The 234,866-nt window shown below is 49.3% G+C and overlaps 1 protein-coding gene across 5 annotated transcripts; it reads right to left on the bottom strand.

The window, feature by feature from the left end:
• Window positions 1-96,042: 96,042 nt before the first annotated feature.
• On the bottom strand, window positions 96,043-229,018 carry UBR4 (ubiquitin protein ligase E3 component n-recognin 4). 5 transcript variants are annotated; one of them, XM_047082757.1, is made up of 106 exons: window positions 228,829-229,018; window positions 220,995-221,092; window positions 219,669-219,772; window positions 218,773-218,902; window positions 218,521-218,660; window positions 217,418-217,520; window positions 217,155-217,296; window positions 216,873-216,997; window positions 213,835-213,959; window positions 213,177-213,236; window positions 212,901-213,091; window positions 208,798-208,897; window positions 208,524-208,661; window positions 207,354-207,471; window positions 206,111-206,298; window positions 205,003-205,162; window positions 204,798-204,883; window positions 197,147-197,316; window positions 195,543-195,825; window positions 194,744-194,879; window positions 193,741-193,820; window positions 193,150-193,278; window positions 192,135-192,317; window positions 191,860-191,982; window positions 191,541-191,770; window positions 189,212-189,333; window positions 187,824-187,921; window positions 186,452-186,609; window positions 185,485-185,694; window positions 184,446-184,547; window positions 184,044-184,144; window positions 183,603-183,801; window positions 183,025-183,213; window positions 182,280-182,343; window positions 180,579-180,770; window positions 179,699-179,769; window positions 179,459-179,606; window positions 178,775-179,002; window positions 177,947-178,117; window positions 176,050-176,232; window positions 174,674-174,832; window positions 173,968-174,120; window positions 173,289-173,516; window positions 172,836-172,993; window positions 171,702-171,873; window positions 171,219-171,420; window positions 169,899-170,062; window positions 169,241-169,457; window positions 168,037-168,253; window positions 166,030-166,093; window positions 165,458-165,592; window positions 164,299-164,473; window positions 163,283-163,423; window positions 162,294-162,415; window positions 161,500-161,611; window positions 159,609-159,739; window positions 159,310-159,487; window positions 158,742-158,846; window positions 157,049-157,186; window positions 156,028-156,202; window positions 148,869-148,965; window positions 148,102-148,209; window positions 147,532-147,648; window positions 146,414-146,623; window positions 144,546-144,695; window positions 143,103-143,330; window positions 142,263-142,341; window positions 141,506-141,751; window positions 140,585-140,753; window positions 139,995-140,139; window positions 139,322-139,407; window positions 138,532-138,619; window positions 138,076-138,269; window positions 136,226-136,465; window positions 135,712-135,850; window positions 135,088-135,213; window positions 134,879-135,007; window positions 133,740-134,083; window positions 132,135-132,225; window positions 131,743-131,827; window positions 131,454-131,581; window positions 127,941-128,070; window positions 127,659-127,816; window positions 126,597-126,706; window positions 125,755-125,896; window positions 125,299-125,380; window positions 124,808-124,981; window positions 122,600-122,721; window positions 121,514-121,711; window positions 120,719-120,799; window positions 118,484-118,571; window positions 117,852-117,979; window positions 116,735-116,842; window positions 116,123-116,242; window positions 115,199-115,389; window positions 114,603-114,776; window positions 114,136-114,235; window positions 110,298-110,516; window positions 109,310-109,423; window positions 107,964-108,106; window positions 107,418-107,543; window positions 105,740-105,934; window positions 102,714-102,938; window positions 99,225-99,315; window positions 98,373-98,535; window positions 96,043-96,425 (listed from the first exon to the last, which is right to left on the bottom strand). In XM_047082757.1, exons 1-106 carry the CDS (start codon window positions 229,002-229,004, stop codon window positions 96,361-96,363), a joined length of 15,546 nt encoding a protein of 5,181 aa, XP_046938713.1. In that variant the 5' UTR covers window positions 229,005-229,018; the 3' UTR covers window positions 96,043-96,360. The 5 variants fall into 5 exon arrangements, with proteins under 5 accessions (XP_046938713.1, XP_046938716.1, XP_046938715.1 ...); XM_047082760.1 differs by having other exon boundaries at window positions 122,600-122,715; XM_047082759.1 differs by having other exon boundaries at window positions 157,049-157,180.
• Window positions 229,019-234,866: the final 5,848 nt, after the last annotated feature.

Raw genomic sequence — 234,866 nt, 5'->3', positions numbered from 1 at the left:
CCTTAAAGGGGCCGGCAGCCGGCGCAGCGCACGTTTCCTTGTTAGAGCGCCCCTGCCCCCACATCCTCTCACAAGGAGGCTCCGCTCCGGCTCCCTACTCGGATTCCCCCGGCCCCAAATTCCCACGGGGTGTCCCGGAAGGGCTGGGGAACCATAGGGTACGAAGGTGCATCCGCCCCCCACCCCCACTCCAACTTGGGGCGGCCTAGATCGACCTTCCCAGGATAAGGCAGCGCTTCCGCTGGCACGTACCCCACGCGGTGGACCAGGGCGGGCTTCTGCACCGCTTGCCCCCGCCTATGGGCGCGAGTTCGTCGTCCCAAGATCGACCTGGGCACTGGCGAGCTGCTGGTCCCCGGGTCCACTGAGGAGCCCAGCCGAGTGGGGGACGGCGGAGGTGGGGGGGGGGGGGGGACTGAGCGAAGACCCTCCCGGAAAATGACATCCGAAAGCTCAGCCTTGGGCTGCTGCTGTTTCCGGCCCTGAACGAGACCACCTTTCCACCCCTGCACACTCGCGCGCAGAGATGCAGGGGGCCCCACGCCTGGGGTGCATTTCATCCAACTGTTTAGGGGGCAGCAAGGGGGTGGAACCAGTGTGAAGGGCGGAGCCAACCCGAGAATTCAATTCATTCAGTCTTTTCTACCACCCTAAAGAACAAGCTCTCCAGCCTCCTGCGGTCTCTTGAACCAGTTTGCAAATATCTGTCATTTTCTTAATGCTAATAATGGCTCCCCTTATTGAGTGCTTCCTAAATGTCAGGTGCCAAACTTAGTTATTATCTCCGTTTTACAGAGAAGATCGCTGAGACCAGAGGAGCAACAAGCCATCCCCAAAAGCGCCTGCTGTAAACCGGCAATCCTACCCTGCTGGGCTCCTGTGCATTTTCCCACTTGATCCTCTCCATAAACCTCAGAGGGGAGGTGGCCCACACCTTTGAACGCCTGTGGCTTACACTGTGTACCCTTAACCAGACATGTGGCATGTTCCAGATTCTTCCAGCTGCATTTTTTGAATTGCAATTTAATTTTGTCTCATTAACTTTTGTGTTTTGTCTCGTTGTGCGGAAGCTTGAGGGCAGGTACCCTGTCTTACAGGGACAATGGTTTGGTGTCCTCAGCGACAAAAGAGACACAAAGGGGGCGCGGGCTTGTTCCGGGATGAGGTTGTGGCTGTTGTGTTAATCTGCTGCTTTTGATTTGGTCATAAGAGCAAAAACCCTCCCCACGTTTCCTTCCCTCAACCGCAGCTCCTTGCTCCCTGCCAAAATGGTCTCACCTTGACAACACTCAGCACCGAAACCCACCTGTCTTGAAACCTCTCTCTGCTTCACCCAACCCAGTGTGGTCAGTTTTCTTCGCTCTGTTCTCTCAGCTCTTGGTGATTTTGTTTATCTAATCTAAAGAATCAGGACCCCTTGGCCTTAAAGCAGGAGTTTGAGACCCCCTCCCCCAAGGAGGCTGAGGATAGAATTCATGACACTGGGATGGACAAAAGTTATATCTTTATTTTCATTAATCTCTAAATGGTATTTAGCATCTTCTTTGACCGGGAGTGCAGGCAATCGGTAGAAGTCCCTGTGATTTGTCACTAAGGGAAGTCAAAGATCTTTTCATATCGATATTACAGTTACTGTACATATTTCAAAATATGATTTAAGCTACCACAACTCTGAAATGAAGATCATATTAGACCCACCACTAAATCTTATTGGTGTGTTAGTGAAGAAGCACTATATCACAAACTGGTTCAAATTTTTTGTGATTGTATTTTAGTAAAAATTGTTTTATTATCCTAACGCCATTTTTTTTTTTTTTAAGTATTCTTAGGGCTTCTGGGTGGCTCAGTTGGTTTGAGCATCCAACTCTTGATTTTGAGTCTTGATCTCGGGTCATGATCCCAGGGTCATGGGATCAAGCCCTGTGTCAGGCACACGGAGCCTCTCTCTTCCTCTGTCCCTCTCCCCTGCTCCTGCTCTCTCTTCCTCTGTCCCTCTCCACTGCTCCTGCTCTCTGTCTCTCTGTCTCTCTGTCTCTCTCTCTAAAATAAAATTAAAAAAAATTATTCTGAAAAGAAGTCCATAGGCTTTACCATATGCTCAAGGGGCCTGTGGGACGGAAAGGGTTAAAAAGCCACACCTGGGGAGTGGCTCCCTGCAGCCTGTTCCAGAAAGAATATGTCCTACCAGCAGCATTGTCCTGGAGTTGGGGTGTCGGGGGCACCCAGCCCTGTCCTGGGCGCTGGAGAGATTCAGACATCCTATGATCATTAACTGAGCCCTTGCGTCAGCACAGGCTCTCCGCTTATCAGAAGGCAAGAGTTTAAGGAATGCCGGGAAAGCTAATGAAGGCTACCAGAAAGACCCTCCTGAGGCATGGGAGGGGTGCGAGAAGGGACACTTGGCCTGGAGGAGTAGAGAACCAGAAGATCTGAAGGAAATGGAGGAAATCGTACCCAAAGGGATTTCCAACTCAGCCGTAGAAATATACATACAAACAAAATGGCTAGAAAATAGTGCTGTGGCCATCAAGGAGCCAGAGTGAGATGTTGTGTGTCTTGCTTTTTATGGGTAAGATGAGAGGGGAGGCTACCCTGATGTCCTTCCAGTAGAGTGACCAACTGTCTTCATTTGCCCAGGACCCAGGGTTCCCCTTGATGCAGGACTTTCAATGCTAAAACCAGAAAGTTTCAGAGAAACCAAAACAAGCCCTTATAGCTCTGGTGACTTCTCAGGCCAGAAGTCTTGGTCATCAATGTCAGCCAGATGGGGCTCAGAAAGTAGCCAGCCTAGGGGTGCCTGTATGGCTCAGTTGGTTGACTCAGGTCAAGATCGCACAGTTTGGGATGACAGCTCAGAGCCTGGAGCCTGCTTCAGATTCTGTCTCTCTCTCTCTCTCTCTCTCTCTCTCTCTGCCCCTCCCCTGCCCATGCTCTGTCTCTGTTGCTCTCTCAAAAATGAATCAATATTTTTTAAAAATTAAAAAAAAAAAACGGGGTGCCTGGGTGGCTCAGTCGCTTAAGTATCCGACTTCGGCTCAGGTCGTGATCTCACAGTCTGTGAGTTCGAGCCCTGCATCGGGCTGTGTGCCGACAGCTCAGAGCCTGGAGCCTGCTTCAGATTCTGTGTCTCCCTCTCTCTCTGCCCCTCCCCTGCTCATGCTCTGTCTCTCTCTGTCTCAAAAACAAATAAGAACATTAAAAAAATTTCTTTTTAATTAAAAAAAAGAAAAGAAGCCAGTCCAGTGTTCCCAATTTACAGACAATAGCATCAAGGTCCAGAGAGGGGTAGGGACTAGCCCCAGATCACCCGAAAAAAAATTGGTGGCAAAACCTGGCCTAGAATTCTGGTCCTACCCTCTGTCCACTGTTCAGCCCTCCCCCAAGCTTCTCAGTGAGGTCAGTGTTTCCATCCGTTCAATCCTGGGCACCCTCACCTCCCCATCCATCATCCAGAGAGAACGCAGGTGACTCTTCACTGGGTGGGGGGATCACTCAGACAGACAAAAGGAATATCCCCAAGAGGGATGCCAGCCTCCACTCTCTGAATAAGGATGGGTTTTCTCCTCAGTGAGGATGGGCATAACTTCACCCATGAGGCCCTTTTTACAGTCTCTGCCTCCTTGTCACGGCCACCTTGCCTGCCCTGTCAAAGTGCTGGGGACACCTGATAGGCTCTCAATAAACAGTTGCTGAATGAATGAATGAATGAATGAACGAACTGATAAATGAATGGACAAACAACTTCATTCTCCCCACCCCATTCCCTTGGCATTTCACCGGGTAACTATCCCTCATCCTGCAGATTCCAACCTCACGCACAAAACCTCTGTCCTCCCAGCACCCTCCGGGTCAGCAACCTTGAGCCAGGAACAAGTCAGATTCCCTATAGCCCCACATCCGGGCATGATGCCCAGCACATAATAGGTGCTCCACAGAGATGAGTTCAGGCAAGCAAATGTGCTGTTAATACGAGAGAAAACTCCCGTCAGGTGCAGAGTAGGCGCTCAATAAATGTCAGATTTTTCTCATTTTAACTACATTTCTTGGTCTTGCAACCATCGAGCCATAGTTTACTTATATCATTTGCTCATTTCAACGGATTTTACTAACCTTACCAAGCTGCGTAACCATCACTATGAATCTGTTTTAGAATATTTCATCTCTCCCAGTAAGATCCCTGGTGCCCTCTTACTGGTATTCCCTGTTTCCACCCCCTGCTGAGGCCACCGCTGATCTACTTTCTCTGTGGACTGGCCTTTTCCGGTCATTTCATGTAAATGGAAACATAAAATACATAGCCCTCGTGGATCGTTCCTTGTGGTTGACGATCTCTTTTTATTTTTGTTAATTTATTTATTTTAATGTTTATTTTTGAGAAACAGAGAGCGTGAGTGGGGGAAGGGGCAGAGAGAGAAGGAGGCACAGAAGCCGAAGCAGTCTCCAAGATCCCAGCTGTCAGCACAGAGCCCGACATGGGGCGCAAACTCAGGAACTGTGAGATCACGACTGAGCTGAAGTCGGCCGCTTAACCAGATGCCCCGACAATCTCTTTTTAAATGTTCATGGTTGGGATTTTTCTTTACCTTGCTTACCGTTCTGCACTTCTGTTCCTCATCTGGAAATAGGACCAAGTAAGACTCTCTCCCTCACAGGGAGGTTGTCAAGGTTAAATGACTGAATACGTGTATAATTGGCATGTAGCACCTGCTCAATAAATATCAGCTATTAGCACCGTGAATTTTCTCCCATCCTTTTGCTTATGCAAATATAGAAAGCCCAAAAATGTATAAAGAGGCAGGGGGAAAAAGCATCGCCCGCAATCCCACACCCAGGGACCCCGTCTGGCGTCTCAGTTCAGCCCTGCTGCTGGGGGGAATAAGCTGCTCCCTCTCCCCTGTATGTTCCCCGTCCCACCCTCAGCCTGTAGCTTCTAGAACATTCCCATGAGGTTGCTTCCCGGTAAAATGAAAGAGAGCAGTAAAACACGATGGCACAGAAGAAAGGGAGTGGCTGTAAGCCCCACATGATGCTGCAGGTGAAGATTAATTCTCTGAGCAGCACAAAGTCTTGAGATGTCCCGTCTCTCTTCCCAGAAAATAACAATGACAACAACGACAGCCAAAAAAAAAAAAAAGATTTGGCAGCAGGGTGACTCTGGCTGGGCCCGTAGCAGCAGCGCGTTGCTAGGCCTCAACCCTCCTGGGCACCTCCGGGCTTAGAAGCGGCTTAAGCTGCGCGTTGTCTCAACAATTATTCTGGGTGGGTTTGCCTTCCTCGAAAAGGGCGTGGGTTTCACCACCGTCGGGCGCCAAAGTGTCCCACTGGCTGCCCAGACAGCGCTGATCTTGGTCAGCAGCCTTGGGGGAGCCCCAGCAGCCTTTGGGGTGCTTCCAGCACCTTCTCCAGGCCCCCGCAGGCCTGTCTCATGAAGGCCAGCCCGGGCGGCTCTGTATAATCTCGCTGTACGGCAGGGCGGTGATGAGCAGGGGATGCAGAGCCAGCTTCCATCAATTAACCGTGTGACTGTGGGCAAGGCAGTCAACCGCTCTGTGCCTCCGTTTCCCGCTCTGTGAAATGGGAGCGTAGTGGTTCTTGAGGTTACTATGGGGATTAAACACGTCCACATGTGTGAAGAGCTTAGAACAGTGCCTGGCATGCATGAGCGCTGGCCATCACGAGCCAACATTCCTCGAACCCCTGCCAGGCACCATTCTAGGTGGTGATATGAGCTCCTTGTGACGAGAAATCAAAGCTGTGGGTTGCAGAGACCTAATGAGCGCCATGCTGGATCACCCAGGGGGAGCCATGACTTTGGGCGGCCCTTGCTTCCAGGCTTTATCGACTGACTCCCACATGACAGCAACTGTTGAACATCTTCCATCAAATCTCTTCACCAAAACTCCACGCGTTAAAGACCCCTCTACCCTTCTTACGGATGGGGAAACGGAGGCTTGAGGGGGCGAAGGGGCCCTTCCAAGAAAACGCGTTTCATGGCACAGTTGCGCTTTGGCTTTTTGTTTGTTTTGTTTTGTTTCTATTTTTTGAGAGAGAAAGTGCAAGCTGGGGAGGGGCAGAGAGAGAGGGGGAGAGAGAGAGAGAGAGAGAGAGAGAGAAAGAGAGAGAATCCTCAGCAGGGTCCACACCCAGCGAGCAGGGAGCTCAACGTGGGACTCAGTCCCATGACCACGAGATCATGACGTGAGCTGAAATCAAGAGCCAGACACCTAACTGGCTAAACCACCCGGGCAGGCGTGCCCCCCGCCAGTTGCGCTTAGAACCCAACTTTGAACCCCAAGTGCTGTCCATCCCTCTCTGGCTATAAAACTCAATGGTGGAACATGCAAATGCAGACTGGCAGACTGAAGCTGTTTCTGCCAACCTGTTCCGCGGCAGAAACCTTCAAATGAGTGGAAGGAGGCACGGAGAATGGAGGTGCAGGAGCATCATTCAGGGAGCCCAGAGCCAAGATGAGCAGTCCTGCCCCTGGGCCTTTGCACATGCTGGTTGCTCCTCTGGGAACACTGTTCCCCTTTCCCACCGGCCAGTTCGTACTTATCCTTCAGATCTCAGCTTTGGTAGCACTTCTCCTTCTTCATTTGTTGCCTTGTTTTGACTTGGCATGAGGTGTCCCTTACGCTCAGTAAAGTATGCAAATATTACATGTATGGCCCAGTGAATTTCCTCAGCTGCACACGCCAACGTACTCACCACCCAGATCATTCCCCACACACCTGAAGGCTCCCGAAGGTAATCAGATTCTGACTTTCCTCACCACGGATTCCCTTCCAGCCTCGTGTAGATGGAATCATACAGGACGTTTTGGGCTTCTTTTGCTCAGTCTTTTTTTTTTTTTTTTAAGTTTATTTACTTATTGAGGGGGGGGGCAGATTGAGAGAGAATCCCAAACAGGCTCTGCACTGTCATTGCAGAGCCCGATGCCGGGCTCTGTCCCACCAACCATGAGCGCATGACCTGAGCTGAAGTCAAGAGTCAGCTGCTTGGGGCTCCTGGGTGGCTCAGTCGGTTGAGCGTCCGGCTTCAGCCAGGTCACGATCTCGCGGTCCGTGAGTTCGAGCCCCGCGTCGGGCTCTGGGCTGATGGCTCAGAGCCTGGAGCCTGTTTCCGATTCTGTGTCTCCCTCTCTCTCTGCCCCTCCCCCGTTCATGCTCTGTCTCTCTCTGTCCCAAAAATAAATAAACGTTGAAAAAAAAAAATTAAAAAAAAAAAAAAAAAAAAAGAGTCCCAAGCTCCACTGACTGAGCCAGCCAGGAGCCGTGGTCCTTTTTATTTTCAACTTTCTGGGAGTGTGAAAGGTAGCACCGCCTGGGGAAGCCAGAATCTGCACCCCCAAACCAGATAAGGGGCCTCCTGTTCTCCCCCAGGGCGGGTTCGTTTCTCTGTGGCATTTCCAACTGTCACCCCCATCTCATGGAGGGACTGTTCGTCGAAATGCCATCTACTGAGTCCTGGGAAGGGTGCCTGGCCGGGGGTGGCTCTCCGAGGTCACTCTTGATCCCGCAGCCCTCGCAGAGGAGACGCCTCTCCTGCCTCTCTTCTCATCTCACCCGAAAGCTCCATAAAGTGCCCCACGCGTCCATAAGGCGACGCGTCCCTCTCTGCGCAAAGCGGCGGGTCCCAGACCTCGAGGGCTAACAGGTGCCGAGAGCCTTCTCCCTGGTCCCCGTAGGGCACCTCACTCATTCGTCCTGCTACCCGCTCGGGTCCGCCCCAGCAGCTGCAGTCTGCGTGCGAGCCTGGTATGCTTCGTCTCGTTCTATCCTAGCCTCATCGATTCGGGGGAAGGACCGCCGTTCCCCTTTTACAGATGGGGAAACTGAGGCTTGGAGAGGAGACGCTGGATTCTTGCCCCCTTTCCTGGGCCCAGAGATCGTAGGTCTGAAGCCTTAAGTCGGGTCCGGCGAGGACGCTGCATTGCCCACACCCACGTCAGGGAGCCCTGCAGCCGCGTGGGGGACCAGGATGAGCAGATGGTTGCCAGGGAGGCCCTGGCAGGTCCAGAAGCCGCAAGGCAGGACCCCCGGGGGTCCCTCCTGTGTTCCGCGCCAGCTGCTCTGCCCCCACTAGGAGGCAAGCGGGGTAAATCTGTACCCACCTCACTTCTGATTTCTGGTCTGCAAACGGCTACCTCCCGTGTCAGGGAAAGTCCTCACGGTCGGGCAGGGCGGGCCCTCCGCGGCCTCGTGGCCCTATTTCTGCCGAAACAGATGTCCCTGCAATGGGGACACCTCCTGGGAAGTGACTGCAAGAGAGGGGTGGCTCACAGGCCTTCTTCCCGGAGGACTGCCTACCCCTTCCAGCCATGAAGCAAGGAATGTGTCTGAGCTCATCCCAGGCCCCGGTGACAGGCCCGGCGCCCTAATTGTCCTTAGTGCAACTGTGAAATTACTCTCCACAGAAGTCGCCGTGTCAGCCTCGGTGACTTCCCCGACGGCTGTTACGTAACCACAGGGCCTCAGCCAGCCGGAGGCCTCCTTGGTCTACACCTGCCCTGCCCCTTCCAGCCCAACTGGAGGGCAACAAGGGACGGACTAAAGTAAGTCACGGCACATCCGTAAGAAGAAACACCCCAACCGTCCAGAGGACAATACACGCTGCTGTTTCTCGGCACAGGGAGGGGACCGCCATCTGCACCAAAGTGAAAAGACACACAATACACTATAAAACCCATCTTATTTATTTATTTTTTATTATTATTTTTTAATGTGATATATCTTTGAGAGAGAGAGAGAGAAACAGAGCGTGAGCAGGGAAGGGGCAGAGAGAGGGAAACACAGAATCCAAGGCAGGCTCCAGGCTCCGAGCTGTCATCACAGAGCCCGACGCGGGGCTCGAACTCACAGACCACGAGATCATGACCTGAGCCGAAGTTGGACTCTCAACCGACTGAGCCACCCAGGCACCCCAAAACCCATTTTAAAAGTGTTTGTCTTCTGTCCGTGGGGCTGCCTGTGTGTAAATATAGAGAAAAAGTCTGTAAGGACATCCAGAAGGTCAGCAGATGGCTCTTCTTAAAAAAATGCCATTTTGGGGGGAACCTGGGTGGCTCAGTCGGTTAAGTGTCCAGCTCGGGTCATGATCTCGCGGTCTGTGAGTTCGAGCCCCGCGTCGGGCTCTGTGCTGACGGCTCGGAGCCTGGAGCCTGCTTCGGATTCTGTGTCTCCCTCTCTCTCTGCCCCTCCCCTGCTCATGCTCTGTCTCTCTCTCAAAAATAAATAAACGTTAAACGGTCGGAGCGACCCAAGTGTCCAACAACAGATGAGCGGATAAATGAAATGCGGAATAAACCTGCAGTGGGATGTCAGTCAACCTTCAAAAAGAAGGAACTCCTGACGCTACGACAGTGTGGATGAACCTGGAAGACACATGCCAGGGAGATAAGAGAAAATAAGCCAGTCACAACAGGGTGAACACGTGAGGCGCCTAGAATAGGCGGATTCATGGAGACAGAAAGTGGAGCAAAGGTTACCAGGGGCTGGGGGGGTGGGGCAGGGCTCGGGGAATGGGAACTTACTGTTTCATGGGCGCAGGGTTTCAGTTTAGGCTAATGAAAAAGTTCTGGAAATGGATAGTAGTACAGTCATGCGATATTATGAATGTACTTAAATACCACTGAATTGTACACTTAAAAATGGCCAATTTTATGTTATGCGTATTTTACCACCATAATAAAAATGTTTTAATGTTTATTTATTTATCTTGAGAGAGAGAGAGAGAGAGTTCGCGAGCAGGGGAGGGACAGAGAGAGAGGGGGGGAGAGAGAGAGAATCCACTGAGCCCGACACAGAAACCTTGAGATCGTGACCTGAGCCAAGATCAAGAGTCGGGCGCTTAACTGACCCAGGCACCCCTAAAAAAATTTTTCTTTAATATCATCTGTAAAAAACCCATAGGAAGGTTACGTGAGACAAGATGCGAGTCCCCTTGCTCTAGTACATTCTCCGGCAAAAGAGAAGCCCCTGCACGATTCCTTGCCAAGAAGGGGCAAGAGACCCACTGAAGTTCACCAACAACAGGCACGCACTCTGCTGAGCCCTGCGGCAGGCCCGAGGTGGGAGAGAGTTTGTCCACTCTCCACTGGACCCCTGCCCTCAAGGAGCCTCCACTGCCCGGTGGAGGGACCCAGCAGGCTGCCAGTGATGCCCACAGCAGATCGAGAGTGATGAGTGACGAGGTCCAGGGTGCTCGGGAAAGTCAAGGGTGTTCAGAGGTAGGAGTGAGTACACTGGGCTAGGAGGGGGAACAGGCGCAGGATGGACTATTGTCCCATAAACCAAAGCCTTGAGGAATTTGAAAGTAAGGACAAGAACCGTGGGGCTGCTGGGAATCTCGGGAGGCTTCCTGGAGGAGGTGGTTTTGAACTGGGTCTTGAAGGAGGCAGATGTGGGATGCTCCGGGGAGATCTCAGCTCTCTAGCAACCCCTCTGTTTAGGCCGGATGCAGAGAAGAATTATGTATAGAACTTCTACCGGTGCCTAGCTCATTCATGCCCAACAGTGACCCCGCAAGGCAGCTGTCATTGCGCCCATGCCATCGATAGGGAGGCCGAGGCTCAAAAGGCTGAGTTACGTGTCCAGAGTCGCAGTGTGAAGGCCTACCTGACCCCCTAGCCCGTGCCACTCCCCAGTACAAAACTGCTCCCAAAGAGTTACGGCAGGTCCCACGCCCCAGCCCACCTCGAGGTCTGGGCTCCGTCAGCTTTGTGCTTTGCTTGCTACGTCGCCTCGGGAAAGGTACTCGAATTCTTTGATCCTTGGTTTCCTTATCTGAAAATACAGCGCATGGGAGTCCTCAGGGATCACTCCTTCACATGCCTGCCGAGGCCGAACAGGCAACATGAATCTTCGAACTGGGCGGTGCACGGGGGTGGCAGGGGTGGGGGGGGGGGGGTCTGTGGCAAAGTGTGGTGTGCAGCCACCTGCTTAAACACAGTCTGTGGTATAATAAAAAATAAATATTTGGTCTCTGTCCCTGGTTCCAGGTTCCGGGGACAGAGCTCCTAAAATCTTTGGAATTTTCTGTTTCGTGCACACTAATGAGATGAGTCACGGGGAATGGGGGGACAAGGTACCTTCGTGATGGGAGGCTGGCGGCCAGAAAGCCCAAGGTACGATTGGGAGGGTTGGGACCTTCAGCCTCCCCTCCCCAGGCTCCCGGGAAGGGAGGGAGGCCGGAGATCGGCTTCAGTCACCAATGGCCGGTACGTGACAAAACCCTCATAAAACCCCTACACAACGCGATTCAGAGAGCTTCCGAGTCGGCGTGCACACAGAGGTGCTGGGAGGGTGTGGTGAACGCGAAGGGTCCCCCACGGCTCTCTTCCATTCGTCTGTTCCTGAGTCGTGTCCTTTATAACAACCCAGTGAACACGAGGAAAGTGTCTTCCTAGTCCTGTGGGTTGTTCTAGTGAATTATCTAACCTAAGGCGGGGGGTCACGGGACCCCTCGATTTACAGCCAGTTGGTCAGAAGTACAGGCGGTCCCCAGGACTTGCCATTGATGTCTGAAGTAGGGGGCAGTCTCGAGAGACTGAGCCCTGAACTTGTGTGGTCTGTGCGAACTCCAAGGCCCTTCGTGTCAGAGCTGAGTTGGGTCCCTGGTGTCAGAGAATTGCAGAATTCAGGTGGGAAACCCCCACACCATTTGGTGTCACAGATGGTAGCAGAAAAAGGACACCACGTCATGAAAAAATGTTTTAAGCAAATACAGTGTCAAGTGATGGGAAGAGGCACGAGGGGTCTCTGGGGGCCCCCCATGCCGTGCACTCTCTCTTGGCCCGGTTGCTGGTTACCCAGCCTGCTCACCATGTGACAGACCGCTGAGCTGATTACGTATTGTGCGTATTTCTATCTGTATGTCATACTTCGTAATAGGTAATAAATCCCAGAAGTTGCTTTTTAAAAATTTTCTTTATTTTTATTTTGAGAGACAGCTAGAGAACAAGCCGGGGAGGGACAGGGAGAGGGAGACCGCTCTGAGCTGTCAGCACAGAGCCCGAAGTGGGGCTCGAACTCACGAACTGTGACATCGTGACCTGAGCCAAAGTAAGGGTCGGACGTTTAAACGGCTGAGCCACCCAGGCGCCCCCAAAAGTTGTTTTTTCAGATTTTAACCATCCCGGTTGAATAAACACAGCTAAGGGTCAGAGCTGGGCCCCGGGCAGCAAGTTTGGAGTGAGTGAGGTACGTTCACCCAGATGAAGAGTGCCCAGTCACCAGATGACGGGACACATCAGGGAAGAGCTGGTAGCACTTAGATGGGGCCTCACGAGCTCGTCTGGTCCAGCCCCTTCCTCCTAAACATAAAGTATTATATTATCCCCATTTCTCAGATGAGGCCACGGAAGCCCAGAAACCTCCAACAAGAGGCCACATGTCAGAAGCCACCATCTCACTTGGGGCCTTAAAAATTCCCCACATCCTGGGGCACCGGGTGGCTCGGTCGGTAGGCGTCCGACTTCGGCTCGGGTCATGATGATCTCGCGGTTCGTGGGATCGAGCCCCGCGTGGGGCTCTGTGCTGACAGCTCGGAGCCTGGAGCCTGCTTCGGATTCTGTGTCTCCCTCTCTCTCTGCTCCTCCCCCACTCACACTCTCTCTCTCTCAAAAATAAATAAACATAAAAAAAAAATTTTTTTTAAATGCCCCACAGCCTGACTGCTGTCTCCTCTCCATGAGCGTCCTGAAACCCGACACGGCCTCTGCCTGGAAGGGGCCACAGGGGTCCCGAGGCTGTCCCCCTGGCTTTTTCAGCAGGCCTAAGTTGCTTTTATATCCTTGACCTACCTTTGTTGCGATTTTAATGATCATATTGGTGATGCTTTTAAAAGATGCTCTGAGGCCTTCGGGCACTAACATCTCATCAATAGAATTCACCCACCATTTCTGTCATAGTATTTTATTAATAGTAATCCCTGCTCTGGACACCAGCGTGTCTTCAGATGATTCGAAACAGTTAGCAGAGGTTGACTCACACCCGATGGGCTGGTCAGAGGCAGCATCGTTTTCCTCCCCAGATAGTCAGTGACCTCGATAAGCACTCAGGACCCATGCTGCCCCCCAGTCCCCAGCACCACAGCCGGCCACGATGCTAGACCCTTAGGAGATCACATCGGGCCTGGGCCACACGAGGCGCTCAGAGTTGAGTAATTGCAACAGGGACCAAACTATTTTCACAGTGTCCAACATGTTTGTTATTTTGACCCTTTATGGAGAAATGTTGCCAGCCCCTGGTGGAGGTGTTTGGCTGGTAGGGCGAAGATCTTTGCGATGGCACCAGACTGAGAGAAGCCCTCGTCTGAATTCTGGGAGGTAATAACCACTTGCTTCTACCCATTTTACAGATGAGAAGGAAACAGGCTCCGAGCGGGTTAGTGACTTGCCCAAGGTCTCACAGCTGGTCAGCAGCAAGTCGGGATTTGAACCCAGGTCAGGCGGCAAAGGGCTTTAGGCAGGCAGCGCTGAACGTAACACGCACTTTGCTGATCTCTCTTCCCACACCTCCTGCCCCGTCATCCTCTCCGTGTCCCCAGAGCACAGCTGGCACTTCTGCGCCTCAGCACCTTTGTTCATACACCTCTACCTCCCATTATTCACCCCCGACAAGACGGCGCCTCCTCCAGGAAGTCTTCCCCATGGCCCATCCCTCCCAGACCCGGGGCAGGCCTCCCTCCTCTGCCCTCCCCACACTTGTACCTACAAGGCTGAGGATTATTCACCATCATTCCTGATGACATGGCTCACCTCCCCAAGCTCAGGTAAGGCCCCTGGAGGGTGGGGACTGTGACTTATACCAAGAGCAAATGATTTAGCAGGACAGGGCAGGCCCTCCGTGCCTTGAACATGGTCTATAGCCTCACCTCGCCTCTCCCCTGCTTATGCTTTATGCTCCGGCGATATGGAAACCCATCCTGCTAACCTGGGCCCGTCTACCTACACACAGGCTGTTCCTCCTAGCAGACCACACTCTGTAGCCATTCTGCATCCAACTCCTATTCATCCTTCAAAGCCCCAATCAGGCATCAGTATGAAAACCGCTGTGTATCCCACTCCTACTCCCAACAGAGCCGGCTCCCCGAGGCTGCCTCCATGCCCCCGCTTCCGGTGAGGCTATAGAGGGGGAGGCTTAGCCTCCGGGCTCCAGAGCCAGACGGACTGGGTTCAAACCTGGGTCTTCTCGGTTCTAGCTCTATCATTGGACAAGTGACTGAGCCTCACCGTGCCTCAGCCATTTTGCCTGTAAAATGACGGCGGCAACAGCAGGCTGTGCCTGGAGTCAGTGTCAGGACTGGATGACGGGACGCCGGTGAAGCCCCTACATTCAGTAAGTGCTGAGAAAATGCTCGCCATTATGACTCCACTGTCCCTATAATTGGCAGTTTCTTGGTCCCCCACCCTGCAAGGGCCAGGGGTTCCGTGGAGATGGGAAGTGGCTCTCAGTGCCTGATGCCGGAGCAGGTCTGGGCTAAGTACACCGTAAGAGTGGGGTCCCTCCCCCCTCTTCCTCCTGTCCTCCACCCCAACCCCTGCTCTCAGCCAAACAAAGTGAACTGGCCCGGGGGTAAGGATGGGATGGGGTTGGGGCCCCACCCGCCCACGTACAGGTCTGCGTTCTCACTGGGGTCCCTGACCTGAAACCCAGGGCCCCGGGCCCCAGGGCCATGCCAAAGGCTGCCCTCACAGCAGCCCTTCCAAACCCAAGGACAGGACTCCATAAACACGGTTTATGGGTCGGGAAGCAGATTTAGAGGCTTGCCTTGTTCATGAGTCAGTGGGACCTCAAAGAAGACCACGCTAGCGTCCTTGTTCCCCATCCAGTCCCCATCTCTCCCGAGAGTGGGTTCCCCCGCACCATAAATCTGTACAAAAACAACCCAACCAAAGACACGCCTGGATGGTGTCCTTACCACTGGGCTCGGGGCCAACGCGGCAGCATACAGAGCAGAGCGGAACCTCGCCAGGAAGACCAGACTCCCGGGAAGTCTAAACGGAGAAAAGGTGGGTCGCTGTTTGACACGGCTCCGTGAAAGGCAGGCTGGTGCGGCGACGAAGCAGTCGGGCCCTGGTTTCGAATTCAGACATCACGGCTTAGGAGCTGTGTGGCCCGGGGCAGGTCACTTTACCTCTCTGAGCCTCCGCTTCCAACTCAGTCGACTGAGGCGCAGAGCCGCTGTGAGAATAATACCTGGGAGGTACTTTGCACACAGTGCCAGGCACCAAGCACATCTTCAGTTCATCCAGTTCTGTCATCATCTGAAGAATCCTTGGGTCCTTCTCTTTCCCTCCCTGGGCCTCGGCTCCTTCCAGGACAAGTCTTCCCTCCCTCAGAGCAGAGTAGAGGCTGGGGACAGACAGCACCCTGTCCCGAGCAAGACGGAGACAGGCCAGCTGGGGTCACGAGACGCGGCTCCGTTAGGACTGCCGTCCCAGCTAGTGCTTTGACCCAAAATAAGGGTTCGCTGCCTGAACCCATAGTTTATCAGAAAGGTGAGCCCAGGAAATGCCAGTAGGGGAGGGGGGACGTGAGATGGAGAGGGAAGGCAGTCAGCTAAGCTCTGGGCAGGTGGAGCCCAATGCCCACGGGAAAAATCTGGGAGCCGGTGTAGAACCCAAGCTGCGCAGGCTGGGCTCTTTTTTTTTTTTTTTTAACATTCATTTTTTGAGAGACAGAGAGAGTGTATGTGAGCAGGGGAGGGGCAAAGAGAGAGGGAGACCCAGAATCTGAAGCGGGCTCCAGGCTCTGAGCTGTCAGCACAGAGCCCGACGCAGGGCTCGAACCCACGGGCTGTGAGATCATGACCTGAGCTGAAGTTGGATGCTTAACTGACTGAGCCACCGAGGTGCCCCAAGGCTGTGGGGGGGGGGGGTCTTGATGCACCAACTCCTGGTCACCATTAAGTGTGATGGCAGGAGGGGTTAATTCCCCAGCACTCCACCCCTGCTGTGGATGTGCATGATTTCTCAGTCTCCCAGCAGCCTTGCAAGGTGGACATCACTGTCTCCCTCCCCTTTTCTCTGTCTTTTAAAACATTTTTTGACTTTCAATAGATCCCAGTGAGGATCCCTCCCCTTTTAAATAGCTTTATTGAGGTATAATTTGCATGCCACAAAACTCACCCATTTTAAGTGTACAACTTAACATCTTATATTTACAGAGTGGGACACGCCAGTGTCAGAACATTGCCCATTTATAGTGGCTGCCCATTCCCCACCCCCTCCTCAACACCCCCACCAGCCTTAGGCATTCACAAATCCATTTTCTGTCTCCACAGATTTTTCTCTTTGGACATTTCCTATAAAGGAAATCATACAAGGTGTGGTCATTTGGGTCTGGATTCTCTCATCCAGCGTGATGTTTCTGAGGTTCATCCATGTTGTAGATGTTTCAATAGTCCTCTTTTTTATTGTCAAATAGTATTCTGCTGAATGGATATACCACATTTTGCTTTTCCATTCACCAGGCAATGGACATTTGAACTGTTTCGATTTTTCGGCTATCATGAATAACGTTGCTATGAACATTCACGTACAAGTTTTTGGGTGGAGGTAGGCTTTCATTTTTCTCGAGTAGATACCTACTGGGTCCTATGCTAACTCTGTGTTTACCATTTTGAGAAAATGTTTTTCCAAAGAGACTGCACCACGTTGGGCATTCCCACCAGCAATATGTAAAGGTTACAATTCCGGACTCTTGTCCAGTGGGTGCAAAGTCTTATCCCATTATGCTTTTGATTTGCATTTCCCTAATGACTAAAGATTGGCCGAGCGGTTCTCCTGTGCTTACTGGCCGTGTGCGTGATCTTCTTTGGATGTGGATCTATTCCAATCATTTGCCTGTTTATATTAATCAAAGGAGAGTTGACGTGAAATGTATTAGTTTCAGGTGCACAACACAGTGATTCAACATTTACGTACATTACAAAATGCCCACCACCGTAAGGACAGTTACCACAATATTACTGACTATATTCCCCACGCTGTACTTTTCATTCACCCGTTTCACCCATCCCCCTATCCTTACCCCTCTGGCAACCACCAGTTCGTTGTCTGTATTTATGAGACTGTTTCTGGGTTTTTTTCTGTTTTGTTTTTTAGATTCCACATGTAAGTGAAATCATATGGAATTTGTCTTCCTCTGACTTATTTCACCGAGCATAATGCCTCGGTCCATCCACGGTGTCACAAATTCCTTTGCCCATCTTTAATTAGGTTATATGTCTTCTTCATCATGGCCCATTTACAGATGAGAAATGTGGCTCAGGAAAACAGAGCTGTTGCCCACAAGGCCACAGCTTGTGGGTGACAGGCTGCCTGACCCCTAAGCTCTCCCCTTAGCACTATTCCAGGCTGCGTCCAGATGCCCATTGGACCTCGTTCCCCAAAGGCATGTTTGGAGGTGTTGGGAGTTGAACACTTGGTTCTTTGGAAATGAAGGGTTGGGGGGCCCCACATCTCTCCTACCTTTAGAGACCCAAGATTCCCAGAGAGAAAGGTGCCTCGCTGTAGCTCCCGCCCCTCCCCAGCACAAGGACCAGGTGACAGCACAGAACCACTCTGCCAGTTGCACAGAGTCTAAAGATGTATGTCATGGACCATGAGGCTCCCCCCCACCTGCTCCCCACTCGCTCCCTCAGCCTCCCCGCCCTCCTCCCTCTCCGTGCTGCTTGGGAGCATGGCCTGCTTTCTCCTGACCTCAGGCTTTGGCTCTGCTTCCTGGCTGCTGTTCTTGTCTCTTCTCCGCAGTCCACTGATCCCACTAATGGCCCTCTGGGTAACACCCCTGCTGACCTGACCCAGCTCTCCTCTAGAAGCCATAAGTCAGTCCTCTCAGCAGACGCTGTCTTCGCACCTGCTTGGTGCAGGATGCCGGGGACACAGAAAGGACAGGATGAGGTCTGTGCCCTCAATGAGGTGGAAAAGGCAGAACCAGAAACAACTGATAGCCAGCGAAGTTTTGTGGGAGCTGTAACAGATGGGAAGATTCTGTACAGGGAACCAGGGGTGAGGGGCAGGAGGCGGAAGTGAAGCAGATTCCCTGGGCAGACTCTGTTGGAGGGGTGCTCGCTGTTGGTGGGTAGAGGCAGGGAAGGGCATTCTAGGCAGTGAACCGCAAGAGCCATCACAGAGAAGTGTGAAATCTGCTTGACGAATCTCAAGTAGCTCTGAGTTGCTGGGGTGTAGAAGGGATCTAGTGGGGCTGAAGTCATGGCGACCCTTGAATGCCACGCAATGGAGTGTGCAGCAGGGGAGTGAATGAGGGTTTTAAGCAGGGGAGGGACATGGTCAGAGCTGTGCTTTAGCAAAATACAACCATGCTGATCAGTCTCCCATTAACTTCCGTCCACTGGCATCCCGTGTGTTTTGTGCTGCCCGATAATCCATTCCATCCAAATTCCCACTCTCCTAGATGACCGTGTCACATCTTCTCTCTCTCGTGGCTCAGACACCTCCTCCCCATCCTCCTTCTCAGCTGACGACCTTCCTTCCTATTTACCGAGGAAGCAAAGCAACCAGAAGGGATATCCCATGCCTACCCACCACCTCATTCCAACCTGTGTGCTCTGTCATTCCCCTATTGCTAAAGGGAACTCTCCAGCAATACCTGAGTCCCGTTCCTCCCCTTGTGCATTGAACCCCTTCTGCTCTCCCCCACACAAGGACATTGCCCCATGAAATGGCCCCCACCTTCTGGGTCATTGTCATTGTCATGTAAATTTCCACCTTTCCTGAAAATGACTTATCATCATCATCATCATCATCATTTTGACCTGACACCCCTCTCCAGCTACTGGCCCACGTCTCTGATCATTTCCACAGGAAAATTTCATAAAAGATCGGTGAACTGTTCTCCAGCCACATTCAACGTAAAGAACTGTATCGATTAAACAGAGAATCAAACTGAACAAGGAACAAGCGATTAGAAAACTGACCGTGGAGATTTGAAAAAGAACCAAATAGAACTTCTAGGAAAGGAAAACATATGAAGCAGAATTGTCAACATCAACAGCTGGATTAAACAGCAGATGACGACAGGGCTGAAAAGATCACTGGGGAAAATGGAAGCTATATCTGAGGGAACTATCAAGAACATAGCACAGAGGGATAATGTTATAAACTATGAAATAAAGACTAAAGGCACAGGGGCAGAGACAGGGTGTAAATACACATCTCACTGGAGTTCAGTGCGGGGGGCTGAAAAATGCCTCCCCAGCCCTCCCAAAGAGATTTCCACGTCCTGATGCCTGGAACCTGTGAATGTTACCATATATGACAAAAAAGGGTCTTTGCAGATGTAATTGAGTTAAGGGTCCTAGCTAGGATGGGGAGATTAGCCTGGATTAACCAGGGTCCCTAAATGCAACCATATGTGTCCTTCTAAGAGGGAGGCAGGGGAGATTTGACAACATACAGAAGAGAAGTCAATATGAAGACAAAGAAGAGAGAGGCTTGAAGATGCTCTATGCTGGAGCCTGGAGTATGCTGCTATAAGCCCAGGGGTGCCTCCACCACGAGCTGGAAGAGACACGAGTGGATTCCCCCCCAGAGCCTCCAGAGCAAAGCATGACCCTGCTAACACCTAAATATCAGCCTAAATATACTGATTTAGGAATTTGGGCCCCCAGAACTGTGAAAGAATGAATTTTTGCTGTTTTGATCCACCAAGTTTGTGGTACTTTGTTATAGTAGCCACAAGAAATGTGTACAGTGGGAGAAAAGTAATAATCAAAAGGATAATGGCTACGAATTTTTCAAAACAGATGAAAGATGTGAATTGTCCTTTTCAAAAATCACAGTAAATCTCAAGCAAGATAAAAGTTCAAATCCACATCCACATAGAACATAATGAACCTTCAGGAGAGCACGATCAAAGAGAAAATACGGTCAGAGAAAAAGAGATTTACCAATCAAAAAAACCCCAAAAAACAAAACAAGTGTTTGGAGACAGCTGACCTTTCAATTGTAACAACTGTAGCCAGAGACCAAGGGAAAATAACCATCAATTAGAATTGTATACCCAGCCAAACTATCTTCCAAGAACAAGGACAAAACTTTAAAACAAGCAATATTGGGTGTGTTGACCACCGATAAAGCTTCAACAAAGACACTTTTAAAGATGTGTCCCAGGGGGAGCCTGGATGGCTCAGTCGGTTAAGTGTCCAACTTCAGCTCAGGTCATAATCTCACAGTTTGTGAATTTGAGCCCTGCATCAGGCTCTGTGCTGACAGCTCGGAGCCTGAAGCTTGCTTCTGATTCTGTGTCTCCCTCTCTCTCTGCCCCTTCCCCACTCACTCTCCTTCTCTCAAAAAATAAATAAACGTTAAAAAAAATTTTTTAAAGATGTGTCTCAGGAAGAAGGAAAACGATCTCAAATGTAAGGTCCAAAATGCAAGAAAGAAAAATGAGAATAAAAGAGACAACCATGCAGGTAAATGTGAATAAATATTAACTATATGAAATACAATTTCCGCACAAATTCATTTTCACTCAGTATGGTTCCAGATGAAATCCCCCAAAGGTGTTAATGAAATATGATGATCTCTTTCTATACTTTATAAGGAAGAGCAAAAGGAGTTGAGACATTCCTGAGGAATTACAAGGAGTAGACTTTGGCCTACCAGATATCAATATGCACGATAGCAAATGATCATTAAGATCACTTTTGTTTCAAAGCATTAGTAATTGGAGTTGCATGGGTTTGGCTCACGATAGACCAGTGCATCCAACTAGAGAGCCTACAAGCAGACTCAAGCATAAACAGAAATGTGATCTAGAGAAGAGGTGGTTTTTGCAAAATAATGCAGAAAAGGAAGTATTCAATAGACAAAGCCAGGATGGCTGCTTGTCCACATGGAAAAAAACTGAAACTGGATCCTGTTTATACAAAATCAATTTCAGGTGGACCAAAAGACCTAAATGTGCAAGATGAAACTCTCAAAAGAAAATATAAGACATGATCTCTAAGACCTCAGGGGAGGGAGAGGTTTCTTTAAAAAGATACAAAAAGCACAGACCAGAAGGGATAACGTTGATACACTCTAATATGTTAAGAATAAGAGCTTCTGGAACACCTGGATGGCTCAGTTGTTTGAGCATCCAACTCTTGATTTTGGCTTGCGTCATGATCCCAGGGTCATGGGATCAAGCTCTGCGTTGGGCTCCACACTGGGTGTGGAGCTTGCTTAAGATTCTCTCTCTCTCTCTCTCTCTCTCTCTCTCTGTCTCAAAAAAAAAAAAAGTGAAAAGACAAGCCACAGATTGGGAAATGACACTTGGAATGCACATAATTTACAAAAGATTAGGATCCTAATATATAAAGAGCTCCTAAGGGATCAATAAGAAAAAGACAACAGGGGTGCCTGGGTGGCTGTCGGTTGAGCAGCTGACTTCAGCTCAGGTCATGATCTCACAACTTGTGAGTTCAAGCTCCACGTCAGGCTCTGTGCTGACAGCTCGGAGTCTGGATCCCCCAGATTGGCACCAGTGTTAAAATCTGACAACACCAAGTGTTGTTAGAGCCATGAAACAACGCAAGCTCTTATACACTGCTGTAAGAGCGTAGATTCGTATAACCATTTTGGAAAGCAACTTGGCATCATCGGGTCAAGTTCAGAGGCACACACCTTACTACCCAGCACGTCTCTTCCTGTGTGCCTCACCTGGAAACTCTTCATCTCATCAGGAGATGTAATAAATGTGGATGGCAGCAACCCTATGTCCATAAACAGGAGAACGGATTGATGACTTGTGGTTTATTCATATAATACGGTGCGTTATGGCAGCCAAAATGAATGCACTATGGCTACACTCAACAACACGGATGAATGTCACAAACAAAATATGCAACAGACACACACTCGCTGTAGGAAAATGCACCCCGATGCTATTTCTCCAAAGGTCAAAGGCACGCAAAGCTAGACAATATATTGTTCAAGACTGCATCCAACTGTGAGAAAAATATAAAGAAAAGGGTAAAGGGATGAAAAATGCAAAATCCAGGGTAGTTATTGCCCCCAGATGGAAGGGAGAGGGAGAGCTGAGGAGGCACATGGGGAAGCCTCGGGATTTATCAGCTCTCCCAACTTGGAGGTAGGAACGTGAGTTTATTCATATTATCTTCATCATTACTATTAATATCCTGCATGCAAGGTATATTTTGCATGGGTGAAATGGTCTTAATTTCTCTTTTTATTTTTAAGATTTTATTTTTCAGAAATCTCCTACACCCAGCGTGGGGCTCAAACCTGCAACCCTGAGATCAAGAGTCTCATGCTCCACCGACTGAGGCAGTCAGGCGCCCCTGAAATGTTCTTAATTTCAAAACGGAAATGCACACCTAGGCACACATACCCTGGCAGCCGTGAGGGTGGTGTGGACTCCGGACTCCAAAGGACAGGGAGACCCACTGTGAGGCTGTTACCTGCCTGGGGTCTTGTGAATACAAACTGGAATCACCAATGTTACGGTGTTTAAAATAATAAGCTCCATACGAATCTTTGTTCTTATGGCGATGATGAGGGTGTGGCGGGGGTGATGGTAGGGGGTATAGAGGGAAAAGAAATATATTTGAAAGATCTTTGCCACTTAGAGTGACTGCAAATGAGCGGGAGAGTCAGGAGTCGACAGTGATGTTGTGATTTCATCGCACTTAGGAATACACTTTACATTTGCAGAAAACCAAGCAGGGACCAGCAGAGGAGAAGCAGTTGGGGGCAGCAGGGGTGATGGGTGTTCCGGATGCATATGTTTGGGTCGTGTGGATGGTTTGGGGTTGTTTCTTTTGTTTTATTGAGGTGTAATTGACCTATACCATTGTGTTAATTTCAGGTATACAACATAATGATTCGATATTTGTATAGACTGCAAAATGATCATGGGAACGGTTACTTTTCTCAATATGTCACATGCACTAGACCGAAGAAAGGTAGATGGGGAGCTTGTATGAAGGGTGGAGAATCGAGGATTTGCTGGAGAAGCTGTCCCCAAGCTGGTCCTGGCAGCCACATGCGGAATCCACAGCCGCTTCAGCCCTCTGGCAAACTCTGGAGAATTACTGGTCACGTCTTGGGCCCACCACAGAAGCCTTCTATCACATGACCTTGTCCTTACCTCTTAACAATGTCCGGCATCTCGTCTGGGGAGGCATACACGCTTTGTGGGGTGGCTACACTTGGAGAGACTCTGGGTTTGTGGGCCTTGAGGGAACTTGACTCCTGACCCGGGCCCTCTGAGGGCAGAGTCTTTGGAGATCCACCCAGGGGCTTTGGCACTCACAGCCAGGTGTCCAGGTTAACCTTGACACAGTTTCCATGATTTTTCTTCTTGTCAATGGAACCTCACATCCGTTCTGGGAGGGGCTTCAGAGGTCACCAGGTGGCTCTGCCTCTGAAGATCAACCTGGACAGACTGACAACTCCTCCGTCTCCTGAGAACTTTTCTCCCTTTGGACAAGAAGCTCCTCTTGAGGGATGTCTGGGTGGCTCAGCCGGTTAAGCATCTGACGTCAGCTCAAGTCATGATCTCACAGTTCGTGGGTTTGAACCCCGTGTCGGGCTCTGGGCTGACAGCTTGGAGCCTGGAACCTGTTTTAGATTCTGGGTCTCCCTCTCCCTCTGTCCCTCCCCTGCTCGCACTCTGTCTCTGTCTTTCAAAAATGAATACATGTTTAAAAAAATTTAATTAAAAATAAATTTTAAAAAAAAGCTCCTCTAGAAAAACCTTGAGGCAAAGGGGACATGTTGCCCTATTCAGTCTGCAATGGCTTCCCTTTCATGGAAGGCAACTGGGCATTGCATTCCAAGAGCTTCTGGGGGTGCCTGGCTAGCTCAGTTGGTGGACCATGCGACTCTTGATCTCAGGTTGTAAGTTCGAGCCCCCTGTTGATCCAGAGAGCTTACTTAAAAAAAAAAAAAAAGACCTACAAATTACCATAACCCACATAGTTTCCTAACAAAGTTCTCCTAAATAATATAATAAAGGAAAATCAGAAATATGCTGTGTCAACCACAGAGGATTTAAATATGTAATGGTAAAACCCAGCAGCATAGGGCATTGCATAAAAATTTTTAAAATTAAAAAAACTTGGCTTGGGAGATTATTTAATGACATGGAAAGATGTTCACAATGCAATACGAAGTGAAAGAAAAGCAGGTCATAAAATAGACTGTTTAATAGAGTCATATTTTTATGTCTTAAGCATGGGAAAATGCAGGAAAGATCTAGACACAAAGACCTTAATAATGGTTCTTTGGGATGTAACATTACGGGTATTTTTCTCCCTTTCATGTTGCAAGGCTGCATTTTCAGAGGGTTTGCAATGAATAGATGTTTCAGTTTGAACTTTTTAATTACACCAGTAATGCAAGAGAACGGACTCACGGTGAAGTATTCAAGCAAGATGCCTAAGGCCAGCATCATCTTTAAGCCCTGCCCCAGTGCCCATGCCCCACCCCCCATGACCCCTCCCACCCCTCCACCACCCCCACCCCCTCAGTGACCACTGTTAGGAGTCTCATGTCATTCCTGTGAATCCTTTTCCCACGCATTCTGCACAGATATGTGTGGACATTTAGAAATATGCAGCATTCTCTAGGTTTTTTTCTCTTTTTTTTCCATAATTGGTCTCCTAACGTGTGTACTGTACGGATATATAACTTGCTTTTTCACTTACCCAGTGGCCTGGGAGATCTTTCCGTAAAGACATCTACTTCAATAATTTTAACTGTTACGTGGTTTCTACAGTACAGATGGACCGCAGTTTGTCTACCTATCCACAACCGATGAATATTCACCGTTGCTGATGAACGCAAACATCAGTGCAGTGAAAATCCCCGTCTACGCTTACACACGTGCAGGTACATACCCATTTCTTAGGAGGAGAGTCTAAGAAGTCAAATCTATGGTCATGCATAATTTAAATTTAAATAGGGCACCTGGGTGGCTCAGTCAGTTGAGTGTCTGACTCTTGATTTCAGCTCAGGTCATGATCCCAGGGTCGTGGATCGAACCCTACATTGGGCTTTGCACTGAGCGTGGAGCCTGCTTGAGATTCTCTCTCTCTCTCTCTCTCTCTCTCTCTCTCTCTCTCCCCTTTCTGCTTCTTTCCCCCACTCGTGCTCGCTCGCTCTCTAAAATAAAAAACAAAAAGATAACCTTGAAATACCCTCCAAAAATAAGATATGCCTGTTGGTTTTCCCACTAATGGTATTCGAGACACCTGTTTCTCCAAGTCCTCGCCAACGCGTGACATCATCAATCTTTTTACTTTTTTGTGTATCACTTCAAGGATAAGGAAGAAAACAGGGCTATCAAAGCTTGCCCCATTTAACCCCTCCCCCTTGACTGGGTCTATAACACCATCCAAGGGGTCCACCAGGCTTTCTTGCCCACCTCAAACCCCCAGGAACACAGTGTTGCGCCCAGTGCCCTGGGTGGCCGGTGTCATGCGTCATTGCCACATCTGAAGGTGGGGCGAGGAAGGCCAGTGGGGGTGTAGATAGGGGGAAAGTTCCAGAAGTGTAGGAATCCTCTTCCATCACCAGACGCTGTTCCAGCACGATCCACTTCGACCTCCAAAATAAATGTCAGATCTGTCCGCCTCGCCTGCCACCATCGCCACTGCCCCGGACCCAGCCATCCTCATCCAACACGTGAACCCCGAAGTGGTCGGCCGTTGTCTCCCATTTCGATCCTCCGGTTCTCCCCCCACCAGCTAGAGAAGTCTTTCTTGCCGCGTAATTCAGACCACATGACTCCCAAGCTCAGAAGAGTCTTGGAGCTTCCTGCTGGGTTGGGAACCACGTCGCAGCCCCTTCCCCGGTGCAGAGCCCTGTGCCATCTGACTCTGCCCACTCCGTGACAGCATCTCCTCTGGGGTCCCCCTTGCTCACTGCAGCCCAGGCAGCCTGGCTCCCATCTATTCTGCAAAGACACACACACGCCCCCAGCTCTTCCATGCCTTAGGGACCGTGCCTGTGTTGTGCCCTCGGCTCAGGACCTCCTTCCTTCTCCTTCTTCCCATGCTCATCTTTCAGGTCTTGGCTTCCACATCACCCAAACTAAGATGGGTCTTCCCATCTTGTTCTAACGTTCCAGCCTTTGCCTCCAGAGCTTCTGTCTAATGGAAACTCGGAAGCAGATCTGTGTGGCTGTGTTGGGCACTTCGGGTCTATCTTCCCACCAGCCTGAGAGCCCATGAAGGCAGAGACTTCTTCCCTGTATCTCCAGCACCAAACAGGGTGCCTGGCATATGCTAGATGCTCAGGGAGGAATGAATAAGTGAGTGAGTGAATGAATGAATGAATGAACGGGACACCCCTGGAAAGGTGGAGGAGAGACCCTGGGTAGCAGGGAGGAGGAATGGGGGAGAAGTTAGGAAGTACAGAACATGGAAGGAGGCTCCAGGGAAGCCTTGGTCGGGAAGGAGCCCTGGGAGGCAGTGGAGGCCCAGAGATAGCTGAGGAAGGGCGTCTGATGTCACTTTCCCATTGTTTGCTGTTCTGTGACGCCATTCTCTCCGCGACCCCAAATCTCAGTAAAAGGCCGTGCTGCTCAGGTGAGTGACACCTTGAGAAGGAGTTAAAGGAAAATGAGCTGCTCTTGAGTCCACATGGGGGTGGAGAGGACAAGGGCAAGGGGTGACTCAGACCCCGCCCCCCCCAAGAATCCTTGGTGATTTGGGCCAGGTGGGGACACCACAGGTCCTCATGGCGGGGACTCACTGACAGGGAGAGTGGCCACATGGCTAGAGAAATCCAGTGATTCCATTTTTCTAGTAGATTCACCGTCTACAACTTCCGAGAAAAAGAGGATTAGAAAAAAAAAAATCAGAAAGGACAAAATAAAGGAAGCTGACTCCTCTTGGCGGGAGAGGTAGGCAGGCAGAGGAACGAGTCCGAGCTTTGGACTCAGCAAAGTTTGGGGTTCAAGCACCGGGTATCCTCGGCATCTCCGTTTCCTCATATGCAAAGCGGGCACCATAGTCATCGTCTACATCCAGATGTGGACGGATTGCAAGACATAACAAATCTCTAAAGCACTTGGCACTAGCCGCTGTCCTCACCAGCAGGGCCCTTGTGTGTGGTGCGGGTGGAGGGTTGGCTTCCCGGACTCGGGACTCAGGACCCGAGCAGTCGTATAGGACTCTAACCTCTGGGCCCTGCACTTGATTAACACTCTGCTTTCATAACACCATCTTGATATTCTTTTTTCTTTATGTTTGTTTTTGAGAGAGAGACAGAGTGCAAACGGGGAAGGGGCAGAGAGAGAGGGAGACACGGAATCTGAAGCAGGCTCCAGGCTCCGAGCTGTCAGCACAGAGCCCGGCGCAGGGCTCAAACTCACGAGCCGCGAGATCATGACCCGAGCCAAAGTCGGACGCTCAACCGACTGAGCCACCCGGGCGCCCCCTTGAAATTCTTAATCTTGGAACAAGGGACCCTGCATTTTCACAGTGCAGTGGGCTCCACAAATTAAATTATGTGGCCATGGTGTGTGTGTGTATGTGACAGAGAGAGAGAGAGAGAGAGAGAGAAGGAGAACACAATGGAGAATGGAAGAGAAGGATGCTACTGCGGGTGCTCAGCGAAGAGGTGAAGAGACGTTCTCATCAACGAAGCAATGTTAACTGATGACAGAGACACCCAGCCAGTTCCCACGCCATGGTCCCGAGCCAACCCCACACACCAAAGAGCTAAGACTTCACCTAACAATAGCCCCTCTCAGTTCCAAACATCAACACTCAAAACAACCCCTCCTAGCCTTGGGGCTATCACCCAAACACCCCCACGCTCACAGGCCAAGGCCCAACACCCAGTAGCGCCAGGTGTGGGCTCCCTCTGGATTTTCCCAAGGACTCAACCAGCCCCGGCGGCTGCTGGTGGTTTCCACCCAAGAGGCACGCCATCTGCCCGCTCCCACAAGCCCTTGCCCCCACGCCATCCTGTGCACACCCTAAATGATGCGTTTACCACCCTGTCCCCCCTAGGCCAGATGGGGAGCCTCTTGAGGGCAGGAGCTGGGTCAGTCTCATCTCTGTGCCCCAAGCCTGGGTGCAGTGCTTAGAACACGGAGGTGTTCAATCGGTGCATGCTGTTTGCTGATGCATTTATGCCCTCATTCCAAACACATTGATCACCCAGTGGCAGGGATGGTCACAGACAAGATTAACATAAAATAAAGGAACACTCCTTACAGTCTAAGCAAGAGCAAGAATTTGAGCCTCAGCAATATTTGGACTCCCACGACCTTTGTGCTCTTTTCCTGGTTGGTGCACAATGACCTGCTCAGAACGGGGCAGGTGTAAGGTGCAATGGAGAGGCCCTGACAGAGTCAGGAGACCTTGATTCTGCTCCCACTCAGCTCAGTGCCCTTGGAGCGCCACTCCCCACCCTGGACGTCACTTCCCCCTCAGTCTGGCAAACATATTGGATCAGGGCTGTGCTATTCAATATGGTAACCCCTCGCTTAAAAGGTGGTTAGTGAGATTGAGGCAGTGAATTTGAAATTGTATTTGTTTTTAATTAATCTGAATTTAAAAACGGATATACAGGTCTTTAACTGTTGGAGAATTCTCAAGGACACCTTGAGAATTCGCAGCACCTTGGGTATGGGAACCTACTTTTTCCATTGTAAATTTGATAAAACCTAAACACAGATCAAGTATTTCTGGGGAAAATTTCGCTTTGGGGCTAAGATGTTCTGTAAGGGGAGGGGCCTGGCTGGCTCAGTTGGTAGAGCGTGCAACTTCCGTTCTTGGGGGTTGTGAGTTCAAGCCCCACATAGGCTGTAGAGGTTAGTTAAAATTTTTTTTCATTTTAATTTTAAAAAATGTTCTGTAAGTACAAAATACAGATTTTGAAGACTTAACATGAAAAAATAATGTAAAATATTAATGCTTTTTATATTGATCACCTTTCAGTATGACGCTTTAGACTTTATAGGTTAAATAAAATATATTATTAAAATTAACTTCGCCTGTTTCTTTTTTTGTTGTTTGTAATGTGGGTACTAGAAAATTTATTTTTTTTTTAATTTTTTTTAACGTTTATTTTTGAGACAGAGAGAGACAGAGCATGAATGGGGGAGGGTCAGAGAGAGAGGGAGACACAGAATCTGAAACAGGCTCCAGGCTCTGAGCGGTCAGCACAGAGCCCGATGCAGGGCTCGAACTCACGGACCGCGAGATCGTGACCTGAGCCGAAGTCGGACGCTTAACCGACTGAGCCACCCAGGTGCCCCAGGGTACTAGAAAATTTAAAGATACATTTGTGGCTCACATTCTACCTCTATTGGACAGCACTGGAATGGGGACTCTCTTTAGGTATTCCCTAAGGAATTTCACCCCTTCCCCCCTTTTTAAAAATTTTTTAATGTTTATTTATTTTTGAGAGAGACAGAGTGTGAGCTGGGGAAGGGATGGAGAGAGGGACCCACAGAATCCAAAGCAGGCTCCAGGCTCTGAGTTGTCAGCACAGAGCCTCCCCTCCCCCCCCCCCACCTTTTTAAATATTCTGATATTCTTGGGGCGCCTGGGTGGCTCTGCCGGTTGAGCCTCCGACTTCCCCTCAGGTCATGATCTCAGGGTTGGTGGGTTTGAGCCCCTGCATCTGGCTCTGTGCTGACAGCTCAGAGCCTGGAGCCTGCTTCAGATTCTGTGTCTCCCTCTCTCTCTGCCCCTCCCCCACTCGTGCTCTGTCTCCCTCTGTCTCAAAAATAAATAAACACTAAAAAAAATTTTTTTTAATATTCTGATATTCTACAAGTCTATGTCCTTCTAATGCTCGGTTATCATTAAATTCTGCAGGTTAGCTTGTCTGGCATTAGCACCTCCCCCAGCCCGCTCTGGAGTGGGCACTTTGATTATCCAATGGGAATTTACCTCCGGTGGACCCATCTTCACACCAGCTGGGGGATGGTCATATGACCCAGACCTGACCAATCAGAAGAGTGCCTTCCCTTTGCCCACAGTGATTGGGTCAGGGATGACACATGACCACCAGGCAGAACCAATGAGACTTCCCCGGTTGGAAGGATCAGAAATGAATCCGGCCTTCCCGCTGAGATCAGGGAGCAGGAGGAAAGCCTAGATCTTGAGCCTCTGAGAGAGCAGACTGCCTGGCAAGGAAGCCAACACAGACAGAAGGGGACCTAGGAGTGAAGAGAGAGTCCAAGTCTTGTATCTAAAGCGAGCATCTATCCGTGGACCTTTCAGTTACATGAGGGGAAAGGTCCTTTTTGTTTAAGCCAACTAGAATTGGAATTCTGTCCCCTGAACCCTGAGCGACACATGGACCCTTAGCCCCTTAACCCAGACCAGGTGATCACGTTCCGAACCCCAGGCTGCCCTCAGCCTCTCTCCCTGCCTTCCCATTCACTCCAGCCTCATCTCTCCGGGCCACTCTCTTACCGTCCCCTCGTCTGGAACAACTTGTAGTGACATGAACCAGCCCCACTTGACCTCTGGTGTTTCCACATGCTCTTCCCGATGCCTGGAAAACCCTTTCACTCTCCGCCCCCACCCTGCCCCCTACCTCACAGGACCTGGCAAACTCCTCTTTCAAGTCTCAACTACTCTTATCAAGGTCACCAGTGACCCAATGTGTTGCCAAACCCAATGGTCAGTTCCCTGTCCAGCTGTTATGTAACTTCTTGACAACATTTAACACAACTGACTGTTCTCACCTTCTTGAAACCTTTCTCCTTCTTTTGGCTTCCATGGTACCTGTCCTCCTCCTCCTATCTCATTAGCCACCCCTTCCAAATTTCTTGATTCATTTGTGTATTCTTCCACGTGTTCCTTCAACAAATATTTACCAAGAGCCTACTACTTGCTAAAGTCCTATTCTAGACACCAGGCAGTCAACAGAACAAAGCCCTGTTCTGTGGAGTTTACATTCTAGGGCATTCTTTATTGAATCTCCACCTCTGCTCAGCCTCTCAATGTTAGCATGTGCCAAGGCTCACCTGGGAGCCTCTTGTCTTTTCCATCTTATCCAGCAAATTCCATCCACACGTTGATGACTCCCGTATGTCTATCCCGAGCCCTGGCTGTTTCCCCTGAACTCAGCCTCATGGTTCCAAATGCCCTATTTGATTTAACCACTTGGATATCCACAGGCTGTCTCAAGCTTAACATGTTGAAAACAAAAAGTATTTATTCCCCCTCTCTTAGCCTAAACCTGTTTCTCCGCCTGCCATTCTCCATCTCAGCCAATGGAACCAGCATCCACCCAGTTGCTCAGGCCAAAAACCCGAGAGTCATCCTGATTCCTATCTTTTCGTCTTGCCCCACATCCAATCTATCAGCAGGTTCCATCAGCGCTACGTCCAAAATGTATTCTGGAACTGTCCACTTTTCTCCATTGCCCCTCCTGCCACCCTCGTCCAGGCCACTATCATTCATTCCTGGACCACTGTGATGACCTTTTAACTGGCTTACCCACTTTCATTCATGCCCCTCCTCACTCTCTATTCTCCATACCATAGCTAGAGTGATCTTGAAAAATGTAAATCAGAACATGTTACTCCTCCCCTTAAAACCCTCCAGTAAACAGCGTGGGAGAAGAGATTTGCAACATTTAGAAAAGACAATGGTTTAGTAACTCCAATATATAAGCAGTTTCCACCAATCAATTAGAAGGAGACAGCCTTGTGGGAAAATGGCAAGGGATGTGAACAGACAATTCACAAGAGAAGAAACTCCCAAGAGCCAGTAAATACAAAATTACATGTTTAACCTCACTAGTAATCATGGAAACACAAATTAAAGCGAGTTGCCGTTTTACACCCAAAACATTGTCAAAATCTTAACAGGCTGACACTATCAACTCCTGGCAATGACATAAAGAAATGGGGACTTCCAGACGCTGCTAGTGGGAATATAAATTAGCACCTGAACCTTAGAGAGCCATCTGGCAACTTCCCGTAAGGCTGAAAATGCGCACACCCTTCAACCCACTGATCTTCCATTTCAGAGTCAGATGTAATCATAAAACAGGATACAGCCCAAATGCCCATCAATGAGAGTGGATAAGTATACTCACCACGTAACTCTATACAGCAGTCGAAAATTAATTAATTCAACATCTCTCAAGCGTTGTCAACTAGAAAAAGGCGGCTGTGAACAGAAATGCACACACAGCTTCCATTTGCACACACTTAAAATTCAGAAACATGGCTTCCCATCACCCTGACGGCAATATCCTAATTCCTACCCTGGGCCACAAGACCTGTGTGACATGGCCCTTGCACGGCAACCTCACCCGTCTCATGCCACACTCACTAAGTTCCAGCCACACTAGCTTTCTTTCACACATTCCTCAAGCCCTGTATTTTCATGGCCACCTCAGGACTTTTCCATTAACTGTTCCCTCTGCCTGGCACTTCCCCTAAAGCAGGCTCATCGTCCCCTCCATACATCCCTGTGTTCACCTATTTGTTTGCTTGTTAATTTTTGTTGTTGTCGTTGTTGTGTCTCTCCCCACTAGACTGTAAGTGCCAGGAGAGGAGGAACCTTGCCTTTTCCTTCGGTTGCATATCACCAATGGATGACATTTCACAGGCTCGGGAAGTCTTTGTTGAATGAGTAGGTGAGACTTCCTCCGGGCAGTCTCTCCTGAATTCCTAGACCAAGAAGCATCCCTCAACTCTACACTTCTACAGCCCCCGGCTTGGCTGTCTCAGCAATTTCCCCGCTATGATTGAGGAACTCTCTTGACCTGAGGCTCTTGAATGGATGTCAGGGGAATCCGGAAACATGCTAAAATTGTAGGCAAAATTTCATGTGCGTGTGCTTATTACATTTCCTGGGAAGAAGTTTATTTTCGTCAGGTTCTTAAAGGGGTTATGCCACAAACACACAAAAGAGTTGTTAAGGGGCATCTGGCTGGCTCAATCAGAAGAGCACGTGACGCTTGATCTCGGGGTGGGGGGTTCGAGCCCCAGGTCGGATGTTGAGCTTACTTAAAATTAAAAAAAAAAAAAAAAAAGACTCATCATAACACTGCTGTTTTAGCTGGGATATAATTTGACCAGGTCCTCCAGGTTGTGGGCTGCTTGAGGGCAAGTCCGCCATTGTTCCCCCAAACGCTAGTGCAGGAATCTCAGTGAGATCTGGAATGAATACATAAGTGAACGAATGCATGCTTTTGGAGCCCAGGTACCAGGCCCATATTCACGCTCAGACCCTTTGGTAGCCTGAGGCATCGGGAACCGGAACAGACTGGAACAGACAGGGAACAGAACACTGGCCTCAGAGCCAGGAAGGCTAACCGCCCAGGTGGGCAGGACCCTAGATGGGACTCTCCTCTGGCTCATCTTGAGCCCAGCAATTCTCACCCGTCACAAGTTTTTGATCCAGGCCCAGTGCTGGCTGCGCCCTCCTCCCAGCTCCTCCCACACCGGAAGGGGAGCCAGCTTTGGTACTAGGGGTGTTGCAGCTGAGATCAATGCAATCTTCAAGCTCAGGCAGCCCCATGGAAACCCCACAACAAGGCACCAAAACAGAGACCAAACCCTTCCTGGAAACTCAAGGGGCAAGGAGGGGTGCCTCCTTCACCGGTACCTTAGGAATCTAGAAATTCCAGCAGGGCCAACTGGGAGACAGGTGTGGGACACTCATTCCATATAAAGAAATCCCAAGCTTCCAGATAAATCCCTATTTGCCATGTGGCCAGAGTCTTTCTCCAAGGCTATCCAGGGGCACATGCTTCCCTGAGAAGTTCCTGAATGAAGTCCTCAGGTACCACGGGGAATATTTAATAATACTACTGGCTACGATTGATTGAGGCCTACCACGTGCCAGGCCTTGGACTACATGATCTACATGTTTAAAAATTTAAACTTCACAATATCGCCATGAGTCCCATTAGACAGAAGAGAAAACTGAGGCAGGAAAGGCCAGGTGGCTCACCCAAGGCCCCTTGGCCAGCAAGTGGCAGAGCTGAAATTCGAACTGATCACCTGATTCCTACGACCTTAACCTCCACCCTAGAGCTGCCATTTTGGTCACCCAGGACAACACCTGATTACCTTCAGGCCTCATAGCAACCTTGGCAGGGAAATTGCCATTACTTTCCCCCATTTTACAGATGAGCCACCAGAGATTCTGAGAGGCTAAGCAACCTGCCCAAGATCACTCAGCGAGGAGGGTAATGGCAGAGACCCGTACCTGTCTGACTCCAACACGGTCACTCTTTTTTTTTTTTTTCAACGTTTATTTATTTTTGGGACAGAGAGAGACAGAGCATGAACGGGGGAGGGGCAGAGAGAGAGGGAGACACAGAATCGGAAACAGGCTCCAGGCTCTGAGCCATCAGCCCAGAGCCCGACGCGGGGCTCGAACTCACGGACCGTGAGATCGTGACCTGGCTGAAGTCGGACGCTTAACCGACTGCGCCACCCAGGCGCCCCTCAACACGGTCACTCTTAATCCCAGCCCGGAATGGTTTTCCCCACGAGGCCACCCCCACCTCCCCATCCAGAGTGTAATGAAATCATTCTCTAGGTAGAATTGCCAAGACAAAAACCAGAGGCAAAAAACAATGGCTGGCAATGTATGAATGAATGAACAAATAAACTAACGAATGTTGAATGAATGAATGAATGAATGGACTTCTCCTGACTGCATTTTCCCCTGTCAGTAAGAGAGAGCCTTTAATTCCTGCCGGGGAGGCAGACCCAGGTGCCCATCAGACATTCTCCCCTGGGGGCAGGGGAACCCCTCTGTGGAGTGGTATAGGAGGAGGGGTTCCTGGAGAACTAACCCTGTTGTCTGCACCGTAATCACCAACCCTTAGTTCCCAGAACATGTCTGTACACATGTTCTCATGGATTTCTCCCCACAGCCACCAGGAGGGAGGCACCACTCTCCCATGTTATAGGCTGACAAGCCTGCAGGACAGAGAGGGGATGTGAGTTGTCACATGGGAACAGGTGGCAGAGTGGGGGTCCCCTCTCCTCTGGCCTGTCCCTGTGGATCAGGATCTGGCTGTAAGCAGCCACGGGTCAGGGACGGGATTATGGGATTGCCAGAAGTCAGTCCCTGACCCACAGCCAACAGGTCCGGGAGAAGCATCTGGGTCCTCATTTAGAGGAAAATGAAAGGGAAACAATCCCACTTCCAGGGGGTGTGCCCAGAGGTCCCAGTTAGACAGCATAACAGGCTCAGAGAACTTCAGAGAGCTGCATGGCGGACTCTCAGGTGAAGTCAGGCCAGAAACCAGGCAAACCAGGGCCACCACCCAGGGTTGACAAAACAGGTCCAAGCCCGGCCAGAGGTGGCCCCGGGAACCTGGGCAGAATTGGCAATGGGCCCCTGCCTGCCCTCTGCTCATCCCTCCTGGTAGGGCACATTGTCATCCTGGATAATGGGCGAGGAGGGCAAAACGTCCCTGTGGCATGGGCACAGTGTAGTGCTGCCCAGTGCCCTCATGCCCGCCCAGCCCAGCCTGGCCCAGCCAGGCCCTCACTAGACAGCCAAGCACGACAGCTCTCTCCCTCCGGCAGGAGAACAATTCAGCCCTTTCAGGCTGAGAGCCACCAGGCTGGCATCCCCTGCACCTGTTTCTCTCTGGCTCCTGCAAGTGAATCATTCAGATTAATGACCCTGGGAACAATGAATGAGGAGCAGGTCTGAGTTCTTGGGCAGATAGAAAGCTGGGTCCCAGGCACACCAGCACCACTGCTGCTGCTGATCAATGAGGTAAATGCTTCAGGGTCACAGAGCCACACAACAGTGTCACAGAATTGCTATTGACTGTGGCCATCAGAACTACAGAAGGTTAGTCAGGTTCACAGCATCGTGGATTACTCAAGAGCTATGGATTGTTCTAATCACAGAGCCACAAAAAGCCAACATCCCCATACCATCAGTTCTAAGCCTAGAATCACCAGCTAAAGGAATCACAGACTTCCAGGCAAGCCATCAGTTGCCAGACCCCAGCTCTTTAGAGCAGGAAAAGGCCTTAGAGACCAACCTGAGGCTTCGTTTGCAGGTGGGGAAACTGAGTCAGCTGATCGAGGTCACACAGCTAGGGCGAGGACCCAGACCTCGTCAGTGCCCATTTTTGCTCTATTTCCAGGGAAAAGTGGGCCAGAGCAGCAGCAGCATGAGTTCCTGGACACTCCAGGACTTGTCCCTTGGGGAATGGGCTGGCCTCACTCTGGGGATCATGTGACACTGTCAGGGCACCTGTGGTCAAGCCCTTCCATTGTGTCAAGATCTGAAGGCTCTGTGAGCTCTAATGTCAGGATGATGTATTTGGCAAGTCTGGACAGGCTTGGATTCTTTTAACCAATTGCTTGGTCTCCTGCCTAATAAGGGAGAACTGTGCACCCTCATGATTTTACCTGGGAGTATGCCTACTGTTGATCACACAGAGGAGAGAGCCGGTCCTCCTGGGTTGCAGCTTGGGATACCCGTGACCTCATCAGGGTCACTTCAGTTCACTGCCACACAAGGAAACTCAGCCCCTTGCTTCCCAAGGGCCTATCATGTACTAGGCTCAGAGAAGCCACTAAGAGAGACCATGTGCTCACCTTCAAGGCCCCTATAGTCCATTGAGTCACATACGTAAGTGATTATAAGTCAAGGCAGAGTATGCTGGTAATAAACACAGATGAGATGGAAATTAAGAAAGGCTTTATGAGAGAGGGGTAGCATTTAAACGGAACCATTAGAGAGCTTTTCTTTACGTCAATTCCTGGCTTCTGCTTCTGGTTGTGATAGAGTAATAAGGATTAAATTCATCTATCCACCGCCAGCAACTAGATAACCAAACAAGATATACGAAACGACTATTTTCAAACAATCAAAAACAATTAAGAGGCCTGAAAGGGTATGATCCCTAAGAGAAGAGAAACAAATGAGGGGAGACAGTGATTGTCCTGGTGTCTGCATGGAGTCATATTCCAGACCATGGTCCCAGGAGAGGGATCCCAAGAAGACAATAGTAACTTTGCTGAATTGAGGATTTGGAGATGGGAGTTCAGGTACCCAGTTAGAAGCTGTGTGGCAAAGTGCTAGAAAAGAGGGAGCTGTGCCCAAAAAAGAGCTTCAGAAATCTGGATCTGACCTTCTGGAGTTGTTGCTGAGGACTAGGGTGAAGCTCCATGACACTGGGCAAAGAAAAACTGGAATGTTGCAAGCTGGACAATTCCCAGAGCTCACACAGGACAGGAGGGATTTGAGTTGCGACCAGCCAGTGTGGTAAGAAGTCATTGAAAACCTAGAACATTCAGTGGAGACTTTGTAGGTATCAGGCCTTAGCTGTAAGCTGAGCTATCCCTAGAGTGAGGGCTAGTCCAGACCAGTTATAGCAAAGCTTAAAAACAGGCTTCAAAGAGAGCAAGCTGATGTGTAAGTAACCTAGTTGCATGTTGCAACAAAACCTAGCATTCTTCAAAAGAAGACAATAAAATTGAAATCCTCAACCACATAACATCCATAATGTCCAGCATCTGATCAGAAATTACTAGACATGCCAAGAAGCTGAAAAATGTGACCCATACCCAGAAGAAAAGTCAGTCAATAGAAACGGACCCAAAAGTGACAGAGATGATGATGAAGCTAGCATATAGAGATGGTCAAATAGTTATTATAACTATGTTGGAGTTGTTAAATAAAAACATGTGCATGATGAAGAGAGAAATGGAAGACATAAAAAAGAATCAAATGGAACTTCTAAAGATGAAAAATATAGTATCTAAAATTTTTTAAAGTCATTAGATGAAGATAACAGCAGATTAGACACTGCAGAAGCACCGATCATTGACCTAGGAGATATACCAATATTATCTATCTAAACTGAAGCACAAGGGGGAAAAATCTAAAAAAAAAAAAAAAAAAAAAAAAAAAAAAAAAAAATGAACAGAGCTTAGTGACCTGTGATATGACATCATGTAGTCTAATATGTGTAATTGAAAGGAGAGAGAAAGAGGGAGTTGGAAAGAAACAGAAAATATGTTTGGAAAAATGATGTCTGCAAATTTTCTAAATTTGCTAAAAACTATGAACCCACAGATCCAAGAATTTCAATAAATCCCAAACAGAATAAACATAAAAACCTCACACATACATTGAATTAAATTGCTGAAAACCAGTGATAACAAGAAAATCTTAAAAGCAAAGAGAGAGGGGCGCCTGGGTGGCTCAACCAGTTAAGTGTCCGACTTTGGTTCAGGTCATGATCTCACAGTTTGTGGGTTTGAGCCCTGTGTCTGGCTCTGTGCTGACAGCTCAGAGCCTAGAGCCTGCTTCAGATTCCGTGTCTCCCTCTCTCTCTCTCTGCCCCTGCTCACACTCTATCTCTCAAAAATAAAAATAAACATTTAAAAAATGTTAATAAAAAATAATAGCAAAGAGAGAGCAAACCATGTTACTTACAGAAGAACGATGATAAGAGTTAAAAGACTTCTCATCAAAAACTATGCAAGCCGAGAGACAATGGAACCCCTCTGAATTACTGACAGAAAAAACTATCAATCTAAAATTCTGGGTTTCCAGCAACAATATCCTTTAAACAATGAAGGAGAAATAAAATCTTTTCCAGAAAAACAAAACCTGAGAGAATTGATCACCAGCAGACCTTCACTGTCAGAAATAGTAATGGAAATTCTTCAAGGGAAAGGAAAATTATACTAGATGGAAACTTGAGGCTACACAAAGCAATGAACACGTGAATAAATGTAAAGGTCTTTTTCCCCTCAGTTGTCAATTTCTTTAAACGATAGAAAGAATATTAACACTGTTTGCTGAGGTTGACAATGTATAACAACAACAGTAGTGAAAGGACAGAATGGGGAATAGAAACGTACTGCTGTTATAAAAGCTTCTTACACGATCTATTGTCATAGATTTGTATTGTGTCAACTCAGCTAAGCTATTCTAGGACCTTTTTTCCCCCAGAATTCCTTTCCTTGTATAATTCCAAGTTAGTGTGGGTCACAAAAGACATTTTGTGCAACATCTGGGAGGTGGAATAGAGCAGCGGCCACTTGCCTTTTTTGGATTGTCCTTTAAGTTTCTCTGATCCCTAGACTAGCTGTGTGTTCAGCTTTATGATGAAAAGCCCCAGTTTCTCCTACAGGTCATTCACATCATTGAAGTTGGCACCTTGGAGGAGACAGAGAACATCCGGGTGCTGGTTTGTCCCTGCTCTGACCCATTCTTTCCCCACACTAAATCGATCTCCCCTTCCCAAGTTCCTTCCCTTCACTGTCAGTAGTATCCCAGCACCTGACATGAAGAAAATAGCCTTTTATAAGTTGTTTAGCCAGCTCCATATAATTATATAAGGTCAAATTCCTGTAATAACTCCCATGTTCTAGATCCTTCCCAGTGGCTCTACTTCTCTGATGGGACCCTAATAAATATGTGAAGTGGCAAAATATTATGCAAAAATGAGGTGATAAGGTAAGGTGCGTTTAATTAACCCTAAAGTAGCCACTAAAAAACAGAACAAAGAGTGAAAATAAAATGGAATAATAAAAAACAATTAATCCAAAAGAAGCCAGGCAAAGGAAAATTGAGGAACAAAGAAGTGATGGGACACATAGAGCAAGTAGTAAGAAAGTAGATTCTTTTTACAGTTTATTTAATTTTATTCAGATGAGTATCCTCCATTATATTTTTTTATTAAAATTTTTTAATGTTTATTTATTTTTGAGAGAGACAGAGCACAAGTTGGGGAGGGGCAGAGAGAGAGAAGGAGACACAGAATTGAAGCAGGCTCCAGGCTCCGAGCTGTCAGCCCAGAGCCCAACGCGAGGCTCGAACTCACAAGCTGTGAGATCATGACCTGAGCCGAGGTCCAGCGCTTAACCGAGTGAGCCACCCAGGAGTCCCTCCATTATAATTTTTTAAATTAAGTTTTAAATTTTAGTGCAGTATTGTTAGCATGCAGTGTTATATTAGTGCGGGTGTACAATATAGTCATTCAACAATTCTATACATTACTCAGTACTCATCACGACAAGTGCACTCCTTAATCACTGTCACCTATTTCACCCCTCCCCCCCACACTTCCTCTCTGGTAACCATCAGTTTGTTCTCTGTAGTTAAGTATCTATTTTTTGATTTCTCTCTCTTTTTTTTTCTTTGCTTATTTGTTTTGTTTCTTTTTCTTTTATAAAAAAAAATTTTTTTTAACATTTATTTATTTTTGAGAGACAGAGAGAGGCAGAGCATGAGCAGGGGAGGGGGGCAGAGAGAGAGAGACAGAGAATCCGAAGGAGGCTCCAGGCTCTGAGCTGTTTGTTAGCACAGAGCCCGACGCGGGACTCGAACCCACAAACTGCAAGACCATGACCTGAGCCGAAGTCAGACGCTCAACCTACTGAGCCACTCAGGCGCCCCTTTGTTTCTTAAATTCCACATATGAGTGAATTCCTATGGTTTTTGTCTTTCTCTGACTGATGTGTTTTGCTTAGCATTATAAGACAGTAGATTTAAACTACACCTTATTGATAATTACATTAAATGTAAATTGTCTAAACACTCCAGTTTACTTATTTTTTTAATTTTTTTAATGTTTGTTTATTTTACGACAGAGAGAGAGAGAGAGACAGAGCGCGAGCTGGGGAGGGGCAGAGAGAGAGGGAGACACAGAACCCGAAGCAGGCTCTAGGCTCCGAGATGTCAGCACAGAGCCCAACTCGGGGGTTGAACTCACGACCCGCGAGATCATGACCTGAGCTGAAGTCGGACGCTCAACCGACTGAGCCACCGAGGCGCCCCTGAACACTCCAATTTTTCAAAGGATTGAAATCACCCCTCTGATTCTAGAGGGGGGGAAAAGTGGTAAGAGGAGGCAGCCGTTTTTCTCAGCTGAAAGGTAGAGAAGAGAAAGTTTCTCTAGAATGCAAATGAGTCAGCTGCTGCTGCTTACACGTGATGGCAATGGATTACTGCCGTGTGTCTTAAAACTTAACTCCTTTTGGGGCGCCTGGGTGGCTTGGTCGGTTAAGCGTCCGACTTGGGCTCAGGTCATGATCTCACGGTCCGTGAGTTCAAGCCCCGCATCGGGCTCTGTGCTGACAGCTCAGAGCCTGGAGCCTGTTTCAGATTCTGTGTCTCCCTCTCTCTCTGCCCCCTCCCCTGTTCATGCTCTGTCTCTCTCTGTCTCAAAAATAAATAAACGTTAAAAAAAAAAACTTAACTCCTTTCAAACTAGGCCGTGAGTCAGAAAAGGACGTCCATGGGGCGTCTGGGTGGCTCAGTCGGTTAGGCATCCAACTTTGGCTCAGGTCACGATCTCGCTGTCCGTGGGTTCGAGCCCCGCGTCGGGCTCTGTGCCGACGGCTCGGAGCCTAGAGCCTGCTTCGGATTCTGTGTCTCCCTCTCTCTGTGCCCCCCCTGCTTACACTCTGTCTCTTTCTCTCTCAAAAATAAATAAAAATATTTAAAAAAAAAAGAAAAGGGATGTCCAGGCCAGTAGAGCATATGTCATTGAATGTCTGGGCAACTTATCAAAGGCCGAGTGCCGGTAATAATGGCTCGAGTCGAGAAACAGGCCTGTGTAGAGCTAGTTGCCTAAGCTCCAGCGATAAATCCGTCTCCCACTTTCCTCTCCCGTGTCCCACAAGGCACACCAGTGCGCCCAAAACCCAGCCAACGGAATAGTCCCAGCCCCTCCTCTTTGTTCCCCCTTCTCAAAACTGCCGCTTCTCCCGAGTTACCCATCTTAGGTAACAGCACCACTCAGCCAGAAGTCCCCTCTTATCCACGGTTGTGCCTTCCGAGGCTTCAGTTATCCACGATCAACTGCGGTCCAGAAGCAGGTGATCCTCCTTCTGATGTATTATCAGAAGGTCGGCGGTAGCCTAAAGCGAGGTCACGAGGCCGACAGCCCTGACCTCACTCCACCCCCTCACGAGGGCATTTTATCGTTTCCCATCATCCCAAGAAGGGTGAGTACAGTTCAATCAGATGTTTTCCAGGAGAGAGGCCGCATTCCCATAACTTTTATTACAGTATCTTGTTAAAATTGCTCTTGTATTAGCGTTGTTGCTCATCTCTTCCTCTACCTAATTTACAAATTAAACGAACACCAGTATGCACGGAGAGGGAAGAAACATAGTATGAACAGGGCTCGGTTTCTGTCCCTGGGTTCAGGCATCCACTGGAGGCCTTGGAACATATCCCTCGTGGATAAGGAGGCGGGGGGAACCCCTGCCTCTTCGGTTCCCATGGTTAATCGGTCGCTGAGTCCTACAGAGTCTTTCTCTCTCACTGATCTCTCGAACACGTCTCTTCTCCTCTCCCCCCACCATGGCCAAATCCAAGTTCTCTCTCATTTCTTACCTTGTTCTCCAACATGCTCTAACTTGCCCCAGGACCTCTGCCTTATTCTGCCTCCCATCTGTGCTATGCCCTGCACGCTAATGGAGTCTCAACTTTCTTCTTTTCCAACTTTCTTCTTTTCACTTGCTTCTTTTCCACACAATAATTGGGGCACCTGGGTCCGACTCGATTTCGGCTCAGGTCATGATCTCACAGTTCATGAGTTCCAGCCCCAAGTTGGGCTCTCCACTCACAGTGCAGAGCCTGCTTGGGATTCTTTCTCTCCCTCTCTCTGCCCCTCCCCCCAAAAAATAAATAAACTTTTGGGGCGCCTGGGTGGCTCAGTCGGTTGAGCATCTGACTTCGGCTCAACTCATGATCTCACAGTTTATGGGTTCGAGCCCCACGTCTGGCTCTGTGCTGACAGCTCAGAGACTGGAGTCTGCTTCAGATTCTGTGTCTCCCTCTCTCTGCCCTTCCCCCCCCCAAATAAATAAACATTAAAAAAAATTAAATAACATATAACTATTCTTCATTTCAATGACTGCCGGGACACCAGCATGTATAAATGTCATGATGTCTTTTAAAGGTAAATATCCACTGTCTTCCACTCGCCCTCCTTTGATGCAACCCACAGTAGTGAACGGCAAGCTAGCAAGAGAAGGAAAGATGCCTTCCAGGAAATGCACGAGAAGAGCCATCAGTTTGAGGGAGCAAAGGTACCAGAATTTCTATTTTATAATGCATTCTTTATCTCGTGCTTTCTGTTTTCCTGTTGGGAAAACTGGACGGCCACATGCAGAAAAATGATGAAAAACTTGGGACCTAAGACCTGAAACCATGAATCTCCTAGAAGAAAAAACAGGCGGCGAGCTCCTTCGTATCCGTCTCGGCGATGCTATTTTTGGATCTGATGCCAAAAGCAGAGGCAACCAAAGCAAAACTAAGCAAGTGGGCCTCCGTCAAACTAAAAAGCTTCTGCCCAGCGATGGAGACAAACCATCAACGCGATGACAAGGCAACCTGCAGAACGAGAGAAAACTTTTGCAAATCATATATTTGTTAAGGGATTCGTATTCAAAATATCTAAGGAACTCATGCAATTCAAGAGAAGGAAAAAGCAAGCAATCCAATGAAGTTTTTCTATTAGTGTGTGTCTTAGAATGCACACGGTGTATTTGCATGGGAGTACATGTGTATAATTTATTTATAAATAAATGTCCATGTAATGGAGATTTTGTTCTCTTTATTTCAGGCGTGATCCTAGAAGGTGGGGATAGCAGCCTAACTGATGAAATATTAGCTCGTTAGCGGTCCTGGAATCTTCAGCATAGTGAAATCTTTCCTTCCCCCTCCAGCTTCATCTACCACCTCCCCCACCCCCCAGCAAGCCATACCAAACCCTGTGTGTTCCCCGGGTACCCATGTTCTCCCTCCAAGCCGATTCACTAGCTGTTCCCTCTGCCAGAGTGTCCAGGCACCCCGCCCCCTTCACTTCCCGGCTGATATGTGCATACCTGTGCCTCTACACCCAGATCAAGTGACACCTCTGCCAGAAAGCCTTCCTGGACGCACACCCCCACCCAGGCTGGGTGCCCCTCCTCTCTGTTCCCATAGCACCCTGAGCTTACCTGCACAACACTGACCACATGACTGCAATTGCCCGTTTATGCATCCGTGACCTCCGCAAGGTTGGAGATCGTCCTTCAGATCCGAATCCCTGGTGGCCACCCAGCCCCGGGCCTGCCATAGAGTTGTCTCTTAGCAATCGGTGAGGGAATAAATAAACAATAACAGCAAACATGAATACTGCACCTCGTAACGGCCGGGCACTGGTTTAAGAACTTTACACACATGAACACATTGAACACAAAAACCACCCCACAAGGCAGGTATTTCTGTTGTCTCCATTTCACAGAGGAAGAAAGAGAGGCACAGAGAAGTCATGTCACTTGCCGAGGACACATAACTGGTAAGTGGCAGAGCCAGGGTTTGAACCCAAGCAGATCAGCTTCAGAATCCACGTAATCGGGCTGCCTGCGTGGTTCAGTCAGTTAAGCTCTGACTCATGACTTTGGCTCAGGTCACGATCTTGTGGTTCGTGGGTTCGAGCCCTGCATCGGGCTCTGCACTGACAGGGCGGAGCCTGCTTGGGATTCTCTCTCTCTTCCTCTCTCTCAGCCCCTCCCCTGCTCGCTTGCTCTCAAAATAAATAAACTCAAAAAGATTCCATGCCATCAATCACTACGTGCGGTCAAATGCTCTGCCCCCGAGCTATGCCCCCTTATCAATCACTATGTGAACCACTTAGTAAAAGAATGAACAGAGGGAAGAAGGAAGGAACAAAGGACTGAACGGGTAAACAAAGGAATATGAGGAAACAAACCAAAGGCATCATGAGACAGTGCCCTGCTGGCTTTGCAGACGTCAACCACCCGCTCTATCTGTAAGATGCTCTTGTCATTTTCCAAACTTCAGTTCGTGTTCCAGATGCTGGCTCCTTCCTCCTCACCCTTTTCCTGGCACCAACCCACCTTTGCTGTCCTCAGTAGTTCCTTCCTAACAGCGTTCAGGGTAATGAGATCTGAACCGTGAGATCACCGAGGGTTAGAGCTGGAAGGTATATTAGAGACCAGGCCATCCAACTCTCCATTTTGTAGGTGGATAAACAGACCCAGAGTGCAAAGTGACCGCCCCAGGTCACCCAGCAAGCTAGTGGCAGAGTGGAGAGTGGGCCTAGCTTCCTGGTTTCCAGTCTGTGTCTCTTTCCCAACCTGCCTCCGTTCACTGCTTTAGACTTGTCCGTCAGAAGGCATTTTGGGGCACAGGCACAGCAGGCAAGTTTAATGATTTAATGCAGACACTACCCCAAACCTGCTTCTGCATTGATTTCAAAAGGTTGTAGGAATAAGGGAGATAAGAAATTCAAGGTCAGAGTCCTGTGATTTCCCCCAGGCAAAGAAATAAACACCTGAAGCCACACGGATGAGTCACCGTGCACTAGATGTTTCCTTGTATTACCCCATTCAATCCAACATTGACAATTATCCCTGTTTTACAGATGAGCACATTGAGGCTCAGAGAGGCAAACAGAGGAACCAACCTGTCCCAATTTTCCTGGAGCAGTCCCTGTTTTACAACTGACAGTCCTTGTCTCGGGGACCCCTCGGTCCCAGCCAAACCGGGACAGCCGGTCACCTGAAGGACTGGATCCCAGAGACCCAGGCCCAGATATGGTGCCAATTCCCATGCCCTTTTGGACCACCTGGTAAATGGATAAGCCTGAGAGGGAGAAATAAACAGCTAAGCAAGCAAGGAGGGAAGGGGGTGGGGAGGGGGCAGGAGGAGGGTGGGCACAGAGGGGCAGCTGTGAAGTCAGGTCGGCCCGGGGCCCAGCAGCCAAGCCCATGGGTGTCTTGCCAAGGGAAGACAGGCTGTTCTATTCTTCTCTTCCTCCCAGGAGCAGTCTGTTTACCATGATAACTGCCTTCTTATCTCAGCCAGGTCTCTGGTTTCTTGTCGGACAGTGCAGGGGTTAAGGTCTGAGGCTCTGACAAAACCAGTCTCCCTGGGACCCTGGCAGGCTGCCCAGCCTTGCCTGGAAAGCCTGGTTGGGGGCAAGGGGGAGGCGTGTGGAACACCGCAGGGTAAGAGGCTTCCCTGCTGGTGAAGGCCACAGGGAGACCAGGACCCCGACGCTTGGACACTGGATTTCCGTGTTTCCTGGGAAAGGACTTCACAGTGGTCAGCCAGCTGCCAGACGCCAGACCACACACAGCCCTTTGGACCTCCCTCTTGCCCGAAGCACTCAAGACAGGACGTGTCGCCTCCACCTTGCAGAAGGGGAAGCTGAGGCCCAGAGAGGGCCGTCCCTCGCTGAGGTCACACAGCGTGTAGGTAAACCGGCATGTTGATGGCAGGGCTGTGACTCCAACTCTCCCTGCCTCCCAAGCCTGGGCTCTCTCCTCCGCATGGGGCTGTAAAATCGCGACCCTGGAGACGGACTGTGTCTTTAGCGCGTGTCCATGTGACTCTCGTTTGCCAAGCACGCCTGCCTGGACACTGCCCTCGGCCTGCTCCACCCGGCTGATTCCCCCTCATCCCTGGACGCCGGCTCGAGGGCCCTCACGTGCAGTCAGCGTACCTGACCCCTAGGCTGGGTCAGGGTCCCGTCCCGGAAGTCATGGCAGCCTGAGCTCCGAGGGGACAGGAAATGATCCCCCAACCCCCAGCACGGCCATGTTTGTCGATGGAACAAATAATTAAATAGATTAATTAACTGCCAGATAACCTTTAGCTCTGTCTCAAGCAGGTGGCATCCCAAAGGCAACAGCCCACTTTTGAGCAGGTGCCCCTGCTCTACCCCTTCCATCCCCTACAATCCCACTGACCTTCATCCCTCCCCTCACTACTCAAAGTCTAGTGTGGTCTCCGGATCAGAAGCATCAGTACCACCAAGAGCTTGTTAGAAATGCAGATTCCCGGCACTTAGCTAAGAGCCTGCTAAACGTTAGGTTTCACTATCACTATGCGCTATCGTATTTGAACTTTGCTACAAACCCCACTCGGTACCTGTGTCCTCATTCCTGTTACTACAGACGAAGCTGGGGCTCTGGCCGGGGTGGGGGGTGGAGGAGGGAATCCCTTTCTCCAGGTTGAACAACCAGGAAACGAGACCGGTGAGCTTCAGATCTAGGGTTCATCTAACCCCAGAGCTGTTGAAAATTAACCCTGAGGTTCCGTCTGGTGGGAGGGGATGGAAAGCCCGCATTTACGGAGCACGCCCTACATGCAAAACCCTTTCCCTGGTTTATCGCATGTAATCTTTTTGACCTCCTCGTAAAGAAGGGGATTTTACAATTCTTTTCACAGGCGAGAATACGAGACTCAGAGGTAGGAGGGACTCTCCCAAGGTCCACAGCTAGACAACCACAGAAACGGGGTAGAATTCAGCTCTGTTTGCCTGATGTCAAAGCCACAGTCTGCTCCGGGCCCAGCTAAACTAAGGCATTGGACACTGACTGCAGGGGTTTGCTGAGTCACTGCTCTGGCTCCCACCCATCCAGACTCCCACCGAGAGAGTCTATGGTCCCGGATCATAATCCACACTTCCCTTCCCCTTCCGAACCCTCAGCCTTCGGCTTAATCGTTATCCAATTCAGACCAAGCAGAAACACACATCGATCAGTGGGTCACCAACGTGTGACATAACCTGGCAACGATTTCTAACAGCTATAGCAGGTGCTAAGAATCCCAGGGATCACCTCCCTGCATTCTTCTTACTGTAGGTCCCACCCCACCTGATCCCAGATGTGAACCGCTGCAGCAGGCTGGGGTCACAGGAAATGCCGTATGCCCTGTTGATGGCCGCAGGAAAGTGGGACCAAAGAGACCCATTCCCGTGCCACCCCTGTCCCTCCAGCTATGAGACCTTGGCAGATTTCCACCTCCCTGAGCCTCAGCTTCTCCATCTCTGAAATGGTGCGTGATAACCCAACCTTCCAGGCCGTGAGAAGTCTGAGGGGTGCGTGGAAGTGACTGAGGGTCCTCACTGTTCTCACCCCGCCAAGATGAAAACACAGCTGGGGGCTGTGTGACCGGCCGGCCGGCAAGAATGGCTGTGCACGGGCACGGGTTTGCTTGAGTGGCTCTCGGGTGGGGGCACGGGGGGGGAAGGGTCATTTGAAAGAAGAGGCGGGAAGATGGGGCCCGGGCGGTGGCACAGGTGTGCGTGCCCTGGGAGGTGCCCAGGCAGGGACAGGCAGTGCTGTCCACAGGGAGGATGGCGTGAACGGGGCAGTAAGAGTGGTCCTTCCCGTCCTTCTGCCGAGAACGCAGCTCTGTGGGCCCAGAAATGGGGGGGGTGCGGGGGGGGGCGCTTTGGGGAACGGCTCTTGGGATGAATTTCCGCATTCCTACAGACAGCGCTGGCCAGACCCCTTAAGTGACTTCAAGGGCAAAGGACATTGAGGAGGAGAAGGATGGCAAAAATAAATGGCTGAAAGGAGAGGGGTTGAGCCCTCAGGACTCGGGAGGTACACTTGGACTCCCAGCTTCTCCGGGGGGGGGGGGGCGGTCTGCAGGGGCCAGACGTCCTGAGGAGCAGCTCGCAGCCAGACCCACTGAAATCTGGGTGGGTGCTATTAACGTGAGCCTGCTCACACCCAGGGCAGGAGAGACAGGTTCCAGACAGAGGAGGAGGTGCGGGCCCCCGGACACAGAGCTGGCAGAGCCGGGCCTGCGGGCCGTGAGCCCTACAACCTGCACTCACCCTGCCTACCCTCTCCCAGACCTGGAGGCAGGGCGAAAGGCACGCCCAGGGGGACCCCAAGAAAGTCCTTATAAAGTGAAAACTTCTCGTGAGTCAGCCAGAGCCCAGCGGCCCAGCTCATTCATGCCAAAGGTATTCTCTTTCAGCTCTATGTGCAAAGCCTCTCGCTGCCTGAGGTGAAGTCATTGCTGGTAACCGCGCTGCCTTCTGGTAAGTCTCCTCTGAACTTTTTGTTTCTGTTTAACCCACCAGACCTCGAGGGAAGCTGGCAGCCTGCAGGGGTGCAAAGGGCACCGGACTGAGTCAGAGGCCTGGGTTCCAAGCCCAGCTCTGGCCCTTTCCAGCTGCAGGATGCTGGCCAAGGCAAGTCACATCTCTGGGCCTCAGTCTCTCCGTTTGTAAAATGGAGTCACTGCTGTCAGAAGGAGTCTAAAGAAATATACAGCACTACACAGGCATTCAACCAGCAGATATTTATCGAGTGCTTAATATGTTCAAGCACTGTGCCCAGCACAGTGGAAGTTATGGTAAGGAATCATACACACACACACACACACACACACACACACACACACACACACACGGTCCCCATTCCCTGTCTTTGGAAGAGTCACATTCTGCTGGGGAAGACAGACACGAATCAAATGATTCCATAAGCAAACATTAAAATGTAGCCATGATTAGCACTGGTATGCGGTGCTATGAAAGCCTGTGATGGGGGTTTGACCCGGCCTGGGGTGGGCAGGGGCAATGACTGAGTGGGAGATGGGAGACACAGCAGGCGGAGAGAGGCTGTGAGCAAAGCCCTTGCAGAGAAGCAGAGCCATGGGCCTTGAGTACAGGGGTGAGAGGCGAGGGGAGTGCGGGCATAATGGGGCTGCAGGTGCAGGGAGGTGGGCATCAGTACAGAGCCTACAGTCCCTGAGGGCAGTTTCCAGCTCTGATATTCCAGGCCAGCAGTCCCTGGGTGTCTTCAAGTGGCCTTGCAGAGAACAGTAGGAAATACCAACGGGTCAAACTTAATTCGGGGGCTAAATCAGACACCCATCATATACCTGATCATGGTGCAAATGAAACACAGCAGGTGGGAGAAAACGTGTAACTGAAAATGTTCTATCCCTTACTTTAATTGTTCGGTGATTTGAAAGAACACTATCATGATTTCATTTTGTGATAGAAAAACCAGCCCGGTGCACAGAGTAGCGGTTTTCCACGGGAGTCCAGTCGGATCCCAGCTAAACTCAGCACCTGCCTTCCACAGGGCACAGCCTGCAAGGGGCCACCAGGTGGTGGCTAAGGTGGGGCAGAGAGATCCTTGGGCGCCTGCCCCAAAGAGACCACACACTGGTGATGGTTCTCTCGTTTCATTCTGAGAGCACAAGAAAATTCACATCCAGGAACCTGGCAATATTTGCCTTGTAAAGAATACGCTGCTGGGGCGCCTGGGTGGCTCAGTTGGTTAAGCATCTGACTTCGCCTCAGGTCAAGATCTCATGGTTTGTGGTTCGAGCCCTGTGATGGGCTCTGTGCTGACAGCTCAGAGCCTGGAGCCTGCTTCAAATTCTGTGTCTCCTCTCTCTGCCCCTCTCCTGCTCACATTCTGTCTCTCCTCTCTCTCTTAAAAATAAATAAACATAAAAAAAAAGAAAAAGAATATGCTGCTTAGAAGAAAACATAAGGGGGTAAGCTCCTTAACACTGGTCTTGGCAATGATTTTTTGGGGGGATTTGACACCAAAAAAGCAAAGGCAACAAAAACAAGGATAAAGAGTGAGGTTACATCAAATTAAGAAGGTTCTGCACAGCAAAGAAAACCACCAACAAAATGAAAGACAAACATATGGAACAGGAGGAAATGTTTGCAAATCGCATACCTGACAAAGGGTTAAGATCTAAAATACACAGGGCGCCTGGGTGGCTCAGTTGGTTAAGCATCTGACTTGGGCTCAGGTCATGATCTCGCGGTTCATGAGTTTGGGTAATCCCCACTTCTCTCGCTCTCTCTCTTTTTCCCTCTCTTTGGATTCTCTCTGCCTCTCTCTCTCCCTCAGTCTCTGATCTCTGCCCCTCGCTCATTTACACTCTCTCTCTCAAAATAAATAAATAAATAAATAAATAAATAAATAAATAAATACACAAAACTGAAGAGCAAAAAAAAGAAAAAAAAAATCCCAAACAATCCAATTAAAAAATGGCCAGAGGAACTGACTTGACATTTTCCTGAAGAAGACACAGAGATGGCCAGCAGGTACCTGAAAGGGTTCTTGGCATCACTCATCATCGGGGAAATGCAAATCAAAACCACAGTGAGAGATCACCTCACACCGGTCAGAATGGCTACCATCAAAAAGACGAGAAGACACCAAGCACTGGCCAGGATACGGAGAAAAGGAACCCTCGCACGCTGTCGGTGGGAACGTAAACTGGTGCGGCCACTGTGGAAAAATAGTGGATGGAGGCTTCTCAAACCATTAAATATGGAGCTACCATACGATCCAGCAATGGCACTTCTGGGTATTTGCCCAAAGGAAATAGGTTCAGGATCTCAAAGAGGTATCTGCAATCCCGCGTTCACTGCAGCACCATGAACAGGAGCTGAGATACGAAAACCACCCACGAGTCCACCGACAGAAGAGTGGAAAAGAAGGTGATACAGTGTACAATGCGCACCATGCAAAAAAAAAAAAAAAAAAAAAAAAAGGAAATCCCACCATTTGGGACAACTCAGATGGCCCTTGAAGGCATGATGCTGAGTGAAACTGGCCAGAGAAAGACAAATACTGCATGGTACCCCTTACAGGTGGAATCTGAAAAAGACAGTGTCAAGCTCAGAGAAACAGTAAAAAAGTAGTTGCCAGGTGCTAGGGGGTGAGGCAAATGGAGAGAGGTTGGTAAAAGGGCACATGCTTTGAGCTCTAAGATGAATGAGGTCTGAGAATCTAGTGCGCAGCATGGGGAGTACAGTTGCTAACACGAGATTGTGTAGTTGAGGTTTGCTAAGAGACTAGTGTTCCCACAATAAACACACACACACACGCACACACCTAGTGATGGATGTGTTAATTAACTAGATGGGAGGAAACCTACCTACCTACATCAAATCATCATGTTTTACACTTTAAATATATTACCACTTTATTTATTAATAAAGCAGAAAAACAATATGCTGAATAGTGACTTCATATTGGGCACTGTTTGACGGTTAGTGCCTATCATCTCGACCCAGAGAGGATTGCCAAGAAAACCAAGGCCATCTCCTCTGCCATGGCATTCCCAGCCCGGCATTTAGCACAGGGAGGCTGGAGCTGAAATTGCTCGATCCACTTCGTGAATATTAGATATTGAACTATCTAGAATTTTTATTGCCGTCTTTAAGATCGTGGCGGGTTTATAGAAGGGCGATCGCTCTGTCTCTAAAAAGCGTTGAACTACAGGAGTAGATAGAGGTGAAGACCTCTCTCCCTCCTCAGTATATTTTCTTGAAACAAGTGTGGTCACCCAGTATCATTCCTTCTAGGGCCGGAGAGACGGAGGAAGGAAGAAAAAGGGAAAGCAAAGTGGATGTCCTGAAGCGTCTCTGAGCATCCTCGCTGCGTCCGGCCCTGTGCTTAGCCTGGGCTACCCAGAGAATAGCCAAGTCAGGCATCTGGGTTCTGAGATGATAGTAAAGCAGGACAGGTGCACAGGCGAGGGCTCCAAGCATGACTTAAGCAATCAGCGGTGCGGAAAGACTCTGAGCAAGGCACGTGGTCCACAGATGACCCTCTGGGGCTGACATAAGGCAGTCCGGCCTCTGGACACAGGTGACTTGACTTCCAACTCTAGTTCTCCTGTTTTGTCATTTGGGCAAGTTCCCACTCTGCTCTGAGCCTGTTTTCTTGGCTGGGAAATGGGTCACCAGTAGCTGTGAGTATTGAGTGAGATAAGGTATGCCAAGAACTCTGCCCCCAGCGCAGCCCTCAGGGGTGGAGGGGCCAATGTGGGCTGTGGGCATCTGGGGAGGTTTCTCCCGTGGGGCTGGCACAAGTCCTTAGAAGTAAGGGCAGGGACTGAACAGGGGACGCCTGGTACCCACAGCAGGTGCTCTGTGTACACAGGTAAGGCCGGTTCTTTCGTCCCTGCTGACGGCAGTGGAGGTGGCTACTCCCTTTGAATGATTTATTTTGAAGGACAGCTGATCACAGACTTCACCACTTCCCGCCTCAGTTTATTCAAACTTCAGCCAAGCCCTGGTTTAAACAAAGGTCACCAGGAAATGATTTCACTCCCATTAGCTACATGTTTCACTGAAACCCATAGAGCATTTCATGCACCATTAGGGACGGGGGAAAGTAGCTAAATAAAGCCCTTACAGCACTGCGGACACTGGCCCCAGACTGGTCTCCAACCAAGGAATAAAATGGCGGGCAGATGCTGGCAGAGGCTGGGTCAACTCGTGTACTCAGTCACAGCCAGAAGCCGTAAAAGGCAAAGGTTGGCGGTGAAAATATACTGAATCTGTTGCAGGGACCCCCATCGCCTTTGCCTGGTGCTTAGAATCGTGGACATCTGCTGAAAGGGGCACAGATGTTGCCATCTGGAAGCTTCTACCCGCCACCCTCCTGTTCCAAGACAGCCAGAAATTTGACAACAGCTACCAGAAGACTTGTGAAAGCTCATGCCTTTTGACCCCATCATTTCCCCATTTTAGGCCTTTTGCCTAAAGAAGTCATCTGCGGATATAACATGGTGTAGATACAAAGAGCTTGGCAAGAGAGTTCTTTATATCAGCAACAATTGGAGGAAATTAAACGTCCAACAATAGAATGGTTCAACACAACTCAGCATGGACACAGTGTCGTGTTCCTGGTTTGGAAAGTTTTCTAATCGTGACGTGGGGAATCTGTGACAAAAACAGCTGGTGAGGGGAAATAATATACAACAGACACGAATTTGTGTTTTCAACACTTTTGCAAGGAGATTATTTCCTTCTGCCTTGTGTTACAATTAACTGGTTGCCTATTTGTCCCCCGACGGTAAGCTCCCAGAGGACCACAAGGGTGAACTTGTCAGTGGACTAGAAGAGCAGATGGCTGTGTGGATCACTGGAGTCTGAGTGGTTCATTTCAAAAGAGCGGTAATAGCTTACATTTATTGTGTACTTACTCTGTGCCAAATCCTGAGCCGAGTTCTTCACGAACTTACCACTTATTCCTCACTGTATTATGTGAAGATGATGTGGGTTGGTTAGGTCAGTGTTTCCAAACTGTGGTCCCTCGGAATCAACAGTTATCAGCCTCACCTAGGAATTTGCTAGAAATCCAACCTACTGAATCAGACCCACTGAACCAGAAACTCTGGGGAGGTGCAGGCCACCAATCTGTGCTCTACCAAGCTCTCTGGGTGATTCCGACATGTCAGGTTGGAGAAGCCCTGGGCATGCATCCCGTGTTTCTCGAGGACAGCCTTGGAATTGAGGCTCAGAAGTTGCATCCCAGCCCCATCAAGGCCAAGAACAAGCCCTAGTCTAACAAAGCCCGATTTATCAACCCCATGCAATGAGGGAGAACCCACACTGAAGGAACCAAACAAAAGAAAAGACAGTTACTCTAGAACTTGGAAGAGGTGTGCAATTCAAAGGAAGCAGTGTTTTTTGCCTCAAAGCAAAGCAGGACCGTGTTGAGAGGGATCCACGTCAAGTCTGGACTGAGAGTGGACCCAGAGTCCTGTCTCCCTGGAAACGACAAGGTTAAGACCGATGTGGGATGTTCAGAAATCCCTTATCTGAAGCCCTGTGCTTGGGTTGCAAAGAGGGATGTTTTCCATGTCAAAGTGACTCACACTTCGGGGCAAAGGTGGGATGTTTCATTCTTACTTTCCAGTCTCCCCCAAACTCCCCCCCCCAAATTCCTGCTGGTAAAATTTCAAGCAGCCAAGTTTCAGGGAGTCTATGATCTTAGCATTTTCTCAACGAGTCACCGAAAGCCGTGAGCTGTTACGACATTTTACAGCCACAGAGCGTCCTGCGGCAGGAGAATATTGTTTCCCGCTTCTCAGCAGCTGGCCTTCTCCACATCTGCCATTTCAGACGGACAAATGGCCAGAGATCTGTCCTTTCTCGGTCCCAGCTAATTTCACTTTCTCAGCTCCGAGGCACTAAACGAATGCACACTCTTAAAGCATTTGAGCAGTGCCTGGCAGATAATATAAACTATCATTTTATGTTACACAGATTATACATCAATATAGAGTATAATACATAAGATACGTTATGTAATTAGTATAACTACTAATTACTTGATTAAAGTAGTAAGGGCTTTGGTTAGCTGGAAAAAGGAGAAAGGGTGTTTCCCTTCTCTTCAAGTGAGACCACGGAGTCAGAAAGCATCTGAGGCCTCTGATTGCAGAAATAAGAGACCAGGTCAAGAAAGACCCCGGGTTCTAGTTCTAGGCTTGCCGAGATGGAAAAGGAGATGTGTTTACTGAATGTCTGTTTTGTGCTGGGTTCAGAGCTTCCCCGTTTGCCCTACAAATTAAGCACCATTACTGTCATTTTCCCCATGAAGGGAGGTTAAGGTAGTTAACTAAACTCATCTAGCTCATCAGCGGTGGAGGGAGGATACAAACCCAGTTGTAGCTCGGCACGTGACCATTCACAAACACTCGCACTGTGGGAGCCTTTGGTTTTCCATTTGTCAAATGGAGGAGAGACAACACAGTTTTTAAAGCTCCTTCTCACACCAAGGTTCTCTCTATAACTGAAACTCAGTGATGACTCTCCACCCCCAGAAAAAGGCTACATGTAAACAGATAATGCTACAAGGATAGTCATCATACATTCTTCATCATCTCAAAAATGGGAAATAACCAAAATACTGAACAATAGGGTACGATTAAATACATTATAACATATCCATACCGTGGAGGACTATGCAACCATGACAAATGAAATCATTGAAGTAAATTATGAACATAAAAGATTGCATGGTATACTGTTCACATATTCATAATATTTTATGAAAAAACATAGTTTTTTTTAACATTTATTCATTTTTCAGAGACAGAGCGTGAGTGGAGGAGGGGCAGAGATAGAGAGGGAGACACAGAATCCGAAGCAGGCTCCAGGCTCCGAGCTGTCAACACAGAGCCCGACGTGGGGCTCGAACTCACGGACCGCAAAATCTTGACCTGAGCTGAAGTCGGGCGCTTAAACGACTGAGCCATCCAGGCACCCCATGATAAAAAGATAGTTTAAAAGCAGGGTATCTCATTGACACATTCAGTGGAATCCTTATCAAAAGCACAGTAACATTTTTGCAGAAATAAAAACTCCATCCTATGTATTGCATATTTGAAAGTTGCTAAAAGAGTAGATCTTACAAGTCCTCCTCACAAGAAAAAAAATTTTTTACGATGTGTGCTGTTGGCTGTTAACTAGCCTCACTGTGGTAGTCATTGTGCAATATGTACACACATTGAATCATGTTATATGCCTAAAAACTAATATGATGTCTTATGTCAACTCTACCGCAATTTTTAAAAAAAGAAAAATAAAAATCCATTTTAAGACTCATGCAAAGTTTTAAGGGACCTGAATCGCCAATCTTGAAAAAAAGAGTACAAAGTTGGAGGTCTCACACTTCTTGATTTCAAAACTTACTACCAAGCTAAGACAATCAATATGATACTGGCATAAAGACTGACGTATAGACCAGTGGAATGGAATGGAGAGCCCAGAAATAAACTGCCACCTATATGGTCAAATAATTTTCAGCAAAAGTGCCAAGACAGGGAAAGCACAATCTTTTCAGCAAATGGTATTGGGAAAACTGGACAACCACATGCAAAAAGTGATAATAATAAAGTTGGACCCTTATTAAACACTATATACAAAAATTAACTGGAAAATGGATCAAAGACTTCAATGGAAGAACCAAAATGATAAGACTCTTAGAAGAAAACATAGGGGAAAACCTTCATGACATTGGATTTGGGAATGATTTCTTGGATGTGACACCAGAGGCACAAGCAACCACAACAACAAAAGAACAGGTAAGTTACCCTTTGGCAAAATTAAAAACTTTGTGCATGAAAAGACACGATCGACAGAATGAAAGGTCAGTATGTGCAATGGGGAGAAAATATTTGAAAATTATATAGCTGATAAGGGATTAATATCCAGAATATATAAAGAACTCCTATAACTCAACAACACAAAAATAAACCACCTGATTTCAAAGTGGGCAAAACAAGGGGCATCTGGGTGGCTCAGTCGGTTGAGCATCCGACTTCAGCTCAGGTCATAATCTCACGGTGAGATCCAGGGTTAGGGTTAGGGTTAGGGTTAGGGTTCCAGCCCCACATCGGGCTCTGTGCTGACAGTGCAAAGCCCGCTTCGGATCTTCTGTCCCCTTCTCTCTGCCCCTCCCCCACTTGTGCTCTCTTAAAAATAAATAAGCTTTAAAAAAGTGAATAAATAAAATAAAATGGGCAAATGAGCAGACATTTCTCCAAAGAAGATATACAGATGGATAACAAGCTCATGAAAAGATGTTCAACATCACTAATCACTTGGGAAATACACTCAAAACCAGATTAGATACCTTTGCATGACCATTAGGATTACTATCATCAAAAACCAAAACAGAGCAAGTGTAAGTGGGATGTGGTGAAATGGGAACCCTAGTGCATTGCTGGTGCAGCTGCTGTGGAAAACAGTGTGGTGATTCCTAAAAAAAAAAAAAAAAAAAAAAAAAAAAAAATTACACAGAATTACCATGTGTTCCAGAAATTCCACTTTGGGATATATACCCAAAAGAACTGAAACAGGTATATGTAGGCCTATGTTCATAGCAGCATTATTCACAATAGCGAAAAGATGGAAATAACCTCAGTGTGAAACAGTCCAAGATGGATACACAAAATGTGGTTTATACGTATGATGGAATATTATTCAGACCTAAATATGAAGGAAGTTCCAGCACCTGCTACAATACGAATGAAGCTCGGGCTCATTGTGCTAAGTGAAACACACCAGTCACGAAAAGACAAGTCCTGTGTGATTCCACTTACTTGAGGTCCCCAGAGGAGTCAAATTCATAGAGACAGAAAGTAGAGTGGTGGGTGCCAGGGGATGGGAGAGAGAAAAGTGTTGTTTAATGGGTACATAGTTTCAGTTGGGGTAGAAGAAAAAGTTCTGATGAAAAAGTTCTGGTGATGGATGCACAGCAATGTGAGTGTATTTAATGCCACAGAACTGTTTACTTAAAATGGTTAAAATGATAAAATTTATGTGTATTTTACTACAATAATAAAGTATACATCAAATTATCCCATTTAAAAACCGTTAATGTACATGCTTAAATACACATGAAAGAATATATCTACGATGTTAAGAGCAATTCTCTCCTGGTAATAGATTAGGAGTGATTTGAGACAGTTATCTTGTGAATTGTCTAAATATTCGTGATGAGCTTGGTTTAGCTGTATAATAAAACAAAATCCTGAAAAAAAAATGCAAACAGCAAGATTTCTAGTAATGTCAGTACGAGGCCTTAAACAGTTCTTCTCCATAGAAAACAAACAAGTATAAAACTGGACCAAATTATTTTGCTAACAAAGCACTGGAAATGACCCAAGGCAGGTAACAACTTGAGTAGTCTTTACTCAAGAAAAACTGCTACTGTGACCTTTCTGCCTTGGGGGTGTTTGGGTTTCTCCCAGCAAAGGGCAGCAAGAACCCACAGCTTCCTTGGCCAATGGTGGTAGACATGGTTGGAGGGCTGCGAATGTAACAGAGAGATTTTGAAAGTGAAAGAGCCATTTGTGATAGCTAATTTATGCGTCAACTTGACCAGACTAAGGGATGTCCAGATAGCTAGTAAAACATTATTTCTGGGTGTGTCTGCAAGGGTGTTTCCAGAAGAGATTAGTGTTTCAATAGTTAGACTGAGTAAAGAAGATTGTTGTCCTCACATCATCCAATCTACTGAGAGTCTGAGTACAATAAGGCAGAGGAAGGAAGAATTTGCTCTTTTCGCCTGAACTGGGACATCCGTCTTCCCCTGCTCTCAGACATTGGCATTCCTGGTTCTTGGCCCTTCAGACTCAGACCAGAACTTATACCATCAGCCCCCTGATTCTCAGGCCTTTGGACTCAGACTTATACCATCAGCTCCCCTGGTTCTCAGGCCTTCAGATGTGGACTGAATTGCACCACTGGCTTTCCTGTTCTCCAACTTGCAGATGGCAGATTGTGGGCTTTTTAGCCTCCATAATTTGGTGAGCCAAGTCTCATAATAAGTCCTCCCTTATTTATCCATATCTATATATCCTGTTGTTCTATTTCTCTGGAGAAGCCTGACTAATACACCAAAGGAGGGCAAAGACAACAAATTCTTCACACGTCTTGGGCTGAATGCTAAACTAAGCATAAGTGTGAAGAACCCAAAGAACTCAGAGGAAATTGAAAGCCTGAGGACACTTGAACACTTTCTCCCTCTTCTTCTTAGCTTACCTGAAACTAGAACCTTTGAATGAGCTCCTCAACTCACCCAGAGCTCAGATGGCAAAGGGTTTAAATCCTCATTGGCTTGAGATGTCAGAGCATAACCTTTGTTCAATCCGTGGCTGACCTTGAACTATTCAAACACGGGAGAGAACCCAAGGGAGCCAATTGAAAATAGAAAAAATAAAAAAATATATATTATTTTAGCAGAAACATTAGCAGCTCCACACTATGGGAGAGATAGTTTGCAGCTGGAGTCCAGGTAACTTAATTGCCTAATAGTAGATGCGAGATAATAGAAGAAAGAATGAACTTGAAGATAAATCAGTAGAAATTATCCAGACGGAAAGCCACAGAGACAAAAGATGGAGGAAAAATCAACAGAATCTCAGAAATCTGCAAGTTGGTGTCACCCATCCCAACATATGTTTCATTACAGCCCAAGAAGGAGACAGATGACAGAAGTGGGCAGAGAGACATTTGACATATAATGGCCAAAACCTTCCCAAATTTAGTGAAAAACATTGACTAACAGATCCACGAAACTCAACAAGAAAGCTAAACACAGAGTCCAACCTAAACACATCGTAGTCCAATCACTGAAAGACAAAGACAAAATCTTGAAAGCAGCAAGACAAAAATGATGCATCACATATAAAGGATTCATAATACGAAAAGTAACTGGGTTCTCGCCAGAAATAATAGACACCAGAAGACATTGCAATAGCATATTCAAAGTGATGAAGGGAAAAAAAATTGTCAACAAAGAATTTTCCATATGGCAAAACTACCCTTCAAACTTAGAGTGAGGTGAAGACACTTCTGGCTAAATAAAGACTGGGCAAGTGTGTTTCTGGCAGATCTGCATTACAATAAAAAATAAAGGAAAACTGAGTAAAAACTTTAAACAAAAGTTTAAAACCTTGATCAAAACCTGATCAAGATCCACAGGTTTGAATGAAGACCACTGACATTGGTGATTATGTGGCATGTTTTTTTCTTTTGTTTTCTTAATTTCACTAAATGATACATGGCTGTTTAAGGCAAAAAATATCACATTGGGTTTATAACAAATATACAGGTAATATATGAAAACAGTAGCTCAACGGAAGATGGATGCAAATATGCTAGTGCAAGGTTGGTGGAAGTCAGTCATTATTAATTTGAATTAGATTGTGATAAGGATGCATATTGCAATGCCCAAAATCACTAAAACCCCACAAACTATCAAAAAAAGAAAGAGAGAACTAAAATCATATGTTAAAAAAGAATTCTTTAACACAAATGAAGGAAGTATAGGAGAAACAACTAAGAGATGAGACAAGTAGCAAACAAACAGCAAAATTGCAGACCAACTCTAGCCAGGTCAGTAATACATTAATTATGAATGGGTTAAACCTGCCAGATAAAAGGCAGAGATTCTTTAGACTGGATTAAAAAGCAAGATCCAACTATATGCTGTGCACAAGAAAGTAAAATGATGGGAAAGGACGTCCCATGCAAACAGAAGCATGAGAGGGCTGGACTGACCATATCAATAACAGACAAAATAGGCTTTAAGACAAGAAGTACAAGATAGGAGGGAACAAAGAGACAAGCAGAGAAAGTACAAGAGAAAGACATAAGAAAAACAATGAAACTAAAAGTTCGTTTACAGTAAAAAAAAAAATCAGTAAAACGGATAAACCTTTAGCTAGACTGATCAACGTGAAAGAGAAAGGAGTTTCCAATTGCCAATATCAATACCAACCAATGAAATTGAATTGGTAGTTTAAAGTCTTCCCCCAAAGGAAAGACCAGGTCCAGATGCCTTCACTGGTGAATCCCACCCAATATTCAGGAGTAAATACTATCAATTCTACGGAAACAGAAAATACAGGAAGAAACATTTCCCAATTCATGTAATGAAGATACTATTATCCTAATAGCAAAGGCAGACAAAGAAATCACAAGAAGAAAAAACCACATCAATATCTCCCCATGAATACGGATACAAAAACCTTTGACAAGTATCAACAAATCAAATGCAGCAATATATACAAGGGATAATAATACATCAGACCCAAGTGAAGTTCATCCCATCAATGCAAGGTTAACATAACATTCCATAATCAATTCATGTATTACACCATGTTATCCAATAAAGGATAAAAAGCAAACAATCATCTCAACAGATGTAGGAAAAGCATTTGACAAAGTGCGACATTTATTCTCAATAAAATCTCTCAGCCAACTAGGAACAGAAGGGGGCTTCCTCAACCTAATAGAGCATCTGGCAAAACCCCCCAGCCCATATCAGATTTAATGGTGAGAGGCTGAATGCTTGCCACCTAAAATCAGGAACAGGGCAAGGATGTCTGCTTCACCATTTCCATTCAACATTGTGCCACTGTGCACCCACCAGAATGGCTAAAACGAAAAACCAAACACTACACCTGACTATACCGAGTGTGGGCGAGGAAGTAAAGAAACTGATACCCTGTGCATTTCTGGTGAGAATGCCCGTTGGTACAGCTGCTTTGAAAAATAGCTTGATGGGCTTCCTTTTTATATATTTTTTCTTTCTTTTTTTTTTTTTTTAGGTTTTATTTGAGTATCTCCATACCCAACGTGGGGCTCGAACTCGTAACCCTGAGATCAAGAGTCACACACCCCTCCAACTGAGCCAGCCAGGCGCCCCTTGACAGGTTTCTTTAAAAGCACTTTACCTTATGATCTAGTAATTCTAGTCCTAAATATCTACCTAAGCGAATTAAGAACATCTATATCCGCGAAAAGATTTGTATGCTAATGATCACAGCCATATTAGTCATAATATCCAAAACAAATTGATCCAACCCGAATGTCCTTTAACAGGAGAATGTTGAACAAAATGCGATGCATCCCTGCAATGGAATACTACTCAGCAACGAAGAGGAACAAACTATGAATACAAGCTACAAAGCGGGGGAAACTCCAAAACATTATACTAAGCAAAGAAAGCCAGGCATCAAAGATCACATACTGTCTGGTTTCATTTATGTGAAATTCTAGGAAAAGCAAAACCATAGTGACAGAAATCACATCGGTGTTTATCAGTATTTGCAGTGTTGATCTGCAAAAAGGTACGGGGGAAGTTGGGGGTGCTGGATGCACACGGTAGTCGTGGACACACAACCATGCACGTTTACCCAAATTTGCCGAACCACGTGTTTAAAACGAGTGAAGCTTATGGAGTGTGAATTACACCTCAGTGGAGCTGTCAAAGAACATGGGGGCCGGGAGCAGTGCTCTGTGCCATATCCACATCTGGCTGGACACCGTGTGCCACACGCTGCCGGTAACCTTCTGGGTTAGGATGGCTGGGAAGATGAGGGTCATGGAGACGGTGCCCAGTCCAGTGGGGCAGAAAGGCATGTGACCCAGTCACTGCGAAGCAATGCAATGAAGCTTCACCAGAGTTCCCAGTGCTGTGGGCACAGCAGGGAGGGAGCTGTCAACCGCTTCTGGGCGGGGACATGCCTCCTTGGAGCCCAGACGGTGGGGACGGTGGGGACGGTGGGAACAGTGGGGACATAGGTCTGTTGGCTCCCCTTCCCACCCACCAAAGCACCAGAGGGCTGTCATTTCTCTTTTACTTAAAGTGAATTAAAATTGATCATGGGGCACCTGGGTGGTTCAGTCGGTTAAGCGTCCGACTTTGGCTCAGGGCATGATCTCACGGTCTGTGAGTTCGAGCCCCGTGTCAGGCTCTGTGCTGACAGCTCAGAGCCTGGAGCCTGTTTCAGATTCTGTGTCACCCCCCCTCTCTCTGCCCCTCCCCTTCTTGCACTCTGCCTCTCTCTCTCTCTCAAAAATACATAAACATTAAAAAAAATTTTTTTTAACTAAAGTGAATTAAAGTTAATCTTGCCTGGAGACTTTCCTGATAATCCTTTGGAATAATTAGGGTCTCCCCGGGGCGTTGCAAAGATTGCATTGGGCCTCTCCACCTAAACTCTGAGGGCAGTTCTGGTGACCCCAGTGGGGTGGAGGCAGGGAAGGCGGCAAGGAGGAGAGTGTAGCAGGTGGAGAGAATCACCTGTCCAAGGGCCCTGCAGTGAGACTTGGCGTGTCCAAGCAGCTGTCCCAAAGTCCTGTGTGACCGGAGCATAGTTAGCAATGACCTAAAGGAGTCACCGAAGTCTGGGGTGTAAATTACAGTTTCCAGAGTCTTGTGGTGTTATTCAGCTCCATTCGAGTAGCTAATTGTCCCAAGGGCGTTGCTCTGCCCCAGTTCCACTGGCAACCCCTTGAGGGCAGGGCCTGTGCTTCCCTGGTTTCCTTATACATCTGCAAAGGACGGAAGGAATGTTATTGCAAGCCTGCTGCATACTTTATGGGCATTATAGCAGTCAGTCCTTATGTGGGAGGTTCTTTCTTCTCTAAAAAAAAATGTGCTTAAGTTTATTTATCTTTGAGAGAGAGAGCATGAGCACGAGCAGGGGAGGGGCAGAGAGGGAGACAGAGAGAGAGAAAGAGAGAGAGAGAATCCCAAGCAGACTTTGCAACATCAGCACGGAGCCCAACACGGGGCTCGAACCCACAAACCAAGAGATCACAACCTGAGCCGAAATCAAGAGTTCGACAGATGCCCCTTTTTTTTTTATTAATTAATTATATTTATTTATTTTTTAGAGACAAGAGAGGGGGAGAGAGAGAATCCCAAGCAGGCTCTATGCTCAGCACAGAGCTGTATGCGGGGCTCGATCTCAGGACCCCGATATCATGGCCTGAGCGGAAATCAGGAGTCAGGCGCTTAACCAAATGAGCCACCCAGGCGCCCCCTGGGAGGTTATTTCATTGTCCCTGTTTTAGGCTAAGGAAACTGAGGTCCAGAGAGGTGAAGTGACTTGCCGAAAGTCACACAGAGGCAGAGCTGGGATTCGAACCACGGTCTGCCCTGCCTGAGCCCCAGCACCACCTCTAGTCCTGTACCAAGAGCTAAGAGGTGTTCAGAAATCCTGGTAGCGTAAAGGCATGGCTGGGCCTGGCCTATTTATTGGGCTCATTCCTTGAATCCCAGCACCCAGGAGAGAGGGCAGTAGGTTCGCAGCCTGAGGTCAGAGCCTCCCTGCCCACATGGCTCCCTGCCTCAGTTCTCCTGGGTGCTAAGGAAGGGCACGATCATCTCAGGCGTGACTAAGGCTTGAAAAATGTACTGAAAGTAAGATCCAGTGACTAAGAGGAAGGAAGGGGTGTCCTCGGCTTACCCACCCCTGCCCCACACAGCCATTTCCCAATTCCCTCTACTGGTTTGACCGAGTTAATGGGAGAGAGGGCGGGAGGGTGGAGTGGGCCTGCAGGACCCGGCTACCAGAAGCTGGCTGGGCCACAGCCTCCCACCCTCCCTGCCTCCTACCCTGCCCTGTACCACCCAGCCCAAGTGAGCCTGCCCCTCAGAGCTCCCTGTCGCACCCCAGGACGAAACCCAGCTCCTCAGCCTGGCATTTGGCTGCCCTGCTTTCCAGGCTTAGCCCCCACAAACTCCCACCTCACAACCTTCTGCTCCCCGCAAATGCCTTTCCCGGCCCCATTTCATTCGGTCTTTGGCCACGCAGGTCCCCTCACCATCCGCTCCTGTTTTCCATGTGTTGATGTTTGACTGTTAAAATCCTCAAACGGGCCCCTTTGGTCACCAAACTGATGTGGGGCACTCTGGCCCAGGCGGTCGGCATGTCGAATCACCTTGCAGAGGGCCCAACCTGGTTCCTGCGTGGTTGTGGCAAACCCGAAGCCAAGGCCTCCTTGGAACACCCCTCCCCATCCCAGGCAAAGCCGGTCCTCCCACCCCATGAAGTGTCACCATGAGGGACCCACAGATGCACCGAGGCACTCAGGCCCAAGAGTCACGGTGACTTGCCCCAGGGATCGTCTTCCCATCAGATTGTGAGCCGCTGGCACGAAGAAGGTGCTCAGGACACGTTTGGAAATGGAAGGGGGAGAGGAGAAGGGAGGAAGGGAAGGGGGAGGTGAGTCTATGTCCAACCTTTAGGTGTGTTAGTGAAAAGAAACGGATTCTGAATGCCTCTATTTGGGAAGGGGAAATGCACCATATTACTAGATTTTACTAATTTACTAGTTTCCTAAATTTCAGAAAAGAAACACTTTGGTGTCTTTACTATTCTAACAATGATACATGCTCTTGGCTTTTCGTTTTGCCATTTTTTTCTCCTAGACCACGGGCTGGCAAATTTCTTCTGTAAAAGAGCCTAAATAACTTCGGTTTTGTGGACCACATATGTTCTCTATACTACACTCTTCTGTTTTTTGTTTTTACCACCCCATAAAAATGTAAAAACCACTCTCAGCTCATGGGCGGAGACTGCAATTGCCCCACAGGCCACAGTTTGCCAAACCCCGTTCTATACAGCCCAGCGAGATGCAGATAAGAGAAAGAAAAAAAAAAAAAACACCCATAAACCTTCATCCAAAAATAAATGCTCCCCACATTTTGGCATGTTTCACTCTGGACTCTTCCTGGGCATGTATATTACGTGTATTTGACAAAATAGGATTGTATTCTACATACCGTTCAGTAACTGGATCTTTTCTTTTAACAAAATCACGCGCACCTAGCTCCATGCCGTTGAATACGGATCTAGGACACTCTTTTCATGGCTGTGTGGCTCTGCGTTGTATGAGCCAAACGATTTCTTTGGCATATTTACTGAGGGCAGACGAGTTACTGCCTACAAGTCCTCGTTCACCTTATTAAGAGACAGAAAAAAGACAAACAAAGGGATGAATCTTAGCGACCTGGGGACAGGGCACCCCTTCTGCAGCAAACACAAAGCAATGCTTTTGGCTGATGGTTTTATCACATATTTCTTTGCATCTGCGTCTTTCCTGCAAGAGCTGGGCATAGCGGGTGGCTGACGGAACAAAGATGCAGCACAGAGGGGCACCTGCTTTGATCCCGAGGCCCGGTCCAGGAACAGATGCCGTCAGAATGAACAGGGAGCCTGCTTGATGGGAGGCGACAGAGCATCCCTCGGGCATAAAGCAACTCGACGGTCTTTCGGGCCAGAGGGCACTGGCTCAGCCTGGCACCAGACATCTGTCCCGCACTGGGGCTTTTAGAAACTCCTGGAGACGCAGGTCCTCCTCACCCTCCAGGTGGGTGTTAGGTGCCCTGGCGGTCATGGTCTTGGTGGTCGGGAGATGCGAGTCTTGCACACACCCTAAGGTACTCAGATAATTGGAGGCAGGCAAGGGGAGACGGGAGGTTTTGTTCATAATTATAATATATAGTCACATGTAACTGTATCCAGGCTTCATGCCATTGCGTTCAACTCTCACACAGGCCCAGCGACCAGCCTGCTTTGCAGGTGAGGGACTTCAAAGCACAGAGCAGTCAAGTTACCTGCCCAAGGTCACACCGTCAGGGACGGAACCTGTGTGGTCTGACTCAGAAGCGGGTGCTCTCCCCAATGGCACAGTGAAACCGGGATCCCTCTGAGAAGCAGAAGAGCTTAGGACGCTCCTTGGCCTCTGTTGGCCTGCACCTCGTGTCTCTTATGGGTGCCTCCCACTCCCCTCCATCCTCAGGGGCGCCGGAGGGAGACCCAGATGAGAAGGTGGGCCTGAACACTGGGTCGTGCAATGTACGTATGGGCCGGCACGTTGCCACAGCCGACTTATGGGGGACATCATGGACGATGGCACTGAGGCCAGAAACAATGGAAGGCCATTGTCAGCCAGGAAAAGCACCGGCTGTTCCCAGGGACCAGGGGCCCATCGCCCCTTCTGCACCTGTGCCCCCCTGGCCCAGGACCTCTCTCTATCTCCCCTGGACGATCCCGACAGCTTCCGGCTAGGCTTCCTGCCACCTGCCTCCACCTGCTGTCCACCCACCCCATCTGCCATGAGCATCACTGTCCTAAAAACTGATCCTGGTCATGTCCCTCCGTGGCCTCAACTCCTCCTGAGCTCACCATGAAAACTGCCCATCTCCCCTAAACCCATCTCTAGGCCTTTGTACATGCTTTCCCCCTGCTGATGCTGTTCCTCTGGTTAATATTCTCCCTCCCCTTTCTGGCAGCTTCTGGTACAACCTTCAAGACTCGCGTCCAGCATCACCTTCCCTGACCTCCGGGGCAGTCGAGTGCTGCCCCCTCGGCGCATCCACTCGGCCACGCGCGCACGCAGCCCGGCGCGTGGCAATCTCGGGGTGCGCGTTTCCCCTGGCCCAGGAGGGACCGGGCCTTCCTCATCCTCACACCCTGGTGCCCACATGAGAGCCCAGCCCGGAGCCAGCATCGGCCAACACCTCGGCTGACCACCTGCCCCGGGTCCGGGCCCACGCGACAACCGGGGTGGAGCTGGGATGCCGGCGGGAACTGGGCAGGCCAGGCAAGAAGGTGCTTGTCTGAGAACCAAGCCAAGGGGTGACCTCACTGCTGACTCGGCCTCGCAAACACGAAGGTGGGGGCCGCCCTCCTAGGGAGGGGCGACGCCTGGGACAGCTTTAACAGGCAAGGTGCGGGCTCAGGGGCCAGAAAGCAAGGTGATGAGTCAGGGAAGGGGAGACGCCTTGCCCTAAAAAGGGAACAGTTGCCCTCCCGCAAGTCCCTACTGAGCATATTACACTCATTAAAAGAAAAAGAAAAGAAATAGGAGGGAAAAGGCCCAAACCCCATAGCTGGCGCGCTTCCTCGGAGGTAATTAACGATCGCTTGTTAAAGAGAGGATGACACCACCCCGGGTTCGAGCCAAAAAACAAGGGCCCCAGGTGCGTGCCAGGTGGACGGCCCCGAACCCAGCCCGGGCCTCCTGTGCCAAGGACAGCACCCTGCCCTCCGGGCTCAGCCCTCGCCCCCCAGCCCGTCATTCCCCAAGCATCTGCCCCCCTCCCGGCCCCCAGGGGAAGGTGTTTGGGAGACGTCCACACCTCCGAGGCAAATTTTGGCTTTCCCACCAAGACAGCTGAAAATGGAGTTCAAATTGCTGCCTCTTACTGAGCCCCTGCAGCGTCCTGGGCTCTGCTGGCTGTTCTGAAACAGCAGAAGCACGAGGCAGGCCCTGGTGACCGGACTTTGCAGGTGGAAGGGGTGGGGGAGGGGATAGCTCAAGGTTAGTCGCTGGTGAGCGGCAGCACAGGAGACACAGGCCCTCTTTCAGCTGCACCACACAGCCCCACGGCATGACCCTTTGGGATAAGGGACAGCATCGGTTACCGTTCCCAGGCCGTGGCTGTTCCCCAGAGCCCCTCCCAGGACCCACAGTGAGGATACGGAGGCGGGCAGGTGTCTCAGCAGCAGAGTGGCCAGCCATCGGGTGATGGCGGGTTATGACATAGCCAGAGGTAGTCAGGCTCTGTGTCCCCAACGAAGCCACAGTGGGAACTCTGGCCCTCTAAGGCAGGGCAGAGGCCTGCCAGCCACCCCGTCCTGGGAGCCACCCTGCCTCCTTTGGAGGGTTGCATGGGGACAGGAAGGCACAGACAAGCATCTCTTAAGGTCCACCAGCTGAAGTGAACCAAAGAGGGCCTTTCAGCAGGGCTTTACGGGTTGAATGGTGTCCCCCCTCCCCCCCAAAGCATGTTGAAGTCCTCACCTCCCGTATCTCAGAATATGACCTTCTCTGGATATAGGGTCTTTTTGGAGGTGATCAAGTAAAACGGGCTCGTTAGGACATGACTAGAGGAAATGTGGACGCAGAGGCAGACGTGCTCAGAGGAAAGATGACGTGAGGGCCTCAGGGAGCAGATGGCGATGTGCAGGCAGAGATTGGGGGGAGGCTTCTACGGGCAAAGGACGCAGGCTGTCACACACCACAGTGGCTGGGAGAGAGGTCTGGAGTAGACTGTCCCTCAGGGTGCTCAGAAGGAGCCCGCCCTGCTGACGCTTCTAGGCTCCAGGACGGTGAGGCAACACATTTCTGGCATTTCAAGCCCTCTGGTTTGTTAACAGCAGTCCCAGGGGCGGAGCTCCCGGCCTCACGGGTGGGGACCCTGCACAGGACCCTGCGCTCAAAAGGGCCCCTGCTTGGTATAGCATTATGTGTCCCCCATCCTAAATTCTTAATAACTTCTCAGCATGGGGCCCACATTTTCATTTTGCACTGGGCCCGGCTAATTATGCAGCCGGCCATGTCTTCAGATGTCCCTGGTAGGACCCCACCTGGTGCAGATACCCCCCGCAGTCAGGGTCCCCACTCGGCACTGGCCTGTGAACTTGATGGGCCCCAGCCAGGCATGGTGGAGGGCCTGGGGTCGGGGCCTCCTGGGCCTCCTGACAGCTCGCTTTTCCAAGGACCTGTGCAGGACGGGATGCCCCCACCTAGCCCTTAAATCAGGACTCCTGCATTCTCTTGCCAAATCGTCCCAGCGGTGAGCCGAAAGCAAGCTGAACCTTAGATTTTGCAAAGCAGGTGGTCACCAGGAGCCAAGACTTGGCCACACATCACAGCCCCCTCCCTACAGCACTGAGACGGCCATCTGCTTTTCGCTAACTCGGGGCACATCAGCTGGCCTTTCTGGACCCCTCCCCAGAGTTTAGCACCGGGATTCTGCATGGAATACTCAGTGCCCTCTGGGAGCTAGCCCTAGCGTTTAAGAGTCAGTTTCTATTTATTTCTTGTTTTAAAAGCAAACAAACCGTCCTGGGAGGCAGGTCACCTCATGATGGGGTTTTATCAGCAGCCTCTGCAGAGAGCTGAGGGCTTTGTCCCTCATGCCCAGTTGAGCTGGGTCTGCCCCCTTGGCCTGGTGGCCAGGGGACGTCCCTGGCAGGGAGGAAAGGGGGACCGAGAAGGGAAAAGGGAGCTTCTTTGTCTGGGATACCTGGGTCCCGCCCAAAGCAGTATCATAGATAATCACATTAACTCCCTGCAACAAAGCCTGGAAGAGATAGACAGATAAACTAAAGCCAGGATAATTGAGGCTCCCAGATAATCCCCACAGCCGACTTTGGCTCTGAATTTCACGGCACAGCAGCCTTTCACCGTGTTGGCTGGTGACAATTCCCCTTCTCACCTTGCCCTGACCTGGTGACCTGGTACAGTGGCTCTGGGAGGAGGTAAGGGGCAGGGTGGAGGGGGAGGGGAGAGAATGACCCCCCGTGGTGCTGGCAGCCAGGGACCCAACCCACAGCCCTGTCATCTCCTGACCCAGACTGTCTTTCTCCTCTCCCTCCCCGGCCAACTCCTCCAAGCATGGCCTCCTCCAGGCTGTCTGCCCTGATATGGCCGTCGCCCGCCCCATTCCTTCACTTAACATATTTCACCTGGTTATTCATTTACCCGTCTTTTTTCCTGACCAGAGGATGCATTCTTTCAAGCTAGAACCTTGTTGATTTAATGTTTGGCCTCTGTGCTTTGTGTAGGACCTGGTGCTGAGGAGGAGATGTGCCCTGAAGCTTCCTGGGGGACAACAGTCTAAGCGGGCAGGAGAGGCAACTGGGAACGTAGGGAGGAAGGCCAGACAGGAAAGTGCAGTCAGACATTGAATATATGCATGAATGAACGGATTGGTGAAATAGAGGAAGATCTCGGGGCCCAGGGAAGACACAAGCCCAGACCCATCTGGGAGGTGGTGACAGAGTTTGCAAGGGTGACAGCTTTTGTGGGCAGGTGACTTTGCCCTCTCCCCTTCTCCAGGACCGCACGGATGTAGAGAGCAGCCATCAGATACTGACCTGTATTGGGTAACCCTTTTGGCTCTTTTCATCCACTTCCTGGCAGCAACTGCGAAGAAACCCCCCCTCCCCCAAACCACCACCACCTCCAGAAGAGCTCAGACCCACCGGGGCAGCCGAGGGCAGCTGGCAGGCAGCGCCTGGAGTAAGTTCCAGTGACTCTCAAGAAATTAATCGAACCCCGAGGGGACAGGCAGAGCCACAATGGCAGGGGACAACCAGCAGATGTTGCACAAGAATGTGAAATTATGCAGGTTTGCTTTGTAATCAAGGCCACGCTCCGGAATTTTGGACACTACAGAGCGGTGGTCCTGTATCCCCCACTCCCGCCAAGACACCTGCTGTTTTATTTGGGTGCATTTCCTTCCAGCTCTTTCTACGTGTGGTTTTCTGCACAACAGAGAGGCAAGGGACCCCCCACCCCAGAAAGCCACGAAGCAGGAAGCTGTCCCACCCCCCCCACACACACACAACCCCCATTGTCAGGCCCCACACGATTCATGCTGAGAAGTGCTCAGTGTCCCTGTTTGCAGAGCTGTGGCCCTTCTCTTGTGGCCTCTGGGCATAGTTTTACAAAGCTGCTGGGACAGTCCACACCTGCACAGGTGTGCGCGATCCATTTTGGGGTCAGTGAGCAGGGAGCATTGCCTCCCTGAGGGTCTGCCTGCAACCCCCCCACCTGCGTTCATTCACTCAGGTGGTCCATCAGTCGGTCGGCAAACCCGGGAATCCAAAGAAAACCAGTAGTAGAGTCCCCGTCCCTTAGGAGCTCTTGTTTGCACGAGACAACCAACCAAAGAGACAACTATATGCAGGCTAGCTAAAGGCACAGGGAGCTGCCGACCCCCCAGTGTCCAGGAGGTTCCCCGAGAACAGGGACTCTGCTTCTGCCCCCTCCCCCTCCAAGGACACTCAGTCACTGTGTCTCTCCCATCCGCCCAAGAATACTAGAGAGGAGAATTCTATAGAAAGTTCCCCAAGGGTGCAGGGACGGCCTACTCAAGCTGGTTCCCTGGCAGCTGGGACCATGTGTCCCCCTCATTAGACCATTCACTTAATGAGGGTGGTGGATATAAAAAAAAACACTTTGTAAACTGGAAAACACTGGATGTAGCTGAGAGCTGAGATGGTCGTCCCAAACTGGCAGCTTCCTGAGGACAAGGGTTGGTCCTCCCCCATCAGACCAGGAGCCCCTGAGTCTGGGGTTAGGCCTCTCTCATCAAACTGGAGATTCCTGTTTTAATTCTGTGGTCCCAGAAAGTTCTGCATCCAGGGTGTGCCTAGTGGACTCTTGAACCACTTACGTGGATGCCGATGGACCATTCATTCACCTTCACCTTCATGCTTAGCTGACTCATCTGAACACTTTCCGCTTCTTAGAAAGAAAATCCAGGGGCGCCTGGGTGGCTCAGCTGGTTAAGCGTCCGACTTCGGCTCAGGTCGTGATCTCACGGTTCGTGAGTTCGAGCCCCGTGTCGGGCTTTGTGCTGACAGCTTGGAGCCTGGAGCCTGTTTCAGATTCTGTGTGTGTGTCTCTTTGTCTCTGCCCCTCCCCCGCTCATGCTCTCTCTCTCTCTCTCTCTCAAAAACGAATAAACGTTAAAAAAATTTTTTAAAGAAAATCCAGCTGTTCTTCGACATCTGAGAACATTTCTTACACCATTCATTAAACTGCTTACTCTATATATCACATAGTGTACGAGGTAACTTTGACTTAAAGTTACACCAAGTGTAAATGACTCTGTAACGCATCCTTAGGATCTTGGAATCAGAAGGAATCTGGTGTTCTGTTCGCAAATGTGGCTGCACATGGGACCACCCGGAGCCCTTTGGCAAATGCCAATGCCCAGTCTGCACCACAAGCCAAAGAAGTCCAAATCCCCCAGGGTGAGATCCAAGCATCCATCCTTTATCAATTCCCCAGGGTTTCTGACACATAGCCCAGTGTCAGCAGGGTTCTAGAACTGCCTCCTTCCCAATGCAGGAATCACAGCTATTTATTTATTCCAGAGACACATATAAAGCACCTGTCCTGTTCCAGAAACCAAGATTATCTTTTTTTTTTTTAATGATTTTATTTTTGAGAGAGAGAGAGAGTGCAAGCAGGGGAGGAACAGAGAGAGAGGGAGACACAGACTCTGAAGCAGGCTCCAGGCTCCGAGCCATAAGCACAGAGCCTGACGCAGGACTCGAACTCACGAACCGCAAGATCCTGACCTGAGCCAAGGTCGGACACTTAACCGACTGAGCCACCCAGGTGCCCTGAAACCAGGAGTATGTTAACCTCTTCTACAACTCTGTTGGTTCTCCGGGATTTTTGGCGGGGGGGGGGGGGGTGATATTTCCAGTAATGGGGAACTCACTGTCTCAACAGGGCAGATCTTTTCCCAAGAGCTGGTTTTTAGGGAGTACATGGGAAGGGGAGATGCATTGGGAAGGGCAAATAAGATCTCTTGGTCCCACCATGTGCCAGCAATGGTGTGGGGTACTTCACACGCACCCTTCCTTTGAAGCTCAACACCCCCACCCAGTGAGGCAGAGAGGTCAAGCACGGGATTACAGAGGAGAAAACTGGGGCTCAGAAGCATGAGGGACCCTCCGCCCCGCAAAATCACTGAGCTCGTGTGCGAGGAAGCCAGGTCTGCACCCCAGAGTGTTGCTTCCATAGGAAGTTGGGACTGGCTGGCCAGGCATTATGTGTGGATATCCAGAAAGAACCTTCCAGGTCTCTCACTAGCTTCTTAACCCCCACATTCCAGGCACAATGTTCCCCCCCAGTTTTCATTCCCTGTGCCCCTCAGGACTGCAAGAGTCTGACGAATTCATTGGTAGTGGGCACCCGAGCTGCTGCTCCTGCTGAAAGGACTCAGGCAGGGCAATTCTCAATCCAAAAGAGTGACTATCTAATGGTGAAACTTGAACACATCCATCCTAGGCATCCAGCCTTGGCTTCCCAAATCACAGCCCAGAGGCGATGGCCCACTCTCCCCACCCTCCCAAACAGACACATCCAGGCAGCAATAACAGCAGTCACCTGCTTCTTGTGTGCCTACTGTATACCAGATGCCTCCCTCCTTTCTTCCCAGTCTTTATACAACAGCCCCAAATGAAGGATTACTATGTTCCCTTTACAAACCAGAAACCAGGCACGGACAACTCTGTCTCCAGAGCCTGAGTTCTTGCCCGAGTAGACCAGCATTTTTCAATCTGCAGGTTCTTACTGGTGAGAGGGGTGTGAGATCAATTCAGCAGACTATGAGCAGCATTCAGAAAACAGAAGCAGGGGTGCCTGGGTGGCTCAGTCGGTTAAATGTCCGACTCTTGATTTCAGCTCAGGTCATGATCTCACGGTTCGTAGGTTCAAGCACCACATCGGGCTCTGTGCTGACAGCATGGAGCTTGCTGAGGATTCTCCATCTCCCTCTCTCTCTCTCTCTCTCTCTCCCTCAATCTCTGCCCCTCCCCTGCTCACTTGCTCTCTCTCACTCTCAAAAATAAATAAATAAACTTCTCTCTCACTCTCAAAAATAAATAAATAAACTTCAAACAAAAAATAGAACAATAAATAAATAAATAAATAAATAAATAAATAAATAAAATAGAAGCAGGTAGAAAGGAGTAAAATTCTAGCGCGCATGGTAAGGGGAGGTTTGTTTCATGAGCAAGGTGTATATGCGTTGTATGCAAGGTCGTGATGACAAATACATTTTTTACTGTGAGTTAGGATCAAATACTCAAAGGCCAATGCCCTACACTGTTGTCTGTGTGATGTTACTAGAAAGTGGATTCCGCGGATGGGATGACAATGGGCTTTCGGCACCCAGAAGTGAGATCACCCTGCTGAGGGAGGGAGGGGGACCCGGGAGTCACCAGCACTCACCCATCCAGACGTTCCGCGCTGTCCTTACATAACGCCACCCGTTCTTGAGAAAACCCTCAGGAGCCAGCCTGAGGGGAAGAGGCCCACACGGCAGCATGAGAGGCGTGGGTTAGGCACCAGGAAGACTGATGAGAGGGTGCGGGAGTCTGGAATGAGCCAAGTGAGAAGGGTGATCGAGCCTCCACCCCAGGACGTCTTTGAAAGCAGAGATGGGGTTTCTGTCGAGAACAGGGCGGCCAGTGCCTCCCTCCAGCAGACTAGGCTGGTCACCTGGCCAACTGGGTAGGGTGATTCTCTGACATAGTGGTCTGGGCTGTGAACATGGAGGTGTGAGGGTAGGGAAGGGGCAGCTGGCAAGGGACAGACAGAGCCACAGTGGCATGGAACAGAGCGTCCCGTGGCCAGTCTCCTTATCACGCGGGGCAGCCCCCCACCCCCTCCCGAAGCAATGGGGGTCCCTAGGAAGAGCCCTGGAAGGGGACTTGGAGGCCCAGCTCTGCCAATAGAAACCCTGGAACTAAAGCAAATCACACCTCTGAGCCTCATTTGCCTCATCTGTAAAATGGAATAGTGGCCTAGATCAGCACTGTCCAATGGAAATATAACCTGAGTCATATATGTTCTAGCAGCCGTATAAAGAACAGGTGGAGTTTATTTTCATAATATATGTTATTTGGGGGTGCCCGGGGGGCTCCGTCAGTTCAGTGTCCGAATCTTGATTTCGGCTCAGCTCATGATCTCACGGTCGTGGGACTCGGCCCCATGTGGGGCTTCACGCTGAGGGGGGACCCCACTTAGGACTCTCTCTCTCTCTCTCTCTCTCTCTCCCCCTCTGCCCTTCCCCGTTCGTGCTCCCTTTCTCTCTCTCTCAAAATAATAAACATTAAAAATAATATATGTTACTTAGCCCAACATGTCCAAAACGTTACCATTCCGAAATGTAGTCGGTATGAAAAAGTAGCAAGGAGATGTTACGTTCTTCGTTCTACAACTTTCAACTCTAGTATGCATTTCACCCTTGGAGCACATCTCAACTTGACCTAGCCACAGCCCCAGGGCCCCACAGCCACATGGCTAAGGGCTACCATACTGGACAGCACAGACATGCATAATCTCAAAGGCCTCCTCTAAAATTATGTGAATGGATGAGAGGCCAGGCTAGAGTCCTCATACACGTCCCTTGGGTTGAACCCCAGGGCCCCGGCTGGTGCCAGCTGCAGAAAACCGTTCAGGTGACATATTGAGGGAGTTACCTCACGGGGCAATAAAATGGGTCATAGATTCTGGAAGGACACAGAAGTGGCTTACTCAGCGGTATGCTGTGGGGCAGAGAGCCTCAGTTTTGCCCTCTGCAAAACAGGTATCATAATGATGGCTAACATTATGCGGCACTGACCACGGGCCAGGCAGCGTTCTTCTAAGTCCTTTATGGGTATTAAGTCCTCAATCAAGAGTCTATCAGGCAGCATCCCAATTTTACAGGAGGAGAGATGAGGCACAGAGAGGTTAGGTAACTTGCCCAAGGCCACACGGCTAGCATGTGGTACTGCTAGGATTTGAACCTGGGCAACCTGGCTCCAGAATCCCTGTGCTAAACTCCAGGCCCACACTGCCGGCCTCCTGGGGAGACAATAGCATCAAGCAAGGGACTGCCTCCCAAGTCCCCGGCATCGCGCCTGGCGCGCAGTAGGCAGGTAGCAAACCTTTGCTGCCACCCTCGACCGGAGCAGAGGGGTTTGTGGGAAGGGCCCCTGGGTGACCTCCAAGCACCTGGGGCACAGCTGGGTCACGACCCGCGGGGAGGCAGCCCCTTCTGAGCTTTCCTTGTGCCGCCCCCGGTCGGAGGCTGAGCGGGGAATTCGGCTGGGAGGGCATCTTCCTCATAGCTCGGGTGTGGAGGCCTCTGCAGGTGGATGGTTCAGGGGCCGAAGTGCCCGGGGTTGTGGCTCTGGGGGTGGTGGGTGGGCGGAGGCGGGTGGCCTCCGTGAGAAAGTCAGCCCCACCAGTTCCAAGGGCTGAGCCAGGGGCCGGGCGTGGGCGCCTGCCCGGGTCCCCGCCTGCGAGTGGGGAGATGGAAGCAACCTGGAGGAGGGGCTCAGAGGTCAAAGGGCCATGCGCCTGGAAGCGCCCAGCGGTCAAGGGAGCATCCCAGGCCTGGGACTGAACACCGCATTAGCAGGAAGATGCTTTCACTTACACGGCGGCGAAGCTCAACTAAAGATCTGGCCCGAACAATGGAGAAGCCAAAAGTCTCGTAGCAGGTGGGGCTGGACACAGCCGCCGTGAAAACCACCCCACGCCAAGTTTTTCCCCCCATCTAATCCCAGCCTGGGCGGAACTGAGCCCCTCACGAGGCCCCAGGGGCCCCTCCCCGTCAATCCGGCTCAAACCCTAAGGTTCACTCTGATTGGTCCTGCTTTGGTCACATGCCCTTGAGCCGACGCCGGTGGACGGAGAAATGGAACACACTGATTGGCTAGTTTGGATCACATGCTCCGCCGCCCGCCCCCCCCCCCCCACGCGGCGGGGGGCGCCCGCCTGTAACGCAAAAGGGGAAATCGATGCTTAGGGAAGCAGTGAGGTGATTTTAAACCTTGTTTTAGTTTAAAAGAAAACAAAAATTGTCGAAGTCTTATGAAAATCAGATCCAAGTGGAGAGGCTGGGGGTGGGGGAGGCAGGACCCTCCCCCTCCAACACGTTCCCCTCCCCCTCCCCACAAGGGCCCCAGGAGCCCCCATCGTTCCCTCCAGCTCTGGAAGCCCAAGCCACCTGAGTCAACACAGCACACCATCCGGGTGGGCGGACTGCCCGGTGACGTCCAGGGAAACCTGGACAAGGTGAGGTGGAAACGCGGGGTCTCCGTGTACAAAGGAGTCCTTACCCCGTGCCAAATGCCTTCCGAACATTCTCCCATGTCCCTCTCACAGTGATAGGAGTTGGGCACCATTGTGGTCCCTGTTCTCCAAGAGAACTCAGACAGGCGAGCCAGTCGGCTAGATGTAGCAGAGCCCGGACTTGAACCCAGGTCTGCAGCTCAAAACCACGTGAGGGGCAGGTGACACAACCAGAGCTGCTAATTGTACAAGCGTAGGCTGGAGGGTCCCTGCCGCCGGCACATCCTTGAAGAACAGAATGGAAGAGACGGATTGCACGGGAATCCGGAGGAAGAACAACATCAAACACAGGGAGCCTTCGGGGAAGCAGATGTCGACTGGACCTGAGAAAGAACGCTGTGACACTCAGAGGGACAAAGGAAAGGGCAGCCTGGGGAGGCGTGAGCGTTGGGTCACCCGGGGCGGGTCCAGTCTCAGCCCTGCCAACCCACCCCCGACCCTGCACACTGGGTGAGCTTTCCAACGTTTATTTATTTTTGGGACAGAGAGAGACAGAGCATGAACGGGGGAGGGGCAGAGAGAGAGGGAGACACAGAATCGGAAGCAGGCTCCAGGCTCTGAGCCATCAGCCCAGAGCCTGACGCGGGGCTCGAACTCACGGACCGCGAGATCGTGACCTGGCTGAAGTCGGACACTTAACCGACTGCGCCACCCAGGCGCCCCTGGGTGAGCTTTCCAAAGCATCCACTGGGGTGCTCCCCGCGAAAGTCCTGTGGCATTTCGCCACCTGCGCCAGCTACCAGTGCCGAGGAGCAGAGTACCCGCAACCTAGGGGCATAACACAACCGCTTTATTAGGCTCAGAGCCTCTGGGCCAGGAACAGACTGGGCACATTGGGAATGGCTTCATTCCTCTCCGTGATGTTTGGGGCCTCGGCTGGGAAAACTTGAAGGCTGGGGAGACTTGATGGGTGGAGCTGGGAACCATCTGGAGGAGTCTTTGCTCACACGTCTGGCTGTTGATGCTGGCTGTCAGCAGGACCTTGGCAATGCTGGGGGCTGGACACCTACGCATCGTCTCTCCACGCGGACTGGTTTGGGCTTCCTCACAGCATGACAGCCAGGTTCAAAGAGTGACTGTCCCAAGAGAGCAAGATGGAAAGATATTTTCCTGACCTCGCCTTGGAGATCACGGAGTGTCAGACACAAAGCTCCACCCGGGTTCAAAGAAAGGGGACCTAGACCCAGCGTTGGATGGGAGGAATGTCAACGTCACGCTGGAAAAAGAGCCAGAGAGGGGCGCCTGGTGGCTCAGTCGGTTAAGCTCTGACTCATGACTTCGGCTGGGGTCACGATCGTGGGTTCGAGCCGCACGTCGGGCTCTCTCTCCCTCTCTCTCTTCCCCTCCCTGTGCATGCTCTCTCTATCTCAAAAAATAAACTTGAAAAAAAAAAAAAAGAAAAAAGAGCAAGAGAGATGGAAAGTAGTGTCACAGCCACCTTTGGAAAACCCTAATGTACCACAGGTCACCCTTCAGTTGGGGTCCCGCCCCTCGGCACTGCTGATGAGGCTCACTGAGCCTTACACACGCTGTTCCTTCTGACCAGAAAACCCATCTGCCCAAGCTGCCCCCACCCCCTTCACCTGGCCCACCTTGACTTACCCTTCAGGGCTCAATGAAGATGTCATCTCTTCCCAGGAAGCCTGCTCTGGCCCCTCTGCCCCACCCCAGCTGAGCTGGGGCCCCCCTTGTCCGCTACCACATTTACCCTCCGAGCGCCCTGTGAGCCCCGCAAGGGCCTGGGTGGAGTCCACCTGTCTATCTACTATTGTATCGCCAGCACCGGGCCAGATGCCAGCCCCTTTCTGGATCCTGCCACTGGATAACCAGCAGCCACCACCCCCAGGAAGACTCCCCAGATTGTCCTAGGCGGTGCTAGGCATCTCTCCTGCTCTCCCACAGCCCCCTGAGCAGGTGTTTGGGAATGCCGGGATGAAAGGAGAACCCTCCACCCCCTGTTCCCAAGCCAGAGCTTGTTAGTGCAGTAAAAGCAGCAGCAAATTGCCAGGCGGCTCCGAGCTGTAATGATTAAAATGAGGGTATTGTTCTTGGGGCTGCTAATTGCATACCTGAGGAGTGAGGCCCGCTCAGCCCACGGCTGTTAACCCAGACCTCAGCCACAATGCCGGGCCCAGCCTGGCAGGGAGCCAGACACAGAGGTGACAGGGGTTGGGGGGGGGGGGTGTCCAGGAGCTAGGTGACCACAGCCACCTCACCTGGGGACCTGTTGAAAGTACAGACTCCCAGGCCCTGCCCACTAAATCTGTGTCTGGGGGTCCGAGGGCCCAAGAACATGAATTCTTGGTAAGCTCCCAAGGTGATTCTTAAGGCCAGTCCAAGCCTGGGGTTTCTAACTTGCCCCACCCTGAAGCCAGACAGAGCCCCACCCTTACCTGGCCCAGTTCACTCTGAGAATGTGGCAAGATCCAGAAAGCCACCTGGGGAGAGGACAGGAGAGGGAAAGTTCCCAGGAACTTGGGTCGAATCTCTTCTTTTGCATCATTTACAAACGCAGAATATTTTTGTACCCTTTTCCTTAGAGTCCCCCTTAAATTGTGTAAGCCTTGGGCCCATCCTAAAAAATGAGAAAGTAATTTGGACCATCCCATGGTCCTCCCGGGGACCACCCCTTGGAGATGAACCGAGCACATGTACCCAAAGCTGCTGGCCCGATGCTGGACCAGGCTCCACAGAGAGAGCACGGCCTCTCACAGTCTCCCGTTCCTCATCTGTAAAGTGGGCGTTGAACTGTAGCTACCTCATCACGATGTGCGAGCCTTAAGCGAGCTAATGGGAGTAAGGTTCCCAGGTCAGTGCCTGGCACCTTGCAAGGATGTGTGGCTCCCGTCAGCGACAACTGTGTGAACCGGTGGGTGAGAAGCCAGAAAGCTGGGGAATGTACATGCCACACTTCTGCGAGGCAGCCTAGCCTACGGGATCGCTCGAGGATGTATGCTTTGGAAACCCCGTTCCCTGGAAGGTAGAAAAAAGATAAGGCCCCCTTTTGCCAAGCCGGTGTAAGAAAGTCCCTGCCGAGAGGCAGGGGAATGGACTCAATGAACCAGATTCGCTGTGACTCTGGGACAGGACAGGAAGGGCCTTGACCTTGAGGGGGTGATTTCTGGGAAGACTTCTGCTCTGAGGAAAGGGGCGGACACCCAGTCAGAGGATGCTGGAAATTTAGGGCAGGAGAAGAGCTTGGGGATGGGGGTTCATCCAGCCCAACCCCTTCCTATGCTTCCTGTGCTATACCAGCAATTGTGAATTAAAACAAAGCAGGAGGCCGGGATCTGGGAGAGGCCAGGCAACCACAGTCATTGATACACATGACATTTTCATAAAGGACTTCCTGGAGGAGGTGACTTTTGAGCAGGAAGGGAAGTGGCAGGGATGGGCAGAAAGAGAAGACAAGGCCAGGAGGTGCAGTAAGCCTGGCAGTCATCAGCATAACTCTGGACATGAGGTGAGCACATACTATGTCAGGATTTGTCTGAGTGCCGCGCTCTTGGAATTCTTCTGTTGTCATTGACGTATTTGCTTTTATGCTAATAGGTTTTAATGTTTTTAAATGTTTATTCATTTTTGATAGAGACAGAGCGTGAGTGGGGGAGGGGCAGAGAGAGAGAGGGAGACACAGAATCCGAAGCCGGCTCCAGGCTCTGAACTGACAGCACAGAGCCCGACGGGGGGCTCGAACTCACGGACCGTGAGATCATGACCCGGGCCGAAGTTGGACGCCCAACCGACTGAGCCACCCAGGTGCCCCTATACTAATAGATTTTAAAGCTTTGAAGCGATTGCAGACCTGGAGAAAATTTGCACATGCAATACTAAGATTTTTCTGGAACCACTGGAGAGGAAGTCCCTGAGTAAGAGAGTAAGTTGTTCCCGAGGCCCCCGATATTCCAAAGTCTTTAGCGTTTACTTTCTACAAACAGCCACAGTAAGTTGGCATTGACACGTTTTACCACCTTCTGCTCCCTGGCCTCGTGTAAGTTTCACCAACCATCCCAGCAATGCCTTTTATAGCAAAAGCACCCAGGGCGGAATCTGGACCTATCAGGGCTTCTCTGTCCGGACCCCGTACTCACACTTCCTTTTGAAGACATTCCTTCATTCCCCATACTCACACTTCCTTTTTGAAAGACATTCGGCTGATGTTTCTTCATGGCTAGATTCATCCCGGGGGCCACCCACTTGGCTTTGAATTGGTTCCCTTACTGGTGATGTCAAATTGGGTCACTTGATTAAGGTGGAATCTGCCAGGTTTCCTTCCTGTCAAGTTACTCTTTCTTGCCTTGTAATTAATAAGCAATTTGTGAGGACATACTTTGAGGCTTTGTAAAGAATCCTTTCTTCATCAAATTCTCAATGTATTCACTTACTGAGGTAGAATAGTATGGACACATGGCTGCTTACTGTATCCAACAGCTTATAATCCATTATTACCGTTGTTTGTGACAACAGACATAACCAGGGCCAGTGGTCGTCCCTTCAAGCGGCTCCTGGGGCATGGGAGTATGTCTCCGTGATTCTTTGAGCATCTCCTTGCTTTCTGGCAGAAGACATCCCAGCTTTATCTGGTACTTTCCCTTACAATCAGCCATGTCTGCAAAGAACCGCGGCTCCTGTAGTGGAGAAGGGTACATAGAAGCCAACATCTGGGTGTCAAATGTGCTCACTGCCAGTGGGAAGTTGCTGCTCCCAGGCCCTCTCAGTAGGACAGAGGAGGGGTCGGGGTGGGGGGAGGGGGCAGAAAATCTATCTATACAGACACACACACACACACACATGCATGTATACAAACGTGTGTGTATGGCGAGTACCTAATGCACACATGTAATTCTGTATTTGTGTACCTCGTTCATTTTCCTCCTCTCCCTGTCTATATCTGCAGCTCTCTTCTCTGACACGAAAGTCTGGCTTCTTTTATCCTGAGCATATTTCCCAATCAGGTCAATCCCTTTACGTGTAACCAGTCTCCCTCTGCCGTCCCCCCATCCCACACACACACAGGGGTGCCCTCCTCACCTCCCTTGGGCTCTGGCACCCCCTGTAGGCTTCTCCCCTACGTGGACAACTTCCCAACCCTTTGGGCTCTGATACCCGCACCAGGCCAACCCTCCACGGGGCTGCCTTTTCCCCTTGCTTGGGCTCTGCCTTCTGGGTCCCTGTGACCCCCGTGGACACTCTCCTTACCAGAGCCGGTAAATAGTAAAGTGCAGATTCAAACCCAGGTCTCTCTGATGCAGACCCTAACCTCTTGATCACTGTGTTCTCTTGCGAGTCCTGGGAGGAGCACGCTGTGTCTCCAACCAGATTTCCCCAGCTGAAGTGCCAAGGGAATTGAGGACATTCCCAGCCTTAGCCAGGACAGGCTCTCCTGGATCCCCCGCCTCGAGCCTGCGGCAGGGCTCCGGGCCTTCCCGGGGATGAACTCGGGAATTGCGTCATCTGCCTGCCTGTGGCAGGTCATCAGAACGGCTCACCAGTTTTTCAGCACTTCACGGTTTACAGAGCCTTCTGTAAACTCGCTGAGTCCCCGCACCAGCCCTGGGAGGGCAGGCTCAGTAAACCCATTGGGCAGTCGGTGAAACCAAGGCTCAGACCGGGAAAGAAAGTTGACAGCTAGCAGGTGTCCGCCCGGGAACCTGCCCCTCCCCTGCCCCAGCACCCCGCACTCTACTGCCCTCTCAGGGGATGGCTTGCCTCCCCCCTGAGCCCCTCCTGAGGACTCCCAAGTATGTGCTTCCGGTCACACCTGGCAGGGCTGGGCTGTTCTGTCCCTGCCCTTCAGAGCTCCCCTCTGGGACAGACATCACCGGTGGCCGAAATGCCAGCACAGCACAGGCTGTACTCATGGCCTCTCTTCCTAGAAGCCTGGCTGTCGAATGTCTTTAGCTGGACCAGCAAACTAAGGGATGGTCTGTGTGCTGTGTGGGGCTAGGCCTCACTTGTCCTGTTCTCCCCAGTGAATCCCATGGGCACCTAGGACAGACGTCCTCCTCAACGGGCGGGCCCAGGCCCAGCGCAGGACAAAACCCCAAGTCAGCAGGCCCCGGGGCCAAGGCGTGAGGACAGTGAGGACCTGTGAGTGAGTGAGGACAGCTCCCCCAGCCCAGCACTTGCGGCTGCGCTCAGGCCTCATCACAGGCAGGAGGGGGAGGCAGGCAGGCCGGTGGCACTCTCGAGCCCGCACGTGTACAGGGCCCTGAGCCACTGGGCTGCCTCGTGGGAGCCCCAGGGAGGCCGGGCGACTCCAGCGGGCCCCCGGGAGAGGCACCTGCGTGAGTCAGCCCCAAGCTGAGCTCAGCAGAGGACCTCTTACCTGGCCTGCCAGGGACACCACTCCCCATGGTGGGAATTTTGTTCCCCAAATTCCACAGAAGGGGAACAGAGAGAACATGTGCTCCCAGCTATGTGGCCCCCGCTAAAGCCAGCGGATGAATGCCCACCACTCCTTCCAGCACCCTCAGGAAACTGAAAGGACCCCCTTGACCTCCCCCCAGACATCCTGCATTCTGGGGGGCCCACCCCTCTCCCCCAGGATGGAGGAGAAAGTCACAGCCAGCTCCAGGGCCGTTGGAGGCAGTCTTTGGCCCTGAAGAGTCCTCTGTGGCCCCTGTAAAGGGAGGACCACGCACAAAGGCCTTCCACAGGCGGGCAGGGGAAACATGTTGGCCAGGGCATGGCTGGACAGCCGGACGTGGGAGAAACCTATGGAGAGGTCCTTGGGTAGTGCTTCCAGGGCCCGTCACTCCCCTGTCATCGCTCCCCTGTCAGGCCTCAGTTTCCCATCTGTAAAACAGGGCTGTTATTTCTGACCAATGGTAATTATTCTGTTCTCCATGCAGCTGTGGTCCACCTGTGGGGGGGGGGGGGGCGCGGAGGGGCATTCCAATTAGATGGGACTCTAGCTCCCACTGGGACAATGTCACCAGAGCCGGACCTAGGGCTTCTCTTCATATATGGGGAAGGGCTTTATTTAGAGTTTGGCTGGAAAAAAATAAGGAATACAAACCACTGACCCAGAGAAGCCTAGGAGCCCCCCACATTCCAGGCTTCCTTCCCTCCTCCTTCCCATTAAGCTCGTTCAGCACTCAGACTGTAAGGACCCACCGTGAACAGGGCCCCAGCCGGGCCCCGGGGCCTATTGAGGCACAACAAACCCCTGGTGCCTGTCCCAGGATAGTGGGCAGGTCCAGAAGATGGGGCTGGGGACAGAAATGGGTTGAGTTGCCTCAGTTTCCCTAAGGTGCTCGTCCTGGAAAGGTCAAACCAAATGCGAGGCTACTGGTAGAAATATTCTCAGGTATCCCCAGTTCAATACCAGGGGTACAGAGAGAACAGGATCGCATTCTTGCCCTCGGCGATCTCGGGTACCAGGGAGCCGATGCTTAAAGCGATAATTACACCCAAGTCAGAGAGAGCTGTGACCAAGAGACAGCCAGAGAGGGGGCCAGCTGTTAACACACAACCAAGTGGATCCATATGGAAACTTCAGAACGGGACAGGTGCCACGAAGATAGTAAATCAGGGCGATGGGGTAGAGAGGATGGGGGCGGGCAGCACCGGACAGGTGTCTGGAAGAGGCATCTCTGAGGAGATGCCACATGAACAAGCCCCGAGGGCCACAAAGGAGTCTATGAGACTCAGGAAGGAGCGTTCATCACGAGCAAAGGCCCTGAGGTTGGAAAGGGTTTGGCTTGTTGGAGGAACAGAAAGGCCAGTGTGGATGCAGCTCTTTCCTCACAGGCCAGGTGGCCCTAATGCCTTTGGGGGACACATGCCTGACGCCCCCATCCCCATCCTCGCACTTAGGAACATGCACCCAGGGAATCCTCTGTTTCTTCCATCTCCTGAGACTCAGCTGCCCTTAACCTTTGGATGCAGACTTACAGACAAGAAGTCCCGCCTCGTGGAGACCCGGCCCCAGGCCCTCAGGGGAGGACCCTGGCCTGCCCCAGGGCAGGCTGGGAAAATCCCGAGACAGGGGCCTCCGGATCCTGGCTGTGTGGCTGCCTCCCTGTCCCCCCGGCCCGCCTGGCTCAGGTGCCCAGACACGTGCCAGCCTCTACCCGGTGGGGGCCCCACCCTGGCAGACGAAGCTTGCCCAAGAGAAGATGATGTCACTGCCTTCTGGCCAGGGACCTGCTCTCTGGAGAGTGATGGGCAGCCTGTCCCGGCAGCGGGGCAGGAAGAGCAGGCTGGCCCCCTGACTCGGGAGGAAGGCAGGGTGAGATGTGTCAGATGCTAGGTGACAGCTCCCAGCCCTCCGGCCCTCCCCGGGCCTGTCCGCAGACGGGGGTGGGGGGCCGTTTCGGGGCCTGAGTCCGCATCTGCCAGCAGGCCCGGAGCCAGGAAACTCTCGCGCTTTGCCAGCACGGCTTTCTTGAGGACGAGGTGGCGAGGGGGCTGAGCCAGGAGGGAGGGGGAGCACCTCCCTGAGCAGGTTTTACGCTGCCTGGGCTGGCAGGCGCTCCAGATAGAGATGTCACCGTGTAGACGGGGCGGAGGACCAGCGGTAGGCAGCTGAGTGGTTCCCGCCCTGGGAGGTGACTGTCTCCGCAGCTCAGCTCAGCAGCCCCGCAGCCACCTGGGGAAGGGATGGCCGGGTGCGTCCAGCAGGGACCAAGGTCTCGGGGCGCCTGGCCGCTGCCTTTGGGCTGCACGTCCCTCCCGTGGGGGTGAACCTGGCGCTGCCCCAACACCTGCAGTCCTCACAGCCCCGTGCTGCTTCTGACCCTCCCACCTTCGCCTCTGCCGCCTGGCCCGAAATGTCCTCCCCCTGCTGTCCCTACTGCCCCACCCGCCTGGGTCTCTGTCCTACTGGTTGTTTAGGACTCAGCCCAGGTGCCCCCTCCCTCGGCCCCGTGTTCGTCTGCTCGCTCCATCCTGACCTCCTTCCTCCAACGCAAACCATAGCTCCTGTCCACCCCTCGGGTCAGCCCACACCAAGAGGGACATGCCTAAGTCGTGCCTGTGCCCCCGACCCCTGCTCCTGGCACCGAGAAAGTGCTCTGAAGACACCAGGCAAATGAGGGCATGAAGTTCTCGAGGAGAGAGACATCGGTCAGCCGGGTGGTCCCGTGCTTGACCGAGCCATCAAATGGGAGCCCCAGTGGCCGGGCACCCGCCCATGAGGAGTTGGCAAACGAAGTCCCCAGGCTCACCCGCGCTTGCCAGAAAGTTGGAACAAGACCCCGATCGAGCCGTTAGACCTGACTTCCAGGTTACAGGACATGACACAGGTAAAGGACCAGCTAAATGACCGGACAAGTCCAGACTGTAGAACGTCCTCCAGCGCCACGCCGGCCTGAACTCTCCAGAAAGCCATTGCTGGGGGAGGGAAGGTGTGGGCGGGGGATGGAGCCCTCCTACAATAAAAAGACAACTGAAGGCTACGTGTGAAGAAAAGAAAAGGGCACCCGTCTGTCTCCGGAAACTACTCGCTGAGCCCTGCCCTGAAGGTCCCTCTACCACCCCTAACCGGGTCTCAGCTTCCCCATCTGTAAAATGGGGGAATAAGGCGGCAGGAGGCCACGGAAGAGCGGGCAGACAGCGGACGGATGGAGGGTTCCCGAAGAGGAGGGCTGGGGCTGGAACTCTGGAATGAGCCATTCAAATATGGGGCTTTGAGGGGCGCCTGGTGGCTCAGTCGGTTTAGTGTCTGACCTCAGCTCAGGCCACGATCTCGCAGTTCTTGAGTTCAAGCCCTGCGTCCGGCTCTGTGCTGACACTCGGAGCCTGGAGCCTGCTTCAGATTCTGTGTTTCCCTCTCTCTCTCTCTCTCCCTCTCTTTTCTCTCTCTCAAAAAATAAATAAACATGAAAAAAAAAAAAACAACAACCCAAATACGGGGCTTTGAAATCAGAGCAGGTATACTCCTGCCCTACCGCTTAACTGCTGTGTGACCCAGGGATGATACTTGCCTTCTCTGAGTCTGCGTTTTCTCATCCGTAAAGCGGGATGATACTAACACCCACTTTGAGGAGTTACTGTAAGGGTTAAGGAGTCCAGGCGTGCAGGTCACGTGGGCCCAGCACAGAGTGAGTGCTCGATGAACATCTGTCACCCCTGTCACCATCACCGTCAGAAAATCAGAGCGGCCCGGCTGAGCCGCGAGATCCCCCGGTCCTGGGTCTCCTGCTCTGGATGTTTCGGCGGCTGAGACCGTGGGTTCCTCCAGCTGCTCAGGCCGCCTGGCACCGGGACTCCGGGTGGCTTAGGCTGTAAGGGACGCTGGATGTGGGGGTCAGTCCCCAGGCTGCCTGGCTTCTGTGAGCCTCCAGATCCCCCATCTGAACCAGAGCTCGGCAAGCATGTTCTGCAAAGAGCCGGATGGTGATATCTGGGGCTCTGCCAGCCACATACGGTCTCTGTTACACATTCTGCTTTGTTTTCCTTCCAACCTTTTAAAAATGCACAAACTATTCTTACTCTCGGGCTAAACAAAACACGGGCCAGATGTGCCTCACCCCCCGAAAACCCTTCTTGAACTGATTTGCCACGTTCAGCCTCTGGAACACTAAGAAGTCCTTCGTGACTGCCCCCCATAGTCCCGGCCACTCGAGTCCAGATGTTTCCAAGACAGAGTCCAGCTGGGCCGAGGATGGAGACTGAGGTGGCAAAGGCATAAAGATTGTGGACTGAGGCCTTGGATGGACTCGGATTCAAATCTCTGCTCTGCTGCTTCTGACAGGGTGGCCTCAGTTTCCCCACCTGTGGAATGGGCACGAGAGTAGTGCCAGCTAGCTCACAGGGCGGCTGCGGGGATTAAACACCCTGTGAGCGCTTTCCCTGGAATGAGGCACATATTGGCTGGTTAGTATGAAGCCGGGGCGGCGGTGGGGGGGGGGCGTCCGGTGGCCCCTCCTGCTCTGGGGCCTCCCGGGAACAGCACCTCTGCCAGCTTCTCCAGGAGGCTGTGTGCCCCGTGGTGCCTGATACCCATGAGACTGTGCAAGTCCCACCCCTCTGGAGCCTCAGTTTCCCCAGAAGACCTCTGCCCACCTTCCACCCTCCAGGAGTCGATAAAATGAAAGCATCTGGGCACGCGTGTGCGTCCTGTTCTGACAGCTTCCCCAGGTCGGGGGAACACAACGCGGCACTGAGGGCGGTCCGGCCTAGCACCCAACCTGCTGGTCAGGTTCCCAGCTGCCTCAAAGCACAGAGCCCAGGCTCAGGCCCTGCAAGCCCTCCCGGGGGTGCCAGGGAGACCCCGGAGGCGGGGGGGGCTCTATCCTCCAACCCGAGGGTCCCCTTTGGGGCTGCTCTCGCCACAGCCCAGTCCCACCTGCTGGGGGACGGCCAGAGTAACCGGGGAGGGGATGGGTGGCTCCTGGCAGGGCCCCGTGAAAGGCTCTCAGAAGCCTCCGTTCCCACATCAGGGAGATGCTTCTTAGAACCCACAACTCTTTGGCACCCGCTCTGTGCTGAGCCCTTTGCAAACATGGTGACATTTACCCTGGAGGCAGCACCGCCTTCCCAGGGGACAGTACTGAGGGCTGCAGGGTGAGGCGGTTGGCCAAGGTCACAGAGCGTAGGGGGGTCAGAATTAGCACCCGGCACCGTCTGACTCCAAAGCCCTTGGACTTCTCACCTGCCCCCCAGCCCTTACGGTTGGAAGTGCCCTTTGACATCACTGTCCCCCAGGTGGCGTGTCGGTAGATGGGCCTCTGTCCGGATGCCTCCGATGACAGGAGACTCACTGCCCCCCCAAGACTGCTCCTGTCACTGCGGGAGCCCTGCTGGCAGCTGCGTTTCCCTTTGATGGAACCCAAACCATGCCTGTGAAAGCCCCCTCCTAGGGGTGAGTCATTCATAACCCCAGCAACTCACGTTTCCTGAGCCTCCCCTGTGACCGGTGCTGTGCAAGCACCTTCTCGGTTAACCCGATGGATGAGGCGTGTTCGTCTTACACAGGAAGAAACTGAGGCCCCGAGAGGAGGAGAGCTTGGTCCCAGGCCGCAGAGCCAGCTGAGCCCAAATCTGCCCGAGCAGCTCTGGTGGGGGCAGAGCAGGGTGGGTGTGCTGCAGAGGGACGCGTGCTGGGCCACAGGGGGCTCGACGCAGTCCAGTGAAGGGGCGGCCACTGCAGAAAGGCCAGAGCTGAGGCTTCCGGCACCTGCCTGCCCTGCTCATCACTCTTCGGGCTCCACATGGCTCTCAGGATGAACCTCTTCACCAGCCCCAGGGCCCCCTCCCCTACGCTCCAGGCCTGTCCACCTGGAAGCCCCCCCAGACACACCAGGCTCTCTCCAGCCTGGAGGCTGGGCCACCTGCTGTTCCCTCAGCCCCCCACAGTGGGGAGTTGCATCTGGAACTTTCTCCCATAGAAGTGGACCGGCTCCCTCAAAATCAGGGCTTGAGTTTGCGCAAATCTGCGTGCTCAACAGCCACTTGAGCTAAGCGTTACCAGGCTTAGCAAATGACAACGCGGGCCATGCGGTTCAACGTGAATTTCAGATAAACAAGGACTAATTACTTTAGTATAAGTAGGTCCCAGCCATCGCAGGGGATATGCTTACACTAAAAACAAAAATTGTCCTCTGCAGTCGTGAGGAGATGTTTATACCAAGAATTATTTGTCATTTATCTGAAATTCAGATTTGGCTCGGCACCCAGGATTTCATCTGGCCATCCTTAGCGGGGTGCCTATTCTGGATGAGGCACCCCACCCTGCAGCCTCTATTTCCTCATTTCAGCGGAACTAGGAATGCCCACCTCTGTGGGTGCGAGCATCAGAGACGTGAGCATCGGGTATGGAGTGCGGCCCCGCACACAGCGGGCAGAGAGGGGGCTGCTGAGGCAGGGAAAGTGGAGGAAAGGGAAAGTGGAGGCTGGTGGGCCCGTTACCCGCCTGTGAGTTCTCTCTTGAGGTGGCCAGAGCCCCTCTGGCCACCGGGAGCAGGGAAGGAGGGAGGGATTGGTGTCCTGTGCCGGGAAAACAATCTGCCCACCAGCAGCCACTTCCGGAGCCAGGAGAGGAAACAAAGTGGCGTTGTCCTGCTGTGTACAGTCACGTTCCATAGGGCTGTGACCTCGTCCCTGTGAACAAGCAGATTCCTGCCCTGTGCAGAGGCCGGGGCTGAGGGCAGCCACGTGACTGGGACGGGGCCACCGGCCACTCGCAGCTCCAAGCCCAGCACTCAGTCCCCACTGAACGAAAGCTGCCTCCTAATTGCCCTGTTTGCCCTGGCATTAGGGCCAGTGGGGCCCACATATCTGCCCTGTCCTCCCAGCCGGGAGCTTGTTCCCAGGGCCTCGCATTCTGTCTGTCCCGCCCTCTGCACGGTTCTCAGAGTGTGGCCGCCCTGTCTGCCTGCGGGCACTCGGCCGGGTCCTGGCTCCCAGAGCTGTGCCTTGTGTTGGGAGCTGGGCGGATCTGACCAAATCCGTGCCCAGACCAGATGGGGAGCAGGCCCAGGTGGGTGAGCGGAGCTCCGGCTGGCTGCGTGGCGGCAGCATCCCCCTTACGGGCTGTGCAGCCTTAGACAAGTGAATTCACCTCTCTGAGTGAAACAGAACAGCAGTAGCAAGGACAAGATCATGTCTGACACAATGCACCTCAGCCCAGAGCAGGTGCTCAGTAAATATGAGTGTGCTGGGGTCCCCGGATATCTAAACCCGAGAACAGCCTGACGAGGGTCCAGCAGGAGCCCCCCTGTAGAGACCGAGCAGGCTGGGGGACGGTTGGGGCAGATGGGGTGACAAGGATATTGGGCAAGATGGCAGAGGGATGTGAAGGGCAGGGTCCAAAGAGCAACAAGCAAGACCCTGGAGTCCCACCTCCTTCGATCCCACCCACGACCAGAGCGCTGGCCCCCAGCAGGGAGTTCTGGGCCCACTCGCTGATTCCCCTGTGAGCTGGTCACCCCGGGGCGGACTTGGGTCCTGCCCCTTGCCTGGGATGTCCCGAGTCCTCATCTCTCTTGCTCCCGAGGAGTCCGGCCACCTCCAACCCCCAGCCTCAGGTAGAAGCATGGGGCCCGCTCCAGATGCTGAAGTTCATGGTCTCTGCTCTTCCCCAAGAGAGATCCCCCTCCTCTGAGCCCTACACCAGTCCCTCTCTTCTCTGGCCAGTGTGAGCCACTACGTGGCAATTGTTCTTCAGGCACTCAGGTGACAGGCCAGGAATGCCCCTGAGCCTGAATGCCCCAGACCCTGGGATGTGGGCCTCAGGCAGGCCCCCTCCTCTCTGTGCCCCACCGTCCCAGCCTAGAGTGACAGGGTCAGGGTGCACCTCCAAAGCCGGCAAAGGAGCAGAGGTGAGATGAAGGAGGACATGAAGGGACAGGGTCCTCGGGTCGCATCGCAGAGGGCAGGCACCTCCCCTCAGAGGCCAGGCCGGTGCTCTGGAGGGTGGGGTCCAACGCAGCTCTGCGCCCGGCCACGCCTTGCCCAGTGGCTCCAGGCATCAGGGGGGCCAAAGTGGGCAAGCTGGCGGCCCTCGAGGCCCCCAGATCAGGCGACAGACAAGGACGGGCGGAAAGGGAGCAGTGCCCGAGGCAGGGGCTGTAGAGTAGCAGAGGCAGAAGTAACTCGGGAAGCAAACAGGAGTCACCGGAGCAACGGGCTCAGGTGCAACTATGGAACGTGCAGACACGTGCATACGTGCACACGTGTCCCGGATGAACATCTGTCCTCACAGCCATCACGTGAGGAGGGGGGATTCCCAAAGGCTCCTGACCTCGGACGGTCTGTGATTCCCTTATGCGATAATATACTAAGGGGGCCTGTGCCCGGGCCCGTGCTGGGTTCTAGCACCTTCTACCGCATCACTTCACTTCCTGCTCACTCTCAGAGAGGAGAGTGGCCAGCACGCAGCAGAGCTGGGCCCCCTCTGGGCCCTGGCACATCCCCACGACACCACACTGCCCACAGCTGATGGAGAATGGAGAGCTCAGAGCTCATGTAGTCTTGGGAGACGCTCTCTGCAGCTGCACCTGCAGGCAAAGATGCGTGGGGAGTCTCTCCAGCCTCGGGGACAGGAGAGAGCGAGGGTCACACCCCCAGACCCCTGAACACCCTCTTCCTCCTCTGCACCTCCCCCTCAGCATTAGTGCAACCAAGGGGCTTGGGAACCAACCAGAACTGGGTCCTCATCAGCAGGGCGGACCTAGGCTGTTAGCCTCTCTGCACCTCAGTTTCCCTTCTGGAGAAGGGTGCCACCCGCCACGTGAGATGGCAATAGGGATTGACTGAGGCACGGCAGGCGAAGCGCCCGCTTCCAGGAAGCACTTGGGGAAGGCCGGTCCTTGTCCTCGTTCACAGCCCGAGGCTGCCCGGCTCCCTTCCTCTGCATCTGAGCCTCCCTAAACCAGTCTCGAGGCAGAAAGAGGGTCGAGGTGGCCTAGAGAAGCCTCGCCCCCCTGCCTGCTGTCCCCTCGGTGCTCTGGGACAGCAGGGGCACGCGTGGAGTAGCAGCAGGAGGAGGGATGGGAGGGGAGGCTGACGGCTGGGGGAGGAGCCTCGGTTCCATGGCAGCGGTGAATGCGTGAATTGGGAGAGTCTGAGTCGGGGTGCTCAGGGAACAGACTGCGGGGGGGAGGGGGCAGAAAGACCCCTGAGGAGGCTCCGGAGACAAAGGTGCAGCAGTGGGGACAGGTGGCCAGCTGGGGACAGGTGAGCGTATCTGAAGCCAGAGAACAGAGTGAGTCTTCCTACCTAGCGGGTCCCCAAGTCCCCAAAAGCGCTGGCCTGGCCAGAGCAGGAACTGCCAGGGAGCCAAACACACACCAGGTGTCCCACTGCGGTCTGAAGGGCCACAGGATGCCCGTGACAAGTGGGCGGGTTAGAGGGGGTTGGGCACTGACCTGACCGCCCCATTAAGAAACTGCATGGCGGTCACAGTCCCTCTGCCCCATACCGCCCCTCCCCTGACATCTTCACCTGCTACCGTCTAGCACCCCTCAGGGGAGCCCAGGCCCTACAAGGACACTGTGGACACACCGCCAGGCCCTCAGCAAGGGCCTGGGGCCGGGTGGACACAAAAGACTCGCACAGACGAGTCAAGTAAGGCAGCGGACACATCTCAGGAGTCCCACACACCCAGCAGCTCCTGAGCCCAGTGGGCAGTTACCTCAACTGCAAGGTGGGAACACGACCTAACTTGTAAGGTCCACGTGAGAATTACACGCAGAGGACCCGGCCCAGGCCCTGGTTCTCGGCAAACATAACCGGGGTCAGGGGAGGGGGCCTCAGGAAGGGGCCACCCAGCCTCCCATTTAGCCCCTAACCCAGAACTGAACTGGGGAAGCTGGCTGCCAGGAGAGACAGGACACAGACTGAGGACACCAGGGGCTCTAGAAATCCCAGGAGGGAAGATGCCGACATCTCTTCTCCAGCTTTATTGCCGAACACAGGCTTCAGGGGCTTAAAAATTGCAGCCAATACCAGGCCTTGCCATTCTGGAATCATCTGAATTTCCCAAAGGGGGTTGCCAGTTGAGAAAGACAGAGGCCCAAGAAGCAACGAGCCCAGAAAATGGCTCGGGATAGGAAGGGACCGAGTGGCTCTCTGCCTGGTGTCCCTCATCACCATGTCGCTGATGTCATGGGGCAAGGGCCTGGGAGGCAGGGTTCTCTCCGAGACCAGCTTCGTCTCCGGCCCAAGCTCTGCCTCAGGCACCCCCTGGGACGGTCACAGACCCATGAGGTCACCATGCCAGCAGCCTGTCTGGGACTGCGGCAGTCACCGGCAGGTAGCCCGTGCAGACACCAGGAAAGCTGTGGCTGTGGGGCCAAAATTCCCCGAGGCCTTTGCAAGAAATACAAAAAGGGCAGAGGAAAATAAACCGACACCTTGCAATGTGCTCTGGTGACCCCAGCTCCGTAGGCTGAAGGAACCAGGCTACGGACAAGCTCGTGAAAGTGCCCTGTCAACACTCCTGATGCCCTGCGGTGTCACTGCAAACGTGGCTCAGCCTACGATGGTGCCGAAACAGCAAGCCCGACACCTGGTAAGCAGGTGTAATCCGGCCGTTTGCACTGGCACCCTCCCCACTCTCCCTTCTGGCTTGGCCGTCCCAGACGAAGCTGTTCCCATCCGTCCCTGCTGGGACGTTATGTAATAGCAATTCTGTGCACGAGCGTGTACCTAGATGGCCTCTCGGGAGACCACTGGCACGTGGGAGACGAGGGGTCTGAGAGGGTGTGACCTTGCTGCGGTCAGCGTGAGAAGCACGTGTCCCTGAGTCCAAGGTGCTTCATCCTCCTTCACTAGACACACTTGGCACTCAGCTGAGACGTGAAGTTTTGCTAAAGAGAAAGGCAAAATCACAGACACTGAAAACGAGTTTGTTAACAAGAGCAGCCATTCCCTTCCCACGTGGCAGACAGACCTGCCCACGTACACCTGGTAACGCCCTTGCCCGCGGTTGCTGATATGCCCATTTTACAGGTGAGGCTGCAGAGACGCGAAAGGCGGCAGGGCTGGGATCTGAGGAGAGCCTGACACGCCCGTCAGCCCCCCAGAATGCCTCTCGCCCAGCACCAACACCGACGTGCACTCGTGCACCCGGACACACACACGCTCTCGCCTGCTGGGGCCTCCAGCCGTGCTCTTGCAACAAATCGCCTCTGTCTCTCTGGCGAAGTCCTAAGCAGGACACTCCCGCCTGCCTGTGGCCGCCCGGTCAGAGACTCTGAGGGAGGGATGTGGAAGTCTTCTAAAGGGGCCCGAGGGGACCTCCTGTCCCGAACGGTCTGGCCTGAGGAACGAGCCACATAAGCTGGGCATCGAGACAGAGGCGGCGGTCTTCAGAGCAGCAGTCGGCAGAAGAGCCCACAGGCGACGAAAGGAGATGGCTGTCACCAAGCTCTTCCTCCCCATGAGGCCACGTCTGGAGCAGCCCTGCCCAGGTCTGGGGAGAGGCCCCTGCGAGTCGTGCTGCCTCGCCAGCAACGGGGCCACTGCCCACGAACGTGGGAAAGCGGGTCTCGAGGCCCTCAAGGCAGCTGCCACCGCAGGGCAGGACAGCGCTTCAGGGCACAGACTCACAGCTCCAGTGGCTACTGGGGGGGCAGCCCTGGGCAAATGATGCCCGTTCACAGGCCCTCTCCTGCAGGGCTGCTGGGAAGACTAGAAACACACACACATACACACACACTCACACCGGCAGAGGGAAGGTCAGCAAAGGGAAGCTGCTCATTACTCTGGCTCTAGGCCTGCCCCGGGCCCTCTCCTAACACAGCGACCCTGAAGCGAAGTCACCACGGGGTCTCTGACGCGCAGCTAGCCTGATCGTCAAGCACCCTTGCTCCACTGAGCCCGCCTTCAGCCGAGGTCTGCAGTCACCGGCTCCACGGGTCTTTGGGTTCCAGCTTGTAAGGCCGAAAAACTAAGGGAGGCCGAGGGGTCTGCCTTCAGGAAGCTCAGACTCAAAGGTGCTGCCCCAGCTCGCGGGCCAGGCGGACGGGCTCCATTAGGTACTGACAAGAACGGCGACGCGGATTCGTCCGTCTTCCTGCACTCATGCCAGAAAGAGCCACACGGCCAAGGACAGCGTCTGGCCAGGGACACTCGGGGTGGGTTTAAGCAGCAGGCAACACCTTCTGTTTCAGTGTGTGCTCAGTCACTCGTTTATTTGCCAAGATGTGCACACGCGAGTGCGGAGTCGGCCAGGACAGCGCGTGGCGCCTAGGTACGCACAGGCCCTTCCACGGCTTGGGTTACAGACAACTTCATAGCTAGTGCACCACACACACAAGACAGAACAGGAAGCCTAAAAACCCCAAGCCACTCCAAGACATGGGGGGGAGGAGTGGTGCCGCGCGTCCCGTGGGGGAGGGGATCGATGCACACGAGGGAAGAACACGGAGGATGGAAGGCAAGCTCGCTTCGGGTCTCTGCTAACTGCAGTTTCCGTGTGATGTTCAGGGGATGGAGTTCAACAGGTCCTTTAGGAAGCTCTCAGGATCAGTGATTTCTGATAACAGACCTGGAAAACAAGGGCACGCAGGGGTGGGTTAGGCGCAGGCATGCACAGCCCCCAGCCCACTGAGTCACGGCTGCCGCATCCACGCAGAGAACACCATGTGCCCTGACAAGCTCCGACACGCTGCTCCCAGGCACAATGGCGATGATGGGGAGGCAGTCACTGAGCAAGCACTCTCGTTCTGGAAGAGGAATTGGTCACGTTCTGCAACCAGGCGCCACTGTGTGTTCCAAGGCATTAAAGTGGCAGAGACCAAGCCTACGACCCCCAGGGCAGAGGTTCTAACCCAGGTCCACGAACCACCGCAGGGGAGCCTCTCGTCTGCTGAAACTCCCAGCAAAGCAGAGGGGCCTTCTGGAGGGAGAGAGTCCACAGCACGAAGCATACTCTCGAAGGGGCCGGGGCCAAGGAAAAGCTAAGACCAGTGCCCCCAAGGGCCACGAGGGTTAGGGTTAGGGCCCTGGGCTCAGCTGGGCTTCATTGCAACCACTAGTCCCAGGGTCTCGAGAGAGCTGCCAAAGCTCGGGAGCTCCGTTTCTGCAACCATCAAACGGGGACAGTAACAAGTCCTACCTGGGTCTCTGTAGGGATTAAATGAGGCCACGTGTGAATGTGCGAGTGCACAGAAGGGGCTCTGTGGCCCCCAAGCAGGGCGCTCAAAGTTAACGGCCGCCAAGCTGTTAAGCCCGAGTCCTGGCGACATTCACGCCCAAGTCCTCTCCCCAGCATCCGTGCTAACGGGGGAAAGGTTGGCACCGATCACCCCTTGTTGGTTTTGGAAGGTGGTTTTGCCCTTGCATCTGAGCAGGGTGTGTCTGGTATTCTGAAATTTTCTGCCAGCCTAAACGAAGTAATAAAATCATGCCGTAAAAACCCGATCCCGGCGTGAGGCTACAGAGGCTCCCTGCCCAGCAGGTCCCGCTCTCCCCTGCTTCAGGCTGGTGACGACGCTGCAAGCTGCAGGATGGCTGGGACGCCATGAACCGAGGTGAACACCGTCCTTCCCCTGCCACCCCCTCCTCTCGTGCTCAGACCCTCCATCCCCACCAACAGCCTCTGCTCACACACTCCCCAGAGCATGGCACCGAGGACACAAATACACGGGCCACCAGCTCTCGGGCAGGAATGGCTCCTGGGAAGGCGTGTGGCTAGGGGACAACGTCAAGGCTGCAAGTTAACAAAAACGCTGAGCTGAGCAATGTCAACGTGTGACCACCAGATAGCGGGGGTAGCACTGGGCCAACAAAGGTCCATGACGGTGCTCGGCTTCTGCCGAGGCCACTGCAAAGCACAGTCAAACCGGAAGCCCCCGGCACACAGGGACCTCCGTCAGCTGGCGCAGGGCTGGGAGGAAAGCAGAATTCTGTGAGCGTCGCTAGAGACCCCTGAGAGTGGAGCTCCCAGAGGGTGAAGACACACAAGAAAAATACTAGTGGAGGCTTTCTCCTGATGGTGGGATCTGGGGAGAACGTTTTCTTGACACATCAGGTCTCGATCTCAGGATCAGGCCCTGAGCTGAGATCAGAGATTGGACGTTTAACCAACTGAATGAGCCACCAGGTGCCCCATGTTTTTCAGGTTCTTTTTTTTTTTTTTTTTAGAGGCTCTACCAATTTTCCAGGTATGCCCCACCGGAAACTCCTCTAGTCTTCACAGCCTCAGTTACCCCACCTATGAAGTGGGGGTAACCACAGTTCCACCCCGAACACGTGTACCCACTGAGCAGCACAGGGCATGGGACGCAGTAAGTCCCCACATGTCCCAGCTGCTGTTCCTGCTCCCAGTGGCCTGGTGTTTACTTATCTCTCCCAGACCGTTTGGCAGTGACCGACAGGCTGGTTCTTGCTTGTGTTCCTTCTGCTGTGAAGACGGAAGCTAAGACCGGCCCCTCTAAGACAGACATGGGTTTTGCCGTAGAAGATTTTTGAGAGAGAAAATCCTGACACTGACCAGCCGCATCGAGGAACTCCGAGAAGGTCTCCACTGGCATGAACTCCTCCTGGAAGGTCTTCAGGGCTTTGTCAGCAGCTTCGTAGATGGGCATGTCGTTGTGGCGGATGTATTCCGCTAGAGAGCAGGACCAGCCTCCCTCCGTGTTGCTGGTAGGCACCTTCTACAAGAACCGACAGGAGACAAGCCCGGGGGTGGATTACTTAATGCCTCGAGTCAGTCAGGCCTTCTCGATGCCAAAAAGCAGCCCTCCCGTTTACATCCAAGTTCCCCTGGAGGACGTGTTTTGGTTCCAGGAACAACAAAGTCTCGTGTCATTCCTCCTGCAGCCCCTTTATTATGCACCGTGTCACTTACAGGCTACAAGTCGAGACCGCTACTCCTCCCTGCAGGTGTCACATCTGCATTTCCCCAGGAAAAGGGGATCTCACCATGCTTCATTCAGATTGTACAAGGAACCATCCCCAAACCCTCTGACTCTCTCAAGGCAGAGAGCAGTGTCCCTACTGGAAGCTAGGCTGGAGTAGGTCACACTCACACAAGGCAACGGACTTTACCCAAACGGAGGGGCCAAGGGCAAACAGAGGGTGACTCAGGAGGGAAGGTCTGCCTGGGGAAGTGAGTTTGCAGCAGGCCTGAGACCAGGTGACAGGAGCGGTCTGGGCTACAAACGGACGTCGCAGGTGAAAGGGTCTAAGCAACGGTGGAAATCCTTCCGCAGGGGAGGCAGCTCGCTTCCCAGCAGAGGCCAGAGGGGGAGCAGCCGCCCCGCTGCTGCGTGGGGTCAGAGCCAGCAGCACAAAAATTTCAAACTCTTGCAGAAGGCAGTCGAGCTTCCGATGGCTTCCCTACCTTAAACATGTTGTAAATGAGATCGACGAGGGCCCAAAAGAGAAGGGAAGAGCGATAAGCAGAGTAGTCCTTCACTGCCTTGTCGGTCAGCCTGGAAAAGAAAATCAAATTGCATGTCCGTGAAGACACTGGAGGGATACACGCGAGGATGGAGCAGAGCAAGTCAAGGATCCAGGAATCTACGCACCTCTCCACGTCAGCTACTTGCCTATCTTCTCGGGAAAAAGCAGCTGTGGGCAAGAACTTCTGAAGCCTGGACCCAGGGGTTTACTTACTATAAAATAATCCATGAAATACTCATCCTTAGTACTGACTCTCTTCCGGATCGGGGTGAATCAGAATAGGGGGAACACCATGTGCAACGTGGCAACCAGAGGCCACTGCCATGAAGAGATGCCAGGGAGGCCCGCGCATCCCTGCTCTGTTGAGCCCCACACGAGCTCTCAGACTTGCCAGGACCTCATACATGAAGGGGAAACAGGGCTCTACCTCAGCCTTGACATTCCCGCTGGGAGCCATTTCCACAAATACAGTCAGCAGACTAAACCAGCCAAACACAGGGATTTGTTAACCACGGGCTGTGTTAAAAAAAAAAAAAACAAAAAAAACAAAAAAAACAAAACGGCGAGCTGGTGGAAAACTGGCCCTGGGCAACAGTAACACCCAGGATGGAAGATGCAACCACCACCTCCTAAATCCTGGGCTGTCCCAGAGCCACCGCCACAGTCCCGGTCTCTGCCCAGGACCAGCTCTACCCAACCTAACAATTCAGCGCAGGATTCAAGGCCAGCGGGCTCTTGGAATAGCGAGGGCAGTCTGGGACACCATCCTCTGCCCTCTCAGCAGGCACTCCTGGCTTGAGGAGCGAGGACACTAGATCACAGTGGTAAAGCCACTATGAAACGCAGAGAGAGCAGACACCCCTCTGCTATAGGATTCAGTTTCTACCATCCGAGATCTACAAGACGTTTTGTTTGCAAACTGCCTTCACATCTGCAGTAAATAAAAGCTAGATGAACCCTTGTCACAGAAATTCTGTCTTAAAACACACTAGAACAAAGTCCGTAACTAAGGGAACTAAAATTGAGTATTAAAGTGTCTGTGTGTAGGTAAGAATCATAAAGTGAGACCGTCCCATATGGGCCTTAAGACAAGGAACTGTGTGGCGGGGCGGGGGGTGAGGGGGGCTTGGGGGGCTCAGTCAGTTGAGCAACTGACTTTGGCTCAGGTCATAATCTGGCGGTTCGTGAGTTCGAGCCCCGCATCGGGCTCTGTGCTGACAGCTCAGTGCCTGGAGCCTGCTTTGGATTCTGTGTCTCCCTCTCTCTGCCCCTTCCCCACTCTCATGTTCTGTCTCTCCAAAATGAATATACGTTAAAAAAAAGAGAGAGAGAAGGAACTGTGGGGCCCGGGATGGCATCCACACGTACACCCAGCAAAGGTAAATTCATTAACAAAATGAAGTCAGACAATTCTGTTTGCTACAATGTTCTTCCCGTTCCCTCCCTACACCCCCATATCCTCCAGGGCACCCGCTGTCTCCCACCTGCCCTGCGTGCGGACTCGACAGCCCACAGTGAGGTCTGCCGCCAGGCCCACCTGGGGGCAAGGGCGACACCCACTCGTCTGTGACTCTGCCTGCTGCCCACAGGACACCAGATAGGGCTCGGACGGAAGCCTAAGTCCCAGGCCTAACGACTTACAAGTTCCTGGCAGAGGAACCCTTCTTCCTGAATGTAAAACATGCACAAGAGGTCAACTTCTCTCGGTGCAAATTCCTAGATTTTTGTATCGGCTACTGCCTCCCACCCCATCACAGACTCAGGACAAAGCCTGCTGCTGCCAGGGACACCGCCCAACCGCCAGAACGACGCCCTCTGAGTGTCCCTCCGGCACAGTCTCTCCTCGGAGAGTGTCCCAATACGGGGCTCACGCCCGGCACCTCCCCCAGCCTGTTTCAGGGGCTCCAACTCAGGCCTCCACCCCATGCCAGACTCGGTGGCTGCTGTGCTTTGGTAAGCAGGAATCGAGCGACCTGCCCAACTTAATTATTTAAGGCTAATTGATAAAGGTGAGCAAACTGCCACAAAGAAAATGGCAAGCCGTGAGGGCAGCTCACACTGGATTTCCTAAGTGAGCTGTGAACAGATGGGCTTTTCCCCCACTGCCTGGGACAGCAGAGAATTCTGGTCTCCTAACTGAAAGCAAAACGGCTCCTGTGGGTTCAAATCTCACAGCTGCCACCGAGGGCCAGTGCCCAGCAGACAGCCGCCCTCACAGGGACAGGCTGAGCCTGGCTTACGAACAACCTGCTACCTTCCAGATCGAACTTCTGATTTCTAGCAGCTAGCTCAGCATGAATGCTCTGGACTCTGGGAAACACAGGACAGTGATACGTCTGAAAGGGGGCATGGGTTAGGTGGGAACTTGAATGAGACTCCTCCCCTCCTACTCTACACAGAGCAGCTAGTACTGGCAGGACTCAATAGCAGAGCTCTGACCTAGTCTCTCTGAGGGTGGAGGGGACTTTGATTGGCAACGCGGATAAACCAGAGCTGGTGGGGGTAACAGGTACCAGGTGCCCATCCAGGCACATGGCTGTGCCCACTTGGTCTGTCATTATCAGGGGCTTGAAAGCCTGTAAATGTGGAAATGTTCCCTCGGATCCTAGCAAGGGCAGACAGACAAGAATAGATCTTCCAGAAGTGAAGATTTCCCTAGAGTGCCAGAAGCAAGCTGACAAACCCACACCCTTCTCAAGCCCAGGGGAGGCAGACACAGCACATGGGCCACCATGAGCCGAGAGAGAGGAGTCCCGTGGAGTCCATGCAACGTGTGGCAACCCTGTGGTCATCTCAAAGGGCTTCTTGTTGTTTACAGCTGTTTTTCTCAAGATGCTGCCCATCTGACCCAAATCACAGCACAAGGTCATGAGAACAAAGACGCTTCCTTCCTTGAAAGATCGTTCCTTCTTTGGGACGTGTCCACACAAACAGGAGAAACAGAAGAAAGGCTCGTGGAACGTGGGGCAGACAGCACAGGAATGTGACCAGGGAGAGAGATAATGAGCTTTTCATGGTCAGAAAAGAAAATCCCCAGTGCAGCCATGCGGAAGTTTTCCCACTTTATGGCCAGGCCAGCAAGACTGGGAAAACCCAGTCACCTGCCCCAGCTCCCTGCTGGCCCTCATCCTCCTCACCAGTAGTCTCACCCTGCGCCTGGCTGGCTGCTTCTCTGAAATCTTCCACAGACCCAAGCCTCACTCCACCTTTCCAGAGGCTGAACACGAGACCCACAGGTGGCCAAGGCACCTGCTGGCCATCGGACCTAGACTCTTGGCACCACAAGGGACAGGGTCAATGACCGAGTCAAACGAGCAGGCCCTCACTTACCACACACACTGCAAAGCAGCTTTTACACACAATGGGAAATATGTAATCCAGGCACCAGGCAGCCCAGAAGACGGGACTTCCTGAGGCAGAGACTGACCTGGTGGCTCCCCCTGGAGCCACTGCCCGGGCCTGAGAGGTCACCAGCAGCCTCCGCAGGATTTCCACGCGTGTGGCTCTCCACTTCTCGGGGGGCAGGATGTGGAGGGCCAGGACCGTGAAATAGTGGGGCCCGTCCACTTCAAAGGCACTCTCCACCCACTTCTCCTTGGGCTGCTCCAGAAAGCCCTGGAGGTTCTTCTCCTCTCGGGAAGTTGCTCGGGTTCTGGAACAAAAGGGACACGATGAAACCAGGGCAGAAGCAGGGTACCAGCGGTAAGAGGAGAGGAGGTTTGGTCAACATCTCGTCTTCTTTTAAGCTTTTGAACGCTTGGATCACGAAACATGGCTACCCACTCTTAAGTAGCCCTCCTACCCCCTCCCCAAGGACTGCTTCTTCCCTTCTAAGCCCTACTTGGTGGCACTTTCCCTGCCCCCATCAACTCCTAGCTCAGCTCTGACACGATTCCAAACACCTACTGGCTCTTGAGCCCCCTGCATATGGCGGACAAGGTCACAAACACTCCACCAACAAAGTGACCGAACGACTCTGGAAGGTGACAGCTAGCACCTTCTTACCATGGTATCTGAAGCCTAGAGAAGCGAAGTGACCTTCCCTAAGCCAGTGAGTCTGTAAGTGAGGGAGCCAATGTGTGTTCAGAACCTGACTCTGCAACCCAGCCTGTGTTCTCGCTTGCCCCACGTAGTCCCCAGAGCTAGGCTGTTTGCATTGGCTCCCGTGTTGCTCCCTCCGTATCTCATGGTTTCCTTACATGTCTGTGTTCCTCCTTCATTCGAACAGCTGCCTCCGAGCAAGCACTGCTTCCTGTTCTCTCTCCTGCCTAAACTGTGGGCACATGGTCCTGAACTTTACTACCAGGCACTGCTCTGGGAGCCTGAATGGATCATCTCACCTAATCCTGACAACGGCCCTAGGACACAGGTACCGGATCCACACCTATTTCACAGAAGAGGACACAACAGAGAAGACAGCTACCTTGCCCACAATCGCATGCTGGGGAGTGGAAGAATGAGGCTTTGAACACTGGCCTGGCAGTCTGGCTACCAAGCTGGCCCTCCACGTTCTTGATCCACGCAAAGGCCCTTGCCCAGCACCACAGAGCTTCGGTGAGCGGCACTGGGGCGGCACAGAGACCTCACTGGAGGCCTTCCTGACCGCATATCCCTGACCCTATCACCTGGATGGTGCTCTCATGCCAAGAGCACCTACCGCCCTGTCCTTATCCCAAGGTGGGGGGGTGGGAAGGGGGTGTGGAGGAGAACAAAACACAACCCCAAAAGCCATGACAGTCCAAGCCAGCAGGCCTACAGACGGCACCGGCAAATGCCGGACTGTGGGAAAGCAGAAGGGGGCCGTGTGCAAGGACACCTTGCTTCCTTCTGCTGAGAATGGACAAGGATGGCACAGATGGATGTACTCGACTGGACTTTCCAGAACTGGGAGTCAGAAGCTTTCTGCCACCGTAGGACCTGCCCCACTCTGCTCTGGCTCACAGCATGACCTACTTGCCTGTATACACAAATGTGACCAGGCTCATGCCAAGGTGAAGCGACCAGCTGGGGGAGCAGTCTATGGCTGCGCAACAGTGCCTCTGCGTAAAGCTTCCACGTGAGGCTCTAACTGACCAAGACACATCCGTGACACAGCCAACACCCTCCCTGATCAAGGGGGTTGAGCCTGAGTTACCAGTACGTGGCCCCTGAGAAACGCAGGACACCTGTGGTCACTGGCTCTTCAGCCGGGCGAGTCATGCTGCCTCTCTGGGCGCCACGCACCCCGCACCCCGCCGGAGAGCGGGGCAGTCCGCTCTGCCGCACAGCTGCCAAGAGACAGGTCTCCGCAGAGCCAACGGCTCTGTCAAAGGCCGAACAAACAAACACCGGCAGTTAGCACTGCTGGGGCCTGCAGCGATCTGGAGAGTGAGAACATCTGTGCCGTCGATGATGTGGGTGTCTGAGAGTCTCAGCAGTTTAGCAGAGGATGTCACGCCCTGACAGAGACCTGCCCGTGCATCTTGTTAACGATGAGGCCTGCGCTCTGGAGCTCAGCCTTCTATCTCACCGGGAAATGGGAGGGAAGGAGAAAACAACATTGGTGAAGACAGAAGGCCAGAAAGGACAAGAGACAGACTGTCCTGTTGCCTAACCCAGACTGCAGCTGCCTTAGGCGGACTGTACCCAGTCTTTCAACAGCTGGCCAGTTCCCTGCCCGAAGCAGCTAGGAGACTCTTGTTGGAAAACAGGGCCTAAAAGCACAAAACTGTTCAAACCAGGAGCCAAAGTTTACTAAACCTTCTAACTGGCTTTTAACATCTGGGCTGGTATGAACGAATGCTATTTGCTACCCTAACTGCTTCTTTAAAATTACACTTTTAGCTATCAGTCTAACTGCTCCGTGATGTACACACAGATAAAAATACAAACCCACTCTCCTCCTGGTTATCAGCCAACTTTTCCAATCTTCGACACTTCCTACCCTCAATGTGACAGAAGCACTGCTCACCGGGGGAGAAACCAGGATCCAAGTCCAGTCTTCCATTTATGAAAACGGTCTTTGGTTCTGCCGCAGCCCCCAGTTGTGAAACCTTCCCCCGTAACACCCTGTGTCCCCTTGACAGTGACTATGTGCGGTTCTGATCCATGGCCTCCCCACCGAAGAGCATCGAGTCTTATGGGTAGTGGAGGCAACATCGTAGTAGAAGCTAAGGAGGTTCTCTGGTGGGCTGGCCTCTCCCAGTTCCTGGTTCCCCTCTGGGCGGAGCGTCAGTCCAAGGACACAGCCTTCAACTGCCCACTCGGGGGAGACGGAACCGTTCTGGAAAGGAAGTCACCTTATTCTGTGTGACTCCGGAAAGCCGCAGAACACGCGTGCTTCAGTAAAGGCTACCTGAGGCCAGCCATCTGCCCTGGAACTAACTCAGGCAGACAGAGAAAAGTTGACACCTTGCTGGGCAGAGGGGCACAGGGCGGGCCGGCCAGACGCCCACCGGGGAGCGAGATACTGACGTGTTCAGGACGTAAAGCACAGTGTGGACGATGTAGGGGATCAGGTGGATGTTGCTCTCCCGGCCGCCCCCGCCGGTGTCCGCGCTGAACGACTGCTCCATGGCAAAGCGCAGGAAGAGCAGCTTCATGTCATGGATGTTGAGCTGGTACGTGGGCTCCCGCTGGCCCGTACACTCCTGGAGGTAAGTGTTGTGCCTGCGGGGAAGCAGAATGAACGCTGTGAGCAAAGCGAGCTCCCCGGGGAAAGCCCAGTTTGGAAGGGAGAGCCCCCTCGGCACAGCCCGGCCCGATGGCTGCAAAGGTCACATAAGCAGATTGAGGAACGAAGGGGACGGCTGAGGACATGAACTGTGGCCCGTAGGAAGACCGGAGCAGATGACAACTCCATTTCTGCTATGACTGAATGTGATGCCCTCCAAGCTTTGAGAAGACCTCGCTAGTTCTGGGGGCCCTATTTCCTGAGAGACGAATGTCACAGAACGTATCACAGCCAAACCTAGCACACTTTAGAAGAAGAAACGTGGAAAGTATTCATTCTTACAAGGTGATCTATTCATAAGAATTTCTTCTTTAACCTCCAAATGAAAAGTATTTTTCTATATTTTTTTAATGTTTATTTTTGAGAGAGAGAGAGAGAGACAGAGCATGAGCAGGATAGGAGGAGAGAGAGAGGGAAACATGGCATCCGAAGCAGACTCCAGGCTCTGAGCTGTCAGCATAGAGCCCAATGCGGGGCTCGAACCCACGAACTGTGAGATCATGACCTGAGCTGAAGTCGTACGCTTAACCAACTGAGCCACCCAGGCACCCCGTATTTTTCTATTTTAAGAAACGTGTATTTCAGAGAGAGCTTGCACGCGTACGCAAGTGCAGGAGGGGCAGAGGGAGATGGAGAGAGAATCCCAAGCAGGCTCCATGCTGTAAGCATGGAGCCCAATGCAGGGCTCAATCCCATGAACCATGAACCGTGAGATGATGACCTGAGCTGCAATCAAGAGTCGGATGCTCAACCTACTGAGCCACCCAGGTGCCCCTGAAAGATATTTTTCTACGTCAATACGTGCTACCATCAGCCTGGGCTCTATGTGACCTCAGCAAATTCCTCAACCAGAGAATGTGTGTAAGAGCACGTGGTAGGCATTTTAATATGCTGCCCATCCTGATTACTGCCACGTACCTTTCCATCCCCCAGCTTTACAATAGGACTCGGGGTGGGGCATCACTCCACCAAGCAGCAGCAAGAGCGAGGACCTCCTCAAAGCCTTAGTGACTCTAGTCTGGATTTTAGGACAAGGGAGGCTTGAAAGGAGCCCGATAATCCCCCTGGACTGAGCTATTTTCATTATTTAAATCTCACAGGCACACACTGCAGAAGACAAATATGGGAAATTTTGGCTTTAAGGACAAAGTCAGGGTGGTGTGTCTTATGCCCTGAGATCAACAAGGGAGAAGAGGTAGCAACTAACTAGGAATTCCATGTGGTGCAGCAGATGCTGAGGGTGCCGGTTTCTTGCAGCCGAGTTCCTCCCTGTTCCAGATAGCTTCCCTGCCAGCACTCAAAGGAAGGGACCAGGGTTCTCAACGACAGTCACAGGCCTTCGGGCCAAGCTGATCACTGATTTTCCCCCATCTCCTGGGAACCCTGTCTTCCGTACCATTCACACTGCTCAACACTCACCTTGCCAAGCAGGTGGCAAAAGCTGATTCAGGGACGTGGGGCCCCCAGACAGGAAGGAGACCATTGCACTTAGTGTTGGCGTTCTGAAGGGCTGCGCTTTCCCACTCTTCCCGGCCACGAGCCAGCCTGGATTGGGAGAAGAGCAGGGACAAGTGACCACTGGAACTGATTTGGCAACCAGGCACCTGGGCACGTGGGGGTGGAGCAGAGTTTGCTAACACTAGGGAAAGAAGTTAGCCCGTGCACCTGACTCCAGAGAGAATTAGCCCTTTGTATCATAATATGGTAAATGCCAGCTTTGCTGCTTCCGGGAAGCAAGGTTGCTTTCTCCAGCCTTAGGCCAAATGCCAAATGGATTTCTTAATTACACGGCACAAATGGCTCTTGGCCTGTGTGGTTTGACGTCAGACACCCTAATCCCCGGAGATGAAAACTTCAGGGTCGGCACCCTCCCCGCTCCCGGCACAGGGCCTTGGGCAAGGTGTCCACTGCTCTGAAGGGACACAGGCCTGGCTGAGGAGCCACTCTGCAGGAGCTAGGGCCTACCTGACGGCAGCCAGGTGGCAGTCGTAGTGCACGATGTTGAAGTGGGACACGGTGCTGTAGCCCTGCTGTTTCCGGGGCTTATTCTCCATCTCTTCCAAGGCTACCCGCTTGGTGAAGGTATAGATGCCCAGGACTTTTGTGGGCTGCAAAGACACCATGAAAAGGAGGAGCGGTGAGGCGAAGTCCAAGGCAGGCTCCAGGAGGAGGCGAAGCCGAAGAGAGGGGAGCCGAGGACCTCCCCTCCCAGGAAGGAATGCACTCAAGGAGGGGGGATGGTCAGCACCTTGGTCTCTCGGCTAAGCACTCGGCTGGGCACGGTCCCAGTGAGATGAGAAATGTGGGGAACGACCAAAATAAAGCAGATGCCGTGCAGACGGAAAGGCTAATACAGAAGCCTAAACTGACATCCTTCCCTTTTTGCTTCACTTATCTCAAAAGGAAGAATAAAGTGCCTTCCTGCTAAGTCCCCTGCTTTATAAAACTTATCAAGCAGTTCCCAGCAGCCTGTGCCACAGCAGGACCTACGAGGCTTGTGGCCCTTCAGTGGCGTGGACGCTCAGCAGGACACTCGAGCTGGAGGGGAAGAGGACGCCTTGTAGGCCTTTAGGGGAACAAGCAGGTCCCATGCTGTCCTGTTCCTGTCCGTCGTAAATCTAGTTGGATAGAGGTCCTGAGCTTCTCCCCAGGTATCCTGCTTAAAAGCAGCACGATGTGCTTTTAAAAGCCCCAGGTCCAGGGGCGCCTGGGTGGCGCAGTCGGTTAAGCGTCTGACTTCAGCCAGGTCACGATCTCGCGGTCTGTGAGTTCGAGCCCCGCGTCAGGCTCTGGGCTGATGGCTCGGAGCCTGGAGCCTGTTTCCGATGCTGTGTCTCCCTCTCTCTCTGCCCCTCCCCCGTTCATGCTCTGTTTCTCTCTGTCCCAAAAAAAATAAATAAAAAAAAAAACGTTGAAAAAAAAAAAAATTAAAAAAAAAAAATAAAAGCCCCAGGTCTGGAGTCAGAGAAGCATGGGCTACAGTTTTGGCTCTGCCACGTGACCCTTGTTTTGCTTTGTTTTGTAGGTTTAAAAACAGAATTACCCGTTTACATAAAGCTCTGGGCACAAGGACTGGCATGTAGAAAGAATCCAACGGGTGGTGATGCTGGGCGGGGGCGGGGGGGGGGGGTGGTGGCAGTGATGATGAAGCCTCGTGTTCAGATCAGTCTGCCTTCCTCCCTTTAGAGAGGCAGCTGGCCCCGAGACACGCCTCAACCTCGGCCCATCTAAGAACAAAAAGGCCGGCGGGAGAAGGACGCCACCGGAGCAAGGGGCCAGGCTGCGCACCCAGCCCAGGGCGAGTGCTATACCTGGAACTTGTACCCCTCCCTGCAGATGCAGCACGTGAGACCCGGCTCCTCAATTAGCTCCTCCATCTGCTTCAGGAGCGCCGTCTTGGTCACGACCTGGCCCTTCTCGTTTGTCTGTAGGGGAAACCCAAGTGACATGTCAGAAGGGGATTTTCACCCGCCGCCCCCCAACCTAGCTTGGGGACACTCAGGAACAGGGCTGCCCTTCCACAGGCACTGGAAGGACAAGTCACAGAAAGGAAACCTCTGTAGGTGGCTTCCAGTGAGCGTAAAGACCCAGATTCTTCTACTCTCTTCCTCCAGGAACCACTGAAGCAGAGGAGACTAACCAGCTGGAAGCCTGGCTAGCTGCCACTTGCCACCAAAAAAAGCCCCTTTTCTTCGTGCTGGCAATCCCAAGTCCCAGCTGCCAAGGGCTGTCGCATTAGGATTCACTTCACGGTTCCCATGGGAGTTTTAAAACTGCTGACACCCAAGCTTGGCTGGTTCGGAGAAGGCTTTCCTAAGACTATGCTGCTTCTGACCCGGGGCAAGGAGAGCACAGGCCATCATGTCCAACCGACGTGGGTTCAAACTCTCGTCAACCCCTCATTAAGCATGAGCGTTGGCCTATTTCCTGTGCTTCTCAGCCTCTGTTACTCCAACCAGAGAAAGGGTATGGTAAGATCAGCCTCACTGTGTCACACAAGGGCTTAAATAAAACCTTACAAGCAAGGTGCCTAACTAAGCACAGTGCCTGGCAAGCAGTAAATCCCCTGGGAGCAGGAATGATCATCCCCGTTCTCATGGTTTCCGTGAACTCGTTATGTCATTTAACCTTGGAGCCCCATCTGGGCAGTGGGACAACAGTCACACCTCTGAGGGGTTGTCAGGAAGGTGCACCTAGCTCCCTCCTTCTCCTCACCAGCCCAGCTCTGTCCCGAAGCATGGCTGCCTCTTCCCCAACAGTGTGGACAAGAACGTGGGGACTCCCAGAACGTGGCTTTACCGTCATGCCCAGGGTGCCCAGAGCCTTCTGCCTCATTGCCATGGCCATACGCTTCTTCTCCGCGCGGGTCTCCCTGCGGGCAGCATCGATCTTCTTGTTTACATCAGGGTGTTCCCGCAATGCCTCCAGCAGGTTCTCTGCTAGGGTCCCAATGCCCTCATCGCTGGACACCTGCTCCAGTTTATGTAGGTTGGTGATGGAGTCCGTTCCGATCAGAACCTACCAAGTGGAGACCAGAGAAATGTATGCTTCCAATTACGTGAAATCAGCATGCTCTCCAGGAGCTGACAGATTGAGAATATTCAGCAGAATGCACGCAAACTCACGTCATCTGTTCAGTTTCGATCAGACCTTTCGAACACATGCTTCAAAAGATTCTGACAAATGGAGGAGGGTTTGGCCCTGCCGCTGACCTCTGACCAGGCACTATGCTCTTTGGCTCCAGTGCCCTGGCCTATAAAGTGGTGATAACGTCAGGGTTGTGGTGAGGATTAAAACTTTGTCACAGATAATTGGACGTAAAGCGGCCAGCACTGGGAGAGAGAAAGGGGCTCGGGTAAGATGCCCTAGAGAAGCAGCACCTGCAGAGGCCTGGGTAGTGGACTCAGTGACCACAGGGCAGAGCAGGCCGTGACATTCACAGCGACTATGTTCGGTTCTTCCTCCAGAAGCCCCGTGTCCACCACACCTGGGAGCCCAGGATTCCCTCAACATAGGGGTATGAAAGGTGCGACTCCGAGTGGGAGTGGGGATGAGAAGACACTTTGTCTAGAGAACAGATATGACCGAGAAGCCCCCGTGCTCGAGAAGGCCGGCATTCGCTGCACCACAACACTGCACTGTCAACACGGGTGAAGGACAGAACACGCAGGCAGGGCTGACCCGACAAAGCCCTCCAGGTGAGCCGAGGAGGAGCGCCGTGCCACCCACAGCCCCCCGCCCCCTGCACAAGTGCATCCATGTCCACCACTACTGTACGGATTTAACGATACGTGGAAAACAACAGAACCGACCTGCAACGTGAAATGAAAGCTCAGCACTCAACCCGGATCACCCACGGGCTCATAAACCTGTCCTCAGAGCAGGTACGCTTCAAACTGGCCCGTCAGCAAAGCTACAGGTCAGCTCACGTCTCGTGCTCCCGAATGCTGAGCCCACGGTGTGGCTGCCTACTGAACTGCTGCACAGGTACCCCGACCGCACGCTGGGTGTGAACTGTGCGCCTGCGTGCGTGCATCCGTGTGTGAAGCAGTGCTTTACGTGCTAGGGGAACAAAGACCCGGCCTTCTGAGGGTTACACTCTAATCGGGCGAGCAGACGCACAACAGCAGTAGCCTGACATAATGCCCCCGCCGCACCTCACTTCGAACCTCCTTGGGTTCTTCACCTCCTTCAAGGACACCATCACTCACCTGTCGCCCAACCCAGAAACAGCAGAGTTCTTGACTCGTCCGGCTTCCTCACCCGCCACGGGCAACTGACCTCCAAATCCCATTCACTCTGCCTCCCAGACGGCTGCTGAACCCACCCGCTGTCCACCTGGTGCGCCCGCTCAGCTGTCATCACCTCTTACCTAGAGTATGATAAAAGCCAATCGTCTCTCCTGTCTGTCATCTCCTCTCCTGCCAATTCATGGCCGGGGGCACGGCCCTCAGGAGAAAACGCACACTCCTCTCTTTGGAGAATGCGCCCTGGACCCATGCTGCACCGGGACCAGCTCGCGCCATGCCTCACCCCCACTGTGCAATTCCAGTATCCTTTGGCTTCTAAGCCTCGGCAGGTGCCGTACTTTCTTCTAAAAGCTTTTTCTTTCCTTTGGCCCCTTTCACACTACACTTATGTCACTATTCAGCTATCAACATGAATGTGACTCTATCTTCCACCAGACAGTGAGTTCCCAGGGCACAGGCTATGACCGCCTTGGTTACCAATGTCACCTCAGTCTAGCACAGCACAGGTACACAACAGGTGCTTAAAAAATGTGTTGCTAGGAAGAGAATGGCCTCAAGTGTGAATGCCACGTTCCTAACTAGATTAAGCCTTAGTCTAAAGAAAGTAATTCGACTTAGTAACTACAAAGAAGCCTGGAAACCACCTGACCTGAGCTTGGCCACATCACAGCCGCACTCCTGGGTTCACCCACATAGAAGACACACGTTATAGGAACAGAGAAACCAATATACGTGAAGACTCCTTTGTAAGAAGAATGACCTCCACAAAGATGTGCTAATTATGACCATCTCTAATGAACTGAACAAAAGTCTGAAACCACTGAGACCGGGGTGAGACACAGGGAAGAATCTCTCCTGTAGCCAAGCTACCCTACTTTTGGGATGAGCTATGAGGACAGATCACCAAATGAGAGCGTGGAATGACATTCAATGCAGAACACTATACACGGGAAAACCCAGCCCTTGAGGACGCTCAAAACTCAACACTAAAAACATCCAATTAAAAGATGGGCAAAAGATACGAGCAGACAGGCTGCTGAAGCCACACAGACGAAGCACATGGAAAGACGCGCAGCACCACTAACCATCAGGGAAGCGCAAACTGAAATCACAGGGACCTTATCACCGTCCACCTGTCAGAGGGGCTCAACTAAAAGCCAGTGTCACCACTGGGTGGTGAGGAGGATGCAGAGGAAGATCATTCAGGCACTGCCGGTGGGAATGTAAAAGGGGGCAGCACTCTAGAAAACAGCTCAGCAGTTTCTACTGAAACTAAATATGCAGCTATGTACCCAGCAAGTGTATGCCTAGGCGTTTATCCCAGAGGAATGAAGAGTTCTCCTCACGCACAAAACAACTGCACGTGAATGTTTACGGCAGTTTTATTTGTAACATCCCCAAACTGGAAACAGCCCGGATGTTCTTTAATGGATGAACGGTTAAGCAACCTGGGGAACCCACACACCATGGACCACCACCGAGCAATAAAAAGGAACAGACTATCAATACACACAACCTGGGAATCCCCCAGAAGATTATGCGGAGTGAAAAAAGCCAACCCCAAAAGGTTACATGCTGTCTGACGCCATTTACAGAACACTCTGCAAGTGACAAAACTACAGCCACGGAGAGATCAGTAGTGGCCAGTGGTCAGTGGCGAGGTGGACAGAGCTCCCAAAGGGCAACAAGAGGGATCCCTGTGATGACAAACCTCCCCTGGATCCTGACTCCATCAATGTCAATATCCTGATTGTGATACTCTATGTGGTTTTGTAAAAGGTTACCATCGAGAAACGGGTATGTAGTATTTCTCTGTATTATTTAACAACTGCACGTAAACCTACAATTACCTCAAAATGAAGAGCTTGATTTAGAAAAATTCCAGCCTGGCCACCTGTCTGGGCCAGTCAGGATTTGTGAGGGGTAACGGATATTCCAGCCCAGGGGGGACAGATCAAGGATGAGCAGCAGACTGGAATGGTGGGCTTCTCTGAGAACGAAGTTTCTAGCTGTCTGAACCAGGACAGAAAACAGCGATGATGGTACTATAAATGTCCCTAGAGACCCAAACGACTAAAGCCAGAAATTAAACTGTTTTAAACTCTGGCCAGCCACACCCTCCGTCCGGTTGCTGCTCCGCTGACCCACGAGAAAATAAAGCCCCACGTAAGGAGTCGAATGAGGAGAGCACAAGTAGACCTTACGCCTCTCCACACACACAGAGCTGAACGAGATAACCTCCGAGTCCCCCATACTCTGGGGCTCTTCCGTGCTAGGAGAAGTCACACCCTGAGGCTAATCGAGGCAGTCACGGCAGATGAGAAGAGGTGAAGGCACCGTACACGCCCTGTCTCCAGAATTAAGTAGCATGCTGGCCACTCACTCACCTGGGTGGCAGGGTGCTGCACAGCCAGCCCCCGAAGAAGCCTCAAGATAAATGGCAGGGCCGGGCGAGATAAGAACTTTTTCCAGATGTCAGCATCCAGACTGCAAAGGAAAAGAAGGCAGATGAGCAGGCCAGAGGGGCAAAACCTATCTGGAAACCAGCTGTTGACCTGTTCTGGCTTGTGACCCTTCAAGGGGGCCATCAACAATCACAGAGGATCACCTAGCTCGGCCGGGCAGCCAGACAAAAAGCACTATTCCAAATAGAAAGCAACAAGCTGCCACCTGTTCCCCAGCCCCGAAGGGCTGTGCGGTGGCAGAGTGGTCACCCTGAGGGTTTCCAAAAGAGGAGGGAGGCTCCGAGGAGGGCCAAGGGGGGAATACGTGAAGCTTTAAGCCACAACGATGAAGGAGAAAAGGACCCAGAAGAGGGAAGGAAAGCAGTCGCTTTGACAGAGCCGATTCTTACTTCTTGGCACTGGGAATGTGTTTCTGCATATAGTCCAGCGCACTCTGGGTGATTCCCTTCTGGAGAATCAGGTCCTTCAGCTGATGCCCGTTGCTGCTGCTCTTGATGCCGGCTGCGATCTTGCAGAAGCAGTCCAGGAAGACTTTATCGTCGCCACTGTGGTCTTCATCGTACCTGCGGGAGAGAGCAGAGCCTCAGGGGGTGAAGGGAACGACAAACGTGCACCGTGGCGCTCCCTCGGTTGACGACCTTCAACAGTGTACAGGGTCAAGTACGACACGAGGATGCCGATCCAGTTCCCGCCAGTCCCCGTTTCCCGCCGTGTGCCGCACACTCCCAACGCTCTCTCGCGTCTTCACGCTTTTTGCACCCGTGACTCTCTCCCTCCCGTCACACCCCTGCCCCATCTCGCCAGCCTCTTTACCGTCTCTGCCTAGCCAACTTAACAGTACGCTGAGCCCCCAGTTACGATGGACCCCTTAAAGGCCAGACAGGCGTGCATGACCCTAACAGAACTTCAGACGAGTCTTCCCTAGGCCACAGGACAAGCCCGGGCGTTGGGAGGACCCTCCCGTAGCCGAGATGCGAGCACGTACTTGTCAAAGCTGCAGTACGGCTTGAAGCGCTCCACCAAGATCTGCATCTTCTCCACCTCGCCAAAGGACAGGTATGGGATGATGCGAAGCAGACCCTGGAGCACGCTAGGGTTGGAGCGAACAAAGGTGCTGTTGATCTGGTCCAAGAGCATCACAAGCTGATCCTTGTCGCCCGTCAGGAGGAGGTTGCCCTGCAGCGGGAAGGAGGACGGAGGGTCCGGTAACAGGGTCAGGACTTCGGTCAGCCAACATCTGAACCCCAGAGGTCACCCACTTCCCTCAGAAGCAGCGCTAGAAAAGCCGTCTTGGCGCTTCCTGGGTATGAGTTTCACTTGATACTAGTTTCTAAGTTTCTGCGCGGCTCTATTAATAGTCTCACGTGGTCGAAAACGCTAACACAATCTCCCCTCCCCCGAGGGAACGCAGGCTGCCTGCTGCTCACTTGGTCCCACCTCTAGCCAAAGCATGAGTATCAACAGGGATGGGGGAAACCAAAAGGGATGGGGAAAGGCAAGGGCACAACAGAGAGAAGCTGAACTGGGACTTGGGACACCTGGGTTCTCGGCCTGATTCTGCCAGCAGCCAACTACATAACACGGAATAGCTCACTTAGCTTCTCCGCGCTTGGAGTTCCCTCAACTGGGCAATGAGAGGCTGGGCTAAGGCCCCTGTCTATGAGCTGGAACATGCTAGGATTCCATTAATGAGAGCTTCTGAGTGAATGAATACCCTCAGCAGCTTCGTTTCCTCCAAATCCGCAGATTTCAGGCTTCAATGCCATCATGTCACCATTGCTTTGTGATTTCTATGACCTGAGCAGGTTCAACCATTTTTGGACACAGCTAGACGCAAACAAGCCTGCTGCTGGTAACGAGACCGCATATGCTCCCAGCGTCTGCAGATGGACAGACTGGCCCCACGCACCTTGTCCTCACTCAGGGGCTCAGCATTGGATTCATCCAGAATGATCTCCATGATACTAAGCACCTGCTCGGCCACCGCCGCACCGCCACTGTCCTTGCTTTCTTGCTCAGCTACCAGGGCCTGTAGGAGGAGACCCAGTCAGTCTGGGGATAACACCACAACCACTCGTGCTGATGGGATCTGCTGCTCACCAATGCCTTCATGGCCTTACTTCCCAGATATCAGTGCGCGAGGGCAGGGGGTGGGGGGAGGGGGGACAAGCGTGTGGATGTTTGCACACAATGAAATTGTGATATTCCAGATGTCTATCTTGGCTGCCCCGAGGACAAGGGCATTACTTTTCTAGGGTATGTAGTCTGGACTGTTTTATAAACTTCCTCTTGTCTCTGGATTCAGGAAACAGACAAGGAAGTTCTCACGTTTCATGGCAGCAGCACAGGGGTGAGCCAGCAGGACAAGGGACGGTTTGAATGATCCGTGCCTCAGGCCAGTCAGCCAGACAGATGAAGAGTTTGAAAAGGCCACAAACCCTTCTCATCTGAGCCCGGATGCTCCTTCCCCGACCCAGGACTTCTGAGGCCCACTCTGTCTTCTGCAGCCCATACCCCTTACCAGGTTTAGGGTACCCAGCATGACATTCAAGGTGTTCATTTCCAGCTTGACCAGCTGCTGCCGGTTGACTTTCACCTTCACACAGTAACTGAACAATTTCAGGAGCACCTAACAAGAAAAGCCAGTCAAAACCTGTGAGGCTATCTGAGAGTGTAAGATGTGGGGACGAACAAGACAGAAATGTTTGAGAGCAGTCATGTACAATCAGCAAGTACTCTTCCTGAAGTACAGGGGACAGTAAGGAAAAGTGCTTCCTGAGGGGACATGGCAAGGCGGGGAAGATCTCAGATCAGGTTGGCATTTTGAATAGCAATGTTCTCCAGCAGTAGGTCACGTGGCCTCAGCATATCTCTACCATCTCTTAAAATGGCAATGACACCAATTCCTAGTAGAATTCCCTGTTGTCTTAGGGAAATTCTGGTTGTAACTCTGAATCTAACAAATACTAACCAGAAAGATCCCAAAACTCATGGCCTGTGGGAACTCAGAACCATGTAGGTCGTTTATTTAGTTTTCCTTAAGACACAGGTGGGGTTTTCTTCTTTTATTAAGACATAAATGGCTCGTTTTTTACGTTTTTAAAACTTTAATTACTTTTAGTTGCTTTTTCAATTCTAATTCTCCACATAGGTCACGTAGAACACAAATACTGTAATATGTGTTCTCATCTCCTCTGCAGCTGAAAATAATAAATAGAGTAATATTTGTGATCCTCTACTCCTCAGGAGATGGTTGGATGAACTCCCGAACCAAATCCTACAAAAAAGCCCGAAAGGGTTACCCTATGAAATCAATTTAAAAAGCAAGAATAAGAGTAATTGACTCGAGTGCAGTTTTGTAGGGAAAGACAGGCACTGGTTCCACAGTGGCTAAAGAAGACACAGTAGGAGGCTGCCATCACCGCTGCGGCTTCGGGGACAGCCAAGAAGCAGGGGAGTGGGGAGTTTCCAGAATCAAGAGCTCGGGGAAGCTGCCAGGCCCTCCACTGGCTTGCACTGGCCCAGGGCACCAAGCCGCCCTCTAGGGTTACGCGTGCCGGCACAGTGGCTGCAAGCTTCCCTCCACAGGGGCCTCTCTCAAAACAATGGACCGGTCCCACCTTGCCGCCCCGACTCACAGTTAGAAGGTGGCGTCCCTGCTTGAAGTCTTTGATCCCTGCCAGTCTGTTGAGCATGCACTCCAGGCCCCCACACTGTGCCATGACACCAGCCATCTTATACACTTCTTCTTCATCTTCTTCTTCATCTGAGGGAGGAGGGAGGCCAAGCGGAAATGGAGGCAAAGATACAGATGGAAATAAAACAGATAATCCCCTTCCAGGCTGACAGCCAGTGCCCTTTCTCTTATCTCCGACAAAAGCATAGCAACGAAAGGGGTCAATACTGGATATGAAACTATGAGACTGAAGCCTATTAAAATTATTTACTCAAGAATGTGAAAACACAAGCACCACCACCACCATCGGGGGCAGGGGAGGAACTAAACTAAAAATCAATCTGAACTCAAGTTTGTTGCCAACTGCACTTTATTTCCCAAGTTTTGTTTGGCCTTGTTTTAAAACCCCTGAGGTGTGTGAACTGGGCCATAGATACGTGTACTCTTTCTCAGTTGGGGAAGTAATCTCCCGTCAATTCTGATCAGAGGTACAGGGGAGCGTGTCCAGAACACCCGTAAATCCCAGGATGTGACCCACTCCCTGGCCCCAGACCTCTAATGCAATGTGCACCAGTGTCTGTGGGAAGGGCCTACCTGTGGTGGAGTCCAAGGACTCGATAAACTCCTCGGTGGCATCGCCCAACAGCCCCCGCATGCGGTAAACGATCCTCATGGGCTCTCCCTGAGCAGGGACATGGGGAGAAAGGTGCTTGTAAACAGGTCCAGGAAATGAAAGGGACTCAACACCTGGCCTCGCTCCTGTTTCTCTACAAGGTCCTAATCACAACATCTGGAATCCACGTGCGCTGCAACTTACATCGGGGAAAGGAGGTTTATTTCATGTAGTGTCTACCACAGACCAGTTGTGTGAGCCTTTCATAACCACAATCTCATTTAATTGCTTCGAAATCGTATGTAACAACCAGGATCGCTATCATCTACCGATGCTTTACTCTGTGCTAAGTTCTGTGCTAATCAAGCACTTCAGATATCCTCTTAAACTAGGTTAAGCAGCTTTTTCAAAGTTATCCAATAACAAGCGCAGCCTAATTCCCAGCTGTGCTTCCTTCAGGAGCACAAACTCTAACCAATGGGAACCACTACTCAAAGAATCCGGACAAGTAAGACGAGATCAGTGAGATCAAAGAGCTTTGATTCAAGACTCCGGCCGGAATCAAAAGCAAGAGCATAAGCCAATCCCGAGGTCTTCACATAAATATAGCAAGAAAAGGATTCTTCCAAAGTTACTCAAGTTAAAACCTCTAACCTGATGGAATGATTAAAAGTAAGTCTTTTGCAAATTAGAAGATTAGAGCACTTTACTAAATTGGAGGATTGTGAGAGGTCACTATATACCGGGTACTAAGTTAGGCATTCTACCATCGACACTATTCTCATTTCGGAGAGAAGAAACAGGGCTCTGAAGTCACACTGCACGAAATGAAGGTGACGAGCCAGCACCACAGTACTGCTTGCCTCTAAGCCCGTGCTCAGCTTCAGGACAAGAAACCCTCGTGGGACAGAACTTTCCAGAAAGGCCAGTTGCAGAAGTGTTCCCAGCTACGGAAGCCCAGTGGGAACTAAGAAAGAGAATGGCCAGAGAACAAGGGCAGAAACAGAAAGAGACCTAGGAAACAGAACAGGCTCTAGTCAGTAGCTAAGGAGACAGGCTGTTTATCAGGGAAAAAGAGCGTAGAGTTAAAAAAGGTGCCTGCGCTTTGTCAGAAGAAGCCCTCAGTGGGCTGGGCACTACTGTGAAGGGCAAGTGATCCTCCTCTCTATCCTGCCTCATGGTTCAAAAGCGGAGACGCCCGTGTATGCTCTTTGGGTTCCAAACCACCATTTACAAGGGCAGCCACAGAAGCCTGATCTTAATTTTTGTGTGCCTCACGGATTAAATCTGTATCATTCTGTTCTGACGCTCAAGTGCCAACGACGGGATGCGCTGAAGGGGGGCAATCTCCCGTGTGACCCTCTGCCAACGGGCAGCAGTACCCACGGACCAGGATTCCCGGCACAGAACAGAAAGGAGAGAAGCGAAAACATGTGACAGAATGAAGGCCAAGATGTACTAGCCAACGCTACCAATTTAGCATCTGAAGCTCTCCAGAAACATCTGGGCCTAAATCCAGAGGAGTTCACTGTGCTTCACGGGCAACTAGTTTGCTGTACTCCAATTACTTCCTTGATTCGCTTACTAGAAGGTCCCCCTAATGAAAAGACGGGAAGGAAAGGGAAAGAAATGGAGGAGGAGGAAAAGAAGGGACAGGGGAGAGAGGTGAGCAGAAGAGGAGGGAGGAGGAAGCGGATTATCTGAGACTCTCAGGAGAGGTCAAGTAGCACCGAGGTGGCCCAAGGACCAGAGCGCCAGGCTTCCTTTCCTTCCGTCTCCCCCCCCTCAAGGACAACTGCTGTTTGCACCCCAGTCTCCCCTCCAGTAACACAGAAATCACACTCGCGCCTTGGCAGCGCCAGCGGCCATGCTCCGAGCGGGCAGGCCCCTGAAAGCAGAGGCTTCGTCTCGGTCCAGAGGTGCCGCACACAGAGCGTTACGAGACAGCGCACACTCCCCACCGCACGCCTCCTCTGGCGCTGCCTCGCCGGCTGCATGGCCAAGAATGCCCATCCTCTCCTGAAGCTCTTCCACCTCTGGCCAGAGGCCTCAACGGGAGGACGACTGGTTTTCTCCACAACCACGAACAGGGAGGCACGGCCGTGTGAGCGCTATTTACAGCGAGGTAAGTGACGATGAGCGGTTCCTCCCGGTACCAGTCTGCACAAGTCAGGAAAGTGAAACCCCACCTCCAAGCAAGAAAACAAGCCGCGTACCTCATTTGTGGTGCACCAGACCTTCTTGTAAACCTCGGCCACAGGAAGATCCAAACTGATGATCTTATTGTTCACTAGAAGCTGGACAGAAGAGAAGATGAGGCTATTGTTCCAAATAATTACAAGGCGAGTGCGTTTCAAGAACAAAGGGCACTTCACGGCAGTGGTTCATAACTCATCGGTTTTGCGTCCTGGATCTACAGACTCTCCCTCTCTAAAAAAACGGCACGTGTGTGCACAACACACAGAACGTGGGACGCAACTGCAGAAGCTACAAACACCCTTAACCCAAACCATGGACTCCAGGTTAAAAACCCCTGCTGAGGATTCCCTTTCAGGTTTTGCCAGAAAAAGCAATTATTCCATCTTACCCAACAAGCTTTTCGCCCCTCAGATGAGAAGGCCGGACCCTGGAGGCTGCCTGCCAGGAGGCATCAGACACAGGGCCAGAAATCTGCACAGGGGCCACCGTGCCAGTATTTAGGAACTTAATTAACTTGGAATCCCCGGGAAATCTCTGCCAGAGCATCGGGAACAACAGAATCCTACTTGGTGACGAGCGATAGCCACAAACCATTCGCTTCCTGCATGCCAGACATCGGACAGAGCCCCGGACAGGTAATTAACCTTAACACCAGGTAAGGCAGGCAGGTGGGAATCACTGGCCCCATTTATAGATGAGGAAGCCGGAGCAAGCTACCTGCCCAAGGCTAACCAGCTACTAAGTAGGGAGGAACCTGGATGTGACCCCAGCCCGTGCTCTTCACCAGGGTAGCAATGTCCTAAGCTCGTTACCTCCATCCCGCTGTCGTCCTCCAGCAGAGCCACCAAGTCACAGTCCTGGCAAATCTTGTTCTTTATATCCCTCATAAGTGGCCCAATGCCTGGCTCATTGCTGCTATATGGGTTCCCGGGCATCCTGCCCTGTAGGAAGTCTTCTTGTTGAGGGTCCTTCTCCAGAGTCACAAAGAATTCAGTGACTTCATTCTCCTCCTAAAGGACAGAGACAAGGACGCATCAGCAGGGATGGCATACAGATACCCTAAGAGGGTCGGCAGAGGCACTTTCAGATTTAGAACGTGCCACCTGGCTCCACGGACACTCTGGGGAAAGCTCATCCAGCCCCTTACACATTTTAAGACATAAGCGACAAGAAACTCAGAGGTGATTCCAAATATACTTCAAAGAGCCTTCACTGTCAGCCATCTCCTCTGAAACTCAAGGGTGGAGGAGAGAAAGTCTACCAAAATAAGCACACAGGCAACATACCGAAGCTGTGTTATTGAAACAAGGGGAGGGGCTTCCTCACCCTGCTCACCTCAAGCGACACTAACCAATCTGGAGCTGGATGACTCTGCCACTGAGAACCCCCGAGTCAAGAGGAGGGTCTATTACCTAACACTCAGGTGCGCCCACCCCAAAGACCTCTCACCGTTAACTGATGATACTGGTGGGGTCCCTGGACCATATCATGCTCTCAGACAGCTAGGCTAAGGAAACACGCACTCAGGTGTGTGTGCACAAAAACATGGGCCTGAAAACAGGGAAGAGAGCAAGCATTTCTTCTTGCTCTGGCTCAACATTGTTTCTTTCACAGCATACTGAACTGGTAAGCAACAGGATTTGGGCAATGGGAGGTCAGACCCGGTTCTTGAGGAGACTGATCCAGACCTTCAATCTAGGAAATAAGACCAAGGAAGGTCATCTGATTTCCCACCATCAGAAGCAGGAAAACCATGAGACTGCTTCTGTGTTGTCAGTGGAGCTTTCTAAGATGTGGCTCAACTGCCCCCAGCTGGCGAGACTGCCCATGACCAAGAGGCTTAGCGGCGGGATGGCGGCAGGGACACCCCGAGAGGCAGGGGAAGACGCCCTGCTTACGGGATAAATGATGCTGCAGAGCCTCTCAAAGATGAAGACGGGGGTCCGGTAGTCATCCAGGTTGTAGCGCTTGGCTGTCTCAATGCACACAGCCATGAAAGCCTTGGTTTCTGATTCTGTACCTGCCAGAAATCAAAGTGGCCACGTCAGTTAGGAGACAGCTTCGCACGTAAAAACCACCATGAAACTTTCCATGAAGTACAGTCACCAACAGGTTCCTTCTTCCTGGTACATTTTTAAACGCACTACGTGACAGCATCGATGCTACAACTGGAAACCTGAGGCGGACTGATTTCGAGGCTCAGACCGCGCTGCATTTGAAAGTCCCAGCACCCAAGTCAACACAGCGCTTCCGGATCGGCTGTGTACACGGCTTGCTTCCTCTCAGAATTATAACCTCCTTAAGGAGAGGAACTATGCGTCATTCAACTAATGTCCTCTTGCCCAAAACAGGTACTCAAAAATGTCAAATGGTAATCCTAACCGTATTCCAGGCAAATTCCAGGGAAGGTATAACTTTAAGCTTTGGTCTGAAAGATCAGGTGGATGGCCTTCTACAAGCCAGACAGACGACTTCAAGTCACAGGAAAAGGAAGAAATATGCTTCAAAAAGGGTCCAACTGGCAAGGTCACAAACCAGCTCAGCACGGCATGATGAAAATGCATCAGAAGGAGGGCCTCTACATCTGGCAATATGGCAGACTCCACTCCCTGACCTACCCTCGCTTCTCACCACTTGAAGGTAATGTAAAATCCTGAAAACATTTATCAGTGAACTGCCACACTAGCAAAGATGAATCAAAAACCAAAAACTAAGAGAAATCAGGAACCTAGGGAGGTTAGCAAAACTCTGAAGCTGGTGTCTGCCTTGAGCTTTGGCTTCCACAACCTGCCAGGATTTGGGAGCCAGACACAAAGGCCCAGGTCTGCCAAGGTGGACAATCTAGTGGGAACCCCTCCCCGACCCACACAAAAGTCTGGTGTTCCCAAAGAGCTACCTACACCCATTGTATAAGGGTCAACGAGAAGAAACTCTACCTTTCCCCTAGGCAAGTCACTGAAACAAAATTGTCTTCCCTTACAATCTGGCACTGAGTAGAGGGGGGGAGGATCTCCCTTGAGAGAACCTATAACAGGCTGCCCCTCATAGGGGTTTGTGGCTCAAAATTCACACTACCGAAGAGGTCTGAAAAACCTGAAAAACTTGGTTTCAAGACAGCCCCATGATGCAGTGTCCCCAGATGCCTCGCAGAAGCAGTTATAAATCCTCATTACAGAAACCCGTATTTGACTTGGGTCCTAAAGAATTCCCACAGATTGGGGCGCCTGGGTGGCTCTGGCAGTTGGGCAGCCAACTCTTGATTTTGGCTCATGTCATGATCCCAGGGTCATGAGATCGAGCCCGTCAGGCTCCGTGCTAAGCATGGAGCCTACTTGAGATTCTCTCTCTCCCTCTCTCTCTCTCTCTCTCTGCCCCTCCTCACTCGTGCATGTGTGCGTTCTCTAACAATAAAAAAAAAAAAAAAAAGAATTCCCACAGAAAACCTCCAAAATGTGAGCTCACAGTAAAAAAATCATGAAATACAAAAAGATTTAAGGCAAGAGCTTAGAGCTAAGATTTAAAGAGCTGGAATAACATAGATAGAGCAGCATCAGATCAATACACTTCAAATCTTAGAATTAACAGACACAGAAACGTCTGCTGTGTTTGAAAACTTTAAAAAAAGGGGGGGGAGCGTGAGTAAAAAAAGAAGAGACTATAAAATCTGTAGAGGAGCACAAGGACTCAACAAATAGATGAAAGAGCTAACTCAGCGAAGAAAAAACAAATGAACTAAACGAAAGAACCAAAGAGATCCTCCAGAATCAGCACAGAGAGATGGTGAGATGGACCCCATGACAGAGAGGCAGAGATGGATGAGAGACTCTGGGTTCCACAAGAATGAGGGAGAGACTGTAGCAAAGTCAACGGAGGAAACGATGGCTGAGAACGCGCCAGAACCAGCGAAAGACACCAATCCGAGAACACGTGACTCCCTTCTGTTCTGTGAACTTAATATAAAAAGTCCAAAGAGACTGAGCCCAGCTCTGGAATTTTACAGCTCCAAGCACCAGAACTTCTTCCCCTCTTTCCTTGAGCGTGGAGAGACGCTTGCCACCCCCTCCAGCAGGGACGGAGTCCCGGCTCCAGGCCATAGGCGGTGCTACCTGTGGTCATGTCCTCCAGCATCTCCAGCAGCATGTCCTGGGTCTCATCGATCAGCTTGGTCCTCTGCACCACCAGCTTTCGCAAGCACAGGTACCCATTCAGCACTGTGCCCACCAAGCGACTTTTGAAGTGTCTTTTGATGGACTCCACCTCGACAAAGGAGGAAAGAAGGCCTGTGGGGACAGGAAAAATCTGCTGCAAGAGCTCTGAACGAGCAGGGGAGCAAGGAAGGTCCCTGTCTTCCAAAGGTAATGAGCAACTCCAAAGCAACTTCCAAGCACAGAGCTGGTGCTCAAGGAAGTGAACCGGTCCACAGCAAACAGGAGCTCAAATACGTAAAGCCACCGATGAAGAGAAAACTACGGAGCTGAAATATGCACTGAATCAACACAAGAGGGAAGAGAGTCAACCTCAGCACCCCAAGACCTAAGGGTCCGTCCCCACACTGTGCCCAGGGTGCCTAAAGGAAGGGCCTCTTGGCTGTCTCTACCTGTGAGACTTTTGAGGGCATAGCCCTGCTGCAGGTCAGTGCTCAGGGTGGCCTCCTCCAGGGCCAGCAGGCGGGCGATTTCCTACAAGGACCACAAGCACAGTTAGTGACAGCACCGCTGACGACATCGGCCCCCTCCACCTGCGGCGCCAGGAGCCAGCAACAGCAGCCAGGTGCTCCGCGGTTCCCCTTCTACTCCAACGACCCCTCGAGCTGCACTTCTGCCGAACTCCTAAGCAGCCGAGGGCAGATGCAGTGATGTTAAGGGGTGGCTTAAAGACAGAGAAGAGCCGAAATGCCCCCAACGGGTTGCTGCTTCCTCATGCTACAGTCACAAAGATAATACTTTCGACAAATACTTCTTCTCAGCAAAAAAGGAATACCAGAAAGTTTACCCCAGTGGAGGGCCACGAAAGCCAAACGGGGGAAGGGCTCTCCTGGGCGGGGGGCAGGTACCTTGGTGATGAGGTTGCCCACGTAGGGGAGGACACCCCGTGCGGCCAGGTAGACTTTCCAGTGGGCTGAAGTGATGAGCTTCTGGTAGAGAGCCAAGTACTCGGCGGCACACTCGCCCGCTATGCTCAGCTCGTCCAGGTAGCTGGCCCGCGACAAGACAGGGCACCGTGAGGACTCGGCTCCGATGGCTCCAACAGCCCCCTCCGCTCCTCCCACCTTCGTGTCCTCTGCTGCCCTTCGCTCCCCCTTCCTTCCAGAGGCTGAGGGAGGCACCTGAGAAAACCCCAAACTTCCCACTTGGGAACTCCCCACACTCAGGGACAGCTCAGCGCACACGACAGGGAATGTGATGCGGTAAACTAGACCCATTGGGAACAACAAGCGGCAAAACAGAACAGTGCTTCTCCGGACAGCAACTGTGGTTTTGAATGACTCACAGAGAAGGCAAGTGTACCGCAGAGTTTAGTAGCCGATGGCGTGGGCTTTGGAATTACACGGCCTGGATTCAAATCCTGCCTCCGGCAGACACGTTACTCAACCGCATCAAGCCCAGGTTGCGGGGCAGGATCCAAGGAGCTCACACAGGGCCGAGCGTTTATACACTCCTAAGACCTCAACTGACGTCGGTTGCTGCTGCTGCTGCTGCTGCTCTATGACCACCCGCACCACCACCACCAGCAGCACGACCACCCTGTTTTCTGGTTCTTTTCTGTTCCTGTGCCCCTCTCCGTAGCAGGCGATGGGTACAGAGCCTGGGTGTGCCTGCCGTCATCCTGACCTATAGATTCCCCCAGGAAAACGGGGAAGGCTGACTGCTCTCCCACACCCCCCTCAAGTGGCACCTGGTGAGGAGGTCCAGGACCTGCTGCTTGCGGCTGGGAATGGTGGCGAGAGCTTCCACGATGGTGCAGGCTGCCTGGCGCGCGGCCTGTGTCGCCGGGGTAAAGAGCACCTGCAGGACACGGGAGAGAAGCCGTGGCTCAGGTGACCGACACAGTGAAGTGGCACCTTCCGGAAGTCCTCCGGGTGCACCTCCGGGGAAAGGGGAGAGGCAAAAACCACACTCAAGGCCAGATGCCGCTGTGGCAGACTGGGAAAGAGGCTGCTCAGCAGCCCCTTCTTCACGGAAGCTTCTCCATCAGGTAACCCGGACAGCACATCTAAAATCACTGAACTGGAGGGGCGCCTGGGTGGCTCGGCCGGTTGAGCGTCTGACTTCGGCCCGGGTCATGACCTTGTTCGTGGGTTCGAGCCCCGCGTCAGGCTCTGTGCTGACAGCTCGGAGCCTGGAGCCTGCTTTGGATTCTCTGTCTCCCTCTCCCTCTGTCCCTCCCCTGCTCATGCTCTCTCCCTGTCTTTCAATAATAAATAAACGTTAAAAAAATTTTTTTTTTAAATAAATAAAATAAAACCACTGAACTAGGAAGTAGGCAAGCAAGTCCTTTCCTCAGCACAGATTTCTGTAACTCTGCAACTCTATTTTGGAGGTACCTATATGCTCAATACTTACATTTGACCAAGTATCTCTTACTTTATACGTTAACAGACAAACGGATGCCTTTAATTACTTTAATCCTTTACGATGCTAGCTAGAACGAACAGGGAGAGGGCAGCAGGAAGTATAGACAATGAAAGGAGAAAAAGGGAGGGGTAGCACTGAGGCTTAGTTCCCATGAGTGGCCAGGGGGAGTAACAAGCACAGCAGCTTGATGAGAGGCACAGAAAAGTCCTCTCTCAACCAGTCTACCACACGGGTGGCTGCAACCCAGGACCTCACCCTGCTTCCCGCCTGAAAGGAGGCAAGAGAGCAGAGCAGACGTGGGTGGGGGAGGGGGGAACAGAGAGGCACTGCTTGGCATCTGGGGCAAGGGGAGTGGGAGGAGGGCCCGGAGGCGGTCACTCACTTGCCGCAGCCAGTTGTTGTGGCCCAGCTTGAGATCCAAGGGCGGGGTCCTCTTCCCCCGACGACTCAGGAACTGCTTCCACCTCCACACGTACTTCTCGGTCAAATAGAGGTGGCGGAGCTCCGACTTGCTGGGGGACTTCCCGTTGCCATCTGTCCCTGGCAGGCAGGGGGGTGGAGCGAGGGGTAAGGGAAAGGAAGTAACAGAAAAAGGGGGACTGTAGGGCTGCCGGGACAGGGGTCGGAGGGACTGGCTTCCCCAGGCACGAAGACACAGACACACCTCTGATAGGAAGACACTTCTTCCAGGCTTCATAGGACGCTTTGGGGTCTCTCTTGAGCCACAGTTGAGCCTGGGCATGGATCTCATTGCAGTACGGCTTAACCGTGGTGAGGGCCTCAACAGGGACATCCTGCAGGGGGAAAGCGGAACAAGGCGGGAGTGTGACAACACACCTGAGCCACGGCTCCAATGCGATGGCTCCAATACGACGGCACCGACGCCCCAGGGGGACATACGCGAAGCAAGGTCAGAAGGGTCAACGGTCGTATCATTTCCGCCCAAGCGTATGTTCCTTCAAAACCATTTGACACAACTTAGCAGCGGCGTCTCCATACTGAGCTTAAGGTCGCCGTTCTGACTGTGCAGGACTAAGAGGTAGCTGGCTTCCTACAGACAGTCCTACAGCCACACCCGCCAATTCCTACCCCAAGGCTGATCCAGCTCCCCAAACATCACTCTTTAAGGAGCCACTGGGCAGTCTCCAGAATTTTGGGAGCCATTACCAAGCAGAACTAGCCTGCACAGCCAAGAGCCCCACACACACTCTAAACCAGATGTTCTCAAGCTTTTTGGCCTCAGGACTCCTTCACCCTCTTAAAAAATTATTGAGGACCCGAAACTGTTTTGTATGTATGGTTCTATCTATTGATATTTACAACATTAAAAGTTAAGCATGACAGGGGCGCCTGGGTGGCTCAGTCGGTGGGGCGTCCGACTTCGGTTCAGGTCCTGATCTCGCGGTTCGTGAGTTTGAGCCCCGCGTCGGGCTCTGTGCTGACAGCTCAGAACCTGGAGCCTGCTTCAGATTCTGTGTCACCCCCTCTCTCTCTGCCCCTCCCCCACTCCCTCCCTCTCTCTCTCTCTCAAAATAAACATTACCAAAAAAATTTTTTAATAAAGAATTTTAAAAATTAAAAAAAAGAATTTTAAAGTTAAGCATGAGAAATTCTTAAAATACTAACTACTTTCATTTAAAAACAAGAATGAATCCATTACCTATCTACCTAAATGATGTTTTTTGTATTTCCAGAATGAAAATAACCTAAAGGACCAGCACTGCTTCGTTTTTGAAAATTTGCTTAATGACCGATTTAATACAACAGCTGGACTCTCAGAGCTGCTTCTGTGTTCAAACTGTTGGCGTATGTTGTTGGGGTTGCAGTACGAGAAAAGCACCCAGCTGCACAGATACGTAGCTGGAAAAAAGAGTATTTTTACAGCCTTTTCACATAATTGCGGGTTTCTTTCTTGGATCTCACTTTCAATAAATGATACATTTTTTTTTTAATATTTATTTTTTGGGGGAGTGCAGTAAGTGATAGGTTCTTAAAGACTGGCTGTTATGTGGAATCTGAAATCGATTGATAAACTTTTCATATTCCACCACACTAACCCTCATCTTTACTAAACCACATGTGATTCTGTAGCACGTATTGGTCACCTGGAAAATACTGGCTCTCTGAGTTATGTCAGTTCCTCTGGAGTGATGGGTTCCCTTCCTTCATTTCTCAAGAAAATGTCTGCTGGGGCACCTGGGTGGCTCAGTCAGTTGAGCATCCGACTTTAGCTGAGGTCATGATCTCGCGGTCCGTGAGTTCAAGCCCCACATCAGGCTCTGTGCTGACAGCTCAGAGCCTGGAGCCTGCTTCCGATTCTGTGTCTCCCTCTCTCTACCCCTTTCCCACTCACGCTCTGTCTCTCAAAAATAAGCAAACTTTAAAAAAAGGAAGGAAGGAAGGAAGGAAGGAAGGAAGGAAGGAAGGAAGGAAGGAAGGAAGGAAGGGAGAAAGGAAGAAAGGAAGGAAGGAAGAAAGAAATAAGAAAATGTCTGCTAACACCCAATTCTGAATAAGCACAGCTGGCCCGTCGCACACCCCTCCAAGCACACACAGGACCCCACAAGAGGCAGCGGCTCACATGCACGCACCTGCCCGACAGCAAGCGCGGCGGCACTGGGGCGTGCGCAGCAGGAGCACTTCCAGCGCACTTCCACACGGTCACACCGAGTATTAAGAACACAAGTACCCAAGAAGGGAGATGTACTAACATTAACATGCACCGTTTCATCGAGGACGCCCATGAGTGAGCACGCACTGCCTTTCCCGCTGAGGCCCCGGTGGCCTCGCCACCAGGGACTGTGCACCACCAGCCCCGACGTGCAAAGACCACAAGGGGCAAGCAGGGCCAGAGGAGAGTTAGGAAACAAATGTTGGCCTCACAGAGTCCCTGATGGTCCAGGGAACGCTCAGGCACCGGGAGCCTAGTTTTGAGAACTGCTGCTTTCTCTAGGCTGAAACTAAGCACAGCGCAAACATCGACAATGGGCTCCCGCACTTAGAGAATAAACAACTCCGGAAATTTTTTGCCTCACTCTGGGAAAAATGATGGTCATGTGGGGATGACGTTCCTCTTTAATCAAGTACTGATTTTATTGGCTGACAATAAGCTCTGAGGGGAAATAAACCTTCGTCAAAGGGAAGGAAGATGGGTACCTCAGTCCTGCCTTCTCCGAGGACTGCCTAGGAAGACTGGGTCAAGGAAAATTTACTAAACTGTTCAATATCCAGCTTCCACCCTAGTGCTTACCACTCAGAAAGCAATCTTCCTGCAGTAACGAAGACTCTTCCCACCAAGGGCCCCACCAGGACGAAGCAGGAATCAAATGGCCCAAGGACCACAGAGAGACAGCCTCAGGCATGGCTGACAGGAAGAACCATGGCCCGTGTCTTCCACAAGTTGGTCCAAGCACATCAATCTGGGGCTCAGCTATGGTTATGTTATCTTAGAACAAAAACTTGGCTTTCCTCATTCGCTTAATGATTTACTGAATGGCTAGCGTATGTTAAGTAGCATGCTCTGCACTGGACATAAAAAATACTACAAAACGGACATCCCCGGATTCGAGGTGCTCACAGCCAGCCCAGCAGAGAGCTGGATCTTCTAAGAGGCAGCTAACAAAGAAGGGGGCATCCTACACAGAGAAGATGACAGACAGCCACAGCTAACATTTACTAAGGGACTAACACAAGCCGGTGTTCCGAGCACGTAATCTGTGTTAAGTGACTGATGCCTCCCAACAGTTCAATGTGTTGTATTCCCATTGCAGAGATGGGCAAACCAAGGAGCTGGAGTTAACAACTTGCCCAAAGTCACAAGGCTAGTAAAGAGAAGAGCTGGGATCGGAAACCAAGAAGTCTGCTTCAGAGCCTAGGATTTTCGCCCCTGCACAGTATTGCATGCACAAAGGCACAGGGGTGGAAAAGAACAAGTGCCTTCTGGGAGCTGTGAGTCATCTGATGTGACTGGAGAAAGAGCCAGACCTCCAGTAAACCAGCTCGTTCCACGCTTCTGTATTTTCATGTTTATGTGACTCTCGACTTCCCTCTGAGAAACATTCCTTCTCAAAACTCCCAACTCCTGTCTGCTTAACTGAGGCAGAGGAAGCGCTGGTGGCCCGCTGGGGCAGGAAGGGGCTGCCGCCCTCCCTCCCCTCCTGGCCTCCCCGCCCGGTACCTTGTTCTTCTTGCTGGTAGGAGCAGGTGGTTTAATCAGCTTCTGCAAGATCCGCAGACACATGAGGGTAATGTTCTCCACAACCACGGGGGTCTTGATGTTCACCGCCATGAGGAAGAGGCTGAGAGCTGGGGGTAGGAGGGACAGGCTGAGCCGTGGTCACCGAGCACCGAGCCCCGGCTCCAGCAGGGCTGCCTGGGGCAGCCCCTGTCCCACCCGGTCTGTGGCCAGGATGGAGCCCGAAGCCCCACCCCCAAAAAGCCCCGAAGCAGACGCGCCCCCAGCTCACCACAGCGCAGCCGCAGCTCCCAGCAGCCGTCCTCCTTCGAGATGGAGTCTGTCAGCAACAGCATCTCATACTGCAGGCTGCTTGCCTAGAAGGCCAACGGGAGGAGACACGGGTAGAGGAGGGTCTGCAGGCGGGAGCCAGGACTGGGGCTTACGTCCAAACTCTGATCAGGGGACCCGGAACTAAAATGTCTGGTACCCGGTGGCGCCACGAGAGAGACAAAGGAGAGCTGGAGACCCCTGCTCCCCCTCTGGCCAACCACCCATTTCTCTTCTCCCTCTGAGGCTGGCTCTGACCTGGGACAGTCACCCCACAGAGACCGGTGAAAAGGAAAGCAAAGAGGCACAGAAGAACAGAGAGGGAGAGGTCAGAGGAGCGGCCGTCCTGCTCACCAGATCAGGATTGGCCCAGTGGCCCTTCAGGGCAGTGGAGACTTTGCCAATGATCAAGTCATTCATTTGCTGGGTGGCTTCTGGATTGTCTCTGAGGAAGCAAAGGCATGGGAGTCCTGTTACCCACCACTGGCCGTGTCCACCTCCCCACCTGAGGAGCTCAGAGAAAAGGCAATCGATGCCCAGGGGCCTAAGAGATCAGCCCCACGAGGAGCCCCAGGTCTGTAACAAAGAGCCCATCACAGCCGCCTGTCCCGCAGGGGTTACCGAGGGAGCTTAGCACCAGCACCGAGATCTCCTCCATGTCCACAGCCCAGGCTGCTGAGTCCCCAGGCTCCAGATCCAGGGGCTTCCTGCCAGGATGGGTCACAACACTTTCCTCGTTTTCTCCATGCACCTCTACTTCAGCTCCCACGAGGCACCCATGGTTCCCACCTACGCCCCACTGTAATGACGTCGACGTTAGTCCTAACAACGTAAATTGTACCAGGTCCCTTTCTTGCTTCCTACCCCACTTTCAACAGAACTCAAAGCCCTTATGATAGCCTAGAAGACCCCCCGGGATCTGGCCCCCAGCCACCTCTGGTTCTCCTTCCCCTGCGGCCTCCTTTACTCCACCTGCAGGATCCCTGGCACACCCCGCCACAGCAGAGACATCTGCGTGGCTCGTCCCCTTACTCCACACGCGTCTCCTCAATCATCACCCCTCAACAGACCTACCCTAGCCACCTTCTTCCACGCGGCAATTGCTGCCACAGTCGGGGCGCCACTGCGGCTTCGCCTCCCCTCACAACTGGAATTTCCTGATGCTATACTGTACAAGTATGCTTCTGCAGTTCCCCCACCTGGACTGAGGGCCACGTGAGGGCAGCATTTCCCGCTGCACACCCAGAGTCCCAAACAGTGCCTGGCATTCAAAGACAAAGTCCACCTGCTAAGTGGGTGAATAAATGATACAGCAAGAAATGGTTATCCATCACCTAACACATTCCGGAACCCATGCCACACACTCCGTAGATAAACCACATGCAGCTCTGGTAACTCTTATCGTCACAAGGTAGGCACTCAACAAACAGGAGTCACCGCCCACGTGAATTATTTCATTCCGTCCTCGCCACGAGCCTTCAAGATATTTACTCGTCAGCATTTTTCAGACAAGGAAAACCTTGGCTCAAAGACGTTAGGTAAGCTGTCCGAGGCACAGAGCATCAGACACCACATAATAAGCTCTCGTCACCAGGCTCCACTGCTCCACTGGCCTCCTCCATGGGAGTCTGGAGTCCAAATGCCCAGGCTCCCTTCTCCTCCCTCACCAGAACTCAGACACTCGTTTCCCCAGGGAACCTCACTGGAACCGACAACGTACAAGCCAAATATTCTATTTACAAGCTAACCTGGTCTCAAATGCTCGCAGAATTCGCTCAACAAGACCCTGGGCATCTCCCCCTCTTCCTCCCTCACAAGTTAGCCAGCCTGTCCAGCAGCAACAAGCACCACACTTTGCACCCCTAAGCTCCCAGCTTCGCTACTACCAGAGGCCACCAACACCCCTCCCCCCACCACGTTAGGAGTTACCGGGCCCACGATCACGCTGCAGGTTCTGACCGAGTTAGCAGGCACATGAGCTGGCGGACCTCCTCCCGCATGGCCGCAGAGCCTCGGCGAAGATTGTAATCAAAGAGCTCCCGGATAAGGCCCTGGGAGACGAGGATGTGCCTCAGGGCCGGATTGGTGGCCAGGGCCCGGAGCAGCGTGATACAATGTTCTGTGACGGCCGAGGCGCAGCCGTAGCACTTGGTGGAGGATGTGTGGCCACAGCCCAGGACGGATAAGGCGCGGTACTGGCTGGCAGTGAAGGTGGGCTGCACGGAGGTTCGGGACGATTTGGTGGCTGCTTCCCTCTGCTGCAGGTCATATTCCAACAACTCTTTGCGCGAAGCAAAGACTTTCTAAGAGAAAAAAAATGAAAAAGAAATAAAACAGCAATAAATAAGGAAGAAGAGAAAGTTAACTGGGAATTAGTTTTGGTTTGAAAAAACATTTCACATGCATTATCCAATTTAACCTTTCTGATGACCCTACCAATTAGATACTTTATTCTCATTTTACAGAGAAGGAAGCTGAAGCTTAGGAGGGTTAGCTTGTCCAAGGCAAGTGGCAGAGTCAGAACTCAGCCCCTGAACACGGCACAGGTCCTTAACTCCCACATAATGCTGTCTCATAAAGAACAAACACGAAGATCAGAGATGTCGGCCCATATAGCAGAGACAGCTCTGGACGGGCCAGGAACCGGCTTGTCTGCGTGCGGCCAGCCTCCCATTCCACGGACATTAGGTTGGTAACATTCCATCATTTGCACGGCCCACCCTAGCTGACTGGAGTCGGTGTGCCCTGCCCTACCAGCCTGCACACGTGGCCCTTCAGAAAAGGGGGGGAACAGAATCTTGACAGCTGGTTTTTTAAAACTAGCAACCCCTCTACCAAAAGATGGGTTCTAAATGGGCCAAGGAAAGCACATCTAATAATGTCACTCTCAATCTTCTGGAATAAACTCAGGTCTCTGCCAAGCACCAGAAACTACAACGGAGAGAGGCTGAATGGTGCGGCCACTCGGGACCCTGCCTTTTCAGATCGGGCAAGGGCAATACAAGACTCAAAGTGCCGGAAGGCGACAGCAGGAATGCTCTGAAAACCTCACTGGTAATGCTCCACGAAACACTCCAGAGGGGGTCCCGCTTCTCTACCTGGATGATTTTGGAGAGCTCGTCGAAAGAGTTCTTGCAGTCGCCACAGTACTCCTGGGCCAGCTGCAGGATGTACCGATTGACACTGGCAGAGGTAGAACTGATGCCCCCGGCCGTCCCCGAGTCATCCTGCAACCCAAGAGGCAAGTGGTCAGTCTTCTGCTTCTGCCCCGGAGCCCTCTCCAAATGCCCCTCTAGCTCGGGGTTACCTGCGGCTTCTCGGGGGCTGCCTCGTTCACTTTGCAGAGCAGGTTCTCCAGCTGTGGCCGATGTCCCATCAGCTGGTGATAGACTCGGTCAGCTTTGTCCAGAAGCGTATTGATGTTGGAAACAGCCTAGCAGGAAAAGACAGGGGCGGGTGTGAAGGCTTTTCCTTAACTAATCCCAATTACTAACCGTTTTCTGAAACATTTCCTACAGGTCAGGTGCTGTTTCATGCACTCGTTATTTCCATTCCTCCTAACAATCCAGAACCAGCCCCTGGACGCACTGCCACTGAGACAAGGCCAACAGCTGCAGTATGAAGGCATCTGTGGAACAAACGCAAGGCACTCGTCCGACTTCTTTCTGCTTTTCCAAATCTGAAGCTGCTTGTCTGCTGGGACACTCTAGTTCACTACCAACCGACACTTCCCAGAAGTCACACGTAAACCACGTGTTCCAACAAACCGCACGCCTCTATCTGCTGCCACCCTAAAGCCGGGCCCCGCAGACAGTGCCTGAGCGGAGGAAGATTGGGGCCAGAAGGAAAAGCCCGCTGCCCTCCGCCAGCCGTGCTGCCCAAAGCTCAGAGCAAAGCCACTGCCTTGAGTCGAGGGCGGATGCAGCCTCACCTTCTTCCGGTCTTCTTCATTCTCGATGGGATCTACCGCACAGCAGGGCTTGGCATAGAGCATGAAGTCGAAGCGAGCGTATTTGCAGAAACCACAGGCATTGCAGAGGAAGGGATCCTTTTCGTCGTAGTTGATGGACCTGAAGAACCAAGGCGTTCGGGTCAGGGGGCAGGAGAGGTTCAGTGGCAGGGGGTGGGGGGTGACCGTGAGATGGACAGCGCCACCCGCGTACCCTGGAACCGTGCAGGGATGACGACAGCTGAGGGTGACTTACACAACCAGGTGACAAGAAAGGAAGACCTGCAACCAGACCCAGGGACCCCCGCTCCCCGCCTACCACAGGACAGGCGCGCGCACACCTACACGCGCACCGCTCTTCCATCCCTGGACTCCACACGCCCACAGTCCCCTAATTATCACGAAGGCACCAGACACTGGAACCCTGCCCACACTGAGGCTCTTACAGGGAAATACAAGGAACGTACACGGCCCTGGCCCAGCGACACTCCCTCACCTGCATTTGTGACACTGGTAGACGTTCTCTCCACAGTTGCCGCAGACCCCCGGGTTGGCAGGGACCGAGGCACTGCAGCGCGGGCACTGCAGCGTCTCTGTGGAGGCCTGGTAGTTTTCATAGAAGTCCGCAAACTCGATCATCAGGTTGGAGGCCACGATGGGCAAGGGCAGGTCAATCTTCACCTCTGTCTGCCCGGGGGTCAGTTGAACCTTCTTGGCTTTGTGCCAGCGAGCCGGCCTACGAGAGATGGTGTCAGACAGAGGGGCAGGGGGCCTGAGAGCCGCCTGTTTACCCCTCAGAGATGGTCTGAGGAGACAAAGAGTAAGGCTGTCCCCATGTATTCTTCTAAGGCAGTGGTTACTCTAAGAAAAGGTGATCTGGCGAATAATAGCAACCAAATATAAAGAAAATCTTCCCACTGGTCTTTATAAAAAAGGATGTTAACACTCAAGTGCTTTAAGATGTTACATAGAATGACTTCAGATCCTAGAAAAACAACGAAGCATGCATCAGGGAGAGAGACTACTCTAAAACTACGCCACACTAAAGCCTAAGATCCCAAGAGGTACCATGAACTATGTGCCATGTGCCAAGCAGAGGGAAAAAAAAAAAAAAAAAGGCACGTAGTAATTTAGGGTAATCACATTAACTACAGGTAACATTTATTAAGCACTTCCTACGTGCTAGGCTCCATTCTCGGCAGTCTACATACACTAAACCAAACTACGCAACTGCTCCCACACCAGAAAGACAGACAGTAGAGCTGGGGTGCGAGCCCACAGTCTCATCGCGGGTTCTGAGCGCTTCACCGGCAGCTGCACAGACTCTACGCAACAGGAAATGAAACCCACCTCCTCCAGAAGGGGAGCGGGTCATCTGCATTAGCAGCTTTCACCTGCGCGTGACCAATGTGAATTGCTCTCCAAAGGAAGAAAACTTCCTGTTGGCCAAGCTCCCCGTGGCCGTTTGCTGATGTGCTCCAGCCTAGCTTTGTTCTGCCCCTTAGAATAATACCAATACTTCCATTCCGTGCAGAACAGCCCTGCAAGTCTTCCTACTTAAGCAGCACCTCCCCATGTCCTCTGCCCAACAGCCACGCCAGAGATTTCAACAGATCTGTCTCTGTGGGTCAACACTGTAACCCCCACCGGTGCCTTCTTTGGCCCACATATGACGTGCCCCGATTCAGACACCAGGACACATGAGCTGGAAAGATCCAACATAGGCAGATATAAAAGGAAGGTGTGGGGCGCCTGGGTGGCTCAGTCAGTTGAGCGTCCGACTTCGGCTCAGGTTATGATCTCACGGTTCGTGACTTTCAGCCCCATGTCGGGCTCTGTGCTGACAGCTCAGGGCCTGGAGCCTGCTTCAGATTCTGTGTCTCTCTCTCACAGATAAATAAAGATTTAGGAAAAAAAAAAAGGAAGGTGCGACATATCAATATAAGGCCTGCGTACTAGAGAAACTTCTTAAGGAATACTGCCTCTCTGTGAGCAAGCAAACATCATCTTAATCCAAGAAACGACAAGTATTTCCCAGTATGGGTTTTAACCCCAGAACTGCCCTGATTAACACGACTGCCTGCAGTCCCCTCACTCAGCTTGCTCTCTCAGAGGGCAGACTGCTCAATTGCTCCCTCAGACCCCAAGGGCTCCACCGGACAGGCCAAAGAACCTTTGTCAACATTAGGAAACGGTGTTTCACTTTTGTCCCCAGCCCTGACTGAAGTGGAAAGAGAACATACCAGGCCTCTAGGGGATGTGCTGCTTCACCCTATTCCAGCAATCAAAACCAACAGCTGGTGTTAAGCCTTACACGGCCCCTCCCCAAGCCTGAAGAGCCCGTACTTGTTTTTCAACTCCACGATGGCCTGCACAGTCCGGTTGTTGTAATACAGGTTGACAGTCCGCACCATCTTTGTCCGTTTCAGATCCCCGATTTTCACCGTCACTTTGCTGATGGTGTGGCTGCCAATGAGCTTCACGACCTGCTGGGTGGTGGTGTACCGCGTGTCCACTTTGATGGAAGACAGCTTGATATACTAAACACAGGAGGACACAAAACAGTGTATCGGTTCAAGGCCACCGGCTCATCCTGCCTTCTTCAAAACTCATCACTGTAACCCACTCTTCAACCACGGATGACACTTCTATCTGAGGTGGTAAGCGTGGCAGGTAAGCATTCATACCACTGGTGACCAACCGTCGGGAGAGGAACACCTATGTGGCAACAATCAATCTCTGAACGAGAAACCCACTGGCCCTGCAAGCCTCACCACTGCCCACGTTAAAGACGGCACTTACACAAAACGGCACCTCTGGATTATTACACACCAGGCAGGGATCGCTCTCCAGGTAATAGCCATCAAATTCCACTAAGCCAGACAAGGTGCTAAGGAAGAAACCAGTCTCAGCATAAGGAAATTTTCATTTTAGAAAGCACCAAGCTTCACAAAGAAGCCATGAACGCGCCACAGCGACATTCCCTAAGGCGAGCCCCACCCTAGTAAGAACACAGGGAAACGCAAGAAATCCCAACAGGACTTAGACATCACAGGAAGGACATGTCAACCAATCAGCCCTAGATGTTTCCTACTTCTGAGCCATCCTGAGGTCAGAGGAATCCTAAAAAGCTACATTAATATCTGACTCAAAGCAGAGTCACAATTAAATTGACCAAAAATCATTGAGTTGTATACTTTAAAATAGGTGAATTTCGTGGTATAGAAAGTTTACCTCAATGAAGTTTAGAAGAAAAGAGAACAGTCGTTATTAAACCAGGGAAATAATAGCTGCTAGTTTAACTGATACTCTTTCAAAAGTTGTTTTAACCTAGCCATTTTCTGTACACTCATCTGATTTAGACTCAGACCCTCGAAGTAGGAAACATTCTCAAATTACTGCTTCCCAAAATCTAATCGAGCAGTTAACATTTTGAGTGCCCTGGGTGTGCAAGGCTCCAGCTACGAGGAGGGATTCGAAGACCAACTAGACAGAGGCGTACTGATTCTAATGTAGGAGCTAACCAATGTGGAGATGGCAACTGGGCCTGATTGACGGAGCTTCAGTTAGGGAGAAGGCAGAACGGGCCCACCTGTAAATGTTGGAGTTGGGGTGGTTGGTAAGAATATGGTTTTGAGTCCGCAGAATCTCCACAGCCTTCTGGGAATATTCCTTTAACTGAAACAGAAGTTAATAAAAGACCAGAGTTAAAGGCCAAGGGAAAGTCTTCCTGGAAAAGACTTCTGTCTCCTGCTATCTAGTTGATACCGCCCAAGAAATACCAGGCTTTTCAGCCCCAGTGCAGAATCACACAAGGCTGGGCCTAATTCCTAGTCATTTAAAGGATTCTGTCTTCTCCACAAGTTTCCACAGACTTAGGGACAGTCACCTTTTCAGACCCTGTGGACAAAGACCGTTTTTATTCCCATGGAGAAGTCACGAAATGGTTATCCGACTGCAGAGACACTTTTAGGGATGCCATCAGGGCAGCCAGGAAAACGAGGGGGATACCTTCTTTCCTAAAACAACTTTAAATGGGTTGCATTTTCCTCCCCACCTGATCTCCTTCTGCTGGCTAAGCCAAATTCAGCCTGTGCTTATTTGCTAGTATATGTTATCTTGTGGCATACGTGTCGGGAGTGCTTAACATAGATCTAAAGAGATTTTACAGGTGTGCCCCCCATGTGGGACGGTCAGAATGTTAACTCAAGGGAAAAAAGGTCAAACGTGGCTAGATAGCCCCCTGACTATACATCAATTGTTACCTTCTTCTCCGTTTGTGGGGTTTTCAAGGAGAAGTACCCTAGCAGGTCCACAAACTGGGCAGCCTTACGACCATAGGCTGGCAGTTCTGGCCATATGGACCACATCAGATCTAGCAGGAGCTCCTGTTGCGATTTGCTGGAGTTTCTGTAGATAAAGGACAGTTCGCATTACCAAGCAGCAGAAAACCCTGGAGTTCCTTTTATTTATCAACAATGCCCCGGTACTGTTTCTGTAGCTGTATCTCCCTCCCCACAGCCAGGGGTTAAATTCAAGCCATTCTGCTGTTCTTCTGACAGCAGATCCTAACAGGTGCATCTTCAGAAGGTGGCCTAAAGAGTCAAGCCTGGCCACTTTACAAACTCCAAAATATAGCCTTCTCAGAAAAAAACGCAAGCATCTCTTGCTTACGACATCAGTTTAATGGCTAAGAACGGCTAACCTCACGAAGACACCTGTAACAGTCAAGAGGATCCAGACCGATATAAATACCGAGACTGAAACCGTGAGCATGTAACATGAAGCCAAGACCACGTCGTCCACTCGGGTCCTGGACCCATGCAGACCGCCAAAACCTAGCCCCGGACCCCACCTGTAGATATGCAGCGTCAGACAGTGCGCCTGCCAGCGTACTGAGGAAGAATTGGACTCTAACAGGAAGCAACGCAGGAACTGAACCAAGGTCTCCTTATCTGCGAATTTGTTCAGCTGGTTCACCAGAGCTGTGCACAGCTGGTCCTCCTGGCTGCCTGAGCTCTCACCTGCAAGATCAGGGCGGGACTGAGGACTGGAGACCAGGAAGCATGGTCTAGGGTCCTACAGCCAGTGACACCAGATGGAGAGGGAGGGGATTCTGTCCATGTCTAAGAGTTTCAACTAAATGGTTTTAATTTGAAAACAACTTTGTTTACAGGAGAACCAGAAGGCCAGCCCCAAATGAGACAGACGTGCAATAACGCCACCAAAAAGGCACAGGACAAAGGGCCGACGCAAGCCTGGCACCGAACAAACACGGCTGCATCGCAGATCCGTTACCTAAAACATCTACCTGTATCATTAATTGGGAGAACGTAAACCACCTCCCCTGCTCTGCTGATCACCGGTCTCAGGCCTCCGAGAACCATGAAAAGCAGTGAAAACAGAAAGGCTTCTGCCTTTTCGATGGTAGGGAGTCCACTAAAACAGCTTCCATTTGTGGGGCATTTAACAGTTCACGAGGTGCATTTACGAGCATCATTTAACACTGACAACCTCCTCACACAGCAAGTGTGGTTTATTATTTCATGGAAAAACAAACTTGGCTTACTAAAAACGTTCAGTGCCTTTTGGCCTTTCCTTGGTACAGGAAGTCACAAGCTTAAGGTGTAAAGGAAAATAAAACCAAAACTAGACACTAGAGGGCATCTGAGTTTTAGGTCCCTAGCACATCCGGCTGAAAGCCCTTCCTGAAAGGAGCATCAACAGTGTGCTCCAAGAGGAAGCAGAACACATCACCCTGGTCACAAACGCTTACCCTCTTTCTCCTTTTCCTTTTCTTCTTTCTTGCTCTTCTTCGTGGACGACTTGGACTGTGTCGTGGCTTGTCCAGAACTGGCAGCCACAGGCGCCGAGGAGGAGGAGGCAGTGGAGGAGCCCGCGGAGGCCGCCAGAGCGGCGAGGACTTTGCTGCCGCACAGGGCGCAGGACAGCAGCTGCAGCAGCACCGGAGACACCCCCTCGTCCACCAAGAAGCTGACTTGGAGGAGGAAGTACAGGACGGCTGTGGGCAGAGGAGACCGGGGCTCGGTTCTGAGACAACTACCGTGGACTTCCCCGTCACGGGAGCCGTGTCTGCACCCAGCTAGGACCGGCCCCGTTCCCACCAGCTTGCTTTCCGAGGCTGCTCTGCCAGATGCCGCCCAGAACTCGTGCCCGCTGCAGAAATACCTCACAAATGTCCAAACAGCTACCTCGAGATCGACTCTCAGCCCCCACTTCTTCGAAGAAGACGACTCTCTAGACCCTACCGCCTCCTCTTTAGTTTTAGCTCTATAATCTGGAGGTCAGCTGCTCCTACTCTGTGCCCCCAGAGCACCCCGAATTTTGTCTCTGACCCTGATCGCTCCTAAGTTTTGACTTTTCTTCTCAGCTGGGCAGAGTTCTAGCTACGTGTCTTGCTCACGGTTTCGTCTCCGGCATCCAGGCCAGTGCTTGGCACACAGCGGGCCTCACTACCTAGTTCTCAAAGGGACGACGGAGTAACAGCAGCCCGAAGGAGCTGCGCTGCTTACAGTCGTCTTTGATGCAGAACTTCTGCCAGTTGACGGTGCGCTGGGCAGCAATTTCCGCACAAGCTTTCAGGTGCTCCATCTGAAATGGAAACCAATCCGCAGAGGTGAGCAGCCCCGCCAGGCAGCCCGCACTTGAGGGGTCACTGTCCTGACTCCGGACTGCATACTGAGCACAGCCCCCTGTGCACGGCTGCTGACCCCGTGCCCCGGGTTCCCCAAGTGCACACACTGCAGCTCTCACGGAGCCTCCTCCGGGCTACACCCACCACACCAACGCCCTTTGTTTACAGGGACCCTGCAGGCCGCTCAGTAACACAGCAGGAGAGAGAGAGACACCGTGACGGTAAACTACGACCCAGGTTACTTTGCCCTTTCTTTCCCGCACTCCCACCTTTTCTTTTGCTAAAAGCACCCCAGGAAGGACACAAGCTTAGAAATACTGAACACCGAAGACGTCCTCTTCTAGATGCTCCTATGCGATGATTCAATTTGATCCCCAAAGTCCAAACCGCTTTCAGACAGTAACACATCGTGTCTTTAGTGCTGAAGGACAGAACTCAGAGGTGTGCAAATTTCTGGTGGAGCCAGCGACACTGGTCATGACTGGTCACGCCACGACTCATGACATCAGGCGGGAGTGGGAACGGTGGTGGGGAAATCTCAGACCCTGAAGCCAACTGCACCAGATGTACAGCACCGCGGATTCGCCCTGAGCTCAACTGTGGCCTTAACGTCCTCTAAATGTTTAAAAGCCCCGTTCTGCTCCATCCTACCGCCTCGCTGGCGGAGCCGCATCAACCCGCCCTCTGTCTGCCCCACCATGCCCCCTCGCCCTCATACCAGGCTGATGAGTGTGTCGTACTGCAGGGCGGAGCCTGAGCTGGCTGTAACCACGCTTGCCCGGAGGAATATCCCCTGTTCCTCCAGCAGCTTCTTGATCCCACGCACATGGGAGTCCAGGGTGTGCAGATCCCGGAGCTGGCGGTACTTCTCCTTTGATCCACAGATGAAGAGCAAAAGTTTGCGGACTTGGCGACGCACAAACGGAGTCTGCTGGATCATCAGGTACTTGAGGGGAAAAGCAACATGAAAAGTCAATGACTCAGAAACTGTGACAGCAGTGACACCCCAGGTGTTCACGAACTGTCATTAAAAATTGGTAAGAAACACAAGCTAAGCTATTTCCTCACGGCCAAGCCGGCCTCCAGTTAACCGCGGTATTCCTTACAGAAACCAGAAGAAAGGCAGGCATGGAAAGACAGACGTCACAGAAGGGAAAACAGCCATATCCCCACTCCCCTACTGGAATCCTTTGGAATCTACAGGGAAGCCGGCCCCCACTCCGGCCCACCCAGAGTGAAATGATCAAGAAAACATATTCAGAATCTCTCTTTCTGGTCAAAGGGGTGGGGAAACCTGAAATGGTCATCTGGGGTTTGCTAACAGGTCACTCTTCCCAGAGTTAATCTCAAGCTTGCTGTAATGGTGGCTAATCTTAAACTACCAAATCTCGGCGGTCCCAGACCTGCCCCACCACACACCGCCCTGCAATGGCCGGTCCAGAAGCACGCTAACTACACTGCCTCTCTGCCAGCTGGCTCCCCCTCCGGTCCTACCAACGGGGAACAAAAAGGCACGACAGAGGGCAAGAGGAAAAAGCACCGGCTCCTTCCTGTCTGCCTGCTATCCTGGCAATAGCCCTTCACGCTGGCAGCCTCCGTCATTTCTTCAGCATCCAAGGACAAACCAACTACAGTTGGTTCTGATCATCAGCTTCTTTGCATACTTCCAGAATCGACCGCACCGCGGCCCCTCAGAGTTCCTGGGGCACCGGAAGCAGCACCCCCACCTCGGGCCCACCCAGCTGACTCCTCTTCACACGCGGGTTTCTGGTGGCTGCTTCCTGTAGTCACTGTCTCTGGCTTCCCTTTTTTCCTTTTCTGGTTTTCCAATGGTGGTTCAAGCAATCCCCTATGTTAAAATCTCTCTGTAACTTAACTACTATATTCTCTATTTACCAGAAATCAAATTTTTAAACTTGTCTGTTCCTACCATACGCAGAAAGAGTTAAACGTACAGACTTAAAATCTAGAGCCATGGCTTGCTTTGACAGCCATCTTCCACAGCTTCACCACACGGGACACCCGGGGCAAGATCAACAGTGTGAGCGGCGCTGCTGGGGGCAACACCTCCTGGGAGCGAGGACAAGAAGGGGGACATAAAGGCTGTCACAGCCAGTATGTCCTCTCCTGGAATGGCATGCTGCCTGGGGCCTTCACTTACCTCTGAGAGAAAGTAAAACCAAGAATGATCAAAGACAGGAGGGGGGATTCGAGAGTTGGCATCAGCGATCTTCTTGATTTGGTAAGGAAGCCGCAAGACCATCTCTGTTAAAAGCTGAGTGTAGGCCTCAAACACATCAGCAGCATGACCCTGGAGGGGGAACACCTGTGTAAGAACCTGTGACGGGCGGTTTTCCATGACCACAACTAGGAAAAAGGCCGGCTTGCTGCTTGTTAGGTATAGCTTATGTTGGAATTAGCAAATGGCACCTTTCAAATGGGAACCATCGCTGTCTGACAGTTGAGTTTGAACCCAGCAAGACCCCAGGCTCCTGGGAGCAACTTTGTTACATGCGAAGGTTGCATGTACATCTGGACACAGATCTCGCTTGTCTTGAAAGTTCTAACATTTCACTCTGTGGGTTTTGATGCTGACTGGCTGTGCTCTGCTTGACACAAAAACTCAACTTCTAAAGGGAAAAAATGGAAAAAAAAAACAGTGGTGAGGAAGGATTCCTGACTACCTACGAGAGATGCACTCCATTCCCTAGATCCATAACCTTCTGCTGTAACAAAAGACATTTCAGTAAAGCAAGGAAGCCAGATCACTAAACACACATCCCCTGGAGGCAGGGCAACTGAGGGCTGTGGGGATGGCGGAAGCGGCAGATACCCCGCGGGCTGTATGTTTCTCTGGGCAGAGCCTGCAGGAGTCTGGGCCCAACGTGTCTCGTGTATTCAATCGCCAGTGACTCATCGGTCCTTTGCCGAGCACAGGAGGTGCAAATAAGGGGAAGACTCCACATGTGTGTACAGGGTGCTCTGGGGACCCGGGGAAAGGCCATCTCCATCCGACCTGGTAGCAGGGAAGTGTGTGTTGGGGAGGTTGTTCCCAGGATCCAGCGCATGAGAGCCAGGTCTTGAATAAGGACTAGGAATTAGCTTAGAGGGAAAGGAAGTGACACAAATGGAAAGAAGTTCAGAAAGACAGCAGGTAGGAAAGTGGCGTGCCACATGTGGGGAAAGGCACAGATCAGGGGGGCCACGTGCCAGGATGCACAGTGACGCAGCTGAAGAGTTAGGTAGATCGTTGGGTTCTCAGAGAACTTTTTGGCCTAAAAGTTATGGAAGACCAGCAAAGGGTTAAAGAGAAGGACACAGTGAGGTTCACATTTTATGCCTATCCTATCCCTGAACTATTCAAAGCAGTTCGGCGTGTGCCATGGGGAGCACAGCAGGTGCCGACCGCAGAAGGCCACCACCCAGATGCAGAAGGACAGCAGTGGTCGAGATGATGAACACAGAATGGGCACCAGTGTGCACTCGGCGCCGGGCTTTACTGCGTCACGCCACTCAGCGCTCACGACAACCCACACAGCTGACCCTACGCAGAGCGTCATTTCCCAGCGTGCAAACTGAGGCTCACTAAGGCCAGACGGAACCTGCCCGACCTTCGGGGCTGGGAAGTGGGAATGCTGGTTCCCAAACTCACCTGACCAGAAAGCCCATCTTCTAAACAAGCCCACTGAAGGGGCTCTGACAACCACAGGGGAGTCTGACATACACAGCAGGATGCAGTCACTACTGACATTGCCCTGTGCCTTCTCACCTTTTTCTAAGGAGCTTCACATGCAAGGACGCATCTGTCTGATTTCACTCAGTTCCCCGGCTTTACAAAGGGCAGGAGTCTGCACCCCAGTAGGTCGGGAGGAGTGGTCGTTCACTAAATCACGCCGAGAGTAACCCCCCCCTCTCCGAGGAACACAGGCTGCCTCCAGCAGGCTCCCTGCCCTGGCTCCTCGGACCCTACTCACAGACAGCAGAGAGGAGGAGGGCAGGAGCCGCTCTACATCCAGGGAGAGGCCTCACCTTCACGTACTGGCGGAGGAAGAACGGGCTCATGTCAGGTGGGGATGACGTCGTGTGTGGCTTCAGCAGCTGGCTGGTAGCCACGGGCTCCTCGTCGTTCTGCTGGCTCTTCCAATAGTCCAGCAGGGATCTGAGCACGTGTAGGCAGTAGTCCACGGCGCCGGAGCTCAGCAGGGCCGCTGCCGTGGCGCTGGAGATGAGGGAAGAGGACTGGGGAAAAGAGAGAAGAGGTCAGGGTGGCTCGTGAAGCAGCTGGAGGCAGCGGGGAGGAAACGACGGTGACGTTCTCAGAGTGGCAGTCCAGGGACTGAGCTCATCTCGGGCCAGAGGTCCCCCGACTAACTCAAACACCCCCCAGCTCTTCCCAACAATGAAAGGTTCCCAGCTCTACTCCCCCCACACCCCTGCCAGAGGCCAAGGGGGCACAGGCTAGGTAACCTCTCTACTGGGAAGGGTGGCTTTCTTTCTTCCCTGGGCAACGAGAAAAGTGGCCCATTTCAAGGGGAGGGAAAACCTTCCACCGTGAGCACCAGATAGCACCCCCACCCTCCCAGTAGGGGCTCTCTCTACAGAACCAGCTTCTAAAGGAGATGGGGTAAGTAATCACATGAATAAAAAAGCAGGGGAAAAGCCACTGTAAATAAAACCATTAGGAGAGCCTTGCAAATCCCAGCAAACCCCACAGCTCATAAGCTCATTAAGATTGGATGCAGTTCAGCCTCCATTTCCACCTTCTCTGCTTTGTGTTAATCTCCTTTCCACCACGCACACGCTGCTTTCTCTCTGCTTTATTACCATACCTCATAGCAACATACAGTAGGGGAATCCTCTTAGCCACCCTGCGCCTTGCAGAACAGCCCCCTCCTTTCAATAATGGAACTTCCAAACCCTGTAACCGCTCCACTTGGAAGGACTGTTGGCAAAGATCAGGACTTGGAAGGTACTCTGAACAAGGTGGAAGCTCTGCTCTTGGAAGAGGTGACAGCTTAGAATCTGTCTCCTCTAGAATGACAATAGACAACGGCCTTATTCTAACTACCGCCTGTGCCCTCAGCCCCAGCATCAACCCGACAATCCTCTTTCCTTTCCACACACCCATATGCTCAAAGAGACAGTACCTCACATATGGAAGACTTAGATCCAGATTTGGTCCGGGACATGAAGACACTCAGGAGTCTCATTACCACTAGATGGACTTCATTCAGGGCGCTGCGCTCATTCTTCCTGGACACGTCCTGCAGGCAGAAACAGAGCCCAGAAGCCCCCGTTTACCTTAAGCCTGAAGCCTCCTCTCAACAAGACTCCTTCCAGCCTATGTGTTCTTCACACGGAGTCACAGTCAAAACAAGCTCCGATTATTGGTGGACCACACCTGGATTAGCTAGAGCCTGCTACGCCTAAGAGCCCATGTTCTGATACAAGTAACTAATTTCTTGTTTTCAGCTTGGGGAACTACAAAAGGTCTGTGGGGGCAGAGACTTGGTCTGTTCCTCATTTACGTCCAGACCTAACAGGAGGCCTGGGCCAACGCAGGCCTACTGCTTTTGTTGAATCACTGGAACCGGAGCCCTCCTGTTCAGGTGGTGCCCCCCAGAAATGAAGCGAAGCTCCTCTAAGGGAAGGATGGCCAGGCTGGAAGGACCTCAGCCCGTGCCTGTTCCTGACACAGTGGGACTCTCCAGTCTTACCTTTTTGTCCATGCCCAGTTCAGCAATAAGCTGGGAGAGCAGGTTGTCCAGGGCTCCCTTGTCTTTCTCATCTTCTCCATCCAGATCTGTAGTGAGCATCAGAATGACCTGGAAGTCAACAGAGAGGTAAAACGTGAGGACCAGTACCCTAGAGGACGACTCTAACACAAGGTGTTTCGGAAGAAACCCCGATCCTCCTGACGCCCCTGTCAGTCACAACTCTGATCCACGAAAAGGTCCTAAATCTCAAGGTATCTGAAGGTGAAGTGTCCGGAGTCGGAAGAGTCGAATTTTGGTATATGCCACACGTGGCATCACAGAAGGCGTTTTGCAAACAGTCTGCAAAACAAATCAACTAAACTACGTTGTAATCAACCAAAGTGGCTTGACAGGGGGCAGTGTGCTGTGCCCAAAGTAAAGAGCTCTCTGCCTAAGACGAAGGCAGTTAATGCGAGAACAGCTAGCAGACCACATTCCAACACTGTGTTAATACAGACTCACATACACCAAGCATCTGTGGAGCAGACATTTGCTCCCGGCTCTGTCAGTAACTAGCTGGAGGACTTGCAGACATCTTTTTAAATTCTCCGACCCCTGGCCTTTTCACCTATAGAATTTAGGGCTAAAACTTGCAGTTCAAAGCTGCATTCCATTATTCTCTGACCTAACACCAAACAAGGCCTTACAGAGCCTCTAGGAGAGACACGTGAACACGCCGAAGGAAGGTCCAACCACAACGTGACAGACCCGGGTGAACTGAGGGATACCTGCATGTACGGGATGGCCCGGACGCCTCCAACATTTCGTAACTGGGGCAAGGTCTGCAGTAGTCTCTCCAACAGCATCAGACGGACCATGTGCAGCCTAAAAGGCCAAGGAAAATACATGAAATGTGAGCTAGTTCACAACCACTAACCGGCCGAATATAGTTCTTTCCTCCTGCCACCAAAAAAACAAGGAGCCTACTGCTTCGGAATGATCCTAGCATCAGCAAAATGTTCAGAGATGCCTGTTTGGTATACCAGCAACACAGGAGAAATCTCGCTCCACTAAAAGGAACAAACTATTCCAAAATACAACTGATGGCCCTGAAAACCTGCTACAGGAGAAGTTGCAAATATGTCTCAAGCAATCGGGCCCTAGTTGTTCTCAGTAGCAAAATCACACCTTCAGTATGGTGCACTCTATGGCTTTTTCCAACACATGGCCCCATTCTGCCTCCAGGCATTATCTTCTGGGATTCCTCCACCTGCAAAGTCTGCATCATCCAGTTGCACGGTGATGCAGGCCTTTCTTTTCCTTGCTTCTCAAGTCTTCAGGAAGGCCCAGCACCGCTTTACCCTCTCCACTCCCCCATCATTTTTCCTAGTGTAAAATTCAATTTCAACACCGCCCTTTCCACTGGACCCATGAGCTCTCCCACACATTCAGTTAGGCACTAACTAGCCTTCTTCATCTGCATACACGGCTGGGCTTCCCTATCATATGCGTACCTCTGGGTCTCTTGTGAATATGCTGTTTCAAGACAGGACCAAAATGAAAATTAATTTATTAGCATCTTATTAGGCCGGTCGGCAGTCTCATCTAACACATAATCTTACACAGATTAAGAGTGCATCTGCTGAGTTAATGGATTCGCTCTCATAATACGTAAACTGATCTTGCTTCATTTTACTTTACAGACTGTGTATAACAAGCCGTATGCCTACATACACATAAAAAAGTGATTTTCAGGTATTAACGTACCCCAAGAGATATCCAGAATATTTTCAAAGTAGTAAAAGTTTGAACCTAAGTATGGGGTCTTACTTGAATGATAAATGACCATGATTCCAAAAATAACTCAAAGGAATGAGCTAACAGTCCTTCAGAATACAGTTACACCTAAAACCTCACTTATGCTTCCGAGAACAAAGCAAGCTGTGTGGGGAGCACAAATGAGTAAGAACTGCTCAGGAATGTACAAGACATAGCAAAGAAAGTAAGATGATGGTAGCAGTTCAACACTTGCAGGATAAAACATAGCAAGCTTTGCGATGGGATTAAAATCTTCAGATACGCAGAACATACTTGTGAATACACGTGTATGAAAGAAAAGTCAACAAAATGAGCAGAGTCTGGACCTGGACCAAGATGCTGTCAGACTGTTGGCTTTTCAAACTCTTAAATGGGAAGCCTAACAAACAAAGGGGGTGCCTGGGTGACTCAGTCAGTTAAGCATCTGACTCTTGATCTCAGCTCAGGTCTTGATCCCAGGTTCGTGGGTTCAAAGGCCCCATGTTGGGATCTGTGCTGTGCATGGAGCTGACTTTAAAAAAAAAACAAAAAACATCTAACCAAAAAAAAGTAAACTCTACACGAAAAATTGCAACTTCCTTTTCTTTAGTGGCTTAAAGTAACAACAATTCAGTTACTGGGGCGCCTGGGTAGCTCAGTTGGTTAAGCGTCTGACTTCGGCTCAGGTCATGATCTCGCGGTTCGTGGGTTCGAGCCCTGCGTCGGGCTCTGTGCTGACAGCTCGGAGCCTGGAGTCTGCTTCGGATTCTGTATCTCCCTCTCTCTCCACCCCTTCCCTGCTCACGCACATGCTCTCTCTCTCTCTTTCAGTGGTAAACGTTAAAAAAAAAAAAAAAAAAACTAAAAAAAAAAAACCAGTTATTAACATTATTTAAAACGGGTCATGGGTGCCTGGCTGGCTCAGTTGGTGGAGCATGCAACTTTTGATCTCGAGATTGTAGGTTCAAGCCCCACACTGGGTGTAAAGATTACTTACAACTAAAAACTCTTTAAAAGAAAAGACTTTAACAATTGCTCGATTAAATTATCCCTGAAAAAAACAAAAGTTAACTTAAAACCACTTTAGATATTTCTATTACTAACATGGCTAGATTACCTAAAATGGCCTTCCTAAAGACGCTAAAGATATAAAAAGATAAAACATCATTTTAGAAGCAATGCCGAGGGGCACCTGGGTGGCTCAGTTGGTTGAGCATCCAACTCGATTTTGGCTCACGTCATGACCTCGCAGTTGTGAGATCGAGCCTCACCTCAGGATTCTCTCTTTCCCTCTGCCCTTCTCCCCATTCCCGCTCACTTGCTCTTTCTCAGGATAAATAAACATTAAAAAGAAAAAAGCAATGTGGAGTCTCAAGAAATCTGAAAGGAGTGAAATCACACAGTATGTTCCCAACCATGGTAAGTTAAATCGTAAATTAGTAATGGAAAAATAGCAAGCAACATACTTCTAAATATCCTATGGAACAAAGATCCAATTACAATAGAACTTAAAAAAACATTCTGAACTGAAGAGCGATGAAATACAATGCATCCAAATACATGGGATCTAGCTAAAGCAGAATTTAAAGGGAAGTTTAGAGAGAAATATATAGCTTCAAATATGTACTTAAAATGAAAGGTGGAACACCAATTATTTAAGCTTCCCATCTTTTTTTTTTTCCCTCTGTATTTTAGAGAGAGAGCATGAACAGAGGAGAGGGAAGAGGGAGGGAGGGAGAGAATCTTAGTGCTTGGTCCAACCCTAGGATCATGACCTGAGCTGAAATCAAGAGTTGGACATTCAACCAACTGAGCCCCCAGCTTCCATCTTAAGCTAGAAAAAGAACAAAAAATTAACCCCCTCACCCAAAAATAAGGTACTACACCAACTTTAGTAAGCAGAAAAAAGAAACAGTAAGAGTGGTAATAAGGAGCACCTGAGTGGCTCAGTCGCTTCAGCGTCCAACTCTTGATTTCGGCTCATGTCATGATCTCACAGTTCATGGGTTCGAGCCCCAGATCGGGCTCCATGCAGACAGTGCAGAGCTTGCCTGAGATATTCTCTCTCTCTCTCTCTGCCCCTGCCCCGCTTGGCATACTCATTCTCTTTCTCTCTCTCAAAATAAGTAACTTTAAAATTTTTTTTTTTTAAAAAAGAGTGGAAATAAAATAGAAAGCAGACATAAAACAGGAAAATCAAAGGCAGAAGTCAGTTCCTTGTAAATAAAGTTGGTAACTCCAAACAAAACTGACTTTTAAAAAAAAGAACACGGGGGGCGCCTGGGTGGCTCAGTCGGTTAAGCGTCCGGCTTCGGCTCAGGTCATGATCTCGCGGTCCGTGAGTTCGAGCCCCGCGTCGGGCTCTGTGCTGACAGCTCAGAGCCTGGAGCCTGTTTCGGATTCTGTGTCTCCCTCTCTCTCTGCCCCTCCCCTATTCACGCTCTGTCTCTCTCTGTCTCAAAAATAAATAAACATTAAAAAAAAAAAAATTAAAAAAAAAAAGAACACGGGCACCTGGGTGGCTGGCTCAGTTGGTTAGGCTTCTGACTTCAGCTCAGGTCATGATCTCACAGTTTGGGAGTTCGAGCCCTGTGTCGGGTTCTATGCTGATAGCTCAGGGCCTGGAGCCTGCTTCAGATTCAGTGTCTCCCCCTCTCTGTCCCTCCCCCACTTGCGCAGGCTCCCTCTCGTAAACATTTGTAAATATATCAAAAATAAAAACGTTAAGTTACCAATATTCGAAATGAAAAAAGGTAATCACTACAGATCCTAGACATTAAAAGGATGATAAAAAAAAAGTTTATAACAGCTTTATGCCAACAGACATCTTTAAAAAATTAACAAATTATTTGAAAAGGACAACATACCAAAACTGACACATGAGGAAACATAAAAAATTCTGTATCATTTAAAAAATTAATCTGGGGGCGCCTGGGTGGCGCAGTCGGTTAAGCGTCCGACTTCAGCCAGGTCACGATCTCACGGTCCGTGGGTTCGAGCCCCGCGTCGGGCTCTGGGCTGATGGCCCAGAGCCTGGAGCCTGTTTCCGATTCTGTGTCTCCCTCTCTCTCTGCCCCTCCCCCGTTCATGCTCTGTCTCGCTCTGTCCCAAAAATAAATAAAAAAACGTTTAAAAAAAAAATAAATAAAAAATAAAAAATGAATCTGTAAACTTTTTAAAGTTTATTTAAGGGACAGAAAGAGCATGAGCGGGGGAGGGGTGGAGAGGGAGAGGGAGAGGGAGAGGGAGAGGGAGAGGGGGAGGGAGAGGGGGAGGGGGAGGGGGGGAAGAGAGAGAGAGAGAGAGAATGAGAATCCCAAGCGGGCTCCACACTGTCAACACAGAGACCAACAGGGAGCTTGATCCCATGAACTGTGACATCATGACCTGAGCTGAAATTAAAAGTCAGACACGTAACCAACTGAACCACCTAGACACCCCTGAATCTGTGATTTTAAATCTTCCCTTAAAGAAAGTCCAGACCAGATGAGTCCACTGCTAAATTTTTATAAGAGAATTTATAGATTATATAATGCTGTTCTCACATAAGCTCTTCTAAAAGACAGCAAAAGGGGAAACATGTCCTCACTTTAGGAGGCCAGAATAATATAAATACCAATACCTGACAAAAACATTTCAAACAAAAATTACAGGTCTAGATAAAATATTAGCAATTCAAATCCAGTGATGCAAAGGACCGGGTATCACAAGCAAGTGTCCTCACAAGGTTGGTTTAATAACAGAAAAATCAATTAATGTGGTTTACAACTACAAACAGATGTAACAAAAACAACTGGAAAGCTTCAAACAGATCGTAAGAAACAATAAATTAAGCACAGGTGATTTTTTCAAAGAAAAAAAAGCTATCATGAGAGATGGAAAAGAGAATATGATAGTAAAACATCTATTTAAGTAGGCTCCCAGAAAGAAAAAATGACAGAAAACGAGACAGAAGCAGTATCTGTTGAGCATAATAGGTGAGAATTGTCTAGAATAAAAAGACACTAACTCAAACATTCAACATTTCCAAAGACCACTAAGTAGAAGAAATGCAAAGAAATCCATCCTAACCATATCCTAAAAACGATGATAAAATAAAGATTTTATAAGCAGCAGTAAGGACACTATTTTCGAAGAAGCAGTAATTATGACAGCAGGTGACTTCTCACGGTAGGTATCATTTTCAATTTGGGGGGAGAAAACTCTCAAAGAAAACTGTATACCCATCAAAAACATGTCTACAAAATGTGAGCTGAATAAAGACATTTTCAGACTGAGAAAAATCTGAGATTTTGTAACCAGCCACCCTCCCCTAAAGGAAAATCTAAATGACATCTTCAATAGAAAATGATCCCAGACAGGGGCGCCTGGGTGGCTCAGTGGGTTAAGCATCCGACTTCGGCTCAGGTCATGATCTCGCGGTCCGTGAGTTCGAGCCCCACGTCAGGCTCTGTGCTGACAGCTCAGAGCCTGGAGCCTGTTTCAGATTCTGTGTCTCCCTCTCTCTGACCCTCCCCCGTTCATGCTCTGTCTCTGTCTCAAAAATAAATAAACGTTAAAAAAAAAAAAGTTTAAAAAAAAAAAAAAAAGAAAAGAAAATGATCCCAGACAGAAGGTCTGACATGCACAAGAAAATGCCGAGCACAGGAAGAGGTAAACATATAAGTAAATCTGAATAAACACTGACCACATAAACTATATAAAACAGTAACAATACCTTGAAAGCTTCAAAAGCCTTTTTTAAAAAGAAATTAAAGCATAGGAAAGTCACCGCTTAAGTTGATAAGAAGGGGCCAAGCCTTCTAAGGTCCTCTCTAGTATTCAGGTAGAAGATACAGCTCTTAGTTCACTCTGGTTTTGGAGAAGTTAAACGTACACACTGAAATGAGGAGGGTAACCACCAAGACACTGCAATACCAAACATGGAGGGAGGGGCAGGTAAAAGGAAAGAAAAAGGAATGAAAACATAGGAAATCAACCCAAAAGAGGACTGCAAAGACAAAAAGAGGCACCGAAACAGGCAAAACAAAGAAACAGCAGGAGGTAAAAGGTAGGCATAAATTCAAATACATCAGTAATTAACACTAATCACAAATAAAGTTAACCATTTTGAATAACAAGCAACGGAAGACTGGATTAAAAGGGTTTTAAATAAATTTCAAAAAACAAGAAATCACAAAGACCACATTCTCTGGACACAGAATTAACCCAGAGAGCACATTAAGTGAGAAAAAAAAGATTAAGTAAAAAACCCCTTCGTGTTAAGTTAAAAAACAAACCCCATCAAAATATCATCAGCTGAGCCAGAGGTCACCTTCATCAGAGATGTTCCAAGAACTGAGGTTCAAGTGGAAGGAAACAGGGAATACGGGAGACACTCGCTGACGCCCTCTGAAAATGTCTCTGATGCCTATCAGCTCTAGTGACCTTTTGTAGAAATCGTGGAGTTCAAAGTGCCAGTTATTATTTCTGCACTAATGTGATACCTGTGGGTAGTTATCTATTAACAAATCTAACAAACATCAGAACACAAATGTATTTCTCTAGTCACCTCTCGGTTCAGCCTACATTCACTCCAACAATCCAGCACCAAACACCACCACAACTTCTTGAGGGAGACGGATTAGGATTTTACAGATCGCTTTCAATTTGCCAAATGCCCTACCACTGGTATCTCCAGCTATAAACACGTATTTGCTCTGTCACCTTATAAACACGCTGAACACGGGAGCTACTACTTCTAGTACATACCTAGCAGCTACAACTGTTGAGCCTAGAACAGTGCTGCTTGTAAAGAGAATGCTACAACATGGGCTCATGGGTGAGGAGGAAACAAGAAAGATTTGAGCGGGAAGATACACGGTTTTCTGAAAATCACTTTATAGTGACTGAGGGATATCCGGGACCTTAAGAGAAAAACTACTTTCTATCCTCTCTGCCATTAACCTACACTGATGTAATCCTAATTAGGGTAAAGAAGACAAACCTAGAAGGCTTCCTAAGACCTTAAACTGTTTCCTGAATTTATTGCCTTTGGTATTTCAAAAGAAATAGACTGGTATCGTGACTCCACCTCCTGCAACTGGTCCATCATCCTGTTCCTGGAATCTTCTCCCACAGTCTCTTGACTGCAAATGACCAAGTCCTAACCTGTTGCTAGTATGGACATCTCCTTCTCCTTCCCCTTCTCCTTCGCCCTCAGAGCCGTCTCCTTCCTGGTGTCCGGTGGTGGTGCTGATGGCTCCAGTGCTTGAGCTGACACTTCCTGGTCCAGCTGGGTGCCCCTCCACTGTGGCATCACCATAAGCACTGCTCCGACCAGATACTAGAGGGAAAAGGTTACAAAAGTGTGTATCGTCTCCCAAGTGTGGTGGAACCCAATGCATTCTGAAGTCCGCAATAGTTAGGAGACGACCAGTAGCTTTAGAACGTTTTTTCTTCTGCGTGAAGAAGAAAATAAATACGGAGTGAATGCGAGATTCTGGCCCCATAGCACTATGCTGAAAGACTCCCAGGGCACCAGTCACTCAACCTTCTATGGTATAGAAGATCCACCTACAAAAACAATCTTAATCTCTGTTGCTGATAAATTTCCATCTCGTAGCCCAAAGGACACTCACATTGACTTGGGAATCTAGAAATTACCAGCTACTCTCACTCTCTTCTACAAAATATTTTCATATCAAATTTTTAACCACAGACTGGTTTACAAGGTCAAACCAAAATGGCATGCTTTCTCATTCTAGAGCCCTGCCCTTTCAGCCAGTAGACTATGGCCTGCCATGTTAACACATCAGATCATCATCAGGAGGACTGTCCAGAACAGCTTCCCCCAATAGAGGGGGACAAGAGCCACAGTATGATGGACTTTAAGGTCGTACCGTTAACTGTTTTAGATCAATCATGATTTGGGATTATGCACGTCACTGCTTTCTTCCAAAAAGAGACAATTAAAAGTGGCCTGTAAAATATCCCAATATTAACCATCTGGTGCTTAAGCTATTATCCCTGAGCGTTTGAAACTCCAAAGTTGAGGTCAAATGAATTTCTCAAGGCTTTCAGCGAGCCCTCAAAACTTCCCTTGCTTGACACCAACCCCCAGGACCCAGGCAGAGACTCCTAGTGTGTTCCCGCCCCTGCCCAGGGAGATCGGGCCCCCCAGCCACATTACCACTGTGCTCGCCAGCCACTGAGTCCACGGCGCTCCCCCCGCTCTCCGAGCCCACGCTACCACCATGCTCAGCAGGGGAGGTCCGAAGGGTGGAGCCGTCAGTCGCCGCCGTGCTGCCCTCATCGTCCGAGGCTGGAGCTAAGAGAATAACGAGAGCTGTTACAGGTAAAAACCCCTCCTGGGGGCGACAGCATCAAACCACATAGTGCAGAGGGGACACAATGCGGTTGATACATCCTGTCATCAAAGGAAAAAGGGAGAGATTTGCTTTGCTGGTTAATCACCAACAGGAACAAACACTGTACACGGTGCATTGCAAACAGTACTTAGACAGAAGTGAAACCCCAGTTCGCTGGGCATTTCCTTCGCTGCTATACTACAGCGAGTAGACAGTGCAGAGATCCAACGAGAATCTGTGATGTGGACACTCAGTTTTCTAGTTAGAATGCTTCACAGTCACCACTGTCTAGGTGTTACTGACACCTGCTGAGATCAGAGACTACCCATTACCGTTCAAAGCACAGAACTCTGAATTTTAAGATTTGTTTTGCAATCAGTTCATTTGTGCTTATGTGAGGAAATCACTTGTCGTGAGCTCTTGAATCAACCTTGTTTGTTTGTTTGGTTTGGTTTTTGATCAGGTGGTCCAGAGGGGAGTTCATTGGGAAATTTCACCCCTCCTAATCATCCTCATCAGACGCTAAGAATGAAGCAAGGAAATTCCCCAGAGACAGCCACAGCATCCAGGATCAGGGCTGAGCTGAGACAGGAGGAAAATGCTGGATGAGATACAGGGGGAAGAAAGCCAAGACAGCCACGGAGCACGGCAGAAACACAATCGGCACAGCACGACGGCCACCTCCGAGCCTGAGAGGACGGCAACGAACGAAACTGGAGAAAAGCGACACACACCACGGCAGCAAGGTGAGAGGGACAGCCAGTTTCTCCCCCTCTCTTCTATCCAGGGTTAAACTCCCAAGAGAAGAGAGAGAAAGAAAAGGAGGAAAAAAGAAATACAGGGAAGCAGCACTCTGGAAAACTCTAGATCAACCCTTACGTCACTCAGGGGTTGATTTTCTAGTGGATCACCCAGTGTCCCATCCTCCTCTATTTGGTCCAACTCTCTGCTCAGGACATTTTGGTTTTTTCTTATCAGATCAGCAAAGAGGTGGAGTGCAAAGACAAAACGGGGTCTGCCGAGTTCCTCTGCACTTCCACCCCCACCTCCCCGGCTCACGGGCCCCTGCAGGTGAGCCTCACCGACCTGAGGCAGAACTCAGCTTCTTGCCGCTCGCTTTTATTTGTAAATGAAGAGAAAACAGTTAATGGCATGAGCTCTAGCTACTCCTCGTCTCCCTTTCCATGCCGTCTAGAGTGTCAGGACTCTGGCGAGGAGCCCTGAAAGCTGTCACTGGAGCCCTACAGCTGACCACCCTGCAAGCCGCTCTCTCGGCCTTTCCTCGGGAGACCAGCGGGAGCCAGGCAGCATGCAAAGTGTCAGGAAGCAGAGCCGCGAGCGCCTTTGCCGAGCTGCATCACCGTGCCCTCCACGCCCGCATTCCTAAAGCAAAGGCAGAAGCAGGAAGTCCAGAATGGCCTGTCAAAGCAGCTGCCCGTTCCACTCTCACAGCACCAGAAGCGAGGCCGGAGGGTCCTGGGGCCCCAAGCCGCGCTCCTTGCTGTGGACAGTTACCTGATGCTGTGGTGTCAGAGAGGGTTCCTGCGTCCAGAGAGGAAGAGCTGGGTGCCTGGCCGGACAGCCCCAGGCTCTGCAGGCCCAGGGCACTGCTGCTGCTGCCTGGGAAACAAGTGGAGAGTGAGCACAGCATTCCTTCCAGACCCCGTCCACAGCACTGCTTTGGCCGCCTGCTGCCCTCGGGAGTCTAAATTCACCGGCGCGTGACCCCCTCTGGCCTGGAGGAAGTTAATCAACAGCCGGTGCTGTCCACCCACCAAGTTTGGTTACAGACATGGTGGAAGGCTTCCTTCAGCTCAGGCAGGACACAGGCCGGAGGAATCTAACAGATTTGGGAGGAAATAATCCAAAAGACCAAACTAACGGAAATGAGGAGATTGGTTCCCAGACTGCAAATCCCACCACGACCCCGTCACTCTCCACCTGTGTCTCTTAACAGCTCTCACCCAGATCCACCTCTCCCCAAATCTGGGGACAAGCTAAGTCAGCCGGATATCAGTAACTGCCAGACCCTCTCTGCTGCTCAAGGCCGCCGGGCGGCTCTGTTCCCGGCACGGCCTTCTACCTTGTTGGTCCTGCTGCAGGCTCAGGGCAATGGCTAGTTCAACCATGGTCTCGTCATCTGCATCAGGCGGGATGTCCAGCATGGGGGGGAAGCCCTCTGCGCCTGCCAGCAGGGCCTCCAGGGGAGAGGGGTTGCCATTGTTGACATTTTCAGCTGTCTCCAGGACCATCGACTCAGACTGCAGAGAGAAAGCTCTGTCAGTGTCCCACAGTAAATGGCAGCTTTTGCAAGTCCACAGAATGAGAGCTAGAGGAGAGCTAAGAGACTCTTCCTCCCCTCTCCTGCTGCCGGAGACTCACCACCATCTCAAAATCTCCATGGTCCACCTCACTCTGTTCCTGGCTCTCCTGACGGATGTGACCAGCATTCGGAATCCCTGATGACTGCATTTTCTCATCTGCATCATCATCATCATCGTCATCCTTATCTCCTGAGCCAAAGAAACCCCAGTCACCCAACAGTGCCTGTTCTTTCCTCCCTTGGTGTGTGGTGTGCAGAGTCATGCAGCAGCGTACACCCAAGACGAGCTACCAGCTAGAGCCCTATGCTTTAGAGGTAAGCCACAAGGACACCCCAGCCTTGTCTCTCACTCCCTGGGCCCAGCAGGATCTTGCCCCCTTAGGAGAAGACTTTCCCAGCTGACGAAGTGACAAAACAAAAAAAACCAAAACTGAAAACACAACGAAACAAACAAACAAAAAAACCACCTGAATTCCACGGGCAGAAAAATCTAAGACCAGTAGGCCCCAGGAGCTCCCACCAACTCCCACAAGACCTTGGGCAAGACCGGGAAAATAGTACAATTGAGATGTTTATCTGTGACATCACGGCAGCCTGGAGTATCATTTCACTCCTGTCCAAAACAGCTGTGTTGTGGGATTTTCATACTACACAACCATTACGAGAAGAACCAGAACTAAAATGTACAACCATCAAATAGAAACTGAGGCCACCGCTACAGGTCCTGCCCAGGCTGGCTTCTGTGTCAAGTGGGAAGCCCTTCTGATAACGGAGAAAGGAGTCCGGTTTAAACCCCTAATTGTCAGAAGAGGGTGGAGGCCTTCCTTGCCTTCCACTTACTGGGTTGTGAAAGCACGTGACAAACGCCTGAACTGGAAACGTCAATTACCTGTATGGTAGTTTCTCACCCAAGAAAAGAGGCACAAACTGTTGCCTAACTCAAGCTTACATTAATAAATAATATCCAAGGAAGGTTATCTGAAGATCATCAAGTTGCACACATTCCAATAAACCTGCAACTGTACCACAAGGTGGCCACCAGCCACGTGTAGCTGCAGAGCAATGAAAACGCAGCTAGTCCAAAGAGACATGTGGGATTAGTGTGGACGATGCACTACATTCTGAAAACAGTACAAAAAATTTTTTTAAATGGGAAGTATTTCATTAGTAAATTTTTATACTGAGTGCATGTTGAAATGGTATTCTTTACATACTGGACTTACTTCTTTTTACTCTTTATAATGTAACTAGTGGAAAATTTAAAGTTACATATGTGACTTTCATTGGAAATTTACTTGTGAGCCAAGGAAATAACCAGAGAGTTACATAATCGTGCTAATATTTAGACATTTTGTAGAACTGCTTTTACTAAAATGTTAAATGTCATGCCCTTGACTTGTGTCCAAGTGCATCAGGAGGGGTATCTCTTGTGATATTTGCTAACAAACTTACTGTAGGTCAAGACCACTGGGGATACTACCCCTTAGGCAATAGAATGGGCCCTTAATGAAGAGTTCTTATGCTAGGAAAATACAGTTTTCCTGAAAAATGACTGCTTTTTGTCTTTAGTCACTGTGACTTTTGTTAACTGTTCTTATTTTTGCTATAGCTCTCGGGAAGCTTTCAGCCGAATATAAAATCTTCATTTGTTAATAATGCAAGACACATAACAACCTCAGGACAGACATTTTCTATATCCTTGGCTCACTTTTACCATTAACCTTTCTTTGTTTTCTTATGGCTTCAATTTTATTTTTATTCTATTTACTATATGCATCTTTATGTGCCACCTTAAAATCTTTATGGAACAAAGCAGGGTAAGACACAGGATAGACAAACAAAGCTTCCAGGACCTTGGTCAACATGAGCAATACCTCCTAAGGCTGTACACCTCCCTCCCCCTGGCCCCACCACGTGCACACACAAGCCTAAACCCAGACTTCACATTACCCATTGGAGTGTTGCTTCGAGGGGAGGATGGCAATGTCACATGTCTCCGCTTGTTCCTGGGCCTTAGGACTCGAATTAGAGCTTGTTTACAAGAGAAGCTCACGGCAGGATCCTGAGGTTAAAAAAAAAAAAAAAAAAAAAAAAACCAAAAAACTAGCATGCTTATTAGGTTTTATATTATTCACGAAACTGTCTATAAAAAAACTTTCCTTTCTTGGTCAGTCACTTACATACGTGTGAAAGACCTATCTATCTACTCTCACCTGCAACCCTGCTGACCAAATTCAGTAGTTAATCCCATCTCCAGACCTGGTATATGTTAAGACGCACTTCCTACCCGCCTGAATCTCAGTTCCTGGTAACAGACTGGCTGGTCACAGTGGCTCTCTACAAATGGATCTGCCTTTTCATCAGATCGCAGGCTCATCCTCGCTCTGTGCTAAAATCAGTACTTCGAACACTGAGCTTCTATGACACAATCACTGGAACTGGATCTTGACGTTCATTCACACACTCATTTAATTAACAGTAACTTAGCACAAACTATGTAGCAACCGCCGGTAAATTCCCTGGGGACTTAGCACTGAACAAGAAAAACAAAATCCATCCCTGTTTCAAACCTTTCTATTCCATGAAATGTGTGAGATTATAAAGATTTCATTGATATTCAAAACCCTTATTTCCCATTACCTTCCTTTAGGTCTACTGTATTTCCTAACAAACTTACAAAAAAAAAAACGTTTCCCAACATTCCCAGGCCAATACAAGATATCTGGGGCTGGCCCGATACGTACGGGACACAGTAGCATCTGCATGTAGATCTTGGATGCTGTATTAATACAGTCCAGCTCACACGTGCAGTAACCATGGATAATGTCTACCAGGGCGTTGACGGTAGCTTCAATGTGAGTTAGGCCTAAAGGGGAGGAAAATACAGTAGAAAAACTTCTAGCTACTTGAAAATCTAACACGGAAGTACAAAGTCTCATCCCCACATAAAGGTCAAGCAAACAAAAACCGGCAAGGGCTCACGCACTCGGCAGAACAAACAAAACACACATACAAAAGGTGGGTTATCAACATCATTTGTGATTTACTTTATTAACAGTCTCCTAATCTCTCAAACTGTCCTCGAAAGCCTTTCCAGATATCCTGCATCACTGAAGTAAGTAGGCGTCTACTCTTAGAAACCAAAAGAGAGGGTAGAAAAGTATGACGAGATGAGACTGTACGTGTTCCCCATAATCCTCAGATCTTACGTGATGATAAACTTGACTCTGACCCGCCTTTTAGGTTTACCGCCCATGCAACCTGCAAACACAAATGAGCACCAGGGCTCACTCTACTTTCCAAGATTGCTATTCGGATCCTTACTTTTCCACGACACTTTGGAGAGTGAGAAGTTAGATGCCAAACAGCAGCAACTTGGGAATAAAACATTCTCAAGCTGATGCTTCACTTCTCCCTTCTGAAGTGGCTTTGATCAAGCTCCCAAAACATTTTTAGAACAATTATAACTGCCGGTAAGGATACAGAGATACACAAAAGTGCCCCTCTATGAGAAATATTCAGCCCCAGGGGAGGAGATACGGTACGAGAAAATCCCGCTTCTCTGCCACACTGCTGAATTCCTGTATCAGAAAGAACGCACTGATCTCAAAGCCTTCTATTTCCTGACTATTAATTCTGGAAGAAATGGTTGGTGAAGGCTAAAGGCTGAGGGCTCGATCTGTTCAAAGACAGAACTTCGATCAGGCCTCAAGTATCCCTTTTAACATGATACCTGGCAGGCAGGCAGGAGCCAAGAAGGCATTCTTGGGTTTGGACGCGTGGAGTTTCCAGAAGTGGTTCACCAGCTGGGTGATGAAACTGCAGCAGTCTCCTTCCAACTGCTTCTGAGGATCTCTCCCCTCATCCGCTCCTTCTAAGCAGGAGACAGAAAATGATTAACAACGGTAAATCTGACATGGAAGTTAATTTGTTTTAAGGTTAACTCAGGTCAAGGAAGCTTGCCTGGGGAGGGAGTTTCAAGTGGGGCCCCAATCAATATGCCAACTATCCCTAGACTCCAGCAGGCACATCTAGGAAAAAAACAGTCTGGGAAAGGAATATCACAGAAAACATTGTATGTTAGAATTAAGTAGAAAGGGGAGCATTCAGGATCTTTATAGCAGACTCAGAGATCTCAGGTCCAACTGCTCAACTTCTAAAAACTAGGGGAACACGTGAGATTTTCTGGAATGACTCCTGGATGAAAATATTAGGAAGAGGAACCGGATGATGACAGCAGATGGGAGCATGTAAATAACAGAGAATTGTAAACACATTAATAAACTGTATTTGACAAAGCAAAACAAGTTAGGTACCCAGCCAACGTGAAGCGAAGGGAGGAAAACAGAATCAAGCATGGAGAAAGGCCACTGCACATGTTGTTAATAAAACACTGGCAAAAAGAATAGCAGGAGAGCAAGATTTGACCCTATTACTTTAAAGCAACCAGGGCCCAAGCTTAGCTTTGCCCTAAAATCCTAAGAGGTAGTTACTTCAGACAGAGGTTATACCTAACATCCAGAGCACTAAATAAACTCAAGGATGATTGAAGGGGCAAGCAATAGAAAGAACGTTCGCTTAAATGGTATAATCTGAACGTCAAAAGCCCTACAAGATACGAAGACAAGGGTAAAATCCCTGTCTCAAAGCATGCAGTCAGGCAGAGGCCAGAGATACGAAGAGAGTGAAAGGCTATAGAAAGTGTTATTAAGCAGATTTCAGGATCACGACCAGGTAGGCCAAGTTCACCTGTTTCCATCGGGGGCAGCTTTGACTCCGTAAAGTGGACAAGGTTGTTAGGACGCATGATGGCAATGGAGCGAGCTGTGATCACCAGCCTCTGGAAGACCTCGGGGTCCAAATCCTTGCCTTCTTTGCTGGATGTGTTGAGACACTGCACAGCTTTGCTCAGCAAGGCCTGATCCTATAACAAAAGTATCACAGAGGATGAACCAAAACTAAGGGCTGGGTAGGATACTCGAGCAAAGAGGACAGAACAGCTGGCAGATCACCAGGATGGCTACCTCCTCTCGGGAAAACAGGTTAATTACCGCCAACTACCGGGAACAAGTTTTCAAAGCAGCCCAGTACAGGTAAACTTCTTCACACAGAAAACATTGAAGGCACAAAATTCAGAAGTCATGAAATAAGTATCAAAGTGTGACAGGAAAATGTGGACCCACCTGATTCTCCAGACCTGCAACATCCCCAATCACTTTGCTACAGTGGAAGAACCGTTTCTCTGTGAGTTCCTATCACAAAGAATCTGTTTCTAAACTGCCTTTCCTCAAGAGGTTCAGCAGGTGAAACGTGACTTTCTCGGTGTTCTGGGTTAGAGGCACCAATGCTAACCATGGCATCTGGCCTGTTGGCTTCTTCCTCCTTGATCTGTCACCTTTTCCATCTATGGCAACTGGTCTCACTTACTGCCTTCCGCCACCACTTACATTTATAGGTGAGACTTCCCCCTCTCTTCCCCCTGCACACCCACCCCTGCCCCCAGATTCCCCCTCAGAGTCTCTCCAACAACCATTTGGCAATCTCCCCACAAGCAAGTACACCTAATCTAGGGTTGTGCCACAGCTGGAGGAGGATCTCCGCGATTCCCGAGTCCTCACACTTTTCCAGGGAAAGCACCCCCAGTCTTTCTTAGATCTTGCTGATGCTATTAGTGGCCAAAAACTCCATGCAAACCAGGGGCCCATCCAACAGTTTGTCATCAGTTTTGAGGGGTAGTCATTAATTTCCCAGGAGAGACTTTAGATGGGTCTCATCTCAGTGGGGTCGTTTCCCCAGCAGACTTCACACTCCCCTCCTCATTTTCCACGTGAAAAGTCAGCTCACTTGATTCCCCATCAGTACCACAACCTCCACTTCTGCAGAAGGCTTCCTGGGAGGGAATGAGTACCTTATGGCTGTGATAGGCCGAGCGGCTGGTGTGCAAGCTGGCCAGGAGGCTCTTGGACTGCTGCTGAACACTGGCAGGTGCCGGCAGGGACAGCAGCAAAGTGGCCAGCTCCTGGGCTGCATTCTTGTTTCTCTCCTGGTGCAGAAGACAGCAGAGTTCTCACTAACCCCACCAAGTCCATGCGGAATGAACGGTCTACGCTCTGCCCTCCCCCTTCCTCTTTCCAAGGCCACCAGTGTTAGGTTATGCTCTACGGACTGCTGAGAGCAAGATGAAGATTTTCAGAAATGACAATCCTCCCACAACATGGGAGCAGGAATCGAGTCCAAGCCTATGACTCCTGGAACAGCGTTCTTTCTACCAGCACTCATCCTACTCTATGAAATACCCTTGCTGTGGATCCCCCCAAAAGTAGGACAGAAGGCCTTAAGCCAAAGACTTCTCTGGAGCTTCTCTGCAAATCAAGATTATGCTATAAATATTCTTTAGCTGCAAGGCCTCGGGCCTCTGACAACTCCACTGACTTCCTGCCTCTTCAGAAAGCTCCCATATACTTTGAAAAAGTCACTTGCCTTCTCGATGATCGGGCCAACAGCAAAGCAGCTTTCCAGGGCTTCTAAAGAACTCACAACCAGCCTAGGGAGACAGAAAAGCTGGCTTGAGTACAACAACAACCCTTCTCTCCAGTTGTGCTTTAGCCTGTGCAAACTATAGACGGAGGGACCTTGGGGACAGCTAATGAATGCCAAATACAAAATCAAAGCACAATAAGACCTGCCACAGGCACCATGCATATCGTTTCCTTGTGTTACAGGCCAGAAGAAACCTGGCTCCTGCTTGGAGATCAACCTGAGGCCATGTTCATAATCCGGAACTGAAAGACAGGGCTTTTCTTCCTCAAAGCGGATAAGTGTGCTTCCTTCTGCTGCCTGTGGCAGGGATCACTGAGAGGGGCTTAACAGTCTTGCTGCAATGGGACCCGAAGCTCAGGTGCCCATACATAGGTAGGCAAAGGGATACACAAAGGGAAAGGTTAAAGCCATCTTCTTACACTGGGAAGGTAAAGGTAGTGTTTTATTCACACCTCCATGAAAACGCACAAAGGCACTTCCTAGGAGTCCCTAAGTACGGGGAGAGAACAAACGGCGTTTTCAGGAGCATGCCAACTGCCAACATTCAAAGGGTGCAACAAAGCACCTTTAGAAAACGGAGCCATTTTCTCCTGGGAAAAAGGAAACCCAACTGTGGAAGGGTACCCAGCAACATGCTCCCCAGGGCTTATTCCTGTGAGTTTAATGGGGCCTGGTAAAAAGACCAACATCCTGATGCTGAGGCTCCGGGCAGAGAGGGAAAGGTATAGAGAAGGTAGCTGGAGGGGAAAAGGTCAAGGGGTAGAGGAAGGCAACAAAGAGCCGGGAAGAGGGACCCGAGGCGTAAAACGCAGTTGGACAGAACAAGTTGTCCGCTGGCTTGTCAGACACTAGGACTCTCCCGCTGTCCTACGGCCCGCCCCCGCCCCCTGCTCACCCACTGCGGAGAAGGAGCGGAGAGGAGCGGGGTACGGAAGAGCACACTAAGAGGTTCTGGAAAGGCCAACACCAAGTGTGCACGCACAACCCTCCACACACTCCACTCTTACACGGGATAGCTCGGCAGCCATGCAAGGACCAGAACAGAAAGAAGCAGGAGGACTCTTCCACAGAAGCAGGATCAACGCAAAGCCACACCATTGGTTACTGCTCTCCGGCACACACTCACCCGTGCAGAGAAAAGAAAGAGGGCATACTAACCGGTCCAGCTTGGTTAGGGACTCAGTTTCAGAACTTGGGGGAGAAGCAAAGGGAAAAAAAAAAAAAGGAAAAAAATGTGAAGCTCAGAGAAACCTGGAAACACATCCTAAGCAAACAATATAAGAATAGGGGAGGGGAGGGGGGAAAAACAAAGAGAAAGAGAGAGAAAAGGGAGTGGGGAGGCTGGTGGTGGGAGGCAATGATTCCAAGCCAGGCTATTCTTTCCGACTTACGATGTAAGAAACTCAGCGTCTTACATCATGAGTCACTTGTCTACCGCGGCAAACCAGCGGCCCCTAGCACAAAGAAGCCAAGCGCAATGCTTAAGAAGGCCACTGGGGGGAGCGCCAGGAGGCTGTGAACTCCGCCGCAGGTGCAGCAGACCGCCCCTTGCCAGCAGCGCCATTACCACATAAGTTGGCTGCTGCAGAGAAAGAGAAGACGATGAAATCGGAATGAACCGGAAGATCTTCCCCTATAATGTCAGCAAGACTGGACCCACATCTCTAACACTGGCTTAAGCATCTTCTACTCAGCAGTCTCTCTGGCTACTCCAAAGGGCACCTGAGCATTAAGAGAAGGCAAAGAAGCCCCCCCAGGCAGACTGGAGCCAGACGGCCCTGAGCAGGTTTCCAGGCTCCGTTGGTACGCTAAGGGGGCACAGGGCTGTGTAACAACCTGAAACTCGCAGGCTGGACCCGGTAGTTCTGAGAGACTCTCTCGGGACAGGCTGTGCCGGGAGAGGGATAAGTGGTGAGGACCGGAGCCAACCCCTGCCGGTGTCGGTACCTCTCCAGGACAGTTCCACTGGTGGTGGCAGGGGCTGCAGAGTCACTGTCTCCAGTGCCATTGCTCTGGTTCAGGTTCGAAGGACAGATGTTGCTGACGGAGGCAGAAGGGAACTCCTCCGGGGGCTCGTCAGGCCAGCCGAACTGCTCCTTAGTCTTGCCATAAATTTTTACGGCATCGATCATGGTGACACCTGCTGGATCCACCGAGGCCCCAACTGCAACAAGTAAGAGAAGCCTCTGGAAAGCACATTCTCTAAAGGGCTAACGTGACCACCTCGCCTCCCAAGACCTGACAAGGCAGCAAATCCCATCGATTTTTGGTACGGAAGAACTCTGTCTCCTGAGACTCGAACAGCACCTTAACCCTGAGGAGACGGTGATGAAGCATGAAGCAGCCCCTCCCTGTGACCGAAGGCCTAGAAGTCCACTTCTCAGAAGAGCCCCTGGGAAGCACCGCGGGAATCCTCTGGTGCTATAGGGATTCCGGCATCTGCCGCCCTCCACCTGCAGGGAGCTCTAAGTGCTCCCTTGGTTCAAAGCGCAGGTTGTCATCATTCATACCGATATCAACTATCTCTAGGAGCAAGAGGGGCCAGTAAATGGCACAGAAAAGTGCTAGACTTGTGAAAAGCTCACGGATTTGTACTCTGAGAGCTTAAAGTATTTGAAAGCACAAGGCCAGGCATCTGTGCTTTAAGAGAGCCTGGTGAGGGTGCCTGGCTGGCTCAGTCAGTGAAGCACACAGCTCTTGATCTCAGGGCTGTGGGTTCAAGCCCCATGCTGGGTATAGAGATTACTTGATAAAATCTTAAGAAAGGAAGGAAGGAAGGAAGGAAAGAAGGGAAGGAGGGAGGGAGGGAGGGAGGAAGGAAAGAAAGGGAGAAAGAAAAGAAAGAAGAACGAACAAAAAACCTGGGGATTGTGTGTTTATCTTGCCTCCTCTCTGCCCACCCATGCAGGCAGCCGTTCCAGCAAGGCTGAGCCAGTCCCAACAGAAGCTAACCCTCCCCATTCTCGTACATCCCTCCCCCACCCCCTTGCCTCCTTTCCACTTCCAGTGAAGCTCAGGGTTTCAGGATGGCAGAGACCACTGAGAAGCAGAGAGCAGAGGGTTCCCAGAATACTAGAGAGCCACAGAGAAGTGGCCCCCAAGTCAGCAGCCAAGTGAGAAGGGTGGGCCGTGCCAGGAGCTGGCGACTCACTGAAGAGGTTCAGCTTCTTGTCAGCCTGCAGGGCTTCTTCTCTGGTGAAGGGGAAGTCAAACCAGCGCGAGCGACTCAGGTTAAGCTGCATGGTTCTGCCGAAAATCTCAATGTATGATGGGGCCCGTTCGATGGCCTGGGTCCCGATCTGGATCCGCATGCCTGTCATCACCATAGTGCTGTTGTTATTGCTGATTTCAATGGTGAAGCCGCCAGGCTAGAGGGAGGAAAGGCGCACGTCAGAGAACAAACACGAGTTCTCGGGGGCAAATGTATAAGCCTTCACCTACAGGTGCCGAAGCATGCGACCCCAGATGAGTCCTTTATCCTTCTAACGCCTTGGTAATGACTTGCTTACTTCCAAGGATAGAAAAATAGAGGCAAGGGAGTGGACAGTCTCCAACTGCAGGCTACTTTCTCATCACTAACCACCTCCTGCTGCCCTCTACACAGTGACCCCGTGGCTAACGTTGGAATGGGAACCCTTCTGCGTGGAAGTGAAAATAGCCATTTATTCCAGGGACCACGTAACTGGAATCAAGGGTGACTGTAAGCATATATTTTACACTCGCATCCTAAGAGAGGATGTGTCTTTGAACCACACGGTTTACGAGGTCCTTCCACCCGGGCACTGTACCCAGCCCAGCACAGTCCTCACCTTGGTGTTGGCCACATACATGCCGGTGGAATTCAGCCGGTGCTTTATCTGCTGCGCATTGTAGACCTGCAGGAGGTCGTTACCACCAAACTCCACATCTGTCAGCTGCTGGTTGTGTTCAAAGAAGTCGATGGGGAAGGTCACCTGGCTGGATGTGCGGGTCGCTGTGGGGAGCAGCACCAGCGTGTGAGAGCATCAGTGCACACTCCCACCTCTGCACCCACTCCATGAGTAAAGCCCCTCCTAGGCTGAGCCCACACTCCAACACTCCAATCAATCTCTGCAGGACACCCGGGATCACGACGTGTGCCTCAGTGCGATGCCTGCACAGGGCTAGCTGTCCAACAGTCGTCACCCCTAACCACAACACAACCCGGCGGGACAAAGAATTTGCGTGTGGTATGGAGTACAGCTAGTAGCAACAGGCTCCCCTCATGACTGTTTTATTTAAAGTGAACATGGGGCGCCTGGGTGGGCTCAGTCGGTTAAGCATCCGACTGTGGCTCAGGTCGTGATCTCACAGTTGGGGAGTTCGAGCCACGCATTGGGCTCTGCTGTTGGTTCGGATCCTGGAGCCTGCTTTGGATTCTGTGTCTCCCTCTCTCTCTGCCCCTCTCCTACTCACGCTCTGTCTCTCTTTGTCTCTCAAAAAATGAATAAACGTTAAAAACTAATAATAGATTAATTAACTAAATTGAAAATAAATAATAAAAAAAAATAAAGCAAACAATAGAAACTACTTCTTTACAGGAGAATGAGCTGCGTCGTCATCCCAAACATGGACTCCAGAACAAATTTCGGTAGCTCTGCTTAACCGGAGTCACTCACTCTGAGTTTGAGTCTTCACACCCTCAAGAGTCCTCGATCAGTCAGGAGTGAGACTCCCAGCTCAGAGATCTAGGATGGATTCGTCACTGCTTGGTAAGAAACGGACCAACGCAAGCAATCTATCCTCCGTCAGTTCCACCCTCCGCCTCACATCAGGCAGGCCATGTTCCCAAACCCAGAGAAAAAGCTCTCCAACAAGGTCCACAGGATCATTCTTTACCAGGCACCTAAGAAGTGCTGGCCTGAAGTGGAGAGCCAGGGAGTGCTTGCCAGCTGCACGATGGGTCTCTAAAAGCCACAAAGAACACTGGTGGCCCTAGGAAACTTGATCCTGCCTTTGGGAAATCAGCTAGCACCTATCTCTACCTTCATAGAACAGACAAGCGGAACAGTCACCGTTTCCCCACGGATAGTTATTGCGGTCTGTTTCGGGGCTCGTCTAGAACACTGCCAACCCCATTCCCCCACCGGTCTTTCCAGGAGGGGCCTTACTGATGGTAGCAGTCTTGCGCTTTCGCACAGGCTTCATGATGCTGACGACACTGCTGGGCTGCAGGGACGGCTGGAGCCAGTAGGAGGTGTTCTCCACGTTGGCCATGTAAATGCGCAGGCTGCCGTCCTCACACAGCAGGATCATGGTGGTCCGCTGCTGCTCGTTGCAGGCCGTGTGCCGAATGGCAACCATGTCTTGGATCTGGCGGAGGGGACAAAGGAGGGTGTGAGTTCCCACAGCTATAGATCAGAACCTACGGAAAAAAGGCAGAGAAGCAACTAGCTTTTGGGGGTGCGGAAGAGTAACAGTCATTTGGGGGTGCAGAAGAGTAACAAAGAAAAGGCATCTAGGAGAAAATGGGTGAAAATTCTTTGATAAACCGCTTCGACTGCAAGAGCTGGAGAAGTGACATAATATACAAATACAGAAACAGAAAATGAGACCAGGTTCACAGCCAAGTGGTGGAAGAATCCGGCACTGACCTTTGCTTTAGCAGGAAGAGTCTTAATCTCTTGGATAAGGAAAGTGTCTGGCTTCACCATAACTACCAGGGGCACACCTGTGGTTTGTTGGACACAACACACCAAGCCAGGGTGGTTCATCACCTCGGACCACTGGCAGAGGGCAGGAGACGTCTTACTGCCACCATTGGAACTGCAGATGACAAAACCGGCCACAGTCAGGGTACCAATCCTGACTTCCTTCTCTTGATTTATAGGCCATACTGACTAAATACCTGATTCCCAGAGCAATGTATTTGTCCAGGGACTCAAATTACCCACGAGCCTCAGTTTTATTCGAGCCATGTATATACTCTCATATACCCCACGGTGTACCTCCAGCAGGAGTCCTGATTTAAAAATCTCCCCTGCTAGGTTCCACGGTCTGAGGGAAGAGGTGGCCCCCTGTGCCTAGAGGCTGTCAACTGCATAGGCCATGGAGCTGCCTAAGGCACGATCCTTGGTCCTAGTAAGAATCTCCAAGTACATCAAGTTCTGTGTGAATGGCACCCATCTGCCTTCACCTCCAACCAGCTAATGTTTCACAAAACAGAGGACAGAAATGGTGCCTATGGCACTTTAATGGCTCTTCAAGGGCAGGCAGGAAAGACAGAGCCTAAGCCTCTTCTCCCTGCTCTCTAAATAAACACTTGCCACCTTACGCACACCTCTATCATCAGGACACCTCATGTAAGCCTCTACTCCCTGAACCCCAACCACACTCCCACTGCTGACATCATGTTCTGTTTACTGATCAGTAACTACCCCAGCAAGGAAACTTAAAGGGCATTCTGGCAGCATGGGTGTCTGGAAGCAACTTACATTCCCGTTTCAAAACTTAGTCATCACAGATTTGCTGCCTCGACTACAGCTTTTCCCTTCTGAATGACAGTGGTCCCCAAACTTCTTCTCATAGCTTGGGGTCTGCGTGGCAGAGGACAGAGCATACCAACAGCCACCCTGCCAACACTAGGTGCCTCTTGTTCACAAAAGGGAAAGGCTTGCGGGAGGAAAGTAAGTTTCACCAGATCCCCAGCAGATGCCAGTACCGGGCCAGGGGAAGCTCCCGCTGAATGTGGGCATCACGGAAGCTGAACACGAAGGGCTCCTTCCCACCTTTTGATGTTGATGGAGAAGAGCTGCAACACCTCCAGAGTTGTCCTGCTGATGGTGGCTGCAAACGATTTGCCTTGACAATAGCTGAAGAACAACATCTGCAGCACATGGGAGTAGTAGACGGACACACCACCACCTGCCACCTGGCTGTTACTGTCCTGTCGGGGCGAAGACACACAACACCTGCATTAACCTCTCATGGTGCCTCAGGGACCAGCATCCAGCTCTGCTGGTTACTCGTTTTAAATCATGATCACAGGTTCTCGTAATCTGAGTCCCTTGGGTAAATCTCAGAAGTACCATGAGAGTCATGGAACTTCACGTTGAATCAGTTTGGTCCTAAAGGACAAGAGTCTCTGCTATTGGGGAAAAGGAGGCAAGAGGGAAAAGAACAACAGAGAAGCTGCTAGGCTAGCTAGATCTGGAAGAGGAGAGAGCAACATCCGCCCGAACCTTCAGGTCCTCGTGGTTGATTTCCAGCACGTTGGTGACGTAGAAGGGGCCCTGCTGCGCACTACTGGCCTCTTCCATGAGCTGGGTATAGATGTAACCGGCTGAAGACATTATAACAATGATGTTCTTTCCCTCCTCATTGAAGAGGAAGGTAACATCTCTTATCTTGGAGCTCGGTAGGAGAAAGTAGAAGGTGGGGCTCAAGGCATCGACAGACAGGTCATAAATCTGCAGGACAGAAAGAAGGAAGATCAAATAAGGGAGGTCTATTTCAGCCCACCCCCAAATTATCCTGGAGAATCCAGAGACCTGCCATTGGCAAGTAATGAGCATTCATTCTCCATCCCACAAGCATCTGTAAGTGTCAGGCACAGGACACACAAAGACAAACATCTTTCTACTCTCCCTCAGGGAATGACCAGGGGAGAGACACATATCTACACATTTTGTGATAAGTACAGTAATAGTCATGCACTTGGTACAGGAGAAGAACCAGAATCGGTATCATAAAGCCTACAGATGGAAAGCTCTAGCTCAGCATCATAACAAAAGGCAACACAATGTTAGGGTCGCTCACCTTTAATTTCTGGGAGAAGCTAGCACATAATGGAGATCAGACATTCTGGATTTAAAAACCAAACCATTCTAGGACCACATCATCAATGAGCACTAACTATACCTTGACAAAGTCCGCAGTGACGATCGCTAACTCCGTCTGCGAACCAGGTAACCACACAGCTTTAATGATGAAGTTGCCCGTTGCCAACTGGGGGTGTAGTACCAAGTGATCCGAAACAGAGCCTGAGCTACTGAACGTCAACACATGGCAGTCCTAGAGAGGGTTTAGGGAACAGACTGGTTAGAAGATGGTGGGAAGTAGGCTAACTCAAGTCTTCCCTAACATTCCCTGCCTTCAGGTAGGGAGATATTCAGGTTTCGAAACACACAAAAATCATTTCTGATACAAGAGAAATCTGAAAGAAATTCAGGAAAAGATTTCTTCTACATTTGAAAGGCTTTTAAGTGTTAACCTTTTTTTTTTTTTTTAAAGGGCCCTCCCATGCAAAACAGGAGAGTTCTTTTTACAGTTTTATTTACTTGGTGAACAAGCGTGCACGCCGGAGGGGCAGAGAGAAAGAAAGAGAGAGAATCCCAAATAGGCTCCACATCATCAGCACAGAGCCCGACGTGGGGTTCAGTCCCACAAACTGTGAGATCATGACCTGAGCCTAGATCAAGAGCTGAACGCTCAACTGACCAAGCCACGCGGGTAACCCTAGGTTTTAATCTTGACATTGAGTATAAGAAAGCGGTACTGACAACAGGGGAGAGAAGAGGAGTGGGATCAATAGCACGAAGTGGTCGAACCTGGACCCGATTCTTACCTTGAGCCCACAAACGGCAAGGTAGTCCTCCTTACAGGGATTGCCAGTGAGGCTCAGCACAGTAAAGGGGACGGGGGCGGAAGCCAGGCGGGTCAGAGTCAACTTCCTTTTGCTGGAATCTGCTTGCTTCAGGAGTGCAGAGAGCTGCAGAACGGTGATCTGCAAGGGAACAATCGCCAATGTATTCTTACCCCTGTCCTCTTAGAGGACGGAGAGCCCGATAAAAGCTCCTTCGATGGGTACCGGTCCGCAGTTAAGTGTCTCAGGAAAACCTACACCAGTATCAGCTTCTCTTTCTCCGGGATGAGATATGGGATGCCCTTCCTTGCCTCCTTCTAGTGACGAAAGAAGAGAAGAGGAAAGAAACCAACTCCTCTTCGTATATTCAGGTCATGAAAAGAATTAACCACTTCCTACATACTAGCATCCTTTCTAGTTTTCTTTTTTTTTTATTTTAAAAAATTTTTTTTTTTTTTCAACGTTTATTTATTTTTGGGACAGAGAGAGACAGAGCATGAACGGGGGAGGGGCAGAGAGAGAGGGAGACACAGAATCGGAAACAGGCTCCAGGCTCTGAGCCATCAGCCCAGAGCCCGACGCGGGGCTCGAACTCACGGACCGCGAGATCGTGACCTGGCTGAAGTCGGACGCTCAACCGACTGCGCCACCCAGGCGCCCCTCCTTTCTAGTTTTCTAAACAAGTTTGGGGTGTGTTTTTTGTTTGTTTTTTTTTTTAAGTATTTTAGAGGGAACTTACAGACTATTTGGATTTCCAGTTTTTCACTTAAGTTAAAACAACTTTTCTGGTGATGAAGAAGCCAGAATAACAAAAAAAAAACAAAAAAAAACAAACAAACAAAAAAAAAAAACGCTGAGTTTGAGTTAAGATACCTACTACCTTTCCAACTTCTAACTTGTTCTATAAAACGACATAAACTTCCCTGTGTCGTCAGTGGGCCAGGAGGGCAGGCAAGAACTAAATAAAGAACACTGACTCTTCCTATGAAGACCTTTATCTCTTGGTTTGTGCCCTCCCTCCAGCAGGACCATACCAAGCCAAGAACGGGAGCCACGCTGGCCTAGATAACAGCTAGTCATTACCTTTCTCTGAGAACTTGAAGGGTAGGTTTTGACAGGGAAACTACTCATCAGAAACAGCATCTCTGTTCTAGTCATACTGCTTCTAAGTCTGATCAACGAACTCAGGCTTCGTGCTGATTGAGCTCTGTCCCCTAAAACACTACCGGACCCCAAAAGACTTTTTCCCAGATTGCCAATCGGAACATTTCCCGGAGGGCCAATTGGAGCAATCTGTTTTGCTTAAGCACTTAAGACAAACAGGACCTAAAATGAGCGGGAAGGAACCGGAAACTCACCTTGCCTTTCTCATGGCTGACAGCCAAATGCTGGCGGCGCCCATGTGGGGAGGAGAGCACGCACATAGCCACCCGCCGGAGCACGTGGGCACTGATGAGCTGTCGAATAGTCTGGCCCTGGTCTCCACTGTAATTCATCCGAACATTCTCAAAGGCGCCTTCCTGGGAGCCTAAGGTGGGAACCTGGCAGAGAAGGAAGCAGTAGTAAGGCAAAGAGATCAAATGGATTCACCCGCTATTCACGTGACCGAGAAACTGCACAATGCACTCAAAACTGGCGGGTTCCAGGCTCTAAGCTATGGACAAAATTATTGCCAATCCAGTAAGAACAAGATACTGAATGTTTCATAAGGCTAAATTTAATTAATACAAAATACTGCCTTCCAAAAATGTTAAAATGCCCCCCCCCTTTTTGTTAAGTCAAAGGGTGGTGATAATGGATGAAATGTTTTTCATTGCTCTAACCTGGGAAAACTGGGTCAGCAACTTTATAGATCACCAACACGAACCCAATACTTTTTAACTTCACCTTTAATAGCTGAAAGCCTAAAAACCACTAGTGTAAAACTGACTCGTTTTTAATAAGATACCAGAATATATGTGTATATATACCTGTATTTCCAAATGACTTGTGAGATCTATTCCTAGACCTCATTCATTTGTACGTTTCCCTTTCGAAAGCACACTTTACGCCATTTTCATTACTTTACGCTGCTACTAAAGAGAACACGCAGAACACGCCAGAAATCCTAGACTCAGTGCTGAGCAGGTTTTAAAGTGGATAATAACTTACAACTGATAAGCCATTTCATATAAAGAAATAGAATTGCCTAAAGGGCTAGAAGCAGAAGATGACAAACACTATTTATGCAAGCCAGCAGAACCCTAGGGGAGAAAATGTTTTCTACTTTATTATATGGAAGAAACTTCTAACTACTACAATTGCCCCCAAATGTTATTCCTCATACCTTGGAGTTGATACATTTTTTTTTTAATTTTGTTTTTAATCTTTATTTATTTTTGAGAAAGAGAGAGAAAGCAAGGGGGCAACAGAGAGAGAAGGAGACACAGGATCCAAAGGAGGCTCCAGGCTCTGAGCTGTCAGCACACAGCCCGACGTGGGGCTCAAACTCATGATCCATGAGTTCATGATCTGAGCCGAAGTTGGACGCTCAACCGACTGAGCCACCCAGGTGCCCCGGGCGTTGATACATTTTTATGAACTGAAAAGGGGACTTATTTACTGGGTTGGTCCAAATGACCTTTTGTGTCTTCTTTTAAGACACACTTCAAGAGCGCCTGGGTGGCTTGGTCGGTTGAGCGTCCAACCTCGGCTCAGGTCATGATCTCACACAGTTTGTGGGTTTGAGCCCCATGTTGGGCTCGATGTTGACAACTCGGAGCCTGGAGCCTGCTTTGGATTCTGTGTCTCCTTCTCTCTCTGCCCCTCCCCCACTTGTGCTCCATCTCTCAAAAATAAATAAATCTAAAAAAAAAATTGTTTATTTATTTATTATTATTATTATTTTTTTAATGTTTATTTATCCTTGAGACAGAGAGAGACAGAGCATGAACAGGGGAGGGGCAGAGAGAGAGGGAGACACAGAACCCGAAATGGGCTCCAGGCTCTGAGCTGTCAGCACAGAGCCCGACGCAGGGCTCGAATTCATGGACCGTGAGACCATGACCTGGGCCGAAGTCGGACGCTCAACCGACTGAGCCACCCAGGCGCCCCCAATTTTTTTTTTTTTTTTTTTTTTTTTTTTTTTTAAAAAGACACACTTCACACGCCGATCTCCACACTGGATGGCTGGGGATTGACTGTCCTAAGGGCACTTCTGAGAGTACCCGGCATACCATGGCACGTCTGTAAATGTGCTGCTCTGGACACACTCACCATCAGCTGGTCTGTCATCTCAACCACCTTGTCCACTGTATGCAGCTCCCGGAGGGCTTGCTGAGCCCGGCTGCTGCTCCCCACCGCTGAAGCCTGCTGAAAGTTGGTCTGAATGGCATCCATGAGGAAACTGAGCATGTCTAACACGAGAGGAGCGAAGGAGAAATTGGCCTGAGAAAAATCCAAATACACAAGTGAAAAAAAAAACAAAAAAACCACACACAGAAAAATAATGGGTCATACTCATCATAATAATCTTGCCAGTAACTACCTCCAGAATCTAGAATCCAATTTCCTCACTTCCGATTCCATCTTCCAGCCATCTCTCTCTCTCTCTCTCTCTCTCTCTCTCCATGATACTGGATTTGTGCTACAAACTCTAGAGCCATCTTTCTAAACCAGGAGTCCCGTGTATACACCCTAATGCTAGAATGCATTCATCACCTATGATATCTTCTCTCTGGTACATCTAGAATCGTTCTAGTTACATGCCATCCCTGAGAAAACTAAGAAAATAATCACTTAAATCACTTTCTGTATGCTCTGCTTCAGATGAGGAACCCTGGCCAAGAAAAGTGCTCTGGAGTATTACCCAACTAAAATTCACCCTCCCCCACACCCCCACAGTACCCCTCAGTCCTTAAATCCCTCCCTGTGAGGCAGGGGCTGACGACACGTCCTACTCACACCTGTCCTATGAAAATGAGTAAACTCAGAGAAAGGAGAAACCAACTGTCGGCCCCACCAGGGAGCTGCCCGGCTTGCTCACGAACCCACCTGCCAGGCTCCGCACTCCGCCCACCGCACCGGGCACCACCAGATCCCCACCTGGTTCTGCAGCTCCTCCCGGCAGCCCTCCACCGTGCGGCACAGGCTACTCTTCTTGGGCTTGTCTTCGTCAGCAACCTTCCCGTCGCTGATGGTGACTTTGGCCTTGTCGGCTGGGGAGGTGCTGGTGTGGCGCACCAGACTCTCTGAAACCCTGGGCTCGCTCTGAAACGCTGACTCCTTCATGGTGGAGCTCATGCCACTGCTGGGAGTCCGCTTCACCAGCGCCTAGGGACAGAAAACGTCAGAGATTCTGAGCTCTACCCACAAACAGAGCTGAAACACTGCTAAAGACCTTGGAAGAAAATCTGGACCCGGCGGAGAAATCGGCTAACCATTTAAATGATAACCAGATGCCTGAATTCTCATCTTCACCTAATATCTAACATCCAGCTGACAGGTATCCACCTAACTGGGTCCCTAACCCGCTCACAGCCACAGGTCTTGGTTACAACTTCTGAAACTGTGGCAGGTCTTTGGGAAAAACCGCAAGCTGTTTAAGGACCCTGCAAGGTCTAACGTTCTGAGTGAAGTGCTTAGGCCATGATCAATGACAGAAGCAGAACATACTCCTAGACCCGGGCCACCATGAAGGTGACATGGGAATTGCCCAGTCTGGCGTCAGCATTCCCGTGTCACTAACACGTCACCCTTCGTAGCCCAGCGAATGTTCCAAACTCTCACCAAACAGCTGCCATCTTCCTTGGCTCCACAGTCACAGAAGAAGGACCCATACTTGGCATAGGAAATCTCATGATCCTTGTGGCACACCTTGGCACACACTGTGCACACACCCACCCCGTCAACCATTTTGCAGGTGTGACAGTGGTACCTGCAAAGAACAAGAACCGGCAAATGAGCCCAGCAGTCCCGAGGCCAAGGCCCCGCAAATCCTCACCTTCTGAAGAAAAGAACCACTCTTACCAATGCTGGTTCATGAATTCTTTCTGAGTGATCGTGAAAGTGCAGAGTTTATTGCAAAGAGAATCTTCATCCTTCAAAGATAATAAATCTTTTTAATCAGAAATATACTCTTCCACACAGGCCCCCACAGAAATACATCCTATGGAGGGGCGCCTGGGTGGCGCAGTCGGTTAAGTGTCCGACTTCAGCCAGGTCGCGATCTCGCGGTCCGTGAGTTCGAGCCCCGCGTCAGGCTCTGGGCTGATGGCTCAGAGCCTGGAGCCTGTTTCCGATTCTGTGTCTCCCTCTCTCTCTGCCCCTCACCCGTTCATGCTCTGTCTCTCTCTGTCCCAAAAAAAATAAACGTTGAAAAAAAAAATGGAAAAAAAAAAAAAAAAAAAGAAATACATCCTATGGAGAATAAATGGTCCATTCAGAAATGGCCAGTAAAATCTACCCCTGGAAATAATCTACAGGCTATAAATGTGCTACAATTCTGGGTGAGAGCTTATAGTTTTGTGGTTAGAAAAAAAATAAATAAATCTTATGCTTTCTGTCCAAGTGAGCTCACACCATCCCCATGAGGAATTCGTCTCTAAGACTGCAGTTAGGATACAAAAATTGAACGACTACAGGATAAGTGACTCTGGATGGAAGAAGCCATGCGCTTATTAAATAGTCTTTTCCCCAAGAGATTAGATGCCTCCAGCCTGCTCTGCAGACTAGAAAATCAGTCTGGCATTAGTCATGTAAACTGGGAGAAAGCAGGCAGGAGCAGGAGAGTTTTGAAGCTCACAGGGGCCAGAAAAGAAGGCCAAAAGCTTATTTAGCATGAGCTCTGTCAGTGCCGGTCACTGTTGTTAACCTTACAGGGTTACCTGGATGGTTACGTGGTACTTACTGAATCCTCAGCCTGGGAGTCCTCCTCTTCCACGGCCAACTCCTCCACCCAGTCTGAATCCACCTCAATGGCTCGCTCCTCCCCATCCACCGAGAGGTGACTTGGGCCTTGACCATTACTCTGGCTCAGGGCATTGGTGACATCAGCCAAGTAAGACATAATGTGGCACGTGCACTCCAGGACTATTACATGCTAGAAGAGAAGACCACTACCCCGTCACAGAAACTTCAGTTCTCCATATCCGATTCTCAGACTTTTCCCAATAAAGCCCGCAATCAGAGAAATGGTATAAAAGCAGACAAGACAATCCACATGCTTCAATTATCTACTTCCTCACCTCTGAGCACTATGGCCACGTGTAGCCAGTCAATACACGGTACTGAATTAACGGGATTCACTCATCCTCAAGCACAAAGACAACCCTTTACAAATTATGAAATGAAGTAAAACTGTCATCAGGAAAATAGAAAAAGAGAAGAAAATGATACAGAGAAGAGACTGGTGGTTGCCAGAGTCAGGGGAGCGGTGGGTGGAGAATGGATGAATGAGGTTCAAAAGACACAAACTTCCGGTTTTAAAATAAATAAGTCACAGGGGTGTAAATAAAGCAGAGCATGGCACCTACAACTAACAATGTATGACGTGTTGACAGTTGCTAAGTGAGCAGATCTCTAAACTCCTTACGAGGAAAACACGTTTTAGAACTACATATGGAGACAGACAGCAACTAGCCTTATTGTGGGGATCACTCCACAACACGCCCAAACAGTGAATCCCTGTGCTGTGTACCTGAAACGGATACAGTGTTACCTGTCAAGTATACCTCAATTTAAGTGAAGAAAGGAAAAACAGACTAGATTCAAAGTATGAATAGGCTCTCGCTGGCTTTCTCCCTACCATTAGCAATTTTTTCTAACCATTAGCGAAAGACTTTTAAGTGAAAGCAGTAAGAGAGGAACAGCTTCGGAAATGAAGCCACAAGTTTTCCAGCGAACAGCTGCCAGCAGCTCATGCTTGCCTGAGGACCCAGCAGCCTGGCATCAAGGCCTCAGACTTCTGAGCTCTTCACTCTGCAGCGACAGTTCAGACTCAGAGGAGAAAGACGAGCAAGAAAGGCTGAAATTACTGAAATTTAAAAGACGAGCAAGAAAGGCTGAAATTACTGAAATTTAAATCATCTCATTACTGAGAAATAAACAGCGCTATGCTGCTGGGTCTCAGAGGCCGGTTACCCGCTCTCAGTGACCTACGGCAGGTCCGTGGTGGGGCGGGCGAACAACTGAACGTGGACTTTTGTCAGTTCAAAACCCTTCTCAGAGATGCCCTGAACCTTCAGGTAAATTAAACTATTCTAGCAACTGGACGAGAGCTGAGAAGGCAGAGTCTGTAACCGCACAGAACACCTACTCAGAGCACACAGCTCCAGTTCCACAGCACACCAATAGCTAAAAATAGCAAGAATCCACCAGGTTTTATGAAGGATTCAGTTGGATACTGTTTCCCATATTATTTCCCTCCTATCATTCCTTGTCACTCAGCAAAGGCCCAAGGGCACACAGTTCGGAATTATACACTCCCAGGGCTTTGAAATTGTAGGCAGGCTGGCCAGGGACACAAGCCAGTACGAAGCAGAGCCTTCTATGTGACCACAAAGGTAAGGATCATCACTCACCGACTGCTGTCTCTCTGCATTTTGCTTACCTTTCCATGCATTACATTGGCATTCAGTTTTTCAACCACATTCTTCTGTGACAGGTATTTCTTGCTGTCCCAAAGGGGAAAAAAAGGGGGATTGGGGGGGGAGACACAAAATCATCTAAGGAACCAAAGAAAAGGAAGTAGCTTCATGAATCCTGCATCAGTTTGTAGACACCGGGAAGCCAAAGCATTCTTAGAAAAACACTGAGGTTTGGGGTGCTCCAGTCTTATCACTGACACTTATTACTTTCCCTAAGACTTCCCCCAGGGATAATGAACAGGAAACCCTACCAGGGATATGACAAAGATTCAGTCTAAAGTGAACAGTTGCAGTCGGTTGAGCGTCCGACTTCAGCTCAGGTCATGATCTCATAGTTCCTAAGTTCAAGCCCCATGTCGGGCTCTGTGCTGACAGCTCAGAGCTTGAAGTCTGCTTCAGATTGTGTCTCCCTTTCTCTCTGCCCCTCCCCCGCTCACGCTTGCTCTCTCTCTCTCTCTCTCCCTCTTTCTCAAAAATAAACATTAAAAAACTTAAAAAAAAAAAAAACATTAAAAAAAGCTTAGGAGCTGATGGATTAAAAAAAAAAAAAGTGAACAGTTACAGGCTACTCCCTCAATCCCCAATAAAAATGTAGACTCAAGTTTCTTTTTATACTCACTCCAAGCTACAAAGAAAATACCTTGCAATTAATGATCTAGTCCCCCTTTTCTCTAAGAGTGATGGGCTCCTCCAAATTCATCATCTTACCATCTACTCAGCCAGTCCACAGCAGCATTGTGAAGCTGAAGATGGCCAGCACCTTGACCTGCACTGGCCAGGGTGGCCATCACAACCATGAGTTCAGGGAAACCAGTCCCATCACCATTGGCCAACATCTCTGTCGCCATGGGGATCAGGGTGCCCAGAAGCACAGCACACACACCTTCCCCAACTTGGCTGGTAGAAAAGAAATAGCAAATTAGTTAAATAAAACAACAGGAGTCTGACTGTACTTCTCAATTTGTAAGAGTCATTAAGAGACGTTGCAAATTAAACATTAAATACGTGACTCTCTCCCCCTTGCCATATACATGCACCCAGTTTCGGACTTTGGCTAGTAGAGCACAAAACATTCGCCTATGCGATAACTGACAGGCCAAGTCACTGCAAAAGTTTTTCCACGGGAAAAACCAAGGAGTTCTACTAGATTCCTTAAGTCTAGTGAGGGGAGCTGTGGAATCGTTCAAAACGTTAAGGACCAATGCCTGAAGGAAAGAAAGTAACAAATACTCTCAGCGCTCATCTGGGGCTCTTCGCGACACCTGACCTAAATGCACGTGTTCTACCTGTTTTCCCGAACAATGTAAGTAGTCAGTAACTGCAAGAGCTGCCGGTTCTCCTGAATCACATCCAGCTGATCGGAATCTTTGGGCGGTGACGCAGTCATGCGCGTGAGCCAGGCCTGGAGACGCACAGGTTCCACACACGCCAGCTGTGCCAGAGAGCCACAGAGGTGCAGAAGGCTCGGGTTAGGGTTCTTCTCAGCTAGGGACAGACCGAGAGACTCCGGTCAGTGAAGGAAGGCGGGGGAAAGGGGGAGAAGCGCAGACTGTGAGCCAGGAAAGGAGGAAGGAAAGGCTTCGAGCAAGTTTTCAACTTCCTTCCACACTTTCTCAGAGGGATTCTCTGCACTTGTTATGCGGTGCTTACACTCAGGCAGAAGACAGGCACAGTATTAGCCGGACATCAAAGTTCCCATAAGAAGATTACCAAAAGCTGTCACTCACTCAGCTGGAAGAGTTTGGTGAAGAATCTCAGAACCCGGTTGCAGAATTTAGCAGACAGGTTCTCATTGGCTGTTGCCATCATGATCTGCACCAGTTCCCCACTGGGAGGCAGAAGGGGGGAAAAATGGAAGAATCACGTTAAGCCTCACATAAAAGGCATCCGCTTCTATGTCTTCACAATGTCATCTCTCCCAGGGGAATTGGCCACTTGCCAATGAACCACACTAGGTGTTCATGAAGTCAACCCCCTCATCAATAACCTGAAGGAGTCAGCAATGAATCTAAGTCCTCCCCACAGTACAGACACTGAAGCAGGCCTTGGGTGCTCCCTGAGAAGAAATACCTATTACTTTCAGAAGGCGTTCAAAAACTGTTCACTGAGGAAAACAAAATACAGCTCACCTGTCAGAGAAAAATTCCTCCATGGCTTTACGAGCCTGGCTGCTTTCCAGCTGCTTTTCCAAATACTGGAGACATTCCTCCAAGATGGATTCATCCAGTCCACTGAGAAGCACAAAGAAAAGTCAACTACCAGAAATAAAATCTGTGTCAATGCCTTCCTAATATTAATTTTTAAAAACCCAAAGTTTATCGCTAAACCTTAAGGGCAATATTCTGGGTTTTTTTCCCCCAAAACTTATTAGCATAAAGCCTGGCTGTGCAGTAGGAACTCGGTGCATGTTTAACAAGCTGAATTATAATAAAACTAAAAAGTTACTAAAACCTGAGATAACAGATGTACTCAATCTCTAAGAGTCCAAAGAATCATTGCTGCTGTTTTAAATTATAAGGAAAAAAGGAAGGAAGAAGGGAAAGGAGAAGAGGGAAAAAGGAGGAGAGGGAAAAAGGGAGGGGAGGGAAAAAGGGAGGAGAGGGAAGAAGGCAGGAAAGGGAGGAAGGGGAGAGGGAAGAAGGGAGGGAAAAGAAAAAAAAAAAGGAGCCCTTGATGAAACCATGGATTCATCAACAACAAAAAGACCAGAAACCCCAGTACTGGACCCTTTATCTGTCCGCTTCTCAGTGGGACAAAACTGCAGCTTACTTTGCTGTACCTCACGACTCATCTACATCACTAAGACCTAAACTACCAAAGTCAGACAATGGTGACGACCACCTAATTCCACACGACCCACCTCCGAAAGAAGCAGGGTTACAAAAATATTAGAAATTTTATGAAGGTCCTTTGTACGGTTCATTATATCTAATACAGTGCTTGATAAGCATCCATTCAGTGACTTAAAGTTTCCAAATATGAACCATTTAAGCCTTCCATTTACTCAATGCTGATTCTTAAGAATTCATCATTAAGAGAAGACACATAAGCACAGAACTTCCGATTAAAAAGTACAAGTCATGAGTTAATGACATAAGGAAGCCAGTACATTTCACTGGAAACAGCAGGAGGTCACAGGAACCTGATGTCTGCTCAGATCAGGCTCACCTATTGGGATCTGCATGGTTGGCCAGAATGTTGTAACAACCAGTGATCAGTTTCTCATATACTCGAGCCAAGAACTCATCAGACTCCGCAGGGCCCAGGATGCGCTCCAAGGAGTTGCTACTGATCTCGGCGACGCTCTCAGTGCTCGACTCCAAAAGAAGGGGAAGCAGGGTCCGAATTACCTGTGGCGGGTTCATCTCATCGGACCAACTTCAAAGAAAATGGAACCATGTCAATGGATATACTCCCCCAAAATTAGCTGCAAAGGCGAGGACCAGGCAATTCAATTATTTATTGAGGGGTGAGAGCTTTTACCCCAGGCTTTTTTTCCCTTGGCAGTTTTTTACATAGATGTAATCATACAACTTCAAAATTTTCTTTTTCATTATTCTATCAAAAACAAAAATCATTTCCATGTAAAAAGCCCATTTATTAAAATGTTAAATAATGTAAGGTGTATTTTATAGAATATTCAGAAAAGAAAATGAACTGAAACCTAAACTAGAAACCCAGACAACTCTTCTAGAACTACCAGGAATCTGGACCACGCTTAAGGCAATATGATACGGGACTTCACCTGTGACCTATGTACTGGGAAGACAGAGCATGCCTCCACTGGCCTGTCCCAGCCCCACAATAGCAGAGTCTAACTCCCGTGATGATTCTGGAGACACGTGATTTGAAATACATCACTGCCACCTTCAAATTCCGACCCGAAGCACCTCAAAATTACAATATGATTTGAAGCCTTGCATGGCCTCTTCTGCAGGAGGGGAGGAGGTATCCTGCTGCCTTTCACATCGCATTCTAGATGAATGCTCACACTCTATTTACTCTCAAACAATACTCTCTCTGCTATCGAAGCATGCAGGAAAAGCATCATTATACAGCTCTACATCCCGTCTTCCTTTAGCTACGACAGGACGCAGGCACAGCGAGAACCGAGGGCTGGGCAGTAGGTACTCACACAATAAGATCTCCAGTCAGCCTGACCAGCGAGAGAAGGGTGTGCTTCAGAGAAGCAGCCAGGGGCAGGCTTTGGCCACAAAGTGTCCCCAAGTGAGCAGCCTGCACAGCACTGATGTAACTCTCTGAAGGGATGGTGTCATTAGCAAAGGCATTGCGCTGGAAGGGAACAAAACAGACAAGAACGGAAAAAGCGTCTACCTATCTGGGATAAACTCTCGTGTGGGGGAAAAAAACCAACTGACATAAACTAAGACCTCCACCGAGGTTTCTAGACAACGGCTCTACTCAGTATATACGATTATTCATCCTGGGAAGCAACGTGGGGTGGAGCACTGAAAGCAGTTAACAAATTGTAGTGAGTACAAAGTTAACTTAAAATTTCAAAAGTTAAAATGTTAGTACAAAGTTAAGATACCCAATACCAGGTTTCAAATCATTAGAATACATTATACTTCACATTAAGACTACTGTCTCTCATAATTAAGAAGGATCTGTATTTTGCAAAGCCCCAGAGCCTCCATTAAAATATCTTCATGATCCTTCTGCTATAGCTCCGGGTGATGTAAATAGGGGTCACGATTACAAAGCAGGATAACAAGATTATAATATTTGGCTTTTCCAAAGAACTGTGACAACGGAATTATCTGTTAATAGAGGTAATTTGATTAGAGCATCCACAAAGGTCAAGTAAATGGACAGAAGATTCTACAGTCTTCTAAGAGCCTACAGAACCTAAAAGCTACTGTATAAAATCATTACAAAAGGAGTAGGCGCCTGACATTTCTCCTAAAAAGAAAATGAAACAGTTTATATCTTCTGAGAATTCAGATGCTAGATCTTGTCGGCACCTTACACTTAATACAATTCATCTTCACATCCCAGTCTTTTTTTTTTTTTTTTTAATATTTATTTATTTTTGAGACAGAGAGAGAGCATGAACAGGGGAGGGGCAGAGAGAGAGGGAGACACAGAATCTGAAACGGGCTCCAGGCTCTGAGCGGTCAGCACAGAGCCCGACGCGGGGCTCGAACTCGCGGACCGTGAGATCATGACCTGAGCCGAAGTCGGCCGCTTAACCGACTGAGCCACCCAGGCGCCCCTTCACATCCCAGTCTTAAGCAGACGAAAAAACACACTCATAGTAATAAGGTGGTCGTCCACTTAACAGGGTAACCCAGACTTCCTAACAAAACGACCACCTGGGTACCGCTTGGGTAATTCAAGGCTTTATCGATTCAAACATCGATTATCATTAGCAAATATACTGCTGCATACCAAGACCTCGTGGCAGCTAGTTTCAGCCTAAGGAACAAGAACAGAACACAGAATAGCTGGTGCTCCACATTTCTATTCCCAGAACAGACACTCACCCAGGAGCCAATATTGGGAAACTCGTTGGTGTTGATGTTATTCCAGGATTCACACACAGCCTGCACCCAGGATGGTAAATTCTGAACCAATGTGGGACCTGCAGGCGACAGGAAGGATGAGAACTCATCACCAGAGGGAAAGAATGACACATAGTATTTTAAAGCCAAGCCCAAATGCAGAAAGAAACACCATTGCCCAAGCTGTCAAAATAATTACGAAGATCGCTTAGATGGGTGTTTCAATAGCAGTACTATGTCCAAGAGCTAACTAACTGCTTAATAGCTAACAATGTCGATTATAAGGTTTTCACTTCCCATCACATTCACTTTCTAATCTTGCAAATAAAGACGACAACTGAAAACAAGATGCGAAGTGGGGGCATGTCGCTACAAGTCAGGCTAAGACCGCTCTTCAAGCCTCTGCTACACCCTCTGTGGACGGGTAGCACTCTGACCTCTTTTCTCCTTAAGACAAATCTGAGGACAGGGATTCTTAATCCACATCAAGAACAGTGTTTGTTTGATGAAGTAGTAGAATTTAATTTCTTCAAGTGAGACAGACTACCTGAACACTGAAAGGGCATTTAAAGCTTGCAATTCAGGAAAATACAAACGGCTATAAATTTAAAGGGTAACTACCGCCCTTCACTCCAGTCCTGCTCAAGTCCTTTTGCTTCCCCATCCTACATTTCTACCAGATCATTCCTAAAAAAGGGAAGGGTTTGCCCAGCACAAAGGGACAGCTTGCTAATCTTCCTGATCTCTATAAATGACAAATAGAACAGAGGCGCCTGGGTGGCTCAGTCCATTAAGTGTCTGATTCTTGGTTTCAGCTCAGATCATGATCTCATGGTCGTGAGTTTGAGCCCTGCGTTGGGCTCTGCGCCAACAGTGTGGAGCCTGCTTGGGATTCATTCTCTCTCTCTCTCTCTCTCTCTCTCTCTCTGCCTCTCCCTGCTTATGCCGTCCCTCAAAATAAATAAATAAACTTAAAAAAAAAAGAAAAAAGAAAAAAAGAACAAAGATCTGTGCTAACAGCAACAGTTTAATGCTGTTGGTTTAATGATGCTGGTTTGGATCCCAGCCTCCACATATTGCAAGATGCAGGATTTCGGGCAAGTTAACTTCGAGGACTTAGTTTCCTAATGAGTAAAAGGGGACGGTAACACTTCACAGGGCTCCTGAGAGGACAGACAGACACACACACACACACACACACAGACACACACACACACAGACACACACACACCTGTGTCTGACACACAAAGGCCCCAGTGAGTGGTAAATGTCAGCAGGCAGGCAGATAAATGGTAGTACTCATTCTCAATGGTATTAATAGCATTATACTATTACTCAGTGGTAGTAATAGCATTTTCAAATTCACTTACCCAGAGTGTTGGCCTTGCACCTACTAGAGCCAATAGCCAAAACAGCAGCAAAGCCATGCAATTTCTCCTGGGATGGTTTTTCAGTGGATCCTTCTTCATTAAAGTTCTGTAGCAAATAGGCTCTGAAGAAAAAACAGGGGGCTACGTGAAAACTGAAGTAATCTACTCCCATCATAGGAGAAACTACCCTAGACAAATTGAAATACCTGTTATCTCAGTTTCCTAATCTATTAAATATAGTTGAGAGTACCTGCCCATTTCTGATCTCCTACAAATTCCAATGGGCAACTGTTTCCAAAGAATATCCCATCCTCTGAAATGTTCCCAAAACATAATTCCAGGACAGATGAGCTTGGCGAACATTGAACACTATCTACCTACCTCTCCCCGGCCTTGGAAGATTGGCAATGTATATACTGAAGGCTCTGAGAAGTATGGTTGACCTTTGAACGACATTAAGTGTTAACTGCACAGGTGCACTTACACATGGATCTTTGTCGATAAATACCGTACAGTACTGTAAACATATTCTGTCTTCCTTGTGGTTTTCGTATGATGTTATCTTTTTATGTTTTACAAATAGCTTACTTAATTGTAAGAATACAGGATATGATACCTTTGTATACAAGATATGCGCTAATCGATTGTTTTGATGTTACCAGTAAGGCCTCCGATCAACAGCAGGCTATTAGTAGTTATGTTTTGGGGAGTCAAAAGTTCTCTGCGGATTTCTAACTGCACAGGGGGATTGGTGCCCCTAACCCATGCTGTTCAAGGGTCAACTATACTTTCTCGAAAGCTGTTCAATTATATTTACTCAGCACTTCCCAAACTTACTTGCCAGGAACATTTACTAACAGTATACAAACTGTTGGCATTAATTAATGGGTCAGATTAGAGCCCACAAGCTCTCAGAGGGAAGTGACTTGGTCACCTTTGACCCTGCGATATCCCTGGTACCTAGATCAGTACTTGGCACAAGCAAGCACTCACATTTCCTACTCATGCTTATGGCTCACATATTGTCAAAAATTGTGCCTCTAGCAATAGTCTCTGCTCTACTTACTCCAAGACACTCACGCCCAGACATTAAACTTTATGACAATCCGAGTCCCTTTCAGCACAAAAGTTCCAAAGAACAGGAGCTGAACAGTGAAATCCTACGGGCACCAGATAAAGAAAATGAGCATAAAGGGGCCCGGTGGGCAGAGCTACACAAGGGGCAGCCACTCCTCAACTCCAGTGTGTTAATGTCACATGGGATGTCAAGCCCAGTTCTGCCAGCTCTTCCAATGTAAGAAAAGACTGAAATCTTGTTTTGTGAATAAATACCCAATTTTTATACACTGAAAACAAATTCCACAATATTTAAACATCACACAGAACAAGTCTACAGGGCATGCAAATTGCAGTGTTTATTACTTAAGAAAGGACTGGATTTCAAAATACTCTCTAACTCATCAGGAAATTTTTTTCTCTACCTACCATGAAATTCAAAAACATTTAAAGCTTTATCTTAGTGAGTAACAGAAATGACATGTCTGGAGAAATTGTGTTACCTTTCCTTATATCCTACGAGGTAAATGCTACAAAATATTTAAAGATTTATAGAAATCAAACTTCTCGGGGCGCCTGGGTGGCGCAGTCGGTTAAGCGTCCGACTTCAGCCAGGTCACGATCTCGCGGTCCGTGAGTTCGAGCCCCGCGTCGGGCTCTGGGCTGATGGCTCAGAGCCTGGAGCCTGTTTCCGATTCTGTGTCTCCCTCTCTCTCTGCCCCTCCCCCGTTTATGCTCTGTCTCTCTCTGTCCCAAAAATAAATAAACGTTGAAAAAAAGAAATCAAACTTCTCGACTCTTCCTGAACTATTTGAAAATTCCCTCATCAGGCAGTCTACAAAGAGAGGGAGAAAAAAGAAAAAACCTAAGCTGACAAAAATAAAAATAAAAAATGTGTACAATTCTGAGTCCTTTGGGATCTACACAGTGAACAGTACCTAGAACCACAAAGTCTAGGGGCACCTAAGTGGCTCAGTTGGTTAAGTGTCAGACTCTTATTAATTTCGGCTCAGGTCACGATCTCATGGTTCTTGGGTTCAAGCCCCGCACTGGGCTCTACACTGACAGTGCAGAGCCTGCCTGGGATTCTCTCTCCCCTCCCTCTGCCCCTACGGCACTTGATCTCTCTCTCAAAATAAATAAATAAACTTAAAAAAAAAAAAAAACCACCACTAAGTCCAACGTGAAGAATTTTCAGGCCTCTAAGGAAAGCAAACCACCGAAGGATCTAAATTCCCCGTCTTGACATCTGTGGGCAGGCAGCCTGTCACACCTAATGAACGATGCATAGGTGTCGATGAGTTGTAGCGTGGCTGGAAGCAGGTTCTTGGTGACCTCAGACGACTTATGAGGATCAGTCTCAGCGGCCATCTTAGAAAAATGCTCATCCAGAGAGACCTGGACCTTCGAGATGGCAGCATCGAGGGTGTAGATGGACTGCAGGCTTGGAATTTCATGAAGTTGCAAGATGGTGGTACAGTCAATGCTACAGAATGATGAGATCTTTAAAGATACCCAAGATACTAATTAGTTGTGGGAAAAGACTGCAGCAGAAGCTAAATCCTGTCATTATGGACCCAAAACTAACGTACCTGTCGAGCAAAGTATTCCTCTACAATTTCAACGTCATACTTCACTGAGCTGCACTTGGTGGATGCCAGTTCTAAGAGAGAACTGGCATGTTCAGCCTTCATGCCCTGTTTGATAAGGTGATCCTATTTGGACAGCCAAGAAAACGTGTTCAGGAGGTTGATACAGACAGAATCTAAAGCTTTCGTTACTCTTAAATTAACAAGTTCCCACAAGTACAGAGCACGGTGACTTTGGACAACCCTTTGGCAGCAAGGCCTGTGTCACACTGTGGTACCTTTATCCAGCTGACGTAGGAGCTGATGCGGAGACGGGAAGACCACCTCAGGGTGTGTAAGATGTCACATTCACTCATCTCAGGGGAATTCATGGCCAGCTGGTTCATGTAAGTCTTTGATGGTGGCAAAATCCCTAGGATCCTCCACAGTATCAAGAAGTAATACTGAAGGGCACAGGCCTCCTGGAAAAAGCAAAGAGCAATCACAGCAATAGCACTTGCCATGGCGTCGTGAGCTCCCTGACAGTGAGAACTGTTCCAAATACAGCATTTTTTTTTTTAACATTTATTTTTGAAAGCGAGCAAGAGAGAGACCAAGACCGAGACAGAGCTCGAGTTGGGCGGGGGGAGGCAGAGAGAGAGGGAGATCCAGAATCCCAAGCAGGCTCCAGGCTCCAGCTCCGAACTGTTAGCACAAAGCCTGATGCAGGGCTCAAACTCACAAACGGTGAGATCATGACCGGACCCGAAGCTGGATGCTCAACCCACTAAGCCACCCAGGCGCCCCCTGAATACATTTAGAGCAGACTGTGTAGAGTCCTGATTTTCAACTGAGATTTGGCGCTCAAGTCTGCTCCCCACATCTTTATAGAGAATACATCCAATAATAAAGCAGAACATGTTAGAACCCACATATAAATAATATGCTCCACACTTGCACATCTCACAAGCCAAAATCACTGTTCTAAGACAACTTCGGCTCCCCAAGAATTTACCAAGTAACCAAAAGAGAGCAGGACATTCTGCCTCGCAGGCCCACAATCAGGTGCCCCTTTCTGTGGCTCTAATTGTTGTCATAACTTCTAGAGGTACAGAGACACATTCATGGGACCACAGGAAAAGCTCCAGTGGGAGACTTTCAATGTGACCTATCAACCACCATTCGCTGAACGTTAAGAAACAGATAATTCAATAACTGATTAGACTCCAGAAAGAAATTTCTAGTAGAATGGCTACCAAATCATCAAACACATCCCAAACTCTTCATCATCAGCCTGGGCTTCGGTGGTCTTACCAGGGCCGTTACGTTCTTGTTTTCCTTCCTCCGGACTGTGTCAAGCTGGGATCCAGCAGCAAGCAGTGATGTCAGTGCCGTATAAAGCTCATCATATTTGACAAGCTTGGAGAAAAGAACATCACACGCCTAATATCGAGAGAAAGAAAATCATTCTGTGCTATTTTTTGAAATATTTTTCCTCCAACCCATACACTACCATTTAACCTCAGAACTGACAAAATAGCTCATTCAAATTATAGTTATGAATTTCTCACTGCAGCAAGATTCCCACTCAGGGACCTCTCCCAGCTGATGGGTTATGGTGCGCACACAAGTGCAGGCTATAGAATGAGGCAACTATTTTTGTCCATTAAAATATCTGCATGTGAACACGCCAACAAAGACAGGAAGAAGGGTCCCCTACAGCAAAAGTGGAGCCCAGCGAATAAATCTCAAAACAATATTTTCCTTCTAGAATAACCTCAAATCCTAATACAGGCCAAATTCCCTCATTACAAAAAGCAAGTGACTCCCTTTTCCCCTGCCAGACTGATTTTGGTGGAAACCATCTGACCCACATGTAAAATGGGGTTTTAAAATTCCTGGTACCACAGAATCAAGTCGATTCAAATCATCCTCTGAGGCTTCTGGGGACAGGACACAGTAGAATCTGGGTTGTGGGACAGCATCTGAAAAACAATGAGCTCGTTAGAAGAATGGTTTCATTCTCGACTCTGCTTAGTAAGTATAAAATGTAAAAATTAAGAAAACCCTTTGGACACTTGCAAACACAAACAACCCTGGCACTACAGACTTTTGGACCAGATAATTCCTTGCTGAGGGAGGGCTGTCCTGTGCACGACAGGATGTTTAGCACCCTTCCAGTTTTGACAACCAAATACGTCTCCAGACGTTGCCAACTGTCCCTTCTGGGCATGGGGCCCAAGCATCCCTAGTTAAGAACCACTGCTCTAGGAGGTAACAGAGGTGCTCTGCAAACACCAAGTTAATCATTAAAATTGGACCCATAGACTAACTGCATTAAACTTAAATGGCCGTCTCCCCAATATCACAGGACTAACTACTAAGAGATCCCAATGACAGGATCTAAGGTTTGAGGAGTTTCCACAAACTCCACTCAACAGCTTACACTCCTCAGGAAGTGTGCAAACACAAACTAAAGATAAACACAAGAGGCACTTCATCAGAAGAACGGACACCTGCTCTATGAGAAACACTGCAGAGAATGTCATGGCTCCCATTATTTTCTGAATAGCACCCCACCATGACCCAAAAGGAAATTTAGCCTGTGGGTTAGAACCACATTCCTCTGAGAAATTAAATGTAATCACTCCAAGTGGCAAAAATCCAAATACTGTACTCTATGAGCATACACAAGAATTCCTAATTCTTATGTCTCAATGGTTTTTTGCTTTTTGTTTTGAAATCAATGTGGGATATGTAACGGTCTATTTCTGAAAATGTTTTGAATCCACTGGTATCTGCCACCTATAAGGAATAGACTAAACCTTGAGGAGTCTCCAAATACCAAATTTAATCCCCCCAACGAGAGCCAATGAGTCAGCTTCTTACTGACCATCTTTTTTCTGACCTGATGAAAAATGCTTAGACCAGTTTTCTTCTACTTCTTTGAACCCATGATAGAGAGGGGCAGTCGCCCGGCGGCTGTTGCTGTCCTGGGATCCACTTGCCCACCCAAAAGGAGGACTCAGCAAGTTATGCTGTACCTTTTAAAACACAAATACTCAAATTAAGAAAGATACACAGCCACATTCAGCATCTCACTGCAGGCATCACAACTGACCAACATATCAAAGACTGGGAAACTCACAAGCCAAAACAAAAGTTTTAGATTTTTCTGTGACTTTTTTGGGGAACAATCTTTTTTGCTGAAGTTTAATAGAAATAGCACTCAAGCAAACATTTTAGGAAATGCTGAATAATCCTTACCTGGGCCTCCCATCCTCGTGTTGGATCCTTACAACAAAAGAATTTACTAATCCATAAAACCTACTGCTCAACCATCATTCCTCCACTAACAAATATTCACGGTGGGGAGTGGCGGGTTGGGGGGGAACCGATGCTCGGGGCGCGGAGCTAGACACAGGTAAAGTGGGGTTATTCAAAGGATACCTGTGAACAGAGCCTATAATCCAATTTTCACAAATGCATCAAATCAAATAATCTACACTTACTGCTCCTGGCTAAGTACAAAGCGTGAGTGCACATCCAGAAGTCCGGTGGTATTCCCAAGGTTAATCATAAACCTACCACAACAAACACCTGAAACCTCAAGTAAGCAGGTCATTTTGCTTTGGATCACCACAACTCAAGAAGAGTGACACTCTCAATCACAGCCAGTAGAGTGAAAACAATGCGTTCATCTGTACCTGCTCAAACAGATACACAGGGGCTTTGGAGTACTGATGAAGCAGATAATCGAAGATCAAAAGGAGGCGAGCCAGGATGAGGGGCACGGAGCGTGCCTGGGCCTCCACGCTGGCACTCAACTCCTGGATGATCTGCACGAACAGGGTCAGTATGGCCCGCCGGCCTTTCTCGGTGAAGTTGTGGAAAATGAGGAGGAGCAGCTGCAGGTGCTCTACGTTCAAATCTTCCGTCTCACTGGGCACCACCCCCTGCAGGGCGCTCTGCTTCATGGTCGACAAGAACCTACCGCGGAGAAAAGGAGAACGTGTCCGGTGGACAAAGTCAGAACGCGTCCCCCACGAGTCACGGTGTCACGTGCTGGAAGAGTTAAGCTTTCTAAACCCAGGCATCAAGACAACAAATCAGGGAAGACAAGAATCTACGTGGAAAGAGAAGATTTAAGAACTCAATCCTGGCTACAAAAAAGCAAGACTCGACCACAAAACATTCCCTGTCGACTGTGGTGATAGTGTTAACAGGCACTCTGCCATTTCTGACCATGAAAAGAACCGGAAGCCCCCAAAACGGTGGCTCCTTTTTTTTTTTTAATTAATAAACCTGGACAGGTAGAGATAGTTCAATTACTTTCCCCTATCATTTTGGCTCTATAGCTTCTTATCTTGAGAGCTTAGCCCTACAGGTTAAATTCACTACATGGTAACAGTCCAAAATGAGTCGGTGCAGTAAAAAGCAATAAAAAGAAATTACACTATTCGGAGAACTTGTCAGAAGAGCTTTGATGCAAAAAAGGAATGAATGTAGCCAACTATTTCCACTGCCTCTGGCTATTAGGAAAGAGATTTGTGTTTTAATAAAGGTTTCCCTCATCCTCGTCTCTTCCCCCGACAACCCCCCTCCCCCCCTTTTTTTTTTTGCAAGATTCCACCAGGAAAAAATACAGTGGGTCTTTGGCACTCAAGGAGGTTTAGGATTTCTCAAATCCAGCCATTACAGCTATTTGATCACAGAATGAGGAAGAGAAAAGCAAAGCCTTTTAGGAAAACAAACTGCTTTGAAGGCTCCTAACCATGTAAACAAAAATGGCAAATATAGGTCCATCTAAAGAGGATTTCGATGATTAATCTGAGCTTCCCCCAAGTGAAGAAATTCTTTAAAAGTTGTCCAAAAAAAGACTGCAAGTCACTTGGAGTGGTTTCACGTTGAAAACAGAACAGCCAAAGACAGAGCTGGCTTTCCTGTTCCCCACCTTTCAATAAACCAGGACAGGACTCTTGAATCGGTTACATTCAGGAGTCAGGTTATGTCTCAAAACTGCAACCAAACCCCCCCAGGTGCCAAAGGATGATTCTGTTCCCAGACCATAGTTTATGTATTTCTGTTTTTTGTATTACTTATTTAATTAATTAGATAACTAATTTGGTGCTCCTGTTTTTTAAACAGCACCTCTTCCCCCAAGGCCACTGGAAACACACACTCGTCCGCCCTCACCAGTTTGTGCCATCAGCAGATACCACCTCAGAGCCATGGACTAACTACAAAGAAGTCAAACAAATCAAAAAAGCACATAACCTTCTCTGCAGGGCTTCACCTGGAGTTCTCTTACCTGTCCCAAACTTTAAGGCATTCAGGGACATCTGGATCACCTTGAGCACCGGCTTTATGTTGCCAGATGAGCAAAAGGCGTGAAAGCACAGAGAGGCTTTGAGGGTGAATGTACAGGGGCCAGGGGCCCTCAGAGAAAGGCGCTACTCCCAGCTGCTGCAACAGCGTGTTCTGCCAGGAAAAGACACACAGGAAACCATTAGGAAAAAGACAGGGAATGAGGCCAAAGGTTACCAATGAGCCCTAAATGTTACCCTTTATGCTGGAGGAGTATTTTTTTTTTCTCTTCAAAAGTCACTTTTAGTAAAAGAAACGACAAGCCACAGTATGAGAAACAGTATTTTAAAAACATTTATCTAAGAACTTGTATCTAGAATTTATAAAGAACCTTTCAATTCAGTAAGGAAGGGACACACCATAATGGTTTAAATGGGAACATTTTGAATAGGTAGCTCAGAAAATAAAATATACTGACTGCAAAGGAAAAACATAAAAAAAAAAAAAGTCAAGGGACGCCTGGGTGGCTCAGTAGGTTGAACACCCGACTCTTGATTTCGGCGCTGGAGGAGTATTTTAAAGGGCACACAGAAATTCAGATTCAGACGTGGTTTGCAGAAAGGTCACTTCGCTCAACAAACAGGAAAACTATCGAGGGAAAATTACTCATCTAACCCCATTCACAACTACAGTTAATTGGTGTCAGAGATGGGGTCCTGAAAAAGGAGAAATGCAGAAATGCAAACTGAGACGGCAGAATCAGGATGATTTTCCAAACAGGCAGAACATGAAAAGTCTTCCCTTCAGAAGAAAACTTCTTGAACAATTTTAACGGCTGACAGTTTTTCTTCGATAACCAGTTATATACAAGTAATACGCCAAGTGGGGAGGTCGGTCCTGCACCTGTGGGTCCACCCACTTGTACGAACGGTATTAGCAGAGAAATCTGCCTGTGAGATGTCAAGGCACCTCCAATTAGTCAGGGCTGTGTCTCTGCCTCCAGTTGTAGTGTGTCTTTCAAATGAGCTTGACTTTGAGCTCAGTTATCTAAGCTGCAACTTATCTTCTCAAACACACACACCAACTGAGCAGGATGCCAATGGAACACCAGACAAAAGGCCTGTGTTCTCACTTGGCTTCAGAAAACACAAATCATAGTTACCTCAGGATACAGGATAAATTTCTAAGTCTGCCAAATTAAATTATGTTCTTAGGTAACACCCCAGAGGACCCCATTCCTGGGAAACAATCATTCAAAATGTCACAGATAATCAGGAGTAGTTCCCATGTGCTGGGCAGTTATCATGACTAAGTGCCGCACACCAACTGTCACAGGCAATGCTCTGGGCCACAATGTTACCTGGGTATGCGCTCCATTCTACTGATGTGGGAAACAGAGGTCAGAGTGGTTTAAAAACACACTAAGCCACAAGACTCCCAACTGCCCAAACCAGATTTATCTCTAAAATCTACATTCTCGGGGCACCTGGGTGGCTCAGTCAGTTAAGCGTCCGACTTCAGTTCAAGTCATGATCTCTCGGTTCGTGAGATCGAGCCCCGCGTCGGGTTCTGTGCTGACAGTGCAGAGCCCGAGACTGCTTCGGATTCTGTGTCTCCCTCACTCCCTGCCTCTCCCTTGCTTGCACTCTATGTGTGTGTCTCTCTCTCAAAAATAAACATTAGAAAAAAATTTTTTTTAAACTTAATGGAGTAATATTTGAAATAGTAAAATTTGAAAGAAGCAGAAAACAAGAGATGAACTGATGTTCTGATTTTACCTGCAAAACTGTGCATCTATCTACACAGACAGGGACTACGAAGAAACATGGAAAAACATAAACCATGAATTTGGTGGAAGAATGTAACGTTACAATGTTATTTATAGGATTTTTTTTTTAAGAGAGGGTTTTTTTGTTTTGTGTCCGTTGTCTCGGGCCTCAGAGCCGCAAAAAATGACCAAGCCTTCCTCAGAGCCTGGATTAGCCCTAAGGAAGAGGGCTTCCTAAGAAGTAAAAGAGAGCCATTGCCCACCAACCAAGGCCTAGCCTGAAGTGCCCCCTCCAGCCCGAGCACCCCAGTGCCCACCCTTGCTTAATGCCAGCTCTCCTGGGTTCCTGGCCCCAGCCCTCGCCGCTCGGGCCATCCCCCGCCCACCTTGCTGTTTCTCATTACTTCAACGACTGCCTCTTAGTGGATAATTCCCAAAACCACATTACCACTCTTAATTTAAGTTCTAAATTTCAGACTCACATTTCCAACTACTTTCTAGATGTCTTCATCCCACTGGCCCCTCAAAACGTCATCATATTAAAAATGGCTTTAATGGCAGTGGTAACCGTTTAACTAAAAAAGTTAATATATGCCACACAATTCTTACACACCAAATTCTTATATAGAATTCTTATATATAAAAACATACAAATTGTTTTTCTCATTGGATTGAAAGGGCTGTAAGATGCAACGTTCTGACACAGGAAGCAACATAATCAATAATCACATCGGTAACGCCTACTTAACTGCTTTTAGCTTACTCCATTAAAGGAAAGCCTCGGGGAGCCTAGGCAGCTCACTCGGTTATGCTCAGGTCATGATCTCACTCACAGTTCTTCTCTTGAGTTCAGAGTAGAGGCATCCTCGGATCCTCTGTCCCCTTCACTCTCTGACCCTCCCCTACTCACACTCTCTCTCAAAAATAAACATCTAAAAAAAATAAATAAATACCTGAAAAATTAAGGAAAGCCTAACGCTCAAGCTCTACTGCAGAATGGTTTCGAGGCTGGCTAACCACAACGGACGGCGAGACAGTTGTGCTGGTAAGGTGACACTGTTTTTAAAAACAAAAAGAGAAAATGGCAAACTGTGCCTTGTGTAGCTCAGGAACCCAAAGGACCATTCTGAGCAACCGTGCATAAATAAGCAATCCACAAGTACACACAACCTCTGAGCTGACTCAAACCTAGGAATGCTCCCCGAGCACTCGGCACGGCTCCTCTACCACCAAACTAACCCTTCTCGCCGATGGCCCCTTTCTACGAAAGACAACAGCATCCTTCTGGTCTCATCCGGGTTGTAAACCCAGGCAACACCCTAGACTCTCTCCTATCCGTGTTCTTTACCCCGTTCAAATAGTTTCCCATGACCTCTATCTACCATGGGCCCTCTATCCACATGGTATCTCCTATCTCCCCCTTTTCTCATGATCTCACACTAACTCAAATCATCTGGATCTCTCCAGTGCCTACACTACCTGGCACGCAGTAGGTGCTCCATGAATACTCTGTGAATGAATGAATGAACTCAGACCTCTATGGTAACGTTAAATTATTATAATTTTATACATAATAATAAATATAATAACTATAAACACAACATTAAATGGTAATAGTAACAAAGACAGCAGCTAATGTTGAGTAGGCACTAATACTATGTGCCAGGTATGTTTCTAATTTTACTTTGTGATAAAAAACATAACCGAAAACTGACCATTTTTTAAGTGCACAGTTCTGTGGCATTAAATACACACACACTGTGCAAACATCACTACCATCCATCTCCAGCACTTGTTTATTTTTCCGAACTGAAACCCGATACCTATTAAACACTAAGCCCCTGTGATCCCGGGATGTAAGAAGAAATGTATATTTGGTCTTTGTCTCATTCCTGGTACAGAGCTCCTAAAACTCTCATCATTTCCTGACAAGGGTGAAAAGAACGTGTTTTGTTATTCATAATAAGCCCCTTTCAGCATTACCTATGTTTACAATAAGGAGGCCCCTCGACAGCTTTAGGCCAGGGGATGACTGCCAGGGGAACCAACCCTATGATTAGAGAGCTGGAACCTTCAGTGCCATCCCCAACCAGGGCTAGAGACAGAGAGAATCCCCAGTGGCCAGTAGAGCAGGACGACAATGAAACCCACACAAGGCCTGCTTTCTCGTTTGGTTTCGGAAGATACAAATCATCTTACTAGACTGCTCTAATAACAAATTTGAAAGAAAGAACAGAGAAGCCATGCCAACCAAGCACATGGCATTTCAACAGAAAGCCCTCTTCCCAAGATGTCATCTTGGGAAGTAAATAAGTAGGCTTCAATTTCTCCTAGAAGCAGGGAACAGGCCTACTGGTCTTACCAACTCAGAACCAGTTTTTTATGAACCTGATAGGTGAAGACAATTTTTGTGATGAAACTTCTATCTGCTTACTTTCACAGACTGAGCTACATTCTGCTAACCTACCTTAAGGACACTGTGTATGTCCTGCAATAGCACTCAGGTATCTTGATAAAGGTATAGGACTCTGTACATGATCCCAGAGAAACAACATGCAGGGCAGGGGAACTCAATAGCAGGTCGTTAAATTACACCAACCATCCTTTACTCTCTTCCACCATAGCAATGAGATTTGGGGGCAGCATTTAAAGGCCCATGTTTGGAGATGGAATGAGAAGGGAGTTTTGAGGATTTGTTCTACATAAAGTCAGCGGTTATGGGCAGACAAGTTGCATGTCCACACAAGGTCTGGAATTAGTTTTTTACATGCTATGAGGGCAACATCATTACAGGAGTCTTAAGAACTCCTATTCTCTACAGAAAAATATTTCTTCCCCCATTATTTGGACAAGTTTCGGCAGGAAAAGGCCAAGTCTGTGAACTGTGAAACTTCCCTAAATAAACTTAAGATCTTAGTTATTCCCTAAATAAACTTAAGGAGCTCATAACTTTGACATGACTTCCTGACCCTACACAGTCTGAGAAGGAGGTGCAGGCCATATACTGACTGAAGAATTTTCTTCTCTTCATCTTAAGTCAACAACTTTACCACTCTATTTATATTCCCTTTCCTGCCAAAAAAACCCCACTCTGTTTCATCTAACAATAGGTACATACAAATAGGTTTTATAGTTATCTTTTTAAGCGATGAAATAAGCTCTTAAAATGTTAATTTTATTTTTGAGAGCGCACTGGAGTGGGGGAGGGGCAGAGAGAGATGGGACAGAGGAGCCAAAGCAGGCTTGGCACTGACAACACTGAGCCCGATGCAGCACTTAAGTCCAAAAAAACCAGAAGACCACGACCTGAGCCGAAGTCAGGTGCTCAAGAGACTGAGCCACCCAGGTGCCCCAACAAAGAAATGAATTTTTAAGAATTTCTCAAATAGGTCCACCTGGATAGTTCAGTCGGTAAAGTGTCTGACTCTTGGTTTCAGCTCAGGTCGTGATCTCACGGTTTGTGGGTTCGAGCCCCACACTGGCTCTGGGATGGCTGCATGGAGCCTGCCTGGGATTCGTGCTCTCCCTCTCTCTGCCCTGCCCCCTCTGCATCGCTCTGTCTCTGTGTCAAAATAAACTTAAAGTGGAAAAAAAAAAAAAAAGAATTTCTCAAATAGCCTAGGATTTTAAGAATCAAGTTTAACCTCTTGAAATTGCTTCCTAGATTTTGTCCCTTTGGGGCAAGTGCAATCTCTTCGATTGTGTCCTGATTCTGAGAATCCACTTAAGAATAACAAAAAAAAAATTTCAAAACAATCTTAGGGCAAACTACTGGAGATCTACCAAATTTAATTCTTCTAGGGGAGATGCAGGGTGGCCACAGCTAGGAATCTGCATTTTTTTAAACAAATTCCCCAGGGATCTTTATGTACACTGAAGAATGAGAACCACAAACTCTGACCGTGTTAAAACTAAGTTATTATCAAAATATGACCTTGTCAAATGTTGGGAAAGTGAACCCACAAATCTCGAACACATTGCTGGTGATAGTAAATCTTGGTGCAGCTCCTGTGTTTGTTTGTTTGTTTATTTATTTATTTATTTTTATTTTAGTTTTTATTTATTAGTTATTTAAAGTAATCTCTACACCTAATGTGGGGCTCAAACTCACAATCCTGAGATTAAGAGTCGCATGCTCCACCAACTGAGCCAGCCAGGTGCCCCACTGACGTAGCTACTTTAGAGAGCAGTCTGGCATCACCTGCTTACAATCACATACTCCAAATCCTGCCAATTCCACTCCCAGTTCTCTACCCAAGAGAACCCCTTGTTTTATCACAGGAGACTTCTACAACAAAGATCACAACAACAACTGGAATAGCAACAAAATCTGACACACTCCAAAGGTCCAACAGTGGGAGCAGAGGGGAGCTGGTATAGTCACAAATACAATGGGACAGCAGACAGCAGTCAAAGCAAGAACTTCAGAATTAGCAATAATATAAACGAACCTTGGCGACATAGTGCTAAATAATATTAAACGAAAAAAAGAAAGCCTAAAAAGATTATATATAGCATGGTATCATTACTATAATGCTTAAAACAATCAATTTAAAACTTTAAGGACTACGAATATAAAAATAAATATATATAGGGGCACCTGGGTGGCTCAGTCGGTTAAGCATCTGACTCTGGCTCAGGTCATAATCTCATGGTAAATTCAAGCCCCGCGTTGGGCTCTGTGCTGACAGTTCAGAGCCTGGAGCCTGCTTCAGATTCTGTCTCCCTCTTTCTCTGTCCCTCTCCCCCCCCAACTCTCTCTCTTCTTCAAAAATAAACAAACTTCAGGGGCGCCTGGGTGGCGCAGTCGGTTAAGCGTCCGACTTCAGCCGGGTCACGATCTCGCAGTCCGTGATTTCGAGCCCCGCGTCGGGCTCTGGGCTGATGGCTCGGAGCCTGGAGCCTGTGTCCGATTCTGTGTCTCCCTCTCTCTCTGCCCCTTCCCCGTTCATGCTCTGTCTCTCTCTGTCCCAAAAATAAATAAAAAACGTTGAAAAAAATTAAAAAAAAAAATAAATAAACAAACTTCAAAAAAATTGTTAGTAAATAAAATACATATATACATATATATGTATATGTATGTATATATGTATACATACACGGATATATAATACATAAATAAAAGTAACGAATGAAGGAATCTGAGATGCAGGATTCAGAACATCACCTACCAGCGGGGAGAGAAAACGCTAAGATTTCAAAACTTACAATCAAGATCCTAGGCTTTATTTTCGTGGTGAGTTTGCAAATAGCAGTCTATCTGAAAACACCTACTCCTGTAATTTGAATGATTATTTTTTTTTAAGCTTATTTATTTATTTTTAAGAGAGGGTGCGAAGAAAGTGCAAGCAGAGAAGGGGCAGAAAGAGAAGAAGAGAGAATCCCAAGCAGACTCTGTGCCGTCAGCACAGAGCCTAACGTGGGGCTCAAACTCACAAACCGTGAGATCATCACCTGAGCCAAGATCAAGATGTTTAACCAACTGAGCTACCCAGGCGCCTGAATGATTCTTTTAAAACACACATTTCAACATGTATTTCTTAGATTACTAATTAAGTTAAGCATCTCCTACGTTTGCTGGCCATGTGTATTTCCCTTTTTTATAAACTGCTCTCATCTATTTTGTCCACTTGCCTACTACGACAGTCATCAGAAGCTGTTTTCATCATTTTTCCTTTTAAGTTTACTGAATGAATGGGGATAAAGAACACATCTTCTCTCCCCTAAAATGATCCTCATCAGGGCAGTGGGACATAATCATCTCTCAACACTCTTTCCAGTGAGGGGGTCCCCAGGATAAACTATGTTCCTTTGCGACTGGAATGCTACAGCCTACTGGGAGCTGACACAGACAGCGCCTGGCCAAAGGGTCACAGTGCACACAAACCTGCAGGTTGGGCGACTGAAGATCAGAAGTTACCAGAGAATGGTTGAAGTGATAGAGAGCAGCAGCAAACTCTTCATCTGATGAACCTTGGAGGCAAATAAGAAAACCAATGACTCAAGCAGCCACTTGATGCATTACACCGCCCTGGCGACAGCCCAACCCCACCGGGGACAAAACCCGCCAGGCACCAATCCTGTCTACTGACCCTTGAGTCCATCTTTGTCCACCTCCTTAATGATACTGGCCAGGGTGGCCATGTGGTGTTCTGAAAGAGACACACTCAGGTAGTTTCGGATAAAATTATTCCGTGAGTTCAGCATGGAAGAGGTAATGAAGTTCAAAATGTTGGAAGCCAGACCTAAGAACTAAAGAGAGCACAAAGAAGTTCGTGACAGGTTCATAAGCCCAGAGTGCCTCTAAATCCTCAATCTAAATAGAAATAAAACATGCCCATAGAGCTGATGGAACAAATGCAATGAATTCAAGTCAGAGTTTAAAGCCCCTACAGTGGGAGTGGGGCTAAGCTTAACTATGACGATCTTTCCCACATAATTCTTCCAGTTACAAAAAATGGCACCAGTTGAACACAACAGACTTCAGAAAACTCTGTGCGAAAACAGAGGCTTCTACACAGACTTGCTTCTTTCACTCCTCCAAGGCCCTGTATTTGTTCAGCTCAGGGACATTATTGGAATAAGGAATTCAGAAGCCTGTATGATCATTATACACACAGGGAATTCCCAGCTCCTTACTGCTCTCTCAAAATGAAACTGAATTATTGTGTAAATGTTTTATGTCCACAGCCTTGACTAGACTAAGCTGTATGAAAGTGAGGTCCGTATCTGACGTGTCTGCTTTAGAACAGGGCTGATAGTACATCATCTGGAAATACTGCTTGAACAAATAATTAGCGAGCATTTAACGACGTACCACACCTATGCTAAGGGCTCTTCACTTCTTCACAACACCCTTAAAGGCAGGTACTCTCACTCCCATATGACAGAAGACAACGCTGAGGCTCGGAGAAGTTTAGATTCTTGCCCACAGTCTCAAAGCCAGTGAGTGGTAAAAGCTAGATTCAAACTCGCTTCTAACTCCAAAGGCTATGTTACTAACCCTCACTCAGAGAAGCAACACCAAGGGTACAAGTTATTTAATCAAATGCAATCAGTACACTCAGGCCCTAAGTAAAAATACCTTTAAACATGACAGTTAATTAACCAATCTACAAAATGTCTGAGTTCAAATGGTCTGCTCTTCACACGCCTTCTTCCCATTTCTCCCTCCCCTAAACCTCAGAAATCCACTCTTACCAACTCAGGATCTTTGCGACTAGCCAAAATGTTGCCCTTCTCACCAGGGGCCTGTTTACTGGGGCTTTTAACGCGAGGCGAGCTCTCCAGCGGAGGGGGTGGGGGAGGGGGTGGAGGTGCCACTTTCTCCTTACTGGGGGAGATGGTCTCCTCAAACCATTGCCCCAAAATAGGCTCACTGTCATCATCTGGAACAGAGAAAGAGAGAAGTAATAAAAATAACACAATGTAAACATTTTTTTAGCACACCTGCTTTGTAAAACAGTCTATGTCAAAGGAACACGAGGATTATCTGGACTCGGTGGGAGTAACATGGTTTCATAAATTTGTCAATACTCCTCTAAGTGTGTAAGCAAACCAGAAGTGTTTTATGGCGCATAAATTATACCTCAATAAAACTGGTATTTTTTTAAAGGAGCCCAATGAAGAAAGAACCACCTCACTTTACTGCCAACAAGCCAAATGTTTTGAAAAACAAATGTTTACTTGTCCGCGGGTTATAAAGCCCAAATTAAGACCTGGGTGGCCCAATCAGTTAAGCGTCTGACTCTTGATTCTGACTCATGTCATGATCTCACAGTGGGTGTGGAGACTGCTTGAGACTCTCTCTTTCTCTCCATCTGACCCTCCCATGCTTGTGCACACACACACCTTCTTTCTCTCTCTCTCTCTCTCTCTCTCTCTCTCTCACAGACAAGAGACAGGGCACACACATGCTCACGCTCGCTCGCTCGCGCTCTCTCAGATACACAAATAAAACTGCACCTTTCACAACACTATACACTGCTCCCACAAACCCAATTATAATGAACTGGAGATATTTATCTCATTCCATCTGTCTCCAAACAAAGGCAGAAGGGAATGTTCATTTTGCCCTGTTGTTCACTGCAACAGAGTGGAGTTTCTCTCCCTACGCCTCCCCACACCACGCATCTATGACAACAGCCAAACCAATCACCTTACACACAAATGGGTTAATGCAGAAAGAAACGTGAAACGAGATGTATTTTGATCTTGGAGGGGAAAGGATGAAAAGCAATCTGGGCTTCACTGAGAGTAATTTCTACCATCCATTTTTCCACAGCTCAACTTACTCTTGAATAACATGTCACCTTTGAGGGCACAGAAAATCAGGAACCATGCTAGGCAGGTGAAAATGGCAAACAGGAAACTAACGGAAGCGAGCCAATGGAGAAACTTCCTGTTGCAACTATCTCCTGGGAGATGCAAAAGAGGCCTCTACCTTGGCTGCTGTCCTCCTCTGTGCTGCTGAAATCATCCTCATAGTAGGTGTTTGAGTCAGTAGAGGCACTGGCATCACTGCTCATGGAGCCCTTCCTCTGACGCTGCAGGACACAGGCCTAGGAAAACAGCAAGGTTTTGGAACCAATGGTCACAGAAATGGAGCCGCCCTACTTCACCTCATTCACCACGTAAGACATCTTCTCCGTGTCTTCTTTCTTCCTCTAAATCCAAGAAAATCTCTTGGGGTGCCTGGGTGGCTCAGTCTGTTAAGCTTCAGACTCTTGGTTTCGATGAGGCCATGATCTCATGTTTCATGAGATCGAGCCCCGCATCAGACTCTAGGCTGACAGCACGGAGCCTGCTTAGGATTCTCTCTCTTCCTCTCTGCCACTCCCCTGCTTGCACTCTCTTTCTCTCTTTTTCAAAATAAATAAATAAACTTTTTTTTTGTTATTAAAAAATAAAAATATGGCCGCTGTCACAAAGAACCAAGTAGCCATGTGCATCACAAAGTTGACAATCAGGGGGCACCCGGGTGGCTCAGTTGGTTAAGCCTCCAACTTCAGCTCAGGTCATGATCTCACAGTCTGTGAGTTCGAGCCCGCAGTCTGTGAGTTCGAGCCCCGCGTCGGGCTCTGCGCTGACAGCTCAGAGCCTGGAGCCTGCCTCAGATTCTGTGTCTCCCTCTCTCTCTGCCCCTCCCTTGCTCTGAGTCTCTCTCTCTCTCAAAAAAAAAAATAATAATAATAATTTAAAAATAATTTAAAAATAATTTTTTTAGGGGCGCCTGGGTGGCTCAGTCGGTCCAGCGTCCGACTTTGGCTCAGGTCATGATCTTGCAGTCCGTGAGTTTGAGCCCTGCATTGGGCTCTGTGCCGACAGCTCGGAGCCTGGAGCCTGCTTCAGATTCTGTGTCTCCTCTCTCTTTGCCTCTCTCTGACTCATGAGCGCACACACAGGCACTCTCTCTCTCTCTCAAAAATAAATAAACATAAAAAAAAGCTGACAATCAGTAACGGATTCACGTGTGGAATCACCGAAGCTTTCCTCTCATCTTCAAAACATTACCATAAATTTTGAATTCATGAAGGTCACGGCGTACAGCCTTTTTCCTCCTGAGAGGGTTACACGAGATCTTCCAAATCATCCACGGTGTGACCCCACCCACCTTTCTGTAGGAGGTTGACAGCAGTGTCAACAGCAGGTTCGTCAGTGGGACAGAGTCGATCAGCCGCTGAATCCTCTGGATGGAGGTGCTCTGGGCCATAATGCTCAGGACTGCCGGGGAACCGTCTGTCTCCCAACCCTGAAGGGAAGCACGGCAAAAGAGAATTACGGACCCCACGGCGCAGAAAGGAACCTCGTGATCAGATGGCTCAGGGCAGCCTCCCCAGGAGCGAAGCCAGCGTCGCCATGCTGACCCCCTGCGCGCAGTCCCTCACCTTGTGCAGTGCTTCCACCTGCAGGTCTTGAAAGAGAGACGTTAACAGCGTGACAGCGTGGTTTGCCAGTATGACCGACAGCACCCCGAAGCCCTGGTGCCTATACGAAGAAGAGGAGAAACACAACTCACCACCTCGGAACAGGGGATCTTGCCATCCGGGGGTCCCAGACCCCTTTCAGAACCTATGAACCTTGCCCCAGAGGGAAGAAAACGCACACACAATACGTGCATGTAATTTCAGAAGCTCGGTCTCCCTGAAGCCCACCCACGGCCCGCCTGAGGATCCACAAGCTTCAGGTTAAGCACCCCAGGAGTAAAAGAAAGACTTCCAAGTACACGGCATTTTGGAATTTAAACTATCAGCTCGAATCGACCGGGTGATGTATAGATGCTGACATTCAAAGGTTGCTAGGACATTTGAAGTCATTCTTTTGAGAAGAAAAAAGTTAAAAATTGCCAATTTCTGTAAAATATCTGGGCACAAGCCAACGAGAATAAAAACGAAGACTGACACATTGAATGTAAAACTTTCTTTCTGTCCAAATGGTCACATGACAATTAGAATATCTAATACACAAAGAGCGCACGTAAATTAGTAAGAAAAAAGGACAAACACCAAAGAGAAAACTGGGGCAAAGGACACAAGCAGTTGCAATGGCACTAATAAATACGAATAAGAGAAATGTAATACCACCTTTCTCCTTTAACGCTGGGGCACCTGGGTGGCTCATTAAGTTGAACATCCAACTTTGGCTCAGGTCACGATCTCACAGCATGGGAGTTCGAGCCCCGCGTCGGGCTCTGCAGCAAGAGTTCAGAGCCTGGAGCCTGCTTCAGATTCTGTCCCCCTCTCTTTCTGTCCCTCCCCGACTTGTGTTCAAAAATAAACTTTCTCCTTTAACATTAGAAAACGTGAAACCTAACAATGCCCACTGTCAAAGATCTGTGTCTCCCTTTCTCTCTCTCTGTCCCTACCCCACTTGTGTTCGGTCTCAAAAATAAACTTCCTCCTTTAACGTTAGAAAACGTGAAAACTAACGATGCCCACTTCAAAGCGGACCTGGGGAAATGGGCACATGTGCACACACAGCTGCTAAGTAAGAATGCAATCAGAACAGTCTGAAAAAAACATTTCAAATTTTTACATAAGTGTGCCCTTTGTCCTAACATTCATACCTCTAGGTATTTACCTCAAGGGGATAATTAAGCAACTTCACAAAGATTTATGTTTTAGAAGATTTATCAAAGCACAGTTTATCAAAACCAGAAATTTCATACACCCTAAATAAGTGTTTCAATAAGGTGATTAGAGTCAACTATGGCCTATTTACATAGTGGAATGCTTAGATACAGTGAATCCCTAATACGGGCACTGAGAAAACATCTACGATGTTTTCTAACGGTGATCCTGCTTCTGTAAACATATACATTTTGAATGCGTGCACAGAAAAACATCTGGAAGAACGTTTATCGATTTGGGTGGGAGAATTGGGGTGATTTTCCCTCCTTTCTTATGGTTTGTAACTTACACAAGGAACAGGTTTTCTTCTTAAATCTTAAGAAACAATAGCCATTTTTTAAACATAACTACTTTTTTTTAAGTTTTATTTACTTATTTTGAGAGAGAGAAAGAGAGAGAGAGAGAGAGAGAGCAGGGGAGGAGCAGAGAGAGAGGGGAGAGAGAGGATCCCAAGCAGGCTCCGCGCTGTCAGCATAGAGTGCGACGCAGGGCTCGAACTCATGAAGCATGAGCTCATGACTTGAGCCCAAACCAAGAATCTGACGCTTAACCAACTGAGCCACCTGGGCGCCCCATAACTGCTACTTCTATGGGCAGACCTTTTGGCATCCTCCCACTTCCCTCTACAGTACTATGAGCGCAGACACTCACAGAATTATAAACTACTATTCCCTCTAATGTGCTTACCTCCCTTCTTTGCCTAGTGTCTACCGTCTACCATCCCAACGTCTTTCTCAGATTTCAGTTCGCTTAACACCTCAAAGAAGCCTGCTTTGATTTCTCTGACCAGGCCAAACGCCCTTATTGTAATACTCTCTAGATACAATTTGACATCTCTCTTCATGTTTCTTGGAAGCGTGTCCTTTTTTTTTTTTTGGTACATCACAGCATTCCAGAAATGACACAGAGCCTGGGACAGAGAAGACAACTCAGTGAATGATTTGTTGACTGAGGTCCAGAATTTGACTCCCTCCTTGAACTCCAGACGCCCATGCCAACCGCCTCCTCTACATCTCACACAGAGAGATGTGACAGTCATCTCAGAGTCGGCATGGTGAAGATGGCATTCTGTGTTTCTTCGCCTTCCTGCCACCCCAGCTACTCCTGAGCTGGTATTCCCACTCTCCGTAAATCATACCATCCTCCGTAAATTACACAATTTTTTGTCTCCTGCCAAAAAATGTTGAGGTCCTATTTTTCACACTCAATATCGAAGCCATCGGCAAATCCTGTCAGCTGTACCTTCAAAACACATACCCTTGGACCTCCTCTCTCTGCCTTTGCCACCAGCTCTGTCATTTGCAGAAATGCATCAGCTTCCTACCCGCCCTCCTTCCTGCCTTACACCCTGCAGTCTGTTCTCCTCACAGAAGCTGGCTTCTCACATCGCCAATAACTAGTAAGTCAGATCGGATCACTTTCCTGGGGAAAACCCTCCATGACTTACAGATTACACTTGGCCCTAGGAGATCTGGCCCCAGGCTACCTCTCTGATCTAATTTCCACGCTCCCTCCTGGACGGCTCCACTCCAGCCCACACGGACCTAACTGATCCTTAAAAATGCCAATCAAACCTCCATCTCCAAACCTGAACAATTCTACCCCCAAAATCTGCATGGCTCGCCCTGCCACCTCACATATGTTCTCTCCGTCTTGTCTTCAGAGCTTATTCCTCACCACCCTAACTAAAACACCAGCCCCTGTCACTTGCTAGCCCCTTGCTCTGATTTATTTTTCTTTACAGGACTCCTACGATAAGTTATCATGAACATATTAGTGTATCTGCTCACGGTCACTCCAGTTAGAAAAGAAGCTCCACTGGGGCGCCTGGGTGGCTCAGTCGGCTGAGCGTCCGACTTCGGCTAGGTCATGATCTCACAGTTTGTGGGTTTGAGCCCCACATCGGGCTCTGTGCTGACAGCTCAGAGCCTGGAGCCTGCTTCGGACTCTGTGTCTCCCTCGCTCTCTGCTCCTCCCCTGCTCATGCTCTGTCTCTCTCTGTCCCAAAAATAAACTAAATAAATAGAAATGAAAAGAAGCTCCATCAAAGCAAGGACACTGCTTTAAAGAGTGCTACGTCCTCCGTGCCCAGAGATAGCCCAACATGTGGTAGGGACTGAATAGCAAACAAAACCCAGAAATGCCTAGGCTCAGAAAAGAAAACGTCAAACCACATGGAAGTCATATGTCTAACTTCTCTCCTAGCAAGCAGGGCTTACTTCACCCAAACAGATGCAAACATTTTAGGAAGCAAGGCAGGGGGACCCGACAGAATCCTCTTTAGAGGTTAAACATGCAGTGAGCCATCAGCTGAAAGTTAAACAGGCCCATTACACAAAACAGAAGCACTGTTTTCTGATTTGACCCTCATAAAAACCCTGAAATAGGGGCACCCGGGTGGCTCGCTCGGCTGCACTTCCGACTCTTGATTTCGCTTCAAGTCAGGATCTCATGTTTGTGAGTTCAAATGGGCTCGCTATGGGCTCCACACCAATAACATGGAGCCAACCTGGGATTCTCTCTCTCTCCCTCTCTGCCCCTCCCCAGCTTGCGCACGCTCTCCCTCAAGATAAACAAACATTAATAAATAAATAAAACCCCTGAAATACGTTACACACACATTTCCCCCTCTTACGGATAAGGAAACAAGATCAGAAAGAATGAACGATTTATCCAAAATGACACAGCTATGATGTAGAGACAGTGGATGATGGCCATCACCTTAGTCATTAAATTCAACCAAGTACGAAGGCAAACGTTTCTATCGATGCGAAGACAAGAGGGGTTACACCAGCTCCCCATCAAGATAAAATGGCAGGCAAACAAAACAAAACATGAGTAGCAATCGAGTAGACACATACCCTTTTCCAGGCCCCAGTTTAGGAGAGCCCACTCCCTCTTTTGTGCGAGAAAGGATGTCTCTGACTCGGAGTGCGGCCAGTGGGTCTTTCTCTTTCCCCTTATCAGCCAAGGCAGTAGGGCTGAGGTTCAATATGAGGAAAAGACTGTTTAACAAACACCAGGCACCCAGCAGTTGGAAGTTCTGATAGTGCTGTTAAAAAGGCACAAAAGCAAAGTATGAACACAGAGATCTTACAGACTGTGAGACAGGAATGTAGCAGAGACACATTTCTTACCTCTCCACCGGCCCGGCGGGAATTGCTGATCGCTTGTCCGATCATGTCATATATTTCAAGCTGCACAACATCAAACATAACAAAAAGCTGAGCAAGCTGTCGTATTTCATTACAATTGTTAATCCCACCCAAACTCATTTCGCTCATAAAATTAAATGTCCTCAAGGCACTTTCTAATGATACAATCCCATCACACTTTCCTTGACCTGCGCATGGTGTTGACTACTCTCTATATTCAGCTCCTGTGTCACCTCTTCAGAGGTGTCCCCTGCCCCCAATCTAAAACAATACCCCAGACCCACATCAGACCACGGCTTACCACACTGATTCATCCTACATGCTTAGCATTCTCTGCGGCTATCTCGTGTATCGTGTGTCTTCACTAAAAGTGCACTGACACATAGCACGCCTTCAACTACGTGTGCTGACTGAATGACTCCTCGCTCACAGGGTCCACTGCCAACACGAAGATGCAGTGTTTTCTGCAGAGTCAACCAAGCTGCCAAACACGCCAAACACCTACCACTCAGACCTGTTACCTGAGCGGAAGGGTTGGAGAGCACTCCGTGTCCTTTCCTCTACCCAGGAAGAGAGGGGGGCCTGACCCTATCTCCTCACAGAACAATGGCAGGGCCTGGGTCCAGATGGCATGGCTTACACATTTCTGGACGATCGTAGCCGCATCGCTCTCGTAGTCGTCTTCTTTGGAGCTCGTGGACCCCGTCCGCACCTGCTGGGCACTACCCACATGCAGGATGGCCATGCAAGTTGCCACACTCACGCCTGGAGGAAAAAAAGAAAGATGCAGATTCGAATCATGGCAGTCCCACGAGCCCACCAAAACAGAACCATAAAACAACCTACCCAAAGGTAATTCCATGATTTGATCACAGACAATAAAGTCCACAGGGCAAGACTTAAACAGTGATACCATCCGATCTAGCAATCAACACTCCTAAGTACTTAGCTGAATGAGCTGAAAACTTCTATCCACATAAAAACCTGCACACAAATACTTATTGTAGCTTTATTCATGGTTGCCAACAACTGGAAGCAATCAAGATGCCCTTCGACAGGTGGATGCAGTACCACAAACTACGGCACACCCATACGAGGAGTATTACTCGGCAATAACAAAAAACGAGCTATCAGGTCACAAAAAGTCACGGAGGAAACTTAAATGCGGGATCCAAGCAGACTGCTTCTAACTTTAGGGCATTCTGGAAAAGCTAAAACTATGGAGACAGTGAAAAGATCAGTGATTTCTAGGGGGCAGGGGTAGGGGTAGGAGAAAGGGATTACTGGGTAGAGCACAAGGGACTGCAGAGCAGTGAAACTATTCTGTGTCACAGTAATGACGAATACACGACGTTATGCATTTGTCAAAAGCCACAGAACTGTCTGAAAGAGAAATCCATAATGTAAACAACGGACTTCTCAGATGTTAATAGTGTATCAACAGTGCATTCATCGATTATAACAAACGTACTGTTATTAATGCACTATGTTAATGATGAGGGAAACTGTATTGGGGACAGAAGGTAGATGGGCACTCTGTATAACCTCCTCAATTTTTCTGTAAACCTAAAACTGCTTTAAAAATAAGTATCTATTAACTTTAAAACTTTAAAGACATCACAAAGATATCTTTCAATTTTTTCAAGATTACAGGGAAAAACATTCCACTCTTGGTGTTCCTCAAAGACATCAAGGCCAAATCCTTGTCTTTAAGTCAAGTCCCAGGCCATCAAATTTCAACAACAAACCAACTCTGGGATCTTTACTCGGACTAAAAATTTTTAAGGATTCTTTAACCATTACTAAGTATACTGACGGCCATGTAATATTCAAGAAATTCCCTAATAATTGAAACAAACCCCAACTTAAAAACTGCAAAAATCAAAGGCAGAGGACAAGGAAATAAACACTGGAATTGGGCTGGGAGAGAACGTATCTTCACAGGTATCTTTAGCTTTCTATTCCTACTGCTGCTGCCCTAGCTTAGGCCCTTAATGTGTCTCGCCTGAATGACTATAAAAAAAATCCTAACAGAGCTTCCGGACTCCAAATTTCTCCATGCCAAAATGTCCTGTGTACTGCTACTTGAATGTTCTTCCTAAAATATAGCTCAGAATCTTCAACGGTTTCTCCTGTCTATAGGACATAAGCCAAATGACTTAGACTGCATTTCTCTCTTTTTTTTTTTTAGAGACAGCACAAGCGGGGGAGAGGGACAGAGGGGGAGGGAGGGAGGGAATGCAGGAGGGGAGGGAGGAAGGGGGAGGGGAAGAATCTTAAGCAGGCTCCGTGCAGACACGGGACTTGAGCCTACAACCGTAGCATCATGACCTGAGCCGAAATCAAGAGTCGGATGCTCAACTAACTGAGCCACCCAAGTGCCCCTAGCCTGCATTTCTAAGACCTCTTTGATTGTGTCCTTTCTTTCCCACTGTACAATACCCACTAAGCACATATCCTCTCCCCCTGCCCCTCCTCTCCACACACACTGATATAGTATGTGCCCCCAGACTCTAGGACACTCTTGAGTCCTGCTTCTGCCTCTGCCTAGGGATAGCCCTACTGAAAATCCACCTGCCCTACAGGTACATCAACAGAACTTCTTCATTACTACTGCTTTACCCAATTCCTATTTGCATCCAGATGTTCAAAATAAAGCTGTTGGAAGAATATAGGGAGATGATCAACCTCAGCAATTTCGTGATGGTCCCCAAGGTCAGGTTTCCAAGACTGTTCAAATCCTCACTCAGAGAGCCAAGTTTGTTTATACCTTCCAAGACATACCAGGACTATGCTATTTGAAATCAAGGATCAGTGAATTGGGTTAAAAAGTCACTGTTATAACTTAAAAGTGAGTAAACGCCAGATGTCAGGCCCCACTTCCAAGGCAGCATGATCAACAGGAAGAGAGGAGATTTTGTGGGCGCACGAAGAATAATCAATATAAACAGATATTTTCTGTTCCATGAAGGCTCCCTCAAACCTGCTCCCACAGCAAGACTCCCTCTCTCTCTACTTCACACACCCAACCGTGCTACACTCCTCTTACTGCTTTTTGTCATCTCCTGTTTTATGTCATACTCTGCGGTCCTAACTGTTCTCAGTGTAGGCTCCTTGAGGGCAAGGATCAGATACTGTTCATCTCAATATCCCAACAGCACTTGGCGTTTTGCTTTACACAGACATTTACTACCTGCACATACTATAAAATCAAATATGCACATAATAACAACACCAGCAGTGGAACAACAAGATAATTTACAAGACTCCTATTGAGACCTCATTTCACCTAGATGAGACATTAGATAATCCTCGGGGGGAAGGGCATAAGTAAGGCGGGGAGAGCACTCAGAAGGATCTCATGGTTGGGACACTTGGGTGGCGCAGTCAGTTAAGCATCTGACTTCGGCCCAGGTCATGATCTCACAGCTCATGAGTTCGAGCTCCGCGCTGAGCTCTGTGTTGACAGCTCAGAGCCTAGAGCCTGCTTCCGATTCTGTGTCTCCCTCTCTCTCTGCCCCTCCCCTGCTTGTGCTGTCTCTCTCTGTCTCAAAAATAAAAAAACATTTAAAAAAAAAATTAAAAAAGCAAAAAGAAAAAAAAAAAGGATCTCATGGTTTCCAGAAAGCGTACTTGTACTTGACTGACAAAATGAGAACAGACATCATCACCTCTCACCTGCATAGAGACAACTTAGGCTGAGGACTGTCACATCTTGCAGACGAGAAGGATTGAGAGGCTCCAACACAGGTAGAGAGAGGGTATCCAATGCCATGGTAACATCAATCACCAGTGAATGAAAACTAGAACATAACAGAGGAGGAGGTTAACAAGAGCGTCTCTTTGAATCCCTTGCTTCTTATTCTGATCACTAAAGAAAGTCGGCATGCCATAGAAAGCTAACCGGTTTCTTTCCGAGGGCAGCATCAGAACGTAAAGCACACAGCCTGAGCCCCTTACCCATTGCGAACAGCAGTGGCATCTGCTACTGTTGCAGGCATGATGAAGAAAGAATTGGCCAACACTGCATCTTGAAACCGATTGATGTAGCGCAGGAAATACGGTAGGTTCAAACACACACGCAGCAGCTTCTCTGAGCCACCTGAATCAACGACAAGGCTCAACCTTACAAACAGGCCTCTGTCTGCTGCTGGATTCTCTTCCACGTATGAAATTTTGGAAAGCAGAGAAACCAGCTTTCTGACGATGATTAAGAGTCTTACCAAGCTCTTGAAGACTAGCCACATTCTGAGCTATAAACACATTCTTGGTTTTGACAGCAGAGGCTTGATCTGTGGATGACTGCTCATCATTTTCTCCTTCAGCCTAAAGAGAAACAAAAGGCACGTGAAAGGCCTATCATGATACCATCATCTGCTGACTACAGCCCTGCAGTCAGAATCGAAACAAGCACCCAAACGAAGCAGTTCTACAGATACTCCTCAGACTCCCCAGTTAATGAGGGGCAACTCCCCCTCTAATGAAGGGAAAATACAAGTTAGTTTCCCAAGAAGAGAAAAATATATAGCTTTAAAATATATATATTCTAGGAGCGCCTGGGTGGTAGAGTCGGTTAAACGTCCGACTTCAGCCAGGTCACGATCTCGCGGTCCGTGAGTTCAAGCCCCGCGTCAGGCTCTGGGCTGATGGTTCGGAGCCTGGAGCCTGTTTCCGATTCTGTGTCTCCCTCTCTCTCTGCCCCTCCCCCGTTCATGCTCTGTCTCTCTCTGTCCCAAAAATAAATAAAAAACGTTGAAAAAAAAAAATTTAAAAAAATATATATATATATATATTCTACAACCAGTATAGAGTGTAATACCTTTGACAGAAAAATGTACGTGCTCTTCACGTTTATTTGCACTGAGAAATTCAGAAGAATGATCATCAAAAGAGTAACAACAGGGGCGCCTGGGTGGCGCAGTCGGTTAAGCGTCCGACTTCAGCCAGGTCACAATCTCGCGGTCCGTGAGTTCGAGCCCCGCGTCGGGCTCTGGGCTGATGGCTCAGAGCCTGGAGCCTGTTTCCGATTCTGTGTCTCCCTCTCTCTCTGCCCCTCCCCCGTTCATACTCTGTCTCTCTCTCTGTCCCAAAAATAAATAAACGTTGAAAAAAAAAAAATTTTAAAAAAAAAAAAAAAAGAGTAACAACAGTGGACAGAATGTTAGGGTAAGTTTTGCTTTTTTCTGGTTTGTATTCTTCTATTGCTTTCTATCATAGGCACTTAATCACTTTATATCGCAAACAGAAGATGCATTTGTTACTTTTTTCTAGTATTCTCATCTTAACAACTTCCAAGGGGTGAGGACATTTGGCTGGAGTAACTCACCGGAGTCTGTGGACCTACGGGCGGTGATGCTACAGTTCTAGGGTTGAAAACTGACGTCAGCTGATTCAAAAAATTCATCTGTACCTCCTTCTGCCTCAGCTCTGGGCTTACTGGTGAGGCCAGCTCTTTCTGATCTTCCACTGTAAATATAAAACCAAAAACAGGATGAGCAGAGTACCACTAGAAGGCAGAGCGGGAGAAAGCTGGCCAGGGAAGCAGCCAAGGAACTGGGTCTGGCAAACGAACGCTCACCATCTGAGAGCGTCTTCACTGTTTGTGGCAGCTTGGCGGATTTCATCATGGCTGTGAACGTGATAATTTCAGTCCTGTCTAGTCGGCTACAGCCAGTGCACAGGCCCTTGATGAGGAGAATCAAGTGTTTCTGAGAAGACAACAAATTCAAGTATGTCTTTTAGAAGATGCTACTCTTTTGGGACTTGTAACTGGCACAGGGCCAGATTGAGCTTGCTAGCAAGAATAGAAATGAGGAAAAACACTAAAGCAGAGATCACAAGCTGATGGTCCTCAGACCACATCTGGCTTGCAAATCTGTCTCATTAGTCTCAAAGTGTTGCTGTTGGATTTTCAGTTTTTTATCTGAAGTTTTGGCTAACGTTTTAAAGCATGGAAGTTTTAGCATTCAAATCCAGATTTCTTATCTCTCTTGATAATCCCCAAGATAGAGCAACTGAGTCTCCACCCCTGCATGGCAACAATCGGCTGGAGTCACACAGCGACTGGCCCTTAATAGCTGTGGCTGGCACACTTCACTGATTTTGTTACTGACCTGGTCCCTGGAAACGTGACACTCTGCAATCCTTGCAAAAGCCTGTGCAACCAGAGGAGGTTGGCAAACCACAGCCCCAATTCAGCCCACTGCCTATTTTTGTAAATAAAGTTTCCTGGACCACAGCTTCGCTTGTTCATTTACGTATTGTCTGTGGCTGCTTTCACACTACAAAGGCAGAGTTTAGAAGACAGAGACTAGTTGCAACAGGGACTGAATGGTCAGCAAATTGTTTACTATCTGGCCTATTACGGGAAATGTTCACCAACCCCTGCTCTCTGCCACCCCTTCTCTACCATTCCACTAGTCTGTCAAAGTCCTACTTCGAAAGAAGGGCCCCGGAAGAGCCCGGCACTCTCACCTGGGACACAGCGCAAGCCTCATCTGGATTCTCCAGACGTAGCAGAGAAAACTCAATCAGGACTTTACAGGCTGCTGCCACGGACTGAAGCTGGTTCCGGGGAACTGAGAAAGCAAGTAAGCTTTACTTAACCTCAGACTGCTTATAGCTTGCTTCAGCCTCACAGTCAGTATATCAAAACCAGACAACCATTGAGCTCCACATGTCCGACATCCCCGATGTCATTCTATGACAAGAATCATTCAGAACCAACAATCCAAGGCGCAAACAAAGGCATCCTGGCACTGATAGCCATCCACTGCTTTTAGAGCAACCTATCTTACATTTACTGGAAATTAATAATAATAGGATATACATCACAATAAGTACCAAGCACTTCAAACATACTAATCCACTTAATCCTTAAACCAATTTTAAGAGGTAGCTATTATTGTTTCCCTCCCCCCTCCTTTTTCTAAACAGATAAGGAAATTACACCAGAGATGAAATGACTTGCCCAAAGTCACACAGCCACAAGCAAATCCAGGAAGTCTGACTCTGGAGTTCATGCTCTTAACTATTAGAACATACTACCTCTTCTTCCCCATAGATTCTAAATGCCTTTTGCAAAGGGCTTCCTACACAAAATTTCTTCAAGCTACAACTGATTCTTTCAACAGGAACAGTGCCTATAATAAACAGCACTGGACACTTGAAGATTACTGAGCAACCCTATACCTTCCTTTCATTTTACATGTGTAGCAAACTATTTAAGTAAACAAATAATTAGAATTCTTCAGAACTATCTTAGGATTTTTTTTAAAAGAAAAATGCAAAAATTCAGAAATAGTGGAAAATAAGGGTAAAAAAAAGTTTAAAAGAATGGGAACTGAAACTGAAATCCCTTGAGATACCAGAGAACACAAAAGGAGAATTTACTTTCTCACCAAACCAAATAAGGAATAATAGAGCCCTCGTCAGTGGCTGCTAACCTCAGGTCCGTATCCACCCATCCGCCTCGACTCCCAGAAATTAACACGCTAGTAATTACACGTGCATGTGTGAAATCAGTAAAATGCTTTTGATTAAGAACGGAAGGAAGGTTAACTTAATGGGTTATAAAGCAGGTATCCGAACCAAGTGGTTTTTAAAGCCCCCTTGATTGGCCCAGGTAAAGGAACTTCCAGAGCCTTATCAGACTGACAGCAGTTTCCACCACTGGGTAGACAGGCTAAGAGTGCTAAAATACAACTTCATTAACAACCTGTTCAGACACCCTACAAAGAAGAGACACAATTCCCCTATTCCCAAGCCCTCGGCAAGGAGTAACAAGAGTAGAATACTTACTGAGGCTGCAGACTGTTGTAATATAGTGTGTGGAAAGTGCAACAAAAGAGGAGTAGAAGGGCTCGTACTGCTTCTCATGGTGCAGGATTTCGGATTCACTGCAAAGAAAATAATTCAGCTAGCATTTATTTAGTGCTTCCTGTCTGCCAGATACCCATCCCCTTTACAGGCATTGCCCTACTTCATCCTTACAGCAACCCTAGTTGAGAGGCACTGTTACCATCCCTATATTCAAGATTGAGAAAGTGAAGCTTAGCAAATTAAAATCAAGCACCTTGCTTAAGGTGTCAGACTTAGTAAACAGCAATGGCTAAGAAGCAGGAAATATTTTCAAACTCACTTAGAATTTTAAAAATACAGGTAAAAACATAACAGGATGCCATTTTGTCCTGTATTACTGGTTGGCAAAGACCAAAACCTAATAATGGCATGTGTTGGCCAAAAGAGGGTAGACCAGCACACTCAAAATACTGTAGTGGGAACACAGGTCATGGTAACCCATTCTGAAGACCAAACAAGGCCAGTCCATAATACAAATAACTTAAAAAGAATAACATTGCAGGCAGAAATCACCTGATCAGTGCTAAAACCTAAAATTTACCAGATACCAGAGTTCTCCTATCTCCACACCTCCCCACATCCCCAACCAGGACACAGCTAAATCACAACAAATTCAGGGATTTTAGCCACATCCCCTTATCTTTAGCTGAAGAAATGTCCTCTTCTGTGAAAATCTGGGATCCACCTAGGTCTTAAAGCCGTATACATTTATGTCATTCTATCAGATCAGATCCTAATCCACAACCCAAGAAACAAGAAGGCAATGAAAACAAAATAAAACAAAATGTTTCTTATTAAACGGAAAGAATAGAGGGCTGTGGCTAAATAGTTTTTTCAGTCAGTTAATTCTCCAATAAGAAGGATCACACTGGGAAGGGAAATGTACACAGTCAGGACTCTATCCACCTGCCAAATCAACACAGGAGCCAAAAAGACAAGTTCAACACTAGGGAGGTGCCAGGGCGAGTGATGAATCATCTCAAACAGCACTTAAGAGTTTGGCATTGCAAACACTCTGCTATGTGGGGATTTATTGAGGATAAATGGTGATTTACCAAAGATCAGTTCCTTATCTTGGAATATCTTTCTTCACCAAGAAAAAATATTTATTGAGCACCTATGACGTGCAAGGATCTTCCTGCCCACCAAAGATCATTTCTATGATGGACAAAAAAAGAGGAAACAAAAACCTTTAAGCACCAAGTGACGCTCAAAGTTTCTGGTGACCATCACATTGGTACATGCTGGTATCCTACTCAGCATAAAATGCCCTACTAAATCCCCTACTTCTACCTCACATACTTAGTTCTTCCTTCATTTCCATCCTTACATTTTTTTAGTCATTGTTCTAAAGTTTCCCCACCCTGTAATTTGATGTACTTTACAGAGTCATTTACCTTCTCTGTTTTATTTCAAAAGTTCAGAGGTGTTCATCCCCATGTTTTTCAGCTGAGCGGGCTTACCAAAGCTAAAAGAAAAACTGCCCACCTGAAGGATGAACTTATTCTGTTGCTTTCATTCCCATTCAGATAAAGAAATAAATTCAAAATAAGAGAATAAACTCGTATTTATTTAATTGCCTGGTTCAATGTTGCCCCATTGTGATTTAACAAACCTTCCTTCCTGCCCTAGAAATACACAACTGCCTTATTCCAATAAAGAAACAAGAATGCACTTTGAGGAAAGATGGACCTTGGCATAGAAAAAAATGGAGCACTCTCAAGCTCTGCTTACAATTTGCTTAGGGCAACTAAGGATAAACCAGGGGAAATTAATTTGAAAAGAAGGGAGTAGACATGTGGACATGTGGACCTGTGGCCCAAAGGACAATACCATACCTCTTGATTTTAAAGAAACAAGTGTATACGAGTCACCTGATAAAGACTTGCTGCCTCCCTCATTCCCCAAGAATCTGAGACATCAAGACACCAGAGGGTGCAAAGGAATGGAAAAAATGGGACAAAGGGCAAGAAGTTAGGTAGGAATGGGGAAGAATGAAGACCTGAACACAAATATAACAAAGAGAAAGAAAAAGAAAATTATAGGTAAAAACATCTCTCTCCTCTGGGCAGTCAAGCTATCTTCCTGAAACATCTGCTTCTTCTAACATTCCAATAGCAGCACTTGGGCTGAAAGACATGGAATGAGAAACATGTATATTCCATACAAAATAAATGTGAGGCAGAGTACAAAGGAAAACAGCAGCTACGCAGCCAGGTCAGAGAAATCCAATTTGACATGTAAGTAAAAATGAACTGGCTTGGGTCTGGAAATATCTAGCTTTTTTTAGGAAAAGGTAGAAATCCAAGAGGACAAAATAAAAGACTAGGGATTCACCTCCCCTCTCCCTCCTAGATAACATACTATTGATATCTTTTTTGTAAACTCCCCAAACCCCTTTCCCTTCATCAGAATCATAAACCCCCAAGAACAGAATCCATTATGCTTGTTTCATGACACTTACAATCAGGAAACAAATAAGCATAATGAATACATTGAAGAATAAAAACACTGGGGCACCTGGGTGGCTCAGTCTGTTGAAAGTCCCACTCTTGATTCAGGCTCGGGTCATGATCCCAGGGTGATGGGATCCAGCCCCAGACCCCACGCTGAACGTGGAGCCTGCTTAAGATTCTCTGTCTCGCTCCCTCTGCCCCCTCTCCCCTGCTTGCACACACGTGCACATAAAGTTTAAATTTCTTCAAAAATAAAAGCATTAAAAAATATATGCTCACTGAACATCTGCTGTGTGTCACATAGTACTTAACACATGTTAACCAAAGAACTAAAAGCCTTCAGATACCTTCCTCACACTCTTGACAAACCTGTGGTGAATGTGACACTAAGACATGGAGACATTAACCAGCCATGAGGACTAATCGCACAATTTTGCTCTATCATTTGGTGGCAGGCTTTTTTTTTCCCCCTGTAGGTCAATCATGAACTTCAGTCCTACAGCATGTAAATTCAAAAGATCATGACATTAATGTATCCTCTTCTCCCTTTCAAGATATTTAGGAAATGACAGAACATTATCTAATAGGGATGTTTGTAACAGCTTCTGCCTTCCCAAGTAGGTCTCTCTGGCCTAAATTTTATAGAACACCTGGGAGGCAGAGACAGAAAGAGATTTATCATTAAGGAGGCCAGAGGAGCCTAGGAAGGGCTGGCTCACGGGAAAGCGGCGTTTTCTTTTCTTTTCTTTTTTTTTTTTTTTTTTTTGGTAATCAAGAGTCAATGACAACTATGGTCACCAACATATCTTACACAGAGTTAAGAAAGGAATTCCGTATTTGATAGTACCTTAAAACATAAGGCTACGTTCAGCAATTATCCTAATCAATCCCAAATATGGCATGTGTTCTAATGAGCTAGTTCTAGCTCCATTTCTGGTCTGGAAAAGTAAGAGCACTGAAAAGATTTTCAATCTTTACTACTAAAAGACATGCTAGCACAGACAGTAAAAATAAAAATAAACTCCTCTTTAAGTAAACTCAGATATGTTTTTCTTTTAAAAATCGAAGGATGCTTTTTTATAATTAAAAAAAAATTTTTTTAACATTTATTTATTCTTGAGACAGAGAGAGACAGAACATGAATGGGGAGGGTCAGAGAGAGAGGGAGACACAGAATCTGAAATAGGCTCCAGGCTCTGAGCGGTCAGCACAGAGCCCGACGCGGGACTCGAACTCACAGACCGTGAGATCATGACCTGAGCTGAAGTCGGACGCTTGACCGAATGAGCCACCCAGGCGCCCCATATAACTTTTTAAATGTTTATTATTTTTGAAAGAGAGACAGAGTGTGAGTGGGGGGAGGGGCAGAGAGAGACACACACACAAAATGTGAAGCGGGGCTGCAGGCTGTCAGCACAGAACTGGATACAGGGTTGGAACTCACCAACAGAGAGATCATGACCTGAGCCGAAGTCAGACACTCAATCGCCTGAGCCACCCAGGTACCCCTCAAAGGATACTTTTGAAAGTATGCTTCCAAGTTTACCTATGTGAATCTATTCCTCCTTTGTCTTACAGTTTGGCTACAAAATCAAACTTAATAAACAGGGCTAGACCTAGGAATTCTGTTTATATTTTCTTCAAACCCAAAGTTCAAATGCAACTATAAAGGTATGAAAGAATAGAGACAACAAGTAGAATGGTAGGGCACAAAGGAGTCGCAGGGCAAGTTATCATCCCCAATGATCAAATGGGGAGGAATTCAATGAGCAGGCTGCCAGATAGGAAGGAAGAGCTGGCATGATGGAGTCAGGACATCTAAAAGAGAAGCAGAGAGTAGCAGATTGCAACAGAAAAATAGAAGGTCCCCGGAGTCAAGGAAGAAAAACATGGCAGTCAAGACAATAGAAAGGGAACCACAGATGCAAGAGGCAAACCCAAAAGTAAAGTAGCAGCCTAGGCCGGTAAACCTTTGATTACCTACAAAACAAAGCCCACCACAGCATCTGTATGGTACTGATCTGGTCCTATACTCGACAGCCGTAATCCTATATATAGGGAATACTTCCATAATTCTTTCTTTTTTTTATTTTTTTAAAGTTTATTTATTTTTGAGAGAGAGAGAGAGAGAGAGAGAACATGAGTAGGGAAGGTCAGAGAGAGAGGGAGACACAGAATCCGAAGCAGGCTCCAGGCTCCAAGTTGTTAGCACAGAGCCCGGTGCGGGGCTCGAACCCACGAACTGGGAGATCATGACCTGAGCCGAAGACGGGCGCTTAACCGACTGAGCCACCCAGGCGTCCCAAATTAATGGATTTTTTAAAATGTTTATTTATTTTGAGAGAGAGAGAGAGAGAGAGAGAGAGAGAGAGAGAGAGTACGAGCAGAGGAGGGACAGAGAGAGAGACCCAGAATCCGAAGCAGGCTCCAGGCTCTGAGCTGTCAGCACAGAGCCCGACGCGGGGCTCAAACCCACAAACCATGAGATCATGGCCTGAGCCGAAGTCAGACACTCAACTGACTGAGCCACCCAGGAGCCCCAATACTTCCATAATTCTTATATCTTCATTTCTTTTTTTTTTTTTTTTGAGAGGTTAAAAAAAAAAAACTTTTGAGAAACAGAATAGCAAGGCACTAATTTTTGTGGTCTAAACCAGGGTTTGGCACTGTTTTCATAACAGCCCATATTTAAGAACAGTTTTTGCAATTTTTTTTATGACTGGGGAAAAAAATTTAAGGCTACTTTGTGGCATGAAATATCATATGAAATGCACATTTCAGTGCCCATATATGAGATTTTGGAATACAGCCACACCCGTTCACTTACGTACCGTGTAAGGCTGCTTTCTGCCATACAATGGCCGGGTTGACGACTCCACAGAGGAAATACAGCCTGCAAATATTTGCTCTCTGGCCCTTTACATAAAAAGTGTGTCGACCTCTGCTCTATACCAAACTGAACACTTGTACATTTGGTTGTTTTTTTGACTGTAAAGAACTTGTCAGCCAGATATTTCTTCTGACAACTTTTCTTACGATCACAGGTTTCAAAATTAACCAAGCCACAAAAACCGGAACCAAGACTTCAGGGATCTTGCCTTACAATTAAAAATTTTGTTACTAAAACGTCCATTAGTTTGGATTTGTTTTCTAAACCGTGAAGAGAGTTCTTACTAAATGCCTACAAACACAGGCAACTCTAGGTCACCTTAGGGTGCAGGAGGGGGCCCTGTCTCTTATTTGGCAAAATTCAAACCCAGTTTGATGTATTTGGTTTTGGCTCCTTCTACAAGCTGAACAGAGTTGTTAAACTGTTAGTTTCAAAAAGATGGGTCTGGAATACCGGATGAATGGGAGGGTGTCAACAAATGACTTTATAACCTACTCAGCTCATGTTACAAAAACATAAAAGCAGGGGCGCCTGGCTGGCTCAGTGGGACACGCGACTATGATCTCAGGGTTGTGAATTCAAGCCCCACATTGGGTGTGCAGATTACATAAAAATAAAATCTTTAAAAAACAAACAAACGGGGTGACTGGGTGGCTCAGTTGGTTAAGCATCCGACACTTGATCTTGGCTCAGGTCACGATCTCATGGTTCGGGAGTTCGAGCCCCCAGAAGGGCTCTGCACTGGCAATGCGAGGCCTGCCTGGGATTCTTTCTCTCCCTCTCTCTCTGCCCCTCCCCTGCTAGCACTCGCTCGCTCTCTCGCTCTCTCTCTCAAAATAAACGTTTTTTAAAAATTAAAAAAAAAAAAACCACCATATGAAAAAATGTTCTGAAGAGTAGAAACTTGTCCATCGTAAGTAACATTATGAGCATAATCAAGAAAAATGCCAACAAAGTAAATGTTTAAAACAGGTAAAAAAGGAGCTACAGGAGTGCTTGGGTGACTTAGTTGGTTAAGCATTCGACTCCTGGTTTCAGCTCAGGTCATGAGCTCATGGTTTGTGAGTTCAAGCCCTGCATCGGGCTCTGTGCTGACAGTTCAAAGCCTGGAGCCTGCTTGGGATTCTAGGTCTCCCTCTCTCTCTCTGCCCCTCCCCCGCTCACGCCCTCGTGTTTTCTCTCTCTCTCTCTCAAACATAAATAAATGTTAAAAAAAAAAAAAAGAGGCTATATAACTTGAGAACAGTATCTTGATACTTGTTTACATCTTCAGAACATTCCTGGCTTAATAATTAGATAGGAAAATCCATCTGTAAAGTTAACTGTGAAATTACCAAACCCAGTCGCTATTTAAAAAACAAACAAGCAAACAAACAAAAAAAACCTGAGCCAAAAGCATCGCAAACCTAACAACAGGCACTATAATAAACATTTTGTCAAGTCATGGGCCTCCCTTGAGTAACAAATAGCAATTTCTAACCTTCTGGGTCACATTAAGATATACCCTGGCTGGCAAGAAGCTAAAATGACCCAGTCAGCAACTGCAGATTGTTCTAGTAAGGTTTGGCTAGTAAAATAAAAGAAAGACTGCCTTTTTAAAAGCATGTCTACCATTAAACCAATGGAAGACTCCTCTGAACAAGGTTAAGTCAGGAAAACACAGGCATTCTGTTATCACGGCCTTGCACGAAGAGAACTAGCACGAACTAAGAACTTTGTACAAAATGACAAAACGATGTGATAGAGCAATACATAATCCCGTTTGTAACAAGGTCTGAAGATATTCTACTGCGAGAGCGCCCGCGCGAGAGCGAGGGCACTGTTTCCGTGGGAAAATGACCTCAGTCTAACCCAGAAATGTTTTTCATCAAAGACCGTTACGGTAGCAATACACAATAAGCGCAACCTGAAAAGAAAGTGATCAGTGGTCACTAGTGGCTTCAGTCACATTAACAGCACGTGCCCCCAGTGATTACAGCACCACGGAAAGACCGTTATTAAATTATGTGGCAGATCTCCAATTTAAACCCCAGGCTCCGCTCCGGCCCCGGGTAGGGGGATGAGGACGGGCTAGAAATGCAAACTCATCAGTGCTTTGACCTCAACACCGGGGGCAGCCCCGAGGACATTCCCCCAAGAGCGCGAAACATCTCAAAGTCACTCCCAAACGGGTCCGACCACGCCCTCTCCAGAGGGCGTCCTCAAAAGTTTTGCTCGGAAGGGAAATCGAGGCACAGATAATTTACAAGGGCCGGCGGAAGGAGCCCTGGACAAGCCCTCATCTGCCTGGATCCGGGAGCCCCAAAGCCGCGGCTGGGGCGGGGGTCGCCAAGCTTCAAGAGGCGACCTGGGAAGCGGGTCCGGACGATCCGGCGCGCCCTCCCCTCCCCCTCCCGGCGCCCGCCTTGCCGGGGCCGCCGCCCGGTACCTCTCGATGACTGAGGCCACCAGCTGCGGCAACTCCTTCATCTCGAAGGCGGAATAGGACGCAGACAGCAGGGGCCGCACCGCCACCTCCCAGCCCGGGGTTGTGCTGGACCCCGTCGCCGGGGCCCCGGGCGCCGGCGCCGGCGCCGCCGCCTCATCGCCGCCGCTCGTCGCCATCTTCCGTCGTACTACTGCGGCTCCCTTCGGGGGCTTGCCACCGGCCCAGCGCCGCCTCCCGGGAGGGGGCGGAAATGACGCAATCGTCGCGTCAGACTGCGCGACGCAGTCGCCAGGCAAAACACGCGACGCGCAGGGCGGCCTCACTCTGCTCTCAGGAGAAGCTCGGCGCGGCGTGGAGGCGGGTTCGAGGAGCTGCGCCTGCGCAGGACGTACTGCTTTGAAGGAGGGCGGGGGAGCGTTAACCTCCGCGCCTGCGCGCTGGGAGTCGTTTCCCGAGGTAGGAGCAAGGTGGCTTCGCGGCATCCGGAAAAGGTGAGCTGGGGGTTTAGTTGAAGTTGGCAAGACCAGGGCAGCGCAGTAGACTATGCATCTGCGGATACGATGGTCCCGGCCCGAGATAGCTAAGGACCAGAGTCTAATCACTCACCCGCTTGCTCCCTCTCGAGTGACCCCCCTTAATAGTGATACTACAGCATTTCGCACTCTAGATAACTTTCTACTCCCTACACCACGTCTCGCTATTGCAGGCACTAGTCTTACTTAATTCGCGCTCAGATCCCTTTTGCGTTCTGATTACCCTCACCAGTAGTATTACCAGCCAGCTTTTACATCGGTCTTTGCAGTTTGCCCCGGCAGGTTCTTCTTTCCCCATTTTTCTACTAGCAAACAAGGAACTTAAATTTTAATAACGGATTTTTGCCGATAGAGCTATCTGGGTTCAAGATCTAAGAGGGAAAAGCGGTTTGACCCGTTGACTCCAGGAAAGGTATGCGTGCATTGAGGACATTCTTCGCGGAGGTGGAGGGGTGTCGGTGGACGGCATCGAGCTCTAGGCCCTGTGACCCACAGTCCGCCTAAATAAAGATCATCATCGCAAGAACTGTGGACGGTTTGAAGATCCTGAAGCCCTGAAATTCTTCCCCAAGTTTTGGAGGAGCTACTGTTGTTTTGGTGTAACTCTGGTAAATAAATTGGTACCTGATGATCAATCTGCACTTTCAGTAAGAAGGTAATTTATTGTATGTCAGGAAATAATAACAACAGCAGAGTTGGGTTTTTTTTTTTTTCCCTTTTTTCTTTATTTTTGAGAGAGAGCACAAGCGGAGGTGGGGCAGAGAGAAAGAGGGAGAGAGGGAATTGCAGGCAGGCTCTGTGCAGACAGCATAGAGCCCCACACGGGGCTTGGTCCCACAAATGGTGAGTTCATGACCTGAGCCAAAACCAAGGTGCCCCACAACAGCAGGTTTCTTAAACATAAAAAGAAAAAAGAGAAAGAAACTTCTCCATAACATAGCAAATACTGCACTAGTTCAAGATACTGAACCAGAGTCCTAAGGAAAAAGCTTGAAATTTTTTTTTCAAGCTTATTTACTTATTTTGAGAGAGAGACAGCATGAGTAGGGTCGAGGGAGAGAGAGAGAGAGAGAGAGAGAGAGAGAGAGAGAGAAAATCCCAAGCAGGCTCTGCACCATCGGCACACAGCTCAACATGGGGTTTGAAACCATGAGATCGTGACCCTAGGTGAAACCAAGAGTCAGACGCTTAACTGACTGAGCTACCCAGGTAGCTTGAAATTTTACCCCTTGGCTTGAAATTTTAAAGTGGCTCTTGGGACATTAATTTCATTTTACCTGAAGTACAAAATTAACCTGCAGAGATTCTCTTGGGGGGGGTTTCAGGAAATAATAGAAGATCAAATGTTCCTGCTGTCCTCCTCCCCCCTCCACCTGCTGCTTGAAGGAGACATAGTAAAAAGATAAATGCAGACAATCACCGGGAAATTTGCACCTGTACCTAAACTCACATTACTTTTTACTATCTCTGGCTCATCAATTTGGAGAAAGCACTCCAGTTTAAGATTTTTCTTTACAAGCAGCATATTAGTTTCAGTATTCAAGGTTTGTTCTTGTGTTGCTTCAAGGTTTGGAATGGCATCCACATTGTAAATTTAAGTAAGCTGTGCACCTAACGTGGGATTAAACTCAGGTCCGAGGGATCAAGAGTTGCTTGCTCTGCTAACCGAGCCAACCAGGTGCCCTTCCACATTCTAAGTTTAGATAAGAAAGGAACACAGTAAATAGGGTACTAAAAGAGACTTCTATATGTAACACAAGCTTCCAATACTGTAGTCCAGAAAATAAGATAGAAACTAAACAGTAATTTTTATGAATTATTAACTGAATGATTTAAAATATTAGTTTCCTTCTACTCCCAAGAGGCTGGGTAAGGAACTAAAATTTTAAAACTTGTAAAAGAGAGATATGATATAGTCATGTTACAAAAATGCAGTGAAGGAAAAATTAAGCAGCCATGACTGAATAGTATTAATGTGGGAATACAGACAGAAGAAGTGTGAAGAAACCTCCTGGGAAGTGGAAAAATATGGAAAACATAATATTCAATTGTATATTTGTGATGTATACACATTAGTTAAAAATACTTCAATCTGAAAACAGTAAGAGGTCAGGGCGCCTGGGTGGCTCAGTCAGTTGAGCATCCAACTCGATTTCGGCTTAGGTCATGATCCCAGGGTCATGGGATCCAGCCCTGTGTCAGGCTCCATGCTGAGCGTGAAGCCAGCTTAAGAGTCTCTCTTCTCTGCCCCTTTCCCCTGCTCATGCGTGTGCCCTCTCTCGCGCGCTCTCTCTCCCTCCCTCCCTCCCTCCCTCTCTCTCTCAAGAAATAAAATCCAGATTCCTTGGCTTCACTCAGAAATCAAATTTTTTTACCTTTAAAAAAGGTAAATCAAAATCTTTAAAATCTTTAAAAAAAAATTTTTTTTAACGTTTATTTTTGAGACAGAGAGAGACAGAGCATGAACAGGGGAGGGGCAGAGAGAGAGGGAGACACAGAATCTGAAACAGGCTCCAGGCTCTGGGCCATCAGCACAGAGCCCGACGCGGGGCTCAAACCCACGGACCGTGAGATCATGACCTGAGCTGAAGTCGGACGCTTAACCGACTGAGCCACCCAGGCGCCCCTAAATCAAAATCTTTAGTAATAAAAACAAGAGGTCACTGTCACTGCAGGAACCTCAAAGACAAGAGATAGTGGCATTTTTATTTCAAAAAAATTCCATCTGATAAGAGTTGCTTGAAAGAAATCCTAGTAGACATTGTGTGTTTAGAAATGATTACATTGGGGTGCCTGAGTGGCTCTGTCAGTAAGCGCCCGACTTCAGCTCAGGTCATGATCTCACAGTTTGTGAGTTCAAGCCCCATGTCAGGCTCTGTGCTGACAGCTCAAAGCCTGGAGCCTTCTTTGGATTCTGTGTCTCCCTCTCTCTCTGCCCCTCCCCCACTTGCTCTCGGTCTCTTTCAAAAAATAAACAATAATAAACATTTTTTAAAGAAATAATCACATGAATAAGCTGCAAGTGTTAGCTCCCGGCAGCCATCAGAGGTGGCCAACAGAGGTCAATCTGTTCTTGGGCTTTTACAAAGTTATCAGAGCCAATAGGGCCTATTTTGTGGAAATTCCTAGTGCAAAACTGAATGCTGGAAATGGAGAGCAGCTCCTTTTTGGTAATTCACAATGAACAGAGTTGTTTTTTGTTTTTGTTTTTGTTTTTAGTATCATGAATATAAGGAAATAGATTAGAGGCCTAATTCAATTTAGTAATAAGATAGTCATTTGTAATCCACAAGTATTGACTATTTTTCCCATAATACTGCATTGTATAGGGTATGAATTTAAAACAGCAGAAAATGTGCCTTGCAGCCTTCTTACTTTAAGAGAGAGGAGCAATCTTGGCAACTGTGCAGGGACTAGAATACAATGTCAGTTTTACAGAATAGCAGGAAGCAAGACTTACAGGAAACTGAGGACGAAAAGAGCACAATTGAAATGGTTGAAATTATAATAAGGTGAATATCCAGATTTGCAACGCTGTTCTGAAAGCTTGACTGGCAAACTTCTACAGAATGAAGCTTAGATGGAGACACTAATTCAGCTTAACCCAAATAACTTATGTAAGATCACAAATATATCAGAAGAGTTTTCTTTCATAAAATGGTTTTTATATTCCTCAGACCTGCCATTGCCCATCTTTTAGGATTTGCACTCAGCAAAATTGTGGACTGTCACATTTAGAGACAGGAGGGATGAAGGATAAAGCAAATGTGGTAAAAGGTTAACATTTGGGGAATCTGAGTGGAGGATATCTGAGAAATCTCTGTACTCTTCTTGTAGCATTTCTGTAAGTCTGAAACTGCTTCAAAATAAAATTTTTTTTTAAAGTTTGTGAGTACTTTGCTTTATGATTAGGAAAACATGACTTAAGTATAATGATCTATGTGGTAGGTACTTAGCAGAAGGAGAGTCGTATACATAAAAATCTAGGGAACAGTGGAGTCAAGCGATTAAACTGTATCCTTTAGCACTACTGGGGGTAGGAGGGGGACAGGAGAGCTGCCCTGGTCAGAAGTGAATGTTCTTGGCAGAAGCACACTGACCATAAAGACCATGCAGAGAATATCACATCCTCTATTCTAACTGCAAAATAACCAGACTTACAATAGCATTTTAACTTATACAGGCTTTTTAAAAATAGGATACGCATTCCAACTGGCAGACATAAGCGTAACCCTACACTCTGGTTTATCACTCTTCTAGTCTAGCATATGGGATATACAACGTCACCAAAACCGTAAACCACTTATGTGGGTAAACGTGCCTTTGAAATGCTTATTTGCTTTACTGACTTTCACTCATTCCAATTGCATGTGAGGTGATAGGAGACAAGAGTGTGCTTCCAGGGCACCTGGGTGGCTCATATGGTTAAGTGTCCAACTTAGGCCCAGGTCATGATCTCACGGTTCACGAGTTCAAGCCCCACATCAGGCTCTCTGCTGTCGGTGCAGAGCTCACATCAGATTCTCCATCTCCCTCTCTCTCTGCTGCTCCCCCACTCTCAAAAATAAACATTAAAAGAAAAAGTGTGCTTCCATACAAATTAGTGGCTATTTTATAAAGACCCCTGCCCCCTTAAGTGTCATCAGTCTGTATACTGGGAAAGGCACCTTCCCAGTATCATGGATCAGAAATTTACATAAGCCTCAGTGCTAATAGAAAAATGGCTTCTTGGGCCCCCTGGGTGGCTCAATCTGTTAAGCATCCGACTCTTGATTCCAGCTCAGGTCATGATCTCATGGTTCATGAGATCTGCACTGTCAGCACAGGGCCTGCTTGGGATTCTCTCTCTGCCCCTTCCGTGCTCATGTTCTCTCTCTGTCTCTCTCTCTCTCAAAATAAAAATGGCTTCTTGGTTGGAGGTCAGTCTCAAGGTCACACTAATGCCTTACGAGGAGGCGGGTGTGTGCACATCATTTACCTTATAAATCCTTACTGGAAAGATGGTCTAAATAATACAAAATAGACTGACCTGAAAGAGTATTCGATTGATCTCATAAAAATCTCTAATGGAATAACATTTAAGAATTTCAACCTTGTGGCCATTAAAAAAGGGTATGGGAAATCCATATTGCTAATATGGAAAGCTCTTCACGATACATTAAGTGATAAAATCAAGTTGCAGAACATTATGGAATCTGGAGAGGTATTTACCAAATTGTTCAGTGGTTACCTCTGGGGCACAGAATGGGGGAAGGCTTTGAGGGAGAGACTCATCTTACAGTTTGGGGCATTAACTTTTTTTTCTTAGTCTTTTTTTTTTTTTTCTAAAGTTTATTTATTTTGAGAGAGAGCACAGAGTCGGGGAGGGGCAAAGCGAGAATCCCAGGCTGATAGCACAGAACCTGACAGGGAGCTCGATCCCAAGAACCATGAGATCTTGACCTGAGCCAAAACCGAGAGTTGGACCTTTAATCCACTCTACCACCCAGGTGCACCTATTAAAGT

Source organism: Lynx rufus, unplaced genomic scaffold, assembly GCF_022079265.1.
Source record: "Lynx rufus isolate CCGP_SWC_20201006 ecotype Redwood Valley unplaced genomic scaffold, mLynRuf1.p SCAF_2, whole genome shotgun sequence".
Classification (NCBI taxonomy): domain Eukaryota; kingdom Metazoa; phylum Chordata; class Mammalia; order Carnivora; family Felidae; genus Lynx; species Lynx rufus.
This window is presented reverse-complemented; position numbering and strand designations above follow the sequence as displayed.

Excerpts from the sequence above, each read along its gene's own strand:
- UBR4 (XM_047082757.1), bottom strand. The coding sequence starts at position 229,004 with ATGGCGACGAGCGGCGGCGATGAGGCGGCGGCGCCGGCGCCGGCGCCC. Across the intron at positions 195,826-197,146 it reads TGCCTTAAAGTTTGGGACAG|GTTCTTGTCGACCATGAAGC; the intron begins GTAAGAGAACTC and ends TCTCCGCGGTAG. Across the intron at positions 171,874-172,835 it reads TTCTCCATCAACATCAAAAG|TTCCAATGGTGGCAGTAAGA; the intron begins GTGGGAAGGAGC and ends TGTCATCTGCAG.